Source organism: Sebastes umbrosus, chromosome 6 (genome assembly GCF_015220745.1).
Source record: "Sebastes umbrosus isolate fSebUmb1 chromosome 6, fSebUmb1.pri, whole genome shotgun sequence".
Classification (NCBI taxonomy): Eukaryota; Metazoa; Chordata; class Actinopteri; order Perciformes; family Sebastidae; genus Sebastes; species Sebastes umbrosus.
In genome coordinates, this window is record NC_051274.1 from 25,350,671 (window position 1) to 25,624,111 (window position 273,441).

The window sequence follows — 273,441 nt, forward strand, 5'->3', positions numbered from 1 at the left end:
TTTAGACCTTGCTTTTTGTGTTTTTGTCTCTGCTTTTAGCCTAGTGATTTTTGGATACCTCTGCTTATTCCTGGACTCCTCTTCTGTGTACCGAACACCTGCTTTAAAAACCTTTCTTTCATTCCTCCTGCTCTGAGTGTTTTGAGTCCTGCATTTGAGTCCACTGTCTGTTTGTACCATCGTCACACTTAATGTATCTGGCTTCTAATCACTGAGCATGCAGTACATCATTTCTTTTTTTTCATTATTTGTCCTCACCTGTTTTTTTATAGGCCTTTTTTCCCAGATGGCATTTTTGTCAGTGTAGGAAAATCACAGGTTTTAAATAATGAAATTAGTGATTGTTGTCACACTGTCTTGGCTTACTGGGACATTTTAATAGACTCAAAATGTCTGCTGTGAAAAAGGCCTTCTGTATCTCCTACTCTATTCCCTTTGCTCAGTCTGGAACGTTTCTAGACTATATATATATATATATATATATTTTTATTTTCCCTTTGCTTGTGTTCTGCTGTTGTTGCTTGGGTACTATCCTGTGCTTACAGTTAGTTGCTTTGCTTCTTTAGTCATTTTAATTTTGTATTTTGATATCTGTACAGTTTCTGTTCAGTGGTCATTGTCCTTGACAAAAAATCATATTAAAAGAATAAATTGATTAAAAAGTCACTCTACAAGGTATTTGTTTAACGATTACTTTCATTGTCAATTAATCGGTCGATTATTTTCTCGATTGATCATTTAGTTTGGTCTATAAAATGTTGATCAGTGTTTCCCAAAGCCCAAGATGATGTCCATAATATCTTGTTTTGTCCACAACTCAAAGATATTCTATTCTTCACTGTCAGAGGAGTAAAGAAACCAGAACTTATTAACATTCAAAAAGCTGGAATTAGAGAATTAAAATGTCTCTTGAAAAATTACTCAAACCAATTAATCAGTTATCAAAATAGTCAGCGATTAATTCAGTAGTTGACAACTAATCGATTAATGGATTAATTGTTGCAGCTCTTCTCAACACAACATAAATCGCTCATATTCTCAATCTACTTTGGTCCAATATTTTGTCCATATCTGTATATCAGGGCTAAATAAGATTATTCAGTGGCCTTGATGAATCTTTTAATCTACTGTAATGTATCTCTGCAGTCCTGCAATCCTTTAAAGTTAAAGCTGCACCTGTGTATAATTTATTATTGTATTCTTTACACTGCAGTCCTTTGTTGGGCAACCAGATTTCTGGGCAACCTCAGGAGGACCCAGACCTTCTGTCTCCAAACCTGAGGCCACGACACCAGGAGTTGATCCCGACACCATGTGGACCGGTGAGCTGCTTCAGCAGAAATGAAACTAAAACTTGAGTAATTCTGAAAGCAGAAGTCAAGTCCAGATTTATTTGCACAGTGTAATGAAATAGAGGGACACGGAAACAAATTATGTGGGTGTGATGATGGGCTCAAATTTCATCTGAATAATCATTAAATTCATTTCATACTATTGAAAAAACCTCAGAACCTCAGACCTACTGTGTTGTGAAATTGGACTTGCAGAGACTGATTCCAATGAAAGTTTTTTTGTCCTCATCACAGGTTGTTTCACATTCTTTGTCCTCTCCATCTCCACGCTCTTTCAGATAAAGCCCTGGTCAGAGCTGTCATGTTTGCTCAAGCTCTACTTCTGCTTCACCATAACGTCTCTGCTGGCGCTGCTCAGCCTCACCATACACAGCATCTACAAGCAGCACATAGGCATGGATTTGCCTGATGAGGAGGACAACTTAACTGTATCTCTCATCCAGTTGGTTGGGATATGTGAGTACAATCACTCCATCTAAAGGAACAAAGCCATGTTACTGTCAGTTTCTTCAGGAAGTCAATCTTATGCCACAACTGACCGCACTGTTTGCAAAAAGCAGAAGTTTTTGTTATGTTAATCATGTGATGAAAACTGGAGGAGCTGATGATCAGACAAAGTTCAGAAACCTTCAAACGAAACTTTGGGCTTTGGTAGCTTGTAATACATTTTATACACTAAATGGTTAAGAGATTAATCAAGATTAATCAATAGTTAATAATTGTCACCTTCAGATGCAGCATAAGAATATAGCAAATGGAACCAATGCAGTTCCAGGATACAGTATCAGGACCATAATAAGTATAAAATAGGAATGAACACTGCATTATAAAGGCTATAATGTTAGAGATACACAGATGATGAAGTGTGTGAGCATTAAAGGGACTGTTTGTAACTTCTTACACGTATAAATCATTGCGGGTCGGTGTCCCATGCGCGCTCGCGTGTGGCTACGCTGTTCAGACAAGACTCCAACACAAACTACACGGAAGCACCAAAACTGCAAAGTTCTATCTAGTGAAGCCTGTCTTGCAAAACAGTGTTGGCCGCGGTCGGAGGATGCAGCGGAGACCGTAGCTTTGGTCTCCAGGGCCGGAGTCTCTGCTGTACTCTGCTCCTCTGCCTGCCTGTTTGCCTTCACTCACACGCCGCGCTCGTTCTCGCTGTTTCGCTCCACTCTCCCCTGCATGCGCGCACACTACACACTGCAGAAGAGTTAGTAGCTCTGAGAATATCTAGTGAATGTACAGTGGATGTTTGTGCAGAAATAAATGCTGCAGCTCCTCCAGACCAACAGAGGTTTCCCGTGTCTTGTGAAGTGACGGGGCTCCGCAGCGAGAAATGTTATCTTCTCCGACCAAGACTCCGGTGTCTCCCCTGTTCCCTCCGGTTGCCGTCGGGAGGCTGAGGCAGGAAAAGCCAACACTAGGATCAGCATTGATTCATGGAGAGACTTCCGTCTGGTCAGCTACCATTGCTGCCAAGCAGCTGAAATATAGAGTGATATTGTGGTTTTAGCTGACGTGTGTCGCCTCACTGTTTTGAGCGATGCTCGTTCACGTCTATGTAGAACGAGCACAAGCGCGAGCAACAGGGCGCTGACTTTCGTTGACTTAACGGCCACAGGTGTCGCTGTTAACAAGCAATTTCTGATTCTTACAAACAGTCCCTTTAAAGAAAAATGTGTATGTAAAAGATGTGAGATATGACAAATATGAAAGTGTAGCTATATAAAGAATACCTTATTGTAGAGAAGTGACTTGTGTTGTATGGTCTGTCCCCTGCAGTGTTCTGCATCTACTACATCATCCGGGGCGTGTTGCAGGAGAACAGACAGGAGCTGGTGGTGTTTGTCCTCAGCGTGTTGGGGGTGATGGTTCGATCGGTGGTCAACTTCGCTGTTTTGGAGTCAAAGGACAAGCAGGAGCTGCTGGTAGGTCGCCCTCTACTGTTATTAAAGAGTAACTTTGGTATTTTTCAACCTGGACCTTATTTCCAGACCCTGATCAGTGCACAGGCCATGTAGACTCAACCACACTGTGGTAGTTTGGGGTGCTGTAGACTGATCTGGGATTGGGGCTATTAAACTAGGCAAGGGTATAGATCAGATATTCTTGATGAACAGAAAAGTATGCTATTTACTGCATTTAAATACATTATATATATACATACAAACCCATGCTTCCATAATAGTGGTAGTATAAGAATAATTAAAAATACTATGTAAATTGCTGCCTTAACCCTATAGTCACATTCATTTTCCTTGACAGAGACCTGATACTTTATGAAGTTCAATTCTAGGGTATTTTTAGGTAAATATTAACGGCAAATAAAATATAATGACCAACAATCACTCGCTACTGTGAGTAAATCTTAATCACTGTCAGCATAGATAATGATTAATGGAACTGAACTTATGAACATAATCAACTCAGAGCTTCTCTACGGACAGTATGAAGACACTGTAAAGAAAGAGATTACAATATGATTAGATAAGATTCATACTAGCTGCTGGTTTCCTCTAATAATCTAATGATGGGGGAATAACAGCAGATCCTCATAACTTTCTTCCTGTTGAAAGTGTCATGCTTTCACCACTAGATGTCCCTATTGTTAAATGTATCAGTCACGTCTAGTTGTGTTAGTCTCTATATCTCTGGCTTGATAGCATGACTGTTAGTTGACTGTTGACTCTCCATGACGCATAGTTACTGACTCCTGCCCTGATTAATGGCTTATTAGGCTTTATCACCCTGCAGGAAACACTGTGCATGTCATTTCTCTATAGCTGGCGGCTGGTCAGTCCGTCCATCACTTTGGTCTGAAAGGTCTCAACAATTATTAGATGGATTGCCTTGAAATGAGGAGGATTAATCCTACTGACTTAGGTGATCCTCTCACTTCTCCTGTAGTGGCACCCTCAGGTCAATGGGTTTTATTCATAACTAAATGCCTGCAAAACTACATTAGTATTAAGTAACATCATTCATCATGACTGTATAAAGGATGTTATATGTATATGGAATTTAACATCCATCAGCATTGATTTACGATCTGTGATCTGTTTGTGTCGCAGGTTCGTTTTGTGTGCATCATGTGTTTTGGCGTGATCCACGTCTTCTGCACCACGCTGCTCATCCAGAGGCCCAACATGATGGCGTTCCGTGTGGGCGGGGCCTTGGAGAGCCTCCAGGAGCAATACTTCCTCCTCAACCTGTGTTTCTCCATGGTGACCTTTGACCTTCAGGCTCAGGTACATCTACATTCCTCAACACAGAAATGTGACATACAGACTCCGCAGTGTGGATGATAGGACACTTTTTACACTCATTAGGTGCTTTTCAACACAAATATTTAATAGGATGTAAAAGGTTCTAGGTTTAGCTTTATTGACATTTTATTTATATATACTGTGTGTATATATATATATATATATATATATATATATCTTAAAAAAGGTCTATCTATATATCAACATGGGAGTGGGCACTTGTATGTGTATATTTATTATTGGAAATCAATTAACAAAAGAAAACAATGATAAATATTGTCCAGAAAGGTACTGCATTTAGCATAAAAAATATGCTCAAATCATAACATGGCAAACTGCAGCCCAACAGGCAACAACAGCTGTCAGTGTGCTGACATACTAGGAATTTTTTTTAAACTTTTTTCGACATGCTACACTGCGACTTTTTCCGACATACTATAATATGACTTTTTTACGGATTTTTTCTATACTATGACTTTTCGACATTCTATACTATAACGTTTTCACGACTTTTTTCGCCATACTATAGCATGACTTTTTTCAACATGCTATACTATGACTTTTTTCAACTTTTTTCGGCATACTATACTTTGACTTTTTTTCATGAAATTTTTCGACATACATTCTATGACTTTTTTTCATGAAATCTTTCAACATACTATACTCTGACTTTTTTATCGCTTTTTTTGACATGCTATACTATGACTTTTTTTAATGAAATTTTTTGATATACTATACTATGACTTTTTTTCATGAAATTTTTCGACATACTATACTGTGACTTTTTTATCACATTTTTCGACATAATATACTATGACTTTTTTTAGACCTGCTATACTGTGACTTTTTTCATGAAATTTTTCGACATACTATACTATGACTTTTTTTCATGAAATTTTTCGACATTTCTATCACTGACTTTTTTTCATGAAATCTTTCGACATTCTATACTATGACTATTTTTCATGAAATGTTTTGATACACTATACTATGACTTTTTTATCACTTTTTTCGACATGCTATACTATGACTTTTTTTCTACCCGCTATACTACGCCATTTTTTCATGAAATTTTTCGACATACTATGATTTTTTTTTTCATGACATTTTTGACATACTATATACTATGACTTTTTTTCGACACACTATACTCTGACTTTTTTATCACTTTTTTCGACATGCTATACTATGACTTTTTTTAATGACATTTTTCGACATGCTTATACTATGACTTTTTTTCATGAAATTTTTCGACATACTATACTATGACTTTTTTAAAGTGGAAAAATGTTATAATATAGTATGTCAAAAAAAGTTGAAAAAAAATCACAGTATAGCACGTCGAAAAGTATGACGAAAAACGTCATGCTATAGAATGTTGAAAAAAGTCATACTATAGCAGGTCGAAAAAAGTGGAAAAGTCATATTTTGTATGACAAAAAAAGTCGAAAAAAAGTCATACTATAGTATGTCTAAAAAAGTCATTGTATAGTATGTTGAAAAAAGTCATACTATAGTATGACGAAAAAGGTGAAAAAAAGTCATAGGACAGTATGACGAAAAATAGTCATTGTATAGTATATTGAAAAAAGTCATTGTATAGTATGTCGCAAAAAGTAAGAGCAAAGCATGTCGAAAAAATTAAAAATGTTTATAATATAGTATGTCAAAAAAAGTTGAAAAGTCATGGTATAGATGTTGAAAAAAGTGAAAAAGACAAAAAAGTCATCGTATAGTATGTTGAAAAAAGTTGTAAAAAAGTCACAGTATATTATGTTAAAAAAATTGGTAAAAACGTCATATGGTACATTATAAACTGTCAGTATAGTATGTCATAAACAACGTTATAAAAAGTCATAGTATAGTATGTCTTCAAATGAGCTACTGACTTCATTAACGGCATGTTGTTTCCATTTCAGTTGTGTCTGTGTATCCTGATCACAGCGTTGGACTTGACCATGTCTACTGTCAACACCATTATCCTGGGAATCGGAGTGGTTTGGGCCTGCCTGACCGCCGTTATCGGGGCTGTTGCGGTGAGTGCACTTCATCCACATTCACTAGTAAAACTGCTCTTTGTACAAAGGGACAATAAACTAATAAGAAAAGAGCAGACGTAGTAGTTGTAACTAATTGTTGTTTTTCAGGTTTTAAAGGAAGCCAAGGTCTTAGTTTGGGTCTTCATGGGGCAGAACATTCCTCAACTAGCCTTCTTTGTTTACCTGGTGTACACGGTGAGTTCAAAATAATAGGTTTTCCCCAAGGGTGTAATAAAGTATTTTACCTGTAGATGTTATATTATACATTGTATATCATCCATGTACATTAAGAAGCAGATTACTGCAGGAAAATAATGGTTTTGCTTTAATTACAGGTGGTAGTAAAATGGTATGAGGACAACACGTACACCCTGGAGGCAGCTGCCGTCACCGGAGCTTTGATTTCACTGGTTATTAAAGCGGTTTTAATCTGGGGCCTCATCAGACTGGTGCACAGCTCCGTTCAAGGCCTGAGGGAGAGGAGTGAGTAAACTGTCTGATGTCACTGCTTTTCTTTTCTTGGTTTCAAGTCCTTCAAACTCTGAGCAGAAGACCAAACAAATGCTACATCAGGGGGGCGTTGACTCATCTTTGCAGATTTCTAAATATTCTGGTCTACTTCCCTCTTTATGTTGTCTTGATCAGGTCACTGATTCTGAGAGTTTCCCTGACTGGACTGACCTTGAGTGCATTTATGTTGGCTAGAAAGCTGCAGAACACCAAAATGTTGTACTTATTTACTTTTTTTTTTGCAGTGTTTGCACCCAGCAAGTGATAAAACACATCCGGTGGTCGTGGACCAAGGACACAGCTGCATGCTGAGGAGCCTACGTTAAGAAGCTTTAGCACTTTGCTGCTGACTATGGAGCTCACATTTATACCTAACATCAACTCCACCAAGTCAGTCAGCTGATATCTTTTTTTAAGCCTAATGTGCCGTTTACTGTATATGTGTGCCTATCTACTGATGTAAAGCATCACAACTGAAACTACATCAAATGCCTTTGTAGATTGGATTTATGTTTTTTTTATTATTTAGTTTTTACTGTAATATGCATTGTAATATGTTAATCCATACAGTTTGTGGACACCAAAAGTATTGTCCAACATCCTCCATTTCAAAAGGAGCTTTTATCTTACAAAAGGTACTCTGTCCTTTCCTTACATTCAGTGTTGACTTGGCTTTTTGAAATCGTAATTGTCTAAACTTGAATCTTGTGATCTGCATTGTACACTGGAATATTTTTTACTTACCTTTCTGCAGCACCTTAATACATTTACTCAAGTGTTTGTTTTTATTCAAGTTTCTGTAAAAAAATGAGATTGATGTTTTGATTTGTTGCACAATAAGAAGAATGAGAAGGAAGTTATTTGGCTTTCACTTTTTTACTTTCCAATGCACATACTCATAGAACTGGAGTTACATCCAGGTAAGTACTATTTTTATTTCTATCACTTTTTAGTGGATATTGCTCACAAATTGCACGACTTCCACCACATTCCTACAATTTATAGCAAATGTGAATCTAAGGTCTGGTTTCAGGTGTGAAGCACGGTCGTGTCTAGAAGGTGACCCACGAGTGGGGAAAGAGATGGTTAAGATTAAGGTCCCGACACAGCAAGCCGTTTGTCAGTCGTCGGACAATTCAGGGCCGTCGGTGAACGTCTGTCGGCATAGTTTTTTCGGTGTGTGCCGCACCGTCGGCTCTAGTCTGTCCGTGAGTTTCTCTAGTCAGAGTTTTTTCAGCCGATTCGGTGCCCGTCAGTGAGAGGAATCACTCCGATTGGCGGTTCAGCTTAAACGAATCAGTGCATGAAAAGAGAAAAATGGACGTGAGGAAAGCAAGCCAACGAGCTTGTCATTTTTCACCTTCATCATCTGATCATTCCAACACACGGATATTTTTATGACATGGCCGTCTGGAATGAAGCTAAGTGGTGAGTGAGAGTGGTTTGAAAATTGACAGCAGACGCCACTTTGTTTCATGTACGTATCTTAACAACGGCTTGTATATCCGCATTCCTCAGTCGTCCGGTTTTTCTTTTTGAATGACAAATACAGACTACTGCCACATGCTGTTAGGGAGAGTTTGTTCCTCTCATGCAGTAGTTGGCCGTCGGCTGTAGTCTTTGCGGTGTGTTTGAGTGCAACATTTTGGCCAAGACACAGGAGACGTGAAGCAACTCAACAGGCGGCCTTCGTCGCCGCAAGTTCTCTGATGTCGGGTTGAGTGTCTGGGCCTTTATGCATTGATCTCGAATAGTTAAGGTTAGGACAGGTCGTCAGGCAGCGAGTCTCGCAAGAGTTCTTGCCAGATTTTGCAATTTGCGGGTTACCTTCTAGACACGTGAAGCATGTTGATCAAACAGGAGGATACACACTTCCTGGTTAAATTTTCTCTCCGTTTATTAAAGTTCTCTGGGAAAAAAAATAGTAGGATTCATATTAGTAACATTAACAAACTTACCGATACAAAAGTCAGAGTTTACAAAAGTGAAAAGCACTTTGAGAGAAGAGCTGACAATGCTTCATAGAAAAGAGAAGTCAGGGCTTTTTTTTTGCAGAACTGTGGTTTACTGGGACTTCACAGCTCAGACCAACATTGGAAACAAACTATACCTGTTTTGACACATGGATTGATCTTAAATCCATGTGTCAGTTTGTTTCCAACATGGATCAAGTTGTCCTGGAATGCATTTTGAATAAGTTTTGGCTCTACTTGAATGTACAAGTACAAGTACTTCTGACCAAATACAAGCTGTTGAAAAACTGAGTTGGAGAATCAGAACAATAATAAAAATAATTAACCAAAGAACTTATTAATGTAAAAAAGTACCAAATAGATTTATTTTCAGCAATGATACATTGTAAACGGGTTAATAAACATATAGTCTTTACAAAATACATCTTATTCAAGCATCACATATATACACATACTTAAAGGAATGATTGCCTTTTAGAGCTCAGTTGGTCCACTTGATTTACAACCATCATTCGTGTTCTTTTCACCCTGGCACAATTTGTCGAGCCAATTTATAATGTATATATTAACATCTAGATATTATATGTGAACAGATAAGTAAGGTAGGACACCTTAAAGACTGCACCATGGCAGACTTAAACTGACCGAAGTCTGAAAAAAATCAATTTCTCAACATACACCGAGCACACAAACCAGTAAATCACCCACAGACGTTGGTCTATAAAACCTACACCGAGTTCAGCTATGGCTTAGACGGCATTTTAAAAAACAGACTTTAAAAAGACACTGAAGAATAATTATCTGGAATGATCATCACCTCCTCGCACTCTTGACATGTCGTCCAACGCGTCGACTACATGACTGAAGAACAGAGACGATAGCCGTGCTTTTGAAAGGTCGAAAAAAAAAGAAATGCGAATTGTGAAAGTGAGTGATTACATCATCGCTATGATGTAAACCTTGAAAAATAATATTTCTATACATTAATGATACCAGTGTTTAAGGCACAGTCTGTACAGTTGGGCCACTATAGCCAAGTAGATGTTCTGTAAATCTGCTCTTCCGCAGGATGACCTAAAGATTGTGTAACGGCCGGGCCACGCTGCCTGCGTGAGTGGCGTGTGATGGCTACCTCGCTTAACTACTGCGTCTCTCATTCGTGTGGTGTCCAAACAGACGGCGTTCTTTCTACATTAAGTTTGCCTTTCATAATGGCCATTTAATTTAATAATAAATGTCATTTTTGTTTATTTTAGACAGAAAAAGTTTAAGAAGCGTGTGTTAATTCGTGAATAATAATCCACGATTAAAAGCAGTTACTCTTATTAATTCACGGAGCTGTGCAAGTCACTGCATTTTCTACAACACTGTCCTGCATATATTTCAGAATAAAAGCCTAGTGTTCACAAATGAAGGGATTCTGTATACAGAAAAGGCGCTAGGGTTTTTTATTTTGAAACGGAAACAGGAAGTGTTGAGTTAAAAATGTATATTTACTTTTTTTGTGACATATTCTGCAGATATAGACTTTGAAACTGTAGTAATGTTGCTGGCATGACTTCAATATATGGTCAAAAGATCCCGTTCACCGTCTATCTTTGCTGTGAACCGCACACGGACAAAATAGGCGAGACCTCGAATGCTCTAACTCTTAACATGGCCGCCAAAATAAAAAGGAAGAGGTCCCGCGACGCAAACGCGCTGGTCACGCTGTGGCCCAGGCGCAAGACAACATTTGTCATTCATTCATGACATTACATCAGTTTTTCCTGATTTGATAAACAGATATTTTTAGAATTTTCCAGAAAAGTGCAACTGATCCTTTACCTCTAGTGAAAGTTTGTTGTTTATAAAATAGTAGATGTGTCCCTGTAGTCTGTCTTAAAGACTAAAAAGTGCTAAAAACAGACCATCAAGAATATTGCAATAACTGCCATCTGCGACTGACCATTAGAGTTTTAGTCCAAGTTCATCCCAAGCTCTGCATTTCCTTCTGATTACTAGTCAATAATTAGCTCTACAAACTTCATTTTTACTTCAAAAGGCCAGTTTGTCCAGTATACAGAAGGAAAAACACACACAGGGACAATCCTGGACCATCAGTGGGGCCAAACTCCATTCAAAAATCCACAATTTTAACGGGACTACACATTAGACATAATATCTTCTGGGGTATTCTACAGACTCCTTATTAATGCTGCAAACCTATAACATACAAACATAGGTAGGTTACTACTGCATTGCTTTGCTGGGGGTTCCATAGTTTGCCTCTTATTCCTCCAAAATGCAACATGGAGGACCGCAGCAAAAGTGCCGTTTGGCCCAATACTTGGAATTTTACTATGGAACTATTTTAAAACGTGTATATTTGAATGGAGTTTGGTGAGACCTATCGATAAAAGACAAAACGGCATTGAGCATGGTTGAGCTAAAACCAAGACGAAGGAGTCCTTGAGACTTTGGAGAAGACCTTTAAAGATACCTCGCGTCTCAGAACTCCTCGTCCTCCGAGCTGAGGTAGTTCTGCTTCTTCCTCACGTTCCAGTGCAAACACTGAGCCAGGCTCTCGAACCAATCATTGACCGGGTCCCGGAAACAGATGGAAGGAACGGGGAAGCAGGAAGTGGTGATGGTAATACTGGAAGAAAAAAAATGAGAATAGGTTGTGTGTCACAATCGCTGCAGGCTGAATGAGGAAGGAAAAAGTCCAGGTACGTGCAATCATGAAGACAAAAGAGGAGGTGTCGACATCATATGCAGTAATGCTCCTTCCTTCTGAAGCAACACTGGTTATTTGTTTTTGTCTGCTTCAGCGACACAGATGACTGGCAGCTCATTTCAAGTACCAGGAAGGTGATTATCTCTAGATGAGTTACATAAAAGGAAGAACCTGGACCTGACCCTAAGGACACTCCTGGCCTCAAGCCCACTAAGCAGGGTTGATAAGGTTACGTAACAAAGCCGGTCAGTGTCGAGGCAGCTGCTGGGAGAGTTAACCTTATTATCCATTACGGAGGCTCTGGGCTTTTGTTTTGCTTCATTTACTCAGCGTCGCTCACTCTCTTATTGTCTGTCTGCTGTTTGCGTAGCTGAGGTGGCATGACCAGCTCGGTATGCGGACTAACCTGTCTCCGTGGCAGATCTCTTGTCTCTTTCTTCCATCAAATGACACCCAGGCTGTGTTTCTGGCGTCACGTGACAGCATTATCTATAAAACGACAAGGAAAGAGTGCAGAAAAGTCACAGAGAGAACCGGGTTTGTTTTGTTTTTTCAGTTAAAGGTGAGAAAATGTGTTTTTCCCCCTCAATGAAATGAAATGTACTCATTCTTTAATCACTTTTACGGAACTATACCCACCAGTCAGTTTCATTTCCCTCTAACAAAATATGGTCTTTTTCTATTATTATTTGGGGTGTAAAACGTGCCTGTCTCTCTTAGGACACACACGACTGTTGATTAAAGAAATTAGGGATGTCACTAGAACCAATACTTCTAAAACTCACTATCGTCGCATCCCTATTTTTTCCCCGATGATGCTACATTGTGAACAACAAATCTGAGGTGAAATCGGCACAACGAAGCTGGTTAACGTTAGCCGTCGGCTCCGTGCAGGACTGTGCTGCTTACAGGCTGCTAACAGCGAACGTTAACCAGCTCTCCTCCTGCCAATTTCAACACAGGAGGAGCCATTCATTGTGGTGGATTCAGATTATTTATTAAAAATATGTATTGGGCGAAGGTAAATTCTAACGTTATCATGATGTGTTCAAATGTAATCTTGTAAAATGTAGTTTTTGGCAAGAAACTTGAATAAATTCAGTTGTTTGAAGGAGATGTTTTCACAGAAATATAAAATAGATAATAGACAGGGAATTATGACCTGTTTAACTTCCTAACAAAAAAACGTAATAAAGGAGTGGATGTTGAAGTACATGGGATTTTACTTTTGTTTTTTACCGTGGTATTGAATTAGTATTGAGAATCGTGGAATTTCACTGGTATTGGTATCGACTACTATATTTTTGGTATCGTGACATCCCTAATAAAATACAGTCAAACTCCAAATAATTCAAATCCTATTTCTATCCTATGCTAAATCATATGCACCAGTTATGGGAAATAACTTGACTTTTGATCAGTTACTGCAAACCAAACCAAACCAAATCAAACCAAACCACTTCCTCAACTGACTCAGCCAGTGAAAACCAAACAACTTCCTCAACTGACTCAGTCAGGGTAAATACCTTGAGCTCCACCCCGGCAGGCACCACGATGGGTCTGAAGGAGAGCGAGTGTGGGCAGATGGGGGTGATCATGATGGCTGGGACGTTTGGATGGATCATGGAAGCTCCTGCTGCCACTGCGTACGCCGTACTTCCTGTAGGTGTAGATACTATCACACCTGAGAGGACACAGAGACACATGCACAGTGAATTAAGGCATGATATCACTTCTAAAACACAAATACTGTACCTCAATAGTGAGGTCATGTGGGAAAAAGTTTTTAGAAGGGTTTGGGGAATAATAATAATAATAATAATAATAATAATAATAATAATAATAATATACCTGCCTTTTAACTCATATGGTGGATTATCTGTATATTACATGTAAATATTCAATTTAACCCCCCATGTGAGTTAAATTGTTACATGCAGTTTTGACTGCATTTGAATGTGTGATTATTCAGCTGAATGAACCTCATGCAACCTGCAGTCTCTCTGTGCAGAACAAAGAATCTCAAACACATGACATGATATAAATGATTCATATTCAAAAAGGTAATCTTTTATATTCTTTGAATATTTTGCTGTAGTGTCAAGCTACAATTTTTCTATATATATATATTGTATTTTGAATGAAAGCCCTCTCTCACAGACCGGTAATGTCTAGATGCTTGCTGCTGCTTGCTGGGATGTGAAGAGAGGCCAGAGGTGAGGAGACTAACAACACACCGTCTTGTTTAACCTGTCAGACTGGTTTCCTCAGAGAGTGTTAAATACCACTCAGCTGTGGAAGTGTGAACACGTGGCAGCTTTACCACCACACAACACTGATCTGATTTACAGCATGTCTCTGCACTCTCTGACTCTGGACTTGTTAAATGCTGGTGGTGGTACGGCTAAAACTAGTAGTAAACTAGAGTTCAAAGCTCTGATAAAAAACGATGTAACTTAGGAGAGGCAATTGCTAATTCCTAACCTGGATTTTGTATTATGTATTTGTTGTCCCTTGTCTGTTTGTAACATGTTTTATTTTATATTTTTTTGTAGCATTGTAATGACGTGTTATCTTGGCCAGGTCTCCCTCGAAAAAGAGATTTTAATCTCAAGGGACTTCCTGTTTAAATAAAATAAATAATCATTTTCCCACAGCGCTGAACATCAACACAGATCATCTGTCGTCTCACCGTCTCCCTGCACTGTGGTGATGAGGTGTCCATCCAGGAAGAGGTCGACATTGGAGAGATATGAGGAGGGTCCTCTGTCCACCACCACCTCGTTCAGTACCTGAGACACACAGTCACATGTTAACCAGTTTGTCATAAAGTTGACTCTACCTGACATGTCACTAACAATTTAGTCTGCGCTAGACCGGACACACCCAACATTACGGGATTTTGGTCCATAAACAACCTGTCAAAGACTATTAACCCTGCAGGCAGAGCTACATTTCTTGTTATAGAACTGATGACAGTGTTCATGTGGTTCTTTAACAAGACCGCTGGCTGCTACCATGGTAACAGTTGATATATATTTACGTCTTTGCTGGTTTTGGAGAACCAGAGCCAATCATCTGCTAGGGCTGGTGTGTAAATCACCTAACATGAACTGACAGTGTGCTATTTGCATCTTGGCACGCAGGGTGAGAAAATTGAATGCTGGCAAAAGCTATAAATGTTTTTTCTTTTTTTTATGTTTTTTAAAAGAACTGGTTTAAGCTGCAGAGAGACGGTACCTGATGCTGCACTGATTTCCGGCTGCTTTCCATTTCCCCATTAGTGAGGATGATGCCCTTTCCGTCCACTCTGGCCTTCTTCTCCCAGTTCTCTTTAAGCACCCGGACTTTCAAGCGACTTCGTAGGACGATGGCAGCATTACCTATATACACACACAATACATACACGAATGAGTGTCTTTTATATATGAAAACTAAGGCTGTCAAAGTTTAGGAGGCTAAATAACGCTCCAAACTTGCGCTACATTTTGGAAAAACTGGTGTGGCCATTTTCAAAGGGGTTCCTTGACCTCTGACCTCAAGATATGTGAATGAAAATGGGTTCTATGGGTACCCACGAGTCTCCCCTTTGCAGACATGCCCACTTTATGATAATCACATGCAGTTTGGGGCAAGTCATAGTCAAGTCAGCACACTGACACACTGACAGCTGTTGTTGCCTGTTGGGCTGCAGTTTGCCATGTTATGATTTGAACATATTCTTTATGCTAAATGCAGTACCTGTGAGGGTTTCTGGACAATATTTGTCATTGATTTGTGTTGTTAATTGATTTCCAATAATACATATATACATATATTTGCATAAAGCAAGTATATTTTGTCCACTCCCATGTTGATAAGAGTATTAAATACTTGACAAATCTCCCTTTAAGGTACATTTTGAACAGATAAGATTACCTGTTTTAATAGATTGACAGCCGTAATGAAGACTGGACCACAACACATGCTTTGCAAACAGAACAGGAGTGTCTATGTTCTAGACATACAGACGCTGACAGACAGGTTAGAGAACAGGCAGTACCTTCGATAATTTGGTTAACCTGAGACTGGTAGGTTTCAAATTTAAAAGGTGTCAGGAAACCCAAGGAGCCCAGGTGGAAGGCCATAACTGGTGGAACGCTCTCCTACAAAATACACAAAGGAAAGAGAGGACTGTTGTATCATACCAGGAAATGTAAAAACACACAAAGGCTGTTTTTAAAGTGACAGTAGGAACATCTGGATGAATACCTGGAAGAGCGAAGATGCATACAGCAAAGTTCCATCTCCACCAAGACAGATGATGAAGTCTACGCGATTGGAGATGTCATCAAGATCTGAAAAATATAAAAACAATATCTAAGATCCTGAAAGTTTTCTTTTATATACAGTATGCATAAATCAAAGCAAAGTTGGTTTTCATACCATCTCTGAAAGTGCAGAATTTCTTAGTAATGGCCCCAAAGTTTTCATCGTCTGAAATGGCGGGGTCCTCCAGAACTTTGTTTTCCACATACACAATCATGTCTTTCACCTACAACAACAACAACACACAAAAAAAACACAAGATTAGCAACTGAGACAGCAGTGACTTTGAATAAAAGTCACAACCACGGTGGTTTCACAATTACGCCAATTGTTAAAGGGCGCCCCACCACAGTCAGTACAGTAGTGTCAGTGAATACGTCAGTGAATACGTGGTCCTACCTCGGTGAGGAACATGCAGAGCTCTTTGAAGGGCTGAAGCAGACTGGCATCTCGTATCTTCTTGATGACAAGGACACTTTTTGGTGGCTTGTTCCATGTTAGCCTCTGGCTGGCGGGGTCCTGAATGTGCCTGAAAACACAAACACAACTTGAACCTCAGGAGGGCAAAACAGACTTCACTTGATAAGGATTCCCCCGTCAGTATAGACCTGAGTGCTGAATCTCAGATTGTGGCTGATGTGGGATCTGTTAACTAACTGAAGCATCCTACTGGGGGTGGGGGAAAAAAAATCGATGCAGCATAGTATCGCAGTATTTTGCATGGCAATATTGTATCAATACACAGAAGTCAAGTATCGACCGTTTTAGAGATGTTCCGATAACATTTCTTCCTTCCCGATACCTCAACTTGCAGTATCAACCGGCTCCGAGTACTAATCCGACACTAGCGTGACAAAACAAATTTTGCGGCCAAGAAGAATTGATTTCCAGTTAAACAAATTCATTTTTTTCTGGGTTAATAAATTACGGTATCTGACTGGTGCATAGACTGGCGTACTCGCCGATACCCAATACCGAATTTTGAGCAGTATCAGACGCATTTCCGATACTGGTATTGGTATCGGAACAACTCTAGATCGTTTATTAACCTCTTAACAATCCGACAGCCGCTGTTCTGGTATCATATCAAACTAGAAAACCTAAGGAATCGATTGGTACCAACCATGTCATGTTAGCGTGTCAGAAAGATCGCTAAATAACGCTCACGGCCATTTTCAAAAGGGGTCCCTTGACCTCGGACCTCGAGATATTTGAATGAAAACTTTGAGATAAACAAAGTGAAAACTGTATCTTATTAAATAAAACAGATGTTGACAAGATGCATAATTTGCAGTTGAAAAAAAGGTAATAAATTTAAATATATCTCACTGCAATACTCAGCATATCACAAAATGTTTAAAATAGCAATAAGATCGTATCGTGACTTATGTATTGTGATAATATCGTATCAAGGGGTCTCTGTTGATTCCCACCCCTACATCCTACTGTTCATCATAACCAGGACTGCTCAGTACCTTTCCAATCAGAGTCACCAGCTTAAACATACTGCTAACACCTGTGTGTTGTCTGCAGGGCTTCCATCTCATCTCAACCCCTCACAGAGAGTCAGTTTCATTATTGGCACAATGCAAAAATATTTAGAAAAACAAAACTGTGAGAAGGGCACGATAAGAATGTGGGAGTGGTGTTTTGAGAGAGCGAAAAGGTCAAAAAATCTCTCAAAAAGTCAGCTCTTAAAACCAAAGTGCATTCTCAGATTACATGCGAAGGGCCACGAGTGGCGAGGATGAACCCGGAGGAAAAACACAACATAAAAATTATTAAATTAACATGCGGCATGAAAATCTGAACTGCCCCGGGGTTGAAACTGAAGCCACTGAGACTAAAAGAGAAAATTAGGAGATGATTCCAGAAGGATTTCATTATATCAGAAAACATAAACCTAACATTCAGCTTTAGTTCCACTCCACACTTTTTCCCTCTGGTCATGGAATACCAGATACCAATTTGCTGCATTAATGTCATGTCTGTTTTACCGTGAATACCAGCTCCCATTAGCCTTTTAATGGTGATTTACTGTACTGTTTAGCTCCGATATCTCTGCTCGGCCGGACAGATTTCAGCAGTGTGTCAACACCGGCCGCACATGTGTCCTATTATCTACTACCGTAAATATTAAAATGATCAGACACCGTTCTCAGTAATACAATCCACCCTGCAGGTGTTCTCCCCATCTGAGGACCCGACCAGGAGAACACATCAGTGTTTGGAATAAACACCTGCAAACCCTCTATCACACTAATCATAGTCACTAGAGACAAGTGATTCAAATACACATCACACACACAAAACTATTCAGTCCCAACAAATAACATAAGAAAGCAAAATCATAGCATGTCCTGTTCCTGTTTCTTTGTCCAATCAAAAACCAGAGGAATATTTTCCACCGTACCACACAGAGTGGCTACTGTACCGGCATCTACCAGAAATATAACAGAAGAAAAAGAAGAAAAAGAAGAATTAAAAAGATTTACACTTGAATTGTATTTCCTGTTAATAGTTTAGATTTTTTTATCAAGTTGCTGGTGTACAATTTATTATTTGAATAATAAATAACTATTTAGTAAATGTAGTTATTGGTTACATTTTGTTTGACGTTTTAAATTAAGAAAGCAATGTTTAAGTCAAGCCTCACACATAAAAAAAATGATCCATGTCACTTCCACACAGTGAGGCATACAGCTTATTAATTAAACACTGGTATTGGATCGGTAAATCCCGATGAAGAAGAAGAAGGAGAAGAAGACAAAGTTACGCTAACGATCAAATCATCATGCCTAAAAAAGAAGCACAAATGTAAGAGATCGGCACGCGAGAGCGAAAGTAGTGTTACTTTGCTAACATACAGTAGGTCAGCATTTGTGTTTCATGCTTCTTGCTCACACGATCTCCGTGTACTGATGTTCAATCCAACATATAGAAATTAATACTCAAATTGTTTTCCAACATACGACTGTGTTTTCATTAGCAACTACCTCATAGTTCACAATGTGATGATGCATGTAAAGCCTGCTTTCATGCGTGATGGCCTACTCATGCTTCCCTATTAACTCTTCCCTCCTACACATGTATTGTTTACGGTTTAGTTTCCTCTGTTTGACCTTCTTTTGTGAGTAAATATACAAATAAACATTAACATATTGCTGATTCAGCGCTGTGAGGACAGGTCTGCAGCAAATGAGACAGAAGAGGTCATTGGAGCCACCTGAAGCTACAAGTACTCATACGTTTCCATTAACCCTTTCATGCATGGTGTCCACTAAAGGCATATGTCACCATTTAGTCTATGTGTCATACATAAATATTTTCCAAATGTGTCATTATCGGTGTGTTTACTCCATTAATGCATGGTGACGCACCACTGGTTGTCAAATTTCACACAACTATCTGTTTCAGCTGAGTTCAGTGACGTCAATAGAAAATAGCTCTGTTTTATTGTTTAATGTGTAATTAAACAATAATTGTCTAATTTGCCTTAAGTGTTCCAGTGAGATTGACATGAGCCAGCATGCCGATTCCAGGAACCTGAAGTCAAAGCAGTTAAATGGAATTCAGGCATCATTCGTTTCATTATTTACAGCTGTGCTTTTCCTACTGTGACGAGTCAAAATGTGTTCCGTGAAAAAGGACATTAACGATACCAATTATCACTAAACTGCCCACAACCAACATGTGGCCTCAATTTCAGACAACATTCAAACTATTTTCAGGTCAACGCTGTACAGCTAGTCGGCAATGGAAAGAGGTCAGACCGGACCTAAAAGAATGATAGACACTTCAGAGGGGCCTGGACAGCTCCACAACAAGTCACCTATACATTTCAATTTCATAACCTAAGATGGATTTAGTCTGCATTTCCTAAAATGCAGTCAGGTTCCCTTGGGAGACGTCTAAAGCTCATAGTGATCACAAGTCTGTCAGTGCCTGCTGCAACTGAAGTAGAGCTCAAGCCAAGTCAAGTATTTGACAGAAACTCAGCAATCCAGGCGGTTTTTGGAGAATCTCAGGCATCTATTTAGGCCATCTCGCCCCTATTGTGATGCGTTACATTCTGAAAAGTCAGCTTTTCAAAAACCAACAAATCTTTTTTCAAAACAAAACTCCTCATCGCTTCTCTGACGCGATTTTGACATCAGATGATTTGCTACCACTTTTATAATGATGTTTGTTCAAACAGTGAGAGAGAGACTGAAGTCTCATCTGTCCTTGGATTTAAAGTAATGCTTCTGACTGCAGTAAATGCAGAAAAATAAAGAGTGTCCACATCCTAACATCTGTCATTTAAGGAATGTATAAAAACTATTTAGATTAATCTTTTAGCAGCCTGTGAGTGGCTGCCGTTTACAACTCTCTCCCTCAATGCTGGATCAGTTTCACATACTGTTGTCCCCTATTAGTCAGTTTCACATGAAAAAATGGGGTCCAGGTTTAAAAATACGGGAGCTACCCTTTAAGTGAACCCGATTAAACCGACCATGAACAAGAACAAAACGGAAGCTCTGCAGGCCTGGTTTCAAATACAAATACAGGATACAAAGCAAAACTTGATTAGCATACGAAGCGGGGACAAGCCGGAGCTGTGATCTATTCAACGGACAGTTTCTCCTCCGACCACCTCAAAGCATCCACAGGCTGACCTTCCCCTTTCATTCAACAACCCCGCTCTGTCCACACCACAGGGCCATGCTGTTACAACAGCCTGCCTGTGATAACACGCCACTTCTTAAGTGTTACAAATACCGCTTGACACAGTACGACTAAACCTTGATATCAGCCTCCGAAAGACAAATCAGTCCAACCCCTTTACACCCAGGACAAATATAAAGGTCTATTCATTCAAGCCAATAGTTCTCTATTTTGTCTAAACCTTTGAAGCATGACATTAGTTTAATATTACTACGAGCAGCCTGAGGGTGCAAGTTAATAATCCACCTATCAAACATATTCTCTCTGTGAAGATAGACATAAGGAAGATGCTCTCACCATTTCCACACTTTGTTCTCACTGAGGCTCCCAGGAGTGTCCTGTAGTACGCACTGGTTGAACTTCATGGCTGTACACATGTAACAAGGATGCTGCTTCAGGTCGATATCAGCTGGAGAACGGGGCTCTGTCCCGGTGGCCCGCGCTGACAGAACGGTTCATTCTACCTCCAACAACTTCCTCGATTGCTACACATTGTAAAGCAGCTGGCGCAACAGAGAGTCGGTTCACTTCTTGCTGTGAGTCAGCCACCGGCTGTCTGAGAGGCTGAGAGAGGCGGAGAGTCTCACCATGCGCTGTGGACAGATCCAGGATCAGCTAACAAGTCCTCGAGCTGATTCCACTGAGGCTATATTTGTCCCAACGAGGAATTAACACTAAACCTTCCTGGTGTATTCTGCTGCTGAAATACAACTCTCACTCATCTTAAAGTTGACTTCATCTCAGTCCAGCCCACTCTGCTGTGTTGAGCCCGCCTACTTCCAGGGCTTTCCTTATTGGACGGGTGTGTTTACTGAAACACAACAATGACATGCTTTTCCTCAAACTAGTATATCCACTGTAATGACAGGTACTTTAACCCAACAATTATGTGCAACAATTCTTCTTCTTCTTGAGTCAAAGGATTAATTTACTAATGACGTAAATTACCTTAAATAACAAAGGATGACACTTTATTACTGTATAAAATTAATCACATTCGGTAATTCATTATTATTATATAAAAAAAAAAAAAGCTTAATATCCTGCGGTTAATTAAACGAAACAATGTCAAAACTTCACCCTTAAAGAATAAATAAACTAATTAATTACAATTAATTAATAAACTAAGCTAGAAAAATTCCCTTTTTATTTGATGACACATTTCCAAGAAGAGACAATGTGGCTTGATGATGCAGAAAGAAGAAGTGTAGGGCGAAATTATATCAACACGCATACGTCAACGTCGCGGCAGGTAAAAAAAATGTAGAACACAGTGTCCCGCCAAGGCTGGCTCTAAAATGACTCTTTCAGTCATTTTGTTTCAGGGTGTGTTACGGTGTCAGGGTGGAGATTCTGTATGTAGTTGAACAAATGCTTTCTAACGATTGATAACAAAAGCAATGCCAAACAAACAAAAAAGCAGTATCACAACCACACCCGTCCACAGAGAGTGAATGAAGCAGTCAGTTCAGTTTGGATGGTTCTAAACTGTGACTACTTTACTTGATCTTAGTACATTTGCACTGTATTTCTCTGTGGAACTGCATCTTCCTAAAAGCACTACAGCCTAACCTTTATTTTGGAATAAAGATAGCCTGGTTTTGCCACTTTTAACCCGTCTAGCAGCTTTGAGGAAGCTAATCCTTAATTACGGCTGCCTAAGACAAACAGTGCCAGGAGCCACTTATGTGACCGAGGAAGTCAAAAGGCCAACAGTCTGACAAGGCTTTAACGGGAAAACATCAGGAGTCTTTCATAACTCTGCTGACTGATTCACTAAGGAGATTAAGGAAGTTGGACACGTTAACATGAACACCTGCCATCTATAACGCAATATGAATGGAAAAGTTCCGCAACTATTAAACACCTACGCCTTTGTGAAGTGTCAGAATATCAGAATAATGCTGATATGACTGTAGTAATTTGTGTTGACACACTGTATTACATCATAAAACTATGTTATATTGCCAGGTGATTAGGTCAACTATCAGTCTACAGAATGAACCAACACCTCTCTCAGACAGAGGACGTTTTAGCAGCCCGGTGCGGCTTTTTGTAATGTTTTCAATAAGATTGAAGCGTTTTGCGCGCTGCTCTTGTGTTAATGAGTTTATCCGCTCTGTACGCCCCTCGTTTTTACAGTAGTACCCTGAATAACTCGAGGTGAAAAAAATTCAACTCAGAGCGGAAAAGAGCCTAACGTATTAGCATTTTTTCTCATTGCATTGACTTTTGTTGGATTCCCGGAGCTTTATGACTTTAGCAACCGTAGTTACCATGATCTGAGCAGAAAGCAGCAGGAAGCAAATTAGTGGGTACTTGAGATTTTGATATAGATATATATATATATATATATATATATATATATATCTATCTATATATATAGATAGATATATATATATATATATATATATATCTATCTATATATATATATATATATATATATAGCAAAAAACCATAGCAAAAAACGATATATATATATATATATATATATATATATATATATCCTTTATTTAACCAGGTAAAATAAAAACTCATTGATCTTTTCCGAGAGCGACCTGGACAATTTAAATGGTAGTATTAACTCGTCAAATGTCGTGCGGTGTACGCTGCAGTGTTCTAAAAGTTGAACTATTATTATCCAGGGCGCAGCCGGCGCGCCTCGGAAAAAAAAGCGCTTGGGAACGCTTGTGCACCGTGAGTTCGCCTTCCGTGCGTCTACATTGACAACAATGGATTTGAGGGCGCAAAAAATGCGGCATGTGTACAGACGGTCCCATACACAGTCTGAACATAAACAGGCTGAGAGTTAGGAGCTTCGTTAAGGTCGTGGGTTTATTGCAGATATATTGTATTGGACAATTAATCAAATAATCGTTTAATTAATCTTCTCAAATGTGAATATTTATTTTATTTTATTTGTCTTATATGGCAGTAAACTAAATATCTTTGTATGACAAAGTAATCTCAAGGTCTTACTTACTAGTTTTTTTGCTAGAGCTATTAACCTCATCTCACAGCCTCACCTTTTAAACCCCATCAACTACGTTTGTCTCAACCAGCAGATAAAATCCAAGGTGCTGGAGTAGAGCCAAAATAAGGCACAACAGGTTAGTCCTTTTTAATTTGACAAACACTTAACCTGCCATCACATCATGTCAAAGATGGGACAGGCAGCAGTTGACAGATGTATTTTTTGTAAAGAGACAGGATGATGTGACATGTGAGCGTGCTTGAACACATCTTCCATGCTGCATCTTCTATGGAGATGCAGCTGCATAATTACAACCTGCCAAACAATGTTCAAATCCACAGAACACAAAGTTTGGAAAGAACCCAAATCTATGATGCTGATGGAAAATATCACAACAACAATAAGCAATGTCTGAAGTATTGGTGCTGCCATAAAGCACATGAAACAAGACTATAAAGAATAAATATGTACGTGACGTTGCCATACGGTGCGCAAAGTTGTTTTTTTTGTTGCTAACTCGGAAGTTACTTAAGAGGATATTAAGAAATTTAAGTGGAAGACTGGACTCATGATGTTAAAAGCTTCTCATAAACAACCAGTTTAGGAGAAGTATACCATACAATTCTGTGTGCTGTCTTTACCAGTTACAAGGAGAATGGGTTTTAATGATTTACTCTCATCAGAAACAAAACTTAGCACCATGATGCTCAGCAGCGCGGCCTGTTTGTACAAGAAGAAGAAGAACATGTTTGTTCACTTCAAGACAAAAGGAAACATGAAGTGTGTGATTGATGGCTGTTTCTTCATATTTCCACATCCTGTATATTTTGGATTGCTACTTGATTTAATGATCAAACCAATATTTAATTAAGCTGCTGTGCTAATGTGGTTAGCTGATGTCTGTGTTGTGGTTAGTTAGAACATGGTGTTCTATCATGGCTCAGGTAATGCCAGGTAATGAAATTAAATCTCATACTATGCACTAAATAACAAATACATGTACTATCGTTCAACATACTTTTGTGTGAATAAACAGTAGTATGTATCTTTTCGGACGCACTGAGCAGCAATTAACGTCGTCACTTCCTGAGAGCCTCCTTGCCGGTTAAGTGTAACCATGGTAACCCATGCCAACCTCATGTGACCAAAACAACACTTTGTGAGAATCATAAAGTCTGAACTAATTTAAAAAATAAATTACACCTAGCAAAGTGAAATCTATATTATATATTATATAATAAATCTATAATAATATTTTATTTAAATAGTATGTAAATCATGTACTATTGGTTTCATAGTAAGGTTAAACTTTCGGACATACTAAAAAAATCTACTACATAGCATGTTAGCATGGAATTTCGGACACAACAAATGTTAAACTTGAACCCCACCAAACTGAATTTTCTTTCTTGGTCAAGTCAAATTTTAACAAGGAGTAGATAGTATGTTTATTTTTAACATTTAGCAAACAGGTGCACCAGAGCACCGACAAGGAACGGGTTAGATCTGTTGGATACTTGTTTTTATACACCATGGATGTTACATTACTTTACATCCCATCGACTTTCAATAAGGAGGAAGCTATTTGTTAAAGCTACATGAAAAGATGGTCAAACCATTAAAGGTGCCAAATGCCAGATTGGGAGCATTTCTATTGCTTCTGCATGACTCTCAACATGGCAACAGCTGAGCTGGTGGCTCAAAACTAACAGTGAAAACAAAGGCAACAGTGCTGAAAGAGATAACAGTATCAACCTGGGGGTGAACTGGAGGGTGGATGCTATGCTTCTGCGACGCCGTTATCAGATGTAACCGCCGTATGAGAGCAGAGCACAGCTGCGTCAGTGAGCTAGCCAGTGTTACTAATTTCTTTAAAGCATTAACGCAACTTTTAGGCTCAGTTTTAAAGCTAGAGTGAAGATAGAAAAGAGAAACTCAAAAACCTAATGAATCCATTGGTACCAGCCATGTCATACTAGCTTGTCGTGAAGGAGGTTAAATAACTCTCCAAACTTGCGCTAAATTTTGGCGAGGAACAACTGTCATGGCTATTTTCAAAAGGGGTCCCTTGACCTCTGACCTCAAGATATGTGAATGAAAATGGGTTCTATGGGTACCCACGAGTCTCCCCGTTACAGACATGCCCACTTTATGATAATCACATGCAGTTTGGGGCAAGTCATAGTCAAGTCAGCACACACAATTGTACTTGAGTAAAGTAATGTGTTACTTTCCAGCACTGCATACAACATTAAAACGTGATAAATGCTCTCTGTGACCTTTGGTGCTGAATAATGGGTCCGGTTGTCATACCATGTCAAGACTTTTCACAATTCTTGGCAAATAGTAATAATACCTTGAGAAATGCCTGTAAGACAAACATGTCTATCTAGCCTATCTGCAGCACGAACACGTATCAGTAAATGATGAAATAAAGCCCAACAGTTTTAATAACCATTAACATGAAATACTATTATTGCATAATCGCCATATCGCGATTATTTGAGCTGATCATTTTGTGTAATCGTTGCACAATCAAGGGAATTCAAAATCAATGTTAGAAAGGGAATTCGCTTAATCATCCACTGAGGCGTCTACCTGAGCGCAAACTTTCCATGTCAGGAAAAAATGTTGACCGTCTAGAATCTTGCTGCTGTTGAGCAGGTTCTTCCGTTTCAGCTCATATGAGCATATTTTGTTGCTATACAAAGCCAGAAAATGACAGACGTGCGGATAATGACTCTCTTGATTTATAGCGTAGTGCCTCCCCTACGGCTGCAGCAGTGTATTTGACAGCTTTGGGAATGTTATGCTAGAGTTGTCGCTTCCATCCATCTTTTCTAATTAGATAATTCACATAACAATGTAATCATCAAGTAACTCGAATTCATCACCTTCCTATTGTTTCATAACATGAACAGAAATAGACAATTATATAGTTTATCACAATTATTGCGTCAGTGAGCTAGCCAGTGGGACACGCTCACATGCACAAACATGAACTAAAAGCACAAGCTGCTGGCCCGACGATGTCAACAAAGCAGTGAGATACTTAGATTACAACACACACACACAGTGACTTCATTCTCTGCTCAGGTAGACATTACTCCTCTATATCTTTACATAGAAAATAGTTGTTTAGTGTTATATAAATGCTCTGGATATCGTATAGAGCACCTTTAATTGACAGGCAGTTTGTTTCTCACAGCCTCTGCTGGCAGTCGGTAAAGTGCTGTTCAGGCTGAAACGGCAAGTTTTTACCAAATAAGTAAGGGCCATCTAACAGCTTACTGTTTCTAGTTAAAAAGAAAGGTCAAATATTTACAGTGTTCCAACTGACCCCAAACTGCAGAGTCTTGCTCAACATGATCAGCAAGTGGCTTTCATGGTTTTTGGTTCTGTACAGACTAAACTGACACTACTATGCAAAGTTGTACACTGACTCGTGACTGGGGAAAAAATACAAGGATACAAACACTCTTTATGACACAGAAGCATTTGCTCTGTCTGACTTACATTACTGTGTGTGGATTCTGGAGCATGCATGCCTTTGGGCCGAATGTAGTCACAGGGCTTGGTCCATGAAGCGACTGGGGCCTCCTGAAAGAGAAGAGGACAAAGGCAAACATTAAGGTTTAAGAAGCGGAAGTTGCCGGACAAGTATGCAAAATATCACCAGGAGAATTTGTTAAAGAAATACACAATGGCTTCAAAGTGCATGCTATTTAAAAAAAGTAAAAAGAAGAAGTACAAGTTTAATTTTGTTTCAGTTGTGATATGAGACATTCGCATTATTCATTTTCACTATCTCATCATTCATTGTAAGCTGAGCTGGAGAATGGTCGAAGTTGATCTCTAAAATTCCTACATTTCTAAATGCCTCTATTTAAAATGTCTAATCAAATATATTCCACTTTCATTTCTCTATTTTAAAGAAAAAACGAGAAGTGAAGACATAATGACTGTCTGAGATGTTTAGAGAAAAACGTGAGCCTAAGGATTTCCACAATTTGATTCATCATTAGCAGATTATTTCATAAACTGTGGGTCATTTTTGTGGTCATCCAGGGACAAACCACCACTCTATTTAATGTATTATATAACCAGTGCCGGAAGAAGTATTTAGATATTTTTACTTAAGTAAAAGTAGCAATACAACAGTAAAATAACTCTGTTAGCAGTAAAAGCCCTGCATTCAAAATCATACTTAAGTAAAAGCACAAAAGTATGAGCATCAAAATATATTTAAAGTACCAAAAGTAAAAGTACTCATCATGCAGAATGGTCCGTTTCAGAATAATATATTCTACATGACTGGATAATAATTATTTAACTTTAATGTTGCAGTTGGTAAAGGTGGAGCTGATTTTAACAAATTTGTATACGGTCGGGTCTGTAATAACTAGGGTTGTCAAAGTTAACGCGATAATGACGCATTAACGCAAAATCATTTTAACGTCACTAATTTCTTTAAAGCATTAACGCAACTTTTAGGCTCAGTTTTAAAGCTAGAGTGAAGATAGAAAAGAGAAACTCAAAAACCTAATGAATCCATTGGTACCAGCCATGTCATACTAGCTTGTCGTGAAGGAGGTTAAATAACTCTCCAAACTTGCGCTAAATTTTGGCGAGGAACAACTGTCATGGCTATTTTCAAAGGGGTCCCTTGACCTCTGACATCAAGATATGTGAATGAAAATGGGTTCTATGGGTACCCACGAGTCTCCTCTTTACAGACATACCCACTTTACGATAATCACATGCAGTTTGGGGCAAGTCATAGTCAAGTCACCACACACAATTGTACTTGAGTAAAGTCATTTGTCACTGCATACAACATTAAAACGTGATAAATGTCCTTTGTGACCTTTGGTGCTGAATAATGGGTCCGGTGGTCATACCGTGTCAAGACTTTTCACAATTCTTGGCAAATAGTAATAATGCCTTTTGAAATGCTTGAAAGAACAAACATGTCTATCTAGCCTATCTGCAGCACGAACACGTATCAGTAAATGATGAAATAAAGCCCAACAGTGTTAATAACCATTAACATGAAATACTATTATTGCATAATCGCCATATCGCGATTATTTGAGCTGATCATTTTGTGTAATCGTTGCACAATCAAGGGAATTCAAAATCAATGTTAGAAAGGGAATTTTGCTTAATCATCCACTGAAGTATCTACCTGAGCGCAAACTTTCCATGTCAGGAAAAAATGTTGACCGTCTAGAATCTTGCTGCTGTTGAGCAGGTTCTTCCGTTTCAGCTCATATGAGAGCATATTTTGTTGCTATACAAAGCCAGAAAATGACAGACGTGCGGATAATGACTCTCTTGATTTATAGCGTAGTGCCTCCCCTACGGCTGCAGCAGTGTATTTGACAGCTTTAGGAATGTTATGCTGGAGTTGTCGCTTCCATCCATCTTTTCTAATTAGATAATTCACATAACAATGTAATCATCAAGTAACTCGAATTCATCACCTTCCTATTGTTTCATAACATGAACAGAAATAGACAATTATATAATTTATCGCAATTATTTTAGTTTAATTCGTTTTATTTTAGTTCAACACATCAGATGTGTCAGACGCTGCTTCATGTGGAGTAGAAAAATCCTGGCACACCCTGTCTTTGTAGACTTTATTAAAAGAATACGATTGTACTGGGGGTGAAAGGTCAGTGACTAAAATGCAGCACTACAAGACGACTGCCTCTAACTACAGAAGCCTTCACGCTTCGTCACATCACTCAGCCAGCAAATCCTCTTAGCCGTCTGGTTCTGTGAATTCACCATCTGCTGTTTACTGGTTCTTGAAGCTGCATTCATCAATATTTTCCTATTATTAACACTGAATGAAATTAATATGTGTAATGTGACGGGTGTCACAGCTCTGTGCTGCTCTACAGAGTTTTAGCCTTTTTTAGCTCTTTGTTTTGGAATCAGTCGGGAGCTCAGAAACACACTTGCTAACACTTTACATATAAACAACTTTATAATCCTAGATAGTTCAGTGCTGTGTTCTTCTTCCCATTAGTCGACCAAAATGTTTTTAATGCAGCTTTAAAGCTCGGGTTGGTAGTGTTCTTCAAAATCATTTGTTGAAATTCTCATTACATCCTGACAGCTATAATAATAATAAAAAAAAACACTATGTGTGGCTGTCACAGGAGTGTAATAAGCCCGTCCAATCATTTTATTCGGGTCGAATGATTTGGTGACTTTCTCTCTAGATTTAGCGACTTTTGGAACTTGTGCTGCTAGGTACTTTCATTGGGAAAGAGTCGGCAACAGTGGGTTCAGTTTTTCGGTTGGATCATTTTTAAAATCTAGCGTACTCTTGCTGGTTTTAGGGATGCACCGATCCGACTTTTTCGGTTTCGATAGTGATACCTAGGCTTTGGGTATCGGCCGATACCGAGTAACGATCCGATACCAGTGTGTCATTAATAAGCTGTATGCGTCAATGTGTGGAAGTGACTGGGATCATTCCTTTATGTGTAAGGCAACATCAGGCCTGACTTAAACATTGCTTTCTTAACTGTGTAAAACAAAATGTATCAAATGAATACATTATATAAATTTACTGAATTGTTATTTATTAAAATAACAAATCGCACATCAGCAACTTGGTAAAAAAAATCTTCAAAATTAACAGGAATTACAATTCAGGTATGAACTTTTTAATGCAGCAACAAATTGCTCAAAACCAGCATAGCCAAAATGCCAGCATAGAATGTATATGGTATATAAACATAGAATTGAATTGAATAGATCGGCCCCATTGTCACCAATACCTGATCCAGCCATTTGAATCAGTATCGGCCCTATATGCGATCCGGTATCAGTGCATCTCTCGCTGGTTTATCAAGATTACCAACCCTAGCTTTAAAGTTCCCATTAAACAGCTAACTGAGTGCAATTTGCTTCCGCATAATTACGTGTTTCCTGTAAGAACAGTAAGCTTGGGAGGGACTTCACGCCAACATTGGTTACACATTCACCAACTCAACAAGAGAACAAACAAGCCTGGAAACTCTGTCAATGCAACACATGAAACAAGGTGGAGAGATGCATTTTACAACTGATAATTAAATATTACTTTTGACCCAGAGGGACATTTTAGTGGAGACCAACTGACAATTATTTTCACTACCGATATATCTAAAGATGTTTTGTTTTTTTGTTCATCTTTGTCTATGAAATGTCAGTAAATTGTGGGAAAAAAAGAGTCCAAGAGTCCAGGATGACGTCTTCACATGTTTTCTTCTGGGATGGGACAACTAATGGAAACACCAGAAAATAAAGAACCTTAAATGCAGCTACAAAGGCAGCCATGTCGGCCAGTCATATTAAATGTCAACATGCTCAAGTTTGAAGTCTATACCAAATGCTATGCTGATTAAATCACTGTTTCATTTTCTTTTCCTTCTTTTGGGTGATGATTAAAGAAATCTGAGAGGAAAAGGAAGCCTGTGATCAGCCTGTCTTCATCTGTGACTTTTTTTCTGGCATTTAACCAAACTTAGATCAGCACCTTTAAGCCGAGGGAACTCCCTTCCCTAATGTCATCACTGCGATGAGTCACTGCCCTATAATCAGCAAGTAACTCTAGAGCGAAATTCATCACCTTCCTATTCCAAGTCCTAAACAGTCGTTTGTTTGCCTAAATCCATCTCAACGGCTTTCTGTCAAATGTCATAAAAATGTATCACTGACAAATTAGGAGAAACTCATAAAACTGTATCTGTGGGAGTGTATTTCCTCATCTTGGACAAGTGTAACCTCTGAGTGACATTTCATTTCCTCATCAATAATGGGACAGTCCTAATTGTGCAAACGCCTTCTCACTTCTTTTTTTACTGAACCTCATCACGGTTGCCAAAACATACAAACAAAGCCGTCGCAATATCCACAGCGATCAAACGTTCTGTTTTCTTGAAGTCGTTTCTGTGATGGTCGAAGGGAAACATGTCTGAGGTGATGCAATGCAGATCATGCCACAAGGCTATTTCAAAAATGTTTCTCACGCAGCCTAAAGCAACAGCAGCCGTTCTTAAATATCGGTACTTCAGTCAGGTTATTGTGTTGTGGCAATGTGCTCTATGAACTTAAAACAGGTATGCATCAGGGCCGGGCACACCATGTTCTTTCAGGCTGAACAAAGTTTGACCTTATGTGGCCTCTGAATTGCCACTCACTCACGTGTAAAAGTCTGTTTAAGCCTTAAGACAAACATGTTATGTGAAGCTGACATGAGATGAGATCATGAACAGCAATACAGAAATGTAGATGCAGCAAATCCAGGCATGCTTGCTTAAAGATTAGTTCACACAAGGCCAGTGAGAGACAGGCTGATTCTACATTTTCCAGTAAGACCCTATGAGCTCCTATTTTCCACACTGGTTAGAAAATAAGCTGGTTTAATACAAGGTCCAGGACAGGATGGGAATAGTAGCATGTAATTAAAGTGCTTGTGACCTCTGGCTCCAAACATAATAACAGGGTTGTCATCGCCTTAAGAAAGCATGTTCCATGTGTGGGCCCCTGTGCAACACCTACCTGTAGTCAGAGGAGCTGCCGGCTGAGGAGGTGCTCAGGCTGCGGGTCTTCCTGTTGCGTCGAGCCAGGCTGCGACCGGCGACCTCCCCTCCCTCCCAGGTGGAGCAGCAGTATGGTCCTGCTTCCACTCGCACCTCCTCTCCACCGTCCATCTCAGACAGCCAGGCTGCAAGTAATCTGACAAGGCACATCAATTATTAATGAAAGTTTGAGTCAAATGTAAACAAGCATACAATCATTAGTCAACTAGGCCAAACTCAATTAGGAAAAAAAACAATTTACATGATGCTTAATAAAAATGCAAACATCTTATAGAAATTTATTTTACATGGAGTCTACATAGATAAATAAGAATCACGTCTATAATTCGGCACACATACCAACCACCGATCCGCACATATATTTTGCTAATTTTCAACTTTTAATATCCAAATTACAGGAATGCAACACCGATCAGTTGAAACTATTTCTTAGTCTCTATATCAAGTTGAAATAAAATGCGACCGAAATGTCTGTAACAATCTAAAAAACTCTAAACGTATACTAAAGCAAAGTTTAGGATGTCAAATGAGTGCTATAAAGGTTTTTACGAGTTCCATAGAACTCGTAAAAATGTCTTTAATATGCTTTTTTAGATTAATATTCACAGTCCTTAATGCACATTTTTAGATTATAATTTACAGTCTTTAATGCACCTTTTTAGATTATAATTTACAATCTTTAATGCACTTTTTTGCACATTTTCTTGATTATAATTTAGTCTTCAATGCACTTTTTTTGCACAATTTTAGATTATAATTTAGTCTTTAATGCACATTTTTAGATTATAATTTACAATCTTTAATGCATATTTTTAGATTATAATTTACAATCTTTAATGCACTTTTTTTGATTATAATTTACAGTCTTCAATGCACTTTTTTGTACAATTTTAGATTATAATTTACAATCTTTAATGCACATTTTTAGATTATAATTTAAAGTCTTTAATGCACATTTTTGCACATTTTGAGATTATAATTTACACTCTTCAATGCACTTTTTTGCACATTTTTAGATTATAATTTACAGTCTTCAATGCACTTTTTTGCACAATTTTAGATTATAATTTACAGTCTTTAATGCACATTTTTAGATTATAATTTACAATCTTTAATGCACTTTTTTGCACATTTTCTTGATTATAATTTACAGTCTTCAATGCACTGTTTTGCACAATTTTAGATTATAATTTACAGTCTTTAATGCACATTTTTAGATTATAATTTACAATCTTTAATGCACATCTTTAGATTATAATTTAAAGTCTTTAATGCACATTTTTAGATTATAATTTACAATCTTTAATGCACTTTTTTGCACATTTTCTTGATTATAATTTAGTCTTCAATGCACTTTTTTTGCACAATTTTAGATTATAATTTAGTCTTTAATGCACATTTTTAGATTATAATTTACAATCTTTAATGCATATTTTTAGATTATAATTTACAATCTTTAATGCACTTTTTTTTATTATAATTTACAGTCTTCAATGCACTTTTTTGTACAATTTTAGATTATAATTTACAATCTTTAATGCACATTTTTAGATTATAATTTAAAGTCTTTAATGCACATTTTTGCACATTTTGAGATTATAATTTACACTCTTCAATGCACTTTTTTGCACATTTTTAGATTATAATTTACAGTCTTCAATGCACTTTTTTGCACAATTTTAGATTATAATTTACAGTCTTTAATGCACATTTTTAGATTATAATTTACAATCTTTAATGCACTTTTTTGCACATTTTCTTGATTATAATTTACAGTCTTCAATGCACTGTTTTGCACAATTTTAGATTATAATTTACAGTCTTTAATGCACATTTTTAGATTATAATTTACAATCTTTAATGCACATCTTTAGATTATAATTTAAAGTCTTTAATGCACATTTTTAGATTATAATTTACAATCTTTAATGCACATTTTTAGATTATAATTTAAAGTCTTTAATGCACATTTTTGCACATTTTGAGATTATAATTTACAGTCTTTAATGCACATTTTTAGATTATAATTTACAATCTTTAATGCACATTTTTAGATTATAATTTACAATCTTTAATGCACATTTTTAGATTATAATTTAAAGTCTTTAATGCACATTTTTGCACATTTTGAGATTATAATTTACAGTCTTTAATGCACATTTTTAGATTATAATTTACAGTCTTTAATGCACATTTTTAGATTGTAATTTATAATCTTTAATGTACATTTTTAGACTAAAATGTACAGTCTTCAATGCACTTTTTTTTAACATTTATATTTATACCTTGGGTTAGCCAGCTGGATAAACTAGTTAACTATAGCTTAACCCTAGCTAAACAAACACAGCTCAATAATCATGATACAGCCAACTAAAACAAGTAGCATTATTGTCAGTTAATCCATTTTACCTAGTAAGTTATTAATATCCCAAATGTCTAATGTCAGCTACAACAACAACCACACCAGCACCTCACACAGCCTGTTCAGCGGATGAACCTCACACAGCCTGTCCAGCGGATGAATGGTCCAGCGGATGAATGGTCCAGCGGATGAATGGTCCAGCTGATGAATGGTTCAGCGGATGAACCTCACACAGCCTGTCCAGCGGATGAACCTCACACAGCCTGTCCAGCGGATGAATGGTCCAGCTGATGAATGGTCCAGATGGAAACGCAGTGAGCTAACTAAGCTAAGCTAAGCTAGTTAGCGAGCTAATATGGCATGTCGCTAGTTTAGCATACAAAGCGTACAATAAATCACTTCAGTGGACAACAATACCTTTCAACCCACAACGACACAGAGGACGACACTTGTTTGTAGCGCAGCAGACTGCCGTAGAGGTTCAGAGCCTGGCCATTAGTTCATTAGAGAGTTCATCAATGTTTCACCATCTTACTTTGCAAGAGAGCTGCTGTCAACAGTCAGCTCATCACTTCCTGATACGGCTCGACCAATCACAGGCTCTCTCCTCGACGACGTCATCTTGGACGAGATCACCCCAACTTGACTAAGGAGTGTCAGGATATATAACCTCTCTGATTGCATCACAGTGAAATAAAGAACTGCATTACATTATAATAAAGAGATCTAATTTTAAGAGGCTTAGTTAGTGAGCTGTTTATAGATTATAATTTACAGTCTTGAATACACATTTTTAGATTGTAATTTACAGTCTTTAATGCACTTTTATTGCACAATTTTCTTTTTTTATTATAATTTACAGTCTTTAATGCACTTTTTTTTACACATTGTTATACCATAATTCACAGTCCATAATGCACTTTTTTTTTTACACATTTTTATATTGTAGTTTGCAGTCTTTAATGCACATTTTTGCCTATTTTTATATTCTAATTTGCAGTGTTTAATGCACATTTTTGCAGTTTGATATTATATACAGTCTTTAATGCACTTTTTTGCACATTTTTTAGATTATTATTTGCAATCTTTAATGCACTTTTTGCACAATTTTCTTTTTTTTGTTATAATTTACAGTCTTTAATGCACTTTTTTTACACATTTTTATACCATAATTCACAGTCCACAATACACTTTTTTTTACACATTTTTATATTGTAGTTTACAGTCTTTAATGCACATTTTTGCACATTTTTTAGATTATAATTTACAGTCTTTAATGCACATTTTTAGATGATAATTTACAGTCTTCAATGCACATTTTTGCAAATTTTTAGATTATTATTTACAATCTTTAATGCACTTTTTTGCACATTTTTAGATTATTATTTACAGTCTTTAATGCACTTTTTTCACATTTTTAGATTCATATTTACAGTCTTTAATGCAAATTGTTTTGTAATATGTGCATATCATTTGTCACTTTATGTACATATCATCTGCCACTGTAAATATAAATTCTACATATAGATATATTCACATGTACACACTGTACATAATCATCTAGTCCATGTATATCCATCCAGTATTTATTTCTTCGCACTATTTGTATTGTTTGTTTCAGAACATTTGACTTGTATATAGACATTTTATATATATTATTAATTTATTGTTAATTATTGTAGCTGTTACTTATATTCTGTGTAAGTACATTGAGAGAGCTGCATAAAACCAGAATCAAATTCCTTGAATTTATATACTTGGCAAAATGAACCTGATTCTGATTCTGAGCTTGTCAAGCACTTTAATTCACTATATTGATTGTTTTACAACCAACGTGTTAATTATTATTATAATAATTATACGATATGTAAAAAAAAGAGTTTTATCTCTTGTGCTTTCATGTATTAATAATCCTACGCATTACTCAATTGTTTATTTGTAATTATATATTTCACATTTAGGAAAGCAAGTTCTACATGTCAAATCATCCCAAAGTGACAATTGAAACTTTTTCCAGTTTGTTTGAATAGTGATGCAATCTGGACGGTGATGCAACAGGTCTAAATGTGGTCCGATCGCTCTGCATGGCCAGATTACCTTGCTTGGGGGGCCCTGGTGCAAAAATGAGGCGCTGACCCCCTATTACCCCATAGGAATCTGACCTGGCACCTTGTTCCGTTGGTATTCACACTTTGCAATCTGACACACTTTGAGTTATTGTCTCCCAAATAGGCAGTTTATGTGGGCCATACAGTAAAGAAGTTATTGCCCAACCTGTAACCCACAGTGTGATAGCGCCACTGTCTGGCTCATTGCACACAAATCTATCCCTTCATGATTGTTCATTTAGTTTATTCATGTAACAAAACCCTGGAATAACACTTTGTAAATTTGCAGAGCAACACAATACATTTATTTTCGTTTGCAAGTCAAGACAGACGTGACCTTATATGAAATATGATTAATATTGTTCCTTAATTTGGCATTAGGGCTGGGCGATATCGAGAAAATCAAATATCACAATACTTCTTACCAAAAAATCCATATTGATATTGTAGGGTTGATCACTGGTGCTTTCACAATATATTTACACAATTTAATCTTTGATAAATAAGCATCAGTAATGTGGATATAATGATTAAGAGGGTATTAATCAGTGCTTTTGATTAGCGAGTAGTGTATGATGATTAAAATAACATGGCATTATGCTAAAACAATAGATTATGTATTCTCCAATAAGCTATGTACAATCTTTTTGGAGGAAGTATATCTATTTGTGTCCAATGGGGGCGCCAAGCGACAGGGAGAGGGGAGGTCAAGAGGAGTTACAGTTGTGATGTACTGTACTGTATATATAAATATACCGTATATTGTATGTTTATTGTTATTTTGATATATATGAAATAGGGAGTTAATGGTTGTTATATGAGAGGTATTGTATTTTTTTAAATTATATTTTGTATTATTGTTCCAACTAAATTCAGTTGGCTGTTGACATCAGAAAAGCTACTGAAGACCAGTTGATAGTTCTTGTTATTTTATTAATTCTTTAAATATGTCCATCTTAGTCCAATGTGATTCGTGGGTGCAACATGAGCAAACAGTATGTAACTTCTCTTCAGGTGTGAGTTTACTGAACAGACACATCACAAGTTGATGGTCATAGTCTGCAGTTTTAATTACTATCCTCATAATAACTACACATACAAACCAAGGTATAATAGTTTTGAATTTTCAATTATTTGACTTTTTGATTTCATTTAGTTTTCAGAGTGCATCACCTAGCTTTTTTTTTCAGAAAGGTTTAGTTTTACAGTATTTAATGTCTCAGAAGTATATATATATACATACAAAATACATGGTTGGACAACTGTATAGAAATGGCTATATTGTTTGTGTAATCTTTGCATTACTTTAATGTCCGATGTGAAGGAATTAAGACATTGCATCATCTCCTGGAGGGTCAAGTCTGTTCAATTTCTGTGGTTCAATGTCACAAGAGTTGACTGAAATTCATGCTTTCTCCATTTTTCCAGTGATATATTATGGCTAAAAAAATTAAATTAATTTACGTTAATTTTTATTATTTTGTTACCCAGTTAATATTGTTTCAAATTAGTTTTTCTTAAATTATATAGTTTTTCTTTAGTTTCAGCTTATTAAAAATATTTTCCACTGCTTATTTTCTATAATTTCTATACTATAATAACGGATAGAAAGAGGACTACAAGGCGTCCTTTTATACTGGGTGTAAATGCTGGTGAATAAGCTGCATGGCTGCCAGCAAGCAAAGAGAACAGTAACTATGTGCGAGCGACTGTACAGAGAAGCCATGCTGAGTCAACAGTGGATAAGAAATTGTTTATTTGACTTGAACATAATTACAAGGAAACCAAACAGTCTGCAACATTCTAGCTTCAGTGGTAACCGCTCTAAGTGAATCACACTCAACACAGGAGGTCATCTCAAACTGCTTTTTATTACATCTTAAATAACAGTACATTTTAATATAGTTTCTATCTTGCATCCAGCTTTCGGTTGTACACTGACTGACTTTAAAATTAAATACAAAAGGTGAAAAGGGAACAGTGGGGGTGCAGAGCTCTACAGTTATTTGATGGAGAAAGAGAGAAAAGGAAAGGGAATTTAATTAATTTTTAATATTTTTTATTTCATTTTATTTTTTGCCAACTCCAGGCCTAACGCACAATTACAGCACATTTTTTTTGTACAGAATGTCGCAGAGAAAAAACAGAATGGAAAAAATGTCACTACTGCTAAAGAAAGAGCGTCTCTGTTTACAAGGAGAAGGGAACAACAGAAAATTCTGCCATTCAGATGCTGCAAGATTTTTTTTTTTCATTTTTTATTAAAGGACAGAAAAAAACCTGTTATAAAATGTTTTTCTTTGTAAGTGGAATTTTGTTTGCTACAGAAGGAATGAAAATTTATTTGTTCCATTTGAGATTGTGTATGTTTAGGTGAATGAATGTACGTATGCATGTGTGTACAATTTAAACATTTACGTTACTTCTTAAATTTGTGGAATCCCTCCCAAGTATGGACCAAGTAACCGTTTATGTCGCAGGGTTTTGCTTCTCAAGTGCATAGCTTTGACATTGTAGTTGAATCATGTATGCACGGAGTAGCCAAAAACAAAAAGGAAAAAAAGAAAAAAAAGAAAAGAAAAAGAAAAATATAAATACCATTGTATTGATATATTCAACAGGTTATTTTCTTAAAGAAAAACATCAAAGGACTTAATTCCATATGCACCTTTTTAAGCAATTCTACAGCATGCGATTCTAAGAGATAACCCACCCATGGCAGACAACCAAAATCTTTTTTTTTTCGTTTTTAACTTAAAAAGTTTCAATATCATTATTTTCAAACATTGATTTATACAACATGTCATTCACAGAGTAGTAACTGCATTTCCAAGCACGGAATGGGCACCTCTGTTAAAAGAGAAACGTCCGGATTGCAACCGGGCTAAAGTGGAGGTACTCCCTACCCGACCAAATCACATCACCGGTCCCAACCTCGGGCAACAGAAACCAGGGGAAACAAAACTAAATTAAAGGAGAAAAAAAATGAATAAAAAAGAGGGGCGGGGTGGATTATGATCCGATGGGTTAATCTTCATTTAATTATTCTACACTGTCGCCAGAGAAAAAGGTGTAAGAATGGTTAAAATGGTTTGTTTTTTTTGTTGTTTTTCGTTTTAAAAACGAGCATTCATCATCATAAACAGCATGTGCTTGGTTAGTTAACTTTTTTTTTCTTTAGACATTATTCTATATATGCAAAGTTTAATTTTTGTGCAAACAAAGATTTGTGGACTACACTGGAAAAAAGAAACAGTAAAAGTATCATGGGACTAAATATACAGAAGGGCCAGAAGTGGCTTGAGGACTCCCTGTTGAAGCTCAATTCTCTCACTTTGTTCTCCAGTGGGATAAAGCTGGATTTAAAATGACATGATCTGGAGGTTCTTCTAGTTTTTCGCTTAAAAACATTCGCTAAAATGTGTAAAGACTAGGAAATAAAACAAAGCTTTGATCCTCGTTTTAAACATTAACTGACAGTTCGCTGATCTACTTCTCTTTAACAAAAGAAGAATAATGAAAACAAAAAAAGAAACAAAAAGAAACATGGCCAAAAAGCTATTAAGAGTTAGATCACTGTCGTGTAATAACCTTCACTCAGACCTGTGTATAATGAGGACGCAGGACACGTTTGCTTGGTGGCGGTGGCGGCAGCGGTGGGGTGTTTGTATTTTCACTTACTACAATACCAGACCGTGGTGATGGGAGGAATGCACAACTTTCCCCTCCGTTCCATTTTGAAACCACTTAATTCCTCGAGCTTTTTTTTTTTCTTTTTTTTTGTAGCTGAATGAGTGACAGACAATTGTGCTCTTTTAAATATGAAGGAGAGAGAGAGAGAGAGAGAGAGAATTTTTGCCCTTGATAGTTTTTTGGGGTGTTTGGAGTCAGTATCATGGTGTTTTTGAAAAGATTGGATATGCAATAAAATTGAACATTGTGATGTTGGAATGGTCTTCCACTCAACTTTGGAGTCCAGATGCCATCTAGACACAAACACAAACACAATATTTGATTAGTATTATTCAACAAAATCACTCATTGGCCAGACAACTGTGTTTTTTCAACATTTTATAGACCAAACTAATCGATTAATCCAGAAACTAATCCACAGATTAATCAACAATGAAAATAATCGTTAGATGCAGCCCTTAAAATCATTAAATCCAGGGTTGATCAATGATCATATGTGCATATCCCTTTTATTTGATTAGCAATTACAAATGATCAATGAATCGATTAACAAGATAGTTGGAGATTCATTTAATAGTTGATATCTAATTGATTAATCGTTGCAGCTCCATTTGTGTTTAAATTTCAAGTACAAAACAACATCACTTTGAGATTTAATAAGACATTTCTGAAGCTATGAGAACAACAAAAGGCAGATCTGACAGAAACTGGTAAAAAGAGTGATGTGATATTATGTGTGGTTTCTCTCTTAGTTTTCAGATGTTGCACCTTCATTCCCAACCCCCAGATGGCAGTCAAATCAAACTCTAGATGAGGCTCCATGTAGCTGATGCTGTTTCTAAAACACTGACAGTTCATCATTTACCTTCAGACTCTAGTTCCAGATCTTGAGGAAGCTGTCCCAGGACCCTGTTGCCACTGCCATGCCGTCGTCGGTCACACCCAAGCAGCTCACCCGGTTATCGTGACCAGCCAGGACACCTGCAGAGACACCAGAGGCTGAGACACAGCAACAAACCTGCTCCGTCTCATGGATACCACATGCTAGCTCAGACTTGGGATAACCCAATTACTGGATATCAGCAAGTACTTTGAGGGACAACACGGTAAAGTTCATCATTTCTACATTAATGACGTCTGTGGAAACCGGATTCCTAAAAAGTGAAACGTGGAGGAAAAGGTGAAAAGATGACGAGGTGAAGCAGGTTTCAGGGCATACTGAAGGCTAATACTGACCCAATATGCTGATAATCAATATTCCACCGACCAATGGATGAAATCAGTGCGTGTGTGTGTGTATAGCCTGCTCAGATGTGGGCCTCCTCTGATCCCCTATGCAGTAAATAGCTGTAAAGTATTCATGCCTTCTATTAATACCCTCTATATTGTGAGAAAAACAAAACAACGGATCTTCTCCTCAAACGGCTAATGTCAAAATCTGACTCTAAAGAAGTTGCTCCCTGCTCAATAGTTTTTTATAAATAATGCAGTGTGGAGGCCCATCTAGTCTACTGTAATGTGCACAATCCCATCTGGTACAGCAGCAATATCTGACCTGCTAATCTTTTGGTAAAAGGCAATGAATGTTTGTAGGGACGTGCTTGGTGCAATCTGAAACTCAAGTCTACTGCTTTCAAGTAGAGGTACTACAAGAAAGTAATGCTAGAACAAACATCCCAAACAAGAAGTTAACGCCCACCAACGATGTTCTGTACAGATGCCCTTTTTTTCGCCGATTGCTGAATAAATACATTCATGTCGTGAATAAAATGTGTATATGTGTCATCTTCAGTTCCCCATTTGTTCCCTTGAGATTTCAGAAAATTTGCGAGGTGCACCCACAGCGCCCGGAGGGGAAGCTCCAGTCGAGAGCTACAGTAGCGAAAATGTACGTTTTGATTCTTATGCAAGAAGTTATGTTTATTTTTAATATCAATGGTACACAATGACTGTTTGGCGCTGCAGCAGCAAGTCTGTCAACACAGACGCTGTTTGCACGTAATTCTGCGCGGAATGATGATGTTACAGCAATGTTATTGAATAAAGGGTCAAAAAAGTGAACGTTTGTAACATCGATTGCATTTTTTAACATTTTAAATTTGCCATTGAAATCGTGTTGTGGACTGTCCGATGGATATTCCCCCAGTGAATGAGCACACAAACATGCTTTTCTGGCTCTTAAAAAAACAGAGGAGTGCTCGCTGGTGTGCGCTGAAGGGCTAAAAGTGTTTGGAACACCGTTAGTCTGTGTTACTTCCCTTGTAAATAAATTCATCGTCACATTGGAAAAATAATGAATTACTCATTTAAAGTATTTAGTCCATTCAAGTCAATATTGAGTAGAGAAACATTGACAGCTCTGTATCAGATCTGCACCTCTGGCCAATACATCTTCACCCCATCCTTCTTTGCAGAGTTGCTTAACTTCTGTCAGGTTTCATGGGGAGCACGAGTAAACAGGAAGTCCTGCCACATATTCTGGCCTGTATTGAGGTCTCTGACTTGACCACACTGGTGATGTCATGAGACTTCACCTGAACATGCCCTCAAAAGCCCTGACTGTTGTTTTGACACCATTCCTGTGCAGCTTTAGCTTTATGTTTAAGGCTGTTGTCTTGCTGGCAGCAGGTTTTTCCTCCACAATTTTGCTGCATTCATGTTACACTCTACCTTCACAAGCATTGCAGGTCTTGTGTGTTTTGACTAACGTGTGATGTTTGACTTGCACCAAATAGAGCATTCAGTGTGATGGTTAAAAAGAAAACTTTTGTCTGATCATACAACTCATTTTTTTCGCTTTCTTTCTCTGTGTTCCAGAGTTGCCTTCTGGCAAAAACTAGTCCAGATGTCATGTGATTTTTTTTTCAACAAGCATAATGCTGCAACTTGTGAAGCAGCCAGGCAACAGTTGTTTTTTGACACAGTGTCTCCGGTTGCAGCCATGGAGCCCTGCAGCTCCTTCAGGGTGTCCACAGACTTCTTGTTGGCGGATGTATTCATTATTGTGATTGGTACTACTCAGTAAACTTTTCATAACTATGTTTGGAAATGTTCTTTTGCATTCACGGTGTGGTTTCTAACAGGAAATTGACTAAACAGCTGTTTAACCTTCCAGATAAGATATATAAAAGTAAAAATGTATGGCCATATCATGACAGAGTCTTAGGAAAGGCACTGCATAACGCAAGATGTGTACACTAGAATAAACTAATAACCAAAGAAATAGAATAGGAGTAAAACGGTCATTTAACTATTTGCCGCGGTAACTTGACTGGTACAAAAGAAAATGGCGATTGTTGTTAGTTGTTATGGTGACAACACACGTCAGTGGGGCTTTAAAGTGTGTTGCTTCGCCACTAAGCTGGCAGCGGAGGTAGTCACAGAGCCGTCTGTTGAGGCCAATTCATACTTTCTTTCTTACTTACTTGTAAAAGGGACAGCCGGCATAGCGGGACTACACGCACGCACACACTAGACGCCGACACTATTGTTTTAAACGTCACACTGGCATGAGTGAGTCCGCAGCCTGCCACAAGTCTGCTTATACGAAATTAGGTTAGCCCACTACAACGGTTGCAATCAATGTTAGACATAAAAATGTCCGCCGCTCTAACTCCTATTCTATTTCTAGGATCCATAAACATTTTACAGTTACAGGTAGACTAGCCGTAATAAACTCGATCACAGTTTTGTAAATAACACATCTTCAGTCAACCTGTGATAAACGGCTCTTTGGATTTTGGATCTGTTGCAGCAGACTAATAATCTTTCTTATGTATCAGTTTAACAGTTATCAGAAATTAGATATTGACCTGTCATGTCGTCCACCTCTGACGTGACTGAGGTTCCTTCCCTGACAAGAACTTGTCCAAGATCCAAAGTACTAATTTAACTTGATGTGGCATTTTGATGGGATTCATGACAGCTCCATGGAAATATTAACGCCAAATTCACACCAGAGCAGCGGCAAAGTGCAGCCTGCGCCATGGTGCTATTCAAGCTGCAGCCATTTGATTCTGCGTCCAACTAAAAGTTGGGAAAAGTTTAACTTTTACTGGCAAAGTGCAGCCAGAGAATACCTGCAGCCAATCAGTAAACAGATCCTGTGACTCCTGTGACATATTGACCTATGTTGCAAAGAATTTCTTCCCGCCTGAGACACATGAACACGCCTCCCGGCCTCGGAAAACTTTAACTATTGCGCCAAGCCGAACTTCGCCGCTGCCCGGTGTGAAAACGCCATTATTAGTATGTTTTGTTTGTTTACTCTAAAACCTGCCTCACCCTGCAGTAAAGCAAACACCCAAATCAATCAATCTGTGAAGGTCATTACAATTAATTAATCTGTGATATAAACCAGCAATTTACCTTTCAGTATACACACTTTCCCTCAACATGCGTCAGGTACATCTCCTTCAGTTAATGATTTTCTACTTGCCTAAACTATTATTCAGCAAGGAGTAAAGATACAGTGTATACATCAGGACATCATGCTGTGCTGTTTGGACAACATGATGGTTGGTGGTGTACTGTGGTTGGTCTTACGCCCGATATGTCTAACTTTCCAAAACTAACAAATGGACAGCCACGCCCTCTTTCTGCAGCAACTGGCCAGGCGTGCGGAGGTGTGAAACAAGGAGATTTCAAAGCGTGCTGTTAATTAGTTCACATTCCTCGTGTTTTAACTTCCTCCACTGTCCGCAATCACCGCTGAACTGCACCGATGGCTTTACTTTAAAGAAAAGAGACTGTGGTGGTGCTGAACAGCGGCCGGGACAGATATGCTCGGTTTCTTCCCACACCTCTACTCCACATTTTTGACTGGGGCTGACACCGAACTCTGACTTGTATTGCTGGTTATTCAGACGGCTGAAGGTGCTACCGCTGTAATGAAGCAGACCATGACTTCATGATATATTTTTTATATATTGGTCTCCAGAATAATTACAAGAAACCAAACTTGGCGATAGAAAATACGCCATCAATTGCTTGTTCATTAAAGTGTAAAATGATGAGGAGGAGGTGTTTTTTGCCTGTGGAGCTGCTAACTGACAGGTTTTTGATGTGTGTAGGTTTTGGCATGGAGAAGTACATCAGCATGTACACCCTGTTTGGTGGCTTACCTGCACGGTCGGCCTTCAAAGTGTCCCAGACGTTGCAGTTGAAATCGTCGTAGCCGGCCAGCAGTAGGCGGCCACTCTTGGAGAATGCCACGGAGGTGATACCGCAGATGATGTTGTCATGTGAGTAAACCATCAGCTCCTGGTCAGCACGCAGGTCAAACAGCCGGCAGGTGGCGTCGTCTGAACCCGTGGCAAATGCGTTGCCATTGGGGAAGAACTGCAACAAAAAGGTCAGGGGTCAATACTTTGTGGATACTTTAGAGTGACTGCAGCAAATTCTTCATATGCCTTCATGTAGTCGTGATTAAATCTGTTATTGTCCTGAGGTTGTGTAACAATAACTTGCCACACCCTTTTCTGCTATTGGTCCCTAAAAAGCATAAATATGTGGCACCAAAGTATTTCATTTCTTTTTTAGGAGTCCTTTTAGTTATCCCTGAAAGATTGATAGATTACTATTTCAGTAATAATTATCTAGAATGCACAACTATGAACTCCTAGTGACTCTTTTTGAAGCCTAAATTTTGCAGAAGGAAGTTATAACAGTTAAATGCATTGAAAGGACATGGCTTTGAAAATAACACTATGAACACATCTTGGAAAGGAAAACATTTAAATGCTTTGTTATTGTAATGGTCAGCATCCACAGACATGAATGATCTGCATCTTGACTTGCAATTTGCTTATAAAACTTGTGCCTTTACCTGAATGTGCCCTCAAGGACCTGAGATTTGCTCTGACAGGCTTGGCTTGGAAACGCCTTGAATGATTTATGATTAGTATATAACATGCACGAGAGAGAGTGTGTGCGTGTGTTTGTGTGTGTGGCCTTACGCAGATAGCGTTGATGTCCGACTCGTGGCCAGTGAAGGTCTGTCGGCACATTCCTTCTCTGATGTCCCAGAGCTTGGCCGAGGCATCGCAGGCTCCAGACACAAACAGCCTGGTGTCGGGCGCCAGAGAGAGACTCATGACATCACCGGTGTGACCAGCGAATGTAGTCGTCTGCTGACCAGTCTCAATGTCCCACAGAGCACTGCAAGAAAGCAGAAAAATGGTCAAATTTGGGGATGGGTATGGTTAGGATTATGTCGATACTCCTTATCGGCCCGGTTCTTTATCGATATTCTTATCGGTTCTTTTTCATTAATAAATAATTACTTTTTATTTTATCATTTAAAAAAAAGAATAAACTCAGACAAGGATTAGAATTTATTTTAATTTTAAATATAACTAAATCTTTTTTAGAGCAACAACAGTAATGCTTTTAACAGCAAAGTCACTATATAACTCATTAATATCTCACTGGAAACATCTAAAATATCAATAAAACAAACAATATTCCCAAGCAAAGTTTATAAAGAATGAAGAACACAGACATCAGTACGTATCAGTCCTTCCTCCTGTCCAAATTTGAAGATACGTAGCAAACTAAGCTAAACAGAACAAACTGTTTGCGGACTTCGCTCCGCGTGTGTGTGTGTTTAAGAGCTGAGCCCCGACACTGAGAGCAGAGGAGAGGCTGCAGCGTGATAATAAATTACACCGAAATGTTAAAAAGTAACGATAATGTCGGACCTTATCAATACTACGGTCTTCAATGATTCAGCAACGGTGCCCGTTTAATACTGGCTTTCAGTGCCCATCGCTAGTCTATGTACAGCTGCAAAATACAAAACAATTTTTAGAGCGCTTTAAAATTTGTAAGTGTCATTTAAGAAGGAAACTGATCGACCCATGACGGGATGCTAGTAGCTGTATGACGTCTGTCTATCCCAAGCAGACTCAGTACTTGGGGCTTAAGGTTGACTTTGCTTTTAATGGCAGCTCTAAACTATATTATATCTTTTCATTAAATTGTGTGAAACAGTAGTTGAGCTAACTGTATGTTGATTTTATGAGGTTGTAGCTTGTGGTGGTGTTGTATTGGGTGCAGTTTCACAACTCACCAGGTGGTGTCTCCAGAGCTGGTGACAATCTGGTTGTCATCCAGGAAGCGACAGCAGGACAGGTAACCTGACAGGAATCAAACACACTGATTGAATAACTCATTCATGATTGACTGTCTTTTGAGAGTATTGAGAAGTAGAGGTTTCATTTCCTTACTGTCTGCACAGAGGAAGAAACTCTAGTCCAAATTATCATCACACCCTCAGAGAATGCTGTGTGTGCTGGGTGTGGGGGAAGATGAATTGACTAATTCACTCCCAGAAACAGAAAAAAAGCTGTAGGGTATCTCCTGGTTCATGACTTCCATAATTCATCCTTTACTAGCTGGCAGAGTGTACATACCCCTCCCTATAGCGAGGGAACTAGAACTAAAATGCTGACACACTTCCTGCATCATGTGACACTGATCAGATGAATGCTCCTTGCCTCAGAGCTCAACACTTTCATTAGTCTGAGCTGGGATATGGCTCCCTGTTTTTATGGAGAAAGACACAACATGTGACTGGCATCTCTTGGATATGAAAATAATTTGGCTTACGCCAGTACATAAAGTTAAAACAATATCAGACACAAATAATCAAATGGCTTTGGGTATTGGGTATGATCTCTTCAGTCAAAGAAAAGACAAATTGAAATTGTAGGGCTGCCCCCTCTGTCGATTAGTCAACTAATCGGTAGTTTTGCTCTTAGCTGACTAAGATTTCTTTAGTTGATTAGTTTTTTTTTTATGCTTTTTCATGCTGAATGACTTATTTCCTAGAAAGTTATGAGCACATCTCTAGCAAACAAGATTTAAAGTATTGCTTTCGTGTGATTCTTTGCACAGTTTTACAGATCTGTCGATTTAATCAACGATTAGTCGACAAAAGAATCAGAGTGAAATATATATTTTGGTTTGTTTTCCATTTAGTGTGGTTCAGACTCGCAGCACACAAATTAAATGGACCAGATTAAAAAAGATAATTTGCTGAGGGGCTTGTATGAAAGAGTGAATTTATCTTTTTCGTCTCGAGAGCTGCCACTTCTATTCCGGGAATCGCGGACTTTGAAATATTGCTGTCAAAGTTTTTTTTTTACTATGACTCTGCACTATACTGTGTGCAAGAATCCCTTCTTCTCCAGTTTATCCCGAATGTCTTTATAAACATCACTATTTCTGTGGACTCTTTTTGGCATATTCTGTGTGTTCTCTTTGGCCAAGATGTCCAGTAGACTTTTGCAGAAAAAAAGCCTGCACAGGCAGCCTGCGTTTTGGTTCGCTTGGAAACCCGGTTGTTTTGGTCCGCACCAGAGTTCGATTACTGTGTTCACAACTATCCATAGAAACCGCACTGGATTTTGATAACAATGGACTGAATGTTGGCTTGTGAAAGCGCCCTAAGAATGGCTGGTCGAGGATAGCCCTAGAAACTTTTGCATGGAAAGCATCGTCTGAAAAAGTGCAGTGACTGCAGTGCTCCATCATGATAACATTATGACAACATGACATTTTGTATAAAGCAGTGCACACTGACTGATGGAACATGATCCTGCCGGGTGTTGTCTATCGATGTTTTACATTTTCCAGTTACTTCTCACTGCCATTTGGGCATGCTAATGTGTATCCAAAATGTCTTCTCTGTAGTATTACTGCTAAGCATAGTTTGATTAGTACACGGTACACAACTGGGTGCTAAAGGAAATTCGGTGTTCCTGGAGGTTACAATGACTTTTAACAGAACCTTCTATAACTGCAAACAAACTCTGGGGGAAACACTCAATAGTAGATATTGAATACAAATCAGTGCAAATATGGTCTATTGGCAGATTGATCTGACCGTCATAAAATCCTGGGATTGATGGGTAAATGGGTACATGCTAACGGGTGTGTCCAGCCTACCTGTGTGTCCGGCCAGCTCACGGCTGACACGCACATTTCCCTCGCGGGTCTTGAGGTTGTAGATGGAGCAGATGTTGTCCAGGCCTCCACAGGCAACGTAGTTCCCAGAAGGGGCGTAGGCGCACGTCATCACCCAGGAGGAGCGCAACGGGATGGCATGGACCTGGAAGAGAGGAGGAAGATTTAATATTAGATAGCACGCAGTGACAGATGGGAGAGAGAGAGAGAGCGAGAGAGAGAGAGAGAGAGAGAGAGAGGAGGGCATGTGACAAAGTCCGTCCGCAATATTAACTTAACCTTTCAAGGGCACAACACCCACTATAAATAGCATCACTTGGCACCCTCAAACACTTTTGAATTATTTTATAATGAACTCAGCACTTTGTCACCCCTAAATGAAACTAGCTGCCAGAAAAGGGGGAAATGGGTAATGGCAATGGTTCATCTGCCAACCACTTACCAAACCAAGTAGTCAAGCAATGTTTACACTACCTAACTCATTATTCTGGCATCAATAAAGTCTTTAGATTGTTTTTTTTTTTCTTTCTTTGAACTGGGTGCGATGAGCAGCTGTCATCCACTGCCCGTTTATGACTGATTTTAAGATCAAACGCCTGGGATGCTTTTCTAAACTGCACACAGTGAAAATACATATGCTTGTACACACAGTGACGTTGGCTGAACGAGCTGCATGCAACTTTTCAATTACAAAACTATAAGAAAACAAGAATTACACAGCAGTGAGATTGTTTCAGTTCTTTGGAATATGGTGTTTTTACCTTGTTTGTGGTGTAGCTGTCCCAAATAATGAGTTTGCCGTCCTGGGAGGCGCTGACCAAAAGCCTGATGAAAAGAAAGAGGAGCTAGATCAAACTACGGAAAGATTACCAGTGCATTGCCCATTATGAATAGCTAGTTTATCACACATGAAAAATGGCATCTTTCATCTAATTCTGTGATGGATATGCTCCTGTATAGATTCGTTATATATTGGTACTCCGATAATCTGTGACCTTCACTAACACAAAGAACAGTGATTGACACACAATATGTGAGGATTTGGCTGTATTTGTTTGAACATTTTGAAAAGACTTTTGTTGTGCAGACTTCAACCTCCTTCAAAAAAGTTAACAAAAACTGCAAAAGTGAACAGTGAATTAAAAAACTTGTACTGACTAATAGACAAGCGCCATGCTGTATTGAGTAGAGCTGCAACGATTAATCCATCAGTTGTCTAAATTCTCTGCGTCCAGCTTCTTACATGTGAATATTTTTTTTGGTTTCTTTACTCCTCTATGACAGTAAACTGAATATCTTTGAGTTGTGGACAAAACAAGACATTTGAGGACGTCATCTTGGGCTTTGGGAACCACTGATCGACATTTTTCATCATTTTCTGACATTTTGTAGACCAAAGATAGATAAGCCACAAAATATTCACAATTAAGAAGCTGGAACTTTTACTTTTTTTCCCTTAAAAAATTATTCAAACCGATTAATCAATTACCAAAATAGCTGGCGATTAACTTATTAGTTGACAACTAATCAATTAGTTGTTGCAGCTCTACTTTCAAGACCATTTATTTACTTTCAATATGTTATGTGCTTCAAAAAGAACAACCTGCAGAGTCTGCTGCATGGTAAGGTCTCGCTACAAATCCTGTTTTGCATTCTAGAGACAGCGCTCAGGTACCTCTGTGGCTGTGCTCTGCTATCTGGGTGAATTCAACAAGAGTAACCACAGTGACAGTCCCAATACGCACAGGACCGGGAAAAGGAGTGAACACACCAAGGCCTGCTGGGAATCTGCTGGCAAATCTTAACTACCAGGCTGACGGGAACGCGCTCACATGTGCACACTCCGTCAGATAATAAGCCAGGGACAGAAGGGTCTCTGCTGGGAATTTCAGTCTAAAAGAAAATGAAGCATCAACTTCCGAGCCTTAAAATGAGCGTATTAAACTCGAATAATCAAAAGATTATGTCAAAAGTAGGAAAATGTATGTGTTATTAACTTCCAGTGCAATGTGAGCGAGAGAGTGTGTTAAGTGTGTGCGTGTCAGCTGGGAGACGATGATGCAATGACGCGCTCACTTTCTCGTCAGAACAGAGCTCTGACAACCTGGTTGGGAGCAGACACCCAATGTTTGGAGAGACCAGACTTTAAGTTCACAATCAGTTTGTGTTGCTCATCACTCATCAGGTCTGTTTGAGTAACTGTGATGCAGCCAAGTGACAACAGTCAAACACAAGGAGAGAGGAGTGTGTGCTTGGCTGTAGTTATGTTCAGCTAAAGTGATCAGCAGCAGGAAAACAAACAATTTCTATTTCTTCTAGTGTTTGCTATTCTCGCTCTGAACTTCAGCTGAGGTAAACAGCATCCATGCTAAACCACTTTCAGGTTTTAAGAGTACAACTTTGGAGGCTGGAGTCCATTATGAGTCAAGGCTTATGAGAGAAAGAATAATGAACAGACTAATATCATAACATTTCATTGAGGCCTATGTGATAACGCTTGCAAAATTTCTGTCTATTAAATTAATTGCAGACATGGTAATTTAGGTATGCTGCAATGATTATAGAGCTGCAACAAAAACTATTCTGATAATCAATTAATCTTTAAAGTAATTTTTATGCAAAAATGTCAGAAAATGCTGTTTGCAGCCTCTAAATTATGAAAATGTCCTTCTTTTCTCTGTTTTATATCACATTAAAGTGAATATCTTTGGGTTTTGGACTGACAAAACAAGACATTTAAAGACGTCACCTTGGGGCTTTGAAAAATTGGGACATTTTTCACTATTTTATGGACCAAACAATCGAGAAAATAATCCGCAGATTAAATAATAATGAAAAAATAATCATTATTTGCATCCCTAAATGATTATATATAATAAAATGACTGAATAATTAATTAAGAAATCAACATTGATTTGAATATGATCTTAATTCTACACCCTAGAAACACAAGGCAAGTGTAACAGGAGCAGTATCATATCAGCAAAGCCATAAAAACAAACAACAACCAAAAACCGAACAACTGTTGGGTCACCGGTGGTTATGAAGAAATCGTTTCATGTGGGAAATGAGTCATGACTCACTGATTTCATGAGGATTGAGGTTATCTAGTTCATCATTCAAGCTCCCTCTGGTGTCGCCAATACCAAGTACTATTCTACATAATTTTAGTACAAAAAACTCACTTTGTTTTTACCAGAAAACAATGTTTGTGGAGACTACACATACTACAAAGTCTACGATTTCTCACGTGCATTGAAATAAAACTAGAAAGGAACAAACCAGCTATCCCCCTGATAGATAAGGGCAGTGATTCGGCCACAGTTATTGAGTAAAGTTGGGCTGAATCATTGAATGCAAACATGTCATATTAGTAAGGTGCTAGCATAAAAGTTGTTTGCAAATTGGTTGTTACACCAACAAGGTTAGGGCTGCAACTAACGATTATTTTCATTCAATCAATCTGTCGATTTCTTTCTCGATTCATAAATTAGTTGTTTGGTCTAGAAAATGTCAGAAAATGTCAATGAAATTTGGGCTAAAGCTTTTTTTTTAAATCATAATGCTACAACTACAAAGCGTTGTGTTGTTTTGGATCATCAGAGTAGTACATCCTGAACATTTAACTCAATATATATTATTGGTTAACGAAGGGAAGTGGAACTAACGGGTGATTTTCTTTCTCAAACTGTCGTAAACCCACCACAGACTGAATCCAAGTCTCCATGGGGCTAAAAATAGCAGACTTAGCTTAGACTATGGGTCAAAACATCTTCATGTGACCTTCTTTCTGGGTGGCTGAATCTCAGCAGGTAGTCTAATAAATACCCCAACTCCTCTGGGAGGTGAAACATTAACAGATGAAACAAACAAACAGGAAGAGCTGACAGTGGGTAAACACAAGACGCAGACTCTTTCTTAAGCTATATGACTGGAAGGATGATGAGGTGACATGGCAAGTTTGCAATGGTCTCTCTGTGGACTGACGCACAGCAGCACCACAGTGATTAACTTGTTGGTTGCTGAGGTGAGAGGTGTGTACAACTCTAGGGAAAGCGCTTTACATGTGAAGAGAAGAGTGTTGCTTCATCTACCTTGCCTATCAACACAGCTCTAACAAAAGGCTGACTCCATTTTGAGTATTTTCCCTACCCACATACCCCGCCCCCAATGCACACAAACACAGCACACAGACACACAGCACAGTAGACATACTCAAAGATAGAGTGACCGATGCATGACCAATGTGCATTCAACAAAAAATGCATTACCTATTGTGCATGTGCACAAATACCCTGTTGTTGAATTGATAGAACACTGAGGATATGTTAATCTGAGGGACAGATATAAAGAAAAAGACCTGTCTTTGGATGGAAAAGTGAGCTATTGTGGGATGTCATGATTTGACGAGGACCCTCAGGAGAAGTAACTAGCACAAAGACAGTCGAGCTTGCTTTTATATCCATTTCCTGTATTTAGGCGAGGGGGCTGGGCTGATGGGATGAAACATTCAGTTAATGGACAGGATGGAGTTGAATGAGATTACCTTGAGTCAGTGCCCCAGTGCATGGCGTAGATTTTAGCCAGATGACCCCTCAGTGTCCGTCTAGTGCGCATCTGAATTCGGCCAACAGGGTCGATGTTAGCTGTGATCTAAACGACAGTAAGAAAAAGAGTCACTTCAAGTAGTGTGGTATAGTGATGTGGCATTTTCTATTTGTAAAGATTTAAAGGCATGATTTAAGATATGATTAAAAACATAAAAAGAATGTAGTCTTCAAATCATGCACTCCGTATAAACACCACCCACAGCCAAACATCGAAGCCAATTTTAGTATAATTTATGTTACCATAGTTACGTAATAAACAGTAAGTGAAGATCATGGTATGAACACATTTCTTACCTGAGACAGGGTAGCATCCGCACACGCTTTCCTGGCATCCTGTAACACAACACACCAGTCAAATCTGTTTTAGCCAACAAACTCTTCACAAGTAAATTATCATCAGTGAATCAATCGGTTTTGTGTCACAAATAGGGCTGCACGATTTTGAAAAAACATCTAATTGCGATTATTTTGACTGACATTGCAATTACGATATGTTTTGTGATATTAGAGGGAATGATAATATTTACATCATTATTCTTATTTTCATTAAAAAACATTAAAATTAATATGGTGTGATTTTTGCGGGGATCTGTACCAAACAAAGATGTTTTCTTAAGTCTGTAGAATATGATGTGTAGGCCAGGACATCTCTGCAGCATAAAAATATTTATCTTAAAGGGCATTTTGACACACATTTTGCCTGCGATTTGAAACTTGCAGTAGGCCGTACCGTATTGCGAATTCGATAACATTTTGATTAATTGTGCAGTCTAGTCGCAAACCTGAATACAAACCAATAAAACAAACTGTGTTTATAGCACAAAGTACACTGAAAATATAGTTTCCCACTTCAGTCTTCGGTGGCTGGTGTACAGCATTGTAGGCAATGATTTCCGTGAATTTGACCATTTGAGCCAATATATATTAACATACTGTCAGGCAGACTTGAGGACAGTGAAGGACTTACTCTGATCTGGTTCTTGAGCTGCTCAGCCTCCTGGCGTAGCTGATCCAGTTCACTCATTTTCCTCTGCTAATGGTGTGCTTCGCTCCGCCGCCTAGACTCTTGCTGATCTGGAGGATACAAGAAATGACAGTCTCAACATGGATACCACATACTGCTTGTCTCATGTTGGTGGTAATACACAAAATGTACAGTAAAGTAACGCGTATTGTTGAGTTTTTTTACTCTGAATGCTAATGCACCAAATTACATGCAAGACCTTGACCAAAGTGCAAAGACATTATGAGCTTCGGCTTCTGTGATGAATTCATGGACATGGTCACTTCAACAAAATTATCTCTTAAATCCAAATTGTGAGGCCTAGACAAAGTCGTAGGGAATCACAACAGCCCAACACTTTCTCGACAAGACTTGTCCTTACCAGCTTGAAACTGTTACCTAGCAACAAGCACTCAGCAGCTACTTTCGGCTTAATATAACAATTTTGAGGATGATGTTGAATTTGTTCTCTCTCCCCTCACAAACAATAGCAAACCCTTGGGCATAGATTTGGCCACACTGAGCAGCTGATAACCATTCCTCAACTGCCAAGGCAAAAAATAAATAAATAAAAAATATGTTTTAAAAAATCCACTCTGCCACAAGGGAGCAGAACGTACCCCTTACTGACAAAAGAAGCAAGGATTAAAAGTCCAGATATCAAGAAAGCAGAGAGGCAGACCGAGAGACCAGCTTGGGTTTCGTTGCACTACTGGAACCCCAAGGTGCTTGGATGATGGGCAGGGTTGGACGAAGCTGTCAATGCTCTGGCCTCTGGACTCTAAACTCTCCTCCAATGTCATCCCTGTAATCCCGGGACACAGTTGATTCAGCTCCTCCAGCCAAATCCGGTTAAGACAAAACCTGCTGATGATCCTAAAAGCAGTGGCTATCCCGCTGACCCCAATCCTCTGGTTGACGCCCTTAGCACAGACACTTTCACTCTCCACGGAGAGAAGACAAATTCTACTAAAAAGAAAAATACTATTGCAACAATTATGACCTGTGGTTTACAGGCTGCTGGAAGACAGTGTAAGTGGTACAATCATTACTACTAGAAGTGCCTAAGTCACAGCAAGTCAGCAGACAAAACTTTCCAAAACAGCGGTCCATTGAAAACGGTTAACTCCAGGCCGATTTATAATTTCAGCGGCCGCATCCAGTGAAGAAAATGAAGGAATTTTCTTCCTTTGATGCTCTCTCCTCACTGATTTCAGGGACCAATTTTACCTTCACAATTTCATAAAATAAAATTTCCTCATAAGTAACATCACTGCCCATCTGTCGAACACAAGCTAACTACAGTACCATTTCTTCTGCAAACACACCTTACCTCCCTGTTTCGATATAGGTCCTTTGTCCTGGGAGTGTTGAGACCTTCTGAATGAACACCTTATCCTTCAAGCCTCTGACGTCCCAGTAGCTACCTGTCACCTGATTGGCCAGCGCTGCTAAATGGGTCTGCATCTAAGCAAGCAAGGCGCCTTAACCCCTAATCTTGGTGATAAAAACATCTCATTGTAATATCACAAGCTAATTATTGTCTTCTCTGTAATAGCCCTCTGTTTAAGAGGTAACCTACAAGTGGCCTTTTCAACAAGAGCCATCAGCTGGTGAACAGATTTTGGAACATGCTGAACCAAACTGTAACACCTGAACATTTGCAAAAGGTGTAGAGTGCTAAAGGCATGAGTCCTAAACCTGGAAATGATTTAGCATTTTAGCACTTCAAGTCAATGTTTTTTTTTAATGTGTTTTTAGTTAGATGCCTGAAATAAGGTCTGTAATTAACACATGCTTAAGAGATTTTAACGTTTTGTTCTATGATATAAAATGTCAGTAAATACCCAACTTGGAATTTTGAAGCTTTTATATGTCTTAAAAAAAGCGGTTGCTAACAAGTGGCTAAATGAGACTACAAAACATCTCGCCAACTCGTCCGCCTTTGCAACCATGTTATGTATACACACGCTCATGCGACCGTGGTATAGTTTGTTTATAGCCTAACGTTAGCTTTTTACTTCTGCCGATTGCATTCACGCTTCAAAATTCATAAAAGTGGTGTTCATTTGTGAAGATTATCTTGCTGAACAAAACATGCAAGTATCATAAACCTTTTTTTGCCACAGAGCTTATTTTCTGCAATAATACAAAACCCAATAGAAAAATCTCATTGGCTTTTTGTCGAGGGAACCCAGGGCGATTTTAACTTCCGGGTTGGCCTATAAAAACACGTCATCCCTGTGGATATGTTCCACCGGTTGATGAAGTCCAGGTTATGGTGATTCATACGCACTGCAGTGTATGAATAACTCAACGACCACACTTCTACTGCTGACAATTCTTCCTTAACATCAAATCATTACATACCGTACAGCTAAAATAACCTTGACCCTAAAGCCTTATATTGCAACCGAACAGGTTTGTTCAATTTTCTGTATTTTTGTCTGCTTCCATGTTTTGGTCTTTTTTAAATTTTTTAAATAAAATACCACTGTGAGGCATGCTGCTGCCATGGTGGTGGTGGTGAGTGTTTTTTGTCAGATATTGCACCTGAAATTCAGGTAATGCAGTTGATTTTTGTTTTGTTTTAGGACACCTAAGTAACTTCATCTCGTCAGTCCTAAAGTGTTCATTGTAAGCACTCTGTTTTCCTTCTGATACGTTCGTCCAGCTCTGCAGAGGAACCATGCTAATGCTCCCATAAACGTACTTGCTCCTGAAGTAGTGTTTTCCCATGGCCCAGGAACTATGGGAGTGGAGTCTACAGTGATAGACATTGCTGACTGGTCACACAAGCCTTGTGGTTGCTACAACATGTGAACAGCATCCATTCTGTCTGGGAGCAAGGACTGGTTGTCCTGACTTTAAATGAGAAGGCCGCAGAGGACACATCGGTATACCCTTTGCAGTCCTTTGTGGGGTAGTAATTTGTTTAGAGCTGCAACTTGATGAACAGAAAAATAATAGCCACCCATTTTAATATAAGAACTTTTTCATGCAAAAATGGCAGAAAATGCTATTTTCAGCCATGGCTGAAGGCTGGGTTCAGTTTTAATTCAAGGGTCTATAAATCCATATTGGGTCCTTTTAAAACATAGCCTCCCAACTTTAGTACACCAAAAATAATCCAACATATTACGTTAAATAAAGTCAGATATTTGGTTGCAAAAACTCTAGTCTACAATCCTATTTACACAAGTAAAGACTTGATGTCTTTGCTGGTAATGCCCTGCCAGGCCTACACTGCAGCCATCTTCACTTCTTTCTTGTTTAAGGATCTTTTTGTCTTCACTTTTGGTTTAAACAACATGCTCAGTTGGGCTGAGGTCAGGTGATCGATGAAGCCCGTCAAGAACTTTGTTTGGTCCTTAAAAAAACTGTAAAAACTGGGTCAATTTCAGATTGCTTTGTATGACTGAATTACAAATATTTATGATTTACTCATTGGCCTCTGTGTTCAAAATAACCTGGTCTCTAAAATGCAAAAAAATCCAATATGAGGTTTATGTCAAATTGATGTAGTAGAATTTCTACTGACGAAAACCTAAAATAAGACAGTCGTCTTTACTGGCAATTAGTACTAGTAATAGAGGTGTGATTCAGAGGACTCTTTTCCCCTTGTGCTGGTGGTGGGAGTGTTGAAACCACTGGCAGCCCAACACTGTCTTCTCTTTCTGCCAGCTATTTTTAGAGAGGTGGTGGGGGAGGAGGAGGAGAAAGAGGAGGAGGAGAGCAGACTTCACATTTTCCAGCCACTCCTATCAGCTCCGACATCTCGAGCACAACACAGTGACAAGGAGAGAGGAAGTGTAATTTGACTCCACACTCACACACTACATTGGTATTTCTCCTTCCCATACGGCAATGATCATGCATGCACCATTCATTTTCACACCATACAGACGTTTTAATGGGCTAGATGAGCTTCTTAATCAGAGAACATTTCTGCAGAGGTTTCTTTATACAGGACGTAGGATGAAGAAAAAAATGCAAGTTGACTTCTTCTCTATACAATTTAATTTCAAAAGGAGGGTTTGATAAATAAAAACTGCATTTGTGGATTTCAGAAATCCAATTTTAAGATGGTTTAACCCTTTTAAATAATAACTTAAATAATCTATGTAAATGTAATAGGACTGACCGATTATGAAGAAATATCTAATTGCGATTATTTTGACTGATATTGCAATTGCGATATGATTTGCGATATCAGAGGGAATGATTTTTTATTTAATTATTTTTACATCGTTATTCTCATTTTCATTGAAAACCCTATTAAAATGTCTGAATAATATGATGTGTAGGCCAGTACATCTCTGCAGCACCATAATATTTAATTTAATATGGTATTTTGCCACACATTTCACCTTTAACAAATATTGCGATTTCCTCCTCATCCTGCGATTTGAAAATGCAGTAGGCCATATTGCGATTTCGATAAAATCTGGATTAATTGTGAAGCCCTAATTTCGCAAAGACTTATTTATTGCAGGCTTATTGTGCTGGATTGCATTATGTTGTGCAGCCTTGAACAATGTGTGCAGTGCTTTGTACTGAATATACTCATTTGTACAGAATATTTGGCTTTAAAATTTTATTTTGACACACGTTTCCCCTTTAACAAATATTGCGCCTTGCGATTTCATCAAAATTCCCCATTATTTTGCAGCACTAAAATGTAATTTACAAAAGATGGGGGGAAAAACGGTTTCTTTACCGTTGGACAATTTTTTCCATAGTTCTGAAACAATAAATGTGCAGTGTTACGGAAAAGACTTATTAGACAATAAGTCTAATCGCATCACCCAACACATACTGTGCTGCTAACTTTATTTGCGCAAATAATCAAAAGTGGACCTCTTGTAACTAAGGCCGAGGACACTTTTAATCTCCAATATTTTAATAATATTTTAAAAAATAGAGGACAATTAAATGAAAAACTAAATGATAGCTAAATAAACACAGTAGGGCAGCATGTGTGAAGCGATATATATATATATATATATATCACAGGATGGTCTGGTGGGGGGTTTGCCAGTAGATTTTTGGGGTAGGCGAAAGGCTCCACCCTGATGACATAAGAAGTCGGGTAGGCAGTGAGATGTTCTGGTGCACAAGAGGATAGAGGCAATAGAGGCAAGCTGGAGGGCAGAGCCAGATTAAACTAATGAGAGTGAACAAGCAGAGGACAATTGGGAGGGGAGCTGCTAATTAACCCCTTGGTGAAGGGGAGCAAGGCTCGGTAAGCTTCCCAGCATTAGAGACTGAGCAGAGGAGGCCTACACTGACTTTGTCCTGGGTTTCTTGGCCTTCCCAAAATATAGCTTTTCTCATCTGGTTTTCAGCCAAATACAAATGAATATATATATACAGTACAAAATACTGTACATACTGTACGGGGAGTCAGCACAGAAAAAGCTACACAACATAATGCAATCCAGTACAATAAGAATGCAATAAATAAGTCTTTGTGAAACGTATAAACAAAATATCAAATGCCCCACTACGGATCATTTATGTGATTGACAAGCACAGCAAACAAAATCAAATGATAATTGTCAGCGATGGGGTTTTCATTAGCACATTTCCCCTGGGAGTACAATGTTTTTCCACTCCTAAGTTGCTGCACTGTATTTTTAGGTCAGACCCACACTCAGATTTTGTCATACCATATATACTGAAATACTAGACCTGACTACTGTGTGTCTCCTTTGTAGTCCAGAATGAACAGGCTAAATCTGACAATACATCTTAAGGGTTCTATGATGCGGAAAACACGGATGGAATTGCAAAATATCATAATAAATATATATTTTAAAAAATTACCAAAATGCGGAAGCCATTTATAACAATCTGGGTTTCCCCTACCATTATAAATGCTTTTTCACAGTGCATAAGCCGAATAAACATAAAAAAAACTATGTCGCTATGTTTTGGTGTCATTTACGGGCACGCTGCTTCTGTCCTCTGCTCTCTGTGTTGGTGTTTCACCGAGGGCGGGGCTCAGCTCCTCCTCCACACAGACACACAGTCATGTCGAAGAGGCCCACTGAGACGGCCAAGTCATCCAAAAAACTGAGGAATTCAACACTAACAGCTAAATTTAGAGCACTTTATTTTACAAAAGCATGGAATGTTTTATTTTATAACTATTGAAGCACTTTCTTTGATAACAAATAGTGCAATGTTGTGCTACATGAAATGCATTGATATTCATTCAATTTTGAATATTATCTTATTGAATTTTTATTCATCCACCGCATGATTAGACACCCTGTCTGAGGACAAAATGTTCTCTGATAGTAAAACACAGAATTCAGAGAAATTTAAATGCAAAACACAGAATTTTTTGGGGGGGAAGCGGAATCTGGAAAAAATTAAAATGATTTAATCTTTTCCTCTAATTAGGCCTTCTGCAGGTCCAAAATTTGTCTTCAATGGATTTGGCCTAAAGCCTGATTTTTATCATGAGATGAATATAACCACATTGGAGCATGTGTCCAGCACTTAAAGCAAATGGGAAAAACTACCAAACACTAGTAGTACGCACATGTAAAACTTCCATGATATTCATCACATGTCTTAAGTATGATATTTTCCCAAAACTGCCAAAACTGGAACAATCTTCTTCACTTCTTTAGGTTACCCCAGTAAATGAACAGAGAAGAACAGAAAACACCAGCGCTTCCCCTGTGTCATTGCTATCTGAGTGACAGAATCATTGCTGGCAAAGGATTGTGATTTGGGCCGATACAGGCATGTTTTTAAAAAGGATTGGTACTTGCTATACTTGTCTAGAACCCGTATCTTTCAACCAAAACAAACCGCAGCCAGCAGCAGCTAACCTAGACTAGAAAGTAGAAAACAGCGGAGGGTCCACATGGATACGACCTGCACCCTCACATTTTAAATCCAACGTGGTAAACACTACACATACAGAAAAGTATGGAAACACTTTGGGTTTCACACAGTGCCAGGAAAAACAGAGCTAGACATCATGGCTAAAGCTGCATGCTAACTCTGTCATGGACAGGAAACGTTATCGTACTGCGGTAACGTCAAGCCAGCCGTCACTCTCATCTCTGTGGTAAAATCAGCCAACACTACAGCTGTAGAGCACCCATATACTGTATATTGAATATTTGACTTCAGGGCATCTCTTACTACATATGTGCTGAAAATCAAACATTTTAATGTATTAATTTAGATATTTTCCAAAGTAAAAGTCCCTAGAAGTTCAACTTTTACCATGGTCTAGTGTTAAAAAAGTTAACAACAATCGCAATAAATGATAATATTGAATCGCAATACATATCGAATCGGCACCCAAGTATCGTGATAGTATCAAATTGGAGTATTGTTGCTGCCCTAGTAAGGATTGCAGGGAAGTGTCTAAGACAAAAAAAAAGATTGGAATATCCCTATTGTATATGGACAGGGGACATTTTACAAGTTTGAGCGGTGTTGTTGCATGTAAAGGGAAAACGTATAGGACTATGCAATCAACTATTGCAATATTGTCAGTCTCAACCACCATGATTATTATTTTTCTTCACATATTTCCCAGCTGTGAGACAGACACACAGCTATATATTGAGCTTAAGCACACAGTAGTGTTTGAAAGGTGGGGTAGAGATGGTAGGCTTAATAATTTACACCCTCCTGCTTGGATACCAGATGCCCCACCCCTTGCCTTCATGACGGCTGCATCCCGTCTCCCCGGTCTGATTGTTCCTGCTAACTCGCTTCTCTGTCAGATCTTACATTCTAGTGTCATTACGGTTGTGGTTGGTTTGCTGCTACTAGAAACATACATGTAAGTACAGCACGATATGGATGGTACCGTTTTGTTGTGCCTCGCTACTGATTATCTGCAACAGCATGCTGCCTCCACCTTACTACGAGCGCATAGACTCTCTAAGCAGGCGTTTCCTTTTTAAGGGTGTTTCCTTAGCTGTGCTCGTCTCTCTCTCTCTTCCCTTTGTCAAAACATTCGGCGGATGTGGCGACAGCACACACACTTTACAAATACACTTGCTCTGTGGTTTCTGCTACTTCCATTGCACTTGCCAGTGTCCATCCAGGCTTTGAACCAGGCTATGCAATCAGCTGCATTACAATAACAGGTTACACAGGACATCCTGACAGGCGGGCTTATGCCAACAGACAAATGTAGGGATAAAATCAGAGAGGAGGGTGGAGGATCAGCAGGAGGCGCTGTGTGAGGTGCTGCAACACCAGAGGATAGTCTGGCAGTTCACACAAAATGAGGTCAGTCTGACTTAAATTAGGCCTAGTCCATGCTGGTAAACAAATAATCAACACTGACTGAATGCAAGAAGCTTTTCAATGTATAGTATTCAAAGTGAGAAGAGACTTTTGAATTTGTGCACGAGCAGAAAAATATACTTTGTACTTGAAAGATGTAATTTAGTGGTGGTGCCTCAACCCCTCCCTGGCACAATAAACATTAGAGCTACAACAATTAATCGAGTAGCCAACTATTTTGATAATCGATTAATCAGTTTGAGTTTCCAGTTTCTTAATTGAGAATATTTTCTGGTTTCTTTACTCGTCCATGACAGTAAACTGAACATGTTTGAGTTGTGACAAAACAAGACATTTGAGGACGTCATCTTTGGGAAACACTGATCAACATTTTCTGACATTTAATAGACCAAACAACTGAATGACTAATTGATATATAATTACTAATTACTCATTATAAAATAAATTACTAATTGATATAATTGAATAATCGTTAGTTTCAGGCCTAATAAACATAAATGTTAGTTTAAACATTCATCATATCTGCATTGGAATTTGGGTTTCTGGTCAACTAAAGGGACATTTTTAGTCCAACCAAGTTCATACTAGGGAGGAGGCCATGTTTTTTTTTTTTTTGCGGGGGGGGGGGCGACTTTTATTGAATGTATGTTTTATCCGTGTTGTTGATGCGTGTTATAATGATCATCTGTCATTTTCTGTGGGTAGTCTCAGCTTGCTAGCCTGTGGGCTCTTCAACCTGAAGTCATGAGTCATTACTATAACAGCCTTTGTTTATACTGTAATGTTAGCTGGGGGTTTTATAATTAGACCCATGGCTTCCGCTTTAAACCCTTACACTTTAAAGTATCTGGTGACAGGTAGTTGGGTATCTGATAGGGGTGTAAGAAAATATTAATTAAAAATTGAATATCGCAATATCAGATATTTATATAATATTATATATTTTGTGATACTGTATTGATTATAGAAAACACCATACATTTTTAATTAATAGTTTACATAAAAGATTAACTCAGTCAATACTTCATTTCATTTGCAAAGAGATGTCCTCTCAGCGTATGTGCCCTCTCAAAGTAGTGTTATGATGTTGGATTTTACAGGGACTGATCAATGCAAATGCAGATCCCACTGTTCTGATTGCATAAAACAAGTAAACTTTTTTTACTCAGATTGTATGCATATGGTGGTGTGTTCTTTATAGTGTGACAGTTTTCTTAAAATTAGATTTTAAAAAATCTCAATATATTTCCTTGCTTACAGTGTGGCAATATATTGAATCGTAACCCCTTTATCATGATACGCATCATATCACCAGATTCTTGCCAATACACAGCCCTAGTATATAAGGTGTTTTTCCTCATCTGTGTTCACTGCACAGCCTGCAGCTAAGGAAAATAGTGTATTTATTTTACAATATTTTGGCACAGCATTAATTTGTGTCACTGGTGACCATATGTCACATTATAGGCAAATAGACTTAAGTGTTTGCAATACATTAACGCACACGTAACTTATTGACCATGATCAGCTCTGTATCGCCGTATATTTACCTGGTTTCATTTCAAGATAAACACTGTTGTAGTTATGATGTCTATGAAACAAATACAAATCTGAAAGTAATCTGAGCATCCATGATGCAAATATGCACATCAGAAACCTCAAAAGCAAACAAGGTTACTGGATCTCATTCTGACTTAAACAAGCCATGAAACGCTGTTTTAAATGTCAATATTTACCTAAATGGTCACACACATTGTACCTCGGTCGAAGCCAAAATGGTGAAACAGCACATGGCTCTAAAACCCCTATTCCTGACTTACACTGGGACTGCACTATCAGGTCTGGAATGGCTTTTAGAAAAGCACTCTGTCTGGAGAGAAGACACCTCATTTCTTCTTCTTCTCTCCATCCATCAATCCATCCAGTGGAAGAAAACTCTGCAATATTTAAAAGCATTCTCCCACTCCTGTGCTCTTTCACTTTGAGTTCAAATCTCATATTGTGCTCAGCACCTTTAGACTAACCAGTAGTGACAGTTTAACCACAGACTAGCTCTACCCACCAAACTGGCAACATTATGATCAGTCAAAGTAATGTCAAATATAATAGCTAGCCATTTACACCAATAAGCTGTAGGTGTAGGAATCACCAGATGCCCCACAATACGATATTATCCCAATATTTAAGTCAAGATTAGGGCTGGGCGATATCGAGAAAAACAAATATCACGATATATTTGACCATTACCTCAATATCGATATTGCGATGATGTTGTAGGGTTGACCATTGGTGCTTTTACAAAATGTTCACACAGATTAGATTTTTTATAAATAACCATCAGTAATGTGGATAAAGGCATAAAATAGAAGTTCAGAAAAATACATCACTTTACTGTAATGCAGCCTTGAAAACCAGGAAAAGACAACACTTATACCATATTACGATATCCAAAATCTAAGGGGATATCTAGTCTCATGTCATGATATTGATATAATACCGATATATTGCCCAGCCCTAGTCAGGATATGATCTTATTGCGATAAAATATATTGCGATATATACTGCGATTAACCTTTTTTCAATTGGAAATTATGCAGTTTGTCAACATCTGTTTTATCTAATAAGATACAGTTTTCACTCTGTTCATCTCAGAGTTTTCATTCACATACCGTGGGGTCAACGGTCAAGGGACCCCTTTTAAAATGGCCATGCCAGTTTTTTCCCACCAAAATTTAGCACAACTTTGGAGCATTATTTTGCATTTGGTACCAATTGATTTTTTAGGTTTTCTAGTTTCATGTGATACCATTATCTTCACTCTAGCTTTAAGACTGAGCCCGCTACAGCCTCTGAAAGACACAATAAAGGGCTGTTGGATTGTTGAGAGGTTAACAGTTTATATAATAAAAGATTAAACCATACATAAACCAGTCCAAACCATACTGCCACACCAATTTGCTTCACTAATTTACTGTAACCCTACATGGCTAAATGTGCACTGTGAATTTGGATGATGTAGAAAAGAAAAATACAACAATCAGTTCGTATTCGGTATTGGCAGTTACTCAATATGAAAGGACTCAGATCGCAAAACATTCCTGATAAAAAATATGACCTTATGTCAGTTTAGTTTCAAAGTTTAAAGATATCCAATTTTGACAGTTTTACTAGTGCAAAACCGGGGCGAAATGATACTGGAAGTGCATGCGTCTTTTTTTGTCTGGTTGGTGGGTGAGGGTCCGTCTAAGTGCTGTGGGGAAGTGATGCATGGTAAATGTAGCTGAAACACAACCAGGTCACAAAGAAGGCAGGAACAAGGGAGCTGATGATGCAGTACGAGAAGACAGAAGGGGATTGCTCCAGGATATTTCTTAAAAGCCCCATCCAATCTCACTCACTTTGTCATTCTCTCCAACACACACTTTCTATGGTGTTTTTCCACCAAACAGGAGGCAACTACAGCACCGTGGAGGAGGAGGTGAAACCTTACTCTCACTGTTTGGCTAGCATCAGTATGAATGAATATCTACTGAAATGTTTTAATGGTGTCAGAAAATGCAAGAGCTTCAATACCAATACAAAACCTAACTGTACAAGGCATGCCAACTCTGATGGATTACTGTTTTTTCCCAAATTATCTGAAGACCACAAACAGTGCAGCCTTAATAGTAATTCTTTGAAGTGATTTTTTTGGTATAACATTTTTGTGCACACTCTACTATCCAAAACCATTGCTTTAAATATGTTTTACCGCAATATTCTCAAAAATACAGCCACAAGGGTACGTCACAGCATTAATATGGTGGAAGGCTTGAAGCTGAAAACAAACACTCCCTTTCTGAAACACATTAGCAGAGGCAGTACAAAAAATATAGTGAGGTAACAAGAATACTTAAGTGGCTACACTCAGAACAACCACCAAGCCCAGCTTTGCCCCTAGTGGCTGTGGTTTATTTTAAATGTCTGTGCAACAGCATCACCATAAAGGCAATTTGACATGCTGCCCTGACGATGCATATTGTGACGATTAACACTGTGCCACGTACTGGCCACCCCTCCTAATGCTATACAGCAGGTAACGAGCTTAGTTTGACAAACTGTGGATTATTCCTTTAATCACTGTCTGAGGAGTAGGTATATTTCAAATCCTTATGGGTCTCAGGAAGAACGGCTGAACTGAAAATGAATAGCCTTGGGCCCCATAACCCATTTTGCTCCATTGAAAGTGGAGCAAAATCCTGGGGCTACAAATGAGTATGCATAGGCTGACACACTTCTGATCATGATGTTCCACTGAATTTGAGTGCACAATTCATTTGACGGAAAAATTAAACAGTAGAGATCAGCAATTTTCTAACTTAAAGAGGCTGCCTTCACCTTTTCCCCTGAATAGTTTTGGGGCGAATGTGGTACCTTCCATTCTGGTGTAAACTCTTGAGTGAAAGTGTACCAGAAAGATGGTTTCATTATTCAGCTATTTGTGGCATGTCAACATTTAGCCACTTAAATATCCATACAGGACAAACATAAGCCCAGAAGAATGACACATGCACTAACAAAACTAGCTGACACACATTTACTTTATATGCTTTCAATTTATGTGATATCATTTCAGTCCGTTGAAGCCTCATAGATCAGGAGGGGTGGAGGGCTGGCTTTAGAAAAAAATGCATTTTACAGGACACATTGGAGCTGTATGTGTGACACAAAAACCTTTCCACATCAGCGGACTTGGAGCCAGGGGCAATAAGTGTATGTTGAAACCCTTGCATTTCCTGCACAACAGTCACACTACCTAAAAGCTTAAGAAAAACAACGTTCTGTCAGTTACACAATGCACAGTTACCTTGCTTCTCTTACTGAAAGTATGCGCATCAATGCAATGTTATACCCTTTGTTTCCCTCTTTATGGAATGTGTAATGGGCTCAAGGTAGGTGAATTGGTGACGCTAACTGTAATTATGAGAATATGAATGGTTGTATATACGTGTTAGCCATGTGACAGACTGACGATCTGTCTTATGTGCACCCGTACTGCCCAATGTAAGCATATAGGATAGGCTCCAAGCCCATGCCCTGTACAGGTTAAGTGGGTACAGAAAATAGATGGATAGATGGATGAATTAAAGCTTTATGTATTTTTTTTATTTGGTCCGCCTTATTTTGTGCTCTGTGAAACCAAACCATACTAAATTGAAAACAAACCAAAAGCATCAATTTCACTGATTCAGACTAGCCAAACAGACTATGGCTTGTGAAAGCGCTTTAAGTGTTTCTATGGCCTGAAATGACTGGATTTCAAAATTGATGCCTTATATCTCATCATGTTATGTCCAAGTAGAATGTTAAGTACTGTTTACATCCACAACCCACAGCTCTGAAAAGACTGAGGTGCCAAAAGATTGATGATTAATTGCTTAAGGTACTGCCCATTACTTCCTGTTGCCTTCCTCATATCTTTAACTAAATTGCCAAAGAAGTGCTTTGCTGTATGTATACCACTGCTTTTTGAACCTTACCTAAAACTAGGGCAGGATATCGAACCTCTATTTAGAGGCAAACTGACCACGTTTTTTTAAACCCAATGCAGCTCCTGCCACATTGCTTGCCGATCCTGCCCATCAGCTCGAGACATCCTACTTTATTTATCGTTTGTTAAACTTGTTATATTCGGAAAAATATTGAGACACTTATTTTCAATCACAGCTGTTCCACTATGACTTGAAATAGGCTTGGGCCTTCCTGCAAACATTACTCAAGCTAGATGTGGACATTGGGTGAACTGTCCCTTTAACTGGGCTCAATTGTATGTGTGTGCTCCCTCAATGTGGCTGCCTGCTGTGGGTAATGTCTGATGATAGGGGACATAACATCAATGGGATTTAATTGATTGATTAGTGAAACATTCCATGATGCGGTGTGCTCTTACTAGACAGGGTGCTTTGTTGTTAGTAGAAATAGCAGGCACTGGCTATAGTAGAATAAGTGACTCCCAACAGGCAGAATTAGCTAAATGAAAACACCACATATCTGACAATATAATTCACTGTAAGCTAGGGACGCACCAGTACCAGTATCGCGTCCGATACTGTGCTCATGTACTCATACTTGGAAACCTACTCCGATGCAATCGCTCCCGATACCACTGTACGGCAATGTGATGTTAACCGACAAGATTAGTGCCTTGCATGCAGGGGTGCTGTGGTTGAAGCGCCTAACAAGCCACCCAGCTGCAACGATAACCCTATAATCGGCTGCAGTGTATGCGCAAAACAGGCAACTGAGTCCCAAGTTCCTCCATCCGGGAGCGTTAGCAGCATTAACATGTCGTGGACATATGCAGCCACTTTAGTCTCCACCACGAGGTTGTCAGCAGTATGTCTGCATGGCATACTCTGTCAAGGTCTCCGCCAGTGTATTGCAAGCCAAGCGTAGCGTTAGCAAGTGTCCTGTCAAGAGAGAGAGCGTGTGTGATGATGAGTATGAAGTTAGCAGTGTCGTTATAGCTGTGAACGTCGCAGTGCAGTGTGTGTACAGTTTGTCGGTGAATAAATGCTACAACTCTTCAAGACCCAAGGCAAGTTCCTGTGTTTTGCTTGCAAACTGCTGATTAAAGTGAAGGGGTTTAGCCCCAAAGTTAGCGACAACTCACTTCAGTTTTACTAAGCTTTTTTTAAATTATAATTTTTAATATTGAAACGGTTAATTATTAACATCCCTACTGCAAACTATGCTGTTTCTATGACGAAAACACAAAGTTGTATGTTTAAATGTCCACAACAGCATCATGTTGTATATGTAATTTGTTAAAATCAAAGTGAGGAACATCTGATGAAAATAAAACATGTTTTCAAAGTCATTGTTAGAACTGTAATGGTATTATTAAGAACTCATATTGGTACACGGGATCAGCAAGTACTCAAATGTAAGTTCTTGTACTTGCTCTGAAAAAAAGTGGTAATGGTGCATTCCTACTATAAGCTGGTATGTAATACAATCCTCTGAAAAAGCAACTCTGAGCAACAAGGCTCAAGCCAAACAGACAGGCTAGCACTAATGTTAGCCCATTTTCTGCGAATGTCATGAAAACAATCAAGAAATCCATGTTGAAAAGGGGGAGTCACATACATTAACAAAGCTATGTTTTGTGCTTAACACAGTTGCACAAGCAGCTTTTTATACAGATAAATGAATGAGTTAAATTAAAAAAGGAAAGGAAGGTCAGGCTAGCCCAAAGCCAAAAGCATGACTTTATTTAAAACATAAAATACACTCCTTTGATTGCATTAATAATCATACCCCTCCCCCCGTGCTTTCTCTCCAAGCTTCCAAGAGAGGAACAAGTGTGTGTGAAGAGTCACATGACAGCTAGCCCACTCTTTTTGCTCAAGTGACTTTGGCCTTTCTTGCTTTAAAGAGGAAGAAAACTCACTAATACTGGCTGTCTTTCCCCACAATCTTAGGATCAGGTTTGGTCACATTTTCCCTATAGCTGTCTATTTACATTCTAGCCCTTACATTTGACAGAGGGACAGTCGCTATTCAAAGCAGGGCAGGCGTTGAGGTGCACAGGCAAAGCAGGCTTGTGATGGGCTTTTGGCAGGTTTACACAGTGTGTGAGTGGTGACAGGCTTGTGTGTGGGTCACTAAGCTGCTCTGTTGCCGCTTACTTTGACTATTCAAAACAGTGGCCGAAACCTTTTAGCCAGTGTTTTGAATAGTTTAGGAGCACGAATGTTTACTGTTACTGTACAAAAGTATTGTAGATTATATAGGTTAGGGGGACTAAAGTAAACTTTTCATTATGCATATTTGGCAGGTCTTGCTGTGAAATGGTCCCCAACTTGAAGAGGTCTGGTTCACATCAAACACATATTTGTAATGCCTCGCAGATTTCAATAAGGGAGTAGAATGTTTTTTTAATGCCAGAATCGATATATTTGCTTCATTTGAGTCTATGCGGAGGTAGATGGAAGTTACCGCTTTTATTGTTGTAGTCTGAGTAACGTGATGTCATATCCGTTTCAAAAACCAAAACAAAGCCGAAGCGAGAAATCAGAAAACGGCAGAGGGTTCGCGGGGATACGACCTGCACCCTCACATTTTAAATCCAAAGTATTTAACTCAAGCAAAACTACACATACAGTAAAGTATGGAAACAATTTGAGTTTCACACATTGCCCAGAAAAGCAGAGTTAAACATCATGGCTAAAGCTGTATTCAAACTCTTCATGGACAGGAAACGTTATCATATTGTGGTAGCGTGCGGTCAACCAGCTGTCACTCATCTCTGTGGACAAATCAGCCAATGCTGCAACTGTAGAGCAAATACCATATACTATAATTCATTCAAATGGCCCCGATGGAGCTGACGTAACGATAGACTTGGCGAGGTTAGCGGAAGTATATATATGTGTGACTACGTCCACTTTTCAAAATAAGGTGTAAACAAAGAGTACACAAAATACATACATGGAAACAAGATTAATTGGATTATATTCACCAGAAGTATAAAACATATTACCGGTCCTATATAAATTAAAAAGGAAATACCACTAATTCGATTTTTGGGTTGCTGGAAAAACAAAACAAAAAATTCCTCACAATGACAGATATGGACTTCGGGACAACTGACTATATACATGGTGAAAATCAAACATTTTTACCGTGTCAATTTGGAGATTTTCCAAAGTAAAAGTCCCTAGAAGTGTTTGATTCAACTTTATCCCATGGCATTGAAATAAATTGTTATATCGAACCGCAATACTTGTAGAATCAGAGAATTGCAATACATATTGAATCGACACCCAAGTATCGTGATAGTATCAAATCGGGTGATATGCATATTGTCCCAGCCCTACCATTAACAGGTATAACATATAAATCACACCTAATCCAACTCGTGTACTGTACTGTACTATGTGTAATATATGGGCACACGTGGCTGGGCACATGTGGCTGGTCACATGCGGTCTGCACTAAAAATCATTTGTGTTGATTGTTTGTTTCCTTGGTGTCAGCCAGTTCAGAGTAGTGGTAGTGTTGGTGGGGTTTGCTCAACAGCAGGCTAGCGTCAGTAAGGCGGTGGCCGGCAGTATACTACATTCAAAATAAAATTGCTTTCTTCTCACAAGTCTGTGAGCCCAAAAAAAGCTTGCAATAGGCTTCAGTCGCCACAATCGTTTCAGGCCTCCAGTCAGAACTGTTGATACTGTCACCAAGTACTTGCTTGCAATGTGAATTAATGCTGTATACAAGTTGTAGCAGCTTCTAGGTTTGTGTTCGACCAATCAGTGACTCTCAGAAGTAGAGCAAACTCCAAACATGTTAGTTCCTGGGCCATTAGAAAGCACTACCGCTGGAGCAGGGATTTTGTTGTGAGACAAGATCAGCGGCTCAGATACTAAATTTAGACCCCCAGTTGAGATGCAGGTAAAGTGCCCAAGTTCCTAAAAAGGTTCCAGGAAACAAAGAGTCAAACAGATGTGTTGTGTGTACGGTGTGAATATAACCAATACAGCTGGACTGATAATCAGCACAATTGAATACAGGTCAAACTAGCCAGCTGCTAGCAGATCTTTTAACAAACAAATTTGACAGCTTCTACCTCTGGTACTGTTAAAAAAAGGCAACCTATCCAATTACACAATATTTAGCCACACATTTGCCTATGGATGTGCAACACACCCTGATGAAATAGTTTCAGTTATGTTCTGTAGGAAGCTTAGTGAGTGAAGAGGAAAAAGACTTTCTCAACCACAATACACCAGACCTAAGAGTAAAGTAATGGGAGCCATAATGCAGAGGTCCCCACTAATGGTCCATTTAAATTAAGATTAGCTAGTTGATGAAGACACCGTTATGGATAAAGAGAGCTACGCTTTAAACAATGGATTATCAAATGGCCCATGTATTAGCAGCTATGCTGTCCTGTTGGTTTTTCAAAGTGCCGGTGTTGGCTGATTGACATGATATGACTACGTATACGAATAAACGTAAAATGACAAGAGGCTATTTCATGAGGGCACATTGGCACAGTCTAGGCACCACTGATTGCAGTAGGAACATTTCCTCGATAAGAAAATTTTAACATTTGATATAGTGTCACTAAGTGAAATTTCTGGACAATATGCTCACAACCGATGACCTCACACAGAGGAAGTTATTTCTAACCAATCACACGGCAGTCTTTCAGGAACAGACAGCCCACTTTGGGGCTACGAATACATAAGTGGGCGTGGTTGCATCTGACAACGGCAAATTTCGACAGTAGACTCATTTGATTTCAATAGTGATTTTAACATGTTTTTAATGATCTTAATCATTTTTTAACCACTTTACCACACACTACGCATTTCACACCTCGGTGCTTTCGGCTTTTCCTTTCGAGTGACTGATTCCTGGCGGACATTCCCTACCATGCCATGTATTGACTGCTGCCTACTCACGAAAGCAAACAGGAGTATCACTCACCCAAAGAAGACATCCGCAGACTATCAGATGAACTAAAACAGAAGGATATTCTCTTGTCCAGTTTCATTGACACTGCCTCTCTTCAGGCAAAAAAGATAGCTGCGATGAGCTCGGTTGTTTCCGACACTATCCTGTGAACTCAGGCCACTTGGACCAAAGTGGTGGTCAGAAAACGCAAGAAGAATCTGATCTCACCTCTGGCTGTCAACCTGTTGAACCCACTCGGGCTCTCCCTCAGGGAAGCTCCAGTCAATCCAGGGGATATGTCCATGGCTGCTGCCAACGTATGCCTACGCTGTCCTGCTGCTACCCGCACTCTTTGTTGTGGACGCTCCTCCGGTGCCCTCAACTATCACTAGAGATGTCCCACCTATAGCCACCGCTGCTGAACCTCCTTGTGAACTTCAGCTCACCAACTGGTACAACATCCTGAATAAGCCGGACTTCCCCCCGCTGACAAGACTTCCATCCCACCTTGCCCCCTGCTCTGACGGCACTGTCCGGCTGCTTGGTCAATCCCTCGGGTCACCAATCGAAGCTTGTCGTCACTCCCTTAGAACGAACTGGCAGACACATCGCCCACCGACCTGTGACCACGTCTTTTTGTCGAAAGCCCACACTGCACACTCATACATCCCTGATCGTTGGTGATTCCGTCGTAAGACATATTAGTTCAAGAACTGCAGAAACACATTGCCTACCATATGCAAAAATTGTAGACGTTATGCAGCAGATCCTGTGCTTTCTCAGCAAGCACCTATGTTCACAATGGCACAAACGACACCACCAAACAGCAGTCTTACTTACTTCCCTAAATAAGAACAGCGTTGAGTTAGCTAAAGACCAACATTGTTGTTTTGGTAATAAAAGTTGGATAGAAAGAAGAAGGAGTGCTTCCTCTGAGGGAACTTCATGTGTTGGCACCTAAAATGACAACCTTAAACGTTGAGAGCTGTTCTGGATAAACTAGGTAACAAGACGTCTGTGGTTTGGTGACACTTTGGCTACTTAAGCATGTTTAGCAACATAGTCGATAAGACGATCCTAAACAGGATTGGGGTAAATAAAGTCTTACACAAAATAGACAGGTGATGTATATTGTTAACTCTGCAGAAAAACTTTGCCAATTAAGACAGGAAAGTTTATCACCTGAAGCAGCACCATCCAATAATGCACACGGAGTGATAACATGTAAGGTCTTAAACACCAGCAATTAGACTGGAACAAACAATAAGGTGCTCAGAGAAACGAAGCATAATGTTAATATCTACTTTTTCTGATGTTAATAGACACATTTTTTTAAATGGCATGACATGGTGCTGATATGCACAGTCAAAAATGAGGGATTGTAACTAATGAATGTGACTGACCCAAGATATCAGCACCCTGGATGTCAATATTTCACACTGGAACTAACTACAAGATTTAAGTTTAGTGACTCTCTTTGGATGATTTGATACCAACAGTCATTTCCAGATATCCACCTCTTTGTTTCTAAAATAAAGCTAATGTGCAGCCCTGAATATTTGAGTCTTGACATGAAACACCAATGCTGCCACACTGTATAAATTACCAAGATGTTGACATATGTGCTGTTCTTTGCTGGTTGGGGATTCTGGTCAACCTGGATGACATTTGACTTTATGAACTTTTACCACTCGTAAATGGGTAGTGATATATATTAGGGCGGCTACTACTAAACTTACCTTACTATGTGTATAGTGTATACTACAGTGTAGGGATGTCATGATACCAGAAATGTAGTATTCAATACCAAGACCAGTGAAATTCAATGATTCTCGATACCCAATTTGATAACACGGTAAAAAACAAAAACCCCATGTACTGCAACCCACACTCCTTTTTAACTTTTTGAATACTGTTTTTTGCAAATTTGTTATTAATCCCTAATGATCCGCCTCAAGTTTCTCACCAAAAACTAAAATTTACAAGATTACATTTGAACACATCATGGTAATGTTATAATTTACCTTTGCCCAATACTAATTTTTACAGAATAGAGCTTGGGAAATTTTCTATCGTCCTTTGGACAACGGGACGCCGTTAGTCTCGAGCCCTGATCCCCAGTATCTGCGGTGCTGTAAAACAGTGGTTTTCAAAGTGGGGTCCTTGAGTGGGTTCCAGGGGGTCCCCAGCAAAAAAGGGAATAATTAATTTTCCCTATAACTCCGTCCATAAGTAACACAATGACAGACTATTTTGGTCATGGGTTTCATACATTTCTGTAATAAAACATTGAAAAGCAATAATCCTATCAGATGGGGGACCCTGGGACAAAATCTTATCAAATGGGGGGTCCGTGTTCAAATTTGTGTCAGTTTAGGGGTCTTTGACAAGGAAAAGTTTGGGAACTACTGCTGTAGAAAACGTTTTCAGAATTTTGGCATCGACTTGGTACCGAAGTATTGGTTCTTGTGACATCCCTACTACACTGTATTAAAAAGATTGATATGCAGGTACTTTAACACTTGTATTTGTATGTGAATGTTTTTTAAATTTATAAATGTATCTGAAGTAGCACAGACCTGGCTACTTAACAGGAAAACTTGGTGCATTTTACTCATTGCCTGTAGGTGTTTTTTCAGGTGCTTGTTTGCGAAGCCTCTCAGCACTTTTCTGCATTTTACAAATGCGTAGTAGTGGACATACAGTTAAAAGCAGGAACATATCAGAAGTGAAGAAAAATCAGCACTATCACTGACCAAAGCCACATAATCCCAAAGAGTGAAATCCACAGACTAAGATTTTAATCCCATTCATATCCTGCACTCGCAGATTAAAAGAAAAAATACCACAGCAGCGGGATGAAAATCCCTTTTATTAAAAACAAAGACCCCCCTCCCAGCGCGAAAGGCCAATGACTCAGGTTCTAAACACATGGTCATTATCTTGTGGTGACACTCATCCTACAGACAAGCTCTGCTGTGTACAAATCCAGGGACAAATGTCTTTCAGGCACACATTACTGCCATGAAGGCTTTCAGATAGGCTTGTCAAACACCACTTAAATCATTGTATAGACATCAATACAATTTTTCAGAAATGCTTGCAGATTATGCTATCACTGTCCACCAGGGTCACTGGACAGGATGTCAAATACATTCTGGGTGTCAGTATAGTTTGGGTCACGTCCAGGTCACAAAAGCTGATTAACATTAAATGGAACAATGTTTAATGCCTTGTTAGATAACTGGGTGCTCAAATTAAAACCATTATTGATAAAAACATGCTTTGGCCAATGCTATGTATATGCTTCATATTTCATCTGCAGTGGATTAATAGGTGAGAGCAGTTAAACTAAAGGCCTAAAGTGCCTGATCAGTTCATTCACAAATAAATAATCTGATAAAAGACAACATAATCTTAAATTTCAGTGATGTCACTGAGGCAATAGTTAGAGGGCTGTCTCGGGTGTTGTGGTACAATCTTGTCAGTAATTACCGGGATAGAAACATTTCTAAAAAAATAAATCAGTATTGGGAGTTTGGGGTCCATGCTTGAAGTTGACAGTTTAATGTAATATAATTAGGTCCTTCTGTGGCATTCAAAATTTGCAGAATTTCAAACCTTTCAAACTGATAACGCTAAATAGCCAAAATAAAAAAAAAATACATACTTGTATGAACTGAAGAAATGTGGCTGATCTACAGGGCATGTAAAAGCACACCGAACAGTTTTTCTTTGTAATTAAGTTGTATAAATGTTACTTATATATTCAAGTGCCAAGTGTTTTGACAAAAGAAAAAAATGCGAGAAAAATCACTGCACTTAAAGCTGAGCGAAACCTTCATCTCTGGATTTTTCATTTACATTGAAAGATCTATTTTATTTATCTATTCAGTTACATTTAACTGAGTCCTAGTCAGGATTGAGAAAAATATGTCCCATTTTCCTGAGGTGTGGTTACAGATGTTTTAAATAAGACATTAAGTTTAACATCAAAAATATGTAAATCTAATGTTCATTTCTTATAAATCATACAAATATTTATCACAGGTATGTTCCCTGTTATTCAGGGTTCACAGTCAAGATGTGCAAGTCCTAGACAGGATTGAGAAAAATATCTCCCATTTTCCTGAGGTGTGGTTACAGATGTTTTAAATAAGGCATTAAGTTTAATATCAAAGTATGTAAATCTAATGTCTATTTCTTATAAAAATCATACAAATATTTATCACAGTTATGTTCCCTGTTATTCAGGTTCACAGTCAAGATGTGCAACACCCCTTTCCCCACCATGTTGTCCTGTATCTGAGGTGGCATACAGATGTTTTAAATCAGGCATTAAGTTTAAAATCAAAATATGTAATGTTTATTTCTTATAAATCATACAAATATTTATCACAGGTATGTTCCCTGTTATTCAGGGTTCACAGTCAAGATGTGCAACACCCCTTTCCCCACCATGTTGTCCTGTATCTGAGGTGGCATACAGATGTTTTAAATCAGGCATTAAGTTTAATATCAAAATATGTAATGTTTATTTCTTAGAAATCATACAAATATGTATCAGCTTATGTTCCCTGTTATTCAGGGTTCACAGTCAAGATGTGCAACACCCCTTTCCCCACCATGTTGTCCTGTATCTGAGGTGGCATACAGATGTTTTAAATCAGGCATTAAGTTTAAAATCAAAATATGTAATGTTTATTTCTTATAAATCATACAAATGTGTATCACACTTATGTTCCCTGTTATTCAGGGTTCACAGTCAAGATGTGCAACACCCCTTTCCCCACCATGTTATCCTGTATCTGAGGGTGGCACATATTGGATTCATCTGACCAGGAATCCCATCAGCTTTAAAAACGTTTTTTAAAAAAAATATATATATATAAATACATTCTGTACATTTTTTACGATTGGGTAAAAAAAAATAATCAAAGAAATCTAGTCTGCCAAGCCTGAACCCATCCGATGCTGGGCATCTGTCTCTCTCAGTCTGAGAAAAAGCGGTGATGAAAAAAGGCTTTGAACGCCATCTTGTTCATTGCAGCTGCTTGGGCCCTGAATACAGGAACCCATTCATTCGAGGAGGCGGAGGGAGGGGGCACACGGCAAAATGAATTCATCTTTGTGGAACCAGTAAATACAAATAGCTCTTTTAAGAAACAGCAAAAATGTTAACGACTAAGAATCGGATATTTATAGCAATGGATTCTTTAGATGCCTTATCTGAAACACTGCTGGTCAATAACTTCGTCTACATATATCTGGAGGAGGCGCTCAGCTCGGCTTCCTGCGACAGAAACGTCTGACTCGTTGCTATTAAACCAATCTTTCTGCATATTTACCCTCAAAATAAACCTCCTCTCTATTACTTTACATTATCCTGGTGTGCTTAACTATGATCTGATGCTTTATCATAGGGCAAAAGAGCTTGTAATACTATGGAGCAGCGCGGCCCGGTGTGAGGCATGCATGGTGTAGCTGCTAACACTAACTTTGCCCTGCAACACACCCGTGATCGAGATAAACAGATTTGTCCAAAATCCAATTAAAAAGACAATCTCGTTTTCACATCATTAAAAGAAGACGAAGATCGAAGTGTGTGTGTGTTTGCAAACCCGACACTGGTTTAACACTCATGAAACTAAAATGGCTATTGCCCCTATCAGCTCCACACAGCAGCAGCGACGCTTTTATTGTCAAGATTTTCAATGTGTTACTGCAAAAATATATATATCATTTATTTGTGCAGAATCGTGCAAAAGAATTATCATTATCAGCACTATGTAGTCTAGTGGATGGCTGACTCTGCAAGACTTAACGTGGGATTGTTAACATATAGACATACAGTAAGCCATAATACATGATGGGTTTGGTTTCGATTCACTGGATTAAAACGCTTCTAGTTTAAACACAGCTTGTGTGCACACAACTGGGGAATATTAAACGCTTCAATGCAACAACACCGTTTGTATTCACTAAGAAGGCAAATTGTTCTTTCTGGCTGCCATGTTACAAAATACACACACACCCAAGATCAGCCATATAAAGCAGGCTGCATGCAAAACGTAGGCTGTGGCCACTGCTGCTGCTGCTGCTGGCTAACTTGTATGGACTAGTGGGGGTGGTTGGCTGGTTGGTTGGTGGGTGATTTCTGTTGGTTGTTGGTTGTTGAAGTAGCCATTTTTAGACTCCCCTTCGTTGTCATTTGCATGATGCTACAACATTTTTTTTTATTATAGAAAGAGAGGAAGTAAATCCAAAAAACTCTGTTCACACATTTGTTTGTTTGAGTTATGCAAATACAATAAAACAGTTCACCCATCTAGAAAAGCCTAGGCTGTTAGTTAGTCAACTATAAAAGAGTAGCTTCACCAGGTAGCTATATATAGAGTAAAGATGTGAAATCTGGGGCCCACATACAGATCCAATATGTTGGGGCTTAATATAAGGTTTAAATGAACCCTGAATTGAATGTAAATATGTTATTAAAATAAAGCAGATTAACTGAAAACAGCTTGAAGAGAAGGAGAAAGATACCCGGACGTTGGAGGTTGGATGTTGGATGTTGGAGGTTTGTGAGAAGGGTGCTGGCTAATTAACCTTCTTATTATCATTAAATACCAGTAGATATAATAAGTAAGTTAATAAGTTAATATGATTGTGGTGGATTAACACCTTGGGGTTAAGTTTCTCTTTAACAGTGACCCCACACCCACTCTTCTTTGCTAGATAGCTTAGCATGAAGCTAACCCAGTTTAACCCCTTTAGTTCATCTTCAACTGCTCGACAACGGTTAGCACAAACTGCTCACACTTTAATGCATAAATACAATATCCTTACCCGCTTTCAGTCGAGGAGTATCCGTTGTTTGTATCACATTGACTGGAAAACAGCAAAACAATCTTGTCTTCTCCTCTCTCCGCCCAGGCTGAAAGCTAAAGATGTGAGCTAGTTTGTAGCTACCGAGGAGCGGCACTCCCCGAACCCAGATACTGACCCGCCGACGGGGGGAGACACACCGGCTCAGAGGCGCAGAGCAGAGATATGAAGGCGGTGTTCAACCCAAGATTAGACTAGTGTGTATCAAGAGTTTATACGTTCTTCTCTTCCAACTCAAAAGCAAACAAATCCCCCTCTTCTTTTCTGTCTTTTCCCCACCGTCGTCGTCCCGTCCCTCTTTTTTTTTTCTTCTTTTCCCTTCAACAGATCCAGGATCTCTAGTCGCTTCTTCCTCCGGCCATCAAACAGCAGAGATGGGCGCGGTAACCCTGCGATCAGGTCTGGGAAACCCCACGTTTACGCCAGCGTCACAACGTAAAGCGGAGAGAAGCGAAGGAAGGGGTCGACGGCCAACCAACAACCAACAAGATCAGGAAATATATACTGCCATTTTTGGTTAACACCAACACACCTTAGATAACGTTTTACCTGCCCAAAAACACTGCTTTTAATCACACAACTTTGCTCTTTTTAAAGAGTTAAAATCAGATGGGACAAGAAAATGAGCATTTATCATGCCAAAGTAGATTAGAACAACAGACTTTCTACACACTTATACCAGTAGTTGTGAAACTGTGGCCTACACTTTCACTTTCAGATATAACTGATTTTTATATTTAGGAATGACTATTGTATACTAGTGTATCTATCTATACAAGATCAGGAAATACTGCCATTTTTTTTTAGCAAAATTAGCATTTATCACGCCAAAGTAGGTTAGAACAGACATTTCTACACACCAGACCTTGTTTTTATGCCAGTAGTTGTGGAACTGTGGCCTACACTTTCACTATCATCTACTAGGTACAACTGATTTCTATATTTAGGAATGACTATTGTATACTAGTGTATCTATCTATCGAGATCAGGAAATACTGCCATTTTTTAGCAAAATTAGCATTTATCACGCCAAAGTAGATTAGAACAACAGACTTTCTACACACTTATGCCAGTAGTTGTGAAATTGTGGCCTACACTTTCACTATCATCTACTAGGTATAACTGATTTTTATATTTAGGAATGACTATTGTATACTAGTGTATTTTACAAAAAGTAAAAGTGTCTTTCTGTGTCTGTGATATGAACATGTTTTAGGACTCCATTTTTGGTAACACCAACACACCTTAGATAACATTTTACCTGCACAAAAACACTGCTTTTAATTACACAACTTGGCTCATTTAAAGAGTTAAAATCAAATGAGCATTTATCACGCCAAAGTAACAGGCTTTCTACACACAATACCTTGTTTTTATGCCAGTAGTTGTGAAACTGTGACCTACACAGCTCCACAGGTTATTGGGGGTACTTTCACTATCATCTACCATACTAACCATTGCTACCAATTAATTTTTATATTTAGGAATGACTACTGTATACTAGTGTATTTTACCAATAATATCTCTTCATCCATACACAGTGTATACTATAAAATCCCAAATAAATGTGCATATATGAGACCTTGGGATCTGTGTCTGTGATATTAACATGTTTTAGGACTCCATTTCTGGTAACACCAACACACGTTAGATAACATTTTACGTGCCAAAAACACTGCTTTTAATTACACAACTTTGCTTTAAAGAGTTAAAATCAGATGTGACAAGAAAATCAGCATCTATCAGGTTAGAACAACAGTCTTTCTACACACCAGCATGTTTTAGGACTCCATTTTTAACACCAACACACCTTAGATAACATTTTACCTTCTAAAAAACACTGCTTGTAATTCCACAACTTTGCTCATTTAAAGAGTTAAAATCAGATGTAAGTAAGTAAAGCTTTATTTATATAGCACCTTTTAAAACACACCATTACAAAGTGCTTCACACACAAATGAAACATCACACAATGAAAATTACAATATGAAACACTGAAACAATGAGAAACAGATCAAACAAAAACAGACAAAAGACATGAGAGACAAAAGACATGTGATAAGAAAATGAGCATTTATCACGCCAAAGTAGGTTAGAACAACAGCCCTTTCTACACACCAGACCAGTAGTTGTGAAACTGTGGCATACACAGCTCTACAGGTTCTTGAGGTTACGTTCACTATAATCTATAAGGTATAATTAATTTTTATATTTAGGAATGACTATTGTATACTTGTGTATTTTACCAATAATATCTCTTCATCCATACACAGTGTATACTCTAAAATCCCAAATAAATGTGCATATATGAGATCTTAAAAAAAGTAAAAGTGTCTTTCTGTGTCTGTGATATGAACATGTTTTAGGACTCCAAGAAACTGTGCCTAACTCCTGACTTCCATGTCAGTACAACAACCGCTACTCCAAGCCAATAACACTGTCTCATTTGCAAACCAAAACAGACGGCGCCACAAATTTAACTACAGAAGAGCATGTTTTTTCCTGCCAGCACGCATGGCTAAATCCAAAACACAACTTTACTACATGTACAGTCAAGATAATATACACGTTAGAGTCTAAAAGTGATTTAAAAATAAACAAATAATTGCCAGAACATAAAAAGTTACAACAAAACAAATAGTATATATAGTATAGTATATAGTTTCTTGTTATAACGTGATAAGCTGTGAATTGAATTGCCCTTCTTTGGGATCAATAAAGTTGTCTGAATCTGAATCTGAAATAGTTTGTTTATGTCGTAATAACGTGAAAATATCTTGTTATAACATGAAAATAACATGCATGGCTAAATCCAAAACACAACTTCACTACATGCACAGTCAATATAATATACTCGTTAGAGTCTAAAATTGATTTAAAAATAAAGAAATAATTGCCAGAAATGAATCTGACAGATATAAAATAAAGTAAAAAAAGTAGAACATTCAGGACCAATTTTCTCTACACTGATGATTTATGTCAGATCATTTATACTGATCCATTAGTAATACTTTAACAGTCATCAGTCACTGCCCCCAGAAATTTGTTTAATATTAGCTTGTAACTGAAGTTTTTGTTGACAAGTGATATTAACATTTTGGTGTATGAACTGATGTCCCTGTGCTCTACTTCAAGCTGAGAAATCAGCAGGGGATTTACTGCCTGTGCTGAGTGTTTGTGGGTGGGCCCATCACTGCAGCACAGAGACGACTTGATCATTATCACCAGTAGTCTAGGTAGAGTGCTCGGAGGAGGGGTTAATGCTCAGCGGGTTAAGTCGTTACTTGGAGACGTGGAACACTTTGAGGTCCACCGGGACAACAAAGTGTGTATGGGCTTGGTCTGATGGGGGAAGACATCATCAGCTATGGTTCGGATGAAGAACGCTCCTGAGAGAACGCTGCTCTGTCTATTGTAGCACAGCATGTTCTGTTTGTGTTTTCGCTCTTGTGTCCTTGACATTCACATTTTGCAGTTAAAATAATCCGATATATACACTTAACAATGAAAAAGCATGTGTCGATTAAAATGATCCATCAGTATATCCTCTATCTCAGTCATTTCAATTTGTTCCTGCCAGTTCTGTAAACCTCAAACCTGTAGGAGGAAACTGGCTTACTATCCTGTATGAACAATCCTCTGCTGTGGGATGTCAGTTCTGTAATCACACATCAGTGCACCGACAAGAGATACCTTCCCCATAGTAACTGTACAGTACTGTATGTAGGGGTGTGTGCACACATGGATATCTCATTCACTCACATTTCTAGATGTACATTAAGGAAGAAGTTGATATTTGTGGTGGATTAGAGGCCCTAAAAATCACTGCTTATTGCCTGTAACTAAAACAAAAACAGAGTTAGATACACAGGATGAGTTGAAAACACTCTGGGTGTGGGTTTCCACCGGGACTCATCTGCCCAGGTTAATGCTGGTGAGATTTAGTTGCCCCTGGATACACCCCTGCCTGTCTGCATACATGTGTTGTGAAGCGTCTTTAGCAGCGCTTCAGACCACCCAGGGGAGAAAGCTTTCAGCTTTCTGATGAGGAGAGTGGAAAGAGAACAATCTGCACATCAATGTGCTTTCAGAGTCAATGTAAGCTCTGATTTAGTTGTGATAAATAAAGTTGTCAAACAGTGATGATGATAATAAATTCAACCGTGGCTCTATTTTCTTCTGTAAGAAACTATAGCAGCATATTGCTGCAACACCAGAGAAAAAAAAGTATCAGTATCATGTTATTATGTGAAGAAGTTTGTTGTTTAAACAAGATATTGTCACGTTATTACAACACAAAAACGTATTACGTTATAACAATAAACTTTCATTGTTATAACAAGATCATTTCACGTTATTATATCTTGTTATAATGTGAAACTTTTCATGTTAAAACGTGATAAGTTATTGTTATAAAAAAAACATTTAAGTTATAACAAAATAAGTGATGTTCACATTATAATGTGAAAAGTTTCTTGTTATAACGTGAGAAGTTTGTATGTCATAATAACGTGAAAATATCTTGTTGTAACATGAAAAACATCTTGATATAATGATACACTTTTCATGTTATAACGTGATACTGATCCTTATTTTTCTGGTGTAGCAGCAATATGCAGCTGTAAGAAACATTGATTTATTATTTTTATAACTAACATCGCTTATTATATGGTGACAAATAAACCAGCCTTCTGTATGTTTTAATATAGTAACTGTATATAAATGGAATACTTTACATGGGCATTGCTTCCAGGAAAGTTGACTTTTATGAGCATTTTCACCCTCTTGAATTATTCTATAAAGTCACATTCACCAACTCAATGGGTTGTATTCACATGCAGATACAGATAGACAAGCACACAGAGACACACAAACACACACACACAGACAGAGCCGGGACTGTAAGTAGCACTATCTCACAGTATTAGCGAGAGATCAGAGGAGAAATCAGATTAGGAAAAAAGAGGCGAAATGGCAACACAAATATTGCCTAATATGATCTCATACATTTCATAAAACGAGTGACATTACACGAGGCTAAGCTCATAATGACCTTGCTTTTTATAGGCAGGTTGGGGTACAGTAATCTGATTTAGCATAATCTCCTACAATCTCTGATAAATGCTTACAGCATGTATCTCTGAGAGAGGTCAGAGCCTATTGGTCCGTTTTGAGGCATTACTGACATCTGCTGTTCACATGCACAGGGCCTGGTTCACATAGAGTTGGACACTGTTAAAGGGACTTTATCAAGTGAGTGCTCATCTTTGGAAAATATTTAACACTTTTAATGTTACAGAGTAATGCTTTAAAAATATAGATGAGAAAGATTGTCCGTTGGTGCTGCTGTCAATACTGGATTATACTTAATATCAAATAATCTAAAGACAAATGTTTTCCTAAATGTGCAATGTGATTGTAATTGTTTCACTATACAATTATGTACAGTATGTGAAGCGATCACATGATTTGAGTCTAATGTTTAAAGAGGTCAAAACTCAAGCAACACTTTATAGTATAAAGACATTTTTTTTTTTTTTACTTTAGTCTAATGATTAAATAAATGGTAGTAAATTGTATGTTGGTCCAGATAATTTTTGGTATGTGGCAAGCCTACTCTTCATTTTTGCCCATTAGAAAGGTGTAAATGTATACGAAGGAGTAGTTTATGTTTTTCATATCCATTGACAAAATATTTACTTTTCACCTTTTGATCTTTTTACACATTTTGTCATTGCATCATGAAGTCAAATTTTAGTGACTAAAGTTCATATAATTCCTGTTTTTGGTGAACAAATATTATCTAGTAAGCAGTACAGAAAGAATATTTTGAAATATTCAAGATTCAAGATGTTTATTGTCATGCCGGTTATACAAGTACAATCGTGTGAAATACTTTTTGCTGGGAAGCTCCATTAAAAAGAATAAGTTATATTACAATAATAAAAGGAAATTTATTGTTTATATATATTTTTTTATATTGCACATATTATATTGATTCAAGTGTTGCATGTTTATTGCACTTTTTGTGAGAGAGTGTCGTATGAATTATCTATTCAAGAGTCTAATGGCCTGGGGGTAAAACTGTTTCAGAGTCTGCTTGTGTGAGTCCTGGGGGTCATTGTAAAATTATAAATATTTTATAATGTTGTATGTTTTTTGTTTATGGCCATTCATATTTTTATTATTCATTAAAAATAATTCTATTTAATAGTCGAAACTTTGTCATGTCCATTTAGAATAAAAGAATTGGGAACGAGAGCGCAGTGTGCAGGTATGTTTTCATCTTTTGTGCGGATTATTGTCAGTAAACTAGTTAGAAAACTTAAATCCTATTAAAGCGACTCGTCCATAATACACTCTGTTAATCCTGGAGAGTGGAAAGCACAATTCCCAAATTTTCACTATTTCAAATAAACTACAACTCTTTAAATTCCATGACATTCCAGGAATTCCATAACCCCTGGAGGGCCAATGGGGACATTAGGGGCTCCTAGTGGCCGATACCTGTAAGTTTAACAATCCAGTGCAGTACTGGGCCCAGTCCACAGGTCTTCTGGATGGTAGTGACCTGAGGACAGACTCTCCATCATTTTCCAAATCAGGTGAAATATATTTTGACCTTCATTCACAATCAGATATCTGCCCAGTAAGTTTTGTCCACAAGTTGTAAATTTTTTTTTATTTTTTCAGAAATCTACTTGCCCAAAGTAAATTTTTACAAATTGTTTTGTCTTGTATTTATTAAAGACCTAAATTAATTGTCATGTTTAATCTGTATGTAAGCAAATTAATCTGGAGTTTCGCCCACATCCTCTAATACCACCAAACTAAACTCCTGTTTCCAGGATAATTGAAGTGCTCGTTTGAGCTTCAGTTTATAAACTTTGTCTTTACCCGTCGTCCTTTTCTCGGAAGTGCCCGATCGTTACTGTGCATGTGCAACTCTCAACAGAGATGAGAAGGAAACAAGATGGCTCACTCCTTAGCTACTTCCATCATCAGCTCCGGAATAAAACAGTGTGTTTAAAGTCCCAGTGAAACAGAAGTTACAGCGTTTTTAGCTTCTGTACTGTGACGTATACCCAGTGAAACGGAATATTTGATCGGTGAACAGTTAAAAGAGGGATTTAAATCCAGTGCTTCGCAATTGTTTGGACTGCTAAAACAATTGTGGTCTTAGAATGTAGCGTGATTTGGAGCTACAGCTCCACACACACCTCGCTTATCGCTAAAAATTGGTACTAGCTTACGTAAGCACACGTCATATTATGTTTTACAGGAAGAAAAGATGATTGGATTTTGATATAAAAATATGAAAAAATATTGCAATTTTTATTGCAAAATTGTAGGTGCACAAATAAATAAATACCAATATTATTTTTTTTTCATTTCATCTCGACTTTAATTATTTTTAACCACTTGCCTGATCGGGCAAGTGAGTTGCTAGATTTATCAGCTCGACGTCGAATTATACTTGCCCCGGGCAAGCGGGCCATCCTCATTGTTGCTCTTTCACTACCTGTTTAGACATTTTGGGATGACATGTCCAATACTTGTCATGCTACATAGGCTAGGCATTATTTGATCTAATTCTGTTGATTTTGACGTCCATTTAAGCCCAACTTTGAATAGATATGTGAGCTGGAAATTTGACAAGTTAAATGTAACAATGTTGTACCTAAACGTATTTGTTGGATATCCAAAGTACCACAGTTAAACCAATCATCTACGGCTTTTTGAAAGGTGACCCTGGCCCTAATATCTTTGGATTGAAGCTGACATTAGCTGATCTATATCTTATAGTAAACCAATAATAATCATCAGCCTACTACTAAGATTAATACCGCTATTATTGATACAACCACTATTACTGTTACAGTAATTACAGCTCCAACTACTGCTATCAATACCGATATACTAGACCAATACGTCAGTCTATGCCTGATCAGTAGGCTATCATCTCATACCAAACTCCTGTTTTCCATCATTGATCTCTATCTCTGCCTATTGTGTGTCATATTTCCCAGACTGCACTATGTGTGGCCTTAGTGTGAACTCTGCCTCCTTTCACTTCATGGGTACAGTACCAGCAGTGCTACAGTATATACTGTATACATCTGCTGGCTTACATCAGCTGACACACCCTGAACCATGATATAACACAGCTGCTTAGTCGGCATCACAGATACACCCCCTGGTGGTGGAATCAGGTCCTACAGTCAGGTGATTCAATAAATGGGCTTTATAACATACCATACCATAACTGGTAGGGCTCAGTCAGCCACTGTAGAATGAAATGGTTCAAATCCGATTCATGAACAAGACTTAATTAATTCCACCTTTAATAATAAGATTTAAGTAATAAATAATTAATTTGTTAATGTTGGCCACATAAATGTACAGCACATCACATGTCTTTGTGTCTGTGCGTATTGTGTCAGTGTATGTGTGCAGATTTCACACTGGCCGGCGTCCAGGTACTGTAGAGGTCAGTCAGCAGTGGTGGAGACCAAAGCCATCAGGGTGACTCTGTAAACATTCCTCTCATCTCCCTTCAAGGTAAGAGGCACACATGTCTGCACCACCTCATAGGGCTGAAACACACACAGGAGGTTAGATGGTGGTGTTGCTATAAAAGCTGATATACCTCATTATTACACGGCTTTGCTGAATACTCAATTCGGATTGGTCAATCACAGCGTTCTACGGTCTATTTTTTTTTTTTATAGCAGACAGTTGCTATGTATAACAGACCGTTGCTATGGGAGCAGTTCTGATGTCCGACCGTTTCTGTAGCAAATTATTGATTTCTTAAGTAAGAAGCTGTGTAATAAGTGGGATAATGTACAGCGAGCGGGTCATTGTTGTGAAATAAACCCCTTCAGGACGATGCAAGACCCCCCGGCGAACAATGACCGGCTCGCTGTACATTATCCCTTACATATTTACAGTTTTTGCCTAACAGTACATTGCTTTGCTTCCATTCATTAACTCCTGTCTGTTTCTCCAAACTGGGGGCGTGCCGACCGTCATCTACTGTAGGTAATACACTGAATATGGATAATTACCGAATACAACCCCACTTCAAGACACTCAAACTATCCCTTAAGTAAATAAACTGGTCAACGGAAAACAGGAGATTCTGCATTTGCTAAACATCTTTAAGTTGATTCTGATTACTGCAAACATTTCTTTATTTTGTAAAGGTTGTTTTCCCAATTCAATAAAGGTGATAAAAACTGTCCTCACCTTGTATCCACTGTAGGGAGTCCATGTGACAGTGGTGGTGCGTTTGTGGCCTGTCTCCACGGTGCCTCCGCTGGGCTCCACACGGAAGCCGAGCTGCTGCAGAGATGCTACGTCATTCCAGTGGAACTCACCACTCTGGAGAAAACAGAGAAGAGATGACTCGCCCAAACAGACAAAATCAATACATCTGCTTTTTTTCACCAATCCTTTACCTTGAAACATGGGCTGGAGCATATACAGCTATTGGATATTTAATCTGCATATGTATGCCTCAACACTTTTCACTTCATAATGTATGAATAAGTATGCTTTGTTTCTCTAATTACATCAATTAGACAGAGTTTATTTTGCTGGCAAAAGGGGGAAACACGGAAACAGCATTTTAAGAGGCATGTTTAAAGAAAAGTAAAACTATAAAAACAGATCTTATGACAAGATTTTGAAATGTTTCTAAAAGGGTAACTTTGGTATTTTTTTGTTTTATTTTTGTGTCTTAGTGACTAATGGGGTCAACTTTTTTTGAAGTTAGTCCAGTATTGAAGGATAACGTTGTAATCAGCAGCTGTGAAACAAGCTGCGAGGGCAAGTGAGCAGTGTCAGTGTAACGTTACGTTCACTTAAAGTGTTTGTTTTTGCCACTGACGTGCTTAGATTGTTATTATAAGTGTCTGACAACATTATGGAAAGGACCTACAGAGAAATAATAACAATACTCATTATTTGTATAGCACCTTTCATAGAAGAAATGCTGCTCAAAGTGCTAAACAATAATGACATTATATGCACTGAGTGCTTCAAGGAGAAGTCTCGTTGTGAAATCGTCAACGTCAGCTCGCCAGGTTTCAGAACGAGACTTCTCCTTGAGTGACACTCTTTCCATAATGTCAGACACTTATAATGAAACATTTGGCAGAAGTATCAGTATCTGATGACATCACAGTACCTTCTTACTGGCCTGTGTGGAGCGGATGCAGCCCACCTGCAGCTCCCTCACGGCAGGTGTGATTCCTCCTGCGCTGTAGTGTGCCCGCAGGGTCACCAGCACAGGGATGGTGCTCTTTTCCATCACCTCCGACTCTAGAGGACCGTATGAGCAGTTTGGAAGTTTTAGACCTTTTTTACTACAAATCCTACATACTTTCGCTTCACTTCACTTTAATGCCCACCAGACCAGATCTGTCTGTCAGTCGGTCCACCACTTTGAACCTGACTGAAATACCTCGACAAATATTAGATCAAAATTTAAATTTGTCCAATACACCTGCAAACTAATGACTTTGTGTTTAGTGGTAATTAACAAATGATGGTGAACGTGATTAACATGTTCGCATGTTAGTATGCTAGTGTTAGCATTTAGCCTCACAGAGCCTCTAGCTGTTGACTCCTCGTCTTATTTCTACCATTCCATACATCCATTGCTCAGTTCCTACAAATCCAACTAAACATCATTTGTACAATTTGCTGAAATGTATGCTACACATTTTTAGATTTTTGCATTGCAGCCTTTTCAAAATGAATCTCTACTTTAAAAAGGGCAGATAGTAGTCCAAAAATGGGTGCAGACAGCAGAAGATGCACACATGGTTCTCTTTATACTACATCGGGTGTCTGCATAGACAGACGTGTTCACACACTGCAGCCACGCCAATGCAGGAAACTATAATTTGGACTTATCTACCACACAATGCCACGCGACAATTATGTGACATTAATAAGCATTCATGCGGCCCTAATGTTCAGTATGATGGCTTACACAATTCAAGTTTCAGGAATCTGGTAAATGATATTTGTACTGTACAGGAATGAATGAAAACCAATGGCTGCCTAGAAGGACAGGAAAAATATGCACAGACATTAACTTCCATTAACTTCCTTCTTCAAGACACTCCAAATATGCAGACTTCATAAACTGGAATTTTGCTGGTTGTCAATGGGAGGCACTTATCCAACTGCTGATGTTATTTTAATGCACAACACCACTTTGATTCAGTGAAATCTACAGTGACCTCCTCTAAGAGGTGTGCCTATTTTCACACATGGATTTTGTGATGAAATATGATCTGAATGCTGGTGACAAGCACATGGGGCTGTCAGCATCCTATGATTAGCATAAATTACTACTAACACATACCCTGCCCTCGCTGGCATAAATGATGGAATGTGTCTGGGAGTTATTAGTCATATTTATAGTGTCACTGTCTTTATTTTCTCTGCCTTGGTGGAGCCGTCAGTATCTCTGAACTTAAATCATTTTTCATGAATATTTTCCATATATAACCAGTGTAATATTGATCCCTTACACACTGACTATATTCCATTAAACTACATCATGTCCATTATACCAGGAGTGGATAACCCTGAAGAAGAGATGAAGGCGGAGGCACGGATACCTGTGAGCTGAGGTTGGCTGGGTATCAGTGAAGGGACGAGGGATTCAATGGGCACCATCAGCGGGTCTCCTCCTAACAGATACATGTTGTGTGAAGAAGCTGCACCCCTCAGATCCACCACACACACTTTACTCTGAGAGACAGAAATGGCACAGGATTCAGGTTGTTATATCACGAAGACCAGACTCCAATGACCAAAAAACAGTAATTTTATCTTGCAGAACAGTGCTGGTCTGCCTCTGTCTCGATCAGTTAGTTAGTTTGTGTTATTGTGTGACTTTGGTTAGTTTGGATTCACCAAAGTCACACAATAGCTAAAACTAACTAATCAAGGCTGCGGTAGACCAGCAAATACCGTGTTCTAAGAGGTAAAATTACTGTTTTTCCGATAGAGTCTGGCGGCTTTGGAGACAGCAAAGATGGATAAAAAGGCCTCAGTTCCCAGTCAGAAAGGGCTGTGTGTGTGGCGTGCTGCTGACCTTATTCATGAGCTCTACAGTTAGTCTGTCAGAATAGTTGACAGACGGGTGGTCAGGCTGAAAGGTGACAGTGATGTCCTGTCTCTGTCCTGGAGCAATGCTGCCCTCTGCTGGCACCGCACTGAACACACTCATCCCACTGTAGTTCTGGGTTCCTGTACAGGATACAAAAGACATACTGCTGCTACTATGTCTCCGACTGTTACTTCTGCTAGTGGTACTGCTGTTAAAAATAATGACATTTCTAAACATCATCTTTTATTTTACTGAGCCTATAATAAATGTGGACATACATTTAACTGCAATGGGTTTAATGTCAGATGCCACAGTTGTTGGTGTCTGTGATGTTGCTCATTCGGACCGCTGATATTTATGCGGTAACCCTAGTTACCATATTGCATGAACGAATCAGATTCTTTGGTCAAAACCACCTGTCTCGTCTTTCCATTATAGCTGTGATGCTCTGTTTGAACAATATGAAGACCTCCACATTGATTAGAATTACAAAAATAGCCCGACCAATAGTGGATATCAATATGTGGGAGTTCTGGAGGTGTTTGCATTTGTTGTTTCTCCTCTCATGTATTCAGGTTTGTGCTACCCATCTGTATGTTATGATGCTCAATGTCATTTTAGAGCTTCGGCAGTCAACGTTGTCATGTTCCCTGGTGAATCACTGCAGTGTTAATACATCTTACCCACAGTAGACTGGACCTGAGAGTCCGTGTAGCTGCCCAGCAGGAAGGCCACCCGGTCAGCTCCACCCTGAGGCCTGGAGGGACAGAGGCTGGCCAGCAGCACCCTGAAACCCACTGCCACCGCTGAGCTGTTCTGCAGCTGCACACAAAACAGGACTTAATGTCAATTCCAGGCTGCAGCCTCCTCAAAAGCACCAAGGGAATCAGTGCATAATATGAACAGCAATCCAGTTCTGGATTTTAAGAATGGACCTGAATCAGACGTGAAAAAAACAGAAAATATCTTCGTCTTTTCCCTTTACCATAAGCACACTGTTGACTGACCTTTAGGACCTGCGAGGTGCTCTCCTTCTCCAACACATAGCCGAGGTCAAGGAGACCTCCAGGGTGGGAGGAGGTGACAGTGGGGACCACACCCTCCCCACACAGACTCATCTCCAGGCTCATCTTCTGGCTACGCACCTCCAGAGTCTCACGGTACTAAAGGAGAGTAGAGGGTGGGTAAAGTATTACTCAATATTTATAATAATCTTGTGTGTGATTTGATAAGCACAACGGCTAATCGTGCTGATGAAAAATCAGTAGATTACTATAGGATAACAATAATTTGGGATTCAACTTCACTCTGAGACTTAGTGGGAAAAGTGTGGCACACTGGTGACGTGCTCATAATTCTAGCAAAAAGCCAGCGCTCCATGTTAACTCACCCTTTTCTCCAGAGACGGACTGAAGGCCAGAACCAGAGTGTGTTTCTCTCCGGGTCTTATGCATCTGAGAGCATTCAGAAGGGAAAAAGGACCACGTACATCCAGCACTGATGACCTCAGCTTGGAAACGGTCAAAGAAAAGCAGTGGGGAACAGTTGATATCATTATTATTATTTGTAGTAGTAGTATCGTCCAATTATATAAGTGGTAGTGACAATTTGTGTGCTTAATTTGTGTGTGAAGTTTGATGCATTATATTTGCTGACAGAACCGTCTATCGTTAAAGGATTCTTTTTTTTCCAGGTTTTGAGATATCCGTCTTTTCCCCCCTGAGCATTTCATGCCTTTATTGGATAGAGACAGACAGGAATTGTGGGGAAAGCGAGAAGCAAGCATTGAAAATTTTCATTTCAAATTGTCAAAAGCAACATTCATCTCCAGGGGAAGCGTATAACCCACAGCACACTACACATCCGTTTTCTTTAGAAATGCTTTCAACAGAAATGCATGTGAAAACTGTGGCTGAGGTGTTAAAGGTGTTGGCCAGGAACCACAACCTCCCTAGTTCGACCCGCCAGAGATCCTTGTTGCATGTCATTCTCTCTCCCCCTCACTTCTTGTCTGCTCTCAAATAAAGGTACAGAAATGCCCCAAAATACTGCCTTTGAATCTTTAATTTTTTTCCTAATTTTTCAAGGCTGTGAGCACCACAAACTAAATTCAATTTGGCCTCAATTGTATTGGGGTGGTGGCAGAAATCCAAACTATCTGTGGAGCTAAATACTTCTAGAGGTAAGTGAGAAAAACATTAAGGTTTTAACAGTTTGAAGCATGACTCTTAGTTCTATAGTAGTGTAAAACTTTGTGTTTTAACAGGATACATCCAACGATTCCTTTGAAATGTTCTGAACTGTAAACCTCTTGATCACTTTTTCTCCTGGAGATAGAAGACACAGATAAAACACAATAAATTAGTACGAAAAAAAGGCATGTATGCTGAATGAACATTTACAACATAAACTTTGAAAAGCACTCACCCACTGCCACCTGATGGAAGTCTATGATACTGTGTCCATTGTTGGATGTGACCACTAGAGGGGGCTGTACAGCAGGACACTGCAGCTTCAGGTGAAGAGTATTGAAGGGACTGTGGAGATATTAGACATGACAAGCTATGAAATATGGAGTATGCGTAAAAGCTCACACTCTTTGTTTTCTTTAGAGCACTTTAAATCGCAAGAATGGTGGAACATCTGTACCCAGGAGGATAAAATATAGTCTTTTCCTATGTTGACTTGAGTTGAGTTGAATAGCCTCAGGATATTTACTTCCTTTGAACTGTTTAGATTTAAACCAAAGGTGTTTCTATCCTCTCCCGTAAGGCACTTTCTGCAATATTTAGAGCCGCTGGTTAAAACCAAACATTGTAAATAGTAGAAAGAGATAGGAGGGACCAACAAGTTTGGATGCAATCTTTTTTCTCGGATACATTCTTTTCAACAGAGGCCAGGATACCGAACCAAACTGTAACTAACTTTAATCACAAGTACTTTTCACAGCTGTTGTGTAAAACTGCACAACATGAAATTTCTCTCATTCTCATTTATGATTAGCAGAGATTATAGTATGAAGAAAAGTCTCAACTGGTTTCCCAGCAATTTCAAGTGGTGATTTCCCATTTTCCACTCTCTTGAAGTCTATGATCGGTAGAAGATGATTTCCAAAGGTTATACCTGCTCAAAAGACTAGACACCTCCCTCCTATATGCTGATTTGAGCTAAAGTTCCACATTTTGGAATATGCACCACTAAAACATGATATGAACTGAAATGCTAAGGGCCTTAAAGGAATAGTTGACATTTTGGGACATAAGCATATTTGTATTATTAAACAGAATTGTGTTTTTTTTTTAATTTAAAAAGTGACATATCAGGCTCATTTCCAGGTTCATACTTGTATTTTGGGTTTCTACTAGCGCGCCAGATACCAAAATGTATGTACAAATGGAGTTTTTCCATATATGTCCCCTTTAAATCACCAAGCGCAAAATGGTTCTCAGCAAACCCGTGGCATGTAGTAGTGTTTTTACTGGGTCTGGGGATGAAATATAATGTTGCCCTGTGGTGGGTGGATCTGGATTTGGATGTTACTTATATGAAACGCAGACCTTATTTTCTGCATGAAAGAATATAAGTCTGGAGAAGGAGGCCGTGGTTTAAAAGAGCTGGCTGGCTTTCAAGTTTTAGGACCACAAAATCTGTACATAATAACAAGACTGCAAATGGCAAACACTTTGGGAATTCTACATTGGGTCCAGTGAACTCCCAAAGATTAAAGACACGACACAAATCTGACATGACAGGGCTTGCAGTGTGTTGTTGACTCAGTGTTACCTCCATGCCGGCTGGGCCTGTCGGTCTTCCTCTGGAGGGTCTCCGTCCGACACAAAGCATGGAACGGTGAACTCACTATAGCGCTGGGTGAAGGAGTACAGCAGAGACGCCCAGGCCTCCTCGTACTGCTCTGACCTTGAGGGAAAAGATTCAGCACAATGAAACCCTTTTCATCAAAGTTTTCCAGCTCTGTTGAGATAATAATAATGTATATATGGTGTGATCACTACAAATGACAAACAATGGGAATACTGATGAAATCACTTGAGCACTGGAAGAAGAGGGAATGTTCCAGCGAGAGCTTTGTGTGTAACTTATTTCCGTGCTGTTCTTCTCTGTCCAAGTTATTAATTGGGTTTAGCCGACTTTCCGACATAAAGAGGCTTTCAGGGAGCATGTGAAATATGTTTCCTAAAGAATAATTTATTCTCTTATTGCACTTCTACTCTTTGACTTATACAATATTTATGAAGGAATATTTGCTTCAGTCCAGCAAACTGAACGTGTTTTCCGAAGTCGATTTGTGATACAAAGCAAGCATCAAGATTGATGACATCAAAGAAAAAACAATCAAGTCTTTGTAGAAATGCAAACCTCCTACCCTGGCTGTATGTCAGAAGGATTTGGTGGTTCAGTTAGTTGGTCCGTCTTTGGATCGTCTGACGTCTTCCAAGACTTTGGCTCGTCTGACGTCTTCCTAGTCTTTGGCTCGTCTGACGTCTTCCTAGTCTTTGGCTCGTCTGACGTCTTCCTAGTCTTTGGCTCGTCTGACGTCTTCCTAGTCTTTGGCTCGTCTGACGTCTTCCTAGTCTTTGGAATCACAGGTACCTTCCTCCCTTTACTGGTTTCCCCCGGGACCTCCTTCTTAGTTTGACAACACATACACATAAAGTACCGATGGGTTCACACTAAAGTTAGACAAATGTAGCGTCTCCATTCTGTATAAACACCAGCATGTTCATGAAAGTGAAAAACATCAGTAAGCTGGTGAAGATGTGCTCACATTTAACCCTCAGAGACCCAGAGAGATTATTTTGAGATGCAGCTCAGCACTGTGTGTCAAGTTGTTCTAGTCATAAATCATAAATTATAAAATAATTAATTAATTAAAACAACTTGGTTAAAGTGTATAAGGATTTAAGACTTCTGTCACATTATGATGGTTATTCCCATGCTCACTTATGTCTTATAAGTTGTTGCAGCAATTTTTGGGTTGTTACACAGATTTAGTGCTGAATTTAACAATTTTTTACCAATTGAGCATTGATAAAAAATATCGTATCTCCCTCCAAAATATCACATTAAGACACCAAGACCTTGAGGAACACAATAGAAAAAGCCATGATGTGATTTGGTATCAAAAACTTTTGACATTTGGAGATTTCTGCAAGAATTGCATTTTTCTGCGATTGAATGGCGAGCACTTCTGTTGTGGAAACTGCTCAGAAACCCCCTTATTGTCAATGTAGCTAGGAAAGCCATCCATCCTCTGAATGCCCTAGGTCTCTAATTTGTGGTTGTAAAGTTTCATGAGGCTGTGATTATCCTAGAGGTCACCACAGGTCATTTTATACAGTGAGGTCAAGTTTAAAAAAAATTCTCTCACTACAATGAAATGCCTACTATGGGGACTAACATCATCACACATGAATACAGCTGGTCTCATTGGATCCACAAGAGTCTCAGCTTACCAGTGATACCCAATATATGCAATTCCAAGACCCCAGTATGCAGAAATATTCAAATACACCATTTTAGAAAAGGCAACAAAAACACATTAATACTGTATGCAAAAAACTGCATTGTTTTTGCCCCAAACTGCATGTGATTACCATAAAATGGGTATGTCTGTAAAGGGGAGACTCGTGGGTACCCATAGAACCCATTTTCATTCATGGTTCATGGTAACAGTGGATTCCTTAATTTTTCTAGTTTCATATGATACCAGGATCTTCACTCTAGCTTTAAGACTAAGCCCGCTACATCCTCTTAAAGACAGTAATGTCAGTCGGGATCGTGGGTCTCAGAGGGTCTCCCCTGTGGCAGCACAGACTGACTCCTCCCACTAGCAGGAGGTGACTGGAGTAGGTGTGTGTATAACGTGTATAGGTGTGTGTATAGTCGTACCTCCTGTTCAGCGTGTCTCTTCTTCTCCAACTCCATCTCATGGAGCAACTTGGCTCGGTGGAGGAGACGCAGCGCCTCATCTTTGATGTCCTGGTCCAACAGTCTGGGTCCGAACGTCACTTGGACCAAACATCTCTATGTGAGAGGAGAGATGGTATCATGTCAGGAACGTCTCAGATTGAGAGGATCCAGCAGTAACACTGGTTGTTATTATCACGTCTTGTATTGTAAACATTTTCAGGAGATTTTAAAATTACATTCAGACTGCAATGTTCTTCCTGACTGGAGATTTTCTTTTTAAACCTCTGCTTTATTATTACTGTTACAAAGCAGAGGTTTGAATTAGTTTTGGGCAGTCTCCTGTTCTGTGGTTTCTCTAGCGTGGACCAAGTGGACTGAGGATGATAATCCTCCTGTTTTCCAATTGCAGACTCTTTACTGGATTTCTCCCACTGGTCCTCTGTTACGCAGTTTGAATGCAATGGATTAATTGTTTCTATAAACAGAGTCTGGAGGAAAGTCTCCCACTGACAACTGACGGAAAATAGAACTTCTAATTCAACTGTCACTCACACTCCACAACAATAAACAACAATGCAATTAAAAACACATATACTCTGGAATGATGCTGCATTTAATGAATATACAATTAACAATAAGATTCACTGTTTTTGTTTGTATTTTGTTCTTTACTCATTGATATTGCAGCATGCAAAATAAAAAGCACTTGTTCACTTCCTTCAGATGTCCAGTAGAGAGCACCATTACACTAAAAAGGCATCTGTTTGTTTCTCACTGTAGCTGTGTATATCTGTACTGTAAGTTGAACTGAGGCTGGAAAATTTTCCTCTGAGGTCTGTTAGCTCTGTGATCATTATGTCTTTGTTGCAAATTGTCATAAAAATAAAAATGTATTTTCTAGTCCCAGGTTTGGTTTCTTTTTATTCATAGACTCAACTCAAACTATTTTGATTAAGATTAGAGATAGATCTATGAGTTAGATTAGGATCATATGTAGCCTAAAACTTTAATTATGGTTTTGCCACGATGTTACATTAAGATTTTGGCCATGCGTAAAATGAGAAACACAACCTCAGGAGATCAAGCTCCACCGTTTTACTAAAACTAAAGCGTGTGATGAGGGCCAACCATGCATGGTTTGAACAGGTCCATAATAAAGGGGCATTCCAGCAATTTAGTATTGCACTTCCATAAAGTTGGGGGAATCAAAAGACACATTGAAAAGACGAGTAATGTGTAAAATCAGTGGAGTGTCCCTTTAACATCACATCAATGTAAACATAAGAGGTGAGCTACTCCACCTCTCCGGGCAGCAGGCGGCCCGCGGAGGGAGTGATGCTGACGTCTGAATCCTCGGGTAGGGTGAAGGAGAACAGCCTGGGGGCTACAGGAGCCACTGGAGGGACTGGTGGTTTGGACTGGTTGTGGTTGGTTTCATGGTTGATCAGGTAAAGTATGGCAGTGGAGTGGTCACCTACTGCCGTGGCCCCAAACTGGACCTGAGAATGGGAGAGTTGCAACGGAGGGCGGACACCTACTGCTCGGCAAGACAGAAGGAAATCTCTGAAGACAAAGGAAAATAAATTGTTTAGTTATATATTAATACATATTGAATGCAGTAATCTGAATCATATCCATCATATCGGACGTAATGACACTGATCGAACCAATCATTAAAATCAAGGATATATTGGGTTTATCAAGAGACATTCAATTGACACACACAACGCAAGATTAAAAGTTATTAACCTGTTAATTCCTGATTTGCAGCTGAGCTGGAAATTGTACTCTTTGGCCTTGTTGGCACTGAAAATCAGATCGATCTCCAGCGTCTCTTGTGGGAGCAGAGTGCCAAAGCCGTCATTAGGCTGGACCTCAATAAACTGCAGTGTGAGAGAACACAAATTGCTTGAATTTATAATTTACAGTTATAATCATTAAGATTGTATTTATGGGCAACAATTTTTCTGCAATAGCCATTCAATGTAATTACATTTACAATTTTGTCCTTTAACTTCCTGTTGACATGGGAAGTGGGGAAGTGGGGATGCGTGGCGTTGTATGGATTTACATCTGCTGCTTGTGATGCTGCTTGTCCCCACACTTTAGCAAATATCTGACCAGTGTTATACTACAGTATAATGTACAGCTTTAAAACTGCCAGAGCTGAAAGAAAATTAGACTTTCTTTTACAGCAGCCTGACAAACAGAGGACGCTATTTGCACATCAGCGCTAATTAGATCAGTGCTATTAAAAGCGCAATTAACCCGAAAGTCAACAGACAAAACGCCACGCGGGATTCAGATTGCATTCCCAAGCATGGGGGATTCACAGCAAACAATGTTTGCATGTAATCCAGCATCATTTTATCTCTTTGATGACAGTCTTACTGTTTACTATTCACTCTCTTTACACGTATCAGTGCTGTATTAAAGGGAGAAATAATCACCTTTTATGTGGATGTCCAATCAGTGTTGATGGTATTCAATCGAAGCAATTCATTCATCAGTGTGTGCTGTATTGACCCAGAAAGCTGAATTCTCCTGCTCGCGGAGGCGTGCGAGAAGTGCCTACATGTACCAGGATGCATTGCGCTCGAGCTTCTGACGCCCAGGCCGGACATATCCTCTTGCTCGGCTACTGCAGCCGCAGCCTCGGCCTCTCTCTGCGGCATTTCTTTGGCAGTATACTCTGGCTCAAATAAATACAGCTGAATATCCGAGTCAGCCAAAATACTGTGAAAAGTGTCCTTGGCCATAACACCCTCTGCAATCATATTTTGTGATGCCATTTTTGCAGTTTGCAATACAAGCGAAGAGAACAAGTAAGTTCTGCTTTTTAGAGAAATCCAAGCTGAAATAGCCTGCAGTTCGTCACTGTCACATCAAATGATGGCACTGTATGCACAGACAGATTTTGCAGCTGCATACTCAGTTTTCTGGATCAATATAGCATTCACTGAGGAATTTATTGCTTCAATTGACTTCATTTACCAGCAACAGTGATTGGGCATCCATAGAAAGGTGACAATTTTTCCCTTTAAGTTTCCACTAGTGCAAATAAAACCTCCTGCTGTTGCTGCTTCACATTAAAAACATCCAACTGTTGTATTGTATTTGTTGTATTTCTGCCAAAGGCAAGTACTCAACAAGTGTTTGCGGTAGTGTTAAACTGCATTTGCTGTTGCCACGGTAACCACTGGGGTTGCCAAATCAACCAGGACTGAAATCTTAAGCATTACAACTTTAAGGGGTTAAATGAAAAGAGCAAATCTCAGTAATGTGAAACCTGTGAAATGAAGGGTGAAGCTGAATGTCCAACAATGAAAGTACGCTTTATTTTAATGACTAAATATGGGTCTCCTACACGCCTGACATCATCTAGAAATACAGCACTGATAAAAAAAACCCAATTGTTTCCAGTGACTAACAGTATCTGGGTTAGTTTCTGCTTATAAAGATCTAAGCAACTGTACTTCAATAATACAGTAACGTTTAACACAAGATAAGGTATTCACAGCACTACAAGCTAATATCAGAGAAGTTCTTGTTACCTCTGGAACAGCCAGGAAGCCAAAGTCCTGAGGCAGCAGGGACAGGTTGGTGAGGCGGACGCTGCTCTTGACCGACTGGTAGATGGAACAGAAGCCGAAGTCCACCTCAGTGCGGTCAAACTGCAGGTCTGAGGAGGTCACTACTGCTTGGACTGTGAAATGGACCGGCTTCACCTGAACACACAGAAACATGAAGCATCTTTACTCTTTGGTGGAACATTTTCACCAACGTCAGTGAAGAAAAATCAGCTTCCTTCATTTGAGTAGATGAGATTTAGTTTCTCTTTATTTCATTCTAATATCATAATAATGTTAATAAGTATCAGGACGGTTTGATTTATGTAATACAAATGGTTCCAGTGGCTGCTCTGAAAACTGCTCTGCACTGGTATCACTTTTTAAATCTTAATTACACATTTTCATATGCAGACTGAAGAAAAAAAAGCATTGAGGAGAACAGAGATGGGAACAACATGAACGTGGGACTAGCAAGGACTGATGTTTCTTTTATAATATATATATATATATACATATATATATATTATAAAAAAAGAAACCTTCTTAGGTCTGTGATTTCACAAATATGAATATATGCACTCGAATCAAATTAATGTTTAAGGCGAGGCCACTTTAGTCCTCTGAGCTGAAATGGAGCAATGCTTTTATGCATATGGTCGTCCTTCATCAGTCATCACTGAGCAGCTGAGATGCAAGACGTGTATGTGAGTTTGTGTGTGTGTTTGTGAGTTTGTGTGTGTGTGTGTGTGTGTGTGTGTGCACTCCAAAACTGAGTAAAGGCTCAGAAATGATTAGAAATTAAAATCTCGGCACCGACCCAAGTAACTGTTTATCAGTGATATTGCCATTCCTTCCTGAATTATTTTTATACTAGAATTGCACTCGGAGAGCGCAGACCTCCGCCAACGCGTGACTTTAGAAACAGATCACAGCTCACAGCTGGCGGTTACGTGAGGTGGTCGGCTTATTATTAACATGGTGTGTTTCCGTGTAACGTATCGGCAACATACTTTGTTTTACAGGAGGAAAAAGATAGATTTTTTTGTAATTTTTTTGCGTATATTGTTTAATAGATGCACGATATGACCGAGATGTGATCTGAAAGGGTTAAAAAAAGCATTTTTTATTTCATCTTAACTTTAAACTCCTGTCACAAATATAATTTCATTAAAACAAAAGGCTAAATAACTCCCTAAAACCGCTGGACATTGTAGATTTTAGCTAACATTACTCAAAGAGGCGTAAACAGTGTGTTTCTTGGGGACTGTTTTAATTAGTGAGTATTTACTGCAGCGTAGTGAGATTAACTGTGTGGCTGTGCTAATGGTAATAAAGGAACATGTCACCCAGTGCAACAGTGAGACACACTCTTGTGTTTTTGGACATAACAGTTGAGGCCTATGTCACAGAGGAATAAGCTATATCCATCTTTGGATACAGACAATACTTCTTGGTAGGATCAATTCATTTGTTGTCGTTGGTTTTGGTCTTTTTATTGGACAATAATAAAAGTATCATCAGCCTTATCCTTTAACACTCCTACATTATGTATGTGTAGAACTAGATTCGAAGAAGAAGTAATCTTGTGTTTTTTTTCTTAAGATAAGGTCATCTTGAATCCTGTCAGTGCTGCTCAGCAGATGACCTTGTTTATTGGTCTCTGCTCCATTGCTTTCCTGGCTGCTGTGGCGTCTGGTGGTCATACTACAGTGTGTGTGTGTGTGTGTACATGGTTTAATGCCAGGAGCTCAGGGCCAGGGTCTGGGGGCAACAGCTTTGGTGCTCCACAGGAGCATCCTGGCCCGGTCTTTGGCTCTGCTGCCCCCCACAAGCCTCTCCTCTCCTCGTCCTGGTGAAGACGGGGAAGAGGGGCTGGATGGGGCGGGAGAGAGGAAGGTGACGATTTGGCAGGAAGACGGACCAGATTTAGATTTACTGAGAAAGAGGACTGGCATGAATGTCTAAGCAGCTGCTCAGTGTTTTTCAATAAAAGCTGCTGCTGACGAGCTGAAGGAATTCAGTTGCTGTAAGCAATTTATTTTCCACTTCAAGGGGCTCCTGAATGGACTGTTTTCATATTTCAAACATTTTCAATTTGCAAGTTGGACCTTGTGAGGAGGATATTGAAATGTGTGCCTCTTGAGGGAAATGATTTATGTTTGACACTGAATAGCAAATAGTCTCCTTATCAATGTTTGTTGCACATTAAAGCTCCAGCAAAACAACAAATCTCTGTCTCCTAAAGTTATATTATCATATCATTATCACATCAAGACAACACATATTAATAGGTTAGCAATTATCAAATGACAATCAATCTGGAATCAACCGATTCCAGATTGATGATCTACAATTTATTATTCTCAGTGAGCTGCGTTTCAGAGTGCAGGGAGCACATACTATGTACTGCGTGGTGTAAGAAGAGGAAACATAGCTTCCTGCTTTCCCTTTTTGAGTTTCTGGAGAAATTTCCAGTGAAACAATATGGGGTAACCTTTATGCTTGGCTTAATAGCGCCTATGGAGTGACTGGGCCTCGGGGGTGGGAGATAATTTTAGCTTGTTACCAGCAAAATAGGTTACAACCTTCAGTGGCTCTGATTCTGTTAGGGACAAAGTAGGACACAAGTCCTGTATCGCACGATAAGAACAAAGTGTTTTCAGGATCAGAGGGAGGTTTACTGTAAAGTAGACTGCAGCGTGTTGTTATAATACAAACCTGGCCGGCTACTTGCACTGTCATCGGGACCTCCAGGACTCCCGTATCTCTGTCAAAAAGCTGCTTGGCATCTTTGGATAAAGAGGGTCTGTGAGAGAGTAAAAAAAAGGCAGGAACACTGTGAGAACACACACTATAGAGTGCTACAGGAATGAGTCCTAAAACACGGAGATTTTTAGAAGCACTTCCGGTTCCCTCGTCTGGAAGTCAATGGGTTTATTTTAATGGGCTTTTAGTTAAATGCCTGAAATAAGATCTGTGGTTAACACAAGCTTAAGAGCTTCTAACATTTTGTTCTACGACATAAAATACATCAATAAATACCCGACTCATGAATTTGTGAAGGCCTTACAACAAAGATAGTAATCATATCACATCCATGCATGGTCAGTAGTAAACAGTTGTTAAATAATAATAATAACTATATCATTTTTATCACGCTGGAATTGGATCGGTACTCGGTATCGGCCGATACTGCAACTTCAGGTATCGGAATCTGTATCGAGAAGGAAAAAATGATATCGTAATATCCATATTCATTTTGCTTCATGTTCATGAAGAGAGAAGAGCAAAGACACCAATTAGGGATTAATGATAAACACACAACTGCATCAGTGGTTTGAAAGGTTGCTAATTTTCTTTTCTCAGCACATCTGTCAAAAGGCACGAGCCACTGTCCAGCTTTTCAAAGAGAGATAAAGATTCAGACCCTGAAGACCCATTACTTTACTTTAACCCACGACTGTAGGATCGGCTCGCCAGGGAAAGAAGCAGGAGAGAGATGTAGAGCGCGCCTCCACACTACTGTAGGTTGTAGCCATGGTGATGGGAGACGTAAGTATGATTCAAAGAGGCCCAGTAGTCATGCACAGGCTTATGTAAAACCCCAGTCCTTCAATACAACATACAGTATACACTGTATATATATATACAGTATGTATGTGTAGTTCATTATCATGTAAACAGTGGTCAAATGTCAAATGCAGTTTGTGCTCACATCCACCCCCTGCCTCTCACTTTCCTTCCTTCTCTTCCCCCTCTGCTACTCCTTCCTCTGTTCTCTCCAATCCACTATCTTCTCTGTCTTTCCCTCTTTACGCTCTTAATGCTGGTTGAAGGCTTGAGTGCTAATGCTGTAAATGTCAGCGGTTTTAAGGCTCTCCAGATGTCAGTGTTTTTTTTTTTCAAAGCGCTACAACCGAGCCTCGCCTTCAACAAATCTGTCAGCTTCAGGTTGGAGGACAGGCTCGTGTTTTCATATTTCGCTCGTCTCTTTGCAGCACGCAGCTGCTGTAAACATGCTGTTCTACTACAGTACAACACCCGTCATGACTCAGAGCTAGAAAGGTCGCTTCCTCGCACGTCAAAATTAAATCTCCTCGTTTACAAAGGGCACTAATGAAAAAGACCATTTTTTCTTTCCCCCCTTCCATAGCTTGACCAATGAGCACAGGGGGTGTATTTAAGGAAGCACTCTTGTTATGCCTGCAAATAGAATCGCTGCTGGAGAGTCACTCTTGAATTAGCTTGGCAGGGCAGAGTGGAAAAGCATGGTGGGACGTCGCCAGGCCCATATGCTCGGGAGAATTTTGCGGATGGATGGAGTTTCAGATTTGACAGTGTCCTTCACAGATTTACTTTGATGTTTTTCTTCTCTGTGGCCAGATTATCCACAGCCTCGTCCAGTAGTAATTCTCCTCCATCTAACTAAAATGGAAGGAGTCTCTGTATGTCTTGAGTTTCTCAACAACCGTTCATCTGATCCACTTCACACTTGGCAGGTTTAGTTTATTTTATTTTAGGGCTGTCAAATTTAACGCTATAATAACGTGTTAATGCAAATTTGTTTTAACGCTACTAATTTCTTTGACGCATTGACGTAATCGATCAGTTTTAAAGCTAGAGTGCAGATCATATGAAACTAAAATACCTACGGAATCCATTGGTACCAATCATGTCTTGCTAGCTTGTCAGGAAGGAGGTTAACTAACACTCCTGCTAAACTTTGGCAAGGAAAAACTGGCATGGCCATTTTCAAAGGGGTTCCTTGACCTCTGACCTCAAGATATGTGAATGAAAATGGGTTCTATGGGTACCCACGAGTCTCCCCTTTACAGACATGCCCACTTTATGATAATCACATGCAGTTTGGGGCAAGTCATAGTCAAGTCAGCACACTGACACACTGACAGCTGTTGTTGCGTGTTGGGCTGCAGTTTGCCATGTTATGATTTGAGCATATTTTGTATGCTAAATGCAGTACCTGTGAGGGTTTCTGGACCATATTTGTCATTATTTTGTGTTGTTGATTGATTTACAATAATAAATATATACATACATTTGCATAAAGCAAGCATATTATACAATCCACTCCCATGTTGATAAGATAATTAAATACTTGACAAATCTCCCTTTAAGGTACATTTTGAACAAATTAAAAAAGAAAAAAAAGAAAAGTGTATTAATTTGTCACGATTAACAATGGACAATCATGTGATTAATCACGATTAAATATTTTAATCAATTGACAGCCCTAGAAAATACATTTATACATCAGTGCACGTCCATAACATTAATACTCACAGGTGGGGGTGTATTTCTCAGGACCCAGGGAAGCACAGTGTCGAGTGTAAAGTTGTTTCTAGAACTACTGAAATAGCTGTGAAAAACTTAATCTACTTTATCTCCCTAAAAAAACTTGGAAAGTAAAAAAAAGAGATTTGAAAAAGATGTGATGTGAGCAAATATAATATATTTAAAATATATATATTCCTCTTCAATATGGACTCCAGCTTGGATTTCACTTCACCATTAAAAAAAAAGTGATGATGAAAAGGATTACAAAACAGATTAAGAAGCTTAGGGATTTTCCACTATGGGGAAATGGATGGGCTAAAACAAAAAATACAGTAAATGACTGTGAAATAAATCTTAAAAGTCATGTTAAGCAAACAGGCTATTCTGTTTGTTTGTTTGTTTGTTTACTTTCAACTCATAGAATCGTTAAAGTTTCTGTTGCTGGTATGAGCGGTGAGCTATCAGTGAAAGCACTGGTAGAGCTGTCTGGTGTAATCTGCAGTAAATCATCCTTGTAATCTCCCTTTTATCAGCCGGAACTGCCGGGGTGGGACACATTGCTTCGCTCTCCAGGGATTACCGTTCATTCAAGCCACCCTATTCTAATGATCTTGTCATCAGGTTTAAATTTTCTTCTGGATTAAAATTCTCTACAAGCCGACTGTTTCACTTGACCCAGGAAGCTGAATTATTGTTCTTCGAGAGTAAAGCATGTCTTTCTCTACTCTTTGGGACGAGTTAATCAGTTCTAAAGCCAAAATATCCGGCCAAAGAAAGACAGGTCACATGGCATGATGACACATTTGAATCTAAAACATAAATGTGGGGATGTGAAACACCTTTTATTTGTTCAGCGATTTCAATGAGTCTGTTTTGATGGCTGCTTTCCCCGGTTGACGAAACAATTGACCAATCAGAGCTCTGTAGATTAAGAATGGGGACGTCATGTTTCTACATAGCTGGTGCAGCTACAGCCATGAAAAAAGGGAAAGAAAAACAGTCACAAAAAGGGCGAGAAGCGTAGATGAGACCGACACAACTGTAGAGGTTGTTTTAAGTTGACATACAGAAATAATAACTCATTATTTATTTATTTTAGGTTTTTATAACATCCTGTAGCTTTCCATTGGTGTTCCTTATGATTCAAATCCAAACTTTCACTAAGCAACGTACTGCTGTGGACGCCACGTTAGTTGGGATCCGAAAGTCACACAATAACACAAACAAACTAACAGATCGATGCAGTGGTGGACCTGCAACTCCCATGTTCTACGAGGTAAAATTACTGTTTTTGTGAATGGAGCTTGGTGGCTTTGACGACAGCAATATAACGGCTACAGTTCCCCGTCAGAAAGGGCTGTCTGATGGAGAGGTAAAGCTGTGAAAATATTCTAAATACAGTATAGTGTAACCTTAAACTGATACAGATTTTTTTAAGGTGGCTAAATACGTTTTTCTGCTGCTCCGTAAACCATTATATCTCTCTCTTCAAAGCCACCAGACTGCATTCATAAAAATAGTAATTTTACCTTGCGGGAGTATACTAACAACCCCACTTAAAAAAATCCAAACTAACCCTTTCAGTTATTTCCAAACTTAGCACATCTAACTTTGACTCAGCTAGTGCTAGTGTTCACATTATTCATAACCTTATTGATTAGCTTACTTTGGTAACCTACATCACTGCTTTTTGCTGAGTGGGCGTTTCCATTTGAAAAAAAAACAAAAAAGAAAGCAGATGGACCCGCCCTTTAAATCGTCCTGTTTCTTCATGTATCATGAAAAACGTAAAGTGCTCCAAGCAGCTCCCCATTCTCCAACATTAATTGGCAAACATAAACACAATGTCGGGCTAAATTAAAGCAATGGCAATTCACTTTAATTATTAAGCTGTCAGTGTCTGTCTGAATGTAAATAATTCCTCTTATCTGAACAGGATTAAAAAAACGTGAACCATTGGCCTTGATGTAGAGAGGGGATTATGTATTGTATGGAACAATGCTCTGGGTATATGTGAGAGAAACATGTGGGTTGCATGGTGACAAATAAACGTGGAGGAAGACAGGCAGAGAGGGATGAAGCAAAGGAAAGACGGCGAAGGATGTGGGCAGCCCGAGGAGGGAAGGCAAGAAGCAAACACCTGTGTAAAGAATGAAAGCTATGTGAGTCATTTTGAATCCAGATTTAACAGTGTATGAGTGTGAGTGTGTGGATGAGACAGTGAGTGAAGGAAGTGCTGCTAATGAGGATTTGGAAATCCAATCACAGATGCTGGCTAGGAAGACTTGGCAGTGCCATTTTAAATGACACACCGCCACGGCATAAAACAAAAGCAAACCTACCAAAAATCAGGCAGATTAGAAGGCAAGATCCAACCATGACTGAGATGAGACATGCAGGTAACATTTTCCATTCCCAGTGTGATTTGTATGAATTTCCAGTGCAGGTGGAAGACACTTAGGCCAACATAAAGCATAATTCCTGTCTTATTTTTGTAGCTTTGGCCACCATTTCTATTGGTTATGGTAGCACTGTGCTCACCTAGCCCCAGTATGTGCCTCTCAGTATTATCATTACATTCACGTTACTGAGCAAAGCATTCTGAAATATAATCTCTGATGATGTTTTAAAGTTTATCAAGCTGCTGCCGGACTTATTTTCAATCTGTTCCCAGATCCCAGCAATCGACTTGGCGAGTTCAACGTGATCATAATCGATAGGAGTAATCTTCAAAATAAGATCCGGGCTGTAATAAACGGGAATGATCCTTTAAGAACAATGAGAGCACGGGGAAAACTGGGTCTGGTGTCTCGGGTTATGTAAGCAGAATCAGGACCAGCGTATAAGCAGTGGTGGATGGTGGACGCACAGAGGGATGAGAGGAGTTTGAGAGTAACAGAGAGAGGCAGAATAGATGTAGAGTTAGAGGGGAAGTGGAGGAGCACAGAGATAGAGGACTGCAGAGATTGAGAGAAGCAAAAGAGAAAGAGAGAAGTATAGTTAAGCACAGAGGTGAGAGGCCAAGAAAAAGAGAAGCATGTGCGAGAGAGTGGGAGAAGACAGCACAGGAGCAAGAGAGAGAGAGAGAGAGAGAGAGAGAAGAAGTGTGATACAGAGAGAGTATAGGGAGGGGGTGGTAGCAATAGCTGTGTTGGTGCTTGTGAACGCTGCACCATCTCAGCAGCAGCACGAGTAATGCTGTACTCTAATCCTCGCATTAAAATCTCTGCTGATTCACTAAAGCAGATTACTGACATTTCCCCACTTTCCCCTCTTGCCCCCTGCTGAACGATGACCACTGCATGCCCGTAGTTTTTGTCATGTGTGAAGAAAATGTTATTTTATTACATCAATATCCTCTCAGCTATCAATACACAATGTTGCTGAACTGTGAAGGGAAAAAAAAGGAGGGTGGACAGCAGAATACTAGCGCCCACGCTGAGATTTTACATACTGCACGCCTCTCATATCTGCCCTGGGGGTCCCCTGTCCGCTCTCCTGGCATGCAAACTGCAGTTCAACTCCGGCCTCTCCATCTAAATATAGAGCCCGTATTGTTGTAGAAAGAATTACCACGTCCTTCAAAGTCATTAGGAACCATTACCATCTCGCGTAGAGTGCAGGTATGTGGAAGCAACTCTTTTGTACCCGCTGGCTGTTGACTGGCTATAGATTGTTGCCATTTGCACCTCCGTTAGACTCCACAGCTTGTTTCTATCAAAAAGTGAAGCTATCATATCAGCTTTGTAGTAACAGATATATCCAGCCGATACTGGAAACAACTAGATAGCTTGTTGGACCAAAATTATCCTTTAAAGGAAACATGTCATGCTCATTTTCAGATTCATACTTATATTTAATGTTAAAAAACAGCATTATTTTTCTCATATCGTCTGTCTGCAACCCTGTCTCCTACAAAATTACATTCCAATACAACTAAACTGCATTCTCAATTATGTTTTGAGGGAAACATATTTTCTCCCAGATTATGGTCGCAGTTTTAAACAGGTGGTTAACGTTGTAAGTTGAAAAAAAACAACAACAACAAAAAAGCAACAACACTACTTTGTTAGGTTTAGGTAACAAAACTACTGGGTTAGGTTTAGTTAAAAAACATCATGGTTTGGCTTAAATTGACTATGTTTCACAGAAGAAACGAACAGCCTCCGGAAAAGAGGAAAGGTCAGTGCTTGTTTGACCCATCCACCACCCCTTCCTCCCGCCAATAATGTATTTTCTCGCTTGTTATACTCATTACTATACCACATAACTATCAAGAATGTTATTATTCCGCGTAACTTTCATTAATGGTCGCTCAATATACTACGTCACCTGCTCTGCGCATCGCTTGTTGTACTACGTCACTTGCTGCGTCCGTCCGGACTTAGAAACGGTTTTGTGAACGTAATTGAGAATGCAATTTAGTTGTATGGGAACGTAACTTTTAGGAAACAAGGCTGTTGTCTGAATATACCTGTATTCACCCTCTGTCTGAAACTCTCTGTTTAACACCTGTCTCTTTAAGACTTCCTCCTGAAAAGTCCAGTCTGCTCTGATTGGCTTGAGAGAAAAAAAAGGTGCACCTTTGCAAAGGTAGTTCTCAAGCTGTGGGCGGTACATATGACATAGAAAGAGGAGCCAAATCTGAATGGCTTGTTGAATCACACCAACCTGACTTTTCCTGTGTGCAGTGTATACAATCTATAGCACTGTTTCTCCTCTGCTGAAGAAGCAGAGGCTGAGAAGTCACTAAACTGCAAGCCTGGCTCAATACATATGACAAGTCTCCTTGGAGTGAAAACAGTTTGCACTTTCAGAGAAGGTTGATAGAATCTTAACAAGCTTACAGTCTAAAATAAGATTATGAATGCTCCAGTGATTCCATTATCATTGCATCCTCTGTTTGTCCTTCCTTCCTTACCTCGGCAGGAACTTGAGTTGGGCATGAAAGCTTGATTGAGCCTGGATGAAGCCGGTCTTTGGAAGGACCTCCATGTGTTTCCTCATTTCCGGGCAAACCTCAAAGGACAGCTTAAAGGATGAGCTGGCTCTGTCAGGCAAAAGACATGATTTCATTAGCTTAATGCTAACACATCAAGTGCATTCCTCTCAGAGATGGGAGATCTGTATCTGTTATTGAAAAATGATGCACCAGCAGAAATGCTCAGGCAATAATAAAAAACTGTATATAAAGATAATATATAAAGCCCACCTCCTCCATGTTAGCGGATGGGACATGGGCCAAACTAAAAAGTCAAAGTATACGTCAAATACATTTTTACAAAAGATGGTTTATGTCATTTTACGTAGTTATTATCACACTGATGTATGGTCAAGTGTTCATTTTTCTGATAAGTTTGATTTTAATTAGTTATTTGATGCTAAAAAAAGCGGGTGAGACGTCGTGGTTGACAGCTGTGATTGACAGTTGCTCTGATTGAAGTAGTCACGGAGCTGGAAGCTCGGGAATTGTACGAGAGAGGAAATGTATCTTTAACTTTCCATAACTGTCACAAGTCTGTGTAATAGAACATGTGTTAATTTGATCATAAATGTAGTTTAATTATGATTAGTTGTTGTGCTTCTCTAGCCAAACAGCTACAGTGGTGCTAACGTAGCAGCTAGATGGCTCACGCTAACAAGCTGCGGCCGTGTTCGTCTTGTGATTGGCTCGGGCGGGTGTGTGGGGGGGACCTCTATAACGCGGCTCCAGTCCCCGATCTCTACTGCACAGACTCTGGCGTCTAAATTTCAAGATTGCAGCTCCTGTATCCAAGATATTTTGGCTTCACTTTTGTACAGTAGGAGGAAGTAGAGACGGGTCGTTCATCTATATGTCTATGGCAATAATGCACAGGTAATGATGTTGACATTAGCAGTTTATCAGACACAACCACAACACAACAGCAGCGAGAGGTAGAGGTTGGTAAAGGCAGCAAGGACAGAGAAAATACTTTTGTTTGAGTGACACAGAAATTACATTGTATGGAGTGATGTCCAAATCATTTAGGTGACCCAATTTCCAGGAGCTCCAACAGATGGTTGTGCCTGTGGCTACAGGCCTCAGTTATAGCTGAAGCTTGTGATATAAATGGCTCTTCACCTTGGGAATTCTCCAAACATCCAACCACAGCCCACACTCCTACACCTTCATAAAACGATGACAGAACAAACACGCTGAGAAAAAAAAACAACCTCTCTGTTTGCTGGAGGTGATATGCGTATACACTGATAACATTTTGTTGTGTCTGCTTTCATCCTCAAAGACACAAAGGTGAGCGATGAGCGAGCCGTGGCCAAATAGACTGGGGGACCCCTCGTTTTTCGATTTCCCCTCTCAAATGAAATGACCCACTTTGAACAGCGAGGTCAACCAGATGGTTGCTTCCCCGAGGCAAGGACTCTCAGGGACACTTGGGGGATATTAAGTCGCTATCTTTATTCCGGCCAAATGATAACCTTCAAATCACTCTCGGGGGGGTATTCATGGGTACATAATCATTTAGGGCAATTAGGCATTTTAATTAACAGGGGCATTTAGCTGATCCTGTCTTTTTCACTGGCTGCCTGTGACCAGTTTAATGATTTAAAGGTCACTTCGCAGCAATTCACATCATTTGCTTCCTCGGGTAAAAAAACACTGTGATAATGATGATTATGTAACCATCGCATTATACTAATATTTTTGTTTCATTTGGTTGTAGATTTACATGGTGAAGCAGACGCTGATTTCAGGGAAACAGTTTCTTAAAGTTATAGACGAAATGGTTCTCATATGTTGTCCTTCTAACCTTATATTGTTGACATTTAATGATACACTATAGGCCAAAAGTACTGTATGTGGACACCCTGTCCTCATACTATAGTTTACTTTTGGGCTGGGGTTGTTTTTTTTAATGGTTAGGGTAAGGCCCCTTGGTTCCTATTCAGGGAAATTTTAACAGCGGGCTTCCAAAATTGTGGCAACGGTTTGGGGAAGGACATTTTCTGTTTCAACCACCCAATTCGACTGTTAGCAGCTCATTAAATGTGTGTCATCGGTCGTTACAAGCAACATAGATGTGGGTCAGTAGGGGCCTGCTACACCTACTACGTTGTAAAAAGTGAAAGCGAAATTTTATAGCTACACATTCTAACACATAAAACGTTACGTTTTGAACACAAACAAAACAACATCTTTCGGCTTAGGCAACAAACCCACTTAGTTAAGTTTAGGGAAAAAGATCGTCTTTTGGCTTAAAATAACTACGTTTAAAAAGTGAAAGTGAAACATAACGTGAAAAGTGAAACGTAACGTGAAAAGTGAAACGTAACGTGAAAAGTGAAAAAGAAAGACTAAGACAAAGTCCATATAGGAAGGAGGTCGGGGTGGATAGATGGGTCTCGGTATAACTAGCTCCCAGACCAATATATTTTAATTGTTTATTTCAAATTAAACAACTATCACTGGAACTTGAGCTTGACATGATTCCCTTCCAGTTTGAGGCAGTTTACTGCGACAGACATTGGAACCTTTGCTGCACGTCATACCCCTTTCTCTCTATTTCACTGCCTCTCCTAAAAAGCTTTTGTCAGAAAAACACTGATAATGACTCATAATAATCACTGAGGTTTAGTGGCGATTGTGTCAGGTCATGTTGCAGAGAAATTGCTCATGTTGAGTCTAAATCCAGAGCTGGATCACTGAGTGCCTACAGCAGTTCCACTGCCCTTTCTTGAACGAGCCAGGTGGCTGTGCTTGCTTACTCCACATGTACTCCAAAGCCTCATGGGATACCAGGCCTTCTAGGCAACAGTCCCAATAATGCAGCACTGTCTGCTTTATTCCATACTGTATATTTCAAAATAACCAGCTGGAAGGACAAGCTTTTTCATTAGCAACTATGAACGATTTATCCCCAAAATAAAAAGAAGAAACAACTCTAGCATCAATAACACACTCACATTGTTTTTGCCAAACAACACAGGACACAGTAGGCATATAAGAAATACAGTAAACAGAGAGAAACCGAGGACAGACGGCTTTGTGAAGGGAAAAAAAAGCTTGTTGGTCTGAGTTTGGGCAGGAATGCTCAACTCCCCAGCAGGTGCCAGTGGAGGAGGGTTTGGAAGTCCAGGCTGAGTGTTTGAAATAAAAAACTGTTCCCAAAAACAAAAAACTCTGCCAACTGTTTGCAGAATATTCCAATCATTGGCTCACAAGCAAAAGTCAAACACTGCGCATTTTAAAGTCTCCTAAAAATCTTTCAATTAGTAGGAGTAATGTTCAAATCACTGGCTCGCAGACAAGAGAGACATTCAATTATGCTTTGTCTTCTTAAAAAAAATCTGTCACAAACTGAGGAGGGCTTGTGGGATATCTACTCATCTACTCAAAGGAAAAAGTGACAAATTGTGTGATGAAAGCAGCGGCTCTCTTATTGTTTCCCCTAAAAAGCCTGCCAAGCTATTTTGTGTTCAAATTACCGTCTTGGAGGCAGAGTGACATGTCGCATGGTGTGCTGGTGCTGGTGCAAAGCATTAACATTTACTTTAAAAGCTGCCATTCACACTGATGCTGTCATCGTCATCTTGTCACATGTGGTGGTGTGCCAGCGCACCAGATGGCAGTTGTCACAAATCCCCCGCCCCCACACATGCACTCCCTCCCCCCACATGATGTGACACAATGACTGGCTAGGTGGTGGACCGCACGCCTGCAAATGTCACTGCCCTCCCGGTGAATCTTTAACCCCGTGTGTGCATCATAATGTATCACATCCATAATCATGAAGGATTTACTGTTGCCCCGTGCTATTGTACAGACCAAAGAGGATTGTGGGGATGTGAGCTTACTGCTTGCATCCTCCGTTGTTTAGGAACATTTATCAGCTAATGCGTCTACATTTTATTATGTCCGCACATTTGTCAAGTATCTCACTACTTGGCTCTGAGCGTAGTTAGGGGAGTTTTATGTTTGGCCGGCTGAAAAGTAAGCTGGCTCTGTCAATTTTAAGGGATTTCCATGAGCCGGTTTTCCGTGAAAATGCCTGTTTTGGCAGAGACTGAGTATGTGAGAGAGTTTTAGTATTGCATTCAGCAGATAAGCCAGCATGCTACATCAGCAGTCCATGCCACTTTCCAAACTCTATTCCGACGATGTTTCCGAGCATGACGACAAAATAAAATGGAAATATGACATGCAGCACTCAATTCTGCAGTCGTCTCATCGGGCTGAGGGGTTTTATACAGACTTTCTAATATTAAAATCTTAATATGGAGTTCATTATAATAACTTTATCAATAAATAGAGACTTTTGATTGCTTGTGTGGGTTGAGTATAAAGATGGTGTTGTTTCATTTTGTGAGTTGAAAGCCTGATGAAGGTGTGAAACTAATAGTGCACCAAATCCAGTTTCTTTATAATCAGTATCAAGAAGCATCCTAAAAAGTAACAAAGACATTTTGCTACATTTTTAGAAAATTATTAGGAAACTAAAGGACCCGTGAAATAAAGGGGTACCCTGAGGTGTCATGTTCAAAGTGAATTGTCCTTTAACATCACCGACGTTTTGTGTTTTAACATGCACATCACCTTGAAAACTAATGGAATTGAAATGAGGCGTCATATATTATCTTGGGACACAATGTTAGTCCTTGATCCAATGTTGTCTCTCACTGTTAGAGACGATTACTTAAAGTGACACTAACATGGTATTAAATGACGTCTCGCGTCCCTTAATTTGACGCGTTGCCTGTTCAAACAAGGTAGTTAGACAAGACGTGTGTAAATGGCTCACTCTAAAGTGTAAACCAATTGGACGTCAACAAGGGATAGAAACTAGTTTTATTCCATTATAGGGGCAAATGTCTCTGGTGTATTTCTCCATTGAGTTGCATTTGTTGTTGGTGTTTAGTATGACACAGAAAATGAGCTACTGCTGTTTTTTGCACCCTAATTTACTTCAAGCTTTTAAGATTAAACAATTCATGTTATATTTGACAAGCATGTTACTGTACTGTAGGGATTTCTTGTTTTACTTCATGAACAAATAGGAGAAGTAGTTGTGCAACATTTTAGGTTTGTAAGTACTGTTTATACATATTTAAATCAGTGACAGTGTATTGTTGTATGGATTCACTAAGACCCTTTAGGTCCCTCCCTCGCGTATTACATTCAAGATTCGCTGCGAGCCGAGCAGGAAGCATAAATACATTTTTAAGTGCCAGAGTACAGGTGCGCAAGAACATTTCTGTATCAAGAAGAGTGTTTACATATATGATAATGCTGTGGGACCTACCTGTTTTGGACCATGATGCTGTCTTGATAGAGGCGGTCAAACATGCAGATCTTCAGGTCAATGCTGGGCTGAACCACCCACACAGGGACGCTGACTGCTACACCCCTCACCTGGACAGGTATCTGTTTGGACCAACATGCCCTTCATCACAAATGGTTTGCTTAAAATATCATGAATATGAATACATATCTATGGCTCTGTAAATCTTGTCTTGTACTTTTTACAAGATGATAAACATGTTGTGTCTTACTGGTTTGCTGGTTAAGTCGGAGAATTTGATGTGGAAGTCCAGTTTGGCCTCTCCTGGAATGGTTGGAGTGAATACAACCTCCAGTTTGATGCTTTCAAAAGGTCCAATCTCCCCGTCTCTGACCTGAGGGACAAGCAAACATTTGGTTTTTAAACTATTTTACCTTATAGTCTTTAAGACAAATTCTGAAAGAATTTTACAAAAACAAATGTCAAATGACCAGTTAACTTCTACCATTTTCCCACCCAAATTACCGCATATATACAGATTTTTTAAACACTGGAAAACTCGCTAAAATAGACTTGTTTCCCATTGCGAGTATGCTGTGCCGTTGCACCGGCCTTTCTGTTTTGTTTTTTTTACTGTTGTGTCACATTCAATGTCAAGGTTGCACTGGTTGGCCCCGGAAGCAGGGTTAGTAAACAGTGAAAATGTTACGGTGGTTACTTTTTTTTTTTTTTATATCTGTTACTTATACAGTCTCTCTTTCACACCCTCAAACCAGAGTTGGTGATTTTTGGAAAAGTGGAAAGACTAACAAAGACGATGATTTTTTTTCTGTCGAGTTTGAATTAAGTGTGTTTTATGATCGGAGAGGTAAAATGACTTGAGTCTGGTGGCTTTAAAGAGAGCATATTAAACGTATGCTTTGTACGTTAATAAACTATTAGAAGTGTCCAAATCTCTGTTGATTATATTTATTATATATTCCCTTCAATGCGCTGGAAAAGGGGCAAAAATGTGCGTGTTCAACCTGGGTGTCATGTTTCCAACACTGCCAATCAGAGCTGGAGCTGATAAATATCCATGACTACTGCAGAATCATTTATCACAGGAATGAATGTCGATTGTAACCTTTCCCACTGAAGACAAAAGCCAGATGTTAGTGGGTTTTTTGTCCAGTGTGAAAGGGGCTTTAAATGAACTTCAGACGTTCCCACTAAGTACAAAGTCAGACTATAACCTCTATATTTCCACTAAGCTCCGTGAGCTTTGTCTGTTTCAATTCGGATTTTGTGCACACAAGACACACTTTAGTTTAACCGTTTCACTTCATGACACAAAACCATTTCCATCCATGTAGGGGAAGCTGAAATCTCTCAGATGTGCAACTTCAAATGGCATGCAATCAAACTAGAGTGAAAAGCTGTGTGGATCGTCTGCTCAGCTACAGAGCATCAAGAGCAATAAAAGAGTGGAGTGAGCCATTCGTGCAGCAACCGACTCGATATTGTGAGACCGCGATAACTTGATGGATAATCTGCCATTTAAGACACAAGCCTTCAACCACACAATGTGAAAGTATCAGTCAAAATGACACTAACCGCGCCGCAGGCACACAGGGACATGCAACACACACACACACACACAGAGCCATAACAAGCCCAGAGGGAGAGGCTTTGCACCATTAGCCCCCCACCCGAGAGACGTAATGAACCCTGAACAACTCCAGAACTTCACGTGGGCCACGAGGCACACACAGCATCAGTGCTAAAAACAAGATGGAGAGGCAGAGAGTTTTCTAATGTTATGGTCTGTCTCTTCAGAAACAGCAGGTGTCGCTCTGCTAGTCCAGTGGACACAGGTCCATACTGATAGTTTTGGATTATATCTATCAAAAGCAATTCATTGTGCCAATATCTTCAAATATGACCATTCTCATACAACAGCTAGCAGCAGGGTGGTGATGTCGGCCACACAGTCATTGATCTTGCAACACCTTCATAATGACAAAGATATCTCAACAACTATTCATGGTCCCAAGAGGATGACTGGTAAATGATTCTGTGACATTTTGTCGAGTGCCAGCATCAGGTCAAAATGGCTGTATATATGGGAACGTCATTAGTTTTGCAGGAATTTGGGCAGAAAGCAAAGTATTGGACAATAATAATTTTGGTAGATAAATAATCAGGGAATTACCAAAAGAATGGTGTTAAAGTAAGATAATAACTGAGTATCTGCAATAGATCCAAATACTTACATTTCCTAGGCTTATGTCTCCAGAGTCTGATTGGCTCAGGTCCATCTGGGCTTCCACATCGGTGGACACACAAGTCTCAGGGACAGCTTCTGGACCTGTAGCTGAAGCCTCTGATTCTGCCACACAGACACACAGACACAAAACAAAACCTGAAATTAGATAATTTTTTACTGTGTTGGTTGAGTGGTCAATCTGCCTTGAGGAGCTGCCAACCCACCAAATACAACTAAAGACCAGAATTACCACCTCATGGTTGTATGCCTTCATTAACCAGACAAGTTGCAGACTACATCCATCATTTTATCCTGTTAGACATTTGTTGACATAAGATTTCTTTAGTTGATTAGCTGTTTTTTTATGCTTTTTTCATGCTGAATGACTCATTTCCAAGAAACTTATGAGCACATCTCTGGTAAACACAAGATTTAAAGTGGTGCTTTTGTGTGACTCTTTGTGGAGAAATTAAATAGTGATAGCCCTAGTGAAATTGTCATAATTAGCATATGAATTCTTGAGTTATAGCCATAAACGTGTTTTGTAAGGACACAGTGACCTTGACCTTTGACCACCTATTTCTGATCAGTTCATCCTTGAGTCCTGGGATATCACGAGAATACGACCGACGCTGTCGCCAGTGCGGAGGCATAAAAACACTGCTAACTCGGTAGATGAAAGAATAACTTTACTAGCCAAAATTAGGCCTCATGGTGTCACTAAAGGAAAGCTCATGAGGGTCACCAAAATCAGTAGCTTCCTTCCTACTGGCAGTGTGAGCATGCACTTCAAACACTGTGTAATATGAGTGAGGGATAAGCAGATACAGGAGCTCATCAGTATCCTGACAGTTTTGCCTAGAATATAAAGTACCACTTATTCGTCATAAGAGCATGAATGGGCACATCAAATTGTATGCCAATCAGCAATTTGACCATTAGTTCAAGAGATATCGGTGACATAAAAAAGCGAATACATGAACAAAATATCAACTCCTGTCAGCAGCCTAAACATTTGGCCAAGTTCAGACAGCCTTTCCCAACAATGTCGAATAGAAAAAAAAATAGACACAGTCTTTTCCAAACCAGCAGAGCAGAGACAAAAGACTGAACAGCTTATCAAAGCATCAGTGGAGGAAAGTGCTGAGAGCAGCGATGAAGACTTCTGATCTGAGAGAACATTAAAGAGAAGATGCCTCCTTGTCATCAGCTGTGAGAGCAAGGTGAACCCTCCGCTTTCTGTATGTGCGCTCTTTGTATTTGTTCTTACCAGGACCAAATGTCCTAACAGGAATAGAAAGATGAGAGAAATCGTCCACAATGAGGAGATTTTGTCACGTCCTGTATTTCAGAGGCTGTTTTAGGAAACTGTCCTCTACAAATTATGTTCATACACAACTGCACTGACTAATATGTTTAGTAGGTTACAAAATGATGTTCAGATTATATTTTCATCAACATGACAGCGCAAATTTTATACTGACTGTATCTGAAAAATATTCAGTCATTGTATTTTTTTCTACAACACTGCTTCTTGTAACTAAAGCATGACTATGGCTCTGTTTATGTCAACTCTAAACACTTTGCTAAGATTAGGGAAAGATGGTAGGTGTTGGTAAAATATTGTAAAGGTCACTTCATCCTACTGCACACTTTTAGTCCACATTGATTTTTCCAATACTCTGACAAATATTTTAAAACAAAACTAGCTGCTCTGTGAGGCTGTACTTATGCTAACATCAGTATGCTAACACGGTCACACACATGGTCATATTCCTGAGCAGAATTTCATACATACATCATACATCCTAGAGTCATTAAAAAAAAAAAAAAAAGTCTAAATTCTCTGATTGCAGCTTCTTAAATGTGAATATTTTCTGGTTTCTTTACTCCCCTATGACAGTAAACTGAATATCTTTGTGTTGTGGGCAAAATAAGACATTTGAGGACGGCATCTTGAGCTTTGTGAAACACTGATCGACATTTTTCACATTTTATATCGGAAAAATAATCAACAGATTAATCGACATTGGAAATAATAGTTAGTTGCAGTCCTACTCATGGGGGCGCTACAGGAAAAGTCAGGGGATCACCAATGTCATTAGCATCATCCATCACCTGGGAACTATGAATGTCTACAAAATGTCATGGCAATCCGTCTAATATCTGTTGAGATATTTTAGTCTGGACCAAAATGGTGGAAGGACGGACAGACGGTCACTGGCATCCATAGAGATATGTCGCCAGCATGACTAAAACTATTATTAATTAAAAATATTTTTGAAATATTTTGCAGTATGAGAATGTCTTACTTCCTACATACGAACAAAACTCTGCCAGAGAACGTAATGCGAAAGACAATTATTCCTCTAAACCGTAAGTGCCAAAGCAAATTAGTTCTATATAAAGATATTTTGCAAGGGGCAACGTTGTTTTGAGATGGGTACTCTTACAGTTACAGTTACAGTAGTTAGAGTGACCCTGCCGATTGTCTTCATCCATGCTAATTATGTGTAGCAAGCAGGTATACAATGCCCAGTGGGAAAAGGGAAAGACAGGGCCAAACATGGCAGTACCAGTTAGTTTAAGATGGGTTGGGATTTATAGATGCAAGTACAGGTTCATGTTTCAGTTTCAAGTCCATGTAGAAGAACTCTAATTTTCATTAAATAATCATTTTGTGTGTGTGTGCATATGTGTAAGAGCTTTACCTGGATGCTCTTGCTGCAACGTCTCAGAGAGCTCCTGACTCTCTTGCTTTGGTTGGAGCTCTCCGGTGCCCATGGATACGGAGCTGCTTTGCTCGTCACATGTTGTGTTTTGTCCGCTCGTCTCCTGTCAGCCAAACGACAACACACACACGATAGTTTATTCACATGACTGTCTTTAGACCTGGTAATGTGAATTGACAACACATTCATCATGCGTGCTGTAAATTATTTAAATTGTCTAATTTTCCAGATCGACAGTCTGACCTCCTGGCAGGTGTTGGCAGAGACTTGCGATGCCATCTGGTCATGGCTAGTTTCTGGACTGAGACATGTAGAGGTGTCCAGGCTGAAGAGGGTGGCAAGTGCACCCTTATTGGTCAAGGTGATGGTCCATGAAATAGTTTGGCCCACCACGTGCGAACCGAAGTCAATGAACTGGCTGTCAACCTCCAGCTAGAAAGACAAGAGATACATTCACGTACAGTAATAAGTAGTAATTAGAATCAGCAGTGAAGAGCTGCCAGCTTCATTACAGAGTTTTACACACATTATTACATGAATTGATTAAATAAGAAACAGAGTATAATTAGACTGTTGTATCAGGATAAATAGCTAGTCAGTTGTTCATCTGTGGTGCAGTGATAATATATTTATTTAACAAGTATTGTTCTTATTATTCCTATATAATTACTACTACAGCAACCTAAAGCTACAACTATATGGGCCAACAACATCCATGTTGTATATACTCATACGCTCCCAAACAATAGCATGCACACATGTGTAGCAAGAAAAAAATGTCAACATGAAAAAAACGCAAGGAATGAAAACGACATTGGTAGTCATCTGGAACACTACTTTTATTTAGGTTGGCTGCAGCACACGACTCACATCACATTTCTTTATGGTGCATCTGACGGGCACAGAGAAGGGACCCGCTGCTGATGCGAACTGGACCTCTCCTTCCAGGTCCTCGTTGATCTGAAGGGATCAGACAATGGGACAATGTGTTGCTTCATAACAGGGACATTGAATTCAGAATAAAACTTTGACATTAGATCAAACCGAAGAAATTTGATTGAAGAGTGGAATGACAGCGGGCAGATAGAGAGAATGAATGAAGTAGAGTAGTGTGGAATAATATACAGTATTATGGCCATTTATGTTCATGCAGTTGCACAGATCTGCCTTCATGTACTGACACAACTCTGTACCATGCTTCATTCCAATTTGAAAAAATGATGTATGCACTGTAGAAAAGGAGGAGTGATGTTACGAACCATAGGCTGAAAAACAGCCTGCATGTCACAGGACATCCCAGGAGATAAAGAACCGGGAGGCTCAAAGCTGAAACACAAATCAAAGTGAGTTAGGAATAACTATAATCTGCATTTTTCATACAGTTTAAAATACAATGCATTACTGCATATGGAATAAAGAATGCTGTTCCCATGTTTTTTAAATTGGATATTACACACTTAAGACAAGTTGCTAAGGTTAAAATATTTGAAAGACTTGTCTTTGCATGGCCTCACACACATGTACAGCAATGACTTAGAACAAGACTCAAAGGAAACACAGAACATACACGTCTGTGCAGCAGGAAATATGCTGCATTCAACAAAAGATCAGCAGCTTCAGATGAAATGCTGAAGCATGATGAATCTCCTGAGACTGGAGCAGATCAGCAGAAGACAAAGCCGAGGTCAAACGTCAACCTGATGCTCAGTTTTACACGGCATAGAAAACAAAGAAAAGGAAAAGCTGTTGTTCCAAATGAAAACACTGAAGCGTGGAACAGAATTGTTGGGATTTATTCCATTATTATCTGACACTGTTGACCAGAGCAGAAACCAAAAGTTTATTTCCAGACGAGAAAAGAAACATGAGGACAGTGAGCTATTTCAAAGCAACATGTGTATCTCACAGCACATGTTTACACCAACACTAATGCTGCCCCGAGGAGCTTCACAACTCGCCGCCCTTCGAAAAAGATACAAGAAGAGAGGCGATCGATATGAGTACAGCAGGCAGGCAGCCAGAGAGGCAAGGAGGATTCTCAAAAGTTCAATAGATAAATAAAAAGTTGGAAACATGCAACTATGAGCATAATTAGGAAGCAGCTACAGTTACAGAATATAGTGGACACCAAACATCCTTGTTATTAGGTCTTGGTAATGGTATCATCTTGTTACAAAGTTGGACGAATTTAAATCTGAGTGCAATCATGCAGTAGTAGATAGTTTGCCTGTCTAGATCAAGAGATATGTTTTGTGCCAAGTTGACATTTTGGCCTGCAGATGGTACAAGACGAAAGCTGAGTGTCAAAAATGGAAATGGTTCATTCTAGTAACGTCTGCCAGAGGCTTTTGTTTTTGGTTTGTTTGTTTGTTTGTCAGCAGGATTACAGAAAAACTACTGACCCGATTTTCATGAAGCTTGGTGGAAGGATGTAGCATGGGCCAAGGAAGAACCCATTACATTTTGGAGCGGATTAGCCTTGGCAGAGGTCTGTGCTCTCTGAGTGCCCTTCTAGTTTTTCTTTCTCATGTCAACTTTTTAAAGTCAGTGAAAGAGAATGAATTCTTCGTTTTTGCTTCTGTTAAAGCTAGGATGGGTAATGTATTTTGCTATATTCGTTGAAATTCTCTTTAAATCCCGACAGCATTCAATAAATCTGACAAAAAAAAGAGAACAAAATATGTTATCTGTGGCTGTCACAGGTCTGTAATAAACCCATCCAATCCAGTCTTCCACAAGCTAATAGCTTGACAGCTGTGAGTACTAACAATAGCCGTGTTTGTTGTTTAGGTTCATAATGATAATTTTGGGGAGTGGCTTTGGAGGGAGGCCTGAAGAGCTTTATGACATAAAATAAGTAAATACCCCACTGGTGAATTTTGAAGCTTTTAAGTGTCTTTAAAAAGACGGTTGCTAACAAGCAGCTTAGTTTAGCTTAGTGGTGGTGACATTGAAGTCGTGCGACTGTGGTGTAGTTTGTTTGTAGCCTAAATGTTCAATTTCTGTTTTCCTCCACAACATTTTATTGAATTTTCAAGATCAAAAACAGAAAGCACATGACAGCAAGGATAAATACAAACAAGTCACAGACCCTAACGGTTGGAAAAATAAACCAAAAAAAGGGGAAAAAAACCAGCATGGTATGTAGATCTATACATTACATGAAAATATATTATGCAGAAGCTTCAGGGAGTGGCTACATTACACAGTAAAATGCCCAGAAGAGAACATTAGACATTCATGGGGGCACTAGAAGGATGCCAGTCCACAGTGCAATGCCCCCTGCAGTTTGGGAGGTTGTTTAGAAAAGGTGCCCACAACTCATCAAAAACCCTCTCATTCCCCTTCAACATTGAGCTCAAGCGCTCCATTGGCAGAACTCTAAAGATTGCTCCATACCACTGGTTAACAGTAGGAGGCCTGGGCTTAATCCATTGGAGTAGAATGCATCTTTTTGCCAATAGGAGAAGCTTGTTCAGAAGTTTTTGTTGGACACTTGTAATGTTAGATTTTTAATTCTGGTGATTGCATTTACGCTTAAAAAAATCATAAAGGTGGGTCATTGTAGTATCATAAATGTTTGTCGCAGAGCTTATTTTCTGCAATAATCCAAAGTCCAATGGAAAAATCACATTGTTTTTGTTGTTGAGGGAATCAGTGCGATGCTAACTCCCGGGTTGGCCTACAGAAATACATCATCCCTGCACCACTCTATAGCCACAACGAAAAAAAAATTAGCCTTTAAAACATGATTTGAATAGCCGTGGACCTCTTCAAATTCCATTTGATGAACTCAAAAGGTGCTTTATGTTTCATTGTTGGATAGCTTTAATAAATCATAATATTTGTTCACACTTGAAAGTGGAGACATAATTAGAAATATGTGCATACTGTCATCAACACCAGTGGGCAGGGGACCATTTTGTGTGGTTTGAAGTTGTTGGTCCAGCTGTCAGGATGTTGGCTGAAGCTGCCATCCGGCTCACCACTGTGACCTGCTGGAAGTGTATAAAAGCCTTCCAACTGGTTGGGTAAATCTGGTGTTAATTATGAATGTCACATTGCACTTTCATTAGAATTTCTTTTTGCTAATTGCTGTCCTTATTGGTACCACTCTTGTTTCCTAGCTTCAAGACAGGTGGTGCGAAAAAGACACATGAAGAAAAAAAATAGAACAGTTCACTTGGGATTAAATGCTGAGTGAGGCAGTGTTAGAAAAAAAGCCTGCTAGAGCCCTATTTAAAGTGCTGCAAAGGAGGCCATACTGTACAGTATACCTATTGCAGTAGACTGAAGTGATGAAGCTGTACAGTATTACTGACTATGCCGTGTGCTCTATTTTACATTCTGGCCCATTGGCTTCTCCTACAGAAAATCAATAAGCACTCTCAGTTCATTATTCAGTTCAACAGAGCTAAAACACCCTCACACCGATCTACAGTCAAGCTGCAAAACTCTGACCATGTGTGTGAATATTACTTGAATAATCTTGCTGTTTTATTTCACAAAAGTGAGATTTTGTGTTTTAAGGGCAGCTTTTTATATTCATTTATCCAAACCTTTCTGGTGGTTCTTTAAGCAGGTGGATATTTTGATATTTGAGCTACCAAAAACCACAAGTGGTCTGAGGTGCGGATTGTTTTAAATCAGAAAGAAATAGGACCTATTATAAGATATAAAGCTCCACTGTAGATTTGCCTGATGCTCATATTAAATTATTTGTTTGTAGACTCTTAGTGGGACGACCACAGAAGATAAATAAAACAACAAGCACAGTTAAGTGCAGCACGGTTTTCTGACGTCAGTCATTGGAATTAACTTTCCTTTGACAGATTACAAGCACTTGAGAATATGAAAAGGCCCTTACCAACTTCTTTACATGTTTCAGATGCTAACACATGGCTGATTGCATCTATTCCAAGTCTTAAATCTTTTAGACAAATCAAAAGGCTGATAGAACACTTTACTTTGAAGACGCGTCTAAAAGGATGAAACATCACTCGAGGTAAAATTAAGTGGAGTTTGCTCTGATCTCAGTTGGAGTTTGCATGCAAGGCATACACTTCCAAATCTGAGATCACTCAGTTTGGAATATAACAAGCAAAGAAAGCTCTGCTGCCACTCAAGTCTAGAGACTTAATTCCTCTTATGAGATCAAAACAGTTATTACGCTAACAGCTCATTAGCGGCCATTGCTACAAATCTCTCTCTGCAAGCTCACAATTCTTAACAGTCCATCTAAAATCACAAAAGGTATCCCTTACGTAGTCAAATATCATATGGTAAATGGAATTGCATTTACAGTACATACTGTAGCGGGTTTGATATTCTGTAAACACTTTGATTCGGCGGGCAAAATAGAGATCTCCTGCTTTTAAAGCATTTAAAAACGAATTGGCCGTCTTTCTATTTCAGAATTTTTACTTCTTAATTTAAGTTATTTGCTTTTATCTTATGGTGGCAGTCATGTCTGAAAAGCCACGCCCACGCAGCGGGTGCCTAGTTACAAAAATGGAGAGGTGCACAACCAAACGCTGCGACAACTTGGGGAGCCTTTGCACTTCACGCACACAACACGTGATGATGTCATTTTTGGCTTGTGCACCCTTGTGCCGCGGACACTACGGCGAGCATAAACCCCACTTTATTCCCCAAGCCTCTAAGCAGGTGGGACATAAATGGTATAAGTTATTATTTGATTGACAGCTGAGCCATCAGGGGCACATAGCTTTAAAGAACAGACAGCATTTGTCATTAATGAATATCCACCTGATGCTGATCCGGCACGATTTGGACCAAATTCAACAAATTGTAGGTGTGATCACATCCTCAGATTTCGTGGAGTAACAACATTTCTACTACAGTCTCAGGCTTCATCTCGCAACTCGACTCAGGAGTATACAGACCACAGAGGGGTGTCTTCCTCTCAGCCACTCATTTGCAACACATGAGAGGAAGTGACACTAATTGCATAAACACAGCTTCTATACAACGGGTTTTCACCAAGTCTGGCAGGCCTGGGCTGTTGTTGTGGTTTTTGTCCCAGTAGTGAGAAGATAGAGCAGAGCCCATTCTGGCACAAACGCACAATGCGTGTACGCTGGGCGGGCGGGGGGGTGTAGGGGGATGGTATGCCATTTTTAGAAAATTCAGGGGGCGTACTGGGAAACATGGGCTGGTGTGAAAAAGCCCAGCGTGTTCTCCACGTTTCTCTCTCTCCTGATGTGCTAACGGTTTTAACTGGGTGAGCCATGAAGGCTTAGCAGTTGTCACGACTGATCTCAATATTGTAGGTACACACAACTGAGTAGTAGTAGGAGGGTGTATGACAGGTACAGAGGAAGAAACAGGTGAATCTGTCAGCATGTGTAAGCATAATTCAGTTTTTAAATTTGGTTTCCTGACTACAGCGGACACCAAACTATATCATTCCTACACTATTATGTCCATTATCCTGTTGGAGTTATGGTGGTGGTTAAAGTTAGAATAGTTGAATATGAACGGTTTAAACAGGATATAAAAATGTATTGTTTCCTAATTTTTACCTATCTTTTTCTATCTTACTGTTTGAATTGTCGCTGGGTCAATATCTACCCAACTAAATTTCACTGGGTTAGAAATTAACCCGGCGTGAGTCAATATTAACCTGACGCACCAGATGGTTTGTTACACAGACCCATCTGAGAAGCTGTCATTGGAAACTGTTTGGAAAAGGGCAGGCACTTTCAAAATATACTTGGCAGGTGATTGGATGAACCATCTGTCAATCAAACTCTTACCGAAGCCAGTCGGAAGAAGAGCAAAAACATGTTTTCCATCGAGAAAAGCCTTGTTCTTTCAATGAAGAAATACTCTCCAGTTCTGATCTAAGCCTCTCCGTGTCGCGTCACACACATCTAAACCACGCCTCTAGCTGCCAGTAGCTCCTCACAGGACGCTGATTGGTCCGGACCACTGTGGTTCGGACACAAACACATTACTTGAAGCCTGACAAGATGGATTCTCACGTGATCTTGTGATATCGTGAGAATCCAGCTGCCGTGCAAGGTAAGGCTAATATAGCACCAATGCAATAATGGGTTAATTGTACCCAGTACCCATGGGTAGAAAACACAACACAAGGGGTAGTTTTGACCATAGACTGAATTAAAATAAGGATGTAAACCCTCTGTACAGTTATCATGAACAGGGAAATTAGCTATAGAGACTGAAACCATTTTTTGTACCAGGCTGTGAACATGTTTATTTCTGCTGTAAAGTCGGGAATTTTAACATGGTGGTCTACGGGGATTGACTCGCTTTTAGAGCCAGCCTCAAGTGGCCATTTAAAGAACTGCAGTTTATAGCACTACCGGAGGTTGCCCCTTGGTTTTGACCCATAATCGAACAGTAATAATAAAAAAAATAACCCTTGGGTACTGGGTAAAGTTAACCCAGTAATGCTTTGGTGCTATATCGACTCATGCTGGGTCAATTCTTAACCCAGTGATTTTTGAAGAGAGGGTTGTTCAAGACAATAAATATCTTGTCTTTTGTAGGTTTTTTAGCTGAATGACTCATCTATTAGTGACTATTTCCAATAATTGTGTGAATAATCAGTGGGATGTATAGTACATACAGTAAACACAACATACATGAATAGTAGACCAAGACAGTATGATGGAACCAATGTACAGTATACTGGCAAAAATAAGGTGAACCTGATTACTGGAAGTTGACTACATTTAAAATGAGACTATGTAGCATATGCTGAAAAGCAGCCACTGCAGTCATAAGCAATTACAGGATAATGGCACACTGAATTTCCATTAATTTTCCACGACTCTCTTGAGTCAGTAGCTTTAATGACAACATCATAAGCCAACCATGTCTCCTACAAAATTATATTCCCATACAACTAAACTGTTTTCTCAATTATGTTTCGAGGGAAACGCATTTTCACCCCGGAATATGGGACGACAAGCAGGAAACAACAAGGTACGGTCCGTTTCCTTCTTCTTTTACTTTTGGGCTTTAACCATTGAAATGCTTATCGGCGACATGCCAAAACATGAAGAGAAGAGCCATGAAATCTGCAAACTGACCTGGTAATGTCAGTTACACAACAATATCTTTTTAAAGTGTTCTAACATTAGCCACCATTAACCCTGACCCAGGACTACTACAGTACTTATCATAGTCCTGGATCTTCCTGATATTTGAGTCACTTAGCGGCTTATGAAATTTGTTAGCATCACCGGATGGTAAGCATTCATTCTAACAGACTTTTAGGTTTAGACTACCACTTAGATGGAAACACAAAAACAACACCATACAGGTGTAAAGTAACTAAAAGCACCAATTATTAAAACTATATAAGCTATGCACTGTTGTGTTTCAGTGACATGGCAGAGAGATATGGAGTTGAGTGGGTATAATGTACACTATAGTACAGTATGTGTGCATTCACACGTTTTTGAAAAAAGTGCATGTTTGCTACATGTGAGTTCCGATCAGAGAACTAGACGGTGATACGTTCAGACAAGTGGTCCAGCACGAACGCTCAAGAACGGCATCAGTAGTTTCCAGCTGACCGTGCTGTAGCCGGGGAGCCTCTTCACTCAGTCAGGCAGAAAGAGGAGAGACGAAGAAACCACATCAAGTCACGAGGGAGCTGATGGGAAAGTGATACACAGCGAGTGACCTGGAGAACAATACATCTCTGCTCGGCCTGTGGGCTGCTGGCAGGCACGCTGAGAGAGAGAGAGAGAGAGAGAGAGAGAGAGGAGATAGCAGAGACGTAGACTGACTCACTGAGCTGAGTCTCATAAGAGGAGCTGTGATCGTGGTGATCCAAGCTGGCGTCCATATGTGGGAGGACAGGCTTTGCTTTCACGTCCACTCCATCGTCTTTTCAAATGACAAGAAGTGGTTGTACTGAATTCCTGAGTGGTGATACATCAGCAGATGTTTCCATGTGATAATTGAAGCTGTCCAACATCGAGTCAGTTCATAAGAACATTTGTTGTTATAACTACATCTAGTTCTAGTGTTGTCACAATGCCAGAATTCGGTCTTTGAATCAGATTTCTAATAACCAAGTTATATATTCAAAACAACTACAATTCTCTAAGCCATCTCACTGAACAACGACTGTGCTTAATTGTGTATTTTTATTTTGGTGTCTCTTCTATTTCAATATTTTCCTCAGATGGGATTCAGTTTGGGTTCTGGTAGGCTGCTTGATGCTATGCTATGTGTGTTTGTGTTTGCCCCCACAGAGATTTATTTGTCCCACGGTGATGCATAGAGAAAAACTGGAGTTTCTGGCTTCTTTCAAAGTGTAGTCTGTAAATTTGGAACATAACCTCAATATGGCATTTGGAGTGATGGGTTGCTCTGTAAGGATTGTAGACACTTTAAAGTCTGGGTAAAGCAAAAATAAATATGTGTTCTGAGTTTGTCACACCACAGATAAATGTGTTATTAACCACCCAGCCAAATTTGAATGATTAAAAAAATCGTCAAGTATATAAAAATAAGTTTCAAAATCGTGAAAAAATAAGCAGTATTCTCTGCTGAAACACTGGGGGCGGTCCGCTCAAGGCGCTGAAACCACGCCTAATCACAGGTGAGGGTTGATTACATATATACAGTATATATGACACTTCTTGTTGGCCATCCCACTGCTGCACGCTACTTTTGCAGAGCCGGCTAACATCCGGTTTAGCCCTATGCTAACTTGAATGGGGATAAAATAATTCAATCGTGCAGCTGACATTGTAAAAATCTTACTTGATGGAGATAAAATCCTTCAGATGGGCGGAGACCCCAAGGAGCCTGCAGTGGTTGATGATGTAGCTGATGTTAGTCAGGACGATTTTCTTCTTATACATTTTCCCAACTTCAAAGTCCTAAAGCAGAACATTCACCTTAATGTCAGTCTGTTGCTATTAAAATAACGAACAACAGAAGATCTAAAATCAACTGTTAATTGAACTTGAATCGTTTAAAACTGCTTAAAGACATGAATTCCTATGACAAAGTATTTTCAGGACGTGTATTCTACAGAAGCAGTAGTGTGGTACCTTGAAGAGGATGACCTCTGGTTTACTGATGAATGGAGGCCCTTTCAACTCTTTTCCATGAACCTTTTTAGGAGGAATGTTGAGCTTCCCACTGGTCATCACCGATTCTTCCTGCTTTACTTCTGTCTGCACAGATGTTGTTTTCTCATTCCGGAGCTTCTGTAACATGAAGCAACAGCTGCTGAAGTCAATGTAAATAATCACTATAACAAAACTCTAATTGTCACACCGTAACATAACAAAATCAAAATTCACTGACATGAAAAAGACTCTTTACATAGAACACAGGTGAAAGAAAGGCAGAAGTAGGAGATGTATTTTGAGAGTATGCCTGGTGAAACTAAATCTAACTTTCTGTCATCCTAAAATTGTTCAGGTTTTTTTTGTTTCTTGTCAGTTGTTTCGTCAGTTCCTCAGATTTTCCATTTTTATTTGATTTTCTCCTTCTCAATGCTAGAGCTAAGAACTGCATGTAATATTCTCCTTCAGATTGAATGGAGATGTAAACATGCACCACGTGTCATTAAGTGCACAATAGATGAAATGTCATGTAACGTAGGAGTATGAAATCCTATTATGAGATTAAAACAATGCACTTCCTATTGGATTAGTCTGCTGCAGTATGAAATGACATTTCTGCTGATTCATCTGTGTGTAGCTTTATCTTTAACTAAAGTGAATTACCGTTCAAACCATCTGGCCTCTTCTCTGAGTTAGAACACATGTTATGTGACACAAAATGGCAATCTATTATTTTGGCCGGTAAAAAAATATGCTTGGCCGGTGAATCAAAAAGTTAATTTCGGACACTGCATGGTTTTCTACAACACTCTTTTTTTCATTTAACATAAGAATCATTTAAGTTCTCAAATGTTAAATGTTGTCTTAACTAAAGCAGCCATACAAGAACCTGCTAGCTACAAACTGATGCCCGACACTTGTTGCTGTGTGACGCGCTTCAAATCAAAGTTGATCTTGTCTCAATTTTTTCAGCGCTCCAATGACACAGTGAAGCATCAACCAATCATGTGTTTTTGTTTCAACCTGTTCCGTTTCACCTAAAAAAATTTCGTTAACGACATAATACGTCAACAAGCGTTTGAGCAACACTTCAACGGCGACTTGCCAACAATCCAGCTGGCCATGCTTGGTCGTTTTGATGTAGTGTGAACATAGCTTTAAACATGTGAAACTGTTTTACTTTTTATGTTTTTCATTGTATCCCTGCTGTATTCTTTCTGTATTGTAAAGCGCTTGAAGTGAACTGACATTTCATCAGCATTCTCCCCATGATGAATCATCTTATTAGCTTTATTACATTGCTGTGCTCATCTATCGCCCTAGCCATTACTGTGCTGAGAAGTAGCCTTTGATGAGGGAGTGAGTCTGATCTGCATGTTAGGAGGAGAGATCGCTTCCACTCCACTTGTCACTAGCTCAGAGCTCTGAGCTGTAGCACCGTACTCGCTATGAGGCCTCAAAGGCGCCGGCACAATGAGAAGTGATGCCTGTCGCCCCACATTTCAAGTGTGTGTGGCAGCGAGCTAGAGACTACTCTTTCAACAACTACCACTGAGCAGCCCTTGAGCAAGGCACTTAATCTTCAGATTCAAGAAAAGTCCGAATTGGTGCCGTCGCTGCGGTAAACACTGTGGTGATGGAGTTTAATTGAGTACATATTTATTGTAGAACTTTCTACTCTTGTTGTCTAGAGAAAGCTCTTCACCATAATTTTAGAAATTCTGGCTACAGGTCAACTGAGCCTATATGTGTTGAGAGAAATGGGAAAAAACACTACCAGCTTTGGATTTCTAAAAGGTCTGCAGTGTTCTCAGACTGTGTTAGAGAGTTATTGCTAGTTGCCTACAGGCTGAACTCAATGTACTGTATGCTAATGTGTTAGTGTTACTCAGGACACAGATATCAGTGTGATACTTCTATTGTAACAAGTAAAATAAGCTCACCAGTAACTCTTTGTGATGCTTTAACCACATTCTAATTGGTGTGATTTAATATGACCATGTATTTATGTTCAAATCAATTAAATATCGGCTTTCAGTGGAATTATTTATACAGCGTCCTTCAGTTTGCAGGTGGGGGAATTCAGAAAAATATATATGTGTGGTTGCTGTGAATGGGACGTGATTTATGAGGGTTTAAATTTAGCAGCTTTCAGGGATTTGCTTTTGGGAGCTGTGGCTTTTTGTGTTAGTGCACCTTGTAGTTCTGGTCCCACAGCCCAGAGAACTCAGGCTCAGCCAGGCTGTCAGTGAAACTCTGGTGGTCCACTTTATTGTGCATGGTTTCCTCCAGGTCCTCAACATCAGAGGAGGCTGACGATGAGCTGCTGGTGTCACTGAACTGTCTTAACTGCTGGACAAATGCACATACAGTACACGTTGGGTCATAATTGTTCAAAATGCACTCCATCTCTTGAAACAGTCATTTCACAAATGCCACCTCAGATGTAATGAATCACTCACGACTGTGGCTCTCTCCTCGGTGGCTGATGGGGGGCTGGGATCCAGGGAGTACAGGAGCTTCTCTCTTGCCCTCCCCAGAGATGAAAACTTGTCGGTGGTTGAGGGTTTAGGCTGCAGCGCCTGGTGCCTCTTTCTGCTCTTTACCAGCTGTTCCTCCTGAAGAATTTTTGCCACAATCTCCACTCTCTTTGACTTCTGCCTCTCTTCGTAATCCCTGAGAAAGACAAATCAACAACACCGCATTATACTGAAACACGGTCATGTATTCCTCCAGCACACAGCGAGAGAAAACACCCACACACTGCTGCATGGAGTGGGAGTGGAGGACATGCATGTGGGAGAGGAGAGGAGAGGAGAGGAGAGGAGAGGAGAGGAGAGGACGTACTCTTGTTGTCGTTTTATCTCCTCTAGTTGTTTCTGTTGGTACATATGCTTGAAACTGTTGATTCCTTGGGCCTGCAGGGATTCTCTCAGTTGTCTCTGTTGCTGCTCTTTCTTCTGGGCGTTTGCTTTGGTTCTGCCCTGATGGACCCGTAAGCCCTCCTGAAGAAATAACATCAGATTAATGACCACATCATGTCATTTGAAAATCACAGAGCTATGTTCTCCTAAAATGTGAAATGTACCTGTTGAATTGGAAAATACAGCACTAAGCATGACGATGATGATAGCATTGGAAGATCATGATGATGAGCATGTAAGTACCGGAGACAATAGCATACACAGTCCAGAGCTGAATTTACTGCATTTGGGGATCTATGAGGGGGTGTAGTAATGACAATAAAATGTGGTTTCTGCTTCACATCTCTCCTAGCTAAGAGGAGAATTTGGTCAGAGTGGATGGAATAAATAAACCCAGGTCCTAATGGTAAAAAAGGTACGATGATTTCCTTTGGCTTCTAATGTAGTTCACCAAATGTTACAGTCTAGTTTAAATGCAAAATTGCAATTTCTGTACAATACAGAAATTTGCAATGAGATTCACATGATCACAGACATTATTGCGACTTCAACAAGTCATACTACTGGTTCCAACACTATTATGCATATGACACTGCCATATCTCCCATTAAAAACACTGGTATCCATACTGTAAAAACTACAGAGCCCAGCAGGTGTCATGGGAAGAAAAATAGATTTTGTGCACAAAAGTGAGTAATTCATGCCCTCAAATTTACTTAATTAGTGCACATACATTAGTCATTGTGCTGTTATGTTACTGTAACAGCAGGAAGGGATGTTCCACGTTGTCGTGGCAACTCTGGTCAGTTAAAGGGGAACATCCACGCTAATAGCAGCACTACTGTTAGTGCGTACAAATTCCTTCAATATAATATTGATACCATTGATCAACACTCTTGTTTATACAGTTGCTACCATAGAAATAGAAAACAGGAAATATCCTATTTAATTTCAATGGATGCTACACTGGATGTTGTTTCAGCAAAACTGTCCTACTTTGGCTGCTATTAGTCATATCCCTCTGTGTAGCCTAATGTTAATGGAGTGAAAAATAAACAGTTAAAGTTGTCAGGCCATGGACAGTATTAACTAAATGAAATTTAGATGCAGTTTTGTTTTTATTTTGGATTTATTTTAAAGGTATGTGGATTATACTTCAGATTTTACCTGTTAGAAATCCCCTAAACATTATGTTAAAATGCAAAAAAATGTTGTTTAGCATTATGTTCTGGTAATTAGTGCACACAAATTTTCATTTTTTTCCCCCATGACACCTGCCAGGCTCTATAAAATGTGTTTTTTTGCTGTCCATTATGTCACAATTATGACCCTTGACTGCAATAATAATCATTAGACAAACATTAGAAAATGTTTCAGTTTCATACATGCATTTAACTACAGTGTGTGCTTATATTGCCATTTTAGCACGAATCAAGTTAGGCAAAGTTGTATCACTCTGTCTTTAAAGCTTTATGAGGATGTTATGCATCACTAAATATGGTTTGTACTTAAAAGGTTGTATGCACTTTGGAATGATCTTATATTGCACTATACGATATGGTCGCTATAGAATAATACATAGCGCCAACAGCTTGCGTTTCTCATCATCACTGCTGAAACAACAACCACGATGCTACAGTATCAGTATGGGAGGGTGCTGCTGCTCACTTGGGTGGCTGCTATGTTAGATTTCAGTGACTTGACAGCCTGGATCCTCTTCTCCAGTAACTCCTTGTTCTGCTGCTCCTTCTCAGCCTCTTGCTGATGCACCCTGAATGAAAGGGAGACAATCCCAAAGCATGTGAATGCTCAAATACACAACAGAGAGAAAAACAAATCTGTTGGGATTGAAACTTCCAGGAGCTGAGCAACATTAAGGTTAATTATCACGATTCGGAGAAATACTTTATTCTCTATAATCATAATCCTCTGAGGGCTACAAGAAAATACCATTTGCTTTAGCTTTTAGGTGGTAAATACTGATATAAAAACTGTTCAGGTCAGGTTCCTGATACCCCAAAAGACCAGAATTAAAGTAAATTTCATGTACAAGAAAGTATTTTTTATAGTTACCATTTTTGGGGAAATTTAGTGTACACTTCATCATTTTTTCTCCTCAGATCTGATCTTTCAGCTTGAACGTTTCTGTATGAATTTGAGCTCTTTCAAGTACCATATCTGGCCTGAATTGTAATATATTTTGCCAGCATGAGCGAATGATCAATAGGATGTGTCAACTATCCGATGAGTCCTCTGAGATACACCATATTCTTGTTCTAGTCTAAGCCCTGTTTACTGGCCTAAAAGCTGATTACCTTTTAATGGTCTCTTTCAAGTACTTGGTAGCGATCTTGCGGTTTGCCTGGCCCTCTGCAATTTTCTTCTGACATTTGGCCTTCTCTTCTTTCTTCAGCATGGCTGCCTGTTTACTATCAGAACACAATCACAAACACATTGCAGTTTTTACGTGGCTATTCAAGGTAACTGATTCCCCATACAGGCTTTTCATAAACAGAATAAATAAAACACACAGGATAAATAAGCCTTTCATAGGGGAGTGATACTTTGGATACACTGTAAGGCACAATGTTGCATTTGATCTCACTTCAGTGCACACATTAATAATTTATAATCTTTTATCATGTGCATATAAGCGGTGTTTCGCTTAAATTAAATGTGACATTTTCCACTTACTTGTTTATATACTGAGATCAATCATTTTGTATGCACAACAGAGCAGTAGTTGTCACTCCCACACACAAAAAAAAACACTACAGAGTGAATAGAAAAGATGGTTGTTTTCCTTACTCCCTGAGATGCTGCATCTTGATCTGCAGGTTCTGGCTGGCTTTCCTCTCCTGCTGTAACCTTGTGGCTGCCTTCTGGTTCTTACGCACCCGGAAGACCCGCTCCTCCTCCTTCACCTCATGCCGGAGCGAGGAGAACCTGCCAAGCTCCACCTCCACCTCAGTCAGCTCCAGCCTGAAGAGCAAAGATGTAGAATGAGATGGATGTAGATAGAACATGAAGTTAAAAAAAATGCTGACTGATGGTGTATATTATCTACCACTTACTGTAGCAGAGGTAAGAAGCTAGACATATGTGGGGTTTTGAAGCAGAATTTGATTTTGCTCTGTATTTTTTATTTAAATCATGATTAAGACCAGATCAATAAAATGAATCAATTGGACTAAGAGGCCAGCACTTAATGGGTGATAATTGAAAAAGCCTAAAAAGCAGCATTCAGACCAGGAGAGGAGATGATTTTCCTTTAAAAAAAAATGTCAAGTAACCAGGCTTTCTGACTGATAAGAGCAGAAAATACACGAGGGGCTGCATTGGTGTCGGCGTGTTGTTTCAGGTAACGTTGAGATGCTGAAATATAATCCAGGACGTCTGGTTTGAGATATAGATCCATGGGTTTGAAGGTTTATCAGATGCCACAACACTGCTTAACGGTTTGTAATGCTATCATAGTATAGAGTAGACAGTTATCATAGTGGAGTGTGCACTTCTGAGTAGCAAATAAAGTGCTTTGTTGGTGAATGACATCACCTTGTGTTGCGGCAGGTTAAATGTTTTTGCTGGATGACCATTTTGAACCCTCTGTGTTCGCTTCTGTTTTTCATGCCGCACTAATGCCTGTCAGAACAACACCTTACTGTCAAACCATTTTCCTCTCAGACTCACTCTTGTTGCTTCAGCTCAGTGTTGACGTGGCCCTCCAGCTCCTCCTCGCTCTGCAGCTTTTGACACAGATGCTTATGCTGGCCTCGCAAACGAAACACCGCCACGCTGCAGAATAAAGTAAACAAAGAGTGGGTTGAACAAAACAGAAACATCTCATCTATGAATATAAAGTACAGAGCAGTCACTGTTTTGTTGTTCATTTTGAACTCACCTGTTGTCTGCTGCTTTCTGTCGCTCTATTTCTTTCTCCAAGTTATATCTCTGTTCCATTAAACTTTCTATGTTCTGTTGACAGAGTTTAAGCTCCTCACTGGAAAAAAGAAAAGCAGAGAAAAGTTCAAGAGTTGACATAGAAAACAATCAGAAATAGCATCATCAAGGCTGTTAAAGTGCAATGAACCCAAAGCATCAGGCTAATGGATTTCCTTGTGGCCATTGCAGTAAAAGGAAGCTAATTTTGTCGGCTAACAAGGTAATCTCATGAAGATATTGAAAAGCTGAGAGTGGACACACACACCTCAACAGCTTTGAAGTGCCCAGTATTTTTTTTTGCAGTTTAATGGCGTGCAATAGAACAATCTGTGACTGGGGGACAAGACTGTCATAAAAAGAAAATCATGGCACATGGTCTAGTAACAGCTGCAGATTGGTTAAAAGCCAGGTGTGCTTCCATTAAACTCATGTTTGATCAGAGCGCAGTGCAGCTCCACTCTGACCTCTGATGTTTTGTGCCGAAGTGAAAATGACGGTCATTTTTGCCGGGGACCGCAGCACAGTTCATCGGCTGCTTAATGGCTCGCAGTGCAGACAAATAAAAAAGAGGGAAGAAAAGTGGGACATTATAGGAAATGTTCTCTCTTCAGCTGAAATGGATTCCTGCAAATAGCCTAATCAATTGGTACAGAAATGATTGGCTCTGTGTGAAGAGGGCAAGAGGGGAAAGACCTTGGAAAGTGGAATAATGCTGAAAAAAAGCTCTTTCCGGAAACTGAAAAGATGTGGAAAATTGTTTTTTTTCTTAGTAGTGCAACGACCTGTAACAAAAAGACACTACATGCAAGGTTTTCCATTACGTGTGCAGGTTTCAGAAGAGTCTAGAAAGACACAGGGATCTCTATAGGCTGTGATGCAACTGCGGCTCTAGAGGTCCAGACCTGGCTTTCAGCACGTCGTGCTCCTTCTGTCGGTGAATGCAGTCCAGCTGGTCCAGGTTTCGTCTCAGCTTGAACATCCGTGCAGTCTCGTCACAACTCCTCTTCTTACCACTGACGGCCGCAACCGCAAGGTCACCATCACCGTCAACCTCCCCATCGTCCTCTCTGCGGGCAGATGGAAAATTACACTCAGTAAAGGTTGCATGTTTAATGCAAAATCTGACTATGAATTATGTACATACATAAAATTAGACCACTGTTATGCCTGGAAGTGTTTGTACTGAGGTTTTACATAACATAATAATCAATTCTGGAATAAATAGATAAATTATTATTTTCTAATAAAATATCATATTGAGAACCACATTGAGTTACAGTGACTTGATGTTCTGAATACTGAGAGGATTAAGGATTAATACATAAATATTTGTATTTAATCATATAAATAGAATATGATACACTGAAAAGCAAGAAACACTCACTCGTACAACTCTTCTAACCACTTCAAATCAGGAGGAAGGGCTGGCTCTTCATCGTTAAACATCTCCTGGCCTGGACCATCCTCTGAAATGTATGTATAAGTGAGTCTCTTAAAGGTCCCATATTATAAAAAAGTGTGATTTTCATGTTTTTTTTATTACAAAGCAGGCTTAAGTCCTATATAAATACTGTGAAAGTATCGATACACTCAATCCACATTGAAATACACACAGCCCATATTCAGAAACTCTGCATCTGAAACAAGCTGTCAGGATTTCTGTCCATTCGTGATGTCACGAATATACAATATTTAGACCCTTGACATCATTTTAAACGTAACCATTCTAAATGTGTCCCAGTTTATTCCTGGTTTGCAGTGTATGTGAATGTCATCAGCTAACAGGAGTACACATGTACCCAAGCTGTTGCCTAGCAACGCAATTCTGTTGCAATTCCGTCAAAATGCGCTAAAACGGAGCGTTTCAGACAGAGGTTAAATACAGGCATATTCAGGCTGACAGTATGAGGAAAATAAAAGTGTTTTTTTAACATTACAGCATGTAAACATGTTCTAGTAGAAACACAAATTACAAGTATGAACCTGAAAATGAGAACATATGGAACCTTTAAAACTAAGGTAAAATAGACAGTTATATGTGTGGTTGTGAATTAAGGTGACTAAAAGTAGAGACTACAAGCTGCATTTTGCAAACAGGGCAGCAACAGGAGCTGTCACTCACCCTCATTGTCCTCATCATCAGTGCTGAGGTGGACACCCAGCTGTCCACACCTGTCTGACGTCACATCAAATAGACTTTCACTGTCTTCCACGTCCATTTCACCTGCTTTATAAATAACACAGCTGCATATTATCAGAGGAAAAACTACAGTTTATTGCTACAACTTCATCATATCCCTGCGAATGTGCTAAAAGGCTGACAAACCTCTTCAATAATCCTGCAAGGAGGTCTCATTTTAAAAGTTGAAATTTAATTTTAAAATGTTGTTTTGGTGGATTATATGTGTGCCGATTTGAAGATTGGCTCTTAGTGAATAGCAGGAGATGTTAAAAGTCGTGTTTTTGAGTTGTGTGACATTACCACTAAGTTAGACAACATTAAATAACCACATTTCTGAATGCAGTCTGGCGTGGCGTGTCTCGATAGTGGCTGGCTAAACGTGGAAAGCTAGAAAGCTTGGAAACTAATTAATGCACAATTAATGCTGAATTTAGGCTCCATAACATTTAAAGTTACAAAACCTTCATTTAAGCGAACATTGCGGCGTTACCTGGCGTGGCTAAGCTTTCCTTCTCTTGGCCAGACATCTTCTCACATGTACCTTTATCCTCACAGCAGAAGTTAATCCTCCATGTTTGTTAGTGTTTCCATGGAGACGGGAGGCAAAGGGGCGTGGTCTATCACCTGAACTCCAACTGAAACCTGCTGGTGGCAAAAACATAGTACATAACCAGTGATGGAAGAAGTATTAAGTCAACCTTTGACTTCACTAAAAGTAGCAAGACTACAGTGTAGAAAGACTTTGTAACAAGTAAAAGTCCTGCATTCAAAGCCTTACTTAAGTAAAAGTACAAAAGTATTAGCATCAAAATACACTTCAAGTATCAAAGTTAAAAGTACTCTCTTATTTTGTATTATTATTGTTCTTTTGTGTGTTTTTTTTGTTTATGTTTTTTTTTATTCTATTCTTTCTTTTTATTATTATTATTATTATTATTATTATGATTATTATTATTAATAATAATAATCATAATAATATTATTATTATGGTTATTATTTATTTATTTATTTATTTATAAATTGTATTTCAATTTTGAATGTTGAAGTTTTATTTTCTATTAACTTATTTGTTTATTTAATTATTATTGCTCTCTTATTTTTGTATTATTATTTTTTTGTTTTGTGTGTTTTTTTGTTTTTTTAATTCTATTCTTTCTTTTTATCATTATTGTTATTATTATTATTATTATTTTTTATTTTTTTTTCTTAAGTTTAATTAAATTTTGAATGTTGAAGTTGTTTTCTCTAGTGTACTTAATGAGTTTATCTATAAGCTCAGCTACTTAAACAATTGGTTTATAAAATATTGTAATTACGAACTGTAAATTGCATATAATTATGAAAACAACCTAGAGAAAGGGAAAAAAAAAAAGTATTAAAAAAAAAAAAAAGTTAAAAGTACCCATTATGCTGAATGGCCCATTTTACCAAAATATAGCTATATTATATTACTGAATTATAATTAGTGATGCCAGTGATAATACATCATAATGTATAAGTTGATTTATTTGTTTTATATAATCTGAATATGCAAAGTAACTAGTAACTAAAGCTGTCAAATAAATGTAGTGGAGTAAAAAGTACAATATCTGCTTTCGAAATTGATTGGAGTAAAAGTATAAAGTAACATATAAATGTAAATACTCAAGTAAAGTACCTCATAATTGTACTTAAGTACAGTACTTGAGTAAATGTACTTAGTTACATTCCATAACTGTACATAATAGCCTACTAACTGTAATGACAACATCATTTTTGTCGTTATGATCCATAATGTCCACTGGAATTACCCAATAAGACGTTAAAAGAGTAAAAAAACAAAATAATAAAATCACATAGTGCACCACTAGTATTGTTTTTTTTTACTGCATTTCTTTATTTTATTTTATTTATTTATTTTGTGCACTTATAGTAAATGGCAGGCAAAGTACTTTATGTTAAAGTAAAGGCTAGGAATCACTGGTTGCAGAGGCCTACAATACTGTTGTTCTTCTAAGCGCAGCACTGATTAACAGTATTTTCTAAAATATAATGAATGACCTGTTATACCTGGACGCAGACCTAGATTTTACATAACAGTGACCTTTTGTGACTTCCTGTCTGCTGTTACATTTTATATGTATATAATTTCCTTCACCAACACTGGTTTATTTCTTCTGATTGATATCAGTCAAGCCAGACTCAGCAGAAAATATCTCAGCCGGTTCAGAAAGCAGAATGATAAATCTGTGAGTTATGCAAAATCTTTTGTCTTTGCATGCAATATACTGTATCTGATTTACACTGGGAAAAGACGTTATAATTTGTAGTTGATCAGGATTGCACTGGCACAACGGGCTTTTTACTGGAAAGATTCTCTTTTGTTTGACACAATAAAGCTGTCTTTCAGTTCATCATAATGTTGAAGAGGAATTCAGAAGAAGAGGAAGGAGAGCATGTCCTACTGTGTTGAAATCTTGTGATGCAGGAATATTCTGTAGCATATCGCTGTGGGAGACTGAATAAACAAATAGTATGAGTGTGCATGTGTGTCTGTGATGCAGGATAGAGGGCATGTTTAGTGAGAGAGAGATAAAAGCAGAGCAAAGTAACTGTGAGGAAACAAAGACTCCAGCTGACATAAAGGATGGATCAACAGAAGGAAACAGAGAGAGAAGGAGAAAGAGAATACATGAGGGTGAGAGGAATAAAAGGAATAAGAAATAGTTTGTGCTTGAGAGACAGTCCCATGCAGTGCATTGTAGCGTGCACTGCAGCCTGGTATCTTCATATCAAAAGAACTTGCAGTGCAGATCCAAGTGGAAGGTCCGCTGGGAGGAAGAGACAGTGGTTTGAATCCACAGCCACTGACTCCAGGTCTGCGTCTGATCCCCAGAGCGAGGCAGCAGAAACCAGGGCAGGTGCACCGCTGCAACGCGCCACACAGAGCATATATAATACAGGTTACTGTTAATAAGGAGCAAATACAAGCCTGCACATTTTGATACATTTCTTACCCTATATTTGCTTTTTTTTTAATCAAACTGAGTGGAGATTAAAATGCTTACTGAGATTATACCTCTGGGACTCATGTAATATCTATATAATAATAAATCCCTTGAGTAAATTCATAGAATAATTCATGTGGGGAGTGAGATGTGTTTATAACTTTACGTTATTGTTTTGTTTTTGCTTAGCAATCTATTTTAATATTGTATATATTTGTATTCTTGTATCTGGTGACCTTATTAAACTGGTAGACAAAATTACGTGCACACCTCATGGTTCAACTGGTTAGGATTTTTGACATTTATAACTGATTATTATATATATAACAAATATTTATATTGGTTTTCCCTATTATTTTATTTATTTATTTATGTATAGTATATGTTATGTATATTTTTCTCATTTTTATTTATATATACACTTGTATATAAATATTAAATATAATAATATTAATAATAACAATAATAATTATAATTACATATATACTGTATATATATTTACATGTATATATATATCACTTTTACATTTTTTTTAAATTAATTTCATTATATTTCATCTTATTTTTTTGTTGTCTCACCCATGCCATGCCAAGACTAGAGGGGCAAATAAGAGTCATTTGTCAGGCAGATATACATACAGAATATACGTGCATAAAAAATGAATACCATGTTTGTATACTGATGTTAAAATGATTCATGTCCAGTATACTCAATCAAACCGTCAGTATTGAAAAATATGAGTGTGTTGAATCTGTACTGAATTCCTGTAGAGACTATATCTCCTCAAATTGTGGTCTTTGGTCCCTGACAATAAAAGTGTTATAACCTCTGTGCTACAGTAATAACCGGAGCCTGATATGAGGAACATTCAGATCTATATGTGCATTAGAACAGAATTATATAACAGTCTGGGGTGGAGGTGTTGAGCTAACAGTGAAACCTCTCATTCCTCACATTATTCTGCTGACCATGTCAACCTGCAGGCAGTCAGCTGTTCCACAGTCCCATCAGGAATTGCTTAATTTTAGAGAACTCACCTCCATTTATCCCTATTAGAGAATATATAGCCTATACTCAGTCTAAGGTGAATTTACTTACTGATGTCATGAAAGTGAAAACACATACCTGCTATTCCTCTTTAACCTCCTGGGAACCGAGTTAAGAAAAGTGTCTTCCAATTACTTTTTTTTTGTGATTTCCTTCCTATTTAGGGTTAAAAGAAAATCTTAACAATTTAGGCTTGTTAAACTTTATTTTTATTGTCCACTGTAGTGGACTACAGGACTATTTCAGCGTGAAAAGACAAAACAAAATGAACAGATTATGGCTGTAGAGTGATATTAAACCAAGAATACATTCAAATTGATTAAAAAAAACAAACACATTATATATCACTGGAAAGCCTAGGATGTCCTCTTTACAATACACCAGGGGTTGATAGAGTAGGTCAAAAGAGTAAGAGGATATGCATGTGCACAAAATGTCCACTACAGAGGACACATGTCAATGGACTGGGTCTCAGGAGGTTAATGGTGTAAGGTCCTCTAGACCAACTCAAGGACTGCTGGGTATCCCTGTACCCACTTTGAGCCCCAATGGGCCCCTCACTTTAGATAGCCTCTGCTATTTATCCATTTTTTTAAGTGTAAAATTACTTTATTTGAGACATTAATTAGCTGCAAATATGTTCAACATTACATAATATAGTGAAGTCTTATGTTCGTGACATCCCCCCCTCCTCCATGGCAAGATTCAATCTGTGACGTTTAGAGCAACTGAGGGAATTGACAGATTAGTGACTCTCTCTCTCTCTCTCTCTCTCCATCTCTCTCTCTCTCCATCTCCATCTCTCTCTCTCTCTCCATCTCTCTCTCTCTCTCTCTCTCTCTCTCTCCATCTCTCCTCTCTGTTGCTGGAGGACAGGAGGCAGCAGCAGCAGCAGCGTTGGATCAGCTCGTTGTTTCGGTGTCGAACCGGGAGTTTGTTCTCTTTTCCTCTGTGCGCTCTTCTTGCTCTTGTGCGCTCCTGGACGCGGAGCAATCTGGGAGCATGACCATGGGGTCACCATCCACATCCCCATCTCCAACACCAGCATCTTCAGCATCTTCATCAGCATCAGCACCACCACCTCCACCAGCGCACTTTACTTTCTTCTCAGCAGCGCCGGATCACGAGGAGGAGAGCGCGCTAAAATAAAACTCGGTGGCTTTTTCTGTCGTCGATTTCCATTCAGGGGAAACTTTTATTATTTTTTTCCTCCTCAATTATTTACCACCACCAAGGCGAGAGGAATGGAGATCCTAACTTTCCTGCTGGCGTGTGTTGCTGTGCTCTTCATTGGAGGGGATCTGTTCACCTGGTGAGATCACCTTTGCTTTTTTTTACTTCTTGCAGGTGTCTTATTATTACTATAGAATATAGGATGTCGCCCATTATAGTAAGGAGCGCTCCAAAAAATAGGAGAATAAAAAGTTGGATAAACCATAAACCTGATCAGGAAAAAAACACTAAAAATAACAATTATCAGAATATCCATATGGATCAATCAACAACCAACATCACCATTATACTTTAAAATAAATCAACAAATTAAAGCTAAAATATTGCCAGTTTGATCCTCCTTTTCTGTGCATCACCTCCCACGACTTTACTGTAATCAATATTAATGTAAAGTAAATGTGAATGTATGTGGCCTCCTCTACTATACTGTACTTCTCCACACCCACAACCTGTACTCTCCTCTGCGTTACCTCTGGGCACATGGACAACCTGATGACACTATTTGCATAATTAATATGCATATACAGAGAGAGGTATGGAGATGAATGCCAGGTGAGGTGAGTGGGTGCCTTTTTTTTTTTGTGTAACGTCACCCACCTCCAGGCAGGCCTGCTCCATCAGGGTCATATGGTGCCATGATGCACATAGAGAACAGGCCTCTCTCTGTGAAGGCATCTAGTACAGTATATTTAAACAGAGCTCTGCTATATAACCAACAACAGAGACAGAAGCCTCGCAGCTTGGAGAGTTTTAAGGAAAGGGAGGGGAATTAACAGATGGAGAGCTGCCATCACAAATATGCCACTGAATTTGGCATCACAACACCTCCTGTTTGGTGGTGCACATTTAGCTAAAATTAGTCTTTAAAAATGAATCAATCACATCCAACTGTGGACCTAAAGTGAAGTGAGTAGTGAAAACGATGAAGAAAAACCTTCAACCCAGAGCCATTTAAAGTGCTTTTAAACACAGTGAAATTGACCTCTGATTGTCAGTATTATAAACGACCTTCTTACGCAGCTTTCTTGAATACAAAGCAGTGTGCTTGTGTCAGCTGGGGGTAAACCAGGCGTGTCTAAACCAGATGGTGAGTGTTAGTGCTTTAAACTTTATATATGTTGTCACTATAGAGGCCTTCAGTACATTCGTCTGTGTGCAGTTGAAATGCCTTCACATCCATAAGCTTCCATAAGCATCCAATTCTGAGGATAACCAGCATCCAGTTTCCCCAAAGCCCAGATTCTGGCAAGTGGCTCCACTGAAAAGGGCAAAGCTACTTAAGCTTTGGGTGAAATTTGGGCAAATCACTTCTATTGTCCCTCTTGGCTGTCCACCAGCAGAGGGAGTAATAGCTATTGTAATTGGATTTTCCTGCCTCTAGTCACTGCTGTTATTATTATTTTGTTCCCAGTACAATGCAGTGGAGGCTTTTTCTTGCACCTCATTATGTGTCAGCGCGCTCTCTCTCTCTCTCTCTCTCTCTCTCTCTCTCTCCCTCACATACACACATTTTGCTGTTTTGCCTTTGGTGGTTGAAAGTTGCAAAACTGCTTCCTCCCCTTGCTCCCCGCTCTGAACAGAGTTTACTCCAGTTCTCTTTTTAGCTCCTCATTTATCCCTTTCACAAAAAGTTGCTTCGCTAAGTTATGCCTCGCCACCTTTGGTGTGGCGTAACATTTCACAGCTTTTCTTTCCAGCTGAAGTGTCACTTCCCCCTTCACTTCACCAAACACAATCTGCATCTAATTGATAGTGTAATATCTGCAGCAGAGACAGCGAGGAGTGGGCTATAACATACTGTAGTAGAGGACAACAGAACCTCAAACAGAAGACGACACAGACGAGTGTTGAGAATATAGAACCATAACATCACATTGTACGCAAATTGGATTGGTCTCGGTTACTTCGCGGTCTCGGTTATTTGGTCTCAAATGTTCCCGAAAGCAAACAATCTCATTGGTTGTGTCTAGTGAACCTCCATAGGCCCTAGGTTCTAACTTACTTATATTTCAGAGCCATGGTCGTGGCCATATATTCTAATTTATGGATATTTTAGAGCCATGGTCGTGGCCATAGATTCTAACTTACTGATATTTCAGAGCCATGGTCGGGGCCATAGATTCTAACTTACTCATATTTCAGAGCCGTGGTCGGGGCCATAGATTCTAACTTACTGATATTTCAGAGCCATGGTCGGGGCCGTAGATTCTAACTTACTGATATTTCAGAGCCGTGGTCGGGGCCATAGATTCTAACTTACTCATATTTCAGAGCCGTGGTCGGGGCCATAGATTCTAACTTACTGATATTTCAGAGCCGTGGTCGGGGCCATAGATTCTAACTTACTGATATTTCAGAGCCATGGTCGGGGCCGTAGATTCTAACTTACTGATATTTCAGAGCCATGGTCGTGGCCATAGATTCTAACTTACTGATATTTCAGAGCCATGGTCGGGGCCGTAGATTCTAACTTACTGATATTTCAGAGCCGTGGTCGGGGCCATAGATTCTAACTTACTGATATTTCAGAGCCGTGGTCGGGGCCATAGATTCTAACTTACTGATATTTCAGAGCCATGGTCGGGGCCGTAGATTCTAACTTGCACAAACCTCAGTCAGACTAGATTAGACTAACATATTCTGCCCCTGCTCTCTCTCTGTTACTAGATGGAGATGGAGAGGGGGATGGCAGGTTAACCATGGGGAGGCATTTTGCTCATTTTGCCAAGGCTGTTATCCCCCCTCAATCTGCCTATACTGTACACAATCCTGATGCTGTAAATACAGTATCAGTACACCAAACCAAATGTGCATTACTCCAAGGCTGAAAATATTTCCCTCCAAATGCACTATTTACCCCTGTATCAGTCATGTTTGGCTGAGATTAACACATCATTTGTCTGAAATCACTCATTTGTGAGATACAAAGCTGTAATTTTCAATTCTATAGACCGTTTCAATGGAATTGCGTTGCTAGGCAACAGCTTGGGTCCATATTTACTTCCTGTCAGCTGCTGTCATTCACATACAAAAGGAAATAAACAGGGACACATTTGGAATGTATACGTTTACTGTGAAATGGTCTATATGATGTGACGCATTGCATTGTGGGATTATGAACAGAAAGTAGTGTACACATCACGGACGCTACTTCATTGCAGACATTTTTGAGGGCACTATGTAGAGCATGAATTTAACACCAATAATTCTGACACTAAAGTAAAATGGAGGACAGTGATAACACAGTGTACTAGTAGTAAATAGGGAGTGATTTCGGACAAATAATGGGATTTGTTTACACTCAGAAAATTATAGAATAACATCAGCCTTACCCTTCAGTGTCAGAGTAGACTGACCTTGTCACTTGACAGTTTGACTTGTTTGGCAGGAAAGCACAGGTCTAACTAATGATATTAACGACTGCTCTGTTGCTCTGATGCAGTCGTTATAAATGTTATTAATTACACATAGCATTATAGCATTATAACATGTCAAAATTACTCTGTGAAAAAGGCCTATAGATTGTTTTCATGGCAAACATCTTGACATGTCATTACAGGGTAAACACAGGTGTAATTGCTAACAATAATTATGGCCCTGTTCCCTATTATGCAGGCTGGCTCACTGGAATGGCTGTGACATACTAAATAGAACGGGCCGTATTTAATTTGATCAATTACACCTGACTGTTTACCCTGCTATGACATGTCGAAATGGCTGCTGTGAAAAAGTCATCTCATGTTCTCCTTTTCGTCTAACCAGCTCACTACCTTGACCATTCCACCCTTGCAATATTTATAACTTATTTGCTGACAGCAAAACACGAGAAAATAACCAAATTCACGTAGACCAATTTTTACCAGATGAGCTAACAGTGGTTTGGTGTTGCCTACACAGCCATCTCCTAAAAATTACACTCCCCCACTACAAAACTGTGACTTACATTTCGAGGGAAATATATTTTGTCACAGATTACGTTTGTTTTTTGACGTAAATTTGTACTGACAGCCCTTTGAAAATACGGATAGGGAGGTGGTCGGGGTGGTGATGGGTCAAACAAACATAGCACTTTCACCCAGGATACCGCTGGTCGTGTCCAATGTGAAACGTAAAAGTCAACGTTCACTTATTTCTATATTTCTAATAAATTAGCATTTAATCGAATGACCACAAACTAGCAGACACAAAAACAGATGAGGCGGGGGAGTATTCAAAATATGATGAAATAAAAAATCAAACTACAGATGTATCATGTGTAGTCTGCTGTGGAGAAGATACAGGATGCATACACAGTGCACAGAGAGTGGGAGGATTGGGGGTCAACAGGAGCCCTGAATGGGAGCTGTAGTTGTTGATTGCTAACAATTCCAGCATATTTTATTATCCAGTCCAATACTAGATACTAATTCATCTTACAATATGGGCAGAAAAGCTCAGTCGTATGTTTTGGCTTTTCAGAAAGACAGGCAGAGGAGTTGGGACTGTAGACATTTTGTTTTTATGTCCAAACATGGACATGTTATGTGTTTAGCAAGATGTGGCAGCAGGATGTGATGCAGCAGGATTTAATCCCAACATGTCATGATCCTTCTGGTCGGTCACACTTCGTCCTTAAACAGCAAGTGACACAGTGCTCCTAACCAATCTGTGTGAGAGGCTGAGTCAGCGGATAAATCTCTCTTACTGTCCGGAGAGCACATTCCCCCAATAACACAGTGATGTGATCGTGTTCCCCGACGACGCTGCTCTGGCAGCAGGGTGAGGTGGTGCAGGGACACTTCAGTGCTTCCACTAAAAGCCTCCCACTCAATCTGAGGCGATGCACCATGTGTAAACACTTTATGCCTATTATTCTGTTGTCTGCTCTAACATTCCAAATTCGGATTATCAAATACATGTAAGTTAAGTTGTTTAGGAAGTCTGGAGGCCACAATATAGTGGGGAGCACGGGAGGAATGGGGATAATACTGTAATTATTTCATTGTTGATTTTGTGATATATAAACTGCAAATTTCCAATAAACAAAAGTAAAAAAAAAAAATCTGACAGCAATATGCAAATGGAATATATAGTGGAGATATGCCATTTTGACAAATTTTGACTTTGATACAGTGAGTACATATAATGCAAACATTAATAATGCAATTATATATTTTTATCATTGAGTTGTTCATTTCACAACATTGTAGTTAGGGTTGTAGCTAAAATTGAGGACACTGAAGTCCTCTGTATTTGAGGGCTTTTAGCAGCTTTGGGGCGTATAAATGAAAACTTGATATTTTATGTGCTGATTCCACCATTAAATGTGTATTAGATGTATCAGAATTTGAGTAATTACAATAAATAAATCAAAGATTCAGTATGTTCCCATCAGAAGTGTGAAGAAGGCTCTGATGCAGCATTTAGACCTTAATGTTTGTTAATACAATTAAAAAGCAAATGATTAAAGAGTGTAAAATGTTTACTGTCTGGTCAAATTAAATAACTAATTGCTTGATAAATAAAATATAAAAGAAATAATGAGAACTCATGTATATCCCCACAAGCACTCATTTTGTCTAAAACACAAATGAGTTCACTTTACTTTATGGTATTAAACGAAAAGAAAAGAAAAGCAGCAAATGCTCACGTTTGAGACATTGGCACCATCAAATGTTTTCTATTTTTTTAACTTGATAAATGACTTAAACAATACATAGATTTTCTGTTGATCGAATAATTTGACTGACAGAACAAAAATCACATTTTTCACAGGGGATACCTTGAGTTAGGGGTCTCCAACCTTCGTTCCTCTGAGAGCTAATTTGACAAAATGAAAGTGTCCGAGAGCTTCTCATAGCACCGAGTTGTACATCGCGAATAGCAGAAACAATTTCTGTCTTACTTTTCTGGTTCTTTAATAATGTTTCAGCCACTGCAGTCATCAACTCTATTATAATCCCGCTAAAACTAAGGTTTTTTTGTGTTTTTTTTAGGATGTGCGCCACTAAACAAAGCCTCTGTTGCTGTGTTGGCTTTTGTCTTTTAAGTATTGTTTTCAGCTCCTGTACCTTCTCTGCTCGTAGACTGCTAGCAGCTGGAAAGTCCCGTGAAAAGTTGCTGTGGACTTTGGTGCAGTGGTGCTCGACGTTACAACTTTTACCAACTGACACGCTCGCAGAGCAAATGAGACGCACACTTTTGTTATTCACATTCGTGATAAAAAAAATCTCTGTTACCTATTCCTTATGAAAATAGCATATTTGTTTTAACCTTTTTATTGGCCTGGCTATTTTCTGTGGTCATTGTGAAATCTGGTGTGTGCTTGCTGGTCTGCTAACATCGCCTAATGTTACGGCATCACTTCTGTAACGAAACCTGAAAGCAGAATAAGTCATTTAATTGACAGCTGATTGGCAATTAATAATTTTGTACTATGTCTGTGAATTTGACTGGATAGTAATTCAAACAGGTTTACAAAGTGACTTAGTGTTTTCCGATTTATGAACATATTCTTTGAACCTTTAGTGAGCCACTCAGAAACTGGTAGTGAGCAAGCTACTTGTTGGAGAACCCTGCCTTAAATAATTCAATAACATATTGTTTTACTATTACCAGTTATTCCCTTTAAAGTTGAGCTCCACACCAAAACAACAGACATAGCAGCTACAGGACATTTTATGTCCTCTGTTGCTGAAGAAGTCTTTCAGTATTAATCAACTCCAAGTTTTTCCAAGTGCTGTGAACACCATACGTGGAAATATTATCTATGATTTGCAGTTCATCCCATAATCACAATACTGAAAGTACAAATTGAGTTTTTTCCGTCTCGCTGGAATAATCTTTGAGGATACTCAGTGACCTGAGCGTTGCAGTCCTGCAGTGTTTTTCCACTCCGATAAGGAGAAACCTGCTCTCCTGTAAATCTCCTCTGTCCTGCACAGTCTGTTTATCCAGCAGATCCCACAGTAGATTTCACTGTGTTTATCAGGAAGGAATGGAGGCCTCATGTTTACAGAGATCATCTGAGTTCAGACTCTCACACTGCTGAAGTGTCCTTGAGCAAGACAGTCTCAGCTCCGGGGCTGCTGTTCTGTAGCTGACCTCTGACCTCTCTGCAGAAAGAGACAAAACAATAACACAATGTTAGAACAGATTACATTTTCTCACTGTGTGAAAAATCCCAATTGAAGAGGAACTAAACACATGAAACAAGTTAACAGAGAAGATTTGTGTCATTCCAATGCACGTCTACAAAGCCCCTCTTTTAGAGTCTGAATCAAATCCTCTTCCAAGCAGAAAAGAAGGGACTCATCCTACAAGAAAAGCTGTAACATGAATTCCAGAGTAGTTTTGATTCATTGTGTTATGACAGGAGGGTGTACAGATATCCACTGTTAAAGTATACATCACATAGCAGAGCAAAATAATTTAAAACAACTAACAACAGTTTTAAGAGGTTTAGAGCTACAGAAGATATTATACTGTACAGACATTGCAAAATATGCATACTGCATGTATCTGATAGGAAAAGCATGGTGAGTAAAATAGTTAATAGTTATGTTTAGGCCAGGGACCCCTTAAAGGGGAGAAAATTGTCCAAGGACCCCCTCATAAATTGTACCCTAGATAAGCATAATGCTTACTACCATTTCTACTCTTAGATGCCATTGAAACTATTTGTATTCTCAAACTTTTCAACCTAAATACCTCAGACCAGTTTCATAGTGATAAACAGAAATATATTTCAATTTGAATCATGTAAAGATAAGATGAGATAAATTTGCAATGTTATTGAATATGAACACCTCTTATATACTTTTAAACAGAGGGGGATTTTTACTTGAGTTGACAGGATTTATAATATAAATAGAAAATAAACAGAAGTAAAACTGGCATAGTCTTAATAAATCCAGACGTTTAAACTTACCAGTCTAAAGCTGACTTTCTGTAAGTGTCTCAACTTTAAAATAACAAACTTATTGCTGTGTGTCACAATCATATCAGAGTTTCTATTGGCCCAAACTTAACATGGGTGGAAGTAATAGACACAATATGCTTGTTTTATTGGCACAAATGGTCCCCATCTGTAGATATGTGCTTTTTAATGATACAGCACAATTTTATAATTCATAGCAAATTATTTCGCGGACCCCCTGACAGAGTGCCACAGACACCACTTTGAGAATCACTGTTTTAGGCAACTCAGAGCACTTTGGTAGAAGTTAGGGAAACATCAACGCCTTGGTTTGATGTTAAAAAAGTCCACACTGATTTGACATGACATTTTCAAAATTGTAACCTTAATCTATCGTGGGACTTCTAACCCTGGTTCTCCAGTGTCAAAGTTCTGTAAAATGTGTACACCAACCAAAAACCACAACCATTTCCCTATGATCTCTGTGTGGTACAAAAAGTAGCACTTCCTTGACTGAATAAACAAAAAAAAACATTGTCAGTAATAATCCACGCTGTAGTTGTGTCATTCAAAACAAATTTAGCAAAACAAATTAGTAGCTTATATATGTAATTTCTAAGAGACAGGGTTGTTGTGAAAAAATTGCACAGGCTCAGTTCAAGTCCTCGATAAATTGGTGCACAGTTTACCTCGCCACCTTGGACAAATACAACATTTTTTTAAACTTATTTCTTCCTATTCCCTTTTTCCTAAAGCACACCTTTCATCATTTATCCATTTCCTATTTCCTCATATCTTCTTACATTTCCCATTTTCCTTGCTGCTTATAGCACATTAGGATCAAGGGAATCAAGAATAAGGAATTTTAAATAAATTAAAGAGCCAGTAAAAGATAAATATGAGAGTAAAATTAACATTAATTTTCAATTCATTTGATCAAGTGACAGGATTTAAAGGTATACATGTAGCATTCATTCGTTAAAATTTGAACACATTAAATAAAAAATTTAGCAAAATGATGTCACTTCTTGGACTCCATATTTAAAATGCGTAATGTGTCAAACAGTAGAGTACTAATGTAGTCCATAAAATGATCTGTTTGCAGAATTAAAAGCAACCTATTATTCATTGTAACTGTCAGTTAATGCAGCACACACACACACACACACACAGATACACACAGTCATACAAATGGAGCAGCTGCCTCTAGATATGAGCTACTTTTTTAATGTTTTATTATGATTTATCCAAATGGATTTCGCAGTGCTGCTCATCTTGCGTCGACGCCAGTAAAACAAATGAAACAGTGATTGTCGGAGTGAGGATCAGGGGACGGCCACTCTGCTCCGTTCTCAGGTAACTAGCAGTGTCACTATATAAAACTAATTAGGCTTGTTAGTGCGTGCTGCACATTACGTTCACAAAAAAGACGCCATAAATTTGAGAGGGGCTGCTGCTCTTTGTCTTTCCTCTCCCCATCTGTTTAATGTGAGCTCATAAACAGACGGGCGCGGATCCAGGCCTCGGGAGAGATGTGTAATGAAAGTGAAATACAGACGGGAGAGGAGCGTCTGGAAACAAACTCTCTCCACTGTTTGTCATGGATGGAGGGGTGAGAAAATAGAGAGGTGCAAATGTTTAGTGAATCTCCATAGAGAGCAGTTAAATGCTCAACCCCTTACATGTCTTTTAACAGTAATATGTCTTTCCCCTTGGAGAGCTGCTGCATATGCTTCAGTTTGGATTTTTGTGGTCATAAAAATGCAAATTCAGGTCAGGAAATAAAGACCTAAATGCTTTCACCCTTTTCTTCAACAATATTTTTAAAAGTCTGAGTTTACAGAGTCAGATAAAGTCCAATCTGCTCTTTAGAGAGCAGCATTTAATTAAAGCAATCTGTGACATTTTAAATAAATGTCTACTTGCTAGTTTATATCAATTATTGATAAAAAAGGGGATACAAGATTTAGTAATTTGATAAAAGCGTTCACATTTTCAGCGTCTGCTTAATGTTTTGAATGATTAAAAATCCTCTGGTGCACAGGAGGTGGAGGAATTCTTATGTGTTTAGAATAAATAGGAGAATAAAATAAATATAAAAAATAAAAATAAAAAAAAAATTATAAAAAAGAGAAGATGAGTAAAACAAACAAATAAATGAATACATTAATTAAAAAGGAGAAGAGCTGTGTAAAATAAATAAATAAATGAATGAAAATAAATAAACAATAAAAAAATAAATACATTTAAAAATGATCACCTGTACAAAAAGTCAAAATTCATTGACAAGAGGTCCAAGAAAAACAATGTTGTACTACCGGGCTTTGACATAAAGGGGGTAAGAAGTCACATTTCTTTAATCTGTAACTATAAAAACACCTTGTACTAGAATACTTGTAGGAAAGTGCATACAATATATGCCATTTAAAGGGTAAAGTCATACAGGAAAGGTCAGGAATTATAATACTAAAACAGGGTCGGCTCTAGACCTTTTGATGCCCTCAGCGAAATTCGGATTTGGAGCTGTAACTATATTTATTATAATATAAATAAACAATTGGTCCCTGATATTGTTGGCATAAAAGCGTTTAGTCAGTTTCACTACAACGAGAGTTACAGGGGTGAAAAGTGTATTTCTTTCTTTCTTTATTGATTTGTTCATTTGTTACCTCAATGCAGCGCCCCATAGGTGACTGCCTATATGGCCTATGCCTTAAGACGGCCCTGTACTACAAACTCACAGTAAACCCACTGATCTTGATTGATCAGAATAGACACACGACAACAAGTTCCTGAAAATGAATATGAGGTTACACTAAACAGACTAATAGGATTTGTCCCTATAGCAGACACACGGTCTCGTCCCTCCAATGCGAGGTTTGACCTTGGCGTGTTAACGGATTTCTTGAAGGAAAAGCTCTTCATGTCCATATTTAGAAAGTACCAATTAGTGAGGAAGGAATCCAGGAGTCACACAGTGATTAATTAATTCACTCGGTGCTCCCATTTATTTCAGACATGACAGTGATTGCCAGACTAAAAATACATCTGCCACTACCAAATGGATTCGCGAGGGAAATGTTAATGACGTGGCAGAAACACTGTTATTTGTAGAGACAAGCACATAATTGTTACATTTTGCTGCGGAGGTCAGTTTTCCACGTAGCTGCGAGTGTAATGCTTTGCTCTCTAGGAAGTCGGCTTTCTTCAAATGTCAGCCTTAATGCAAAGGTCACTGAATGGCTTTTCATTGTTGGTCGATAATTACGCCTTCGATCAAGTCCGTTTCCCCGTCAATGCCACCAGCAGCCTTTGAATGTCAGTGAAACCTTCCATTTTATTACAGTAAATGTATTTATTGCTCGTCAGTCAGCTCTTTCCACTCTGGATGGCAGTTTTGCTTCTAAAATATATGGAAATATTAATGGATAAAGCTCTGCCTGTATTAAATGACAGCATGTTGTAACTGACCAAGACTTAGGTTCACACTGTACCATATATCTGCATGGTATCTGTATATCTGCATGTCATCTGTTTACAGGCTCTGTTTTAGAATGCAAAACTGCCACCTGGTGGTATCTGAGCTGTGCTGCTCTGTAATAAATCCCACACCGAGGCAGTGTGTCTGTCAGGATGGGCTCTGGCCCCTCTAGCAGTCCCCGAGGGCCTCACAGGAGTCCTTTCATACGAGCGAATTGTTTTAATTTCACTATTATTCCCCTCTTGAGAGGTTAAAGGAATGGGAAAAGCAAAAGGACCAGATTGAATCGAGGTGTCATTGTCCCAAACTAGAGGCAGCAATGTAATATCATGCCTTATTAAATGGGGATATGTCGTCTAATGAGAACCTATTGTTTTAAAAATAAAAAGGTCTGGAGGCTGTTGGACTGAAGCACAGCGTGATGTTCAGTCTGAGCTGTGAGAAATCTGAAGCTACACTATTTGATCAGCCTCCTTGTGGACAAATACACTCTGGAGACATGAATGAAGACAAATATGCCAACCAGGATTTCAATCAATGTGGATTTGGGATGCTGATACAAGTGCAGGTATCTGAGAGGATACAGCTGATGGCTGCTATTTTACTCTAACATTCAGTATCAGTAGAATTTGATCATTTTCATGCAAAACCCCCCAAAAAATGACACGTTGTCTCCATGACACGCTGCTAATGATAACACGTAATCATTTGAATTATTTCAGAGCACATCCATTGTTCTTACTATGACTTATATATATATGTATGTATATATATATATATATATATATATATATACTGTATAGATATAAAATAAAGCACTTAATATAATTTATCAAATAAATGAAAACAAAGTATAAATAAAACCAGAGGGCGCAAATAAAAAAGAACAAAGAGCCGGCTTTATCCCACTTAAATCTCTTTAAATATTTATATATTCACATTTCTTCCTATTGTTGTTGTAAGCTTAAGAGACTAAGTCAATAATAAATAATTCAAAACATTTAGAAAATTTGGGATTTATAGGCTATATGACAGAAATACATAAACATGTTGTATTTTCTTGTTCTTATTTTATGCAAAATATCCGACATGGCTTCTTACTTTATATTATTTGTCTGATGATCATAATATTCCTCCAGTTTGTGTATCAACAATCATAGAATAAACATTTTGTTGTGTCACATGTGTTCAGAGCATCTACAAATCTACAAAAAAACATGATTAAATGCAACACGTTATTTCTTATTTTTTTTAAAAACAATATATTTACTGCAATTTCCTGTTTTTCCACATTTGTTATTTCTTATTTTAGAATTGAGTTGGATATCCCTCCATGTTAAAAAAAAAAAAAAAAAATCCAAATTACACCATACTCAAATTTAAAGCTGCAGTATTCTAACATTTTATATTAATGGTTAAGATAATAAAAATGGTTAATCAAAGGGGTTGCTTGTAGTGACGAACCCACTTAATAACGTTTCGAGGGAAATGTATTTTCTCTCGGATTACAGTCGCAGTTTTAAATATATAGTTAACGCAAGTAAATTGAAACAAAAAACAAAACAAAAACCCAACAAATATACTTGGTTATCTTTAGTAAAAACATCATGGTTTGGCTTAAAATAAGTATGTTTTTGACATTATTTAAGTTATGGATGTAAATTAAAATAACATTGACTTTTGTTTTTCACAAGGGAAACGACAGTGGCCTCCTGGGGGAAAGTCATGTGTAATTTTTTGGAGACCAGGCAGCTGTACACTATCAGTTAGCAACTGAGCTGGGACAAATGTTTCCTTCACGAGGTGGTGGAGACCAAAACAGAGCTAAAAGTAGAGTGAATATTGGACTTTGTCAAGAGGACAGAAACACAAATAAACAAATGTTGCTCTGTGTCAGCTGGATGGGTAGATAGGCAACTAGTTACTAACACTTTTACCCTAACAACTTTACAAGGAGATCATATGTTACTGTTGTGTTTCCGCGGGTTCTGCCGCCCCCAAGTGGCAAATAAAAAAAAAGAAAAGAAAATGATGCATCTTTAAAGGACTATGTGATTTCTGGGTTCATGACATTTCTTTTAACCCTAAAGATGAGATCATGCATGTGCCAGAAAGGTTCGAGAACAACTTCTAATGCTTTTTCTTTCAACAGCTAACATTGTCTGACATTCAGAGGTTTGTTTGTATGGGTTCATGTTCCTGACTGTATCTGAGGCTCTGCCAGGCTTTCCTGTGGACACATGGTGGACATGCTGGACGCCCGCTGAAGGCTGCTGTGTTTGCTGTTTGTCTCCTTTAGGGCCATGGTGAATGACATTGGGGACTATGTAGGTTCAGACATTCAAATATCCTGGTTACCTAACCTGGATGAGTTAATGAAGGGCTATGCCAGAAATTTTCGCCCTGGGATAGGAGGTGAGTACGAGATCTGCTGCTCGTGGCGTTGGGTTGCATTTCACCCCCTCACATTTACAGCCATCCTTAGCATCACCCACCCCAGGTTGCAGCAACATGGGCGTTCACATTTCATTTTTCCAAGTCCATTATCATGACAGGTGTCTTTGTTTATTTTTTCTTGTACGACATTAGAACAAAGCTGTATTTATTTCTTTATAAATACCTGCTTTGACTCATCAGTTAGGTGAATCATTTGCAAAAAAAAACATCGAGGTGATGAGAAGCTTTGCTCAGGGGATTATTGAGGGCGATGTCCTTCAAGGACGAGAGGGAGACGGGTGGTGCAAACAACAAGCACCGCTCTAGAGATGTTGCTAAGAATGGCTGCAAGATGTGAAACATCCAATGACCACAGCGATAGATTTCTGAGTCTCACAGCTTAACTCAGCTGAGCAAAGGTGAAAATGTGGAGCAGGAGCATCGCTGTCACCGCACACCGTCCTGTGCAGTGCACGCCTACATACGACTTCATAACACAGCATCATGTGGTGATGGCACTCCTATTAATGTGACATTATAAAGGAAAGGCTGTTTGTGACCATTGAGGAATCATGTGTGTTATTGGGAGTAGGTCCTTTCATTCATTCAGCTCACATCCCATAGCCTTTTGGAATTATTTATTTGTTTATTTATTTGCCTTTTAGTTATTTGTGCCATTAAACAATCAAATAAATATGAAACGTACGCAAATGAAAAAAAGGATATAACATTGCGAGCAAGTTGATGCACAAAAACACAATTTAAAACCAATTATTTTGGTTATGAAAGTACAAACAATATGTGAATCACATTTTTTTTCTTGGGAGACATAATAAATATCTAATATTTATGGATCTTTTTACCAAGCTTGTTAAAACGAATTTGCGTTAACGCGTTATCGCATTAACTTTGACATATAAGGCATACATTTGTATGTAGTGTATGTGTTACAAATACGTGTTAGTAATCCGTGCAGAACCACTGGAGGGTATACTGTGTAAGACCTGCTTGTTATTGCATCAGGTGACACCCTCTAAACTCGCTCCTGCTGACCTTGGCGTGCAATAAACATGCCATTGCAAATCACCTCACACTATACATCCAGTGTATGGCCAATTGAATATGAATTGCGAGAAATTATTATGGGATGGTGTCGAATGGTGGGGAATGATAATGTATGATTCCTTAATGTTCAGTATGAATAGCCTTTCTGCTATGCATCAGTGAGCTCCCCTGTAGTTTGTGCCCTCCAGCATCCGATCACAGAGGCACACTCCATGCTAATCATATGGCAAACTGTTGAGTGCTATACAGTGTGTGTGTGTGCATGTGTATGTGTGTGTGTGTGTGTGTGAGTTTTGGCTGAAGCTCACTCTGTGCGAGTCCATGAAAGCCCAGTGCTGTTTATGAATGCCCACAGTGCGATGTGCCACTTAGCATGGTTAAACTGGATAATGCTTAATCTCTATGCACTGTAGGAGTGTTTGAGACGTGGGAGGATGGAAGGTGGGAGGGAAACAGATGGGAGATGGAGTGCGGTTGGGAGCGATTGATGGGTGGTAGGGAGGGGGTGTGTGTTTGGGGGCAGGTTTGTTTTCTTTTCTCACTTCTCCCCCCCGCAGGTCCGCCAGTGAACGTGGCCATGGCTATTGAAGTGGCCAGCATTGACCACATCTCCGAAGCCAACATGGTAGAGTATACAGTCACTCTCTCTCCTGCAGATTCTCTATCATCCCTCAACTTATCCATTGCGGCACAGATCAAAGATTTGCTATTTGCATAATCCTGATTTATCCCACTTGAGGGTTTGAAAGTACTCAGTGTGTGACATGTGTGACACGTTGGCTGACTTGTTAGATAATCTGATATTTTCAGGGATTTTGTATGGTAAGAACCAAAAATAGTGGGAAGATGAACTTTGTGGCCCTGACTTTTCCAAACAAATAAATATTTTCCTCACTTTAGTTGAAAATCCACCTAGAAATAAACATTCTAATAAAGGCTCACCAAAAGCTGAAAACAGGACAAAAAGCAAATTCCTTTAATGACGTCTCTCCTTCTAAGTTACAGCTTGTTGATGAACAGTAGGCATTAAAGGTGCAGTGTGTAGGATTTGGCGGTATCTAGCGGGGAGGTTGCAGATTGCAACCAACTGAAACTTCTCCTGTGTGTCAAGCATGTAGGAGAACTGTGGTGGCTGACGCGAAAACGTGAAAACACGAATGTCCCTCTCTAGAGCCAGTGTTTGTCTGTTCTGGGCTACTGTAGAAACATGGAATAATAAAAGAAATACATAATTGAAGAAAAAAAAAATACTGCTCTACTTTGTAAGATTTTACACATTTCAGTCACTCTTGTTTAAATTAGGTGATATTTATGAGATTATTAGAGAACTATTAAGAACAAAAATAAACTGAAGTGTTAGATTCCCACCAAATTGCAGTGATTAAAGAGGAACTCCAGCAATTTAGCTTTGCAGTCCCATTGTTGGTGGGAACAATGGTGAAAATCAACGCAGCAGAGACCGAGATATCCTGACATTTTATTGATCGAGGTCCAAAAACGCAATCCTACACTTCCCTTAATGCCTTAAACTTGCATTCTCTCTAATATCCAGCAGGGGGCGACTGCTTGGGTTGCAAAAAGAAGACTGATTATATAGAAGTCTATGAGAAAATGACCCTACTGCTCACTTGATTTATTACCTCAGTAAACATTGTAAACATGAGTTTATGGTCTCAATCGCAAATAACAAGTCTTCTTCAATACAGCATGATGTTCATTTAGTGAATTATGGTCCTATTTAGAGTCAAATAAACCATAAAGCAGGGTATGCTTTTGAGCGTGGCTACCTTGTGATTGACAGGTCGCTAAACCACACACATTTGCATTGGTTTTGTTTTCATTTAAAATATTCTTGATATAAATTGAGTTTATTTCTTTGTTTTTTCTAACACTGTACTGCAGCTTTAGAGGTGTTTCTTTGAGTACAGTTTGTTTCCCCATGCCCGTGACTCAGCCTTAATGTTTGTGTCTGTGTGTTTGTATGTGTGTTGTTCCTGGCAGGACTACACCATGACCGTGTTTCTGCGACAGAGCTGGCACGATGACCGCCTCTCCTACAATCACACCAACAAGACGCTGGGGTTGGACAGTCGATTCGTGGACAAGCTGTGGCTGCCCGACACCTTCATCGTTAACGCCAAATCTGCTTGGTTCCACGATGTCACCGTGGAGAACAAGCTGATCCGCCTGCAGCCCAACGGAGTCATTCTATACAGCAGCCGGTATGAGCAAACAGATTATTGTCTCCACGAGTCACACTCAGACAGTCAGACAACACAACCAGTGAGACAGTATGTATCTGGATTCCTTTTTTCTACAAATGAAAAAGTTTTTGCTTGTTTCAGATTTTCTACGATTTTCTAGAAATCTCAGACATTTGAGAGCACAGACATCTCGTATTTGCTGTCTTTGGGAATGAAAATCCCTCATGATCCATACCGTGATCTGAGAGTAAACTGATTTCTCTGCGGTCTCTGATATGATCTGATGTGCTTGAACAAGGCCGATGCAGACAGACAGGGGGTGTGGGGAATAAAGAAAGGTGAAGGTAAAGGTAAAGTGGATCGAGGTGAATCATCAAAAGAGCTAAATTGGGCTTTACTGTCAGTATGTCGGCAGAATCCACGAAATTTTAAACAAAACTATTTTACTGCTCTGCTAAAAGAAAATCATCCGACCGAAATAACAAACTACATCCTTTGTCATTGCCTTTCCAAACAACCCATACACGTTTTTCTGTCATCAGGATGTCATTGTTTATGGTTAAGGTTTGGTTAAGTTTAGGCAACTGAAACACATTTTTTTTTCTATTTTTCTGAATGGGTGGAACCATGGGAACATGAGCAGGATTTTTTGTCAGTTGAGTTGACAACTATAATGGTGTACATACAATTTAAGAGGGCTATTTTGTTCCTAGAATCACTTCGACGGTGGCGTGTGATATGGACCTGACCAAGTATCCCATGGACGAACAGGAGTGTATGCTGGATCTGGAAAGCTGTAAGTTGGGATTCACATAATGTCTTTCTCTTCCTTCACACATTCATGGAAAATGTAGCTTTCTTGATTTCTTTCGGCGTGTTTTAGCCGTCGCCAGCTTGTTTTTTTTTAACCATAAGTGATATGCGAGGGTGGAACTAAGTACAACCGAACGCTGAATAAGACATTTTTTGGCGACCAACATTACAGTTAACTTTCATGAACTGAAAACACACAATGAAAGGGTTAAAGTTATAAGGTGAAAACACGGACAACTCCCAGACCAGACAACGCCGTGGTAGCGACCTGTCAATCACAAGGTAGCCACACCCTAAAGCATACCCTGCTCTATGGTCTATTTAACTCTAAATGGGACCATAATTTAATGAATGAACATCATGCTGTATTGAAGAAGATTTGAAACTAGTGATTGAGACCATAAACTCATGTTTATAATGTTTACTGAGGTAATAAATCAAGTAAGAAGTAGGGTCATTTTCTCATAGACTCCTATATAATCAGACTTCTTTTTGAAACCAGAGGAGTCGCCCCCTGCTGGCTATTAGAAAGAATGCAAGTTTAAGGCACTTCCGCATTGGCTTCACTTTTCAGACCCAGAGGTTGCCGCCTGGTTACAAGCTTTCTCCTTTACTACTACTGCCCTCACATTACTGCATCTTTGTTGGTTGATAAATTGTCTTCTGTTTTTTTCATTCTAGATGGCTACTCCTCAGAGGACATTGTGTACCACTGGTCAGAGAGTCAGAAACACATCCACGGCCTGGACAAACTGGAGCTCTCCCAGTTCACCATCACGGACTATCGGTTTGTTACTGAGATGATGAATTTCAAATCTGGTGAGCATTCCTCTTGTTTTCCTCTGTTTTTCTTGTTGTTAAGGTTAGTTCCAGTAGAGCCAGTTTGAAAGCCTCTTACATGTGAGAGAGTGTTTTTATGCATTATGTACTATTTTGAGATTTGGACTTGCATCTTGTGTTGGAAGACCCTTTTTGAAGCAAGACTTCTATCTTTTTTACTTCAGGCACTTCTGTGGTTATATTCTATGCATAGAAGGAATGAATCAAGTCAGGCTCGCTGCTGAGCCTGGCAGGAGGTTTAGGAGATGATAGGAGGTGCTGCTGGGAAAATGTAGTTTTCAATACTTCTTTGTGTCTCACATCTTGAAGCTTTGCCACCAGGGGCACAAGTGAGCAGATATTCATTCTATAATAACAGTGTCTGTGAAGAACAATTGGATATGTTCATAGTGGATAATTAGCTTCTTCAATAAAGCAATTAAACACAGTGTCTGTTTTTCTGCTCCCCAGCGGGACGATTTCCAAGGCTCAGCCTTCGCTTCGAGCTGAGACGTAATCGAGGCGTCTACATCATCCAGTCATACATGCCTTCGATATTGTTGGTTGCCATGTCCTGGGTGTCTTTCTGGATCAGCCAAACAGCAGTCCCTGCTCGTGTGTCCTTAGGTTGGTATTAGTTTGATGAGGTCTGTTTCAACTTTTAAAAGGACATTTTAAAAGGTGGAACTTAAATCAAAGCTGGTGTCCAGCCAGAGGAAAGACCTAATCAAATGGTTTATACTTTTGGTTTTCATGGCAATCTGGCAGCTTTGAGAGATGTGTTAAAAGTTGACTTTGTGTCCTGAGGGTGGCGCTAGAGGAAAGCTCATTAAATGTCCCATATGGAAAAAGTTCATCCTCTGAGGAGTATAATATCCTCAGTAAATTTCATGGTACTATGCCCATTAGACATTGATATTTAAAGTGTATAAGTGGAAATCTAGCCAGATGTTATTGAGATATATTGCTTAAGTGTCACCAAGGTTGCTAGCAGCAAAAACCATTAGCCATCAAGTGCTGTTCCCTTCCAGTATTGTAAAGACTAGGGATGCTACGATGAGAACATTTTCCCACCGGTTAATAAACTCGTGTATCACCGGTGTTACCGATTACAACGGACATTTTACAAGAAAGGATGATGCTCAATATGTAGAGCGCTTACTTTGATCTTTAACATTGGATGGCTGTGTGTCTGGCCTCTCCGGTAGAGCTTTCGCTGCGGAGCCTCAGGTTTCCACCTGTTTCCACCCGCCGTTAAATCCAAAATACTGCCAAATAGGCGCTTTTGCTTTTCACTTTGACACCAAATCCTTCACCATCGTCTTGTTTGTCAACTCTCTCTCGTCCCGTGATAAGTGTGTGAAATCTGACTCCTGCTGCTCTGTGCTGAGACTCCGTACGTAGCAGACACTTTCACTTTCTAATTGTATCATCCATCGTTCAAATATGTATTGATAACACTGGTAACACTGACTACCACGGCAAGCCTACTCTTCACCTGTGATGGTAGTGACGATGATCAAGACTATGAGTGGCTTCAGACTGTATTATCCTGTCAAGAACAGAATGTAGCAGAAAATGCCAGATAAATGTTAGATTATTGGGCTGTTAAAGACATATTGGTTCTCAGTTCACAGCCTGTGTGGTCTGTTAATAACACTAAGAGCCTGCAGCCATGCTATCGGCTCTGTGTAGCTGTACTCGGTGGTGCTAGCAGGCTAAAACCCCACAGAACCCTGATCTGTACTTTGTGTTCTTTCCACAGGGATCACGACTGTTCTCACCATGACCACGCTGATGGTAAGCGCCCGCTCTTCCCTGCCTCGAGCGTCAGCCATCAAGGCGTTAGACGTCTACTTCTGGATCTGTTACGTGTTTGTGTTCGCGGCCCTCATTGAGTACGCCTTCGCTCACTACAACGCTGACTACCGACTCAAAGAGAAGGCCAAGACGAAGGCCAACAAGCTCAGCTCTGAGGTGAGGAAATCACTCCCATCATGTTCTCCCATCAGCAGATGACAACATAGAGCTTCGGGGGGTGTTGTGAGTAATGAGCACGCCTTTCAAACATAGACCTGGGCCGCGCTTCAAACTCCGGTGTTGACAAGCATCCATCTCACTGACCTTCAGCAAGACAATGAATCTCTGTAGAGCATAAAGGGAAAATAGCAGATTTCCCTTCAGGGAGTAATAGTGGTTCTCATCATACTGTCTGTTATCTTTGCTGTTGATATACAGTACATCTTACTGAGGTATAGCTTCAGAACAGGATAGTTGACTTGATGGTACTTTTTGTAAATTAAACAATCAAATGATATAAAAGAAATAATAAGCAAAAACGTGTTGTATGCTGCAGTGACAACACAAGATAAATGACGTAAAAGACATGACAAGATGAGTGAAGTGAGAGACATTGAGTCTCACAGTGGTGTGATTGAAAATGTGTGGAGAACCAGCATGCGATGTGGATGTGAATAAAACTGCAATGACTGTAAAAACATCCCAACATATGATAAACCATAGTTTTTTTAAAGGCGGAGGGTCCATTATTTTCGAGGGTTTTATATCATTGTGTAGCTTCCCAGTGGTGTTCCTTATGTATTTAAATCCAAACATTCACCTTTTTGTCAAAGTCTGTATGTTTTAGAGTCAAAATGCTATTTTCCCTTCAAGCCCTTCTAAAAACTTTTTCCCACGTGACCTGACGTAGGTTTCTGCATGACATCCTACATATATATATATTCATAAATCCTTAGTCGGAGTATTACCTACAGTAACTTAGATGGCGGTCGGCATGCTCCCACGTTAGTTCAGATCCGAAAGTCACACAATAACACAAGCAAACTAACCGATCGATGCAGCGGTAGACCAGCAACTCCTGTGTTCTGCAAGGTAAAATGACTGTTTTTGTGAATGTAGTCTGGTGGCTTTGAAGACAGCGTTATAACGGCTTCAGTTCCCTGTCAGAAAAGGCTGTCTGATGGCGAGGTAAAGCTGTGAAAATATTCTAAATACAGCGTACACTTAGACTTCTTTATCTATGAATTAAAAAAAAATATATATATAAAGTACTTCTATGATAAAGTAAAAGGAATGTAAAGTAAAGTAAAGTAAAGTGATCCAGTAGCACAGGGCAAAAAAGGAAAGAGGTGTTTTAACAAAAAGTGGAAAGAGTTCCACTGTTGTATCTATTGGGATTTTTAATGAGGAAAATAGTACTAATGTGATATTCAAATTGTAAAACGTGCATTTTCTTTTTCTCTTTTTGATATTCAGCAGAATTCACTAATATCTTCTGGATTCTACACAACTAGTCCACTAGGTGGCAGATGGGTTAACTGTCACTTTTGCCAGATTTCTCAAATATTTGATGCTGAATGACTCAAAAGTGCCCTCAGAAAGTGCTGACAAGCCTCTCTCTCTGTCTCCCTACAGTCCATTGTGAAGAACGGCAAACAGGCTATGGTTCTGTTTTCCCTGTCAGTCACCGGCATGAACCAGGGCGTGATGATTTCCAACCGCCACGGGCGGCCCCAGCGCTCCAGCAGCGAAATCCCCGGGGAGGGCGGCAGCGAGGAGGCCGAGCCGAGGAGGAGACGGTCCAGGCAGGCGGAGGACACCACGGAGAAGAAGAAGAAGAAGAAATGCTGTTCAAAGTGCGTCTGCAAGCCCATCGATGCCGACACCATCGACATCTACGCCAGGGCCGTGTTCCCTTTCACTTTCGCTGTGGTGAACGTGATCTACTGGGTGGCGTACACCATGTGAAGAGGAGGTCTGTGCGAACGGCTGCCATCCAGGGATGTATATAAGAAACTGCTGGAGTTGTGCCGCTTCAATGCTGGCAGACCGGTGCAGCTGAAATATACAGCAGGCCACAGTAAAAAAAAAACAACAACTTCAGAAGAAATGAAGTGTTACGGCCTGTGAATGTGGAAATATGGTAATTAATGGAAGTAGTTCTGAGTTTAAAAAGTGTTAACAGGACTTCATATATTCAAATACAAATACAGAAATATGCCGTATGAAGGCAAAGGACTGTGATGCCTGTTGGAGCGAATAGAGTTTAGCCAACAATCCATATTTCCACATGTCATCCTGTTATATGAACTCAACACAGGACACTAGAACCAAACATCCTGCAGTACTGACCACAAGCTCCCATCCTGCAAACACAACCACTGCAGTTAGCTTAACTAACTCAAAGCCACAATCTGGAGTGAACCGCCTGTTATCTCGAAAAGCAAAAAGCGCCGCCCAACCTAGAGGATAACAAGATGAGGTGTACTACTATTCTGCATGGCTGATAACTCACTCACCCTCACCCCGCGCCATCGCCACCCCCCTCTCTTCCTCTCCCTCCTTTGGTCCTCCACCCATTTTCTTTTTTTTCAATTCATTTTTCGTTCAGGACACCGTCTGCGGTGTCTTATCTCCTCCTGCCAGTTCTGCCTGTTTCCTCACCATTAAAGGACTTCCTACACCACCTGTGTGTGTGTGTGTGTCTCTCTCTCATGCTTCAAATGGTCACTTGAACCTAAAATCCAAACGGTTGTGATTAAAAGAAAGGAAATGCTGAAATCCCTTCTGGCAGATGAAACTTTGTCAATGCAAAATAATAGCCACATTGAATATTATTTCAACAACAAGGTTCTTAAAAAGGCTCTAATTTGAGGGGATGATTGATAATTGACTTGTATGTCATACTGACAGAGGTCAAGAATTGTGCTATATGAATAATTTCAGACTTTTGTCTGTCCTTTGTCTGAACTTTGAAAATTGATTTTAGGAAAGTTAGAGATGAGAAAGCCCCGCTGCTTCCCAGTCAAAGAATGACCTAGTTTTCCTATTAGATTCAACATCACAGTATCGACTCTATGATAATCGCTGCACTCTCAGGTGTCTTACCACATTCTAATTTGATCTTTTTGATATCAGCAAATATTGTTAGAAATGTAATTACAAGGATATTGTATAATGCATAGGGCTGTCAATCGATTGTCCATAGTTAATCGCGATGAATCGCAAGTTAATCGCACACTTTTCAAAATGCACCTAAAAGGGAGATTTGTCGAGTATTTAATACTCTTATCAACATGGGAGTGGGCAAATATGCTGCTTTATGCAAATGTATGTATATATTTATTATTGGAAATCAATTAACAACACAAAACAATGACAAATATTGTCCAGAAACCCTCACAGGTACTGCATTTAGCATAAAGCTCAAGCCCAACAGGCATTTTAAGAAGCGTACCTATAACAGGGATGCTCTGAGGGGGGCAACATAAAGCAGAGGAATTCATCTTCTGAGGACCAAGAAGATAAATGTCATAGCAAACTGTCTGTTAGATTGTGGTATTTCCTGTGTATGAGGGGATTTTTTTGCTTGATGGTGTCTCCAGAAGGAAAAGTTGGGGTCACCAAAAACATTAAGATTCAGAGACCGTTAATCTTCACAATACATGTCATGGTTAGTTATTAGAATAGCTTTTCATGGACATGGACTTGGTCAAAGGAAAACACTGACCTAACAATGCGACTACAGAAAAGGTCAGGGGCTCAGCACATAAATCATGATTCATCCTCTGTGGACAATGAATATCCCAACGAGAGCCTGATTGATAAATCAGTGGATATAGATGGATAGATATGTCTGAGCTGAGGTCATTTAAAAACACGACATAGCGTTTCCGTCAGTTCCATTTTTCAACTGCAAAATGTCCAATATCTATATTTTATATTCACAATGGATCAAATGACTGTGTAATATCAAATGTGTCGCTCATAGTAACGAACCCACAGAATCCCTTCCTCTGCTGTCCCCCTCAGCTCTATGGAGCTTAAGTGCCTTTCAGCTCATTGTTTTGGTTTTACTGCCCACAACTTAACTTTGTGGTTCAGTCTCACTGCTCTCATCAACCTCGTTTCCAGATGCAGCAGGCAGCTGTTTTCAGCAAAAAAACTCTGCTGTACACTACCAGCCCAGCACCCAACAACAGATTGACATAGCCAGCGACTTTAGCTGGTGAACAAATGATGCGTAAATACATTTTACAGCTTGTTCCCGCTGCCCCCAGGTGGCAAAAATACCATCATATATGTGACCAATGTTTACAATTCACGCACTTATCGAATAATACTAAACATCTTGTCAGTTCCACTTTAGATGGTTTAGTGGATTGACGTTCCTGGACAGCATCGACCCACGCAGCATCCTCATTCTGATGCAATAGCAGTAACATATATATCCACCACACTCCTGTAGAGATTGCCCTGGGGGCCGTCAGCATCTCTATTCCCTCTTGTTGCTCCGTGTTTTTGTGAGTGCATGAGGCCAGAGAGCGAGGCTGTTATCAGGGCCAGCAGCGCGGAGGCAGAGCAGGCAATGGGTGGGAGCAGGGCAGGGCTGGGTGCTCTCTGAACAGGGAGCGCGACAGGCCGGCTTCTCCCAGGGAGATAACTTTGTTCTGGGCCAGGAGAGATGACATCATGACGGATGGCGATGAAGATGTGGGCGCAAGGGGGGGGCAGGAAACGTTATCTCCTACAATGGCACCAAGGGGACGGAGACACACACATACACTTATGGGACACACTAACGCTCACTGATACTCCACTTCAGTGGACTTAAACAGGAGTCACACACAGGAACACACGCACACCTTTGACATGCCGACACATCCAGTGGGTCCAGGAGGTGGCTGGCAAAATCGGACAGATACAGGGCTGCTCGCTGTGTGTGACTGTTCTGGTATTTCATTCGAGAACTTTTGGGAAATACACTGAAGAAACGGATCTCCACCAAATCTCAGCGAGGAGTCCAGGTCACACTGTCGGTCTGTACTGCATGCACATGCACCATACATACTGCATGGATTCTGTTCAAGGCTTATAGATATGTTAAAAAAAAGTCATAAAAAAGTTATTTGCTGGCTTTTACTCCAAAATAGAAGGTACACTTTATAAAGGGTTAAAAACATAAGTAACTAATTTATTTATTTAATACAGCATTTGCTAATGCTCTATAGCTCAGTTATAAGCAATTAATAACACAATGTCGGGTTGCCAGGTTGTAAAACACCCATACAACCCCCTATTTCGGGGCAAACGTATTTTGTCGCAGATTACGTACGAAAAAAAACACAGGACTTTCACCCTGGAGATCATTGTTCCTGTCTCGTGTGAAACTAAAAATCAATGTTGACTTATTTTAATTCACGTCCGTAACTTAATAACGTAACAAACATAGTCATTTTAATCCAAACCATGATGTTTTTACTAAACCTAACCAAGTAGTTAGGACAGTAATCCGGGAGAAAAAATGTTTCCCTCAAAACATAATTGAGAAAGCAGTTTAGTTGTATGTTTCCATACATCATTCAGAATATCCAAACAGAATATGCTGTTTACATGACCCATATCAAATTTGGGATATTGCCATATTTGTAATACTAGTGGAATATTAGTGTGCATGTAAATATAGTCATAGCAGATACAAACAGGAAACATGGGGAACACGAAAGGGATATGATCTTCAACTAAAGTCCCTGGCTGGAATCAAAGTGGGTTATATGGTATTCATCTTAATCACATTTAAACCATCAAGTCATCACAATAATCCACAGAGATCCAGAGATCAGATTTAAGCAAAGCCTTCTGGAATCCTTTAATTGTGACTGCAGATCACTTTCTCTAAGTTTTGCTTACTAATCGCTGCTTGCTTTGAATTCCCCCGAAGCTCCGAAGCATTTATCCTAAGCTGACTAATTGACAGCGAGGACTGTTTGCACACAGGCATCATGCAATAGTTATTGATAATAAAAGCTCAACTGGGGGATAAGATGTGTAATGAAGCAGGCGGTTACATAAGTGTTTACTAATTTTTCATGGTTGGTTTGGTTTTTTGGCTGCCTGACACTGACTGTTCTGTGAGTTTATTGCTTAAAGTTATTGCAAAATGCAATCAAGTTGAAGTGGCCTTTGGCACTTGTCAATTCTTTACTCTGCAAAAGCCTTTACTGTTGGACATTAAGTTTGTTGCAGTAAAACTATATGAGGTTCAAAAGAACATAAAGGCTTTTATTGCTCCAACTTTTGAGACACTGTTATTAACAAAAGTTGTGTTAAAGTTGTGCCAAATGGCTGAACAACTCTTAGCTTTCATCAGTCTTGCAAGAATGATTTATTGAAAAGCAAATATGGCACACAAATAGGATTTCCCCTTAGTTATTTAATATTACTGCCACATCTGACATACTGTAAATCAGTAGACATGAGTGGTTCAGTCACTATCCAGCAACATTAAACAATCTAGTAATGGCTTTCATACATTAAATTAAGGAAAGAGGAAAATCCAGGGATACACTGGCTCATAAATCCGCCTAAACTCCCTTTACAAAGCTTTTGGATTTAAAAAAACACGTTTCCATCATTTAAAGTAAGTGGCAGTAGGTGTTATAAATCCTACTCTGACATAATAAAACTATCTTCTGTACAGGTTTTCTGTGGTGCACCATGTGTCGTCTCCTGAACGTCCTGCTGGCTTTGCTGAGTCGCTTCCTGTTTGCGGTCCACGGTGTGGTGACAGTGTGGCGCGTGGTGGCCGTTAAAGAGGAGCCACTCTATTGGCTGCTGCTGACTGGCGTGGCTCTGCTGGGCGTGGAAATGGCGGTCACTTTGAAGTGCACCCGGAACGCAGAGTGGAAATGGTAACATTTAGGTCACAACAGTGTTAATACTAGGATTAGGCTGACATCTGGGGCTAATATTGGACCAGCCATGTTAGAGGCTCTGTGAGGCTGAATGTTGGCACTGTGGTGCTTTGAGCTAAATGCTAACATCAGCATGCTGGCATGTTTCCAATGACAATGCTAACACACTACTATTTCAACCTGAAGCTGTATAAATAGCACAACATTTTAAGGATATTCCGCGTGTCATGATAACGCATTTTAGACTTTTCATGTGTCATTTAATGCCAAGGCGTTACCGTGAAACGATTACGGTTATATTCTGGCAACAAAACTACAATAAAGGCCGCAATTAGGTTTAGGCAACAAAAAACACTTAGTTAGAGTTAGGAAAAACATTAACATAGGGCTTAAAATAATAATGTTAACTAAGTAAAATACGTACAGAAACAACGTAAAATAAGTACAGGAAACACATCACAAACCGGCCGGTCTCCTGGTTGAAAATCCTGTGTTTGTTGGACCATCCAACTCCACTCCCACCTGCCCACCATGAGCAGTCTTTCTCACCTTTTATTCTACGTCACTAGCTCTGAGCGTAGCATATTCACGTTGATGCATTTACATTGCAGTCAGTACAGACTGCGTGGCGTAAAAAATGACACGCCCAGAGCAACGAAGGCGTTGTTATTGTACACGAAATGATTTACAAATTACTGAGTCATTCATACACCATTTGGTGAGACCGGGCTGAATATTTAGCAGGAATAATGTAAATCATCTTAGTTTTGAATGCTAGCATGCTACCATTTGCTAATTAGCACTAAACACAAACAAGATGTCATTAGTTTTGCAGGTATTGGACAAATGAAAAAAACAACCTGCTGGTGGCGCTAGAGGAAAAGTCAGAGGATCACGTGAGTCATTAGGCGACATCGTCTGCAGTCTATAAAATTTCATGGCATTCCATCCACTTGTTGTTGACATATTTCAGTTTGGAGTTGGACCAAAGTGGTGGACCGACCGACCAACAAACCAACTTTATCGTCCCTATAGAGCCACGCTGGTAGCATGGCTTAAAATCTGCATGCTTTGATTACAGACATTGATACCATAATGTTAATAACAGAATACTCTGATCCATTCTGTCTAACCAAGGTTACTGAAGGGTTACTCCAGCAGTTCGGTATTGCACTTCCATAAAGTTGTGGGTCTCGCAAGAGACAAATAAAAGAAAAAGGTCAAAATGAATCTGGTAAAGGCCGAGATATCAAATGCCACAAACGCTGGATCCTACATTTCCCAAAACACAGCTCAATCATGTCTCTTTGTTAGATCATTCCTGCTTGGTAAATGAAGCTAAGTTAACCCTAATGACATCATCTTGGGTCAATATCTCCGGCTTTACAAAGCTCTTTTTGAGACATATTAACTGTTTTCACTTTGTACTTTAGAAACTTATCTTGATGTGTTAAATTGTTGGCGTGCACTTTTAATGGTTAAACAACAAAAGTGAACTCATTAATTTAACAGCTGTAAAAAGGTTCCCTCTCCGGCTTCAAACCGAAATGTGTTTGTGGGATAAATAAACATGAACAAACCACCTGCTTGTGTTCTTATTCGAGGGGTGACGTGAGGATTGAGGTGTTGTAGCAGGACTTTGTAAACCCGTTTTGTGAGGGGAGTAAATAACTTCTGAACACTTTACAACCCATCTGCCCAGGGTGGTGAGAGGCAGCCTGTGTACGTTCTCTGCCACTAAATTCTCTGTTATCCTCCGCAGTTCTTTCTCTCTTTCACTGTCTATCAAAAACAAATCTATTCCTCTGCTGTGTGTTATTGCTCTGTCTCTTCTCCGAGCCGATACTGTGAGCCTGCTATCACGTCTATGTCACAGTCGCTCCTTTTCCAGTCCTGGAGAAAACGTCTGCTGCTGGGCTGACCGGCTGGATTTAAAAAAAATATTTGGCTTGAGTAAACATAAACTGACACCAACCTTTATTACGCATGTCTCCAAAGGATACGAGCGTTTAGTGTCACACCTCATTCAACATCAAGCTGTGCCTCATTCAAAAGCTGTAGCTCCCTGGCACATTCGCAGTGAACACCCTCAGACGCGAGCTTTCTTCAGGCCTCTCTCTTTCTCCCTGAGTCTTACTTTGAAGTTCTCTCCTCATGGAAAAGGCTTTGCACTGTCAAGAGGGATTTGCATATATGATGAGAATAATTGCCTGTCTGAAATTCGATGCTTCTTTTGGGGGAAAAAAGGGGGGCTCTTTCTTCTTTAGCGGGTGGCAAATAAAAAAAGAAAAGCAAGCCACTAAAAATAACCTACCCACACCTTTTCCCCACCACCCTCCATCTCCTTTGGCGGTCCTCTTTTAGGTTCTCCCCCATGGTTTTCCTCTACCTCAGTACTGTCATCCCGTCCATTTGGTTCCTGGAGCTGAGCCTGCTGCAGTCCAAGCTGCCTGTCAACAATTCCTCGGGCCCTGAGCTTCGTTTGCTGGCTGGCATCCCGATCACAGCGGTAGGCGTCCCACCACAAAACTGCCCTCCCCGCCTCACCCTCCACGCAGCCACATTAAAGCAACACCTGATATCAGATAAGATTTAAATCTAGCAAGGGGGGCGGATAAACTATTAGTTGCAGGAAATGTTGTAATAGACACACAGAGATGAAGTCCAGATAGGCTCCTGCTTGAAAAACTCTCAGATCTCTCCCCTTCTGGGGTGGTTTTAGTGCAGCTTCTTTCATGTAGGATTTGGGAACTTTTTTGCCCCTTGGCTGTGCTCGAGGCTGGGTGGCAGCTTTTCAAACTTGAATACGTAGTGTTTCGGGAACGTTGTGAAATGTCAAGGGGTGCTGTCGGGATAAACTCAATGAACCCTGACACAATGAGGAGCTGACTCACAAGTTATATCGAGAACAGAGAGGAGACGCCGTGTTGAATGGATGATTGGATGGATGTGTTTCATAGATTACACATTTAACTTTTTCACATAAAAAGATATAATATTAAACATTGTATTCTCATCCAACGGTTCATATAATTACAAAAGGTTATCCCTCATTTTTCGTGTGTTTTCTTACGAATGTCCAGCGTTAAATTTCCACTCCAGTCTTTTCAAAATAAACTTCCGCTTGAAGGTAAAACTTGAAGGTAAGAAAACTACTTAGTTACGTTTAGTAAAGATCATAGTTAAGTTACGACATACCTCCTCCCTACGCGGTGTTCGCCGCTCTTTATGCTTTCTCCTTCACAATCACCTAGCTTACACACAAATTGATTTTGTGGGATATATACGTACTACAGTGCATTTACTTTTGGTAAAATATGCGGCAAAATATTCGTTATAATATCTTTATGGTATGAATGATTGATCAAAAATAATTGTAATATCAGAGAAAATCAATGAGGATCCAAAGGAAATTCTCTGCTCTGTAACACAAACTGTGAAAATGACTTGTCGAACTTGACGACCGCTTTTGATGTAACCTCACGGTGCTATTTCCTCCTCCCAGGGCATCGTGGAGCTGGACCCAGAGAACTGGGTGGCTGGTCTGGAGCAGACCATGCTCATAGTGTTGGTTCTGGGTCGCTGGCTGATGCCCAAGGGGGACATGTCCCGCGACCAGCTCTCCCAGCTCCTCATGGTCTACGTGGGACTGGGTGCCGACATCCTGGACATCTTCGACACCTTCAAGGAACCCGAGGTCAAAACCAACCGAGCGGTCGTCATCATGGGCCTGGGCCTCTTCTCTTGGGCGCTCATGCAGTTCCCTCTGGTGCTGACCCAGACACAACTCCCAAAAGGTGAGCCTCCACAGAGGAGCATGGGTGCCATCTCCCGCTGCCCCGGTGCTCCGTCATCGTTCGCCTCCTGCTGCTCCAGTGAAGTGTGGAGCTTGTTGCTCACAGTGGGACTCCAAGACGGCCCGTTCCTGCTTTACCGGCTCTACCTCATGATCCAAGAGCAGGTGCTCAACCAGCTGATGATCTTCTTCACCTGCAAGAACATCCTCATCGTCCTCTTGGAGCTTTACAGGATCTTTGTGGTGCAGTGCGAGCAGCGGGTATCGGGGCTGGAGAGGTGTTCTGCTTTGGTGCTCCGGTGTCGAACCAAAAGGGCTGGGGAGGAGGAGGAGGAGGAGGAGGAGGAGGAGGAGGAAGCAGGTGGAGAGGAGCAGAGCTGTCATACAGACACAGAGAGGGGTACTAAGAGGGAGGAAGATCAGAGAGGTGTCCAGGTATAGAAAAGCTCAAAATGCCGTGAGGCATGACTTTGGCCCTCGGGGGGCGAGGACGGCTTTCACACACCAAGAGAAAAGTCGAACCTATCTGCCATCTCTGCCAGCATATCAGCCTCGCTCAAGAGACAGTCTCAGCTCTCTGGAGGTTCAGTGACTAGAAATAGACCACAAGAGAAGAGAATAAGTCCCCACTGAAAACATCAGAGATGAATTTATGCAACCCCCTTTGATAAAACCCTTCCAAAGAGTCAGTCAGAGGAGGTTTCTACCCGCCGGAGAAAACCAGTTCTGCAAGTTTAACACGAACTGTCAATCTCAGTGATGTATGAGAGAATTAACCAGAAGAAGCTGAAACACAATCAGCTTTGTGCTTTCAGGTACAACACATTTGTTTTAATCAGCAACAGCTTGTGGTGATTTCATTATGTCGTGCATTTTTAATGAAATGATTGTCATGATGATGCCTTTGACAGGAGGAGACAATATTGAATTAATATGGCAAAGTAAGACGGTGACAACACATCTTGCTTAATTAATAAACCTTTTCTAATAAAGATGCTTCAGAAAAGCAATGTTTTTTTTTTATTCTGATCACCATGAGATGGCAGTGTTGCCAAGTCAACCACACAAATATCCAGTGTTTACTTGACTGGAACATGCATGCCAGTTACATAGAAAAAAACAAACTGTGAGACAGCAACACAGAAGCACGGATGCAGCGTTGAACTTCATCATTTGTTGGTTTTAAGCACGGAACTCTCCTCTTTGTAAGACCTGATGATACAGTGAGGAGGAAGTAAGGAATGTGATAAATCCATTTCAAAGATTTAGTCACCTTCAGGCAGCGGCTATGTAATGAATAGCCTGATGTAAGCAATCTAGAGACACCTCAAACAGTATAACAAGTAGGAGGAGAGTGAAGAGGTTTGCTTCATTTTCCAAGGTTCATTTTCCTCTTGAGCGCAATCAGCCTGTTTGAGAGCTCAGTGCATTTTTATTATGTCTCAAAAAGCACACTCGTGATTATGTGGGAGTTGTTCAAGTTCAACATGATTTGCTCAACGTTTTCTCTTTTTCGAGAGATGGACGGCGCTTTTGAGATATACCTCCACGGCGCATAAAAGCGAGAGGTTCTTTGAGAGCGCACAAGGACAGAGAGATGTTTGAGCCGAAACTCTGGGTCTCAATGTTTCGAGCCACTTCACAGCGGGGACAAACAGCCGCAGCACAATCCCCTCCCACCTCAACCTCCATCCAGACAATACGGCTCCTGTCAAACGAGGGCAGGGATGAAGCCCCTCCTGCATTTATGGATGACCCTCTCTGCGTCTCTTGCACCGTGTTGAGCAGGCTGGGAATGAAGAAGAGCGACGGCAGCGAGTGGCAATTCAATCAGAGGCCTTTCACAGGCTGCCCTGTATCTGTGTCCATCAAATTGCTGCACTTCACCTGGCTTGCAAGATGACGATAGCAGCTCTGAACAAGAGGGGGATTCTTTGTTTTCAATAAGCTCTCATTGAAAGGAACATAAAGAGCCAGAGAGGAGAGAAGAAGGAGAGCATTTGTGTGTTTCCCACCCTCTGTTACATGGGCTTGATTATGAAAATAAAGCAGAGAATATGAGCAAGACGACTGTAGGCCTCCTTCAGAGGATTTGCTGGAGAGCACTACTTTATTTCCTCTGTTTCATTTGTGTGGCGGCACTTTGGTCTAAATTATTGATGGTGGAGCCAACTTTTAACAGAAAGAAGAAGAAAATTAATGGAGAGTCCCCCATTGAGATGTTGATTCATCCAGCAACATAATGATTTCTGTGCTCCTAGAGTGCAAGATAATGCCCAATTTACAAAGTCACTCTCAGGCAAACGGCGTCACGCAGAGCCAAGACGAGGGCGCGGCTTCCTCTAAGCACCTGAGTATTGGGGAGAATCCGATATACGTGTGACAACGTGATGTGGGCAATACAAAAGGGTGATGAAAGAGCCGCTTGCTTGTGAAGAGAGTCCTTTTCCTCTTCAGATTAACTGCATGCTTTAACAAGATTGTGTGGGCATGTGGGAGGATGGGGATGTCAGCTGATCCACGGGCTGCCCTACATAGATAGAGAGAGAGGAAGAGAGCGTGGAAACTCAAAGCCTGCAACTCCACTGCACATGGATATAAAAAAGAAATCAACCCTCACAAGCCCTCGACTGAAAAATATCTGCTCACACGGCAGAGAGTGATGCTGCCTCCAGGTGCTGCTTAAAAGCTGCTACATGTACATCTCTGATTAGATCAATTCATTAAGCAAAGCAAAGCCTCGCATGTGATATAATGTCCCAGTAAACCTTTCAAAACTGCTCATATGATCATGTTTCTGAGCGGAATGACTGATCACTGACAGCATGTCATTTCGTTGGAGTGATGATAGTATTAGTCATACTGATTTAGATATGTACGGTGCTTGAGCAGATTTTGCTTGATTGCTCCTCTCCCAAGCCGAGATCAACGTTTAGACTCATGTGTCCCACCCTGCCATAGATGTGAAAATCACAGATGCAACTTGTTGCACATTGTTTTCTTTGGAAATACAGTAAAATACAAAATGCTATTGTTTTGTAGTGGCAGTTAAGGGTTAAAGGGGCAGCGTTGAGGATCTGGCAGCATCCAGCGGTGAGGTTGCAGATTGCAACCACCTGAAACTTCTCCCGTGTGCCAAGCGTGTCGGAGAACTACGGTGGCCGACGCAAAAACGTGAAAATGTGAAAATGTGAAAATGTGAAAATGTGAATGGCCATATCTAGAGCCAGTGGTTGGTTTGTCTGTTCTGGGCTACTTTAGAAACATGGCGGCTGGCTCCGTGAAGAGGATCCGCTCCCTATGTAGATATAAATCATTCTAAGGTAACAAAAACACAACAATTCTTATTTTCAGGTGATTATACACTAAAGAAAATATAGTTATTAAAATAAAATTCCATTTCTGCCAATTGATCCCCCCTAAATGTTACACACTGTCCCTTTAAACCACCAGGAGGGCCCAGGGCAAAACTGACCTGTTTGCTGTGTGTGTGTTGTTACCTTTAAAGGTGCTAAATGCGAGATTGCGAGCATTTCTATTGCCTCTGCACGGCTCTCACCATGGCGACGGCTGCCATAGCTACGCTTCTGCCATGGCGCCGTCTGTCGGGACGATGTTATCAGCTGTAACTGCCGTATGAGAGCAGTGCAGAGCGGCGGCCGTTAGCTAGCCAATGGGGCACGCTCACATGCACGAACAAGCACTAAAAGCATGTGTGGCTGGCCCGGCGATGTCAACAAAGCTTGGATTAAAACACACGCATAGGGAGAGCAACTTCATTCTCTGCTCAGGTAGACATTACTCCTCTATATCTTTAAAGAGACAATAGTTTGCTGCTATATTAATACTCTGGATATCGTACAGAGCACCTTTAGTGCACACAGTAGACTACAATGAGCAGCTTTATTATACTTAACGAAAAGCACCTAGAAACCAATCAGGTTTGCTGCGTGTCAGTTAGAGTGAGGTAATATAATTATATATATTTATTTTATATGCACCATATAGGCACAATATCAGCTGAATAAACTGAAAAATGCAGGTACTGAAACTAGATTTCAAACTAAGTTTTTGGTTCCTATTCCCTAACAAAGTTTCAGTTTCACAAACAAATAAATAAATAATCAAGGTCACGTGATGACATGTGATGAGCGATCTCCATGACAACAGATAAAAAAAACATCTGCTGAGGAATACCATGCGATGTGGTTAAAAGCTCTGGATAAAGCTACTAAGTGGACTTTGAGTCAATATTTTTGTGTCCAGCTACGGTTCCCAAGGTCAAGAATGAATGTTTAGTCTGAAATTAACAATTAATCAAATTGCCACAAACTAATGGCCACACAGTCAGCTTGGTTCCTTTGGGGCCCCGCAGGGTCTGGGGGCAGCTTTCAATCCAGCCTCGTGTGGTGGCAGCCTTTTTCAAGGTCTTCCCAAAAAATGTACTCGCAAGTCACATCTTGATGAAAAATGTCATCCCTCTAAGCTAACTGAGTAATATCAAATACATTTATAATACAATGATAAATAGCAAGTTATATATATGTCATATTTGGACATATTTACCACTATATTATTATTTTCAACTGTGGTAAACATGGTATTGATATTTTCAACAGAACCTGAAAGCTGCAGACGTTGCAATGAAACAAGAGAGAGAGAGAGAGAGAGAGAGAGAGAGAGAGAGAGAGAGAGAGAAAGTCACTCAACCTGAGCAGGTGCACTTCCCATGACAGCGTGAAGCGTTTTCCCCCACATGCCATAATTCGCCTATATTGTGTCAACTAATCAGGAAGTCCAAACACACCAAGGTGCGCCTCATCAGCTTCCAGTCCAACACATAAACCCGTCAACATGCCACTGAAACATTACAGCAAGACAAGAAGAGTGAAAACAAAGGCTAACTTCAAATGAACTGCACAACTTTCTGACAGGCAGCTTGAGGATCCAGCTCACACCATCCATGTAACGCCATGGATGGTGAAATAATGAGCTTTACTTCACTGGTTGTGGATCAGGGATGTTACATGGCTGTCTTGTTTTCACATAGAAACAGGCTGTTGAGATGGAGTCAACAGTGTAACTTCTCTGAACATATTATAAATGCTCCCTGGACCAACACAGACCTCCTTGCCACAGTCAGTGGCACCTAAAGCCACCTAAGCTAGCTACTTCTCTTAATGAGGAACATCACTACTCCTCAAGGAGCTCCTTATTCTGTTCTGAAGAGTTAAGTTGTGTATTAGGGTTTAAGGAAGCTGTTGGCCAAACATCTGGCACCTATTTGACAGGACTGTGACTTAAAGGAATACTTCACCCACAAAATGAACCATCTGTATATCACCGTGTTACCTTGAATTCTTGAAGAAAACCTTTCTGTTTTTCTCGCATGCTTCCACGCTGAACAAAGAATCATAAAACAAAGAAGGCTTGATGAATTGAAGTAAATGGGGGCTGCGTTTAACAATAGTAAAACTATATCAAAACGATACCTTTTACAAACTCTCACACAACTTGTGCAGTATAATCCAAGTCTCATTTATCCTTTATCATATGCTCAGTACTGTATGCATGCTCATCCAACCCGATCTCACAGGAAGCCGTATGAAGAGCACGACATTACAAGGACATTCTGCGTGTCAAGAGAACGCATTTTAGCCTTTTCGCTTGTCATTTGTACGCATCTTTTGCGTGTCTACGCCAACGGCTGCAGTTAGGTTTAGGCAACAAAATCACTCACTTTGCTTTTTGACAACAAAACCACTTATTTAGGTTTAGGAAAACATCATGGTTCGGCTTAAAATAAGTACATTTTATGTAAACTAAGTAAAATACAAACAGAAACAACATAACAAGTACAGAAAACATGTCACAAACATTTCTAACGTCAAAATAAACTTCAAAGTAACTCAACAACACTTCGGGACACAAACACCGGCCTCCTGGTTGAAAGTCGTGTTGGTTGGACCCATCCACTTCCCCTCCCACCTGCCATAAGCAGTCTCTCTCACTTTTTATTCTACATCACTAGCTCTAAGCGTAGCAGTCAGTCAGTACAGACTACATGGCGTACAAATGACACACCAACTCCCATTTGCTTCAGTTCATCAAGACTTTTCTCGTTCACCGTGGAGGCATGCGAGAAAAAGTTTTCTTCAAGAATTCAAGGTAACACGAGGTGAGTCATTGATATACAGATGGTCATTCTGTGGATGAAGTATTCCTTTAATCTCATCACACTCAGGTGCAAATTGCTCCAATGTAGAGATCAGGGTCGACAGAAACTGAAGAACCATCTTCCAACTTGACGTACTACTCCAGAGTCCAACACATACTGACTCTTGGCTGTAACTGCTGAAGCTATACTGCAGGTGTGAAGTCGACACCTGTTGGGTGAAGATCAAGGTGGTAGATCCACCGTCTTATATTCTGAGTACGTTTGTTCAGTTTAACTTCCATATTATTATTTATATTCATTTCATTTTCCTCCAGTGTTAATTGCTTCTGTAACCAATTCTATGCAGAATGCAAAAGTGAGCAATGAATATGAAATCTCTCTCTAAACAGAGCATTCTGAATTCCTACCCACATGGCAGTTTTGAAGATAACTGCTCTGACAGTTAGCGGTTTAGTCAGTCAATCTCAGGCCACAGAGGATGTATTGTTGAAATATTAATTGGCCGCCTCCTTTGCCATCCCCCAGTTCCTCTGAGCTGGGAGAGCTGCCACTTTACCCACTTCCAATCTACAACATGGCCTCTGGTCATGGAGGCCGAGGCCACGCCGGGACACCAGTTCTAATGAGGAAATACAGTCGACTGTCTGACTGGGCGACATAATTAGGACAGTTGAGAGCACCCGATGAACAAACATTTTTGAATTTAGCTCAAGTGTTGTTTGAACCATATGCCTTGTGATATCCCCGCAGTTTGATGCTGATGTCCTAATTCTGTCCTCCACGCAAGGGGACCGGCTACTCCTGACTCGTTTGCACTAATTTAACCAATGCAGCCCAGAAGTTTTTGTTGGTGAAAGACTGGTACCTTCATGTAATATTCACTGTGACTGCCAAATGCAAAGTGCATAATATAAAGCAGTGGTACCAAGTTGACCTAAAATTTAAATATTGGAAACGGAGAATTTATTCTAATCTAGTTCACTGTCACTGCTATTATTCTGCCCTTTATTGGGGCCCCTTTGGTGGTTTAAAGGAACAGTATGTAGCATTTAGGGGGATATATTGGCAGAAATGGAATATAATATTAATAAGTATGTTTTCTTTATTGTAAAATCACCTGAAAATAAGAATTGTTGTGTTTTTGTTACCTTAGAATGAGCTGTTTGTGTCTACACTAGTGCAGTGCCAGCATGTGCCTGTTCAGAGCAGGCCGATTGCTTGACCCAAAGGAAGTGCTGCTTGCAGCGTTGTCGAGAACCGTTCTTTTACTACAGGGAAATGAAGAAGAGTTCGGTTGTAACGTGAGCATATCCAGCATCCAGTAGCAAAACTGAAATGCAGATGAGCCGTGGCCTGTAAAGGCCCACTGCAGACGACATGCCCCGCTCTGCTGCTGCACTGAGCGCCGTTTACTTGTTTATTCAAAGTTTATTAATATCGAATGTGTCGCATGTCCAAATTGCACCAAATTCAACACTGCACTCCCTTGGGTCCCCAGCAATACACCCGCCAAGTGTGAAGTAGATCGGATGAACGGTTCTCAAGATTAGCAAAGGACACACCCAAGGGATGCAATCTGCAACCTCACAGCTAAATGTTGCCAAATCCTACACATTGCATCTTTAAGACCATAAGACAGAAAAAGAGATGGGACTTGTGATGGTTTTTGAAGAGATGTTATAAAGCCTAGTTCTGGGTTTACCCCTCAAAGAAAATCTAAAAGAGGAGAGAAAAGTGAGCTGCAACCAGCATGCTTGACTGTGACGGTCTGAGAGATCTGTCAAACAAACAACCACGCTCCAAACACAATCTACTTCAAGCCTTAAAGCCCCTATGTGTACATTTTTGGGGGGAGATTACGAGGTGTGAGGGAAACAATTGATTCTCATAAAAATCATGATTCACATCTAATACAAATATTAATCAGTTCACATATTCCAAAAATATTTTCTTTTCTGTTAATTGTAAATGTGTTAATTATGTTGATGGAACAAAAAAGGTGGAAATCAATGAGGGCAAGGTAAACATTTGGATGTATTTTGGATGAATTAAGTTAATAAGTAGCTTTGTAAGATGAAGGTACATCTAGTACTTTATGAAAACTCTGATGAGACAGAAAGAAATAACTCTAACTAAGGCCCTGCACACCCCACAGGTGTTTCCACTTAGACCTCTGTATCAGGTTGAAGTTGGGCAATACAATGCTGGAGTGCACATGACAGCAGCGCTTCCTTGAACTAATTAGAATGATAAAGATACAATCTGTCCCACCCTAACAGCTGCAACAAAGCTAACAGGAGAGTCAGAAGGACGCCAATCAAACAGTCTGTGCACCCACTCCCACCTGACAGGAGGTCTTATCTGCCAGAGTAAGAGGAATCCTCTGTGTGGGCATTTAAATGCACGTTATATTTCATACTTTCATTCAGTGGACTAAAAACATGAGTCATCAACCCTGGTGATTGTAGCGTCTCTCTATCCTGATAATCAGACTGAAGTATTTCATTTCCTGCCATCATGTTTATGTTAGCCAATTTCTGGTTGGGAAATTGCAATACGTTCTCATCCCAACTTGTCACATACTCACACTTTGTCACGACCCTGTCAAATGTAGGTTGTAGATTGTCAAATCCAGTTACAGTCTCTTTTTTTGAGACTACCATCAGGAGTTGTCAAAGTCAGAAAATGTCAGTTCCTTCATATAGGAGCTTCAATATCCTCTAAATGAAACAAAAGTTTTAAAATCGACAACGAGACACACATTAGAGGTGACATTTAGCTATTGAGAACCCAACCTGAGAGATGTAGAGGGTTTTCTTTGTCACTTCAGTCTTGGAAAAAGCGTTGAGTGGGCATTAGAGGAACTGTGATGAATGCTCCTGGGAGAAACTAAACTTTATGAAATGGTCGTACAGCCTTAATGGCCGTTCTAAACACCACTTGGGGATTGGAAGTGTTTGGTGTAAAGCACAGCGTATATACAGTACATATTATCATTTGGATACACGTTCAAAGTGTCGGCATCTTGTGAAATAATACCAAAAAAAAGAGAGTTACATGGTCTCTAAAGGAGGTCAGATCCTGACATGATCTGTTATGTGAACATGTAATGTGTCAAAACGAGAGCTCAATAGTGAGAAAATGCTTTCACTTCACTGTATGTGTGTCTTCATTGACCTGACAGGCTTAGCTGAGGAAAACGCCCCTGGCTTTAATGGCACCACGATGTTGGGGCTCTAAGTGTGTGTGCATATTTATGTGTGTGTAATCTACTGTATCACTTCTTAGAACAATCGAAATACAAAAAAAGGAGAGAAAACAAATGAGTGCTGTAGTCACTTGCAGACTGAACCACGCTGTAACGGCACAAGTGCTCCCCAAGTGAGTCGATATAATCAATGGAAGCATCTGAAAGAGGACAGCCTGTTCCTTTTAATGGCCGGACCAATGAGCTGTGTTACAGACATGCTGACAGATAGATAAGACATGCAAAGCTCTTCTCCCGCCTTAAACCACTAGTATGTCTTCTCTCTCCCTACCTAAGCTCTTTCCTCTTTCCACATTTAGACCTATAAAATAGACTATTCCATGAAACTTCCATGTACCAAACATCAGTGATACATGTGAGCGTGTATGAGTGAGAATATTATGGCAGAATGATGAGAAGAGTTCCAACGGGTATTTCATGAAGATTGAAGCGCCAAATAGTTTCGTTAAACGGACAGAAAATAGCCGTTGTCATTTTGGTTTCGAGAAAGCAATCTGCTGTCAGTGAAGATACAGTGGGGGGAAGCTCTCTTATGTGCTCCTCTCGGTACTTAAAGTGGCAATCCTTAAGATTTCAGTCCTGTTTGATTTAGAATTTCTATTTGAGTGAAAAGTGAGTTTAGCAATCTGGAGTCTTGTTGTTGATACATGAGCTTCAAGTTTTCATCATTGTGTGCAAAGGTCCGTGTTTGTGTGGATTCAATAGAGAAAAACTGTACAGACATTTCATAATACTGAAAATATATAAATATTGCAATACTTTCACCAGTGGGCCATAGGCTCAATCACCGTTGTGTAACCTCCTTTGGCTATAGAGAGTGACTTAACAGACAAATTTAAATTAAAATCTTTGTGATTGCCACTTTAAAGGTCCATTATTTAGTTTTTTCTTTACGTTTATTACGTAACTTCCCAGTGTTGTTCCTTATGTATTCAAATCCAAACATTAAAACTTTGGTCAAAGTATGTATGTTTTAGTGTCAAAATGTTATTTTCCCAAGCCCTCCTAAAAACTTTTCCCTTGTGACCTGACGTAGGTTTCTGCATGATGCTGCTGCTACATATACAGTATATATACATCCTTATAGTCAGTGTATTAACATTACATACAGTAACTTAGGTGGCGGTTGGCACGCTCCCAGTTTGGAGAAGCAGACAGGAGTACCGGTACGGAAGCTAAGCAATGTACTGCTGTGTGGATGCCATGTTAGTTCGGATCCGGAAGACAAGCAACGTTCTTGCTCTGCGAGGTAAAATAATGTTTTTTGTGAATGGAGTCTGGTTGCTTTGAAGACAGCGATTTAACAGCTTCAGTTCCCCATCGGAAAGGGCTGTCTGATGGAGAGGTAAAGCGGTGAAAATACTCTAAATATAGTGTACACTTAAACTGATATTGTCAGGAGTATAGATACAACCCCACTTCAAAAAAATCTGAACTAACCCTTTCTGTTATTTCCAAACTTGGCACAGCTTACTTTGACTCAGCTAGTGTTAGTGTTCACATTATCCAAACCTCATTGATTAGCTTATTTTGGCAACATGCGTCATTGCTTTTTGCAACAGCTTAGTGGGTGTTTCCATTTGAAAAAAATGGAACAGAGCGCAGATGGACCTGCCCTTTAAAGAAATCTTGAATCCTTTCACCTATAAACAAACATTTTTAATAAATATTAACAAACGGCTCATGCTGACTGTATTACAGAGAATACACCTGTATGCTTAGGATAGTAATAGCAGCGCCGTATTCAACCAGAACTATACCGTATCTGTGCATTTACAGCTCTCTCAATGATTATCTGCCATTGATTGCGTGGTAGATTGTGTTGTGGGCGGGTTCTTTCTCTTGGTTTGGTTTACATAATTACATTATGTAGGACATGGGCAGCCAGAAGCACTTTTTCTCTTTGGAACACTTCAGAGAGTGAATGGAGCAGATCTATTTCAGGAAGTGGGTTAGTGGTGAGGGGAAGAGGCTTGATTCAGAGAATAAACACATCTTTTACACATTAGGATATTTGTTATTGCACCATGCAGCCCCTGAGTGAGATAAACCATATCAGGCACATCTCAGTCTCTGGATAACGCTAGGACATTGAGTGCACTGTATGTTTACTGCTGCAACGTACAGTATATGTCATGCATTATATTCAGATTCATGTGGAGGATGGCTACTAGCTCAGTCTTTTGGAACAGTATCAAGAAATGTAGAGACGGTTCTCATTTACAAACTTGGGAGGATTGATATCTGTAGGCTGGACATGAGCTGCTTTATTGTAAAGGGTCACAAGCCAAAAATTTCCCTTTGGATTGTAGTGGATTAGAAGTATAAAGTATCATGCGATGTAAACACTCAAGTAAAGTACAAGTACATAAGATTGTACTTAAATACAGTACTTCAGTAAATGTACTTATGTACATTTCACCACTGTGTAAAGGCCACACTTTGTGGCGTTATGGGGAATTATGTGTTGGACTGATTTCTAACTACTGCTGTGAACATGCTGAAGTCTTGCCGTCACAGTGAGGTTTTAATGTTTGGTACCTCTGTGCCTGTACTGTACAGAGACCAAAACAGGACTCAACAATTGGGATTGCTCCCTTGCCCGGGGCGAGTAAATTGCCACGTCACGTCGGGGGTAGTAAACCTCACTTGCCAACTTGTGAGTAAACCTCACTTGCCCTTTTCCGGAGCTGACGATGGAAGTAGCTAATGAGCGAGCCGTCTGGCTTCCTTGTCATCTCTGTTGAGAGTTGCACGTGTGCAGTACCGATCGGGTACTTGTGAGAAAATGGCGGTAGGTAAAGACCAAGGGGGGCGGAAAGAGGAGACGTCACACGTCATCAAGGCATCACAGGGGTACAATCTGGTAAAATCTTGTCTGTACTCGCCGAAATTGAGCCAATAGCAACACAAGAATACAGCTCCAGTTACACTATGTATGTGTTATACTCCATACCCCAAGAGCCGTGTCCATCGGTGTCCGTCCATGTCCCAGCCTCTTTCAATAGGCCTTGGTAAAGACAAAGTTTATGAGCTGAAGCGCAAGAGAGCATTTCAATTATCCTGGAAACAGGAGTTAAGTTGGGTGTCGTTAAGAGTATGTGGGCGAAACGCCAGATTATTTAATTAAACATGACAATTAACTTTGGCCTTTGTTGTTATTTGATAACTGCTATTAAATAGAAATTGACTTTGGGCAAGTGAAAAAAAACATTAATGTTGAACCCTGCAAAAATACAACCTCTGCTCACTGACCATATCTGGGAGGCTTATTTTTAAACTTTGGACAGAACACAACACCAGGCGAACTGTTTCCCCCTGCTTCCAGGCTTTATGCTAAGCTACCCTAAACCCCTCCAGATCTCAGCTACTAAATGCACAGAAATGGGATTGCTATCTATCTTCTTATCCCTATCTGGACAAGAAACAAATATGCTTTTCCCAAAAATATAGCTTTCTCACCATACTCACTACAACTCCTAATATTCATGTCCAAAATTACTGTGCAGTTTAATCAAGCCAAGCAACCATCAAAATGAGCTACAATTATATTGAGATTGAAGTCCTTGTGCTGTAAAACACAAATAATCTGTCTGCATTAATTCAGTCATAGCTTTCTTAATGTGCTGCTGAAGTATTATTGGACTTGTCCTTGAAACCCACTTACTGTGAATTGATAAAGCATATTCTTTGTTATGTCCCACTCAAAGAGCCTCCCATGCAATTGTAGTATGGGCTAAGACCTGATTTCCATTTCCACCGCACGATAACAGCCTCGCCTCACTCTTACCGAGCGACAGACGAGGATAAAAGCAAAATCAAAGCCAGTCAAAAACAATTTGACAAGCTAATGGATTTGAGGGGCTCGTGTTCGACGCCCAGATTTCTCTCACATGACATGGCATGCAGCTGTACACAAATCCCACGGTTAACCATTTGTTCGGAGGTGAAGTGTTCTGCACCGGTTAACGCATATTAATATGTGTTACTTAAATTATAATTGATAGGCTCGCTTTGATGTAGCGGGGAGCAGGTACATACTAAAAAAAATCCTTTGAAGGCAGCATCCCCCCAGTGTGCTCGCCAGGAACGAAGCAGAAACACAGAGGAAGGGAGTGGTAGCTTCAGTACAGACTCAGTAATGTGCCTCACCTCCCATCTATCCCCACTCCGGCTTCCACGAGAAAAAAAAAAGAGACAACCAGGCCTCATATGTCACTGTCAATACCGACCGGCATGAATCCAATATGTACAGCAACGAGAGACTTTGTTCAAACAGATTACTTGGCATTGGATAACAAGCAAAGAGGTTCCGAGTGCATGTGTGTACCAGTGTGTCACTGCTCTTCTTATACAGGGAACAAACCTGCATGGAACAATGTAGTCAGGAGGATATACTGTACAACCTGCATGATCAGGAAAACAGCGTCTAAGCTGCACTTACAAAGTGAATTGCTTCCTTACAGGACACGCTGTGCTAGTCGCCCCACAGCCAAATAAAAGATTGCTTAATCCAAAAGCAGAATCATTTTTGCTGATCCTTTGTTTCTGAACAAATAATTGTATTAGCCTACGTAACGCCTCGGGGATGGAAGGAAGACAGGAAGACGGAGAAGAGGGGGGAGCCGGCATCAATATAATTGGGGAATATAAAAGTATATAGCAAAATCATCAGCAGCTGTCCGGGTCAGACTTTCAATCTGTAGCAGACACATAAAAGAAATGAGCAGGGATTAGGGTTAACATTTCCATTAATTGAATCTCAGTCTAATCAGAAACCCCAATGAACCTCGACTCCCAACTATATCCAATATGGACAGTGCAGTCTGGAAGTATTAGGGCCGTGATGCAGTATGTTGTTCATTGTTTTGGCTCAGCACACTGGATTTAAAGTGAAACAGTGACTCTGAGGATAAAGTACAGACCTTCAGCTTTAAGGAAGTTCACAGTTTAGGACTACAACTTCTACACCGTTCATCAGATGTGGATATAAACACCCTCAAATTAAAGCTAAAAGTCAGGACAGTACTTAAAACTCATTGTGGTCAATTCAAATCCAATGTGCTGGAGTACACAGCTAAGACAAAACTGCCCTCATACTTAAGGACTTAACTCTAGGTATACATGGAATGGAGCAGAGTCTGGATATTAACAGGAAAACCTTTAACACTCATCCTACCAACCTATGTAACCTATACAAGGACTACCAAGAAGAAACTACTGTAAGAAACAACCACCGTCAAAGTTAATGCGATAATAAAACGTTCAAATTCGCCACTAACTAGAAAACCTAAGAAATCCATTGGTACCAAATATGTCATACTAGCTTGTCACGAATGAGGCTAATGGCGAAGAAAAACTGTCATGGCCATTTTCAAAGGGGTCCCTTGACCTCTGACCTCAATATATGTGAAAGTAAATGGATTCTATGGGTACCCACGAGTCTCCCCTTTACAGACATGCCCACTTTATGATAATCACATGCAGTTGTGGTCACAGACTTGATCTGGTTTCAGGTATTCTCTGTAGGACCCTCCTTCATGGGCTGCAGCCTTTGTGTTGAGCAGAACTGTGCAATAAACGCCTCAAACATATTTGTTTCTGCCTCCTTTGATTTCTTGCTTGTTCTCATGTAATCTCTACTAATTGGAACCGGTGTACAGTACCTGCTGATAATTGCATAACCAGGTGCAACAGTTCCCTGTTTTGTTTTTTCTGCTGAGGCAAAGATTAAAGATTTTTTTTCTTCTATTGTTCTGGAGTTTCTCTGTAGATAGGAAACCATTTACACAACAGTCTGATTGAAAATGTTCCACATTTCAAATACACAGGTATCTAAAGTAGTGGGGAGAGCCAGTACATGTCTTTAATACTGCAGACATGTATTTAAAGTATTTAAAGTATATATATGTATTTAATTCATGCATTAGAGTATTACAACACAGTTTCACGGCAGTTCATGAAATAGTCACGAAATGTAATCTATTTGATTCATGTACTGTATATAGACACGAAATTCCCCTTTTTTTTCGTGACGCTCAGCACAACTTTTGACACCTACGAATGTCCAAAATGACATGACGCTTTTGTCGACTTCCGCTCTATTCTTTTCAAAATAAAACTACTTAGTTAGGTTTAGGAAAAGATCGACTTTGTTAGGCTTAGGCAACAAAGTACTTAGTTAGGTTTAGGAAAAGATCGTGGCTTGGGTTAAATTAACTCCGGAAGTGCAGTAACTTAAGTACGGAAGTTACGTGACAAACAAATCAACTTTGGTAGATTTCACACGGGACACGAACAGCGGCTTCCTGGGCGAAAATCCTCTGTTTTTTTATCCATCCCGACCTCCCTACACGGCGTTCACCTCTTTCTATACTTCCCAATTCCCAATTACACGGACGTAAATGCAGTACATGTGAGGGTCATTGTTTTGTGTTGTTAATTGATTTCCAAAAATACATATATACATTTGTATAAAGCAAGTATATTTGTCCACTCCCATGTTGATAAGAGTATTAAATACTTGACAATTTTCCCTTTAAGGTACATTTTGAACAGATAAAAAATGTGCGAATCATTTGCGATTAGCTATAGACAATCATGCAATTAATGGCAAATATTTGAATTGATTGACAGCCCTAAACTAAATACAAACCAAATACTACAAAACCAAAAGGGTGTGAAGCTACAGTAGAGGAGAGAGAAAGACTGGCTGACTGCCACAAGCTTACAGTAGAAAGAGAAATCAGACAGTCAGTCCAGGTGAGCTGGATCTCCCCGACCACCTGACACCCTCCAGGCTCCTGCAGGCAGAGGCCAAGGAGTCCTGTCCAGAGAGGGACATCACACCATCATGCGTACAAAAATGTGTAGTAAAAAACAGCTATATAAGGAGTCCAACGCTCCGTTCGCATCAGTCTCATGTGGCCTCTATGGTGGGAGTTGATGATAGACAGCCGTAAGTGCAGCAAAACGAGGAGAGTGTACCATAAAGCATCTGCTTTTACAGCTTATTTATTTGCTTTGTTGTGTTCTTTGTTTGCTATTTTAGCCTCCATGTCTTAAAGGTTACTGTCTGTTGTAAATGCGAGGTTGTGGGTAGGAGTTTTAAAGCAACAGATCTCAGTTCAAAGTCAAATAATCCCTGAGTGAGTGAGCCACAATCCCATCTACCCCCCGCAAATATATAAGGGCCATTTTGTGTCAGAATCTTACTTTATTGCCCCTTTAAATGAAAATACCAATTAAGCCTCTAATGTGAAACCAGCAGCAGTACAGTTCCAGTGTATGATGGAAAGCAAATATTACCTCAGTAGCATGACACTTAAGGGGCAATAAGGATTTTCATAGAGGACGACAGAGGAGTTTTTTTTAATATTTTTTTGTCAAGCGGGGGGTACATCAAAGTTTGATGAGAGATTTGTTTCCGATGCACTTCTCCCAGCTCCCAGCTCTGTGTCGCTCCAGTGCACATAGTGCAGCTCCCTCACTGGATGATCTAGTGTAACACTTAAAAGTCGGCCGACTGGTTTTATAACCACATTAATCATTGTTGCTCTCGTACGCTCGCCGGGCACCCTCAGCCACTTGTGGAAGGGAAGAGCTCAGCAGGGCTTTTCATGAATTAAGACCCGAGCAGGCCAGAGGCCAGCCGATGGCACGTCCCACTACCTCGCATGATTTCCCTCTGTCACCTTGCTATAAAGTTTTGTCTTGCAGTCAGACTTGAGATTATTTTACCATCCTTCATGCTAAGTGGACAGAGGATTTAAGTTATTATTGTACTTGCTGGAATTAGTACCATATAATAGAACAAAGGCAAACGTTGCACAGTTTTTGTAGCATGTCCGTAAGCGTCTTCCCACAGAGGGCTTTCTTTATGGTTGATATGTCCTTCACATATCTGTCATGTTTCCTGAGGAAGGACTAGAGAGGAAACTCAGGAGAGATATCAGTGTCTCCATATGACTGACAACACAGCAGAGAGGAGGCCAGTCTGGAGTCTCTGGTCTGAAGAACTACCCTGCAGTTTATGCACCTTAATGATTTGCATGCTATTAGACACTAAGTGCACTTCTATCAACCTGTTTTTATTTGCATTTTTTAATTTACACATACAAAAAAACCTTTGCTGTAAATTAAAAAAACTTCATAATATCACAAAGAAGTTTCGGTGCTCGGCTGAGGTGGAACAGTTGGTGTATCAACGTCTTCTGCAGTGGTTCAATGACACCTGACTGCAGAATTAACGGCACTGACTGAGCCAAATTCCACAACAACAACATTTGATTTTTTGATATTAGTGGATGGAAACACATAACCTTGCACGCCAGCTGGATTCTCGCGATATGACAAGGTCACGTGAGAATCATAGGATCACATATCACACAAAAAAACATCTTGTCAGGCTTCAAGTACTGCGTTTATGTCCAGCAAGCCAGTCCTGTGAGGAGCTACTGGCAGCTATGTGAATGAGGCAACACGGAGTGGTGACTGTTCGTTCTGAACAACAACGGCGGCTCCTGAAGAGGTTAGCATCGATGGGGCAGTAGCATCAGTTATATCAGAACTGGAGAGTATTTCTTCACTGAAAGAAGAACAAAGAACAACACTGAAGGCTTTTCTCGGTGAAAAAGATGTTTTTCGCTCGTCTCCCGACTGGATTCGGCGAGAGTTTGATTGACAGATGGTTCATCCAATCACCTGCCAAGTGTTTTTTGAAAGCGCCTACCCTTTTCCAAACAGTTTCATATGACTGCTTCTCAGATGGTTCTGTGTAACAAACCATCTGGCGCGTCAGGTTAGGAAACACATATTAATACACTTTCTTTTGCCAATTTGCTGGAAACTCTGTTAATATTTTCACTACATTTGGATGGAAACTTGATTGCTCTCCTCACCAGAAAAAATACAGCATTGGGAATGTATTCAAACACTGAAAATGAAAATAACGCCTCTGATTGGATTTACACATTTGAGGGGATACATGACACTTCAAAAACTTTCAAAAGTACACGTATTGGCCCAGAGGGGCATTGCATCCTTTGCGTGGGACATGTAGTAGGCTTTTTCTACCATTCTCTCCCCCTATTTTCTTCTCTTTTTAGCTGCTTTTCTCAGTTTTGCAGCCCTTTCACCCTGAAAAAAACCCACAAACACATTAATACACTTTCTTTTGCCAATTCACTGAAATATTTTCGCTACATTTGGATGGAAACTTGACTGCAGTCCTCGCCAAAATAAATACAGCATTGGGCATGTATTCAAACTCTTGAAATGACAACTACAAAACATTTGACTGCGGTTCGCATCCCGTCTCCTACCAACAGTCAGTGCTGGTTTCTTAATCATTTTTTGTTGCCTAAACTTAACCAACCCTCAACCATAGATTTGGCAGACCATGCCAGACACCTCTGATTGGATTTTCACGACATTTGAGTGGATAAATGACAAATCTCAAGCATAAATAAAATTACACATATTGGCCCAGAGGGGCATTGCATCCTTTGTGTGGGACATGTTTCCTTCCATTCTCTCGCCCTATTCTCTTCTCTTTTTATCTGCCTCTCTCAGATATGCAACCCTTTCACCCTGAAAATAACCAGAAACACCCAAATCCCCGCCTGCAACAACTGTGAGTGCTTCTGTTTGTTGCTCCCACAATGCGTTAAGTGTGAAGTGAATCCCCCTGCCTGCCTACGACAACATTTCACCATAACCGGAAAGCAGACAGGGGCACTTATTGTGCTCTGTGTGGAGTCAGAACCTCAACTGCCTGATTGGCACCTCATTTACTCAGCCTAATGGAAGGAGGTGGGCCGCTGGGTGAAGGGAACCACGCACATGCACGGAGTGAGTGACAGGCCTGCTACATTGTTAGAGACAGTCCCCTGGCCTCCACTTTGTTGTACACCAGACGCCAGCTCAAACAAGGTGGAATTAAAAAGAATCAGCTTCTCAGTTGGGTGGAGTTGCTTTATATGAGGTGTCATGTTGCCCTTTTTTTGTCAGCAGTAAGCTCTTTGAAAGTGGGTCAAAGAGTAGGTTAAATGAAACAAATCTACTGGGACTTGATAAAGATGTGAGCTAAAATATTAAAAAGTGTATAGCATCCATTCCAGCATCAGTTTGGAGGAGAGGGAACTGTAGACTAAACTGTGGTACTTTAAAGTGGTTATTATTGATATTTTTATGCCTCCACGCCGGTGATAGTCATGGACGGAGACATTATGTTTTTTTTCGGTTGTCCGTCCGTTCGGACCATATTTGTGATATTTCAGGAACGCCTGTAGGGCATTTCTTCAAATTTGGCACAAACATCCACTCTGACAAGGATGAACTGATTTGATTTTGCTGCTCAAAGGTCAATGGTCAAGGTCACTGTGAACCTACAAAGAATTAGCAAGCAAATCAGAGTTTTGTCTCATTGTTCAGCTCTCCGTCCCACAGCTTTGGTTCATTTTCACCGCGTCAGTTTCGGTTACTAAACCGTGACAGCGGTGACAATGTGAAATGTAATACATTTACATTACATTACACAAATAAAAACTACATCATAATGCCAAAGATGAACAAACAGACAAACAAACTAATCGCTCTTTAAGTGTAATTCTTCAAGTCTCATAGTTATATGGCGTTCTTGGAAGAAACAGATTTATAGACTAAAGTCTTCTACAATTCACTGAGAATTAGAAAAGAAGCAGCAACAATACAGCTGGAACAACAACAACAACACATTCTCACTCCCAACTCGTCAAATACCTCTTCAAACCATGACGCTCTAGGGACCCCTCTAGCAACACTTTTGGACTTGTCAGTTTCCAGTCGTTACATGCATAGAGTCTCTCTACCCAAGAATGCAAAAACCAACCTGCTGGTCTGTTTTTGTTACACCTATAGCACTACTTAAATGGATTAATTTAATATAAATTCGCACTGCATATTCCACCCATATTATGCGCCATGGGCGCCGAGTTATAGTTAAAAGTGGGGGTGAAAGATTAGTGACAGACAAGAATAGGTATGGCAGGAAAAATGTCATTTAATCAACACCTGAAAGTGCAATATAGAGCCTTCAATCACGGCCAATAAAACTGCACTCTCTCTATAAAGCTCAGTCTATATTGCTCTTTATATTACAGTGTTTCCCACAGGACTTTGTGAGACTGTGGTCGGTGGACCATGGATCCTCTAGAGGGGATCCAGGCAGATGCATGCTCCCCAGGAAAAAATTTGTACATTTTAAAGTTAAATGCATCAATCTGGAGCACTTTGAGAGCTAAATTAAGAGGCTAGATCCATGAAGAAATGTGTGCTCTTGTAAACAATTTAATCATAAACACATTGGTAGCATATATGAATGGTGATGACACAGCATAAAAGTCACACCCAAAAAGCATGGTAAATGAGACGGGGTCCGTGTTCCAAGACGGGTCGGGTGGATTGCCGACAGACCCACGTCCAGTTTTGGGCTGTAACGCATTACACCTCTTCCTAACTGGACGCGATGTGAACTAGCGAACATCAGGTTGTTTCAGTTTTTCCCAATGGAGATGTCCCAACCTGCTCCGTGCATTAGCCAAAAGGAAAAGCGATGTGCCGCTTGTTTGAAAATATGATGATAGTAATCACGCGGGACGTGCAGTAAATAATTAATCCCAGATCTCACTCGTCATGAATCAAACATGAAAAACTGTCTTTCACTTGTGATTTTTCTGCTGATGGAGTTTGAGTCTCTTATCTCTCTTCCTCTTCAAACATTGTGGCTATCGCTGATAATTCTACAGAAACTTCATTCATGTAAAGTGAAACTCAGAATGATATTGAGGTTGCTACGCAGATGTTTACCCCCCCTCCAAAAATGGATTGTCTTCCAACTTTACCATCCACGCTTGATATCCGAGTGTGTGGAAACTCAAAGGAAAACTCGTCACAGTGCAATTTGTTTCCTTTCTGCAAGAAAAAGAATCTTCGCTTTGAGTTTGTTATTACACAGGAAACTTTGACCTGCAGACAGAGAGAACAGACTGCCTTCTACAACAAAGTTGAACTGCGACCAATTAGAGAGGGAAAGTTGCCACGAAAAAGCAAACAGAGAGATATCTGCTGCTGAGCTAAATGACTGCAACAAAACGCATCAACGCGCACACACTGAGACAGACTGACTGTGTATTTACACACACACACACACACACAAACACACGCACACACACACACACACATAGGCAGAGCTGTGTTTTGGTTGGAAGTGTGAAACAGAAGCTCTTGTTACCTTGATCTTTGTCAGTGTGTCAGAGTGTTATAATAAAGCTACAGTTGGTAATCTTCAAAAACATGTTTGTTATATTTGTTGAAATTCTCATTATATCCCGTCAGCAATCAATAAATCAAATGCTCTGATAGAAAAAAGAAAAAAAAATCCCATATCTGTGGCTGTTGCAGGACTCTAACATGCTACCTGCCTGTCAACTTACCTGCTCACAACAATAGCCATATTCGTTGTTTGTGTTCATAATGATAATTTTGGGGGAGTGGCTTTGGAGGGAGGCCTGAAGGGACGGACTGTCAGGGTCGCAGACTTGCTGACTTTCTCTCTAGATTTAGGGACTCTTGGAGCTGCTTGCTACTTTCATTGGAAAAGAGTTGGCGACACTGGGCTGGGTTTTTCAGTCAGATCATTTTCAAAATCTAGCGTACTCTTGCTGGTTTCCTAAGATTACCGACCCTAGCTTTAAGTTCAGCTCTTCATCTCTTAAAACTACCACTGCCCCTGAATGAAAGCAGTCTAAAAACATCAGTCTGGGGAGCTATAGGGGTCGCAAAAGCTTAACGGGGGGTCAAGAGGCCTTCTTGATATTTAGGTGTGTATGACAACTTTTTAAAAAAACTATTCAATTGGACTATATCTCAGCATTTCATTCATTTCTGTGAAAAAAACTAAATGTAATTGTTATTTTTAAAGTTTGGATTATTTAGTAAGATATAAACAGGATAAAGGCATGAGTTAAAACAAGCAAAGAGCTAATAAAACAATGGCCAGGCATCAGAGAGAATAAAACTCTGATTATATCAAAAAAGAAGCCTATTAAGTATGTATGATTGTTAAAATAAAAAAAGAAATACATAATACAGACAGAGAATTGTATTAAAAGGAAAACTCATCTTTGATGCGAAACCACTCATTTTACACAAACGTCCTTCAGTTATTGCGTTCACTATTTGGGTTAATTGTACCGTTTATCAGTTGCTCTGTACTGTTATTGTTATGCATTGAATATAATATGAAATATTCATAAAATATGTCACTTAGTCAGGGGGTTGTCAGTTTACTCAATGATAGGAAAGTGGTCCTTTAAGGAAAAAGGTTTGGAGCCACTGCTGTACACCTCTGACATTTCATATATTCGATATAGTCCCTACATTATTACACTTTGAATTATGAAAATGGTTTTGTATTATAAAACAACGTCACATTGCCTTGTCAATGAATGACATTTACATGCTACTATTGAAGTGATCCATGTTGAGCGCTACTCTTAATATGGGCGTTAACATGCTATCAAATGTAATTTACCAAGCTATCAAAGGAGACCACCGAAGCCGAAGAGTTTGCTTGTGATTCTCTCTGCTACGTTAGGCTGGATCTGTCATTTCACAATGCTCTGCCTAAATAGCACACACTGTTGAAGAGTTAAAAAGCTTTTCTGACAGTTCATGCTTTATGTTAAAATTACCTCTCGCTTTCATCCCCCTGTGCAATTTCAATTCTGTGGCTTCCTTGCTTGCACAAACACACACACACACACACACACACACACACACACAGACGCACACAATTTATGTATTTATTCATTTCCTCCGCAGCTTGTTCAAAGCGATGTACACATCACCCTCTCTTGACGTGTGAAGCTCGGGTTTTTAATTATTCATTCTGCAATATCTAAAGCAGATATACTCCAGCACTTTTCTGCTGACAACCTGAGCTTAAAACAGAGCAAAGCCGAGGACAATTTGAGCGAGCAAACAACTCCTACAGGGTAGTAATATCATTTCAGCAGCCTGGTCTCTTCACTCATCATCATGATTCTGAGTTCTCTTTGACATGCTGGAATAAATCACTTTGCTACAAGATAAACTCACTTTGACTAACAGAACAACCCAAATGCAGCAATCTTCTCACGAGTTTGTGGGTGATAAGTTTGTTTTACACGAGACACGGCAAAGATACGCCTCCGCCGCCCTCTGTGCATTTTGATAACAACCACTTCAATGTGAAAGTGTACGGCACACTGCATTGTTCCTGAGTTTAGGAACAGAGGTCAAAGTCTCTCTAGGCTCAGTTACTGTGCTCTAACACTTTAATGCCTCTTTGGTCACTAATGAGCCTTTTAGTTCACAAGCCATTACTTTGTATTTGCCTGCAGTTCTTCATCCTGGGCTGATAATGCAGGACACGTTTTTAGCAACCGAGCTGCTAAAGGGTGAAAAGAGAGAGTGACACTTTGGTGTATTATGTGAGTGACACACAGGCACACTTAAGGACAACTGCTGGGAGCTCACAAAGGGGGCTCTGTGAAAAATTGAATTTTCATTCACAAAGAGCCGACATCCAATTAACTTTGTAAGGGTCAATTTAGGTAAACAGCGTTGTATTTGACTGAGCTTCTTGTAACAATTACAGGACTGGGGCAAAGAAAAAAGGACAAGACTAAACTTCTTATATCTCAGCTCCTTGTACTGTTAATTACACCATACAATATGAGAATATTGGACAGAACATAAAACATATTCATTATTTTGATATCCTATCCTATTCAAGCTGAATTAGGCGAAATTGGAGCAAATATGATTAAAAAAAGTTATTTTTATAAAACGGTCTCTATATCGTGACAGTAGTACGATACCTCTGGTGTCCTCCGGTGCTCCTAACGGCATCTGCAAGATTTCACAGACCGGAGGAAAACAAGCAGTAAGAGCTGATCTGAGGTCCGCTGTCCAGCTGCTGTCCATGAGAGCCGGCTGTCAATCACTCACGAACTCCAACCAAACGGTCAAACTAGGCAGCGCTGATCAAATATGAATCAATATTATGTTACGTTAATGCCTATTTCTCACCTCAAATGTTTTCAGAATCATCTTGTAGTGCACGGTTTAGCTGTAAAATGAGAACGTTTGTGACGCCGTTTGTGGAATCTGGTGAAGGAACGCCAAGTTCCGGTCACATGACCAGCCAATAGGAACGCTCTCTCAATGAAATTACCTGTGATTGGTCAAAGTCTCCTGTCACGGGCTAGATTTTTTAAAGCCTGAAAACAGAGCCATCATCATCATCATGCAGACGTCTAGTTATCTCAGAACAACTTAAATTACAATATGCTGAAAGGTTATTATGGAATGTTTGCCCAATGATGCCAAAAATATACTGCCTACTGCCACTTTAACGGTATATTGGAGCTAACGCCTTGTTTCCACAGATTTGTTTTGTACTCTGCAGCTCACATTGCCGCAGTTTCACAAGTGTTTCGGAGAACTACGGTGGCCTTCAGGTAACGAAAAAACGTGAAAGTCTCTCTCTAGAGCCAGTGTTTGGTTTGTCCGTTCTGGGCTAACGAAAAACATATCTCTTAATTTCAGGTGATTATACACTAATGAAAACACTGTTATGAATATTATATTCCATCTCTGCTAATAGATCCCCTGAAATGTTACACACTGTTCTTCACTGTTGTTTAAAGAGCAACCTGCTGCTGGAACTAGATGTGTTGTTAGTTCAGTAACATTAGCGTTGTTGTTGATGTTGTTGATGATCATTATGATGGAGACTCCTCTTTCCTCTGTGATGATGGTGATGCTGACAAAATGTACTTACCGTACCAGTCCAGTCAGCATTTCAAGTCAGTAACGCTGGAGGTAAATAAGATAAATATGTGCATCTATTGCAGTCAATGACAGTTTAAGATGCCTTTATTATGCTGTCTTCACTGAGAATATATTTCTATTCTTACTGATTAAATATAAGATGGATTGTCGATCTTTCGCAGCAAAGCAGAGCTCGGTGGAAACCTGCAATCAAAGCCGGTGTGACAGCAGAGGGTAAACAGGGCCTCGTATATATATATCTGCCTTTCGGCCCAATAAACACCGTGTTTGCCCCTGGCTATACTGCATTGAGCATTTCTCTGCTTTAGGCACCTTGCATTTTTGGAAGAACGCCTTGAGCACCCCGAGTTGAAACAAATTCACCTCATTGTTTTTGTTTTTCTTGCCTCTGTTCACCAGTTGTATTAATGCAGAGATGGGCCTTCTGGGACAAACTACCGCAGCTTGGAAACAAATAAAAGCTGTTTTCTTTCTATACTGTATTTTATATAATACCTGTGCAGCTACATCACACCGAGGCCAGCACAATAAACAACAGCTGGCCGTGTGACTGACAGCAGATCGTCAGCTATTCGATAGTCGCCTGGCAACCAAAGCGTGATGATGTGTATAATGTAGACTCCTATCATGGATATAAAATAGTGATATGCTTTTCTTTATTTCTGTGTTATTAACACAAAGGACGTGCAGCTCTGTTTGAACTCTTCAACCTTCAGCTTGCACCCTATTTATATACGTCTGGGTCTCCTAGCAGCTGATCTATGAGCTTCTGCTGTGTTTACACTGGGACTGTCACTGGGAGAGGTGGCTGCATCACGGACAATTAATTACAATGGAATTCACCAGACCCTTAGCGATTACTTTTTAATGGTAATGAGGTTTAATCGCTGTAATACCGTCATTATTAAATTATGATGAGAGTCCTTATTAGTTAAACATGAATACATTACATGTTATTCCTTTCATCTATTGTACAATACTCTCGTTGTTATTTGTTTAATTCATTAATGTGTTCTTATGCCGGCTTAGAGCCTTATCCAATGTCTACTGATTGCATTAATTACCACGTTGAGAAGTCATTCAAATCAATCTTTGAGGTAGATTAGATTATAAATCATATAATTAGAAGTATTAGATACTTAATCCAGAAGCTTTAGCATGAAATATGATATGATGTTGACATGTCTGGTAGTCGTGTGTCTAACTGGAAGAAGACAGACTTTATACGCTACAGTGTGCTCATACTGTTAATGCATAAATTCAAGATTCAAGAGATTCAATAATTTATTGCCATATGAACTGCAGTTGATTTGGAATTAGTTTCAGTGCACTCAACAAACAAAACATGTAATCACATAGCACACATAACAAATACTGACATAATTACAACAAGTTAAAGCTATTTAATTCAGCTAGAGGGAATGAAATTTGAGCCAATGTTGCAACATCATCTCAATCTAATTACATTCACGTGTTATTAAAATGTAGTCGAGCTAAACAACATGTGGTACAAGAGGTATTTAGAGGCATTACAGAGTAGAACTGATGAGGTTTCTTATTTTCTCAATAGTAACAGTAATATTTTCTATTCACATTCTATTGTGTTCTTTCATCAATTATTTATGCCTTTGTCTGATTGTCTCATCAGGGCTGGATTATTGTAATAACTCTCTGTTCAAGCAGCTCAAGTTACTGTTGATGAAAACAAGACCAATCAGCCCATATCTTTTTTACCCAGCCGTCCAATCACAGTGGTGGAGGGGCGGGACAAATAGCCTGCCACAAAGACGTCATCAAATATGTTTATTATTATGTTGTGGTCTTATTGATTTATGCTTGTAGTGGCTAAAATAGCCTCGAGCCACTATAGCCTCAAGCAAAGATGATAAACAGCCTAGAAAGGTCTGGTGAGCTTACTTCCTTCTGACTCCACGTGCCCAGATTTTTTCATTTTCTGTCATTTTTCAACATCTTCTTCAGCTCCAGCCGATGCTGCCTCGAGTAACATCGCTTGAAGGAATTTAGCAGATTTGGTGCAGCTCTCTCTTGAGCAACTTTTTTCCACATATGCAGTAATAATCCTAAAACTTGTATATAAACTTTGATGTAGAATATATTTGTGGAGTCGCTCATTTTATGTACATCTCATAGAGCTGACCTCTACAATGGGACAGATGCCCTACAACTGTCAATATACAGTATATGGCCATTGCTGGAAAGCAAACGGTCTGACCCTATATTCTCATGATAAATTGTTCTTCCTTCTGTTGTATTCCTGTGTCAGTGAGCTTCTAAAACTTCTCACATCCTTCAAACCTCCACACCCCAGTGATCGCCCTCCCCAGCTCCTTCATATTGTTTTGCAGCACGAGGAACAGATGTGGAGAAATTATGGAACTACTGTGATTGCTCTGAGGATGAACAAAACAAAATATTGCTGGGAGAAGTCAGCATTTCTCCAGCATATTGTGCCCTGGAGCCAAAGAAACTGAACACCACAGAAGACTGTACATAGTATCCATTACTTTTTATGACTCAAACGCATTTAGAAGTATGTACTGAGTCATTCAACACTGAGAGGATTATTTTGTCCCTCGCTGCCATCAGCTGAGCAACAGTGAGCGCCCTGCAGCAATCAGTTCAGGATGCTTTAGCATCAGCCTGCCCGAAAACTCCAGACGTCCCGCACTTTTCTGCTGGTTTCACACAGTTTGTATCAGACCTGCTGTGATGGTAATCCTTCAAGGCTTTACAGTAGGTGTCACACCAGCCTCCTGTGGCTTTATCCAGTGTCTGGTATTAGCACAGACTGTCTTTACCAGGAAAATGACAGCATTGGTCATTTGGTCAAGCACATAAAATGACCACTGTTTACATTGTCCTGACAAGGACTTCTTGTAACTGTGCAAATATTGACTGTTGTCTGTCAGAAAGGCAGAACAATATTGGCCAGGGACAGTAGATAGACAGTACAGCTGCACTACGGGCCCTACAACAATGTGATAGAGCGAGAGTGGGCCCTGGGGAGAGATTCATATTACCACCTCATATCTACACCTGCATTCAAGGACTGACATGAAATGTAAACATGCTGTCATTTGCTATATATGCTCTCGAAAAGGCAAACCAGTCTCCGCCATGTTTATTTTTTGATGGGGTAAAATAGTCACAATCTACAACAAAATATGTACTTATTCTCCATAAACTATAAACACTATAAATAAACTATAACACAAATTCAATTAAATGAATATGTTATTTTTTTCTTTGATATTTTTGTCATATACAGATATGCAATGATGATTGCTGGGTAATATGTATGTTGACGTCCAATATCAAGACTCTATGTGATCATGTGATGAAATGATGCAATATACGAAATCTGTCAAGACTGTCAAACTGAGCACATCTGCAAGCTGAGCGAGCAGTCATGTCTTTTGAACATAAAAGCGGCAGTAAATAACTAGGGCCCCGTTATAATAGCGTGCACTGGGGCCCGTCGTAACGACCTTACGCCACTGATATTGGCATAGAACCACTAAACCTCTTAAGCTCTTGTGACATGTCAAAATGTCTTCTGTGAAAAAAGCCTACGTAGGAATTTTAAATCATTACAGAAATATAGATTTATTCAGGGCCGCACTTGGATAATAATTCAAGCCGGAAATCTAACGTCAGCCCAGGAGTTCACAACGTATCCTGTAACCGTATTGTTGAAATATTTTTTCTGCTTACCGTTTATGCCAGTAACATATCTTTTAGTTTCATTACTACACAAAAACTGATCCAAAAAAAATCCCAAGTGTATTCAGTTTGAAGAGTTAGTCAATAGCACTTCCATGATGAGGCTGTAAATATTCAGATATTTTTTTGGGGCATTTTGGAGTGTTTGTTTTGAATCTGGCATTTCCCCAGAGCTCTCTGAGTAAGTGGAGGTACTTCCACCTGACAGAATAGATTATACAGGTCTTTATTTTCAATATTATTTCTATGTATATGTATGCTTTCAAACATTACGTGTTGATGTCATTTATTACTTTTAAAAAAACTAAAATCAGCTCGGGAAGGGTAGTTGTGATATGACGTGCTGCTTTAACACTAACCATGTTCCTTGCTCGTGAACATAAACATTTTGGAGCATTTTGCTGCACTTTCCTATAGGGCCTTTATTCCTTCTAATGCGCTACCTCTTAGCTTCATCTTTTCTCTTTCTCTCTTTCTCCTGCACTGTCCATTTATTCTCCACAATGCTTGACCACGCGGCCTCCACGCACTAATCGAGTGTTGTATGTAATTCTCCCGGTAGCCCGGTGTCCAGGCCTGGATTTGTGTTGTAATGCTTGTTACAGAAACAAAGACTGGCATATTTATTTGACCGATCTGACGAATGCTAACCGCTCCCAGGAACTGCTACTGCAGCGGCTTTAGTGTCGACTAAAAATGACAATGACAGGATGGATACGTCAGTCACTACCTCCCTTCCAAAACAGATAAGGACTAACATGAACACGATAGCAGACTGAATGATGGCTGAAGGACAAACGCCTATGGAGCTTTGATAAATGCTGGAACACCATTTCTGACAGCAGATCCTTTGGATCTATGAATGTGAGATTGCTGCTACATTGCTTTTGAGGTGTAAATCCTAAAACGCTTATTTCCATGTCCCTTTAATCACAAGCTGCTTGTGAGGGACCGAGCTGGCAGGCATGAGAAGTCATAGGTGGATTTACAAAATCAGGGTTTTATTCACCCAAAAATGTGAGAAACAATTTCACAAAATATGCAACAAACTAAACAGAACTAAACTCAGGTTGTGATAATTTAACATAAACTCAACTGCCAACAATACACTTTTAGTATGATGGATGAAACAAAAGCTATGTGTCATCATCTATCTATCTATTTTTGCTTATGTGTGCATGATGTGAATGTAATGAGGTCAAAAGGTCAACAAACCAAATGAGGAGTAAATGAACAAATAAGTGGAAACTATTAATTATAAAACGGATAGTTCTGGTCCTTGATTATGATTGATTATGATATGAGCCGCGTTCAAACAAACAGCTGTGACGAATAGTTACAAAATGTCAGATTTAGTTGTGAATTTTGGACTGAGTGTGGATGAGTGGTTGGAAGAGATGGACAGGAACATGCTGAATTTAATGAGAGAGAAATTGGAGAGCTGGAAAAGTCAAGAAACGAAGCAGGTGTTATGCCGAAATCTGTTCCCCCGTTGGACAGTGTTTCCCCCTCGGTGGTTAGGGTTAGGGATAAGCTTCTCTCTCTCTCTCAACCCAACCGGTCGAGGCAGATGGTTGCCCACCCGGAGCCTTGTTCTACCCAAGGTTTCTACCCGTCAAAGGGAAGTTTTTTCTTGCCACAGCGGCACCAAGTGCATGCTCATGGGGGATCTCTTGTTGGGTCTCTAAATTATAGAGTATGGTCTAGACCGGCTCTATATGAAAAGCGTCTTGAGATAACTTCTGTTATGCTTTGACGCTATCAAATAATTTAAGGGTTGGTTCAGGTTTCGTCAGGTATAAACACATATTGATGGAGAAACAGTATTCGCCATAACACCAGGCAAATAGACTATGTTGTCCGTTCACAGACCTGATCATCCACCTGGACGAGAACGGTCAGGAGTACGCTACGCTGTCATTCAATGAATGCACAAAAAAACACAAAGATACCAGCGAACGAAACAAAGAGAGGCTTTTGGGGATTTATGTTTGAGCAGTCAGCGAGAAATACCTGTCGTTTCTGCCGCCCAGTCCACTGGACTTTTATCTCCATCCAAAGTAGACAAACTACACCAACGATCTATAAGTTAACGATTTAACCTTAGCCAATTTGCATGTTTTTATTTATAGCCTATTATGCTCACTTTTCTATAGTTATGTGTCAGTTGCCAGCAGCACTGTAACAAAAATGATATCACTGGCAAGTGACAACAGCTAAGTGAGCATTATAGTTGTCGTTGGTAGATACAATGTGGTTATAATGTAACTGCAACATGAAGAGAACTTTTTTTATATATATATTCTCCTAACGTTGGGTATACTAGAGAGTTCATAGAGCTGAACTTCCTCGGCTCCATGTTGCCACTGATTTGTAAAGCAGCCGGCTCCGTTACAATCTACACCAACCTGCCTGCGAAGCACCACTGTACACTGTGTCTCTGATGCTGGCCTGAAGGCAAGAGAAATCATATCAGTGACGGAGCATTAATGTGAATTGTCCCTGCTATCTTACTGGCGCCCCAAACTACAGCGAGAGCAGATGCCGGAGCAACGTCCTCGCTTCCGGCATCGCCTAATTAAAACGTTCCTGTCCAGAGACGAACAGCCCCGTACCAGCTGATTAAACACGACTTCAACAATTGCACACTTAATGTTGATATCCAGATAAATGTTAATAATCAGACCAATCTTTAAGCATGCTTTCCACTGCGTTTGTGTGTTGCTAGGTAACCGCTCCGCTAAATGTCCGCGTCGTGCCTACCGACGCCCCTTAGCTGTTGTAAAATCACTGTGAATCACGGCCTCTCGTGGCTTATTGCTTAATTAAACTAAGGTGCGACTATCACACTGCTACAAGACAATGTAATTAAAAGTCAGAGATTATACATCTACCATGGCAGCCTATAGCATATCAGTCTGGACAGATCAATTGGTAATCCATGACCAATGAAAGCGGTTGTACGAGCCAACATATGTTTTTAGCCTGTGTTGTTTGTTATTATTTGTTTAGGCTGCACACATTGGTTACTATAATTTCTGGTAAGTGGTACAGGGGTGTGGTTTCACTTTATTTTACCTGTTCACTTGGACCGCAGGATTTAGACAAACAACATTTTCTGTTGACCATCAGGTCCTACTTCAGTTTTTCTATAACAGTTGTTGCTTGTAATTCTTTAAGTCTAATAAACAGCATAAAACACATCTGGACTAGGTTTATGGATAGTTTGAATGTATCACACAGTAAAGAGCCTCCTTAGCCTCTTAGCTTTTTTCATCAATAGTAGTCGCGACGGTGACAGTGGTTGTTGAATGGGTTTTTCTCTCAATGTCTATTTTGGGTTACTTTAACTTCGTATAATTAGCACAAAAGTTTTACCTGTACTTAAGGTTACAATTTTAATAGGAAGGATTTTTTTTTTTAAAGGTATAATATGTATAATATATGCAGGAATTTCCTAAAAGCAATTAGGGCTGTCAAAGTTAATGCGTTAACGCAAATTAATTTTTAACGCTACTAATTTCTTTAACACATTAAAGCAATTGGTCTTTCGGAGGTTGTTAATTGATTTCCAAATAAATATATACATACATTTGCATAAAGCAGCATATTTGCCCACTCCCATGTTGATAAGAGTATTGAATACTTGACAAATCTCCCTTTAAGGTACATTTTGAACAGATACAAAATTTGCGATTAAATATCTTAATCGATTGACAGCCCTAAAAGCAATGTATAGACTGATACAAAAATAATCCCTCTCAATCATTCCTTCTGACCCACTAGAAGTGTGTGGTGGTGGTGTCGGTATCTGTGGAGACCCTGCAGCCCTCCGCCTGTATTTTCTTTTTTTCTTTTGCTGTGTTCTGGACATCTCTGGAAGTCTGCAAACAACCTTTGTGCCCCATGTGGGGGTGTAACCCCCAGCCAGTAACAGAGCGCAGAGTGTGCAGCCAATTCAGTCGCGCCAGGCATACATAGTACTGTGGCGGATTTCACGTAGCATGTAATTTGTTTTTAATTTGCACCTGCGGTTTTGGGATCCTTTGTCAGGCAGTCTTTCAATCATTTGATAGGCGTGCTTCAATAGCTCCATGTAAGTTTGGCAAAACACGACTCGACGTGCACGAGGAGCTCCTGGGCCTAGATAATTAATAAGGAGAAAAAGAGAGAACCAAATGAGGAGTTGATATGTGCGGCCTTTTAATACAATCCGATGTCCAATCCAACTTCTGGGGCGTCTGCGGTGCCTGGTGCGTAGTCACATTTTTCAGGAGGTGTTTGGCGCGACTCTGTGAGCTCCACAAATCATCTCTGGGACTCTGCAGAAGCTCTGTGCAAGCTTTTTTCCATGGAAGTATAAATTAGGCATTAGATACAGTGGCTAGCTTTCTTCAGCCGGCACAAGTGTCTTCAGACCGATCAATCTCGATCAATTGAGGACTGTAACGGACAAATTCATCTCAGGTAATGAAGACACTTAACGATGTTTTCCTGATATTGAAGCGCCCCCCCGGAAGCGCTCGGAAAAAATACTGCTTGTCTGGTAACTTATCTAATTGCCACGGGGCATCACCTCTGCGTTAGATTTCCTTTATTAGTTTTCCGAGCCCAAATGAGGCTCATTAGCTGGCTCGCTCTAATTAGAGGACATGTATCAGAACACTCTAGGGTTTCTCACGCTGCATGCTGGGAAAAATGAAATGCCATTAATCAATCCGGCCTCCTGTTTAATGTTCTGGACAGTGGAAACAAACGAAATGCTGATTGAGTCAGTGATGCGGAAATTAAGTTTGTTCGATGCAGAGAAATGAAGTTGCGAAGCCAGTGAAGCATTGCAGACACGCGCGTCTTTGTGGAAAAGTTCTCTAAGGTCTACTGAAGTCAGGCATATTTTAGTTTGTTGCATCAACACTGGAATAAATTAGGTTTTTATACACTCTAGCTAATTAGCCAGCTGAATGCAATTTAAATATTTCCTGATATTTAGAACATTACCCTCGAAAATGTTTCAGGCAATTAAGGGGACATACTTTATATTGCTCTGTGTTTTAATTGCTCGAGAGGAGTTGGAGGAGTCTCCGCTCATGTTATATGGAAGGAAGACAAATACAGTTGGCTGCAGGAACCTGGAGAGACTCCAGCTCAATAAAGAGAGCAGAACGAACCCAGCAGTCTATAAGAAGACCATTGTGTGCTTTCAAATATATTATGACAACTTCACGTTTGGCAGAGTGCTGTATGAGCTCAACATGCCAATTCCGTCTTCAGAATGACACTCCTTTAGTTTCACCCAGCATTTGAGACATTCATGAATTTTAACAGCTTTCATGTCATTTTCTAAAGTGATTCTATTACCCTGAGGGATAATTTGTGATTTTTAGTCTTTTGCAATAAAACTCTTTTTAAAAATCCAGCTGACTAAAAAAGGCTCTACAGCTCCTCATATGTTTTAATTAAAAGCCCAATTTCTTTGTAGATGTGTAGATAAATATTTCTCCCTTTTTAAAATATTTGTTTTGATTTTTACATCAAGCTCTTTTTTTTTTTTTTTTTTACCACAAGGGAGTTAATGTGTCAGTTGTCATTCATGGCCTGCTTGGGTTGCATTTTAGAAGCTTCTCATCCAGTCAACTCATAAATCAAAGCAGACAGCAAATCACTGCATAAAAAAAACAAAAACTTTTTTGACTGGCTGGACACGACAGCTACAAGGGAACGAACAGAATCAGAAGAAGAAGAAACAGAAGTCTGATCTCAAACCATACTATTCTAGTTTTTAGCATTGACAACAAATCTTCCAAATTAAACATTAAAATATGTTGCTTGTCCGTTCCCTCCTGCCACTATTGACATTGACAAGAGTCCTTCTTAAAACCACTGAAATGTTGAATGAATAAGCAATAAAACACACCCATAAACTGATACACTCACAGTGTTGTGCTATAATCTTACTGTGTCTTGTTATTCTGTATAATGGACGTTAAAGTTAAAGTTTGTCCAACTGTAAAAAAAATACACTTAAATGAAATAATGTTGCTTCAGGTCCAGAAAAACATCAGACTAAACTTAAAAAATATGACTGAATCGATGACAAGGATTCTTCTGTACTTTACATTTTGTTATATGTAAATGATTGAATGGATTTATCATAAGAATAAAACACACCGTCTCTTACTAGAAGACATATTTGTTGTTTCCTGTTTTTGTTCTTGTTCCATTCGTTCTCAGTGAATGTACTTGTAAATGACATTTAGACGACTCAAGAGGGTTCTGGGGAATGAAGGGAAACGCAATATGCCAACACCTGTTTATACATACAGTAGCCCTTGTGGCCACAAAAGTTATAAAAACTCACCATATTTTCCTTCTCTGATGTTTTATATTCTATCACAAGTTCAAAAAATAGATAAAAAAAAAAGGCTCTCTGGTGTTCAGGTGACAAATGTTGGCAGATCAACACAAATATCAGTCAGTCTTTTGCTCAGTTCAGTGGCTCCAGCGTAACACTTCAGAGAGGAATAGGTTGCAATGAGTAAAAGGAGGGTGTTGTTAGCTTTGAATGACAGCTAAAAACACACTGTACTGAACAATCTGGCAGGGAAGAGATCAAGACAAATACTGGCATTTTCTTTTGACAACAAACAAACCACCCATAAAGGACATTCATAGCGCTGCCTATGAATCCCCTCTGAATGTCACGAAGCCCACCAACAACTAACCGTGCTCTCATCTCATCTGTTTGTTCTTTTTTTCTGTCATATTTCACTAACTCTCATGTCATTTCAGATTCCTCCTCTCCCTGCGGTCAAACCTTCACCTCCTTCCGCTCACCTCACCTGCAGATCATTCTCTCATTAGCCCATCAGTGGGCCTATACAGTATATACCAGTCCTGTAGTCATGTGCCAGATTGTCTAGTGATTTGCCGCTTTTCCTGTTTTGCCTGACCTATACCAGCATATATAGATGAGAGGAAAAAAACGAGAACCAGTTAACTCCGCCTAAATGCATTTATTTGGTCACATTTATAAAGTATTTAACATGTGTATAAGTTTACAATAATACGTGCATAAAACAAAGTTGAGATTTATTCAATCTCTTCGAAATGGCTGATTTACCATTTCAAGAAAATATAAGGTGACGTATAAATGGCAGTAAAAATGGTCAAGAATGTTTATTTATGCACAAAATCGCTCTTCTCACAATTAAAAATAAAGGCCTAATGTGAAGTGGGTCGCAATGGTTTGTCATTTTTAAATGTTTGGGAAAAGACTGTATTACATTGTGTACTACATCATATCTCTACAGTATATTAATACAATCAACCCTAAGTATAATTACATAATCATATGATATGCTATTCTGGTGTACACTGTTATGGTATCAATATTATTCTACATGTACTAGACTTTGTTGCAACCTGTCACCTAGCTTGAGACGGCTTGCAAGTCTAGTTGTGGGTACTATATTCTGCTTTTTGCCTTGTAATTACTAGTTCAATTGCTCTTGTTATTCTATTCTAGCTGTTATTTGATATACTTCTACTTTCTTTTACCCATCTGTATTTATCTGTCCTTATTTCTGTCCTTGTGCTGCTGCAACACCTGAATTTCCTCTCTGGGGATCAATAAAGGCTTATTATCTTAAATAATGACATCACAAATAGCTGGGTTTGAATGACTATCCATGCACAAATCTTGTTGTACTCTATATCTATATATATATACACCCATCTACCTCATCTATTTTCATAGAATAACAGGAGCTCATCTCAGCGTCGCTGGTCACTGGATGGAGTCGGGAGTCGAGAGAGTGGAGGAAGCCCTCTGAGCCTTGCAACCTCCAATACACTGATGCCATTGAACAGGCAAGAGGGGCTGTATTGACTTTGATCTGAATTGAGCGACTTTCATGGTCAATTTTACACGGACTGCTAGGTCTGCGCATCAATTCACCCGGAGAGGAAATGAGATTCCTTCTCCACTTTAGGATCTACTGCAGTGTGAAGACCAGATACATGCTCTCTCACTCTCACATGACATGATATTGTCTCTTCAATACACGGCAGGCACACACACACACACACACACACACACACACACACGCACACGCACTCACACACACAGCATGCAGCTAACCTTGTACTCTATTTGTGAAGACCTTCAGTTGAAATACAGCCGTTCCCTCACTGTTACCACTTATTCTATCGATTTTACAACTCTAATTCTGTCATAAAGTCTCATAATATTTTGCCCGGCCGACTTTAAACATTGCCGTCATTCACCGGAACAGGATTATGTGGCAAGATAAGACTTTCTCAGCTGATCATTATGTAACAAGGTTACTTTTTTATGGTTAAGGGAAGCAGAACTTTTTCTTAAATTAGGGAAAACTTTAGTCATGATCATACAATTCAGTGGTTTAATCTTTTAAGTCTCATGTCCAGAATGTCAAATGTTGGTAATGTTGTTACTTATATCTAAATGTTAACACTGAATGCATCAGTAAAATATTCACTGACAATTGCAATAAAATATCTGCTTGTAGGAACATGCAGCGGAGGAGAAGTGTTAAGAAAAATAACATTTATACAGAGTAAAGTTCAAATTATTTTTAAGGCAATGCAAGTTAATTTGCATTCTGTACTGAAATGAAGTGAAACCAATGGCTACCTGGAAGGTCTGTGATGTGACGCTATTCCGTAAATCATTTGCATTGTGTCAACCTTAGGGTAAAGTTTATATTTACCTATTTTCCAGCAACAGGTTGCATCTTCAAAAGTCTGTGATCTCACAAAGCCAAAATTGTTAAATCCAATATTGCCACAAACGGTGCCAAGTGACAGAGACGAGTGGCAGCTGGTAGATAACAGACAGGGGCAGGGCAGTGGACGAATTGGACAGCAAAAAACAAAAAGTAGAGCAGTGATTTTAGTAACTTTACAAAAAAAAATATTTGAATCTAGCAAAAAATAATGGATTTAAACATTTGGTCAGGTAAACATTTCCTCATTCCAGCTGGACTTCATGGACGTAACCTTTGAAGATGAAAAAAACGCTGCTGGAAAAAAAGGTGAAAAATATGTTTGATATTTTCACCCCTTAAAGTTGACATAGGCAACGCATTGTGACTAAATCATCTAGTAACGCATGGAGTGCTGAGATTTCAAACAGGGCTACCTCGAAGGTAGGAAATCAATCTAAAAACTCACAGTATGCTTTGGAAAATTATCCAAAAAAGTCTGTGCTCTAACAGCTAAAGACATGCTGTCAACAAAAATAGACCATAAGGAGCAGAAGAGAAGGCACAGTGTTTGTTCTGTATAGAAAAATATATAATATATATATATATAAGAGAGACTCTTGAAAATGGGCTTCAGTAATGGACCATATTCACATTTTGCAGTTACAGTAATGTACTAAAATGTACAAAAGCCTATGTAATGGTTGTCCAAGGATACATTTAAATTTCTCTTCAAAATTGTATGTTGTTTTGATAAAGAAAATGTTATTTGTCTTGTCTTGTGCAGAGAGTATTATACAGACACAGGCATGTATTAATGTATTAATGCATGTATTAATTAGGCATGGATTAAGAGACAATGAGCCCCTGGGCACAGACAAGCAAAAGGCCTCACCACCTCTCCTACATAGGAACAAGACACACATTGCGTCTCTCTGTAGTCGTTACGCATCTTTGAGTGGTTTTGAGTCTCTTTGTGGTCATTTTGAGTGTGGTCATTTTACGTCTCTTATGGTCGTTATGTATGTTTTAGTTATTTTGCATCTCTTTGTAGTCCTATGCGTCTTGTCATTTTGTGTCTTTTTTGGTTGTTATGTGTCTCTTTATGGTCATTGTGTATCTCTTTGTAGTTGTTTTGTGTCTCTTTGTAGTCATTTGTGTCTCTTTGTAGTAATTTTGCGTCTTTTTTGGTCGTTATGTGTCTCTTTGTGGTTGTTGTGTGTCTGTTTTTTGTTAATTATGTGTCTCTTTGTAGTTGTTTTGTGTCTCTCTGTAGACATTTGTGTCTCTTTGTAGTCATTTTGTGTATTTTTTGGTCGTTATGTGTCTCTTTGTAGTCTTTTTGCATCTCTTAGTAGTCGTTTTGTGTCTCTTAGTAGTCGTTTTGTGTCTCTTTGTAGTCGTTTTGTGTCTCTCTGTAGTCATTTTCTGACTTTTTTGGTTGTTTTGTGTCTCTTTGTAGCCATTTAAGACTTTTTTTTGGTAATTATGTGTCTCTTTGTAGTCGTTTTGTGTCTCTTTGTAGTCATTTTGTGTCTCTTTGTAGCCATTTTGTGTATTTTCTTTCATTTTTCATATCTTTGTGGTTGGTAAGCATCTCCTTGAGTGTCATTTTGTCGGTGAAGGCCAGGGGGGCCCCTGATACTTTGGGCCCCTTGGCCTGTGCCCAGTAGTCCCCTTCAGTAATCCATCCATGCACACACGCCACTGATTCTATATAGTTCCAGTTTAAAGGCTGTGTCATCTTGCAGCGTTTTCAGCAGCCATGTGATGCGGAGTATCTCTCCCAGTGGTTCTCTTGCTAAAGAGCTTTGGCAACTGGGAGATGCAGCGGGGGTGAAGTGTAAGGATGAAATTAATTAAAAATGCAGGAGAACATCAGCAGACTCTTTTCTCAAAGCAGGCGCTCTCACGCTCTCTTCTGGTATGTGTCACATAAAGTGCATTTTCAAATACATCAGCGCTGTACTCATTTGGCGTTACAAGCGGACCACACTCTGTGTCGTCTGTTCTGTCTGGCGGTGTTGTGAAGAGGTGAAACACGGGAGCATCTCAAAAACTTGAGTACTTTTGTTTTTGTAAAACTGCCAAAGAAGTTTATGCTAGTCTCTGGTGAGCTCGGAGCTCTAGTGCGGATTACTGAATCATCACCCAGAGGAATGGAAAATGTAAAAGACGTAACTGAATGTCTTTTAACATCACAAGTGAGCTTTTATCTATTTTCTTCTTAAACTTCTTGAAGTGAGCTCCTGAGAAATAACGTCTCTCTTGGCTCATGATCTTGACATTTTCCCCTCGCATTTACTGCGACCGTAAAGTGACGCCAAGGGGACCGACAAAGACCTGCGTTCACTTACTGTTGAGTGTAGCCTACTGAAGAGCATTTGAATGGTGATACGACTTATAGGAAAAAAGAGCGAACCAACTACATTGTAACTAAATTGCATGTCATCTTTGAACAGAACTGAAATAAATGATTTTATTCAGTAATGTGATTTCCATGACTGGCTGATGATTCCCTGTAGGCTTGTCACTGTTTGCGACCCATTTCACATTTTAACAATGCATTTTCAATTCATTGTCAATAAAAGAATTACTATTTTAACTGTCTCACGCAAAACATAACATATCAATCTTGTTATTTATCTGATGTCTGCATATCAGGCTATTTCTGCCTTTGCCTCTGAGATGCAAAAGTACAAATTTGCATGGCCAGGAGAGGTCCTTGTTAGGCAGGCCGAAATATAAACACAGATGGTTTTAGGTATTTGAACAAATGAGCAGTGTGTTCTCCTGGTGAGGACGGTCTCGCTCTGTTGGTGTTTTTTTAATAGTTTAAGAATATTGACAGCAGCACTAAAATGTACTATTAATGAATCACACATCCAGCCATTATATTGTTAACAACTAAAGCATCAGGAAAATATTAACATCCACTGAGACGGTGTGGGAAATGAAATTGCGGTGGTGAAATAATAGACCGAGCAGTCCCTCCCTTTTTCTCTCTCTCTCTCTGAAGCTTTGAATTCAATCACTGCAAATTTGATTAACAACAAACCCTGCGCTGGCCTCGGAGATTAAGTTTTGTTTAATATTTCATCAACTCGCCCATGGAGCCGGATCAATGAGCGATGTGTCACTCGCTGAGGATTAAGCTTCCAGTTCGGTCATGCACCATTGTTTGCTGTGCTCTTTTTGTTGTCAATATCTAAAGTACAGCCTGATATTGACCAAATCAACATGCAAAAAAACAGAGTAAAAACCTGGCTGTTACAGTACTCTAAATGTGATTTTCTTGCGGATGTAAGTCTCACAGAACATAAAATCAGAGACTTCATTGCTAGGCAACCAGTCTCTGCACAGCGATGGGGAGGGTGTTCTGTGTTTACTGTCAGAGATCTGCTGCTAGTGGGAGTGCAGCCTCTCCAAAAGAGAATAGATTAAAACAAAAAATAGATAAAACAGATACCAGCCGTTTGCGCAGACTTAAAACAATTCCAACTAATTGCTGAGTTCCACAGAAAACATGTATGACTTGATCATATTAGAGGTCTCTCCTGGCTCGTGTCGTTCAGCGCCCACCTCCGAACGCGGCATATTAAAGTCTCAGGGCGAGAGAGAGACGCTTTCTGGATTACCGTGCTGTAAATTTACCGGGCAGAGTACAGAGGGAGAGGGAGCTCTCTGGAGAATGGGAATGATGAGGTAATCATTCACCCTGATCTGAATTAATAAGGCCTCATTAGGCAGTCAGAGACACTCTGCGGCGCTGAAAAGAACCACAGTGTGGATTCACCCCATCATCTCCTCTACTCGGATTTGGCCTCTGCAGCCCGCCGGCGCACACCGTGTTCGTTAGAGAACTCCGTGTCTCATTCGCGCTTGTACATCAGCCCTATCTGAGATGCATGGGAATTGTACAGTGCGTCTATTGCGGGAGTAGCTTTGTGCTACACGCTCACGCTTTGTCACAACATAATAGTTGAGGTAGCAGGTCTTCTTTGAAGGGAGCTGAGGATGTGAGATCGTTACACTCAATGTACTGTTCTTCGATTGATCTGTCGCTGATATTCCAGCATATTTCTCCATGTCTGATCGGGCTGAAAAATCATAATCACGCTTATTTTGGCCAATACTGTGATAGAAATTATTTAACATGATTACTCACTGACTTTTGAAACATCATGCATTTAGAAAGAACATTTTTAGTCTACATTTTAGAGTTAAATGCATCAATCTGGTGCACTTTGAGAGCTAAATTAAGAGGCTAGATCTATGAAGAAATGTGTGCTCTTGTAAACAATTTAGTCATAAACACATCGGTTGTATAGATATGAATGGTGATGACACATAGGGCTGTCTCAATACATGCAATATTGCAATACCGCGCTATTGACAAGCCAATTGCAGGGGTTGGGCAAGCAACCGCCACAATCGCCATGTTCATGTTTTGACACACGTCATGGCTTGACGTGTGTCAGGGCCTTTAAAGGAAAGAGGTGTTCTGGATTTATAACACAAGACAAAATGAGATCGTTGCTTAACGGAATGTAGCACAATAATGTTTTATGTCTTCATAATCGTTGGAAGCCATAATTGTAATTAAAACTGGATTAATTGCACAGCCCTAATGTCTGAATGCTCTACCTCATGCTTTATTTCGAGTCTGCCAATGCAAGTGGTGTGTTCTGGGTCATCGTGAGGAGGCCTAAAGCCCCCAAATGGCCAAAAGGCAACTTGTGACTATACTCTCAATCCCCTCGACTGTCAGCAGCTTTTCTGGGTTTGCACCCCCTGTGAAGAGAACCTCAATGTGAAGACAGCCCCATTGAAAAAACACCATTGATTAAATGGCCGAAGACCTCGCCACAATCTAGATTTCATTACCCAGAATAAACACGTTGCATCAGGGCCTGAGCTTTTGTCTCCCTGCCAGTCTGTTTTGAAATTCAATAGATTGTAGTGGCAGATCTCTGAGGAGTGGCAGAGAGAATTGTTTCATGGAGTGGAAGCCTGTGGTTTTGGTTTTATTCCCAGGGAGTACTTGCCCGAGCAGACTGAAGGGCACTTTGGTTCAGAAAGCACCCCACCTCGTCTCAGTCTAAGTAGATGTGACAGGTAGCCATGAGAAAAAAGCAAAAAAACAGAAATGCAACAAAGACACAACAGTGAAATTACTGACATGAAAACCTCAGCCTGTCCTAGCTTCTCTCTCTCTCTCTCTCTCTCTCTCTCTCTCTCTCTCTCTCTCTCTCTTCGCTGTACATGGTATTGCATTTGGAGCACAACCAACCAGAAAGACTGGTAATAGGAACAGTTCCAGTTTGATGCATCTTGTTTATTTCCATTTACTTCAACCTTCAAAATAAAACGAAAGTTAGGTAACAGTTAAAGATCAAACTGGAGAGGTGAAACGAAACTCCATGAAACATACATGATGTGAAAAGCGATGTGTTGCGTCAGTATCATTTGCTGTTTCATCAGTATCATTCGCTGAGGTGTGACAAGCATGCGGAAAGGGGTAAATTATTGACGACGCAGTCATTAACCTACTTCTGCTGTTTAGACAAAATTAGCCTCAACTAATAATAAAGTGAGAAATTAGGGCCAGACACTTGGAGACATGACTGAAATAAGCACAATTTGAACTTTTCAATTGTTCCATTAGATATGAAAAGCTTTGTGAGTGAATGTCCACATACTGATAGATAATGTGATCTCATTTACCGATGTAGTGCCACATCACAGGCCGCCTCTTCACAACAAAAAGCACTAATGTGCCTGCATCTGTACGTTTTTACTGGGGCAGATCTACTGCTGTGAGAAGTAGACAGAATTCCCAAAGGGGGGGTCATTTATAGGACAGAGCCACGCTGTCTGTCAGAGCAAGGTTTGCATTGCTGAACACAGACAGTACAGATGAGAGAAGAGACGCCGAAAGGCCAAAAGCGAATCTCTTTAAGATCCGACTCAGGTGGTGCAAAGATGTCCAAATAGAGAGTAAAGCATCAGTGGACAGAGTGAAGAAAGAAAGAAGGGCTTCAAATCGATATAGACTACTGTAATTATGTTACTTTTCCTGTGTTGGAGTGAAGTTATTAGTGTTTCAATGTAAGTAATGACATATTGATCCACGAGATAGCATGTTACAAAGAGTCTTTAGTTTCTTTTATCCTCTTCCTTGGTGCAACATGTATCGACTGATTTCATATTGTGTCATCCAGCCTTCAGGTCATGCGAAGCAATATTGGAAATGGAAGTAGTCTACACATGAATGAACCAACAAAGAGGTAAATATGATCTATTGTTCCTTTATGTGTGTAAAAACCCTTAAAGGAATAGTTCAGCATTTTGGGATATGTCAATGCAGAAAGTCTGATTATTACATTAAAAAACATTAGGGCTGTCAATCAATTAAAATATATAATTGTGTTTAATCACATGATTGTCCATAGTTAATCGTGATTAATCACAGATTAATCACACATTTTGTATCTGTTCAAAATGTACCTTAAAGGCAGATTTGTCATGTATTTAATATTCTTATAAACATGGGAGTGGACAAACATGGGTAGGGTCTAGAAGGGAACCAGCAAACTGGGGAATCTCTGGCGCGATTGTTGAGGTAAGCATAGGTCGTCTTTTTTGCAGATCTCATATCAGATTTCAATGTACTGCTGTGAGACAGCTATACAATCTATGTTTCTGATGAGGTACTGAAGCTGTCATCTATGTCCAAAGTAACCAGACCACAGAGAGCAGAACACGGGAGTTGCTGGTCTAACGCTGCTTCAACCGGTTAGTTAATGTTATTGTGTGATTTTGGTTAGTTTGGATTCACCAAAGTCACACAATAGCACAAACAAACTAACCAATCGAGGCCGCCGTACACCAGCAACCCCTGTTTTCTGCAAGGTAAAATTACAAGTTTTTTCAACGGAGTCTGGTTGTTTTGGTGAGAGCGTCGGAAAGGGTTGTCTGACAGCACGTTAAAGCAGTGAAAATATTCTAAATATAGTGTACACTGAAACTGATATTGATTTTTTTTAAGTGAGTCTTTATTTTAGTTGGCTAAAATAAGTTTTGCTGTCGGCCCCGTTCAGAGCAGTACATTGCTTTGCTTCCGTGCGGTAACTCCTGTCTGTTTCTCCAAACTGGGGGCGTGCCGACCGTCATCTACTGTAGGTAAAACACTGACTATGGATGAGTACCTCATACAACCCCACTTCAAAACACCCAAACTATCCCTTTAACTGCTTCAAAACATGAACGAACTGCCCTCGCCGGTAAAAGGATGAACATTTCATTTAAACCCATCCACAGAAGAACCGTCCATGCTGCTCCTTAAATAACCAGAGTTAACTATGCATGATGCTGAGCAGCAGCCATGGCATACAGCATTAACAGCGAAAGGTCACAGCGAGACGAGGCATGTGGATGTGCATCGATATGGGGCCATTAGTCAGGCCTCTCCTGAGAATTCTCACTTAAATACAAAGCCTCCTATGTGACAAGCGACCTCAACAGCATGAACTCCCCCTTCAAAGCTGATGTGTCTCTTGTGATACACAGCATCCACAGCTTCTCAGCAGAATGTGAGGAAGCAGCAGGCCCTATAGGTTTCTGCAATTTTCCCTAATGGTTTTACATACCTCATCCAGTGAAACAGTCACTTTGATTTACCTGAGCAGAGTAGGCAGCTGGGAGGACATTGAGATTCCAGTGGATAGGTGCCGTGTACTACAGCGATAAATAATCCAGAGGGTGTGTTTAACAGATAAATGGCTTCATACTTGAGTTGCGTCCCTCCCGTGTAGACCCGTGTGACTCCGTAGGGGCTGTCGTCCTACTCTTTACACCGTTTATTCTCACCGTCCGCAGCTTTAATGCTCAGCTGCTTTGCTTTCTTACTCCACTCTTGAGACCGTTCAAGTACATACTAAGAAAGTCTACACACAACACACACACAGTTAATCAAAGTTTCTACACTTACTGCTCTGAACACTTGGTGTCTAAAAGCTGTTTCACACTGTTTTGACAAAATGGGTTTTGCGCTTCTCCCTTGGGTTGTCTTCTCAATTTCACACCAGGCAAGAAATGACAACAATTAATGTTTTTATTTCCTTATTGATTGCTTTTGAAACAGCATTTCATGAATACAAAGAAGTCCCTCGCCTCTTTCGTGATTAGAAATGACACTTCTGGCGGTGATTGTATGTCATATTTTAGGTAATAAAACATGAATTCTTTTAGGAAGTTGTCAGGTTATTTGTCACTTTCTGAAGACAATTTTCCCCATAATAATCCCCTCAGGGGATACAAGTTTTCACATAACACTAGAGAAACTACTCTGATATAAAGTAAGCGATGCATTTTAATTTAATCAATAATTCGATCTCTGGATTATCATCTTACTAAAGCTCTGCTAGTCCGTCTAGGCCAACCAATACTGAATCTTTGAAGCTGATTGAACATCTATATTTGAGAGTTGAAAAACTATGATAACAATATATTGGTCAATCAAAACATAACATGGTAACCATGATCATCGACCCATCCACCTCACCTCCTGCCTTCCATGAGCAGTCTTTCTCTTTTTTTTTTCTGTCACTAGCTCTGAGCGGTGGTGCAGTGGTTAGCACTGGCGCTTCACAGCTAGAGGGTTGCAGGTTCGAATCCGGCTTGGGACCCTTCTGTGTGGAGTTTGCATGTTCTCCCCGTGTTAGCGTGGGTTTTCTCCGGGTACTCCGGTTTCCTCCCACAGTCCAAAGACATGCAGGTTAGGTTAATTGTGGACTCTAAATTGCCCGTAGGTGTGAATGTGAGCGTGAATGGTTGTCTGTCTATATGTGTCAGCCCTGCGATGGACTGGCGACCTGTCCAGGGTGTACCCTGCCTTCGCCCAATGTCGGCTGGGATCGGCTCCAGCCCCCCCGCGACCCCTAACGGGATAAGCGGTTGCAGATGGATGGATGGATAGCTCTGAGCGCAGGATTTTTACGTGGATGCATTCCAATTGGACTCAGTCAAGACTACTTTGCGTAGAAATGACACGCAAAAAGTAAGAACGGCGTTCTTATTCCACGCTAAATGACTTGCAAATTGCCTTGTCATTCATACGCCTTTTCGTGCGACAGGTTTGCCAGCATCCAGCAGCAAATGTGAACTGCAGTCAATGAACCGAGGCCTGTGAAGGCCCGCTGCAGACGACATTCTCGATTCAGTCTACAGACCCCTGAAGTCCCGTCCCCGCTGCTCCATAGAGCGCCGTTCGCTTGTTTGTTCAAAGTTTAATAATATTGAATGTGTCCAAATTGCACCGACTTCGATGATGCACGTCCTTGGATCCCCAGCAATACTCCCACAAAGTCTGAAGTAGATCGGATGAACGGTTCTCGATATTCGCGAAGGACACACCCACATACCCACAGTCACACAGAGATTCCTAGCTTTGCTAGTTAGATACTGTACATGCAGATACTGATATATCTGTGATGAGCTAAAACAAGTTGGGCTCCAGTCCAGAGTTGGAATCTGAGTCGCAATTTAGTTCACTGATGTCACCCTACTATAGAGAGATGGGTAATGAAGTCTGTCACCCTTTCAAATGTTGCACATCCAGCCATTAAGCATGTGAAACATTGAGCAACATAACATGGGAGGAGTGCTAGAAGACACCAAAGCCATGTCCTCTGTATTATTCATGGGGATTTTGGTTTTCTAAAGCTGAGGAGCTTTTTATACAGTTTACAATTAAAAGTTCAGCATGCTTAACTTTAAATTTTCATAGATCCTTAGACTGACTGTGAGTCGGCCCGTATTCACCAGTATATGACGTGCATTTTTGATTTGTGTTCACCTGCACACTTCTGCTTCCTTTTATACTGCCAATGACTAAAGAGTGTAGGTACAGTATGCACATAGCTATTTTAAGTACAAGGCTTGGATCCAAAATGTTCCCTCCCAAACAAGTACAGAGAGGAGGCCCAAACTGTGTTGCTGCTCTCCTTCTATCTGAGGTGCAAAATGTGGTTCAGTTCCACCGGACAGCTGCAGGATAACAGCTTAGATTTTTGCTCTCTCTGCTCCAAAATCCTGTGTGACTAAACGGTCTGCCATCGCAGTACAGTGCTGAGGTGCAGACAGCAAAACAGGGCCAGTCAAGTCAGGTAGTCAGGGGGGGACGACTTACTGAGGAAATTTGGGAACACTTTATAATAAGGGTAGAAATCATATACTTCAGTAATGCTTAACTAATGCCTGACTCATGATGATTTAATGCATGAATTAATGCAGGATGTATCCTGAATTCCTCTCGCTCTTTATTAACAAATGATGAAGTCACTATGGATTCATGTGATTAGTTCACACTTAATATATCATCAGTTAAGGACCGTTAATTCTTACTTCATACATTAATTGATATGCGACCAAATTAGCTGGATTCCTCTCACATAAAGTTCATTTCAGGACTGTGCATTTGCTCAGCCTAAAAAAAATGGTCTATATTTCTATGAGAATAGACCCAAATGTATTTTTGACAGATTTATAAAATGGTGGAAACATAGACTGTATGTAAGAAGTTGAAGTAATCTTCGTGAGGTCACCCATTGGTTTGTTGACTGCCGTTTTGAAGCCACGAGTTCAGCATTTTGGCCGCTGCCATCTTGGTTCTTTGCAACCAGAAGTGACTCCCAGACTGGACAATGCCATGGTAGCGACCTGTCAATCACAAGGTAGCCACGCCCTAAAGCATACCCTGTTTTATGGTCTATTTGACTCTATATGGGACCATAATTTACTAAATGAACATCATGCTGTATTGAAGAAGACTTGAAACTAGTGATTGAGACCATAAACTCGTGTTTACAATGTTTACTGAGGTAATACATCAAGTGAGAAGTCATAATTTTCTCATAGATTTCTATACAATCAGACTTATTTTTGCAACCAGAGGAGTTGCCCCCTGCTGGCTATTAGAAAGAATGCAAGTTTAAGGCACTTCAGAATTGGCTTCACTATTAAGACCCGAAGTTATCCACTGGGTGGAGCATGAGTTGAAAAAGTAGTTGTGTTGTTGTTGAAACCAGTGGAATGTAGCACAGTAGAGAGAGGAGTATCACGACGTGACTTTACTTGGGGAGACACAAGTCTCAACCATGGCTAACTCGAAATCCACAAAACCAGCCTGAAAATGAAGACAATCTGAAACGATTGCATTAGAGTCTGTGGAGTAGAGCCGTGTAGTTGTCGAACCCTGGTCAAAGCTGGCCGATGCTACGATAGGATTGGCTCATTCAAGGGGTGGGACTTAGTGAAGGGTCAATTATCCCATAATGCAATCTGATTAATGAAATGACGGACATACTGTACAATATATTTCATAGTTAGTTAGTTTGTGCCAGTCTTCTTTGCTTTGTGAGACTCCAACAATGTACAGTAACTACAAAGACTCCAAGGACAAACTAACCTCAAGCGTGAAAGCACGAACAGGAAGGAAAATGTGCTCTAAAAGACACACTGTAGGAAAAAAACGGCAAGCATTAAATAATAAGGCTGGAGTTAACACTATATTTTCTATAAACAATATATTATACTATATTCTGAAACATTTGGGCACTGTAGTTTTTAGAAAACGTCAATCCAAACAGGAATGAATGTTGCATTTTGGGGGATTTCAGCAGTTGAATAATACACATTTAGTGCACTAGTGAGTAATTACAGCAGCAGCACGGTGTGTATGGGATTAACTCAAAATATCCTTTAAGGGTAACATACTACAGATCACATTTGTGCTTTCATTCTAAAAATTGTGTCCGTGGGGGCCACCATATGGATCTGCTTCTGAAAAGGACAATGCGATGCATGCAGAAAAATGCTCATATTCTTATTCCAAACCTTTCTCACCCTTTGTCCTTTAAGCTCACTCGTACGCTCATTCCAAGTCTGATTCACCAAACCCTTTTCACTGCACACGCACGTCAGATGAATGCCACCTGCTCATGACGAGGTGTTTGTGAGATTCGTTAGCATAATCTACGCCCTCAAATTGCTATATAAGGCTGTTCCACTCCGTCTCAGAAATTTCATTCACAAAATATTCATATGAATTAAAAGAATTTCAAACTGCTGAGCTTCAAATCCAACTATCGGATATCAGCAGATGAAAACAGAAGCAGTTAACGGTGTCAGTAGTCGTATTAGGGGGGACACAAAAGTTAGATGACAAAAAACATCATGCTAAAGCCAAATGGTCCATGGAGGCGTTCAAGGAGATGTGACAGGCACAGAGATGGATGACAGAATATGATAAAGACGGGGATGTGTTACACTGTCGGGTCCAACAGAGGATATTCACTTGGACAGCAGTCAGAGCGAGCCAATCTTTGGTGAAAACTACTAAATTATGAAAGTTGTGTTGTCAAAATATACCAATAAAACCATTAAATTAAAAAATTAAATAAATAAAAAAGACATGTCAAACCTTGGCAAGCCATGATAATGGTGATACGGCGAACAGAGTATTCATTTTGCATTAAGTCTATTAATTCTTATGGATTCTCGTAAGATATTTAAACTCCAAATTCATTCAGATTAAGGCAGAACTGACCACTCTTCTCAACACTCCTCCCGTGTGCCAAGTGTGTAGGAGAACTACCGTGGCTGATGCAAAAACACAAAAACGTCTCTATTCAGAGTCAGTGTTTGGTTTGTCAGTTCTGGGCTACTGTGGTTAATTTATAGACTAAGATGCTGTTAATGTGTGCTCTTTCACTGACGTCATGACCTGTGAGACATGATAAAGTAATTTTCTTTTTCCGGGTTAAACACGTGTGATTATTCCTCCGTGAAATGTGTGTAATTAAGCCGGTGTTCCTACCTTTAGACTACAAGGAAACCTTTTCTCCGACTGCAAATATGTCATCCGTACGTAGCTTGATGCAGCTGCCAGCTAATTATGACTTTGACTTACACCAAATGGATGTTAAAACAGCCTATGTGCATGCTCCAACTGATTGTGAGGTGTATAAAGAGCAACATGAAGGATTTGAAGTCACTATATGGAATAAAATGTTGCATGATCAGTGAAAATGGTTTCACACAGACCCCAGTAGACTGCTGTGTGTCTATAACAAACTGCAAAAGGAAGGATAATCCTGATAATTTGGGTCGATGATCTAATTATCGCTGGCAGTGATAGTGACTCACCCAAAGGTGTGAAGGAAATGTTGAGGGAATAATTTAACATGAAGGATCTTGGGAGACTTCAGCATTTCCTCGGCATTGATTTTTACACAGACAGAAGGAGAAATGAGGATGAACCAAAAAAAAGCACATAACAAAATACTGGAGATGTTTGGTATGTCTGACTGTAATGCTGCATTCACACTAAATGCGGAGCGAATTTATTTGCATCACTCGCGATAGACGCGCCGGAGAGGAGAGGGGCTTACCTCCATGTAGATACCAATAACATTTCATCAACCATGGCGGAAATAACCATGTATATGTCGTGGAAGTCCCAGATACATCGGAAGACCAAACATCGTCGTGTCTGGATTCCTAACATCACCCAGCGGCGCTCGGTGAATTTCACTGAGCTGTATTCACATACAGTGCCATTGCACTGACTGTATGTAACAAGCCACATTAAGAGGTCCTCCCTTAAGAAGTATAAACCCAAAATAAACAGATTGTGCTGTGATTCAATTACAATAAATGGATCCAAAGGATGCCGAAATAACTACATAATGATGCCAATTTGGAAAAAGTATGAATCCATGCTTTGTCAGGTCTGTTAGCAGACAGTACAATACAACTGTGAAAAATAAAGTCATTTTCTTCTTCAGGGTTAAACACCGAAGATAAGCATGTGTGATTAGTCTTCTGTGAAATGTGTGTAATTAAGTCGTTGTTCCTATCTTTAAGATGGCAGCACCAACAACTGTAGAAACATGGCGGCCGGCTCCGTGAAGAGGATCCGCTCCGTATGTAGATATAAACGGCTCATTCTAAGATAACAAAAACACAACGATTCTTATTTCCAGGTTATTATACACTAAAGAAAACATACTTATTAATATTATATTCCATTTCTGCCAGTAGATCCCCCTAAATGCTACACACTGTTCCTTTAAATCACTCTTATTTGGGACTTAGTGGTTCTCCTCCTGGTGTGTCTCCTTTTTCTTCACCAAACTTAAATAATCAAGATACAACATGTATATAAGATATTTGAACATTTTAAGTTGTTAAAAGGTCAATTTAGTTTTACCTTGTGACAGAGCTGCTTCCTGTCTTTGTCCTAAACTGGAACAAACATGGCCAACTGATCTTCCTATACAGCTCTGGGCAAGATACCAAACAAGTGCATATTCCAATATGTTTAATGGAGTTGATCTGCTTTTCTGATCCAAATATTATCGGAGAGCCTCCTACGCTATTAGCTTCTTCTGCCTGCCTTCAAGCTTCTCCTATTAATGCTGAAATGATGTTCAATGGACCTGCATATTAAAAGTCTCCCAGTCATTAATTACCATGCAGGGGCGATCAATCCAAAGTACAGTCATCGTTTAATGAGTGATTGCTGATTGGCCTGTTGTAAAGCACATTTATTTTGGACGGGCTTCAACAGCCACTTATTGATGAGAGATTGTTGCTTTCATACAGCAGTACTTGACCTTGTTAAGTGCTCAGGGAGATGCGAGAGGTAATTGTGTTTCACTCACTCAAATCATGCATTCATCCGTGTTGTCGTCATGTAACCATCCACCTGTTAACAACACGGCTCTACTGTATTACAGCAGCACGGTGTTGTCTGACAAAATATTAGCCTACATTTATTGTCACAAGAGCCGTAGTAGTAGCAAAGAACTTATATTGATAAGAAGTGAAAGCTAATTGGTCGTTCCATTGATACATCAACTCCCAGTAGCAGAGCTACGCCTCCGCCATTTTGGACTGAAGGCGACTATTATCAAAGGAAGCCAGTAAAACGTCCGCCTTCAAAGTGCCTCACAAAAGTAAATATTATTATTTATATTCTATTGTCATATTTAATGTCTCTACCAAAATGGCCTGTGTTGAACAATACAAATATTATAAATATGTATACTATTATAACTATTTACTTACTTACTTAGTTATTTGTTAATTATTTTCCCGGCCTTTCCCAGAGGAGCATAAAGTGAGCAATGGTCATAAATGGAAGTTAGAAAAAAATCCAGCACACAGATTTTGAGAGCACTTGCAAACATTTTCATGTCAAGGACCTCCAAAATCGATGTCCAACAGACCACAGACCATGGATGTATAAGAGGTTGTGCCCTGTGCTTTTGCCCCTCGTGTAAATAAATAGCCTACAACTACATTAAATTCTGTTTATGTCATGCTGCTAGCACTACTAGCTACTGGCTGATAGCCGGTTGTTTGGGAACAAAGGCGTTAATACATCCAACACGGTACAGGCTTACAGCATACAGCCCATGGGTGTATTATAAGATAGTAAAAGTGATGAATTACAGCCAATATGTTAGGGCTGAGCCGAATGCTTTGAAGCTTTGACCGTTGCCATGCTATTCGACCTCCAAATCACTATTCAAATGCTTTGCTTTTAAAAATGTTATATGTAATAATAATGTATAAATCCCAAAATAGCCCATGAAGTATTGAATAAACCCCAAAACAATATTCATTATTCATATTCAACATCAATAATTATTTAATTAATAGTTATTCGGATATACAGATATCGCTGTTTGTTGTGTGTAGAGGTAAGTGTGTACAGTAGTACGGCAGCAGCACTGTCCCGGGCACTGATATGGGGGAAATGAACGGACAGAGGAACATGTCAGCCTGCGGCATTTCGCTATTCCGCGAAGCTTCGAATACCTTCGAAAATTTCTCACCGAAGCCCAAAATGTGGAATTCGGCTCTACAATATATCCATTATTGCAACCTCATACAGCTCGCAGGAAGCCGGCAGAAAAAAAGCTGCATCTCCATCTAGCGGCGGTTGTCAAAAAAGCATCAGAGTTTTGTCTCTTTGCTTCTATACTCTTTGGGAGTCATGCCAAACTGAGGCCAGTAGGGGTAACAGGAGTCAACAGAAGTGAACCAGAGTTAACAGATACAACTATACTGCATTTTATTACCCATGTTTGATACTTTTTCCAATGGCCTCAGAGTGCTCCATTTATTTTGGTGAGCATTCACTTCCTTCCTGCTCAGTCAGTAACGAGAAAGAAGAGGTCCCGCAGCTCTGCTTCAATGAGCATAAAGAGGAAAAAGACAGAAACGGTGACTGTAAGAGCACCGACCAACAACAACCCAAAAAACAAAAAGCTCAATAAATCAACAGCTCAGTCAGTGTCAGTGATGCAGCTCCAGGTTGCACATTTCAAACATCACAAGATAAAGCTCGAGTGATGTGTTGGTCTGGCCGTAGGCCGTTTTTTTTTTTCATGTTTGATTGCTGTTCCGTTTGATTTCCACAGCAGTTAACAGCTGATAAGATGAACGCCATCTCTCAGGTTGGCCCACTAATCTTCCTGAGCAATAGCTAGGTTGGAACTATCTCTAAACGGAAGGCAAAACAATGATTGGATGAAGCCTTGAAACGAGGCCAAACACGTTGATGGAGAAGGCATGTTCCTCTCCGGTGCGGCTTTATTAATATGTAAAGCTCATGTAAATGCAGGATCTGTCACTTGTCACTTGAGGGGGAGCGAGAGCACCATCAGAGTGGCTTTCTGCATCTGCTGGAGCTCCTCTCGTTCCGTTAGGGCTTTAGTTGGAGGAAGTGAGACAGAATGACTTTTTTTTTCTGTTATCAGCTGGCAGTGATGTTATTTATTCCCCTCATTTAATTGTCACCCACCCACACACTGCGAAAAGGATAAGACCCACGCATATCGAGCACAAATGGGTACGTACCAACTTTAAACCGAAATTTGCGGTGAGGTAATTCTGAGGAGCCATAATTAATTTGACACCAAATTGTTTTCTAATGTGCATTAGGGTATTTTGCCTCTGGTAATGCAACAGATGAACACACTCAATCTTCCATTCCAAAGCCTCCAGCTGCATATTAGAACTCAGCATAGCACCACTGGTGAAACCCAAGCACCTATTGGAGTGACGTTCATCTAAGTTTTGTAACCAAAACAACACGTGTCCTTACATAACGCTCAGCTGAAGAGATAACACAAACACAATCCCCTGGTATGGAGCTTTCTCTCATTATGAGTGGAGGGCTGGGTTGATTCTGTCCCCCAACTTTATCTGAGGTGTAACTCAAAATGTAGTCAACACATTCCTATAATTACCCTAATCCTACAATATGTATCTCGTTAAAACGTGGTGCTGTACATTTAAGCTCTGTCATATCAGGTATTATAAGAAAAAAATAATAATCCTACAGGGAATCTAGTTTTATAAAGACTTAATACTGACACATAATGGACACAAAGAGGTTTTGAAACAGCATTTGTTATGTAACCAACAAATGGGGCCTGTAGCACTCCGGAGGGGCAGGGATGTAGCATTTGTTGTTGGGCAAGTTACCTGAAACATTTAACTAATTTCTAGGGCTGTCAAAGTTAATACTAACGTGTTAATGCAAAATCGTTTTAACACCATACATTCTTTTAACGCATTAACGCAATCGATTTTTGGGAGGTTGTAGCGGGCTCAGTTTCAGAAAATTGAAGGAATCCATTGGTACCAACCATGTCATACTACCTTGTCGCCAAGGAGGCTAAAAAACGCTCCGAACGTGCGCTAAATTTTGGCGAGGAAAAAGTGGCATGGCCATTTTAAAAGTGGTCCCTTGACCTCTGACCTCAAGATATGTGAATGAAAACAGACTTTCCCACTTTATGATAATCACATGCAGTTTGGGGCAAGTCCTAGTCAAGTCAGCACACTGACACACTGACAGCTGTTGTTGCCTGACTTGAGTTTGCCATGTTATGATTTGAGCATATTTTGTTATGCTAAATGCAGTACCTGTGAGGGTTTCTGGACAATATTTGTCATTGTTTTGTGTTGTTAATTGATTTCCAATAATACATATAAACATACATTTGCATAAAGCAAACATATTTGTCCACTCCTATGTTGATAAGAGTATTAAATACTTAATAAATCTCCCTTTAAGGTACATTTTGGACAGATAAAAAAAAGTGTGATTCATTTACAATTAATCATGATTAATCATGGACAATCGTGCGATTAATCACGATTAAATATTTTAATCGATTGACAGCCCTACTAATTACTCATCAGCAGAAGTAAACTCTTCATCACTCAGCCCGGCTCGGTCAAAGGTGACTTCCAACCACTAAAAGCACATCCAATCATCACCTGTGTGTTCCAATACCAATGCTACGATATTATTTAGTATGCCAGAAAAAGATTTAGTATGTCCCAATACAAAGTATGTCAAATGCAGTATGCCAAAAACACCAGGATGTCCTACTACATCTGGTCACATTTTGCAGTATACAAGCCAACTGGCTATTCTGACCCACAATCCTCTGCACAGCGGATATATATCAGCAAGATCAAGACACAATGTTATGATGAAGTAGTATGTCCCATTTGTATGCACACTGCATGCAACAGTATGTACTTATTAAGGGCAGCTGCAGTACATACAAAAGAAAAAGTCTGTGATTTGGAACATAGTACATTTTCTGTACAGTATTTAAAGCAGTATTTTTCACAATTTGGCTTTTATTTTCTTAGCTCTGGCCTTCAGTTTTGTCGGTTGTGATAACATTGAGTTGTCAATATATCTGAATGCAGTTACATTGCTACAAATAGGCCCAATGAGGCAAAGTGGTCACATGTTCATATGGGTTTTACACAAGGTTAGTCAAGCTTCATATTAGACTTCATAAAACTAATAAATCCAACAATAAAAGTGTTATGTGAGTATTTATCCATTTATCAGTGCTGAAAGGGGTTGTTGTTGTTGTTGTTGTTGTTGTCTTCTTCTTCTTCTTCTTCTTCTTGTGTTTATTTGCGGATGGCAAACCAGCTTAGAGGTGCATTACCGCCACCTACTGGACTGGAGCCGTAGATTGACAGGAAAATAATAACTGAAAAAAAGAAAACTAAAGTAATGTTGGATGAGCCTCTGGACTATAGTCCTTCAGACAGCCAATACTTCACCAAACTCCTACGCAGGGACAACTTGACACGGTTAATCTAATAAGACTGTTGGACTTGTCCTCAGGAGGACGGACATTGATTAAAGCATATACTGGTGGAGTTGTAGACCAGTTTATTTTTTGTTTTCCTCCAACTCCGGTGCTGGGCGCATGTTTCCTCCTTCCTTTCACTGAATGAGTTGAGCTGTGACAAGCATTACTCTGTATATTTAACTTCACCACAAGAGGTTTCAAATTTGAATACACCCACAGTTTTCCATGTCCCCGTACATGATAATTAAGGATTTTTTTTGGTTATTTTTTACTGACACATACTTGCACAAAAGAATTTCTAGCAGAGAAAGTTTTCAAATTCATCAGTTTTACTATATTCAGAAACAGTGATTACATGCCCCCGAGAAACATTTGAGAGTGAACTTCAAACCTGAATCACTTAATGATTTGAAAGACTTTAAAAGGTAAAATGAAAATCGGTCTCTGGAGAAGTTGATACCATTAGAAGTTGCACAAAATCATGGCTGAACGGCTTCGCTCCCTCATAATGTCAAAGTTTCATTCTTGCGAAGTCACTCTCTGATGTTAATGCCATAATGATCACAGTGAGAAATGGATAGTTAAATACAGATTATAGAGGAACAGTGATAAATCCTGGGCCATGATTCAGCTGGGAAACTTTAACCTTTGTGTGACCTGCACCTAAGTGGGGAACATCGATTTGCTGTAAAAGGGATCGCACACTTGATATTTTTTTCCGCTGAGCAGACTGCAACATGTGTAAGAGATTCCTGTATCGGGTTCACTGGACACACGGATGTCTGACAGCTTTCCTTTCCTAGAGGGACAGAAGGAGAGTGTCCTAGTGTATGTGTCCTTTTATTGTTTTTTCTCTGCTAGTGGCAGTTCTGTCCGTTTGTCCAGCGCTTTCATCCAGGCCAAGACATCTTGACATCTGCTGGACAGACTCTCTTGAATTTCTTTATGGATATTAATGGGCACCATAGGCATGATTCTAAATGATTTCACCATCACCATGCACTTTGGTCTATGACAAGCTGAAGGCCCTATTTCCATGAAATGTACTGTGGATATTTATGGTCTTTTGAAAATGAATCCAAAGTTGTGGTCTAAACACTTCTGAAGTCCCTTTTAGATTTCACACTGAAGTTCCAAGTTCCTGAGAAAAAATCCCCTCCAGTTTCCACATCTGATACCAACAAAATAACAATGAGGAAAATCTACAACGTCTTAATTGGGAGAATGGGACCCTCTCAGTTTCACTTCACTCTTGCTGCAGCCTGAGGGGCCTCTATGATATAATTGGCATCGGTGGAAGAAATTAATTTCCTGCACAAAAACGAGAAAGTGTTTTGTTTCAATATGCACAATGAAAATATAAAAAAGTTTTCTATTCCTCCCCAAAAAGAGCTCTTTGAATATTTAATAGCTCAAAAGGATTTTGAGCTGCAGCGTTATTAGTTGAAACCTCGACGATACATACAGAAGTTACACATTTGTGCAGACATTATAGTCATAAAAAACCTTCCTGGATATAAAGGGGTAGCATCTAAAACAGCTCAGTTTGCTCTAAAGATGTCCCATATATTGTGTGCAATCAAATTTTAAGTATTTAATTGTGTCTTAAATAATGCAGTCAAACTGCAGCCCGCTCTTGTGCCAGCTAACATAACCCTCCGCTTTAGATAAAACGATTTGTTCAATTCTTTATGAGCGATGGGAGGGGAAGCGGAGACGACCGGTGACTATAGGCTTATGATAAATGAAATAATCTGAATGCATTTCCATTTAGAGCAGACAGAGATTCAAACAGACGATTCAATAAAACTGACCCTCGGAGACCGGCCTCAGTGAAAATGGAGTCACCATTAATAAAAGAGGTTAACGTTCTTGAAGCAATTATGAGGAAACGCAATTGCGACGGTCATTTCGAAGCATCATAATGCGATAAGGAGATGTGGAATATGCTGATATGATGGGAAATACGTTTTCAAGGTTAGAACATTAGGCAAACGCCTGCATAGAGAATGAAAGGAGATTGTAACCAAGTGGACTTCAAAGAGTATCAAGGTGAGTCCCTGTGCAGGGAGAGAGAGAGATAATTTCAAGCGCTGTTGATAGCTGAACTCCATTTGCGTGGCCCTGTTTAATGGATCTTGTGGCACTGATAAAAATGTGTGTGTTGTTCATGAAGAATTAATTACCGCCCACAACCGAGAAGGCCATGTTAGAAAAAAAAAATACCAAACAACTGAGTCTTTTGATGGTAGCAGAGTGTTTATGGGGCTTTAAAAGAGTCGTGCTTTTAACAGCGGCTGCCCTCATCTAGAGTTTGCCAGTTCATTACCAGCCGCCCTGCACACAAAAAAAGAGAGGCTCCTCAAGGATACTTCAGTCATGGCAATGGTCTACACTGAGCAGCAATAATTTAAAGCAACCTGACAATTTATTATGGGTTCCTTAAAAAATATTTTTTAAGGGATAACTCATAGGATGAAATACTTTGCCGCCTGAGAGTTTACAGCTTTTGCAGAGGACGGCACCTGCCATCAGCTTGGATCAGAGCCACGGCTGAAATACAGTAGGTGTCAAAATACAAACTTTTCAAACAACTCCTGCAGCATAAGCAACGTCTCCACTGTTAAATCCAGTGGGTAACGTCTTGAAAGTGCCTTAAACTTGCATTCTTTCTAATAGCCAGCAGGGGGGCGACTCCTCTGGTTGCAAAAAGAAGTCTGATTGTATAGAAGTCTATGAAAAATGACCCTACTTCTCACTTGATTTATTACCTCAGTAAACATTGTAAACATGAGTTCATGGTCTCAATCGCTAGTTTCAAGTCTTCTTTAATACAGCATGATTAGCAAATTATGGTCCCATTTAGGGTCAAATAGACCATAAAGCAGGGGATGCTTTAGGGCGTGGCTACCTTGTAAGTGACACGTCGCTACCATGTCTGGGAGTTGTTCACGTTTTCGTCTTAAATCTTTAACCCTTTCATTGTGTAATTTTAGTTTATGAAAGTTAACATTAACATTTTGGTCGCTTAAAAAAAAAAAAAAAGATGGCGACGGCCAAAATGCCGAACTCGAGACTTCAAAACAGCAGTCCACAAACCAATGGGTGACGTCACAGTGACTATGTCCACTCCTTACGGTATATACATATATACAGTATATGGTTAAACCATGTGTTTACGGCTGTCCTCCCGAGAAAAACAACAATCAGATTTTTCAGAAAGTGACATATGTTTACACTCAAGCCGTATAGATTATGACTCTTGTCTATTGGGAGAAAAGGAGGTAATTGGGTGACGTTATTGTAGAACAACAAGTTCACATAGAAGTAGCCCTTTTAACCCAAGCCGTGATCTTTCCATGTTTCAGTTCATCCTAAAGGAGTTGCATGGGGTTGAGGTCAGGCCTCTGCGCAGGTTCTTCCACACCAAACTGTGAAAATGGCTTTGTGCACTGGAGCGTTGCTTTATTGGAACAGGAGAGGACCTTCCTAAAACTGTTGCTACAGCACACTGTTATCTAAAATAACATTTGTATGCCGTAGCATGGAGGTTTCCCTCAATTTGTACCCAGAGGCCTCGCCAACACAATGAAAAACAGCTCCATTCTAAAAGTACACAAACTATATGCTATTTAGTGTAGCTCCTAAGTGTTGCCAGTGGCACATTTAGCAATTTACTAGTGCAGCACTGATTGTTTAGAGCATGTAGATTAACAGCACAGAAGTGGATTGTGCTACATGAGCGGTTTGAGTAGTTTCTTGGGACATTTTGATTGACATTTTTTTCTGGCAGTAACTGTGAGTGTCTATTGTAAGATAGATTCTGGTTCAAGGATACTTTAAAGGAAGCGTGTGTAACACTTGAGGGGATCTTTTGGCAGAAATGGAATATAATATTAACAAGTATGTTTTCATAAGTGTATAATCACCTGAAAATAAAAATAGTTGTGTTTCCGTTACCTTAGATTGAGCCGTTTATATCTATATACGGAGTTGGCCGCCATGTTTCTACAGTAGCCCAGAACAGACAAACCAAACACTGGCTCTAGATAGGGACATTAGTGTTTTCACGTCAGCCACCGTAGTTCTGCTACACGCTTGGCACAGGGGAGAAGTTCCAGGCGGTTGCAATCTGCAACCTCACCGCTAGATGCCGTCAGGTCCAACACACTGCTCCTTTAATACAGACTGATATTTGATGCACTCTGAAGGTGACTCTTTCCAACACTGTTAAAAGAAACATTACATATACAAAGCACGTAATGTTATAAAATATACGTTGGAAAACATTTCAATGTCACAGCTGGCAAAATAGACTACAGTGAATAAGGGCATTTGACCTCAAAGATTATTTGTGTATAAAAAGGTTTGAGTAGTTGCATTATTGAATTGTTAAACACATTTTAGTGCTTATGCATTTTCTAAATGGTATTATTTCCACCCCTGAGAAAAATATATTGCAGCAGAGACCTCTGGCAAGTCCCAGGCCCCACTGCTATATCAATTTTGTTGAGAGCGTATGATGACAAAGTGGTTCATTTTGCTCCAACTAACATGCAGCGGAGTTGGACTGTGATGTACAGTACATTATGTACACTGCAATCGAGTCAAGCAGAGAGACATGCTGCTGAAAACAAGGACACCACAGCACAGAGGGCAAATTCCTCCACAGTTGTCGGTTCCATGGCTCAGGGCTCAGGCAAACATCTGTTGATCTGTTGAATGTATTAAGATCTAAAACTGAGCCAATTACCAGAGAGAAACACAGCCCCTGGTCAGTCTGTCCTCGGTTAATTTCTGGTCAGCTGTTGATGACTGCGGCTCGCTTCCATCTTCCTGCCTCCTGCAGGCGTGATTGGCTGAGTCTGGTCCAAGGACGGGGATGTGGAGAGCTACAGCGGCAATAAAAAGCCAACTGACTGACTCATGTTGTTTATAAAGGAATCCATGCAGGAGTGGGTGTGAGGAGGTGGACCTCTTTGTTTTTTGTGTGTATATATGTGTGTGCGTGCGCGCTTTGTGTTTAATCTCTGGCAGCTATTTAACATCGACATATTCATATTCAGATGTGCTTCCAACCGCTGGGGCTTTTTAAGGCTCTTCTCTCTGTATAGGTGGCTTGATCTGGAAGGAGGAGGCAATTATTTTTGATTGGACACAGATAAAAGGCTTTGCTAAATGGGAATGTGCCAGGTCTGTTCTGCACTGTAGCTGGTGGTTCAGTGGCATCAACACTGGATTAAGATGACGGCAGGACGGTAGATAACGGACCAGTTATATAAATACGTGTGACGCGGTTCAATCAAGTGACAGTCACCATGGCTCAGATTTGGTCCGGCTAATGGACGCTTAATGCTGGTACCAAAATTTTAAATATTTTTAGTTTTATTAAGAAAGTATTAAAGTTAAACCACGGGCATGTGAGGACCTGAATGGCAGGTGTCTGCTTTGCCCAATTTAGGTTTTCAAGCTCCAAAATTTGCCAAAATGGCAGCACCTTGTTCGCGTCCAGCATAAAACAACCTATGTTTTACAAGAAAGGAACCTCTTGTTACCATGCCAATTATGACTTCTGTATTTCAAAAGCAAAGCCTAAAGCCCAAGGATTTTGACATTTGTATGTCCCGTTTCATACCGACAGTCATCATTGGTTTGTTTTGAGCATGACCACAATCTTTCCCTAACCTTGAAAGAGTACTCCACCAGTTTAGCATTGCACTTTTGTCAAAGTCATTATGAACAGCTAAAAGCAATTCTCAAAATCAATGCAACAGAACCAGAGATATTGTCTTTTTTTGTTACATACATTCTTCTTCCCTGTCAAAACCTGGCACCTACAGCGCAGTACCAACAATGCAAATTGCAGTCTGTTTGGTCATTAGTGACGTGTTTTTTAGTGACATTTGCGATTGAGGTGTTTTCCATACTTCTGTTACGTTGTTTCCGTAACTATTTTAGCTTACGCTTTTATGTTTTTCCTAACTAAGTGGTTTTGTTGCCTAAACCTTACTGCGGCCGTCACGTAGTTTTGTTGCGTGGTTTAAAAATGGCATGCAAAAGAGACGTACAAATGACACGCTAAAAGGCTAATATGCGTTCTCATGACACACGGAATATCCTTGTAATGTTGTGCTATTTTGGATTAGTAGGTCTGTTAATCTCACTTCTTTCTAACCCCTAGACTTTTTTCATTTTCAAACTTCAGTCTTCAGCCCCAAACAGTGTGCTTACCGGGTCTGAAAAGTGAAGCCAATGTGAAAGTACCTTAAACATGCATTCTTTCTAATAGCCAGCAGGGGGCGACTCCTCTGGTTGTAAAAAGAAGTCTGATTGTATAGAAGTCTATGAGAAAATGACTCTACTTCTGACTTGATTTATTACCTCAGTAAACATTGTAAACATGAGTTTATGGTCTCAATCGCTAGTTTCAAGTCTTCTTCAATACAGCATGATGTTCATTTAGTGAATTATGGTCCCATATAGAGTCAAATAGTTCATTTACAGATTTTTTTGTTGTGTATTATAATGAATATTCCAGCCTGTAGGGGGGCCACTATAAGTTAAAAAGCATTGATATTTAAAACATTAATCCCACTGTGCAAACAACACATACTAAATAAGCTCAAGTACAGGCTCATGAGGGAGCACTCTGGTGTTACACTATATCTCACTACACCTAGTGCTATTTAAAGGTGTCAAAGGATGTACAGGATTGTAAATGTAGCCTACATTTGGCCACCTGGACGGGGTGTTTGATTAGCGGCGTGGTTGTTTTCCCTTCTCGTTAATGTTGTGATATGTAGCAGCATGTTTCTCTTCATACTAACCCAGCAGACCTCCAGGTGGCTTCCCTAGATACCTCGCTCTATTTCAGTCTCCGCATGCTGCTCCATTATTCTGACAGCAAAAATCTATGCTAACACCATCATGGGGGTACACCGCCTCACTTTCTGTTTCTGATATGAAAACACTGTCCACATTTTTTATGCTTCAAAAATTGGAAAAATAGTCGAACAAAAAGAAATTCAACATGAGCTTCACTTGCCCACTATTGCGAACATGAAGGATGTGCTTGTAGCCATTTGATGTACATGACCTGGCAACCCGTACATGAGAGCTTTACAAGGCAGCTTTGAAAGCCAGGAATGTCCACACCCGGTGGTACAATAATATTCAATGTACATATCTTATTTTTGTTGAGGAAGAAGTAAGTATACTTCCCCATAAGCAGGTTATTTACTCTTGTTATTGTTATTGAATGAGTTTTTCCACTTAACCTCCAAACCCCCAGCAGGAGGGATTTCATATTCTCTGAGAAGAAGTCTTGAGTGATTCAATACCTTAGGTCGAGTACTTCCCATAATCCATTGAAAATAAGATGACATGCTCTAAAGCAGCAATTCAAGTTCAAGTTCATTGTCATACAAATTAAAAGTACAGTTGTACATTCAATGTATCTGCCCTGACTCTCCAACACATCCTCACTCCCAACTCGTCAAATACTGCCGTCAATACAGCGTGTCAATATACGCTTGCTACATGCATAGTGTTCTTTCATAGGTTCAGGCAACACAAAAACGTAGGTTTAGGAAACAGTTGTGGTTGACTTCACTGACTAATAACTCACGGGACTAACGATTCTAACAAGTCACAGACTAACAACTGACGTGACAAAATAAGTCAAAACGGGGCAGGAGACTGCTGTTCGTGTCCTGTGAGACACTAAAAGTCAATGTTCATTTATTTTTGTTGCCTAAACCTAACTAAGTAGTTTTCTTTTGTTTCAATGTTGTGGTCATGATAAGGCAAACAAAGCTGTTTTTTCCTAAACATAACCAAGTAGTTTTGTTGAGTTTTTTGTTTTGTTTTGTTTCAATTTACAATGTTAACCATGTATTTAAAACTATTTAAAACTGTTTAAAAGTGCGACCAAAAAATACATTCCCTTCGAAATATAATTGAGAATGCAGTTTTCTTTTTTCTCATTCTGCAGTTAGACATGTTATTGTACAGAGAGGGTGAATATATAGTGAAGTATATATGAGTGCACTGGCAGGCTGCCCAGTCTGGTTTATTACCTACACATGCCATGGGGACACACCAGGCTGTGACCGCCCTACTGGGTGAGTAACAATCTCCTGGTTCCCTCACGGCGCCGCTGCTGGACTCCTTCGACATTTCTTTGTTTATGTCGGGCCGACACCGCTATCAAACCGCGCACAACTTTCATGGGGGTGTCCGTCAACCATATCAAACTCAATTATTCCCGCCGAAGTCAGATACTTATGCCTCCACCAAAAAAGTAATTTCACACCAATTAAAAGCTGCAACAACAGAATCTGCAGTTCGGTGTTGCAGACCCCTTCAATCCCGCCTGCAGCCCTGCCAATGTGATACAATGAGGTCAGTCGTAAGCTGAGCATGATGAGCGTAATTGCTCTGTCTATTTTTTTTTTCCCCCACAGGATAAAGAAACAAAACAGGAAGGAATAATATTAAGAAAAACCCACACTAAATGACAGTGGGGCGTCTATAGGGATAAAACAGTTTGGGGAGGGTTTCAGGAGAATAGAGAGCATTCCTTTAAGTGCTAAACACACAGCAGCTGTTGGAGGCTATCGTGAGATAATTAAAACCCGCACAATACCTGTCTCTGCCCCATTGGGTTTTATAGTGAATGTTAAACTGCCAGATTATATTTAATGAAAATTGGGTTGTCACTGCGGCCTGAAGAGGTGAGGAAAAAATTAGCACGGGTTAGCGAATCACCTCATTTGGTGCTGCATCGTTGTTAAAAACCGTCATTAAATAACACGGATGTGCACAGAAAGAAGGGTTAGCGCATCTGCATCCATCATGGACATGAGCATCTATGACACTGAACCCGTTGGGCTCCAGGAAATCCTTTTATTATGTTGTGCCAGCGGGACGCGGCCTCTTATCAAATCTCTCATCCCACAGGACCTGTTATGGGGGATTTTCTCTGTGGGAATCTTATTATTGACGGTTTTCTCATTTGAATAATTTTGCAATAACGAGAAAATGAATTTCCTGTGTCCCTCGCCTGGTAGCGTTCGCGCAGCTAAAAAGTGTATCAGTGTTTTAATAGCTTGCCTGTGGTTGTTGTTGTTGCACCACTTTGAACACAGGCCGGGAAACTATTTGAATGTTGTCTGCTTGAAGATAATCTTCTGCTAATATGGGTATTTGTATTCCTCTGTCACAATGGTGTTATTTGCTCATTATTGAATTCATAGTTTTAAACGTGTGCCCCTTTCGCTGTCTGTCTGATGGGATTTAATGCAGAAAATACTGTATAGCTACCGTGCTCCTAACACATCTGTTTGGCATGCTGTAACACAACACACAGCGTCGGATTAAAGCTTAATCCTGGGAAATAGCATAAAGACCATGAAACAGAAGTGTACAGAAGTATTATCAGCAAAATATACTTAAAGTAATAAAATAATTCAGCCCGACTGACACCAGCCAGTGCTAATATTATTATATATCCTAATGTTTGGTTATTATCACTAATGCATTAACATCTAAGCAACATTTAGCATAGGGTGGGTGATTTAATGTCTTAATATGAAATGTTTTATATGTTAAATCTTTATAGAGTTATGAAGTGAGAGATGCTAATTTGGTGCCCCCGGTTACAAAAGTAGAAGTTAATTTTTCCCATAGACGATGTTACATAACTCACAGTTGGAGCATTTCTATGTCTTAAAATGAGAATTAAAACTCTCATCCAAAGAATTAAAGCGAGGGACGGTAATGTTGAGAAACTAGCAAGAGTACGTTCAATTTTAAAGCTTATCCAAATGAAAAAACCAAGCCCCGTTACCAACTCTTTCACAATGAAAGTAGCTAGCAGCACTAGCTCTAAAAGTCCCTAAATCTATAATCTATTATTGAACGTTCGGTCTAATGACCGAACGTTCAATAAGACATTATTAGGCGACCAAAAAGGTTATAATTAACTTTCATGAACTGAAAACACACTATGAAAGGGTTAAAGTTCTAAGATGAAAACACTCCTAGACCGGACGACTCCGTGGTAGAGACCAGTCAATCACAAGGTAGCCATGCCCTGAAGCATACCCTGCTTTATTGTCTATTTGACTCTAAATGGGATCATAATTCACTAAATGATGTATCATGCTGTGTTGAAACTAGTGATTGAGACCATAAACTATAAACAAATAAAAATAGAAGAACACTACCAACCCTAGCTTTAACAACTTCATTACAGAGTATCTGGTTCATTGCTAAAAAAAATAAGTGGAGGTACAAGTTTGTGTACATAAACATTTTGGTAATGTGTATTCTACGGTGGTGATACACAGATAATATATTAAAGTGAAAGTACCAAGATGATCTTTTAACTTTATTTCCCTTAAAGAGATTAGCAGAGGTTTTTAAGAATATTTTTTTTCTTCACTTTAAGCAAACTGATGAATAACATGAAATATAACCCAGTTCCGATCACCAATTACTGTTATAGCAAAATCCCTGTGTGAAGTCTTTGTCTCGCTGTATTACAGTGTCAACTCATCTTGGTGGTTGAGTTTATTTGAACAGAAAACACATTTCCCTAATTAACCAGACAAGAAATGCGTGTTTCAGAGTGTCAGTGCCGCCTTTGTTTGATCGTTCCTGTTCTCTTAGAAGCAGGTATCACTACTACACTTTCTGTGGATCTGTATTGGCTAATTAGATTTTATTCCTACCCCCAAACACTGGGAAGTTGTTAGCACAGGGTGTCCTCTAGCTCCTGTTAAATTTCTCCCAGACATTCCTGTTTTTTGTGATAACAAAAGAGAAATCATCTAAACAAGCAGAGAGCGGCCACAGACTTGACAAAGGTAATTTCAGGGCCTGTCAACACGCCAACTTGCCCGAGACGTCGCTGCAAACAACAATGGGTATCAAGTCAGGAGAAAATGAGGGATAAGACTTGAGGTATATTATTATGACCTTGCGTTTGGTCTGTTTTCAGCTGGCGCTCAGTTGGCAGAGGAGACAGAGTGTACACAGAGATTTGTTGTCTGAGTGTTTACGTGGACTATTGACAAAGCCGCGGATGAAGAAGGTGTCCATTAAAACACCTCAGGCCCTGTTTGTGCCATCGTACAGAGAGTCAAATAATTTATCTTTCTGATGAGAAAAGAGGACAAAATCAATTTGGACAGAACAGCCAACACCAATAAGCCGGGGGAATTACCATTGTGAAAGATATACGATATGTGGCAAGGGCAGAATAGAAATGTTTTCAACAGAGTGAGGGAAGTCTTGCATTATAGTAAGAAAAGTTCTGACCGGCATGCAAACCCAAAAGTAGGAGCACTACGGTGGAAGAACTCCCTCTCAAAAAGGTTTCTTTAACTTGATAGTTCTGCATTAGAAGACACATTAGAAGAAAGTCAAGTCTGATGTAAAGCCACGGTCTGTGGCTATACTATATATATTTAAAATCATCATGGTTGCCAAGCAGATTTTTCATATTTGGCCCACTTGAGCACCTAGTTGGTTGGTAGCAACAGCACACTCCTGATTTTTAAAACATTATCCCAACTGTAAAGTAATAATCTCAAAGATTATCATTTAAATAAATGTCTGTTAAGTCAATATCTATCGCCGAACGAGGTAACACAACGGTGATTGAGCCTATGTCCCATGATTAAAGCCCTTGCATTTGCAGTATTACATACACCCAGTGTGTGGCGACATTCCCAGGAAAAATCACAAGCGGTGGGTGATCTCTGGGAAGTGAGGTGCCGCCAAAGTGAGCCAAGAGGATTTGATGTTTGAGGATATGTTAAATAGAAGAGATACATATTATACGGAGTACCAGCGACAGGTGCACGTTGTGAAACGGGTTTTTTTCAGTTTGTAGGGTACCTTCTAGACATAACCCTGTTTTGTTGGGGAGGATGGTCTGAAACATTCATAACAGGGAAAATATACAAGCAAATACACAAGCTGCTCTGCAGAGAGTTTATAATCAATTCATAGGGCGGAGTAAGTTTTCATCAGGCTCATATTGGCCATTTAGAGGTATTTTACAAAGGGTTTTGTTTCGTTTTCCCTCCATTTCAGCCCACTAAACGAGTGCTATTACGTGCCCATATTGTAGAAGGAATTATCTCCACACTCATGAATATTCCAGCAGGGTTTAGATAGAGGTTTTTGGAGCTATCTTACCCCAGATCTGACTGCTCTCATCAGCCAAACTCTCTCTGCAAAAATTATACCCAACATCAGTCACGCTGGAACAAAGAAGACAAAGACAGAAATATAACTTCAGAGAGAGAGAGTTGTTGCAATTTTTTTCTGTCAGCAAAACCATATCAACAATGTATGATAAAATGTTTGAAGGCTTTCTGTATTCGCTTTCCTAAATGCATCGACGTCCTTTCATTGTAACAACACAAAACAAGCTGAAGCTACATCAGACAGACTTGGAGAGAGGCCGACTGACAGGGTTCTGATGAAAATCAGATACAATTGCTGTCTTTTGTTCATTCAAACACATGTTAACGTCCGAGCACAATTTCACAAGCTGTTAGCGGATACTGTACAAAAATACAGCAACAGTAACATAAACAACATACAATAAAAAATGACACTCCTAGATCAATGTATCAAGATATTTAAAGAAACACATTCTCAAGACATTTCACAACTCATTAAAGGGAGGACGTTAGCTTTAAAGCTGCTAATCAATAGTTTTATATTAAAAATTGATCAAATGACTACATGGATGTGGAAGATGAGAAGCCGCCGAGGTCTAAATTGAATACTTCACTTGCACATACTTAGCCTATATACCAGTAATAAGCACTAGCATAGTTGCATTTATGCATAGTCTCATGCATATGCATACATATATACTGTATATATGTATACATAAACACATACATTCATACACATGCATGCATAACGTGCGAATATGTGTGTATGATGAAACATGAAGAATGTGCATGCAATTTTAATTGTTTTGAGTCCAAGTCCATCTCTTAAAGCTGCAGTAGATAGAATTGGAGCAGATATGATTAAAAAAGTGGCAAAAAATGGCATCTGCAAGATTTCACAGACCGGAGGAAAACAACCAATCAGAGCCGAGCTGGAGCCTGCCGTCTCTGAGCAGCTGTCAATCACTCGTGAACTCCGATCAAACGATCAAACCAGGCAGCGCTGATCAAATATGAATCAATATTCTGTTACTGTAATGCCTATTTCTCACCTCAAATGTTTTCAGAAACATCTTGTAGTGTACTATTTAGCTGTAAAATGAGAAAGTTTGTGACCCGGCAGCCATGTTGAGATCTGTCGAGGAAATACCAAGCACCGCCCACCAGCTCTCTCTCTGAAATGACCTGTGATTGGCCAAAGTCTCCCGTCACAGGCTAGATTTTTTAAAGCCTGAAAACAGAGCCATGAGGAGGTGCAGAAGTCCAGTTTTGAATTACAATATGCTGAAAGGTTATTATGACATTTTTGCCCAATGATGCCAAACTCTTTCTGCCTACTGAAGCTTTAAACACAGAGCCCTGGAATGGACATGGAGGGAGGGAAAAAAATCGAAGGTTGGAAATAAATCCACAAAAGAACATTTGTGGTCTGATAAACAGTAAATTCATCAAATTCAGTGCCGCACATATCGCTACTGCAGCTGTCATAAGGACCTTGAATGGAACAGTTTTTGGGCCCAGAGTGCACAAAAGCATCAAAGCTTTTGAATTGAACTGAAAAAAGAAAGCCTTTTTTGATTGATTGAGAGAAGATTTTTGTAGTTTCTGATTCTGTGGATGGAAATGGAAAGCGGCGTTGGTTGAACAACCAATAGTTTCCGAACGTGTGGGAATATCCGGCTGCTCTGGCCAGAAACCTGCTATCCCAATGAGGCCGAACGCTTTCTTCCAAGCCGCTGAGCTCTGTATCACACTCAGCATGCAGAGAAAGAGAGAGCACGCTAACTAATTCCACCCGAGACCAGTGCAACTCTTACTCGGATAACACAGGAGATTGATTATTGAACCGAGCTCCTGCCACATACCTCGCTCTATGCTGGGTCATGCATTTCCAGCTGATGGCTTTAACCTCAGTGTCAATGGTGAAGTGAGAAAACGAGATAGAGTTAAACGGCGGCATGGATTGGTGGGGCGAGTGATTACTGTATATGGATGAGTTAAACGTGCGGAGGCACTGACAGTGAAAGTGGGGTTTCCCTCCCACTGTTAGACGAGGGTTGAATCGTACAGCACAAAATAAATCTAATGACCTCTTGTCGCAATGAAATATCTGGCGTTGCCTCCACAACCTCCACTCCCATGATTTGCAGCACCACAAGGTCACGACGGTGATATATCTGCCAGCCAGCTTTACTGGTTTACTGCCAACACGTTCTTTTCCAAAGCATCATTCAGAGGTAGAGCCGCAAAGCAGCTGTAAGACAGATAGGGCGATAAACCTGATGTCCCCTGTCTTTGTCGACAAAATGACAGAGATGTGCACTTTGATATAGCGGACATTTGAAGAGGGTCTGTTCACTGAAATGTATGGATAAAAGACAAACTCTGACGCCCTTCCTCTGGAAAGTGAAATCTGACATGGCCATTAGATGTTTATATTTCTTCATGGTGTAAATTTTGGTTTGACGGGATCACTCAATAAAAGGTCAGGGGATCACCAGAATCATTTGTAATCATCCACCAGGGACCACAACCATATTTCATGTCGATCTTGACAGTGGTTGTTGAGATATTTTGCTTCGGCCCAGTGCTGGACCAAAGTTCATCGCCGTCTTTAAAGAATAACTACATTTCATGAAACCTTGGGCCTCATTTTGTTTTACTTTTGGTCACCAGGTGTTTTGAAGTGGGGTTGTATGAGGTCCTTATCCATAGTCAGTGTATTACCTACAGTAGATGACGGTCGGCACGCCGCCAGTTTAGAGAAGCAGACAGGAGTTACCGCATGGGAGCAAAGCAATGTACTGCTGTGGACGAGGCTGGCAGCAAAACATATTTTAGCCACCTAAAAGAAAGGCTCACCTAAAAAAATCAATATCAGTTTAAGGGTACGCTATATTTAGAATATTTCGCCACTTTATCTTGCCATCAGACATCCCTTTCCTTCTCCTTTCCGACAGGGAACTGAACTGTTCCTTTCCTTTCCAGAGCCCTTCTTTTAGGAGGATAAAATACTTTTTGCTGCCGGCCCCGTCCACAGGAGTACATTGCTTTGCTCCTGTGCGGTAACTCCTGTCTGCTTCTCCAAACTGGGGGCGTGCCAACGGTCATCTCCTTTAGATAATACATTGACTATGGATAAAGACCTCATACAACCCCACTTCAAAACACCAGGACTATCCCTTTAAGCTGCCAGTATGCCGCGATCGGCCAGCTGTGCGGAGGTGTTTGAACTTATATCTCTAGGCCTCTTTGTTCATTATTTACACAGCTATTTCTGCCACTTCTCATCTGAAAAATCAAGTGCAACACTAAGAATGTCTTCCAAGAGAGACTGTCTGAAAGTGTGCGTTGTCCTCCACATATTCAAACAATATCGCCTTTAAGTGTTGCAGTTCAGATCAGGTATAAACACTGATGATTTACGACTGGTAACTAATTCTTTTTGGGCATAACCTGACCCTTACTGCTTTAGTTTACATGATGAAGTTAAATATCAACTGAAATTCTTTTTTTTTTATCGTATAGAATAAAAAGTTGACACCCCAAAGACAGTTTTCTCCCAGTTTCACAATTAAAGCAGGTTGCAGTCATAGACATTCAGAATTTTATCCACACTCACGTCTGCATTTTAAGTCCATCTCATGGTGAAGGAAAGACAGCATATCCAATTAAAACCAAACAGATGACAAGTGCATCAGTGTGCCGCCGTGAAACTAAATCAACTAGCATGCATAAAAAGCAGCTGGTGTGTCTAACTGCAGTCCAGCACCGTCCTTGTTGAGCCCGGCGGCTGGCTTCTTGAAAAAAACCTGGCCATTACTTAAAAGGTTGGCACTGGCAGAGTGTTCTTTTAATATGCTTTTGATCCTGCGCCCCTCAAGAAAGTCTTTACAATTCTAAAAGTGGGCAAATGGTGATGTCTGTCCTCCTCTTAATGAGTGCACCACAGACATTATTCTCTTATGAATATTGCTCTCAGGCTGCCTGACCTGTGCAAAATAACGGCGTGGTACTCAGTCATAGAGTGATGGTAATGAGCGAATTTAATCACAGCTTTCGGCCTTTCACAAAACACGTGATGTAAATTTTAAAATGAGCCGCTGCCATAGTCTTGGAGGACTTTAAGTGGAAAACCACAAAACTGAAATGAACTGAAATCCCATTCTGATTGCCTCTGGATGCCCAATCAATATGTGTAAGTACGACTCCATGAACCCCCCCCCCAGAGCCAGAAGATCTAGAGGCAAATCTCTGAGATGTGTCATGCTGATGTAAAAAACAATGAATACAGATTTACATATTAAAAACTTATAGTCGGGGCTTTTTTTTTGGTTTTAGTTGCCAGTTCATGCAGATGTAACCCCACATTCTTCAAGGTTAACTTGTATCAGTCAGTCTGGTCTGTGGGTACTAAGCAAGCAACAATTTCTCTTTTGGTAATCTTCTTAGATCGATCACCAACACACCAAGACAGAATAACACACCCGACTACTCCCTATATAAAACCATAGACTATAGAACATAAAAATAGACGTAGTCACCGTGATGTCACCCATTGGTTTGTGGACTGCCGTTTTGAAGCCTCGAGTTCGGCATTTTGGCCATCGCCATCTTGGTTTCTTGCAACCAGAAGTGACACAAGTGGGTGGAGCTAAGAACTTCCTAAATCAGGCATTTTTAAGCAACCAAAAACATTACAATTAACTTTCATGAACTGAAAAGGGAAAGGGTTAAAGTTGTTAGACAAAAACACGGACAACTCTCAGACTGGACAACGCCGTGGTAGCGACCTGTCAATCACAAGATAGCCATGCACTAAAGCATGCCCTGCTTTATGGTCTATTTGACTCTAAATGGGACCATAATTTACTAAATGAACATCATGCTGTATTGAAGAAGACTTGAAACTAGCGATTGAGACCATAAACTCATGTTTACAATGTTTACTGAGGTAATAAATCAAGTGAGAAGTAGGATCTTTTTCTTATAGACGTCTATACAATCTGACTTCTTTTTGCAACCAGAGGAGTTGCCCCCTGCTGGCTGTTAGAAAGAATGCAAGTTTAAAGCACTTCAGCATTGGCTTCACTTTTCAGACCCCAGAGCTTCCCACTGTATAAAGGAGACAAACAGTTTATTGAGCAGCAAACTGAGATTTCAGACACACCATCACTGACAGGAGTCGCACAACGGTAATTTTCTCATAGTATAAAATGTGAGGCATTGCATTTTGGGATTGTTAGCAGAATGTAGTTTCTATGCCATGGACACTATTTTTTGTTGCATTGTGGGAATTTTTGAGGGCACTATATAGAGCAGAAATGTCCTACTCCGAATTCCGACACTCAAGGTAATGGTGAAGCGCTCACATTTTTCTTATGCAATTATTAATTTATCAGTGACCTTTTAGGTGCCCTCATTTCCAAATAAAGTGGTTTAAATAATCTGGTTTCCAGACTGCATTGTATTAATGTTGCTCTTCACATCTCAGCAATTACTTTGTCGAGTACAATATTATCATAATGATGCCCAAAACTACAAAAATTAAGGCTAAAGTTATACAATAATCTGGACACGTCCTTTAGTATTGCATACGTTTACTGTCCTCATTAATGTTGTGTAATTAAGTCATGACAATGACCGAGGTTATACAAATGTAAAGTCAGGTTTAAGCAGGTGTGCATACTATTAGTCAATAGAGCTGTATCAGAAACATATATAGTGTAATTTATTGCAGTAAATATTTTAGAAATACAGCCTCACACTGTACCAACACAGATGTGCATTGCATTCACTTAAGAAAAGAAATCGTCATCGCATAATTATGAGATCTGTATGAAATCAGCAATCAATTAAATTGCAAGATTAGGATGTCATGATTATGATATCTGTTGTGATTCATTGTTTTGGATTTATTCACGAGATGATAAAATAACATTAAGCTACGGAAAAAGATAAGGAAGCCAGAATTATGAGATAAGGTCCCTAATTTGATCTTGGTCCAGTTTGCAGAAGTTAGTGTGCTTCTATATGTGTATTTATGAGGTAACAGTATTGAGCCTAAAGTCAATACATCATTGACGCACAGAGTTATAAACAAGCACCTGTGGTGCTTTTTTGTTAATTGGGCCTTAAATCAAAGGCGTTACAGTGAATAAAGCTACATATCTAGAGGGTGGAGAAGTAGAATGATTCAACAGCCGACAATAAATAGACGCCATAAAAGTGGCAGAAAAGCGCGAGGCTCGAGCCAATTTGAATGATGGGAGCAACATGAGAACAGGGACTCTTGGAGCGAGCCGTGACAGTTCACACTTATTTTGCTTCAGAGTGTTGTATTTCAAGATAATTTCCACCTCTCTCCCTCCAGCTCATCAGCACATTTGCATATCCTATTGCAAAAGTTTGGCAGCCACTGACAGCCTTCTAATTCTGCTGTGAAACATCTCTGTCTGAATCAAATGTGTGTTTTCTTCATGCTGAGCGCTGGCACAGCGCGCAGTAAGTGGGAGACTCTTATATCACCAAATAACACTGCCATTGACTCATATGAAGAATGATCAATACCAGTCAAGCAATTCTGAAGATTAAAACAGAACAACACTGTATTGAGTTCAGTGTCTTGTAGGAAGCCGGCAGCGTGCAGGTGGTCAATATGAGCTTGTCGTCATTAACAGAACAGATTAAAATAAAGAGGCTTCGTTTTCAGCTCTGACACACAAAAGATTGACCCAATAAATTCAGTACAATTATTAAAGGTGCAATTAGTAATATTTTACCGGCTCTTTGCACAAAATGGACATAATTTATCAGTGGCTTTTAATGCAAGTGCTGCCAGGGAAGAGTTTCTGATTACCTCAATTGCTGTTACGATTTCAATTTTTCCAAGGGGGCTGGCCTGGCCTGGCTTGGCTCTGTTTATTCTGGTCCACACTCTCAGGCCCTCCAAGCTATCCATCCTGTTGGTCTCAGGTGCACAAGCAGCTGGGTATTGCTTAAGCCTTTGAAAAATGGAGGGAGCTTCAGGCTCTTGTGATGTGGAGTGGGTTTTATAGTATATCAGCTGCACAGGTAACCAAACAATATAAGAAATCATTCGCATAAGCTGGTTTGCTAAAGTTTCCTGTTGATATTGCAAACACCAGTTTGCCACAGAATTGTATTTACAAAGATTTTACAAACACCCAGTGGTACTCTTGTGTTTTGTCCTGCTATGTATGTATGTATGTACAGAAATTGAAGATGAAACGTTCTACGCTAGCATTTTAACTTCAGCTTTGATTCCTAGCTCAAACAACGTGGCACCTCCTCACTTTGTACTCGGTGGAGTTGTGGATACTTGGCACTGCAAGCTTGTAATTTGTAGCTAAGGTGACAACTTAATTGAGAAACCTGGATAAATGAGTAGAGAGACCAAGAGGACACTGAGTGGTTTGATGACTATGAAAATGATGTGAATCATATGCTACAGTGGAGCCTTCGCAGTCATCTCTACACTTCCCGAGAGAGCTTAATGCACTGAAACTTAAAGGTTCCATATTTTGGAAAGGGAGATTTCCATGTCTGTCTTTGATTATAAAGCAGGTCTATTCAGTATGAATACTGTGAAAGTATCAAAACACTCAATCCACAGAGAAAAGCACACAGCTCGTATTCAGAAACTGTGCCTTTAAACAAGCTGACCGGACTTCTGTAACGTTGTGATGTCATAACGATAGAGTCACTGGTAGAAGTGCCGCTAAACTCTGTGCAGTTGACACACACAGTGAGCTACAGTGACGCCGTGCAGACAGCAACATTTTTCGAGATGGGTTCTTAAAGAGACAGGCGCTAAAACGGAGCGTTTCAGACAGAGCGTGAATACAGGTTCTGTATATTCAGACAGACAGTATGAGAAAAATAATGTGATTTTTGATCATTAAAGCATGTATATTTGTTCTAGTAGAAACCAAAAATACAAGTATGAACCTGAAAATGAGCATGATATTTCTACTTCAAATCCTATACAATGAAAAATATGAGATAGAAAATTACATAATTATTTAATGAACTGCAAGTACAAAAACTCCAAGCAAATACAGATATGTTGAAAGTTGAACACAACGCAATAGGAGTTTCCGGGCGATACTAAAAACTCATGAACTGTATTGTGTGATTTGAAGCCAGCCGTTGCATGTCTCCGGAGGGTTACTCAAGTTTGTAGAATTTAATTGAACTGATTGATGGTCTCTATTGCATCACTTAAATGTTAATGCCTGCCTACAAATACCCACATTCTACTCTAAATGTGCTTTATTTGAATATAAAAAAACAATAAAACATGTTTTTTTTGTGGTGCATATTGAAATATTTTTGTAACTGATCTAGTGAACTGTCTGTCTGCCGTGTTGACTAATTATGTAAATTACTTTTTTAGTTCATCAGAAGTTCAGCGAGAGTTGGCAGGGGAGGATGAGACAATTTGAGAAATCACTAATTTTACATAACCCTCACCGTCACTGGGATGAAACATGACTCATTCATGATGCCAGGATAAATACCCCTGCTCTCAGATCAGTCTCGCATTTGTTCATCTTCTCAGTAGATTGATTTTTGTGTGTCATATTGCAGATATTTTGAGCAAAATAATCAACATCTGCCAGCATGAATGCTCAGCTAACAACAGCTAGATATATAATTTTTTATATAAGACTCCAAACTTTAAAATGGTCAACAGGACAAAGATACGTGTACCATGTGTAACTATAATTATAATCTAGGGAGTTATTGTTGTAGACCATGATTGTGATTGATTGTCCCATAGAGGAACCATATCATTCACAGCAGGTGGCGTGTTTATCGTTGCTTTGTTTCAGAGTGAGTCCGCAGATTCACAACTCATTCATAAAGTACGTGTCTGTGCCGAGTCAGTTGACTCTAAATTTAGGTCCAATGCAGCCGTGTAATTTAAACAAATGGTACAAGGCGCCATCAATTGAGCATCATGGGAGCTTGAAAAGTCATGTATTTACTCCAATATTTCACTTTTCTGCTGCACTCAATCAACCCGCTCCCAGCGCTGTGGGAGAACGAGTGAGTGAGGAAATTGAAGGCAAAGGCTGTTATATGTTAGAATCTCCACACCACACTTCCTGATTTATTTTGTTTGCTCTCCCTCGACTCTTTTCCCTCGCTTACCTCTCCTTTCCCGCTCACTCATTCTCCCTCTCTCAATGTCTTTCTCGCTCTCCCTTCACAATTATCTCTTATAGCCTGTGAGGTGATTAATGGGTTTCATTTGACGTCCTCTCCTACCCTTCGCCGAGCACCAACAAATAAAACCAGGGCCCAACACACAAATTGTCCCTCAGAAGAGCCGTAAAACTGGGGGAAATACGGGGGCTGCAAAGACAATGAAGCAGAGAGATCTGGCCTTTGGAAAGAAAAACATTTGCTGAGGAACGGCCTGGAACGATTTCCTCCGTAGCCTCTCTCCCCAGAGAAATCCCCCTACTGCTAATCTACAGTTATTGCTACTGCCGACGGCAGTCTCCAAATTAAAGAAGGGAGGGGGATAAAAAACACTTAGACCTTATCGTCCCTCCACTAGTCGATGTTATAAACACTTTTCTTTTTCTGAGTTACAGAGAGGTGTTATTTGTCTTGTCATTGGCTTAAAATTTCTGAATGAGAAAAAAGTAGCGTTTATTGACTCAGAGTCATAGACTAGATGGACGAGACGTCTCCACTTCCTCCCACTGTACAAAAGCGAAGCCATCTTGAGATTGTGATATCATTTGGAGCCAGAGTCTGCGCAGTAGTTATCGGGGGACTGGAGCCACGGTATCGAGGTCCCGCCAACACACTCACCCGAACCAATCAGCAGACAAGCTTGCTAGCCACCTAACTGCTATGTTAGTACCACTAAGCTGTTTGGCTAGAAAGAGACAATAACAGCATAAAAATCTCTATAACTACATTTATAATCAAAGTGACACATGTTCTATAACACAGACGTGTGACGTTTATGGAAAGTTAAAGTTACATCTCCTCTCTTGTACATTTCCCAAGTCTCAACTCCATGACAACTTCACTCAAAGCAGCTGTCAATCATGACGTCTCATCCCCTTTTCTAGCATCAAATAACTCATTAAAACCAAACTTATCAGAAAAATTAACACTTGAACATACATCAGTGTGATAAGAACTTCTTGAAATGACAGAAACCATCTTTGGGAAAAATGTATTTGACGTGTACTTTGACTTTTAGTTTAGCCCATGTCCCATCCACTAACATGGAGGGGGGTGGATTAATGACCTATACTGCAGCCAGCCACCAGGGGGGGATCAAGATGTTTTGGCTTCACTTTTGAGGAGCTGTCATGTCATCCATCTAGTTTATGCTCAGAGTCAATTATTTTTTTGATCATTGGTAAATGGTTGCTGAAGGAGCATTTTAAAGCTTGGCCGCCACCTCGGCCAGTTACTGGGGCCATAAAAATCCAAATATGGGCAAAGAGAAGTTCTGAATTGTTGCGCACTTGAAGGTCAATTTGGGAAATACTTTCTGAGGCTGACTCCTGGCGCAGGGACAAGACATGGATACAGTTTCCATTCAGAGACAACGCACCAGATGGTGCGAGCTTGACGGTAACGGAGGAGGATCAGCTCATCAAACTATCCACTGACAGTAGCCTTCATACAGAAACATGTTTGAAACTAGACCACTCATACAGCTCTGGATCTCTTGCCGGAAAGACTTCCCACAATTGACAGTAAAAGCCTTTTGATGAGCCTTTTGCCTTTTGCAACAGTGTCTCTTTGCAAAGGTGGATTTTCCTCCCTCACCTACCTGAAAAGTAAATACAGGTTAAGACTGCAGCCTGAGGCTGATATGGCCCTCGGCCTGACAACCTCCATCCGCCTTAAGACAGACAGGTTGTTGTGCCACTCACAGGATCACCAAGGTAGCCATCCACAGATACAGTTAAGCTTAAAGATTCACTGTGCCTAAATATATGAATCTGTCAACCTAATATTGTATGCACCATAAAAAGGTATGTTTATATATGGCACTTTAGGCATACATGTCATTGTAGGTCCAGTTTAATGCAACTCAATTTTACACAATATTTGTAGTAGAGGGTCTCTGTTCCATTTGTCTTTCAGCTAAGGAGTCCTACAGGCACCATCACTGGGTCAAATTTGGATTCGGCCAATACTTTTATCATTTATAACTAAATACTTACAAACTGATGACATTTCATATCTTCATTCAGACAGACTGTAGGTTTACAGGATGGACAGATCTCTGACGGGGACGAAAAGAAAAACAGACGATGCTTCCGAGACGAACAAGACAACGTGCTCGGCTGACGGTAATCAAAAGAAAATATGACAAAGTAGCGCTGTACCCAATAGTCCAAAGCTTCATTCATATCGTAGACATTCAAATTATTATTATTAATAAATAATAACAGAAACATTACCTTCCACCTTCTCTTCCCCTCTCTCTCACAAACACACTTACACAATCCATATTTGTTGGCGTTTAGCCTTTCAAAAACTGTACTTTCACTGTGGTCAAAAACTGTTTACTCTCCTGCATGCAACGGGGCTATCCATTGCAGCAGTCTAACAGCACCATAAATTACATTTATATAACCACAATAACCTCAAATAATATTTTTCCCTTTTCTTACAGCCATAAAGTTATGAATTATGGGTGACCTTCATGATTACATGTGGTGAATTCTGAGTTGACTCTCCAGAAATTTTGCAGGAAGTCTGCATGTGGCCACCTAGAGACTTTATGACTTGTGGATTTGGAAGGCCTTTGGCACTATGGACATCACAGATGTGCACCCCTCAAGTCCACGAATCTGCAAGTGAAGGACAAGTCTGCACATTTTGAAGCCCCTGTGAATTTGGGGGTAGCAACAACCACCACGGCTGACTTTGATGATATAAACAAACCTACTCCGAAACATACTTCCATTCCATATGTACATCACATACTGCCATCGACCACACTTCATTTATAGTCACACTGAAGAGCATTTTACTTACTGCCTTTCTTCTCCAGCATATCCAACAGTTTTATTCCAAAGTTGTTCTATAGAAATGCAGGATCAGCGTCTAATGTAACTGATATAAATATCTGATCATAAAGTATTTCTTTCCCTGTACATTGTAAGACTGAGGTGGGCCTTTCATTCTTGCTCTAGGCCATTTTCAGCTGTCTTATCCATGAGGCATGGTGGGAAATGCCAGCCAATGACATTCAGCTCAGTAAAGGGTACATCAGTCCATCTGCTATGCAGTTCGCAGCTGCCTGACCACTTACCAAACCCTGTCTGGGCATCATTACCGTATGTTCAGCGTCCTTCCGACAACTGGACCCTATGTGAGACAAATGCAAAGGGAGCCCCGAGGTCGTCCAGGAGTGGAAGCACCGGAGAGGGAAAGGACAAAACTAATGTTACTGTGTGCCTCGCCTCACTCACTGCTACCGCACTGCTGCGGTGATGTAAGTGTCCTAGCACGCCATATCATCATCATCAGTACATACATACAGCATGACATTTAAACCATAACCAAAGGCTTTCATAATGTCTTTTTATCCCTGCACGGATGATCATATGCCATTATCATGCAAACGGGACACACGCAGCCTCCTTAAAGTTTGCAGATATTCAGTTGCCAATTAGCAAATGGTAAAATATAACCCACACACCCGGCCACAGCAAAGGTATTCAGCAGAAGTGGATCTCCAATCAGCAAAGTGCCTGGGTACACCACAGTGTTTTGCATTAACAAGGAAACCAAAGCAATGTGTAAGTAAGGGAAGGTATAAATCATTCAAATCACCTGTCTTGAAAGAAGGAATTTATCGCAGAGTGTGGAATGGGAAGGTGGTGGCGGCGGCGGCGGCGTGGGGTTGTCTTAGTGAGCTTTACAAGTCTCTCAATAAACATATGAATAATTTTGGGAGAGTCGTTAGAAACCGCCCTCACTCTTGATCCTAAATCGATGCATTGAGGATAAATGAAATGCCACGGAGAGGGGAATGAGTTAGCGGAGAAAGAAGGGAGCTGAACTGAGGCAATATTACAAGGTGATTAAAACTGTGTGTCTGTGAATTGCTACGCTGGGAGGCTGGCGAACAATGAGGAACAGGGGTGTTAAAGAAAAAGGCAGGAGGCTATCTTTTAGCCCTGATTTGTTGAGGAAGCTCTTCTTTTTCCAGAATGTGCCAATTTCAGCTTTTACATTTTAGTATTTGTAAAGCGTCTGGTAAAAAAAAAATTGTTCTACATGCTGGTGTACTCATGCGTCAGCACAATCCTGACTCTAACTGGTTCCTTTGAACATAATACTCAAACTCTTTTTAGGCGTTTATCCAAATTTCCCAGCCCCTTAGTACACAAAGCTTAGTGATGTACGAAGTGAGTATTAATGCTAAACGGAGCCATACAAACAGGCCATATATATAGCTTCTATGCTTGCATACTGTATATGCTCCGGCTTAATCATAAGTTGCTATTAAGTGCTGTCATTGTTCTGTCAGGATTGTGACGCTCCATATTGAGAGGAAGTGTGTTTGGCTCCTGCTTTACACTGGATTAAACTAATCTGATTTGAGCCTGTGATGAATCTTATTGGATTTGTGCAGCAACGCCATAACCCGCTGAGGCAGGGGAGTACTAAAGAGGAAAATAGGTGTGGAGATGAGGGGCAAGACGAGATCAAAAAAATAACACAACCTTAAAAGCCCCCCTGTTGAAACCCAGAATGACTGAATGTGCGTTAAATCTGCATTTACTCATGAGACAGAACCAGGGCATTGGGACAGAAAAAAGCAAATTATTATGTTCGTACAGCAAATTCCTTTGAATTGCAGATGAAAGCAAGTAAAACCTATTAGCTGCCTCATAATATGCTGGTGGCACACAAGCTCTTATCAAAACACACTATAATTCAGCCCCCGGCAGACAATAGTAGTGGTATGGTATGGCCGGATATGTTCCAGGGATGATTGCTGCTTTTGCTTCAAGGGTCCTGTACCTTCCAAATGTCATATTTGCGTATAGCGTGAGACGAGAAAAGAAAAGTTCATAGCCAGAGTGTCTTTAATCCATTGGCTGACATTTTTTTTTTTGCTCAGCAGCGGAGTGATTTACACCATCCCGGTAGTACAGCCGGAGGAGTAATACCATCAATTTGAACTGATTCAGTTTCAGTGACAAACCTCTCACACTGGGTAAACCCATTCCCTCTGATCACCTCACTGCTTAAGTGACCAGCAGTAGAGAGATTGTGGGTTTGTAGCACACAGAGTGTCCCAAAGTGGCATCATGACAACAAAATACGACAATACTTGATACCATGGAGGCTCCAATAGATGTCAAGAACTATGAAAAGTTGTAATTTGATGTCAGTGAAATGAATTTGGTCCATGTTGACTTTAATAACTGAAAATAGAAGTTCAGAAACAGCAGCTGAAACCTCCAAACTATCGAGGATGGCTTAATACCCGAGCGGAAACAGCATCTTACGAGCGCCTCATTTATGAGATAAACAATAAATTGTCTAGCTTGACATATCTTTGTGTCAAAAACATAAAGTCACAGTCTTTTGGTTCTGACGAGTGGTATCTGTTCGGGTTAAAGGGGTGGGAGTAATTACAAATATGGTCTGTGAATTATATTCGTATTAGTTATTTATTTTCATATTCTGCTTTATTAACTCTTTTGTAAACCAGCCTTAAACACACAGTATGTACTCTGTATCCATCCCATTTGGGTGAATTAATGTGGGGGTGGGACCACAGGGATAAAAGTAGGTGTTGGGAATCGTGTGTGTGAATTTATTTATATTCATGTATTTATATTTATTTATAAATTATTATTTGTTCAATTATTTATTTTTATTAACTATATATTTTATTTTATTATCTTATATTATTTTGTTATTTATTTATTTTGTTTTATTTTTCTATTTTATTATTATTATTATTATTATTATTATTATTATTATTATTATTAATAAAAATTTTCAATTTACAGCTGCTATCTGTTATTATATGTATATATTATTCTATTTGTTATGGTTTAGGTTGTTGTCATTTTTCATAAGGAAACAATAAAAAAGCAAATATATATATTTAAAAAAAAAAAAAAAAAACAGCAGCTGAGAAAGCAAACACACCACAAGGTCAAATAAGTGTCTGTTCTGGAGCTTTCGATCATATCACATGATCCTTATCAGCGGTTCGGTGAGAAGACCTTAAAATTAGTGCTTCAAAAGACATTTCCAATTCCATGACAACTGGAAAAACTTCTAACTGCTGATGAAGATCATATGATATGAATGAAAGCTCTGGAACTGCTACTAAATGGACCTTGTGGTGAGATTGTTATCTCCAGTTTACAAATTTTAACCTGGTTTTAGATATGTTTCGACTAATCAAAACGTCAGTGCTGGGTGAGCCAGTGGCTATCTAAGACCCACTTAGAGAAATAGGAGGCTGACATGTGATTGTCCTCCGCCTCCAACCAGCTATGATGCTGTTACAATGTGACTTGTTTGCCTACAAGTATGCCCAGGTACCTTTTTACATATAAATTGTTCCCTGTGCAGCTTTAAAGATCCATTTCTAAGATATGCAAAAACTTCTTAAAGCTTTAGTAGCTACAAATGTATTTTCTTTAATGTTGGATATATCTCTCTATAGTCTGAAGCGTTTTCTGGAAGTTAAAGCCAGTCCTTTATCGGCTTTCCTCCCAGAACGCCAACTACTATGGTACTCTGTGGTCTGTCCACTCCTGCTCCCTCCCTCCCTCTCTATAGATATCTCATCTTAATAACAAAGCCAACCATGTGTGATATTGGCTGTGCTGGCTTTCCAATGGCCACGATCCATCCACTTGCACTCCAGCAGTATTTTTGCTTCACCAATAGTGAGGAAACTGTGGTTATTCTGGCTCAAATTTTCTTACAAGAGGACATCATTTTTTTCCCCAGGTCACAGAAGTGACTGGAAATAAATCAAATTGCCCCGTTGGTCATGCTGGTCATCGTCTTTGTCTCTCTAGATGGCGGTGAAGAGCTCGTCTTCCTTACCCGTGTTCTGTCTCGCCAAATTCTCTAGAATAAAAATCAAGATGATTGTGGAACCTGCTGGACTTTATTAAAGAGGACCTATTGTGCTTATTATCAGGTGAATATTTGTATTTTGTGTTTCTACTAAAACATGTTTACATGCTTTAATGTTCAAAAAATGCTTTATTTTTTTCATATGGCTGTGCTGCAGCACCTCTTTTCACCCTCTGTTCAAGCTCCTGCCCCGCCCCTCTCGAAAAGCCCAGTCTATCCTGATTGGTCAGCTGGCCCACTGTTGTGATTGGGCAACCGAACCGAACTTTTCAGACTCTGCTTTTGCTCCGCTCTAACTAGCTTTGTTTGACGGGGTGCCAAACTAGCGGCTAGGCAGGTGTTATGCAAATATGTTACTTGGTGACATCACCATGTTACGGAAGAAAAGGCGGGACTTCAAGCGAGGTGTTTCAGGCAGTTCAGGAACAGTGTTTCTGTGGGGGAGAGTGACTCCCTTTGGCGTGGACTTTGGGCTTTGTAACTTTGCAGATCTTTTGGTAACACTTCATTTTACAGGTCCGCAAATTGCATGGTAATTAGGTGATAATTAGCAAGTAACCTATTTAAAATTTCTTTGGAATTACTGCCAAATTACCCCAATATTTACCTCAAAATTGTATCGAAAATTACTTCATTATAAACATTTATTATATTACGCTATTTCCCAATTGCTGTTAATTTATTTAATACATTTCCAGGAAAAGAATACAAAATTAATTGATATGCTTTATTTCCATGTCTGCTGGTAAATAGATGATAATTAGAAAATAACTTCTTTGATATTTCTAAAAAAAACTCCCTGAATCATGACATTAGCTACCAGGTTACATTGGTTTAGATAATAAGTCACACAATGGTGAGATTTTTGCCTGATCAGAAGTGTCTTCTATTAGTTTTGGTTTTCCACCTCCGATGAAGAGCAGCGCACAGCCACTTCTCAAGCCTACGGGCACTATTTTAACAATTATATGCAATTTTAGCATATAAATATTAAATAATGTTTAAAAATAAAGTAATTTTGGACACATTTTTAGATAAATATTGGGGTAATTTGGCAGCAATTCCAAAGAAATCTCAATTAGGTTTACTTGCTAATTATCACCTAATTACCATGAAATTTGCGGACCTGTAAAATTAAGTGTTACCGATCTTTTAGATGCACAAAAGACTATATAACACACTAAAAGAAAGAAAAAGCACAAAAGCATAATAGGTCCTCTTTAAAGAAGAAATATGTCTTTCACATATTTGGTTAGTCTAGCTCAAGCTCCCGATGAAGGCTGACGTTATAAGCTCAGAAGTGTTTCATACTCCTCCAGGTAACATAACCGGGCCAATTAAATGAGAGACCCTACTGTCTGAGCTGAATTAGCTCTGGGCATCCAGACTCCAGCTTGCAGCTACATGTACTGTGCAGACATCATCCTCCCTCCAGGCTTTCATCCATTGTCTCTGTACAGCAGTGTTGCCATTTGTTACAACAACTTTTTTTCCACCTGTACACGGGGAAAAAATGCACTGCACACGTGTGACCTGAGAAAAAGGAACAAAGTATTTCTCTGCCATTCCGTCAGCGCCGTCGACCAATCAATTAGAGCATTCTTTCCTCCGCGGCGCAGTTTCTGCTTTTAAAATATGCCCTGTGTGTGCCTCCTTTCTCTTGGTGTTATGCTTGTTTCCATAGCAATGACTCCCGTGCTCCCACACTCTCTACTTCCAGGTAGGCACTGCCGGGGTGACAATGCTTCACTGAAGAATTTCTCATCATTACAGCTCCTCTGCTAGACTAAAGAGAGATATTCTAGCAGTAAGTCAATTGTCCTTGAGTGTGCTCCAATAAATTCTCATTGATATCTCGTTGGGAGGCTCAGGCGTTAACATTCGACATGCCAGAGTGGCTTTATACTTCTGTTCCTGTGTGTTAAGCTGAATAAAAAGGGTTGAATAAGAGGAAACAGACTGGGGAAGATTCTTTTACTCTACACATGAGAAATATCAAGGAGAAATGAGAAAGATCGAATGCACTGTGATTTTTAGATTGTAGCGGGCTCAGTTTTAAAGCTAGAGTGAAGGCATCAAACTAGAAAACTAAAAGATTCCATTGGTACCAACCATGTCATACTAGCTTGTAGCGAAGGAGGCTAAATAACACTCCAAACGTTTTTTGCCGAGGAAAAACTGTCATGGACATTTTTAAAGGGGTCCCTTGACATCTGACTTCAAGTTATGTGAATGAAAATGGGTTCTATGGGTACCCACGAGTCTCCCCTTTACAGACATGACCACTTTATGATAATCACATGCAGTTTTGGGGCAAGTCATAGTCAAGTCTACACACTGACACACTGACAGCTGTTGTTGCCTGTTGGGCTGCAGTTTGCCATGTTATGATTACAGCATATTATTTTATGCTAAATGCAGTACCTGTGAGGGTTTCTGGACAATATTTGTCATTGTTTTGTGTTGTTAATTGATTTCCAATGATAAATATATGCATACGTTTGCATAAAGCAGCATATTTGTCAACTCCCATGTTGATAAGAGTATTAAATACTTGACAAATCTCTCTTTAAGGTACATTTTGAACACATTAAAAAAGGGCGATTAATCGTGATTATATATAATAATGGATTGACAGCCCTAGTTTCTATAAATAGTAATGCTTTCGTGTCATGATCATGTCATTTCAAACGCTTTCATTCTTATGTCACTGATTTTAACATTATGCTTAACCACTGGATCTTTTGGCATCCTCTGAATTTAGCCCCCACCTCTAACTCAAATTGAGCATTTCTTCAAGGTCAGCTCACCCACATTTCACATCACTGCACCCCCCCCCTCCTTCCACCGGCTCTGCTGACATTGCTCAAATTCTAACTGATTTATCTGGCTGCCTTTGTATGATTCAACAAAATGACAAAATATAAGAGGCAGCGCAGAGCCGCAGCAGGGGAGACGTGCTGCTACATATAACAGCCTCCAAAGCCTGCATTACAACAATAAGCTCTTGATAGGGTTTTTGGCAATGTGCCTCATTTTTTTTTTTGGACAATAAGTTCATGGGAAATGCTTGCAGTCAGAATGCACAGGGATAAGGGTCTTGCAGAAAGTCAATTAGCAAATCGAGCTTGATTTAATGTTCCCTCCACCATCTAATCATGCAAAACACTCAAGCGCTGTGGTGATTTATCGCGTGCCAATCTTTCCCACTTCCAGCGAGGACCGCACAGTGTGTGAAATGGATCGAGTCACTTTGTTGTTTCGTTTCTTCGCTTATTCCAGGCATATGTTTGTGGCCATCCATAGATGCCAAATGAAAGAACCCCAGTCTGTTTTCTTTGGAGAGCATATGCTAGTGGCGCAAAGACAAAAAAAAAATGTGCATCACTGTGTTTACTCAATCTCAACTTTTCCCTTTCCCATGTTTGCCTTTTTTTTCACTCATTATAATTAGCTTAATTCCATCTGAGGAGCCACCTTGCTAAAAATTTCGCCCGCATCATCAAATTTGCGACTCAAGGGTGTCAGTCGGAACGTGTTTGCCTCTCCGGCTTACGTGTGAAAAATGTGTGCGATTTCACCGCAGCTGTGTGAAAGCACATGAGAGAGTTGGAAGTAGTGTATCAAGCTGACAGTAGTTGTTACAGACAGACGGAGCAGGTGAACAGGTACATTTTTGTTAGTGTGCAATTCCTCCCCTCCTCCTTCAACATTCATCTTCAAGCTATCTGTCAAGACATAAACTGCCAGTTCTCTTTGAGGCGTCTCCTCCTGCTCTCTTGTGCAGCACCATAAAAATACACTTTGTTTTCCTTTCCACGCCAAACACTACATGTAAACTGGGGTGAATGGGAGCTGAGAATCTGATACGTGTCTTTGAATTGAGAAGATGTGACATTTCCCTGAAAATAGTTGAGCGGCGCTGGCCACCGGCCCAGTGGGCTGACAGGGAGTCTTTGTGTGTGTGTGTGTGTGTGTGTGTGTGTTTAATAAGAGACAGAATAAGTGCATGTCCAGCTTGTTGGGGAGTGTCGAGTATCACAGCTCTGGATGGCAGGAGATCAATGGAGGTGGCTCATGCACACACCCTAACGGCTCCGCTCACACTTTGTTCATCCTTTTATCTCCTCACTCGCAGACCCTGTGAGCAAATAATGCAGCGTATCCTCATACAACGGTTCCTATGATCTTATGTAAAGTTATTTTTCATTTTCCATGCGTTCTCCTACGTAGCAACACCAGCGATCAGTCCACCTGCACAAGCCCCTGTAGTGCAGAACTTGTTTAGTCCAACAACACAGGGCTTTCATCCAAGACACCACTGTTTGTATCCCATACATTAAGTTCCACTTTCACTTTACAATCAGCTGATCGTTCATATCCTGTGTTCACAATGTCAAGTCATACTTTCACTGTACAAACGCGGGTAATTTTAAGCCCAACCATTTTGTTTTTTCCCAAACCTAACTAAGTGGTTTTGTTGCCTAAACAAGTGTTTTTGTTTAATTCACAACATTAAACACGTTTACTGCGACCGAAAAGTGAAGCTGAGTATATGACGCGTTCGGATGAGAACGTGTTAAAATAATGGTCAAAATCGATGCATCAATGGCCGAGATATCCTGAGTTTTGGGTTAAGCTCCAAAAACACTGGCTCATACACTTCCCATAATGCAACTTTAATTCAAGATCCCAGGAACTTGGACTGTGAGGCGCTTTTGATGTAGTGGCCACCGACAGTATTGTGTGACACATGACGCACACACATCACAAAATCCTCCAAATTACTCTATGTAAAATCAGATTTGATCTATCAGTCCAATCTAAATTTAAAATTCTTGCAGAGCCGTATCAGTGATTTATTATGTGTGCCGAGAGCAGCAGGAATTAAACTCCCTCAGCTAGAGAAAGAATCTCGTAAGCATGCTGTAACATGGAAAAACCAAGAAAGCCTAAAAAAATTTTTTTAGTGATTCCACCCAGTGAGCATTTTTGAAACACAGCACCAGTTCTCTTAATACATCTATGCATTCGTTAGCCCCTTTGTGCCGGGTAAAAGCCCACATACCTCAAACGCCACGGCCCAGTTTGTAACACAAGCTCTCCAATTTTCTCCAAAACTGACAAAACTCATCCAGAGCCACTGTAGACATTTCCTATTCAAAGGCTGAGTAGAACTCCTCATCACTAGTGAATGGATCTTCACATATAATCATCAACTTTTCATGATGAATCTCTATCTTCTCAGCAGAATCTCCTTCTCTCCTCTCCTCCTCTGTGTGTTTTAATGTGTTTCCCGGACCCGGCTGGACCACACCTGTCCACTACAGATTCACCTGACTGCACAGACGACTCCCTGCACAGCTGTTCCTTGTTTGCTCATTAGCTCCTCAGTAGATCCAGAGACCGTCTCCCTCATCAGCCGGTTGTGTAACTAATGCAGCGCTTGAGCTGTTCCTGTTTATCATATCAGACTCACTGACGGCCGGTTCCTGCACCTTGTTTGATCCATTGACTCCCCATTATAACCCATGTAAGGCCAGCGACACACAACAAATCCTTATAGAAATTTAAAATGATCCCTGGTCTATTGAACATAACTTTTAATATTTCTATGACTTTACTGTTTGTGCACCTCTTTTGCGTGTCATTTTTACGCCACGCAACAAAACTTACGGTAACGGACGCAGTTATGTTCAGGCAACAAAACCACTTAGTTAGATTTCGGAAAAGCATCATGGTCGGCCTTAAAATAAGTAGGTAAAATATGTACAGAAACAATATAACAGAAGTACGGAAAACACGTCACAAACATTACTTTAAAATAACTCAACAACACCGGTCTCCTAGTTGAAAGTCCTGTGTTTGTTGGACCCATCCACATCCTCTCCTGCCCACCATAAGTAGTCTTTCTCACTTTATATTCTACTTCACTATCTCCCATAGCATATTTATGTGTTTACATTGCTGTCAGTAAATACTACATAGCATACAAATGACACGTCAAAAACAAGAATGGGATTCCAATTACACCCAAAATGACTTGTGAATTACGGTGTCATTCAAACTCCATTTAATGCGACCGGGCTGGCAGAAGACAGTTGTAGTTTTTGGTGTATTTGATTTGATGGTGTTAACCGAGAGGGAGCTGCCTCTCGAATTGTTCTCTGACGGGACTATAGAAGTAAATGGAAATATACGAGTGAATAGGAGCCAAGAGGCATTGCTTAGAGGGAGCATTAGAAGTAAAATATTCAACATGAAGCCGTCTCCCTGACTAGACTGTCAGTAAGCTCCATTACAGAACAGTGAGTGGGCAGTAGACGATGCAGGTAATTCCTCCTGTCAGTGGATGTAAAGGTAGCAGTCTCATGTTTCAGCACTTGAAAGCTGCTTTCATGTTAACTATCCTTATTTACTAATTAGCTGTTATGTTAACAGACAACTCAGTGGATGATAAAGTGGAGTAGACAGAGTCAGCTCTGCTCAGTCGTGGCTAAGAGCCAACTCTGATTCCCAAAATTGCACAAGCTCTCCACTCTGTAGGGCTCAATTCCACATCATTAATAACCGAGAGATGAAGACCATCTACCTGATCCATACAGTAACAGCCCAATGATAAAGATTTAACATATGTAGCAACTCATCTCAACAATTATCTTCAGAGTTTCTTCCATTGTTTCTTACTGAAACATGGATTTTCAGTACAAATGTCATGTGTTGGAAAGAAAAGAAAAAAAAAAACACATGATCCCTTGAAAGTTGCTGTTCATCGCAGCTGCCACTGAAATGCTCATCCAAATGATGTTGCCATAGTAACACATCAGCTATCTCAGTCACATGCTCCACATTTTTTTTGGTGCTTGAGATATGGTGATTGTCAGATTTCCATGACACGCTGTATGGTTGCCATGGTAAATATCAAGAGTGTAGCAGCAGGTATCACCCGTCTATCAGTCCAAGTTAAGGACTCTTTTACCTGAACAGCCCTCTGCTTATCCTCCCCCCTTTAAACATGATGGTGTGCTACTCAACACAAATCAATGAGGCCATTATTCAGTGTGACACCTCCTACAAAATAATACAGTAAATCAAATTAAATGGAACCCTAGAAAGGTCATCTGTTACACTAGCACCAACTCTCCTTCTTTATGTATTTGTTTTCATCAGCGCTTTGGAGAAATCGAGTGGTAAGCATAAATTTCTCAGGAATTATACAAGCCAGCCTCCACCAGAGACATAATAATACACAATAGACCCACAACAAACTTTTAAGATCACCTGTTTCTACAAATACACAGTGGCTGTAAAATACATCCTCACAGAGTACATTATTGTCAGTCTGAATTTGAACTCACACCTACAAAAGGGACCTGTGCGTTACCAAACAAAACAATGGTCAAATTAAGGCCCTATGTAACTTTTGTAACACTCTTCTGTAACCAAACGCACCCCTCCTCAGTACTCTCATGGGTTTTGCTGCCACATGCAGCCTCACTGGCTTATTGTGGTTAATGTTAGCTAACTTAATATCATAATGTAACTGATATTACAGAGTAATTTTGCTGAATTGACCTATGACCACAGACTGTATATAAGAAGTGGACGTAGTCACCGTGACGTCACCTATCGGTTTGTGGGTTGCCGTGAGTTCTGCATTTTAGCCGTTGCCATCTTGTTTTTTTGCAACCAGAAGTGATGCAAGAGGGTGGAGCTAAGTACAACCGAATGCTGAATAAGGCATTTTAGGCGACCAAAAAAGTCATAATTAACCTCCATGAACTGAAAACATAATGTGAAAATGTTAAAGTTCTAAGACGAAAACACAGACAACTCCCAGACCGGACAACGCTGTGATAACGACCTGTCAATCCCAAGGTAGCCCCACCCTAAAGCATACCCTGCTTTATGGTCTATTTGACTCTAAAAGGGACCATAATTTACTAAATGAACATCATACTGTATTGAAGAAGACTTAAAACTAGTAATTGACACCATAAACTCATATTTATAATGTTTACTGAGGTAATAAATCAAGTGAGAAGTAGGGTCATTTTCTCATAGACTTCTATACAATCAGACTTCTTTTTGCAACCAGAGGATTCGCCCCCTGCTGGCTATTAGAGTGAATGCAGATTTAACACATGCATTGGCTTCACTTTTCAGACCCGGAGGTTGCCAGCTGACTATGGCTGTTATCTATTAGTATTCTTCCCATCATTGACAACTGTTGGCATTGTGGTCTATAAGGCTAAATAAAACGTCAATGTTGTAAATGTCCTACATTTGATCTTATTTTCACTCCACAATACAACTTTGGCTTTAGAAACTTTTGAGGAAAGTAAATCTATCTGAATAAGATGTCTTTCAACCCCTGGTCTTACACTACCATTTTGAGATTTATAAAGAAAAAGTTGCTTCTAAAAACACAGCGACTCCCATGATAGTAAATATTTTGCTCGCATTGTTTTTGGGCTTCAGGGACATATGTCCGCCAGCCTATTCTGATTGGTGCCACTTTACCCACAAGTAGCATGAAGCTGACACTAACAAATTCCCATATTGCAGCCTTTGCAATATATATTTTGTCTGTGCTTGTGATTTCAGTTTGAAATTCCCACAAGCAATGACTTTGAAATCTGGGAACCTGAGAATAAATTCTGCTTCATAACTTTTGGCAAGAGACCCATCACGGGGGGTAGACTCATTTCGGTGTGCTGCGAGAGGATTTGTGGGATACGCTGCATGTAGTTATTTCATGCATATTTGTCTCTTGTTCTTTAAAAATACAGTTTGAATTATACGGGCCATCTGGCTTTGAGAAAAATGTTCAGAAATACAGGCTAACCCGTCCATAAGAAGAAGTGGATGTCCGCTTTAAAGCATGAGCACTGTACAGAGTGATCTTATAAATATGTAGCTAAACCGTGTATTAATAGCCGGTTAAATGGGTCTCTGCATACACAAACAGAGTCGATAGCTCCTGTGTAATCAAGCAAAGGCAAAACTTGAAAAGCTGCCAAAACACCGGATTAAGTGATTTTGATAATGGAAGCATATGGGCAGACCTGTTATAGTGCTATCACTTGACAAGAATGAACTCAATTACAATAAAATTTTATATTCTCAGTATACGTATGCTCAATTAGCCCAGTGATGTAACAGCAGACTGCATAGTTTAGCATGACATTGGAAAAGCTCCCTGCTTATCAACAATCATTGTTAAAACAATCAGTAATTTCCAAAATATGTACAGTTTAAACCTAATATGCCTATAAAAACCAGCCCGTTCGCATGAAAAGGTATATAAATGCCATAATAATGCGCAAGGCGTTTAGCGTGCAATAAGTTCCCCCATTTTTGATTTCTGCGTCTTTTGTATGCCATGTGTTGACTGCAATGTAAGCACAACCACGTATAAAGGCTAAGGTAAGAGTTAATGATGTAGTATAAAAA

General features: G+C 39.7%; 6 protein-coding genes across 15 annotated transcripts in view; 3 read left to right on the forward strand and 3 right to left on the reverse strand.

The window, feature by feature from the left end:
- The window catches only part of LOC119490449, a 10,133-nt gene extending 2,103 nt beyond the window's left edge, over positions 1 to 8,030 (forward strand). Inside the window, exons 2-9 of the mRNA XM_037773846.1 lie at positions 1,214 to 1,322; positions 1,631 to 1,808; positions 3,138 to 3,283; positions 4,427 to 4,603; positions 6,541 to 6,657; positions 6,769 to 6,855; positions 6,996 to 7,143; positions 7,416 to 8,030. Coding sequence (XP_037629774.1) covers positions 1,214 to 1,322; positions 1,631 to 1,808; positions 3,138 to 3,283; positions 4,427 to 4,603; positions 6,541 to 6,657; positions 6,769 to 6,855; positions 6,996 to 7,143; positions 7,416 to 7,435 — 982 coding nt within the window. The 3' untranslated portion in view covers positions 7,436 to 8,030. The remainder of the gene's footprint in view (positions 1 to 1,213; positions 1,323 to 1,630; positions 1,809 to 3,137; positions 3,284 to 4,426; positions 4,604 to 6,540; positions 6,658 to 6,768; positions 6,856 to 6,995; positions 7,144 to 7,415) is intronic.
- A 1,019-nt stretch (positions 8,031 to 9,049) lies between these two features.
- nadka (NAD kinase a) lies at positions 9,050 to 35,499 on the reverse strand. Of its 2 annotated transcripts, XM_037773060.1 has the most exons (12): positions 35,237 to 35,499; positions 32,417 to 32,593; positions 27,368 to 27,451; positions 16,570 to 16,699; positions 16,288 to 16,396; positions 16,114 to 16,199; positions 15,905 to 16,007; positions 15,103 to 15,245; positions 14,555 to 14,654; positions 13,389 to 13,546; positions 12,269 to 12,351; positions 9,050 to 11,781 (listed from the first exon to the last, which is right to left on the reverse strand). In XM_037773060.1, the coding sequence occupies exons 2-12, from the start codon at positions 32,566 to 32,568 to the stop codon at positions 11,634 to 11,636; spliced, it is 1,296 nt and encodes a 431-aa protein (XP_037628988.1). In that variant the 5' UTR covers positions 32,569 to 32,593; positions 35,237 to 35,499; the 3' UTR covers positions 9,050 to 11,633. The 2 variants fall into 2 exon arrangements, with proteins under 2 accessions (XP_037628988.1, XP_037628990.1); XM_037773062.1 differs by lacking the exons at positions 27,368 to 27,451; positions 32,417 to 32,593; positions 35,237 to 35,499 and adding an exon at positions 21,175 to 21,605.
- A 3,166-nt stretch (positions 35,500 to 38,665) lies between these two features.
- On the reverse strand, positions 38,666 to 81,214 carry LOC119489412 (guanine nucleotide-binding protein G(I)/G(S)/G(T) subunit beta-1). Of its 5 annotated transcripts, none has more exons than XM_037771762.1 (11): positions 80,782 to 81,214; positions 55,168 to 55,274; positions 54,495 to 54,533; positions 54,137 to 54,243; positions 50,352 to 50,415; positions 49,573 to 49,735; positions 47,693 to 47,759; positions 46,578 to 46,779; positions 45,744 to 45,960; positions 41,486 to 41,601; positions 38,666 to 40,913 (listed from the first exon to the last, which is right to left on the reverse strand). In XM_037771762.1, the coding sequence occupies exons 2-10, from the start codon at positions 55,222 to 55,224 to the stop codon at positions 41,495 to 41,497; spliced, it is 1,023 nt and encodes a 340-aa protein (XP_037627690.1). In that variant the 5' UTR covers positions 55,225 to 55,274; positions 80,782 to 81,214; the 3' UTR covers positions 38,666 to 40,913; positions 41,486 to 41,494. The 5 variants fall into 5 exon arrangements, with proteins under 5 accessions (XP_037627690.1, XP_037627691.1, XP_037627693.1 ...); XM_037771763.1 differs by lacking the exon at positions 80,782 to 81,214 and adding an exon at positions 56,537 to 56,582; XM_037771765.1 differs by lacking the exon at positions 80,782 to 81,214 and adding an exon at positions 56,532 to 56,556.
- Positions 81,215 to 88,237: 7,023 nt separating this feature from the next.
- On the reverse strand, positions 88,238 to 142,747 carry cfap74 (cilia and flagella associated protein 74). 5 transcript variants are annotated; one of them, XM_037773980.1, is made up of 40 exons: positions 142,620 to 142,747; positions 142,070 to 142,174; positions 141,332 to 141,413; positions 140,850 to 141,014; positions 139,907 to 140,005; positions 139,696 to 139,800; positions 138,814 to 138,987; positions 138,321 to 138,434; positions 137,674 to 137,776; positions 135,929 to 136,086; positions 135,544 to 135,757; positions 135,278 to 135,433; positions 133,061 to 133,219; positions 132,768 to 132,886; positions 124,253 to 124,319; positions 123,864 to 123,953; positions 123,237 to 123,425; positions 122,973 to 123,096; positions 120,269 to 120,384; positions 118,285 to 118,407; positions 118,035 to 118,156; positions 112,676 to 112,804; positions 105,178 to 105,265; positions 102,442 to 102,615; positions 100,637 to 100,770; positions 100,189 to 100,450; positions 98,867 to 99,001; positions 97,545 to 97,603; positions 97,341 to 97,490; positions 96,740 to 96,874; positions 95,384 to 95,493; positions 95,228 to 95,283; positions 94,347 to 94,466; positions 93,964 to 94,119; positions 93,640 to 93,778; positions 92,942 to 93,096; positions 92,463 to 92,595; positions 91,016 to 91,149; positions 90,073 to 90,207; positions 88,238 to 89,417 (listed from the first exon to the last, which is right to left on the reverse strand). In XM_037773980.1, exons 1-40 carry the CDS (start codon positions 142,654 to 142,656, stop codon positions 89,313 to 89,315), a joined length of 5,130 nt encoding a protein of 1,709 aa, XP_037629908.1. In that variant the 5' UTR covers positions 142,657 to 142,747; the 3' UTR covers positions 88,238 to 89,312. The 5 variants fall into 5 exon arrangements, with proteins under 5 accessions (XP_037629908.1, XP_037629904.1, XP_037629905.1 ...); XM_037773976.1 differs by having other exon boundaries at positions 97,341 to 97,603; positions 135,278 to 135,430; XM_037773977.1 differs by having other exon boundaries at positions 97,341 to 97,600.
- Positions 142,748 to 147,004: 4,257 nt separating this feature from the next.
- Positions 147,005 to 170,594, forward strand: gabrd (gamma-aminobutyric acid type A receptor subunit delta). The gene is made up of 9 exons (XM_037773070.1): positions 147,005 to 147,475; positions 161,074 to 161,189; positions 162,833 to 162,900; positions 164,277 to 164,497; positions 165,193 to 165,275; positions 165,974 to 166,111; positions 166,583 to 166,738; positions 167,877 to 168,088; positions 169,547 to 170,594. The coding sequence occupies exons 1-9, from the start codon at positions 147,408 to 147,410 to the stop codon at positions 169,877 to 169,879; spliced, it is 1,395 nt and encodes a 464-aa protein (XP_037628998.1). The 5' UTR covers positions 147,005 to 147,407; the 3' UTR covers positions 169,880 to 170,594.
- A 4,034-nt stretch (positions 170,595 to 174,628) lies between these two features.
- Positions 174,629 to 180,524, forward strand: LOC119489192 (transmembrane protein 26). The gene is made up of 4 exons (XM_037771357.1): positions 174,629 to 174,822; positions 177,190 to 177,334; positions 178,331 to 178,936; positions 180,318 to 180,524. Exons 1-4 carry the CDS (start codon positions 174,629 to 174,631, stop codon positions 180,522 to 180,524), a joined length of 1,152 nt encoding a protein of 383 aa, XP_037627285.1.
- The last annotated feature ends 92,917 nt before the right edge of the window (positions 180,525 to 273,441 follow it).

Excerpts from the sequence above, each read along its gene's own strand:
- nadka (XM_037773060.1), bottom strand. The coding sequence starts at position 32,568 with ATGGACGGTGGAGAGGAGGTGCGAGTGGAAGCAGGACCATACTGCTGC. Across the intron at positions 16,008-16,113 it reads ATGCATCTTCGCTCTTCCAG|GAGAGCGTTCCACCAGTTAT; the intron begins GTATTCATCCAG and ends TGTATTTTGTAG. Across the intron at positions 14,655-15,102 it reads GGAAATCAGTGCAGCATCAG|GTACTGAACGAGGTGGTGGT; the intron begins GTACCGTCTCTC and ends TGTGTGTCTCAG.
- LOC119489412 (XM_037771762.1), bottom strand. The coding sequence starts at position 55,224 with ATGAGTGAACTGGATCAGCTACGCCAGGAGGCTGAGCAGCTCAAGAAC. Across the intron at positions 54,244-54,494 it reads CGGATGCTACCCTGTCTCAG|ATCACAGCTAACATCGACCC; the intron begins GTAAGAAATGTG and ends ACTGTCGTTTAG. Across the intron at positions 50,416-54,136 it reads CACTGGGGCACTGACTCAAG|GCTTTTGGTCAGCGCCTCCC; the intron begins GTAATCTCATTC and ends TCTTTTCATCAG.
- cfap74 (XM_037773975.1), bottom strand. The coding sequence starts at position 142,656 with ATGTCTGGCCAAGAGAAGGAAAGCTTAGCCACGCCAG. Across the intron at positions 139,801-139,906 it reads CAGAAAGCAGCAGACAACAG|CGTGGCGGTGTTTCGTTTGC; the intron begins GTGAGTTCAAAA and ends TTTATTCTGCAG. Across the intron at positions 90,208-91,015 it reads CCACACAGGCCAGTAAGAAG|AGTGGTGAGTTCCACTGGAA; the intron begins GTACTGTGATGT and ends TGTTTTCTCCAG.
- gabrd (XM_037773070.1), top strand. The coding sequence starts at position 147,408 with ATGGAGATCCTAACTTTCCTGCTGGCGTGTGTTGCTGTGCTCTTCATT. Across the intron at positions 147,476-161,073 it reads GGAGGGGATCTGTTCACCTG|GGCCATGGTGAATGACATTG; the intron begins GTGAGATCACCT and ends TGTCTCCTTTAG. Across the intron at positions 164,498-165,192 it reads GTCATTCTATACAGCAGCCG|AATCACTTCGACGGTGGCGT; the intron begins GTATGAGCAAAC and ends TTTTGTTCCTAG.
- LOC119489192 (XM_037771357.1), top strand. The coding sequence starts at position 174,629 with ATGTGTCGTCTCCTGAACGTCCTGCTGGCTTTGCTGAGTCGCTTCCTG. Across the intron at positions 177,335-178,330 it reads CTGGCATCCCGATCACAGCG|GGCATCGTGGAGCTGGACCC; the intron begins GTAGGCGTCCCA and ends TCCTCCTCCCAG. Across the intron at positions 178,937-180,317 it reads TCCGGTGTCGAACCAAAAGG|ACAATACGGCTCCTGTCAAA; the intron begins GCTGGGGAGGAG and ends ACCTCCATCCAG.